This window comes from Mytilus trossulus, unplaced genomic scaffold (genome assembly GCF_036588685.1).
Source record: "Mytilus trossulus isolate FHL-02 unplaced genomic scaffold, PNRI_Mtr1.1.1.hap1 h1tg000024l__unscaffolded, whole genome shotgun sequence".
NCBI lineage: Eukaryota > Metazoa > Mollusca > Bivalvia > Mytilida > Mytilidae > Mytilus > Mytilus trossulus.
In genome coordinates, this window is record NW_026963290.1 from 5,051,483 (window position 1) to 5,339,840 (window position 288,358).

At 31.7% G+C, this 288,358-nt stretch overlaps 14 protein-coding genes across 14 annotated transcripts; 9 read left to right on the forward strand and 5 right to left on the reverse strand.

The window, feature by feature from the left end:
• Positions 1–19,581: 19,581 nt before the first annotated feature.
• LOC134699065 (properdin-like) lies at positions 19,582–25,688 on the forward strand. The gene is made up of 4 exons (XM_063560751.1): positions 19,582–19,597; positions 20,484–20,651; positions 22,423–22,458; positions 24,945–25,688. The coding sequence occupies exons 1-4, from the start codon at positions 19,582–19,584 to the stop codon at positions 25,016–25,018; spliced, it is 294 nt and encodes a 97-aa protein (XP_063416821.1). The 3' UTR covers positions 25,019–25,688.
• An 18,008-nt stretch (positions 25,689–43,696) lies between these two features.
• Positions 43,697–50,958, forward strand: LOC134698935 (glutathione S-transferase kappa 1-like). The gene is made up of 8 exons (XM_063560616.1): positions 43,697–43,880; positions 45,736–45,820; positions 46,690–46,790; positions 47,292–47,420; positions 47,920–47,955; positions 48,410–48,526; positions 49,954–50,047; positions 50,785–50,958. Exons 1-8 carry the CDS (start codon positions 43,812–43,814, stop codon positions 50,832–50,834), a joined length of 681 nt encoding a protein of 226 aa, XP_063416686.1. The 5' UTR covers positions 43,697–43,811; the 3' UTR covers positions 50,835–50,958.
• A 5,586-nt stretch (positions 50,959–56,544) lies between these two features.
• LOC134699066 (glutathione S-transferase kappa 1-like) lies at positions 56,545–58,542 on the forward strand. Its single transcript, XM_063560752.1, has 4 exons — positions 56,545–56,652; positions 56,830–56,914; positions 57,975–58,075; positions 58,393–58,542. Exons 1-4 carry the CDS (start codon positions 56,545–56,547, stop codon positions 58,540–58,542), a joined length of 444 nt encoding a protein of 147 aa, XP_063416822.1.
• Positions 58,543–69,395: 10,853 nt separating this feature from the next.
• On the reverse strand, positions 69,396–79,250 carry LOC134699107 (uncharacterized). Its single transcript, XM_063560798.1, has 7 exons — positions 79,185–79,250; positions 75,632–75,763; positions 73,845–74,049; positions 73,038–73,227; positions 72,056–72,104; positions 70,820–71,022; positions 69,396–70,335 (listed from the first exon to the last, which is right to left on the reverse strand). Exons 1-7 carry the CDS (start codon positions 79,245–79,247, stop codon positions 70,026–70,028), a joined length of 1,152 nt encoding a protein of 383 aa, XP_063416868.1. The 5' UTR covers positions 79,248–79,250; the 3' UTR covers positions 69,396–70,025.
• Positions 79,251–88,098: 8,848 nt separating this feature from the next.
• LOC134699109 (integrator complex subunit 8-like) lies at positions 88,099–129,240 on the forward strand. Its single transcript, XM_063560800.1, has 27 exons — positions 88,099–88,456; positions 90,115–90,255; positions 95,552–95,654; positions 96,236–96,382; positions 96,815–96,877; positions 99,216–99,276; positions 100,230–100,403; positions 100,915–101,007; positions 101,424–101,576; positions 102,039–102,136; positions 102,553–102,685; positions 103,165–103,229; positions 103,738–103,925; positions 110,757–110,893; positions 111,508–111,618; positions 112,839–113,046; positions 113,391–113,500; positions 114,590–114,674; positions 115,060–115,187; positions 117,684–117,743; positions 118,016–118,077; positions 125,015–125,133; positions 125,513–125,616; positions 125,847–125,897; positions 126,319–126,457; positions 126,871–126,914; positions 127,292–129,240. Exons 1-27 carry the CDS (start codon positions 88,327–88,329, stop codon positions 127,406–127,408), a joined length of 3,024 nt encoding a protein of 1,007 aa, XP_063416870.1. The 5' UTR covers positions 88,099–88,326; the 3' UTR covers positions 127,409–129,240.
• Positions 129,241–136,181: 6,941 nt separating this feature from the next.
• On the forward strand, positions 136,182–144,898 carry LOC134698915 (acyl-coenzyme A thioesterase 8-like). The gene is made up of 6 exons (XM_063560592.1): positions 136,182–136,297; positions 137,178–137,323; positions 137,791–138,016; positions 138,699–138,856; positions 142,262–142,453; positions 143,361–144,898. The coding sequence occupies exons 1-6, from the start codon at positions 136,206–136,208 to the stop codon at positions 143,456–143,458; spliced, it is 912 nt and encodes a 303-aa protein (XP_063416662.1). The 5' UTR covers positions 136,182–136,205; the 3' UTR covers positions 143,459–144,898.
• A 4,833-nt stretch (positions 144,899–149,731) lies between these two features.
• LOC134699067 (GPI ethanolamine phosphate transferase 1-like) lies at positions 149,732–183,384 on the reverse strand. Its single transcript, XM_063560754.1, has 30 exons — positions 183,209–183,384; positions 182,331–182,564; positions 180,632–180,753; positions 179,479–179,577; positions 178,617–178,723; positions 178,003–178,127; positions 177,116–177,246; positions 176,464–176,583; positions 173,790–173,830; positions 173,211–173,270; positions 168,570–168,662; positions 167,693–167,748; positions 167,312–167,333; positions 166,549–166,605; positions 165,348–165,427; positions 164,727–164,914; positions 163,911–163,983; positions 163,459–163,561; positions 162,960–163,055; positions 160,944–161,035; positions 160,266–160,316; positions 159,271–159,346; positions 157,635–157,743; positions 155,324–155,426; positions 154,555–154,648; positions 153,997–154,083; positions 152,623–152,678; positions 152,134–152,209; positions 151,455–151,571; positions 149,732–150,905 (listed from the first exon to the last, which is right to left on the reverse strand). Exons 1-30 carry the CDS (start codon positions 183,319–183,321, stop codon positions 150,735–150,737), a joined length of 2,952 nt encoding a protein of 983 aa, XP_063416824.1. The 5' UTR covers positions 183,322–183,384; the 3' UTR covers positions 149,732–150,734.
• A 113-nt stretch (positions 183,385–183,497) lies between these two features.
• LOC134699097 (cytochrome b-245 light chain-like) lies at positions 183,498–191,485 on the forward strand. The gene is made up of 6 exons (XM_063560786.1): positions 183,498–183,635; positions 187,475–187,544; positions 188,251–188,325; positions 189,176–189,259; positions 190,164–190,245; positions 190,606–191,485. The coding sequence occupies exons 1-6, from the start codon at positions 183,560–183,562 to the stop codon at positions 190,741–190,743; spliced, it is 525 nt and encodes a 174-aa protein (XP_063416856.1). The 5' UTR covers positions 183,498–183,559; the 3' UTR covers positions 190,744–191,485.
• A 9,351-nt stretch (positions 191,486–200,836) lies between these two features.
• Positions 200,837–203,838, forward strand: LOC134698863 (ileal sodium/bile acid cotransporter-like). The gene is made up of 3 exons (XM_063560539.1): positions 200,837–201,558; positions 202,255–202,426; positions 203,010–203,838. Exons 1-3 carry the CDS (start codon positions 200,977–200,979, stop codon positions 203,699–203,701), a joined length of 1,446 nt encoding a protein of 481 aa, XP_063416609.1. The 5' UTR covers positions 200,837–200,976; the 3' UTR covers positions 203,702–203,838.
• Positions 203,839–211,344: 7,506 nt separating this feature from the next.
• Positions 211,345–212,172, reverse strand: LOC134699068 (probable maltase-glucoamylase 2). Its single transcript, XM_063560755.1, has one exon. It carries the CDS (start codon positions 212,170–212,172, stop codon positions 211,345–211,347), a length of 828 nt encoding a protein of 275 aa, XP_063416825.1.
• Positions 212,173–225,325: 13,153 nt separating this feature from the next.
• On the forward strand, positions 225,326–240,004 carry LOC134698907 (glycogen synthase kinase-3 beta-like). The gene is made up of 9 exons (XM_063560587.1): positions 225,326–225,755; positions 229,276–229,466; positions 229,919–230,002; positions 231,151–231,261; positions 232,469–232,599; positions 233,337–233,443; positions 234,883–235,076; positions 235,850–236,036; positions 236,768–240,004. Exons 1-9 carry the CDS (start codon positions 225,671–225,673, stop codon positions 236,911–236,913), a joined length of 1,236 nt encoding a protein of 411 aa, XP_063416657.1. The 5' UTR covers positions 225,326–225,670; the 3' UTR covers positions 236,914–240,004.
• A 2,341-nt stretch (positions 240,005–242,345) lies between these two features.
• On the reverse strand, positions 242,346–249,234 carry LOC134698922 (leucine-rich repeat-containing protein 58-like). Its single transcript, XM_063560603.1, has 3 exons — positions 248,586–249,234; positions 245,804–246,207; positions 242,346–245,520 (listed from the first exon to the last, which is right to left on the reverse strand). The coding sequence occupies exons 1-3, from the start codon at positions 249,059–249,061 to the stop codon at positions 245,333–245,335; spliced, it is 1,068 nt and encodes a 355-aa protein (XP_063416673.1). The 5' UTR covers positions 249,062–249,234; the 3' UTR covers positions 242,346–245,332.
• A 105-nt stretch (positions 249,235–249,339) lies between these two features.
• LOC134698924 (peroxisomal biogenesis factor 19-like) lies at positions 249,340–283,998 on the forward strand. The gene is made up of 8 exons (XM_063560604.1): positions 249,340–249,577; positions 273,558–273,637; positions 275,671–275,839; positions 276,241–276,326; positions 277,450–277,602; positions 278,074–278,250; positions 279,198–279,242; positions 281,383–283,998. Exons 1-8 carry the CDS (start codon positions 249,451–249,453, stop codon positions 281,455–281,457), a joined length of 912 nt encoding a protein of 303 aa, XP_063416674.1. The 5' UTR covers positions 249,340–249,450; the 3' UTR covers positions 281,458–283,998.
• On the reverse strand, positions 252,993–264,937 carry LOC134698903 (uncharacterized). The gene is made up of 9 exons (XM_063560581.1): positions 264,515–264,937; positions 262,909–263,027; positions 261,850–262,104; positions 260,194–260,331; positions 258,971–259,370; positions 257,835–258,005; positions 256,512–256,596; positions 255,968–256,099; positions 252,993–254,487 (listed from the first exon to the last, which is right to left on the reverse strand). The coding sequence occupies exons 1-9, from the start codon at positions 264,865–264,867 to the stop codon at positions 253,567–253,569; spliced, it is 2,574 nt and encodes an 857-aa protein (XP_063416651.1). The 5' UTR covers positions 264,868–264,937; the 3' UTR covers positions 252,993–253,566.
• Positions 283,999–288,358: the final 4,360 nt, after the last annotated feature.

The window sequence follows — 288,358 nt, forward strand, 5'->3', positions numbered from 1 at the left end:
TTTTTTCTGAAATTACGACAAAATCTATATAAATTAATACCCACGGAAATTAAATATTGTAAAACATAAAAAATCAAAAAGAAGAATCTATCTGATAACGACAAACAAAATCAATACAATTAAAATATCAAATAGTAGGTTCATTAAATTTTGCAATTTTATCTGAAAATCAAAGTCATTGTGAAAACCATGAAAGACAACTCCAATGAATCGTATGATAGGTAAAGATATGTATATATACGTGGTCTTATGACAGTGAAGCTTAGGCGGGAATATCAATAATCACGTGATATATAGAAATCATGATTTCTTCCGTTTTTCAGCATCTTAGAAATATTTGATATTGATAAAATTTATTATGAATGCGTTTCATTGTTTAGGAATACTTAGTTAAAACTGGGGTAATGCATTTAACAAAATTAATTGGTTAGCAATAACCGGTCCCGTTACGTGCGTACGTCGAGTTAGGTACGTATGTCATTTTATTGGAAATCTCTAATAATTCGAAGTATAACAGTTTTAAGGCGCTTTTATTTACTTTATCTTTTACCATCTTCGAAAAAAAAATATCAATGAAAAATGTGAATCAAGATAAGACAATATATATAAAACAAAAAGGATAGTAGTACAAAATGAAACACAATACTTCAATAACTTCAAAAAATTCCGTACTTGAATACGGAAAAAGACAAACAACAGGCCATAACGTACGTTACAGGGAATAGGCAGCACGCAAACGCAAGTGTTTGGCAGGAGAACATTCCCTTCGACTATCGAATAAATAACATGGAAGGAGCTATTCATGAAAATATTTTTTTTCTAAAATTACAATAACCCAAAACGCAGTCCCATGTAAACTAATGCAATCGTCTAGATCTGCAGTCAATCTTTCCTCGGAAAATATAAGACATTAAGGCAGAAAATTTAGTTCTTTAAAAAATAAAACTAAGGGGTGAGAGTCTTCATGGACAAAAACGGTTTTAGAATAGCACTTTTATAGTGTAACTAAAAAAAAGCAGGCTGATTGAAATACATTTCTTTACAAATATTAAATCTTTTTTTAGATTTCTAGGTGAAAATAGTATTAGCAGTTTACCAAACGGATTATTTTCGAAGAACATTAACCTAAGGAAAGTGTAAGTTTGATCGATAATTAACATAAAAGACAGGTTCATTTCTTTTTCAAAAGGAGTAGAAAGTAGGTCCGGTAAGGACCGATTTTGGCCTCAAATTTCAGGTTCATCTGACGAAAGATTTTGACCACTTTTTAAACACTTAAGTGTCTATTTCATTTGAATCGATTAGTTTTTGTGAAAGATTTTAACCGATTCTGTCATTAAAAACGACCCGATTCAGGCTCAAATATGAAAAATCTACCAAATATGCCGAAAAATGTCACTTTTCAGATGGTTTTCGTCAAAAATGAAAGTGGCCGCATCCGTGTTCATCCTCAACCTTTATATATGTTATGTATTATTATAAAACACAACTTACATTTTAATATTAAGGATGAACACGAATGCGGCCACTTTCGTTTCACACGAAAACCGTCTAAAATTTAACTGAAATGCTAGAATTGTGAAGATTTCAGTAATTTAGCATGACTTAATGGTGCTAGTACCTGATATATGTGCATTGTATTGTCAAAAACAGCCCCTTTTTATGTAGCAGAAGCATTCTACTGTACAATAAATAACTAAAAGTTAACATTTTAACAATTTTTTAAAACTGCTATATTTTGGGGCCAAAAAGGGGTCTTACTGAACCTACTCCTTTGACATCGTAATAAACCAAGAAGGAATTTTGAAATAACACCTTTGTACTTAATACATACTAACATGATAAATGATATCTGATATGACATAACTGTAATATTGTTCGTTAATAAAGTATAACCTTGTTTATTTTTGGTATCAAGTAAATTAATTCTGAAAAACCGCCTTGGTAAATGCAAGGAAGTTATATATGATACAAAAAGAAGTTGAAAATAGATAACATTCCGAAATGAAAAAAAGTCAAAAACATCACAGAAATAACATCGGATTAATCGTTATGATCATTGCTAGAAAACAATGGATGAAGTTTGACTGGACACAAACACAAAGAACTCATATTTATTTTAGATGTTTAACATTACATTTAAATATCAATCTTGTTTTGTTAGACGAAATGGTAACAGTTTCAGTATACATAATTATATATTACGTGCTATTTTCATTTATATATAAAAGTATCCCCTTTGTATTGCAACTCATAAAAGAAAGTTACATGAACATTTCATATACACTGTGATAAAATTTATTTTGTTAAAAACCGATATACAGTTTTAGTATTGAATATAGTGGTAGAATTGCTGTCACTAGCGGAAAAGAAGACAAGACAGATTTTTATCATGTTTATTTCAAAATACCACCTTGGTGGTCGGTTGATAGTGAAGGTATATGTAGGTACAATTCAAATTTTATTTGTTTTATGATGTTTCATCGGCAAACAAAAATCTTTTGTGAATTTAACAGACAAGTCGACTTAAAATTGGATTTATAATATGTCAAATATGTGTGTCTTGTCAGATTGTCATATATCTCCAAGGTGATACGATATTCCAGGGCTTGTATTTCCTATCATGATTTCCTTGATAGAAGTTTGCTGCTCACAAGGAAGCTATTAAACCAAGAGTTCCAAGTTATGAAGTCGAAATCATCCCTTCAGAAAATTTACGGACGCCATCACGAGTTGGTTGACCGTTATGGAATATCTGTTTAACAGATGACAACGGATTTGTTTCAATTCTTGTAACTACAACCCCATCCCTTTTTCCCCGAATGTGACCTACCGAATTGGACTTATCACCGTGTTTGTACTAACATGAGCAACACGACGGGTGCCACATGTGGAGCAGGATATGCTTACCCTTCCGGAGCACACGAGATCACCTCTAGTTTTTGGTGGAGCTCGTGTTGCTCAGTCTTTAGTTTTGTATGTTGTGTTTTGTGAACGGTCGGTTGTCTGTTTGTCTTTTTCTTTTTTAGACATGGCGTTGTCAGTTTATTTTCGACAAACGAAGATGTGGTATGAGTGCCAATGAGACAACTCGCCATCCAAATAACAATTTATAAAAGTAAACCATTATAGGTCAAGGTTTATGAGTTTGAATGTCCGTTTGGTATCTTTCGTCTCTCTTATACATTGCTTCAACTAGCACTTATCTCATCGGTCTAGTACTAAAACAGGATATTTTTATATCACCTTAACAAGTTTCCATGTCATAGGACTTGTTGGAACAGTAAAATATTTTCGTATTCCTACCAATAGGAATTGAAGAATTGTTTAAGAAACAGTAGCAATAAATATAGCATATGTGGAGTTATAGGGACAAAATAAATTTTGTATATAAAAGTAATATTTCTAAACGATATGTGAAAGAGTTGATCAAAAACATTGCGATACTTTAACAAAATAGAAACTGTTACATGTAATAACTTTAACTAAGATAGAATTGATTCCATAACAAATCATTGTTTTTTTCAGAAATTTTTTCAGAAATAAAATAAGCAGTTTACCAGAGGATTTATTTTTGTTTAATATAAATCTTGAGAATGCGTAAGTGTAACGTGTAACATATATTCAACTTAAGCCATAATTTATGGGGGCTTGAATTTGTACTGATTTGACCACGGGTTGGTCCTTTGCGATAAATATTTTACCACGAGCGATAGCGAGACATCATATTTCTATTCTAATAGGACATATACGGTAATTCTTTCGGATTTTGGCGCTCTAGGTAAAGGCAAATATTTGCTGCTCCCGAAGTAAAACACACTGTTAATAATGATGTACAAAACAAAGAAAACTGAATTAGTGACATGCTAATACGATTTACAATAACATACTAGTACGTGGACAGGTATGGACGAAGTTAAATAATTGTCTTATATTTTTTAAGAAATTGGCTATCAACAAATTTTTATCATCATTTATTTGTGTTTCTGTGTTTTGATTACTCACAAGGAATCTACTAAGCCAGAGTTTAAAATGCGAAGTTCAAATCATTCATTCTATTTGACGTGTGCCATTAAAAGAGGGCAAAAGATACCAGATTAACAGTCAAACTCATAAATCGAAAATAAACTGAAAAAGCCATGGATTAAAATGAAAAAGACAAACAAACAAAAAAAACAGTACAAGAAACAACATAGAAAACTAAAGACTGAGCAACACGAACCTCACCAAAATCTGGTGGTAATCTCAGGTGCTCCGGAGGGGTAAGCACATCCTGCTCCACATGTGGCACCAATCGTGTTGCTCATTTTATTAAAAACCCGATAAATAGTCTAATTCGTAAGGTCACATCCAGGAAAAGGGTAAGGGATTGTAGTTTCGACGTAAGAAACATATACGATATCATTTTCGAAACGGTTATTCCATAACGGTCAATTAAAAGTTGGTTGAAATATCTGATTCATAGATGACGACGGATAAGTTCCATTCTTCGTTAAAACAATCCCGTCCCTTCTGCCATGAATATGATCTACCAAATTAGATTTATCACTGGGATATTAATAACATGAGCCACAATCCGGGTGCCACATGTGGAGCAGGATCGGCTTCCATTCCTGGAGCCTATAAGTTCACCCCTAGATTTGGTGGGGTCTGTGTTGCTCAGTCTTAACATTTATATGTTGTGTTTTGTAAACTGTTGGTTTCCTTTTAGTCATTTATTTCGTTTTTTGTCCCAGCTTTGTCAGTTTGTTTTCAATTTATGATTTTTAATGTCTCTTTTATATCGTTTGACATTCTTTAAGCATGAAGTTTTTAGAATCGTGGTTGAATGTGTCATGATTATGAATTCGTTCTATTTCCCCGTGAGCATACTAATTTTCGCGGATATTTGACCTCTTTACTTTACTAACAAAGCACCGAAATATAAAAACGAGCACTAAAAAAAAGGCAAAGGATTGTATGAGGTCATCTAATAACACAACTACTTATAATGTCGTTGTATCGTCGTTACATACACAATTTATTGCATTTTTGTTTTAAACGCTTATGGTGAAAACACTCAAAACCACAACAACATCAGCAGCATGATATATAGTCCAATTATATCACACTTATGACACGAAGGGTTTCCAGAAGTTGTTAACTTATTAAAATGTTGCTACCGATAGGGTCGAAAAGTCATGTTTGCATTTCAAAATGAATTCAGAAGGGAAATAAGTTCGGCTTTGCAAAATTATTACAAATTATTGTCCTCTCTAATAATGGGAACTAGCTATGTGTTATCTTAACATAGAAAAACAAAATAATCGCTATTCAAAGAGGACAGGTTTTTTTTAGCAACTGTAAACACTTCAATTGAAGGCGGCTGTTCAATGAACAATAATGAATTAAATCTTCAATTATAAAAACTTATTAAAATGTTGCTTTCGATAAAGTCGACATGTCATGTATGCATTTCAATATGAATTCAGAAGGGGAAAAGTCCGGCTTTGCAAAATTATTACAAAGTATTGTCCTCTCTAATAATGTGAACTAGCGATGTGTTATCTTAACATAGAAAAACAAAATAATCGCAGTTTTTGGACAACTGCAAACACTTCAATTGAAGTCTGTTCAATGAACAATCATGAAAACAAATATAAGTAATTTTTTAGCAAACACATATCGATCCACAAATGTTTTGCTTTTAGTGCATTTTACTAATATTTGTATGAATTGCAATTTTCAGGAAATATTGCGCAACTAAACTTTTAATTTTGTTTCACATCTTACTGTATAATCTTATATAAGGTTCATATGATCTTTCTGATAATTTTCTTTCGTACGAAAATAATGGCTTTTAGTTGAATAATCGCAAATATTTTTAATGATTATTCTTTAGGTTTTATCTTAATTTAGTGGAAATTGCACCGTATGATTTGTTTTAGACCGAGTAAAACAGAAAATATAGATAACCATCTCTCGATTGATACATAATACAGCCGTGTGTTAGGTGGATGCTTTACAGTCCTTATCTGGGTTTTTTAAATGTTACTTGTCTATGGTATGTACGGTACATGAGGATTTCAAGAAGAACAATACACGTCTGCCATTGGACAATTATGTCTAAGGATGAAGTGAAATAATTATTCTTGAAATTGTGATCGCTTAACAAATTGATACGTTTATTATGTATAAGGTGTTTCAAATTTAGAAATATTCAAACAAACATCATAAATATGTTTTATTAGAATTGAACGTTTTATACAGTTTATACAAATTAAAATCATGAAAATTTTTACAGTAATTTGGAGAGAAATCTGTTAAGTAGTTTACCAGTGGATATTTTTTCATCGAACATAAAGCTTGTTGATGTGTAAGTATAGCTTAGGTTCAAATAAAATGTGCCAGTTTTAACCAAACATCGCATTTTTAATGAATGGAACATTGTTATGCTCATTGTTGAATGTTATGCGATGATCTATCTATTCTTATATCTGTGCTATTTGTACACGAATACAATTAATAAAAACCACATTAGGTCAGTGAGTAGATTTCCATAGATGTGTTTATGATGTCTCGTTATATGGTGAAATGACTTCACATGAATCAGGGAAAAACCCTACTCCGTCTCTATCTGTCTCTTATCTATGTTATTATACTTCACGTTAAAATGCGATAAGGTGATTGGCCAATACGAGGGTGTTAATTTACTCTTTCACATGGTTAAGCTGGTGACAATTTTTTGGAATGTCATCCTCTCGTCTATACCAATCAAAAATCAATAATTTAAAGGACAATGCATTGAATTGAATTTACATCAAGTTATTATAGACAATGTTTAAGTTCTACATTTTGGTTCAGATTCTATTGTTTGACTGTAAAAATAAAAAAAAATAAAACATCTTGCTTCTCTTCTGTTGATTTTTCTAATACCCGTAACTTTCTTGTGTACGTGACGTAAACGAAATACTTTTAAATAAAATTGCATCTGTAAAAGAACATTCAGTATAATAAATTTAAAAAACACATAGCTAAGAGGGTGTTAGAGCGATTGATGCCCCTCGAAAAAGCATTGTCTTCGCCGCGGTTGACAATGTTTTCTCGGGGTAACAATCTGCTCTTTTACCCTCTCAGCTGTGTGTTATTTCTATAATGTTACATTGGTACTAGCTTTCGTGAGTACTACTACTGAACTTTAACAAGAAGGAATGAACAATACACTATAACAGTTAGATGGTCGCCATTAGGAAAGATACCAACTACAAATGAGACGACAGACAAAGTACATGAACTCATTGAAAGCACGGAGAGAGAGAAAAGTTCGCTGCCTTAAGCTGTGGTCACACACTCACGATTTGTGCTGCCATCCTTGAAAGGACCGTTTCCGATTTTAATTTGTCAAAGTGTTATCAAGATTCGGCAAATCGTGCCTGGAAATTCAAACTTAAGTTGCAATAAACAATTAGGAAAAAATATTTGCCCTCATGAATTTTGCCATCGCCTTTTCCTTGCTTTTTGGCAAGTGTTTATACTGTTAGTGGCATATATTTGCATATGTATGTAATCAGAATCTTCCATAGATTTTATATCCAGTAGTTAAAATGGTAAAATAAAGTTTCTTTTTTTGTGTATCCATGGCAACAATCTGTATTTATTTTTTATAAGATGTCTTTCGTCTTATTTTTTTTTGTATTATTGCGTCAAAAACTTCGTGTAGAAAAAAGTGTTTGTAAACATTACATTTATTCTGGACATATGGCCGATCTAGCTATTAAAATACATAGAGACAAACAGAAAATATCCCATAAAACATGTACAAAATAAAGTTGATATTCTTATAAACCGTCTTTGACGGCTTAATTAGTACTCAGCTGTCTAAAAGTAAATTTTATTGCACAATAATTTCATATTTGAAAATCCACAATGGCCAAAATAAGAAACCACACGACTGAATGTGTATTGCTACCTTAATAGTTTATTTTTGAAAATCGGTTGAGTGTATATTTAGCATGGTACAAAGACCGTACATGTCCCGACACCGTCCCCATTCTTCCGAATGCGATCCGATAGAGTTCAGACAGAGTTCAGACAGTAAACCGACGCTTACGGTTTTTAGAACACTCAAAATTGTCGATTATTAGAAATGAAAAAATATTTGATCTTCATTTGAGAAACAGATTCTTACATAGCTACTGGTGTATTAGTATTGGATTTATCCAAACTCGATAGTTGAATTATCAATTTTTAATTCTTTGGAAAATCTGATAATCCACGATTAGCTATGTAATAATCTGTTTATCTGGTACTGGTACCAGCGTATAAATCTGTTGATATATATATAAGTACGTATGAGCCAGTGACAACTCTACAACAGATTTACCCATCGGATCACCAGCAGTGATGGTGATACATGGATGTGTACATAATGTATATACAACTCGTCTAAACATCAACCCAACAATGTTAGATCTGTAAATTTGCTTTCGCAAATTTTTTTGTTCTTCCCTATATATATATATACTTCTGTCACCAATACATTGTTTCAAAGTGTGAAGTGAAATATTTAGTCATGAACATCGTGAGTCATCGGTACAGCATGAAGTGCTCCTAAATAAAAATTATTTAATGAAACACATACAAATCTTGATTATTTTTACAGTGATTTGGAGAAAAATAATTTAAGAAGTTTACCAGTGGGCGTTTTTTCATCAAACATAAACCTTGTTCGTTTGTAAGTATTATATTTGTTTAAAATATCAAAATAAAGGTTAAAGATAGAAGAAATAAAATGAACAGCGGGGTTTTTTTAAAACTGTTTTAAAAATATCACCTTTTATTCTTCATAAATAAATGAACATATGGTAAAATCGGGGATATAACCAGTTTTATTTGCTAATTGAAAATTAAGCGGAATAAAATAATTTAAGACAGCAGAGAAGATAATTCTGTTTAATTGGTTATTACTAACCGACTTAAATAAAAGAGTGAGCTATTATTACTGTAAATGTATAATGTCTCTAGTCTGGTCAAAGGGTCAGAGTGTCCTAATTAATTAAACGATAAATTGTTGAAATTAGATAACATGTTTTCACGTGCAGAGAAATTTCTTTTATGACCAATGCATGACCGGATATCATCTTTCTTATTGGTCAATGGCATTGCGGGTCAGCACGAGTTCGCGTGTAAGTGCATTGTGATCACTTCCTTTTATCATCAGCATTTGATGTGTTAACTTGTGATTATTATCAAACAATTTGTTCAAAATTATATGTGATTTTGTTTTTTATTTTATGGATAATTTTGGACTGGAGTGATTTCATTTTAGCTATTTCAGGTAAAAACGAACTATACTTTTATTTTATACTTTTATTTTTAAGCTATTCTATGCTTACATTTTGAACAAACGTACAGTTATTTTTTTTTAACCGTCCTTTCATTCGGATAAAACTCACTATTTAGATGTATGCCAAACATGAGCAGTTGGTCAAATTCATTTCTTTGTCAAAGAGATATTAGGTCAATTTGATTTTCATGTGGGTGGCGACACTATGCGTTTGCGATCAAAATGTAATTATTTATCATTTATCTGATGATTAACCTGATTGTAATTTTACAAGTTACTGCATCCTTTACAGCATCACAATGTTTGCAGAACGTATATCCGCCTTATATATTTGTAGATACATGATTTGTTTAAATTTTACTACAATTAAAAATTGGATTATTGCATAACGATAATAATACCATACATGATAGAATGCAAAGTTATACACTTATAATTTATATGATGTTTTTAACGGTTTCATACATTTTAAGTACACTTATATGAAAGAGCAAGACAGTTTAAGTATTAATGCTAAGCTATTGTGTTACAAACCCTTTTGACTTACTTGTTTGGGTAAGGTTGGAGTTATTTCAATTGGTGCAGTGAGCTTGACTGCTTGTACTTATGACCTCTGTGTATGTGCTTTTTCATTACGTTCTATGCAGAGTTCATTGTTTATGCTATGTCACGAAACTCATGCTACTTTCGTAAATCTCGTCACGGCAGTTTGGTTTGAGCTTATCATAATTTTGCAAGTTAGCCTAATCGCTATAATTGTTAGTATTTTAATTTATGCAAGTGTACCTTGTTTGCTTTATGTGATCGGTATAAAAAGGATATGTCTCTTACCTAAATGTTTATCGCAACCCAATGCTTATTTATTACGAACCAATTTACCTGTCTTTGCCTGTTTTTGGGTAATGTGGACGATATTTAAATTTTCGCAGAGGGCGTGGTTGCTTGTACTTATGTCCTCTGTGTATTATTTTTCTCAGAGGTTGTGGTAGCTTGGTCTATGACCTCTGTGTATTTACTTTTGCAAATATTGTAGTATGTAGTGGGTATTGTTTTATGCTTCGTCATGAAACTCATGCTGCTTCGGTTTTACAGAGGTCGTAGTAGCTTGGTCTATGATCTCTGTATTGTTTTATGCTTCGTCATGAAACTCATGCTACTTTTTCAGAGGTCGTAGTAGCTTGGTCTATGACCTCTGTATATTTGCTTTTGTAAAGTTAATATGTAGTGGGTTTTGTTTTATGCTTCGTCATGAAACGCATGTTATATTTTTGCAGAGGTCGTAGTAGCTTGGTCTATGATCTCTGTATTGTTTTATGCTTCGTCATGAAACTCATGCTAAACTACATTTAATTATTTTTTCGTCATGGTGATTGGTTTGGAATAAATTAATTTTGTAATAAATTCTTTAACTTCATACAAAATTGCCATTATTTTGATACATGTAGTCAGATTTAATGTTTGTCAGTTTGTAATACATGTTTTTATTGTATTATTTTATTTATCTTTACTAGTATAATTCATGTAAATGATATAGTTTGGGTTGCGATGAACGTAATTGATAATTTTTATGCCGATACTTATATGCACTGTAAGGTCGTTTGCTTTTTTCTATATACTAGATTTGTTAATATAAGATAACATTGGACAAGACATATATAGATATAAACTGATGATATTTTAAAGTTCATACTCTTCATTTAATACATGATAAAAACATCTTTTCTGTTTAATGGTTGATTATTAAAGAAGAGAAACTTTGATAATTTAATTATCGCATATTATTCCTTAACATGCGTTATGTTTGTGGTCCTTGAGTAAGACCAAGTTTGTTATTTATGAGAATTTAATTTTTATCCATTATTTTATATTCTTTTTTTGTTTGTTTATTTTCATGCCTTGACTATGGACGAAGAGCGCTAAGAATGGCATTCATCTACGAAAGAACTTTCCCCATTTAAGGACGTGTGCAATAAAGCGTGATATCAACAACTTCCATATACTTTCTTTTGACAGCGGTATGCCATAAGTCCGATAATACGAACATACGAATATTGATGGGTTGCTGTTTCACTGACATTAAGGACACATACCTAATTTCGTAATTAGAATTTTGATCCAGAAGTGCGAGTCGTATCAACATTGACTAACCAAAGCCTAATTGACTGTTTTATAAATACAAATTTACTAAATACGACTTCGATCAGCAGTTTGATACACAACTGGACCCTGGTTACGATGAAAGCTCAAAGCACCTAATGTTATTCCATCATCTCTTTAAAGTTGACTATGTCGTTAATTGTCCATGACTCTCGTTACTTAAATACAGCACTTAGTTTTAGAGAAAGGAAAATAAAACAAACAAAGACTTCTGCCGCAGTTCATGGATGGAATAGTCCTAATAGTATCCGTGATTCAAGGATTGAAGTCAAATACGTTTATAGAATTTAACAGCTAAAAAGAATAAATTTAGTATCAGAACTTTATACTTCAGCTGTTGCGGGTCAGTATTCCTTAGTACCTGACAAAACATTATGATCTTTATTTCAAACCATCACAACTGTCTTGTTTTGGGTCAGCATTGCCTGCCAAAACGTTTATTATCTTTATTTCCAACCATCACAACTGTCTTGTTTTGGGTCAGCATTGCCTGCCAAAACGTTTATTATCTTTATTTCTTATAATTACATCTGCCTTGTTTTGGGCCAGCATTGCCTGCCAAAACGTTTATTATCTTTATTTCATATAATTACAAATGTCTTGTTTTGGGTCAGCATTGCTTGCCAAAACATTTTATGATTTTTATTTCTTATAATTACAACTGTCTTGTTTTGGGCCAGCATTGCCTGCCAAAACGTTTTATTATTTTTATTTCATATAATTTCAACTGTCTTGTTTTGGGTCAGCATTGCCTGCCAAAACGGTTTTTATCTTTATTTCACATAATTTCAATGTATCTTGTTTTGGGTCAGTATAGCCTGCTAAAACTTTTATGATCTTTATTTCATACAATGTATGTCTTTATTGCCGCCCTCCTCATGCTTTCTTTACACATTGTTCGAATGTCAATGGGATAATTCGGTAGGCTCGGTTTAACTTCCTGTATGTATACATGAATAATTCGTAATTCATGTTTTGGTTTTTAATGTTGCCGTGCTTATTCATACTAATTATTCAGATTATATATATAAAACGACTTAATGGTTTATTCCAATGTTGTCTAAATGCTATGGTCTTTAGAGATAAATCCATCATAAAGTTTTTATATTTAACTTAACTGGTTATTACATGTAACTAAATTGGTTTTCTTTTCTTTTGGTTAAATGTTTATAGTATGTGTCAAAAGCTATAAATATTTACTCGGTTAAAACTTACATCTTTTAACTTTTATCGCAATTAAGGTACAAATAATTATATGAAACATCACTTAAAGCTGGAATATGATATCATTCATTTTACAACTTTATTTACTACTATACAATATAAACCTTTTACATGTATTGCATTGGAATAACAGTTTGTTAAACTAAGTTCTGTCGCATGCCAGGAAGGAATGAATTTATTTTATGTTAGGTTGAAGTAAGTTTGGTGTATTCCTCCTTTTTTATAGTGGTGTTATAGATATAAATTATTACTATTAATATTGAATGGTGATGTCCACCAGTCACTAAATTTCTAAAAAGCTGTATATTAAAAATTGTTACTAAAACTTTTCTTTTTACCGTATCATGAGTTACGAAAATTATTTCTATAGTCTTATATCAATCCGGATCACAACAAAAATAACTGAGAGTTAAAAAGGTTTACAGTAAATATTTATTTACTAATTTCAATTTGAAAATGTTTACCCTATGGAATTCACCCCGCCATATTAGGAATGTATGTGCCTTTCCCAAGTTAGGAGCCTGTTCAGTGGTTGTCGTTTGCTCATGTGTTACATTTAAGTTTTTTGTTCATTTAATTTTTGATTATTTTTTTTTTTATATGTAAATACGGCCGTTAGTTTTCGTGTTTGAATTGTTTTACATGGTCATTTTGGGGTCTTTAATAGCTGACTAAGCAATATAAGCTTTGCACATTGTTAAAGGCCGTGCGATTACCTATAGTCGTTAATTTCCGTGTTATTTTGGTCTCTTGTGGTGAACTGTCTCATTGGCATCATACCACATCTTTTTTTATATTTATGCATTTTCGATTGAAAAATGTCAAGTGTAGTTTGGGAATCCTTTGCTCATGATCCCTTACAGAAATAGTCAGATATAAACCTTCGTATTTAGGAAGGATCCAGGGCTTTGTAAACATATACTTTAGTTTTGTTTGAATTTTTAAAATTAAAAATATAGTTTCGGTTAATCAACGTACTAATTGTCTGTACTAAAATATATAATTTTAAAAGGATTCTATATTTAAATGTCTGGATGTAAGAAGAAATATAAATTCTGAATCATACTTACATTGTTGCGATTCTATTGTAATTTAATTGCTGTGATCCTGGTGACAGGTCGGAATAAGATTTACATCTTTTACCAGTAAGAGATAATTTTAAAGTAATATCTTGGTATATGAAAATAGGAACTTTTAATATTTCTGCTTAATGTGGAAACGTTTTACATAATAAAGTGATATGTGTTCGGTGTACATGTATGTGAATGCATTTTTTTTTTCAAGTCATATATAATTGTATTCACGTCGCCAGAGTCCTCGGGTGGGGGATCCACTCTTTTAGCCTTAGAGAGGATTTCACATCCATTCTTTCAGCCAAAGAGTGGATTTGTGGCAGGTTTTTCTCCCCACCTTTGCTATTCTTTGTCATTTATTCAATTGACATAATATTAGTTGATGTAATTTCGTAGTAATTATGTATTATTATTTCATATTAAATATGAACTTTTATGTCAAATGTTTTATTTGCAAAATGTATTTTTTGCATTTTATGATTTTGAATAAATGACCTTTTTTCGTCAGTTTAGTTTTTATATCATATAGCAAATCAAGCTCAGTCTCTGGCTTGTGTATACGTAGTATGTTTATGGTATCTAGCTGTCTGTCTTAAAACCAGTTTTATTTGCTAATTGAAAATTAAGCGGAATAAAATAATTTAAGACAGCAGAGAAGATAATTCTGTTTAATTGGTTATTACTAACCGACTTAAATAAAAGAGTGAGCTATTATTACTGTAAATGTATAATGTCTCTAGTCTGGTCAAAGGGTCAGAGTGTCCTAATTAATTAAACGATAAATTGTTGAAATTAGATAACATGTTTTCACGTGCAGAGAAATTTCTTTTATGACCAATGCATGACCGGATATCATCTTTCTTATTGGTCAATGGCATTGCGGGTCAGCACGAGTTCGCGTGTAAGTGCATTGTGATCACTTCCTTTTATCATCAGCATTTGATGTGTTAACTTGTGATTATTATCAAACAATTTGTTCAAAATTCCCACCCACATACCGCCCTTTATATTATATATATTTATTTGAAGTAGATATGTATCATATGTTTATTTATGGGGCAGGTTTTTCTCCCCACCTTTGCTATTCTTTGTCATTTATTCAATTGACATAATATTAGTTGATGTAATTTCGTAGTAATTATGTATTATTATTTCATATTAAATATGAACTTTTATGTCAAATGTTTTATTTGCAAAATGTATTTTTTGCATTTTATGATTTTGAATAAATGACCTTTTTTCGTCAGTTTAGTTTTTATATCATATAGCAAATCAAGCTCAGTCTCTGGCTTGTGTATACGTAGTATGTTTATGGTATCTAGCTGTCTGTCTTAAAATAAAGTATCTTATTTAAACAATTTCTTTAGGACGGAATTTTGATCAATTTTTTTCGTTTATTGTGTGTTAATTTGAGTTTTTTGATTGAATTAAGCTTTCCAATTGATATTTTATAGTGTGTTTTTTTATGTTGTAATGTTATACTATTGTTTCAGAAAAGGGAGAAGGTTTGTCACCATTAAAACGTTTAATCCTGCTGGAAATGTTTGCACCTGTCCAAAGTCGGTAATCTGATGTACAGTGGTTGTCGTCTGTTTAAGTAGTTCATAAGTGTTTCTCGTTTCTCGTTTTTTTTTTTTATAGATTAGACCGTTGGTTTCCCCGTTTGAATGGTTTTACACTAGTAATTTTTGGGACCCTTTATAGCTTGCGGTTCGGTGTTAGCCAAGGCTCCATGTTGAAGGCCCTTCCTTGACCTATAAATGTTAAATTTTTATAAATTTATCACTTGGATGGAGCGTTGTCTCATTGGCACTCATACCACATCTTCCTATACCTATTATAACTTAATACGCCAGACGCGCGTTTCGTCTACATAAGACTCATAAGTGACTTTCAGATCATAATAGTTAGAAAGCCAAACAAGTGCAAAGTTGAAGAGCATTGATGACCCGTATTTCCTAAAAGTTGTGCCAAATACGGCTACGGTTATCTATGACTGGGATTGGAAATCCTGCGTATTTCGAATAATTCATACTTTTGCAAACAGTAAATTTATGAAAATGACCATATAATTGATATTCATGTCAACAACAAAGTGCTGACTACTGGGCTGGTGATACCATTGAGGAAGAAATGTCCACCAACAGTGGCATCGACCCAGTGGTGTATATAGTCATCAAAGGTATCAGACTTAAAATTTAATACGTCTGATCTTCGAAAAAATATGTGCTTTCTAAAGAACATCTTTAATATTTCAATGCAGTTTCAACCGAAAAAACATAGTTTTTGCCTTAATTTATAATATTTGATAAATTCAGTTATGACTGTTGCATTTCAAATCTTTAAATGATTTTATTTCAGAGATTTATATCGGAATGTCCTTACTACAATTTCACCCAATATATTTAGGAATATGACAAATTTAACGAGCATGTACGTATTATAGACTTACCGTAACGATTGTCAACAACAATAAAAACGTTAAGAAATGATTAGAAATGTCCAGATTTCACTTTTTTCTTTACAACTTTCTTTCCTGTAGTATCGCTATGTTCGGTACAGTCATTCAATGTTTCCCTTTACACGGAAACTCCTAGAATAAACTACGGATTGGAGCATACACATACCAAGAATTTTATACCCATTTCGATCAGGCAAAGCTGGCCTAAGATGTTTTCACAAGGTCCCTCACATTGCCTTCCAGGTATTTTTTCGTTTTTGGATTTGATTTTGTTAAGCATTTCTGATAGAAAAAAAAATAAAATAAAGCGCTGACAAATACTCTGATAGTGTTGATACTGTATCGAAATAAACAATTTTGGTAATCTGGGGCCTGGGTTTCGAAAGTATCACAAGATATGTTATAAGATATATATTAGGACAAGTTTAATGATCAACTTATCACAATCATATGATAAAGTTATCAAAGATACCAGGATCATAGTTGAATACGCCAGACGCGCGTTTCGTCTTCATAAGACTCATCAGTGACGCTCAGATCAAAATAGTTATAAAGCCAAACAAGTACAAAGTTGAAGAGCATTCAGGACCCAAAAAGTTGTGCCAAATACGACTACGGTCCTTTACTCCTGATGTAAATCAAAGCTGTCTTAAGATAGTCATTACTATGTTGATCTTATGACTCATAAGTGAACGTATATTGTGTTTCTTTTTTAAGAAATAATAAAAAAATGATAAAAATAAATATAAGGAACCTCATTATTATTACCATTCTTCTCGAATATTTGATTTTTATTATATAATATTTGAAATGCAATTATATATGAAATGTAATTAACACTTTCTTTAAATTTAGTTTGTTTAAATATTTAATCTTGAACTCCGCGTTCATATATACTCAAACATTAATTGTTATTTTATTGTGAATATTTTTAAGATTCGATTCATCGAGTACCTGCTAAACTTAATTCCCGTGCAAATACAATAGTAGTACTATATAAAGAAAGAAATAATATGTATAATACAAATATATAAGATTATAAGTAAGAAAGGGAGTCTAACGTTTAAGTCGCAGGAAATTCAAATTTGAATTGACGAAGTGGAGATGAACAAATCTTTACTATTTAACCGATTGAGCAACACAACTGTTACTTTTATTGTAGTTTTTATGAAATTATACAATGAAAGTAATTAAAATTTTAGTTTTAGTTATAAGACAATCATATGCCATGTCGCAAGGATTCTTAAGTTTACGACACAAATTATGACCCATCGTAACTTGTGATACTTGTGAAAACATTTCTAACGACTACGACATGTCATAAGACCATCATAGTCTTTGTCATAAAAGACTTTTGAAAACGAGGGTCTTGATGTTTGTGTTATTCGAATTTTATAACCAAGAGAAATAGGAAGAATGAAATAACATTGGTATAAATATTTCACTTTTTTAGAAACTTGGGTGGCAACCAATTGTTGTGTTGTGGAATAATCGACTTCTTTAAATGGAGAGCACACCAAACCAAATTAACTGATTTTGCAGGAAAATGCCAATATTTGAATATGACTAGATTTCTTAACGCGTTTAACATTTCGGAATGTCCGATTACAGGTAAGATTTTTAATGTATATATAAGAATCAAAATTGGGAATAAGTTGCCAGATCTGAACATAGAAATCCTGAAATCTGGTCATGTACATACCCATGTACACATGATATAGGCACATTTCCCATAATCAAAACTGTATGAAATTCATTGTTTTTTACTCGGCCTTGAAAAAAAATCTTGTTTCAGGGTATGGTTTCCTGTTTCAAAAAGAGCTACAGTGGCTTCAAATAAGTTTTCAATTTTCACTGCCATCAAAACAAAAAGGATGTCTTCCCTCAAAACAAGTATAGTTAATCTAATTTTTAAAATGATTTTAATCAATCAACCTGTTTTAATTGAAAGCTTATAAACTATTTTTTACAATCAAATACAAACAAAATAATACTTTTTTTATACGAAACTGTTTATAGCACCCAATATAATTGACTTCCACAGGTACGTTTAAAGACTACAAAACCCATCCTATGCAACACATTTCTAAAACACAATTGCAACTGACAAACGACCGGAGACAACAGAGAAAGTCGACGTAAAAAAAATTCATCCAATGTCCACTATGTTAATGGGAACTACAAACGTATATTCTTAATCGACGAAAGTCATAATCAAATATTCAAGTAGACGTACCAGAAATTAAGTAACAACTCAGGAGTCGGTTTCACAAAACAAATATTAAAATTAAGTATACTGAATTGTTCATGACCTACGATTAATCTTAGTCCAAAGTTTATTTTATGAAACCGACTCCTGGTTCTTCTAAGACATTTTAAGAACTTTGAATGTTTCTTTTTGAAACCTGTTAAAAATATGAATTAAACTATGATTAAAAAATTTAAATAAAATGATGGTTAAAGTATATTTCCTCGCAGATATGACATATATTGCAAGGTTTTACAAATGTATGTAAAGTCTTTTCTTTTGGTATTTACATTTCCTTAGTTGATGGTCAATGGGGCTCGTGGACAACAACATCATGTTCAGTGACATGCGGTAATGGAATTAAACATCGAAATAGAACTTGCAACAATCCCTCACCTTCTGACGGCGGCAAACTTTGTCAAGGTGCTGACAACGAATCGATAGATTGTAAATTAGGAGATTGTTCAGGTAATTTTTTCTTGAATTGTGAAGAATCAAATTTTCAAATTCGTCATCCTCTTCTTTAAAATGTTTATTTTGTTGTTATGAAGCGATAAATACTTTTTGATAATCAAATGAAAGAGATCCAATATTAATTTGACAATCCAACGAATCAATAGTACATGACATCTGTAAATAGTTTACATATTATCGAATAGCAACAAACAAATACATTTCGTGTTAATACATTTTTTAATTCATCCTCAAATTTGCTTTTTAGTTCAGAAAGAAACATTCCATTTGTATTTATACTAAATTGGTGTGCTTTTAAACAATTTTTCCTTGAGAAACATTGCATATACCAGTATAAAATTGAGAATGGAAATGGGAATGTGTCAAAGAGACAACAATCCGACCAAAAAACAGACAACAGTCGAGGGCCACCATTAAGTAATGTCTTTTAATAGTTGATTTCCGATGTTCACGATATTTTTGTTTCTTTTCCCGATACGAGATTATTAAAATTGATATTCATTGATATAACGGCTATTGATAATTTTAACACAAAAAAACACAAGTCATAGGTGTGGTTTCAATGCAGTTGGAATAATATGCATTTGGTCCAATTATATCTTAAAATTTGGTACGTATCATGGAGGTTGGTACAGGTATTTGTTTTATATTAGTATATTTGCATCTCAATCATATATTTTCATTGTTCACTTTGAGATTTATTATAATTTTTTTATAGAACATTATTAACTAATACGTTTGTTTATCTGCCTATCTACTGGAACACATGAAATTAACCCCGGATTTTGGTGGGTTTTGTGTAGCAGATTTTCCGTATATTCCTTATAAATGGACTTAGTTTTCTTCCAGATAACTTTAACAACAGTTAAAGTTAGAAAAAAAAACATTCATTAGATTCATAAACCATCCGGGAATTTTACCAAACTTGAACAGAAACTTCTTACAATCAAAAGATAGTATTTTGAGGAAAATTTTAAATATTTGTTTACCAATTTGTGTTGAGCCTGCGACTTACAGTAAAAGTAGGCGAGACACTGGGTTCCGCGGAACCCTTACATTTTTTTTTTTTTTTTTTTTTTTACCACAATGTTAAGTTAATTGATTAGAGTATCCACAACAAAACTACTACACTGGCTAACGCAAAAAAAAATGTCAATAACAGCAAAATGTATGTCTCATTTGTGTCCGTCATCAATGCGTTCATGATTTTCGTCAATATATTCCGAATATGTAATAAATTCATTTGTCACTATAACGTATTGAGATAAGAAGACTCATTTTGTTTCTAGCTGTACTGAAACATTAATGTGTATTTCTAAAACTATTGACCGTTTCTAAAATATGTAAGAATTTCCTCGTTTGGTTCTGTGGGTTTAGGTGAGCATGATAAACTCCCATGCAAAAGCTGAAGTGCAAGATCCCTACCTGATCAAATCATAAACTTTAAAATTTGTATTTGCTGATTCTCTGCTATGCAAGACGTATGTAAAAAAAAATCTGTTTACTTTTTATTTATCATAGTTGATGGACATTGGGGCCCGTGGTCGTCTGTTACATGTTCTGTTACCTGTGGTAAAGGACTAGGAATACGGAAAAGACGATGTGACAACCCTCCTTCTTCTGGGGATGGAAATGGTTGTTTTGGTTGTGATATTGAGAAAAAACTATGTTCCTTGGAAAAATGTCACAGTAAGTAATGGCCTGTTTACGTAGGTTGTGTGTTTCTTAGATTTGAATACATGTATTCAAGAAATATTTTGTCGATGATTACATGTTGTTCAATTAAAATGAAGTAGGAGATACATTTTGGTGCGTATTTGCCCTGTGAATCACAGATTATAAAAAGTTGTATGAAACCAATTATAGTCACACTTTATATAAAAGAAAAATGAAAACAACACTTGATTAATAACACACGTCCAATGCGCTTATCTGGATTTACTTTCATCAGGAACTCTTCTAGTAACGATTGTGCTTTACATTTTTTCTTGGCATTTACTGGTCTATGTATTGCGTAATTGTTATATTTAACTGAATAAACCTGCCATGTAATAGCTGTACAAATTTATAACCCATGAAACGCAAAACAACAAACCTTCTTCAAAGTATGTAATTCAACATTTAAATTTTGCTAATAACTTATATACCTGAACATAAGGGCTACTTTTCTAAAAATCATACCTTCTCTTTTTTCTAATCTATATTTGCTGCAGTGAAAGGAAGTCATAGATGTAATTTGAATTGTGCACATATATCACGGTCCTTGCAGCAATCGGGTGTTCATTTGTGGAACAGGGTAGAGTGGGTGGCACATATTCGCCCCGGACACATTTTCGCCGTTTTTGCTATTTTTTTCTGTAAAAATTCTGTGCCTTTACCCAATACTTGCCTAAATAGATGGTAAAGGCTGTTTGTAATGTTCGAACTGTTGATATTCCTCTTTACCCAATTTTCAAGGTTATTCGCACATATAAAGAATTTTGCAGGTGTTTTTAAACGATTTTGGCAATCATGTAAGATTTATATGGCAATTATGCGTAGTCTTAAAGTAAATATTTGTGAGAAAAATCGTATAGGAATGATCTCTGAAGCTAATTCATGTAATTGCAAACATTCGTTTTCATAATATACCAGGATAATGAGGATGGTCATATCATAAATTGTGGCGAAAATCTGTCCCCCATGGTACACAAACAACTTGATTTTAGATTTTTAGAACAATTAATCAATATTTTGAAGATAATTCCTTTATCAACATTTGTTTCATTTAGTAAAACTTCTCAAACCTACATAAAAAGTTCCAAAAGAGGGACGGAAGATACCAAACGGATAGTCAAACTCATAAATCTAAAACAAACTGACAACGCCATGGCTAAAAATGAAAAAGACAAGCATACAAACAATAGTACACATGACACAACATAGAAAACTAAAGAATAAACAACACGACCCCCTCCAAAAACTAGGGGTGATCTCAGGTGCTCCGGAAGGGTAAGCAGATCCTGCTCCACATGTGGCACCCGTCGTGTTGCTTATGTTGCTTATTCCAAATATTCGAATGTAGGTCGGATGTAAGTGGAAATGAACGAATTATGCGGCGAATATGGGTCACTTACTCTACTGATTCTGTATAAAAAAAATAACTTTATGAATACAGCAATATTTACTGAAGTCGCTTTACGAAGGCATAGGAACGAAATATTGCTCACTGGATCTTAAAACGTCAAGGTTGATATGTGCAATGACTTCTGTGGAAGAAAATTTCCGCAAACGATTCCTGTGAGAAAAAAGTTATGCATGACAGTAATAGTTTTGTCGTAGTATTTTCGAATAATAATAGTTGGTTGAATTATATATATATTATTTATTGATTATTTATGTATATGTATAGTTTCATATAAAATAATAATCTATTTTATTATTGTGTTACATATAAATGCTTCCAAATTCTATTTTTCAGAATCGTGCAATAACGCAGGCAAAAACAGTAAATCAGGTTAATATTATTTATATTAATTATATACAATATTTGTAAAACGTTGCCTTTTTAGTCAGCAATTGATTTGAAAGAACATTATTTACGTATTTTTTTTAATTTTCTAAAATATCAAAAGAAACAAATAAAAATAGATACGAAATAAATTATGGACATAAGTCTCATAACATTCATTTTCTAATATATCTTACATTAAACAAAAATATCATGCATTTAAATACTTGTTGGATTCTAAAGGTTGTAAACAAATTGTCATTTTCGATGCCATTAAAAACATTGGAACTTTAAAGACATACTAGTACATCTTTAGCATATTCCTCTTATAGTTGATGTGTTTCCCGCGGTTTAAGTTTGTAACCCGGATTTGTTTTCTCTCAATCGATTTATGACTTTCGAACAGCGGTATACTACTGTTGCCTTTATTTGTTTGATAAACGAAAGAATGTTAAATTTATGAAAAAGGAGCTGGATGATACCAACGGGACATTCTTAATTCATAAGACAAAGAACAACTGACAACGCCATCGCAAAACCGAAAGAAAAACAACATCTGTAGAAATGAATCATGCGTATTTATATCATTAGCCACAACGAATGAAAACTTATCATCTTGTTCTTCATCTTGTTCTAACACGTCTGTTATGTTTTGAAATTTTTTTAAAGGAAAAATCATCTTAAATTAGATAAAAATAATATTTTTATTTTAACCCATTTATTCATTGATTGAAGAATAAAGGTTTGCATGCAAGACATACGATTTGAATGTCATTTTAAAGCGTCGGCTAAAAAATCATGTATTTACTGTTAATTCTAACATTTGGTCAAGTTTAAGGATTATATGTACCGATGGTATGGTTTGGCAAATGTTTTGGGGGTCGGACAAGAGATATTCACCAATCAGCTATTGTATGATGAGGGATTACTTTAGCATGAGTAACATACGGATGTCAATGGAAAAGCAGGAAATGCCAATCATTCCAAAGCATTTAATATAGAATTGAGAATGGAAACGGGAAATGTGTCTAAGTCACAACAACCCCACCAAAGATCAGTAAACAGTCAAAGGCCACCAATGGGTCTTCAATGCAGCGAAAATATTCCGCACCCGGAGACGGGCTTCGGCTGGTCCCTTAACAATAATGTATACTATAGTTCATCGAAATGGACGTCACACAAAATTCCGAAACATATGAATGAACAAAAATTTAAAAAAAAAACATACAAAACTAACAAAGGCCACAGGTTCCTGACTAGGGACAGGCACAAAAAGGCGGCGGGGTTAAACATGTTTTGTGAGATTCAACCCTCCCCCTATACCTTTAGCCAAATTGAATGAGGAATAAACAATCACACAGCAATACGCACAGTAAAACTCAGTTTAAAAGAAGCCCGAGTCCGATATTAGAATAGGTAACAGAATAAACTAAGAAAAGGAGAGGCGAAAGAAAGAAACCAAAGGGACATTCAAACTCATAAGTAGAATAAAACTGACATTGCCATGGCTGAAAAAGAAAAGGATAAACAGATAAACAGATAAACAATAGTAGTACACAAAACACAAAATTGAAAATCAGTCAAGTAAATGTCTGTTTAAAGGTTTGGATTGCTTTTTGAATGACTACATTTTTGTGCTTTGTATAGAATATTACTATAAAAGATGGGATGTGAAATGCCAGAACGTATGTCTGCACGTTGATTTATATTTACGACGAATGATGTCCTTGTACCGATGATAAAATTTAGTAAAAGTTTTGACAAATTTTGATATCGAAACCCTGGTGTAATAATTTGTCAATAAATAAGGGATTTCTTTGATTAAAATCAAATACGTTGTTACATACATGACCGAATCGAACAGGTTGAGATATATATACATCATAAAAAGGTGCCTATGGAAGGTCACCTTCTTAAATTGGATAATTAACAACAGGTATTTGAAAATCATCTCTGTTATCGTATATTTTTGTAGAAACGCGCGTCTGGCGTATAAAATTATAATCCTGGTACTTTTGATAACTATTTGTATTAAGCTTCCCGTAAAAGATATAGATATCAAGATCCAGGAAAGGGCAGTGTTCATTGTTAGTATTACTTTTATCTAAAGTCAGTTCAACATTAGTCCATCCTCTATTTTCGGAATGGTTTGCATGGTTCGATCCGTAGTTTTCTGTTCGGTGTTTTTCTAACTATTGTTTGTATTTTTTTTTTTCGTTTTTGATTTGACCAAGGTGTTGTCAATTTTCTTCGACTTGTGGTTTGTGTTTGTACATTTGTGTCTTCATCCTCTTTTTTTAAGCATTAAGAATTTTGAATCTTCTAATGATTATTTGTGAGTGATTAAAACGCATTAATTGGTTACAAAATAATATGCATTATGATTATTGGCATTTATTTTATTAATATAAACAAAATCATGCACAAGACAGCAATAACTCTATAAAAATGACGGTTATAAATATAATTTTCCAACTTTCTATTTTCTGTAGATAGGGAATGGAAGAAAGCAAGAAGATCTAAAATGATATCTAACCACAGATTTATGAAGAATAGTATGCAGTAAAAATAAACCTGAGGAACGATGAAATTATGTTTCACATGAGGCTGTCAGGATAAATTTCAACTGTTTTTTTGTTTTTTTGTTTTACCGTTTATCATTTGAAAGGGTTGCACATGAGATTGTAGGGATACATGTAAATCATATATTACTTTGAGGGATTTCACATGAGGTAGGGGTGAAATTCAACTGTTTTTTGTTTCTCATATATCATTTTAAAGGGTTTCACATGATCTTGTAGGATAAATGAAAAGTGGCTTTTGTTTCTCATATCATGTATATCACTTTGACGGATTTCACATGAGATTGTAGGGATAATTGTAAAATAAAATATGATTTTTGTTTCTCATATATCACTTTGAGGGATTTCATATGATCTTGTAGGTATAAATAAAAACTGGTTTTTGTTTATCATATATCACTTTGAGGGATTTCACATGAGGTCGTAGGGATAAATTTAAAAAATACTGATTTTTGATTCCCATATATATCACTTTGAGGGATTTCACATGATCGTGTTGGTATAAAAGTGAACTGGTTTTTGTTTTTCGTAATTCATTTAGAGGGGTTTCACATGAGGCTGTAGAGATAAATGTCGACTGGGTTTTTTTTCCTGATAAATCACTTTGAGGGATTTTTACACAAGGTTGTAGGGATAAATGTCAACTGGTTTTTGTTTCTCATATATCATTTGGAGGGTTTCACGTGAGGCTTTAAGGATAAATGTAAACTGGTTTTCGGTTCTTGAGGCGGTAAGGATAAATGTCAACTGGTTTTTGTTTCTTATATACCACTTCAAGGCTGTAGGGATAAATATAAACTGGTTTGTGTTTCTCACATTTCACCTTGAAGGACGTTCTATTGGCTATCCTTTAAAATTACATTCATATATCTGCTGTGTGTTATTTTTCCAATGACAATATTACATTTAAAAAAAAAATTGTTGTAAAGTATCTTTCTGGTAGCTTTGGAATACATAAATATATTTTTATTCAGCTTAAAATGTTTTATCTGTGGGCAATATTTCACTTTTCATATTTCACTTTGAAGGATGTTCTATTTGCTGTCCTTTAGAATTACTTTTATATATTTGTTGTGTGTTGTTTTTTCCAAAAACAATATTATATTTTTTTTTAAATGTGGTTGAGTATCCTTCTGATGGCTTTCGCATACATACATATATTTTCATTCAGCTTAAAAGTTTTATCTGTGCACAATATTTGTCAGATTTTTTGAGGATACATTGTGGAAATATGAAGTGACATCAGGTGACATTGATTTCCGTGTGAATATGAAGTGGCACCTGGTGACATTGGTTTCCGTGTGAATATGAAGTGGCACCTGATGACATTGGTTTCTGTGTGAATATTAAGTGGCACCTGATGACATTGATTTCCGTGGAATAGAAGTGGAACTTGATGACATTGATTTCCGTGAAATAGACGTGGCACTTTATGACATTGATTTCCGTGTGAATATGACGTGGCACTTGATGACATTGATTTACGCGTGAACATTAAGTGGTATTTGATGACATTGATTTCTGTGCAAATATGAAGTGGCACCGTGGGAATCATTTAATTGATTTTCTCAATAAATCTTGATGATAATTTTAATATTTTGTAGTTTTCTCCTTTTTTAGATAATTACTTCAAAATAGTTTAAAAAAACAACAATGAATAATCTGACAACAGCTATCACTATCACAACATATACTTTATACATAACGCTATATTAAACAGGTCGTATACTGAATATATAAACACTGTTAGTTACATACCATATGCTGATTTTCACATTTAAACCATAAACTACATAAATGGCATCACAGGCAGGTAAACGGACAGAAAGTCACAGGACAAAAAGTCACAAATAATTTGTTGACAATTGTTTGAATATATAAGAGAAAGATCTTGAAATATTTTCTTTTTATTACATCTCTTCATTTTAAAGTTTAGGAAATTGTTCATAAACCTTGATAAATGAAAATTTATTAAATTATAATCATGCAAAACGATATATTTCTTGGCACCATGAAGCCATTTAGGTACCAAGCCACTTTGACATTTTGTTTTCATAACAATTATTTGATCATTATTGATATTTATTGAATAAATTTTAATTACAAAGTTGCTTTATATATAATAGTTAAAGAAAAAGAAAAAAAATAATTTAAAATTAGTGTTTTCTTGTACAAAGAAAATATTCTAAAAACTGAATTGTGACTTTTTGTCCTGTGACTTTCTGTCTTACGTTCCACCAGCATACATGGACTATATAACGCAATCACCAACATACCATATACAAACTATATTTAAACTAGTTACAATATAGGGACAACACAACGCCATAACCAACACACCACTGAACTACTGTATAACATCATTTATTAAATATACAAAAGTGGAATGATAATACCATTTTCTGTTTTTATTCCGATGCGAAACATCCATATTTCACGGATATTTCATGCATCATGAGCCTGCTTGCTCACCGTGCGCATTTTTTTCATAATAATTCCTGGTAAATGATATATGTATGTTTGAAATAGTATTTAGAAAAAAAAAGCAATAAGTCCAAATTACGTGAATTTAAAAGACATACAGAATGTTGTTTGACCGAGCGCTGTATGCTTGAAAATAAAAGCGTCAAATAAGACATGACAACCATGTAATCTACCCAGGTTCGTGTGCATATTTGGCAAAATAGTTCAGAATGAAGGGCAAATAAAATAAAGAATATAGAAAAATAATAGGCACAACAAAAATTGTAAAGAGAATAACGGGGTACTGAAATGAAAAGAATAGATAATAATAGTCAGAGAATATTAAAACAACAGAATTTATATCTAAAAATTGAAGAATAAATAAATGATGGACCCGGCCCCCCCAAAAAGGAACAAAAACAAGACCCGTTTTTTTACATTCGGAACACTTCTGAATTGTTTATTTCAATTGACGCTTAACCTATTTTGGTAATTACCAGTTCTGGTTTTGGTTATTTAGGGATTTCCTTAATATAAATGGTAAACCAAATCGGTAAATTGGTTTACCTAAGCACGGCTGGTAATCTACACACGCAGAACATTTGGTTCTGCAATGAAAACCGTGAGAGGATTTTCCGGTTGTGCTTGAGTGGAGCAATTGTCACCGCTTCGAAAGGTATATACATTTCTAAATCGCAATTTTCTTATTCGACTGATCAAAATATTGAAAATCGGAGAATGCTATGCTGTGGTGAATACTTGAACGAAGAGATACATGTATTATTTTCTGTTGTACGTGGAGTTGAACTCCTACAAAATCAGTTGCCGCACGAGAATTTGCCTAAAAAAGTGACATTTAAATTTTAAAATGGTTCTAATTTACAGACCCTCAAGTTCAAATTTACTTTTTTTCGGTCAATGGGTATGAATGTCGTTTTGGGCGGCGTGTACGCTGTCCGGTGTTGATCGACATCTAAATAAATCTAAAAACCTCATATTTTCATTATGACATGCGTGAGGGGATCGGTTCTGATTGAGGACATCGTGAATGCGTGAGGGGACGTGAAATCATAATATTATATCCAAACTATGAGTCTTTGAAAGTTGCCTAAATGTGGTCAGATTGTTCATGAAAAAACACATTTATGTGCATGAACAAAATTAATGAGATAGAATTTTAAATACATTGTGGGAAGATAGGTTTTACGAACAATAAAAGGAAAAATTTTGTCAACGATTTGTTTCTAGCTACAAATAAAAGTTGAAAAATTTTATATCAGCCCAGTATATATTCTTTACGAAAAGAGTTAACTCCCCTTGTATTGCGTATTTTTAAAGAAATGGATTTTTGATATTTGTTGGAATATTTTGAATGATACAATACATCACAAAGTTTTCTGTATAAGAATAAACAGTCTATCCAATTCATTGCAAATATGTCTCCAATAAAGGCAGCAGTAGTAAACCGTTGTCGAAATTCATAAATTGATTGAGAAAAAACAAATTCGGACTACAAACTAAAACTGATCGAGGGAAACACATCAAATATAAGAGGAAAACTACGACACAACTGCAACACAAAATTAAACTTTAACACACACAGAAACGAATTAAAATTTAACAATGGCCATTTTCCTGACTTGGCACAGGACATTTTAAGAAAAAATTGTGGGATGAACCCGGTTTTGTGGTATGCCAAACCTCCCGCTTCTACGGCAATGGTAAATATATCATTTAAAGACAACATTACATGACAGGACTACTATACAAATAAATGATAGAACATACAGGACAGAGAAACACTCCAATTATAGCTAACAAAAGGTACCAGGTTTAAAAAACACTTGTACGTCAGACGCGTCTTTCGTCCACACAAGGCTTACCAGTGACGCTCAGATGAAAAAAGTTCGAAAGCCAAGACAAGTACATTGAGGACCAAAAGTTCCAAAACGTTGTGCCTAATACGGCTAGGGTTTCTGCCTGGAATAAGAACATCCTTGTTATTTCGAATAATTCATAATTTTGCAACCAGTGATGTTTTATAAAATGACTATATAATAGATATACATGATAAAATCGAAGTGGTGACTAACTACACAATAAAAACGGATACATAAAACTACTTAAACCAGCAAATAAAAAATCACAGCCGAGTTAGCCAAAACCATAAACGCACAAAGTGACGTAATATATGAATTTCTTAAAACAATATCCCAAAAATAGGATAGACGGAATTCAGGATTAGATTTGCAATACTGATATAACATTTATCCATAACAATGAAAATTACAATATTAATTAATATCAAATTGTGGTAGTAAACTATACCGATTATTTGCACAAATCCACGAATTTCGACACATATTTGAAATTTATTGGTTAGACTTTATTTATTCATAAAAAGAAAACATGGTCATTTATTGTTATTTCAAAATTCTATCTCATTATTTTTATTTATGCACACATTTTTTTTTCATAAACAATCTAACCATATTAAGGCAACTTTCAACGACTGATAGCTTGTATATAAAGATATGATTTCAAGTCCCCTCACGCATTCACAATGTCCTCAATCAGAACGGTGTCTTCCCGATTGTCCCACTTTTTGAAATTACAGGTAAAAAGGTAGTGAAATTTTGTGGGACAATCGGGAAGAGTTGTGTGGGACAATTGGGAAGTTTATTTGTTGGACAATCGGGAATGGTTTTGATTGGGATTAATCTGTTTTTATAGTGTTCAGTAGGTAATTACAGGTAACAAATAATTTTTCTGGTAAAATATGAAAAAACAGGAACATAAATTTTAAAGAAAGCAAATTGTTTTTAAATGCATGCATTATTTTAATGTTTATTTAGAATTTAAACAAGTGTGGACACAGATGAGTGTGGATAGTATGTTTGGATGTTTGATAGTGCCTTATTGAAGTGTTTGTGTGGGCTTGCTAATAACTTACCAACAATAACTGTCAGATTAGCGTGGCTTCTATAATATCTAGACTTCTTGTAGGAGCTGTGTAACACACCTCAGACATAGACCATGGGTTAGAACAGGAAGCCCCGAATTGCAAGATCTCACTTCCGGCTAAGTATATATATTTCTCCTGAGAGTAGGAGCACCTCTGAGATTCACTACACTCCTCCCTGTCATCTTCTTTTTATTGACCATTCTCGGAATTTTGAAGGCAATTGCAGTAATGTTCCTATCCGCAGAATTTTCATTTTTATCCATGTCTTGATATACATAACACGTTATTGCGAATTTCCAAATATTAAAATTATAATTCAATGTTATTAAATGTTAATGACTTGTAGGAATGACAGGTGTGGCTGTGAACGTTCCTCCACCATTCCGATCTCCTTCCTTACACAAAACTTTAGGTGAACAGCACAGCTGTCGCACACTAGAATTCTGCATAATATGAATTACTCCTATTCTTGATCATCCTATCCTTACACAAAATCCTAGGTGAACAGCACAGCTGTCGCACACTAGAATTCCGCATAGCCTAAATTACACCTGATTCTTCATCCTCCTATCCTTACACAAAATCCTAGATGGACAGCACATCTGTCGCGCACTAGAATTACGCATAACACAAATTACTCCTGATTCTTCATCCTCCTATCTCATTCCTTCCACCAAGGAATTTAATTACATATATACACATAAATATCCATCATTTACACATTCTTTAAATCCTTTTAAAGAAGTAATATTACTATAAGTCCACATAAAAAATATGTACATATATATAAGTCACAAGTATTTATATCTCACTGTAATTTATAGATTTTCTTTGAATTTTCGGTAGTTATTCTGAAAACATCTTCAATGGGTTGTTGTATATATATAAAGTTCTGATATTTTAAGTGCTACTGCATGAACGGAGTAAGGATTTCCAATGGTGTGAGAATGAAGAGATATATGGAGCATCTGATTCCAAAACTAAACGTGTAATGCCAAAAGTTTTCACAATTTCTACAATATTTGAGTATCGGTCCTTCAAAATAAATAGAGTTATGCCAAAAACAATGTTAGAGAACTGACTGACGGCTGCTGAGTACAGTTGAGTGGAGCAGGTGAAACAATGCCAATGAATTAATTGGTCTGGTTTGCATATTTCACTTAGAATGGCCAAAACATGTTCATGTAGTGATGGTTTTCCTCTTGAGTGTATGACGATAGTTAAATTCAATGCTGCTGCCAAATAAAGTTGTTTTCTAAAATATGTAATTTGTCGGTCGAAATCTCTCCTTGAAGGGTTGGTAGAATCATCTAAACCAATCTCTCCCACTGCCACTGTTTTTGTTGATTTTAATAAATTTTGAAGATCAGTCCAATTATGTTCCAAAGATGAAGTTGATGATGAGCTTATAATTTTAGGGTGAATGCCAAAGGTGAATCTTAAACGGTGATCTTTCCTGAATTCGCTACGCTGTGAGGAGTTTGGCCAAGCTGACGGAAAAACAAAGTTAGCAATGGCATATTTTAATTGCGTTTTATACATGCTTTGGGAGCCAAGGTCATCCAGATCCTGGAAAGCTCCACTACCCATCTGCCTACATAGTTGGTCTAGATGGAAGTGAGCGTCTATGATGGGTAGTGGTCCGGATAACTTTGTGCTCAACTGTCCAATGTGAAGTCCGTCTTTGTTTTTCCTTTCCTCGAATTTTAAAAACCAAAGTTGTTCGTCTGAATTCAAATAACCAATGAGATTTTTGAGTATTTTCCAGTGAAGAATATGATAGATTTCCATAAGTGGAGTGGCAGGAATTTTGTAATCAGCAGCAGGTTCCATACAATTCAATTTCAAGAAAGAATCCACTAGTTTAACTTCAGAAATATGGAATTCTGTAGGCGGCAATTGTGTCCTAATTCTCATTATGGCATTCAGTTTCTCTTCAAGGCCTACTTGGTAGGAAGTACCTAATGAACGTGCTAACTCTCGTAAAAGACCGTTCATTAGCTCAGCGTACATCACTTCTCTGTTCTTAAAGGTAGCATCAATAGCATTTGTGGGATGACAGCGAGTTATGTGCTTGTTCAGGAAATTGGCTGTCTGTTCCTGAGTACCACAAATCCAACAGGCAGTCTCTGGCGCCACATACCATGGTAGATGAGTTTGAATGGTGTGTCTTCTTGGGTTGGTAAATGTGTGAAAGCAAATATCACACTCCCTGTGTCTCAAGCGGACATTTGTAGCCTCACCTCTAATAGCTACCTGCCTTTTAGGTTCAGTTAAATGATCCTGGTCATCCTCATAATCCAATGCTTCCTTACTCATTATACCATGCAGTCTGGAAAATACTGAATGAGCCTACTCATTAGTTATTGTATTTAATTTTTTTTTTTTTTTTTATATATAGGTTTTGAAAATGAGCAAATACTATTACCTTTGTGTGTATTCATGAAATAATAATAAAATAATAGAAAAAAACAAAATAAAAAATATTATAAACTTTAACATACTATACAAAACATTTTAAAAATATTTGTGATTAACATTGTCACTCAAATCTCTTCGTTAACTACATCCACCACATAATCTGACAAATAGCTTGGTAGACACCTCTTTCTTTTTTCTCTACCTGCTGTTCCAGTTTTATCAGATACTTTTAAAGTATTCTTATCAGAAGACAAGAGAACAGCACTGCTGTCACTATTGTCACTACTCATGTTAGCCAAATCCAATGGATTAGCAAAACTACAATAATTACTATCCTTCTCACTGTCTAAATCTAATCCAGGCACTTTTAAAGTATCCTCATCAAGAGACAAGAGAACAGCACTGCTGTCACTATTGCTTTTCAATTAGACAGCACTGCTGTCACAATTTGAATATGGAGGTGAAAATAAATAATCTGACTAACCCTCAGGCAACTCGTTTTCTTCTTTTCTTGAATCTATATTCCCCTTTGGAACACCCTGACCAAACAGACGGTTTCGAAGTCTCTTTATCCACAATGGAACAATTCCGTCGTCACATTGTTTTATCCTATCATGATGTATTACCATCTCTTTCTTTCTACCTGTAATTTCATACAACACAGGGGACAAAACTCTGATTACTACATAGGGTCCTTGCCAGGGAGCCCTGAGTTTCTTGCTCTGACCTACTTTTGATGTTGAATCCAACTTGAAAACAATATCACCTACTTCGTAAGTTTTATGATATAATTTTATATCGTAAGTTCTTTTCTGACGAAGCTGAGCTGCCTGTAATTTTTCGCGCGCAAACTTATGAGCTTCCTGGAGAGTATTTTTCAGGTCAATTACATGATGAACGGTTTCCTTGGCTTCAAAATTGACAGAACAAGTTCCTGTTAGTAAATTGATTGGATGTAGTACTTCCCGACCTAACATCATCATGTTAGGTGTAAACCCTGTCTGTCTATTCACAGTTGATCGTATAGCACCAGCAATGGTTTGTAAATGAAGGTCCCAATCTTTCTGTTTTCCCTTCAAATAACATCTGATGGCTTGTAAAATGGTTCGATTAAATCGCTCAACTTGTCCGTTAGAACATGGTCTGTATGGAGTGGTCCTAGTTTTGACGATTTGTAACAGTCTGCAAATATCATGAAACAAATGACCGTCAAAATTTTTCCCTTGATCGGTGTGAATTTGGACTGGACATCCCAATCTTGAAATGAAACCTTCTAGTAATGTTTTAGCCACAGTAATTGTGTTTTGATTAGGTAATGGAAACATTTCCATCCATTTTGTGAATTGATCTACTAACACTAATACATATTTGTTAGCAGAAGAACTCTCGTGTAGTGGTCCTAGAATGTCCATGTGCAATTTTTCCATAGGAATCCCTGCGTGAAATTGACCTAGAGGCCCCTTTGGTTTGACGTTGGCTTTTTTGTTGACATTACAAGTATGGCAAGACTTCACATAATTTCTCGCGTCTTCCCTTAAACCATACCAAATGTAATTCTGTTTTAATCTTTCAATAGTTTTTGCCTGTCCAAAATGCCCTGATAGTTTAGCATCATGACAATTCTCTAAGATTTTGTGTCTTAAAGATCTTGGAACAACTAATAACAATCTGGAATGAACTGGATCTAGCCATTTATAGCATAATATATCATCCTTAAGTACTAATTGATGTTTACAATTCCATAAATGTTTAATAGAAGGGCTACATAAATACAATTCATGCTCCGCTGGCTCTTTTTTATCCTCTAACCATACTATCAATCTGTTAAGTTCCTGATCTTTCCTTTGTTCAGCTCCCATATTGGTAATTTCAGACTCGCTTATCCAATTACAATTCACTAAACTATCTAAATTGGTTTCGTCCAAATCTTCTTCTTGCTCTGAAACACTCCTTACAGACAATGGAACTACATAATCGACATCATCTTCAAAGGAACTCTAGACTTTTTGTGCTCGAGTACAACATGAGCAACCACCGCAAGGTAGCAATTTTATATCTGCACCAGCATAATAACAATTACAAGAATCTAAATCATCTGGTCTCCTTGATAGTCCATCTGCATTTGTGTGTAGTTTCCCTGCTCTATGTTGTATTACCATGTCATATTGAGACAATTCCTCTAACCATCTGGCTAGTTGTCCTTCGATCATTTTAAACCTTAGTAGCCATGTCAAACTGTTATGATCTGTCCTTATGATGAATTGTTGGCCTAATAAATAATTCCTGAATTGTCTGGTAAATACTACAATCGCTAACAGTTCTTTCCTAGTGGTACAATATTTCCTTTGGGCTGGTGCCAATACCCTACTTGCATAACATATTACATACTCTTTTCCATCAATTACTTGTAATAATTCTGCTCCAATGGTGGTGTGGGAGGCATCAGTATCTAGAATGAACTTTTCCTTTGGATCTGGATATGCTAATGTAACTGAGTTGACAAGTGCCTGTTGTAATGATTCAAAAGCTTTCTGGTGTTGCTTTTCCCATTGATAAATTACTTTCTTCTTTGTCAGAGCATACAAAGGCTCAGCAAGGGTGGCAAATCTTTTAATATGCTCCCTATGATAGTTGGTAAACCCAAGGAAAAATTCAACAGCTTTCTTCGTCAGAGGAACTGGCCAATTCAATATAACTTCTCTACTAGAGGGATTAACAGATATTCCTTTCTCATTAACCAGTTTACCCAAGAAAAATTTTTGTGGCTTTAATTTCAAATTATTTCCCCTGAATCTTTCTAGTACAGTTCTTAAATTTACAAGATGATCTTCAAAATCTTTACCCAGAACAATAACATCATCAATGTATGCTAGACATATTTTCCATGTCAACCCTGTCAAAATTAACTCCATCATCCGCTGAAAGAATGCAGGACTGTTACATAATCCAAAACTGAGTCTTATGTGTTCGAAAAGTCCATATTTAGTTATGAATGCTGTCTTGTGTCTATCGTCCTCGTGTATCTCAGCCTGATAATATCCTGACGCCATGTCTAAACAGGACATAAATTTACTACCTCTTAAAGTGTCGATACAGGTCTCTATTCTTGGAATCGGAAATGCGTCTTTTCGCGTTATAGAGTTTAATTTCCTGTAATCAATACAGTACCTGATCTTCCCATCCTTCTTGCGAACTAGTACTGGGGCTGCACTCCATTCTGATGATGATGGCTGTATGACTCCTCTATTTAATAAATCTTTGAGATGCTTTTCTTCTTCTTCTTCTAACCCTAGTGGTGTTCGTCTCATTCTTTCTCTTACAGGAGCTGAGTTTCCAGTGTCGATCCTATGCTTAACATTGGTATAATGTCCAATGTCGAGGTCATGTTTTGAGAAGGTATCTTTAAAGTCCAGCAATAGTGACGCCAATCTCAGATTTTCGCTTAAATCTAAATTATCCTTTGACGAATCTAATAAAGGTTTTAATTGTACAGGAAAATTGGAATACATTTCATCCCATTCATTTTTTAAGTCTCTAAGTTCCCTCTCCACTGTGTTAACTGACCTTACTGGTGCTCTGTCCTCATAATCACACCTTTCCTCATCTATCACCCCACAAATTTCCATTGCTGTACCAATGAAGCGATTTTTCTTCAGACTTATGGACTTATCTGTCAAATTGTTTAGGATAATAGGTACTCTTGAATCAGCTTTGGTCAAAATATTTGGCATAATCAGCCCATTCAAAGACTTACTTGGTTGAATAGCCACTTCATTTTCAAATTCCTCTGCCAATCTTACTGGTAGTCTGACAGTTGAATTAGGTGGAACAATAAGAGTCTCTTCCAACGTTATGCGGCAAATTTTAAAACTACTGTTTTCTGATTTAACTTCATTAATAAAATGTTTTTCACCTCTAATTGTTATTGACAAGTCAGTCAAATCTATCACGGCATCAAGATGTTTAAGAAAGTCTAATCCTAGTATCACTTGATCATTGATTTTAGCTACTATAATTTTCCACTTGGTATCAGTCTTCCCTACCTTAACTGTAACACATTCTGTATACCTTGCTGTAATGCTATTGTCTTTTCCAGCACCTTTCAACATTAGCGAGCCTTTAAAAATTACCGGGGGCTTAAGTTTCTTTGCAAATTCTTCACTCATAAGTGTGACCTGGGCAGCTGTATCAATTACCGCGTTTACAGTTACCTCATTAATTGAAATACCTAACACAAGAGTATTAGATTCTGGATTTCGATCACTGGGATACAGTTGAACCTCACGTAATTGAGGATTATCAATACCATTCTTTGTATCTTCATTTTGACCACTATTGAAGTCTGTCAAGTTACAATGAACAGCACTGCTGTCACTAATTGTAACCTGCTTTTTCCCTAATACCTCTGGTTTTAATTCTCTAAGGCCACTATTAAAGTCTGTCAAGTTACAATGAACAGCACTGCTGTCACTAATTGTAACCTGTTTTTCCCTAATACCTCTGGTTTTAATTCTCTAAGGGGAGATAACTGGCCTTTTTTAGATTTTTTGACTGATGAGCGACCTACATCTTCAGTCCTTGTTCGTTTAAAGTCCCCTCTCTAAGACTGTTATTTGGAGATGGTGACCTGTTGCGTCTCATTGGCGACCAGCTTTTCTTCGGACACTGTGTACTGTAATGGCCCATTTCCCTACATATATAGCATTGTATATCCCGTATATCTCTAGTTGGACTTCGTCCTCTTGGTGAAGGCGACCTCTGGCGTTCAGCAGTGGTTTTGGGACTGATCGAGTTGATAAGCTTCTTGATGTCAGATTTAATGGTCCAGATATGTTGTTCTGTAGTTGCCATTCTTGTTTCCATAGTCTCATACTTTTTCTGTAAGTCTTGCATACTAGAACTATTTGCCGTTTTTACTTGACGTACTAGACATTCTGTACTTTCTTCATCTGAGTCATCATAAAACTGAACCCTTTTTACCTCTGGCTTTCTATACCCTAATAAAATCTTTTGGTTGTGAATGGAGCTCTTAACATATTGTAACGCTTGATCCATGGTATTTGGGTCTTTCTCCATGGCAAATAACGCTGCTTTCTTGTCAGTGCACCCCTTCAGAAACGCGTCAACAGCTATAGTATCAACTACATTCTCTGGCGTATTGAGATACCCATCTGTTGCTAGTTCCTGTATTCTCTCAGCAAACTCTTCTATTGACTCATCAACAAACTGCCTAACCTCCTGCAATTGACGCCTTATGGTGTGAGGTAAATCTTTATTCCCAAATCTTTGACTCAACTTTTGAACTAACACGTCATAGTCCTTTTGAACTGTCTCTTGGCGAGTACTCACAAATTTCAGAGCCTTATCTCTGAGGCATTCAATTAGACCATCTAATTTTTGTTCATTAGACCATTCATACTTCCTGGCTATATGGTTAAATTGCATGAAATACGGCTTCCATTCTGATTTCCCATCAAAAATGGCTAGCTTTGGTGGTGTTGGTCCAGAACGTTGATTGTATTTGACTTCCTTAGAGCTCGAGTCATCTTTTCCCTTCCCTGATGTTGAAATTTTCTCTTGTTATTAACCTCTTCTTTTGAGTCTCCAAGTTTATCTGAACTAAATGTTTGTCTGGATTTAAGCTTTGCAGAATCACTATACCAGGAACTAGCTGACATCTCAGTTACTTTACCCCTAAATATATCTCCTGGAGCTAGCTTTTCAGAAATAAGTCGTGATGTTTTAAAATGCTGCAATTGCTCTTCTAATGCAGTTAATTTCCTGCCATATTCTGCATCCCTTTGCTTCATCTGCTTATATTGCTCCTTGCTCCTTTCTCTTTCTTTATCCATCTCTTGAGCCTGTTCCATGACTTTATCCATTAATGATTGACGTTCCCGTTGCATGCTCTCCATTTGTTCTGAAAAACCACCTTCTTTTTCTGCCATCGTACTCTCATACTGATGTTGTAACTCACTCATTTCCTGTTTAATTTGAGTATTTTCAAAACTCAACTCTTTTTGACTTTTTTCCCTTTCCAGTTGATCCTTCTCCACTTCTCTTTAAAAATGATCTTTTGTTTGTTGGAGTTCAGCAAGGCATTCCTCTATCTCTGCTGACTTACGCCATAGTTGCTTTTCAAAGTTACTTTTAAATCTTCAAGTTGTTTCGTATAATCCCTTTTTGAATGAACTTTGTCTTGTTCTGCAATTAACAACTTTGTCTTATACTGTTCTATTAATGCAGAAGTGTCGCCTTGTGCTGTTGGTTGCTTTTCTGGAGTTTCTTCCTCTGGACTAACTTCAACTGTGCCATTCCTTATCAATGGGTCCCAAATCGTGTTTGGTACACCTTCTATCATCTTTAGATCTTCTAATGTCAAGGTGCCTTTAATTTTTCTTGCTTTTATAATTAAATTGGCTCTGGCCTCCCCTATGTCTCTAATTCCCATTAACTCTTCTTTTGTCGCAGTATTGATGTTAATTGTCGACATCTTCACTTTTATTTAATACACAATAATTACTTCTATACTAAATAATTTTTAAGACAATATTAAATACAATTATAACTAATTTGTATATTTACTGCAACTGTTCACCAATTTCACAACTATATTTAAATAGGCAGAAAAAAAGAAAAAAAAATGTTTTAATTACAGCCAGCACAGCTGACTCACTCAATAGACCTCAATTAATTTTAACACGGCCAGCACTGCTGACACGATCATGTAATTTAGTTTCACTTTTTTATTTATTTTTTTTATTAAGATTTCAGTTTATCTTCTAATGCTATTATGTTTTGTCTCAAGTATGCTCAATCCAAAATACAAAAATAAAAAATTTACTTTAATCAATATGATTATTCATAAATATATATATAGAGAGAGAATGAAGACAATTACAACAAAAATAACATCAAAAAACACAACACAGATAAATATAACACCCAAGTACAACAAATGAAGTATGTGTGTATTTTTTTTGTTTTTACTTCAATGTACACAATTAGACTAATATAACTATTCTGAATATATATATAGCATCAAACCATTATCTTTCTTGCTTTGTAATATATATTCAATTACAAACATGTATATCACACAATGGAATATAATATGTGGTATACTTTTATTATATACCCCAAAGAAAAATATACACACTGTAATAGTATCTGCAAATTGCTCAATTATGTCTATTTCTAATATCTTTTATTAGTTTAAATTAAACGAACAACAAACATTAGGACAGCACTACTGTCTCAATAATCATATTTTTGAATTTTGATAATTGGCCAGTACTACTGACTCAGATTAAATAAAAATTTGCCAAAAGACAATTTCAATCTTTTTATTATTGTCTCCCTTTTCGTGTAACAACTGGTTTTGTTTTTTTACAATTGTCTCTTTTCGTGTAACAACTTTTTGTTTGTTTTTATAATTGTCTCCCTTTTGGTGTAACAACTGGTTTTTGTTTTTATAATTGTCTCCCTTTCGTGTTACAAACTGAAATTCAGTTCATACAGTTTATATTTTATTTGTTTTCACCTTTATTCAAGTGAAGTGAGTATATTCAATTCAATGGTTCAAAGTTTTATTGGTAATGGTGTGGAAATAATGCGTGAATGTTTAATTCACAGGGATAACACGGTTCAATTGACAAATTTGACCCGCGAAAATCAAAATTTCAACACGACACGTTTCGTGTTGAAAAGACTATTTTCCACTTGTGTCAGTTACTTTTACATCTGACACCAGTGAAGTGTTTGTGTGGGCTTGCTAATAACTTACCAACAATAACTGTCAGATTAGCGTGGCTTCTATAATATCTAGACTTCTTGTAGGAGCTGTGTAACACACCTCAGACATAGACCATGGGTTAGAACAGGAAGCCCCGAATTGCAAGATCTCACTTCCGGCTAAGTATATATATTTCTCCTGAGAGTAGGAGCACCTCTGAGATTCACTACAAAAGGAGTTCTATTTTTTTTTCCTATATGGTGTTATTAACTGTGTTACACAGTGAATACCATTCTGAGCATTAGGAGTGTTATTTATTTAATTATTTTTTTTATGTTCAAGACAGGCATGGAGGAGACAGTAATTACAATTTAGTAACTAAATGATTATGATAGAATATGTTCTACATCTTTGATTTTGGATTTATTTTGTAGCTAGGAGAGCAACACATAATAGGTTCATTTTTTCACGTGTTTTTTCTAAATGGGAGATGATATCTAGATTTGAGAACATGATATAAGGAGCCTGAAACTCAGTGGTCGTCGTTTATTTCCGTGTTTTTTGTTTATTTTTTTAAACAAGGCCATTAGTTTTCTCGTTTGAATTGTTTAATATTGTCATTTTGGAGCCGTTTATAGCTGATTATGCGGTATTGGCTTTGCTCATTGTTTATGGCCATACAGTGACCTGTAGTTGTTAATTTCTGTGTCGATTTGGTCTCTTGTGGAGAGTTGTCTCATTGGAAATCATACCACATCTTTTTTATATGTATTTGCCTACTATTGGTATGGTTCTATTTATATTACTTTGTGGTGAATCGTCAGTATCATTTGATTTCACCAAAAGAACCTTTGTTAGCATGCTTCAAAGACTCATAACTGCTCCAAAAGTAATTGATAGAATTTCAAACATGTCAAGCAGATATCATCAACATCTACATTTTTTATGTATATTATAGATAGGAAAATGTTATATTATTTAATGAAAAGAACAGTTGTTTGGTTGTTTAATCACTCAGAAATGATATATGTTTATCATAGAAAAAAGTATTAGGTTTTTAGATTTATTAAGATGTCTCTCAACACCGGACAGCGTACACGCCGCCCAAAACGACATTCATACCCATTGACCGAATAAAAATTAAATTTAAACTTGTAGGTCTGTTAATAGAACCATTTCAAAATCTAAATGTCACTTTTTTTAGGCAAATTATCGTGGGACAACTGATTTTGTAGGAGTTCAACTTCATGTACAACAGTAAATGATACATGTATCTCTTCGTTAAAGTATTCACCACAGCATAGCATTCTCCGATTTTCAATATTTTGATCTGTCGAATAAGAAAATTGCGATTTAGAAATGTACATACCTTTTGAAGCGGTGACAATTACTCCACTCAAGCACAACCGGAAAATCCTCTCACGGTTTTCATTGCAGAACCAAATGTTCTGCGTGTGTAGATTACCAGCCGTGTAAGTATAAATACGGCGGAGAATTCAAATAAGTCTTTAGCACGATTTTACCATGGGTAAGTAACGCTCGCTAATTCCAAGCGATTTTAATATAATTGTTTTCATAACAGTGTGGACGAGATGAGACCATTTCTTGGCGCGCTCAGTTCATCAATTGACTGGGTCAGATTAGAAGAACGTTCATCTGTAACGCCCTCTTATCACATCGTACTTGTCATAGACAATTAAACGGTGGGGTCGCCAAAGGTTCTTAACGCCTAAATCAAATAATACGAATAGCTAGCAGACGACTAAACCTTGTGTGTTGATTTTAATGTTGAAAATTTTAACATTCTTTTTTTCTTCTCACGTACTTGCATGACCTTTACTCTTTTATTCTATTTAAATCACCACTGGCATGCCGAGTAAGCGCAAAATCATTGTTATCGATAGCCGATGACAAACACGTTACTAAAGGTAAATGATTCAGTAGTATTACCAACATAAGTATTGCGGTTGTCCACACTGTTACGGGAATACCTCTATTTAGTATAGATACCAGTTACCATGACCTAGAAGTAACAAGACAGACGACATATTACAATGTACGAGGAGACTAAGTCCATATAAAGTGGGTTTGCTAATTCCTTTACAATTCAAGTTACACTTAGAAAACAAATTTGTAAACCTTATATCGAATCTTTTGGTATCGAGTTTTACTTTTTACTGAATACTTAATTACAATAAGTAAATTTTCTGAGTATTATTTTCCGCTATCCATTTTCTTAAATTTATTTACGGAAGAAGGCTGATAAAATGTCTATTTATTGGAATTGAACACTGTTAAGTTATTTAAAATATATATGTATTGTGTATATTTAATGCATATTAAAGTTTATATAAGTTGATTTTTATTTAATGAGTCTGCTATTCTTACAAACATCGATACAGAGAGCTACCAGACAAAGCCACGCATTCACGGACCAAAAACCTATACTACTCTAATCTACCATTTTATATCCGAGTATTACCTTACCAGAGGGACGAACCATACTAGAGGGACGAACCTTACCAGAGGGACGAACCATACTAGAGGGACGAACCTTACCAGAGGGACGAACCATACCAGGGTGTATAAAGAATACCAGAGTACCACGCTACCAAAGAAAGAGTTACTGGATGTACACTTTTATTCTCTTTTTACGACTACTATTACAAAAACATATTCTTATAGCATAACACTAAGGCCCGACCGCTCGGTTTTCGTTACAGTAGTTTAAATCATACGAGTCATTGTGGTCAAGTGTACTAGGGGCTTATTCCAAATAAATAATTATGAAAATTATTTATTTACAGGTTGATGTGATTGTCCAAGATGGGTCGCAAATATTGATGCGTTATTTAGAGACCGACAATTTTCATTGAGATGCATAAAATGCATTAGGTGTACTTATTATAGAATAAAAAATGCACTTGACTTTTGCAAGTGGCTTCTCCCATGTGAGCGTTATGTATTATTTTGATAAATGTTTTATGTTCGGTTGAGGTTACGAATTAGAACAGAAACTTGTTATATAAGGACTGGTCTAAACACTATATATTGACCTTATACTTCACGATTATTGATCGTTACCCAACCATATACTATAAAAATAAAGAATGTAGATATCTACTACGATTCTATAGTTGTACTAACAGTGAGAAAACGGATCAATTAACAAAATAGATTTAAATTTTCAATAATGTCGGACAAGAAAACAGTAGAATTGTATTACGATGTACTATCTCCATATTCTTGGTTTGGTTTTGAGGTGAGTTAGTATTTTGGGTTTTTTATGCTTTAGTGACATAATAGTGAAAAAGTCAGACTGGTATTTTTTTTATTTTGCAAGAATACAGAGGATAACTGCATGTCGACTTATAGCTTAATATAAGCTAAGCTAGTATAAGTCGACAGTTATCCTTACTATAAGCTCTGTTGGGATTTCAAAATTTATCTCCCTTGGACATTTGGGTTTATGCATATTAGAGAATATTAACGTCAGGCATTAAAAAGGGGAGCACCAACCATTTGAGTTTCTAATACTATTATGGCGATTTTTTGAACATTTGACTTATTCATTGATGTCTAGAAATTGCTAAAATGCAACGCATTGGGTTCAAACAAAATTGAGCAAACAAAATGAATCGGAATGAATCAGATCTTGTATCAAGTGTGTGTCTTATAACAACGTTTAACACACTATATATAAATTTGAAATAATGTATAATTATTTAAAAAATCATATTTAAGTATTTAATTTAGAACATTTCACCACCTTGGGATTTAAATGTTTTTTAAACCATAACTAGGTATTATTGAAGTTAGCCTGTATGTTCTAATTATTGACCTTCGGACTAATACCTGACAAAAAAAGAAATAACATTTCAGTTATATAAATTCAACCGGTCCACTTCCGGTGAAAAGTATACTGTTTCTAAATTCACAAAGAAATTTTACAAAATAGTTTCCCGTGTTATGCATGTCTAAGCTTCCAAGACGTCTGAGACGTGCGATTAAACAAGCGATCCTATGTAGATTGTAAACAAACTATATGTTGTTTCTGGATACAAGGTTTTTTCCAGAGATACTTGATTTACACCACACATCTTTAATACAAGAATATAATTATTAGACAATTTTTCGACTTATCAGGTTGAATGTCCCTTTGGTATCGATCGTTTGCCTCTCTCATATGAAATTAATGGTCTTACTCGTTATAATATAGTTTATTTAAAGTATTATAGATTAATATATAGATCTGTGTTATTTTTTTTATTTCCTCTAAATTCTAAATTCATATTCGAAGTCAAAGTTAGTGTCTCATAATTCGAAGTCATAGTATTTCATAGAGTAGTAACGTGTTTCAAAAATCATTTTGATGTTTATTTGAGCGGTAAGGATTGTGTTTATTTTCATCTCCGGATGATTTTTTCTTCAGAAGTGAAAACAAAATACACAAGGAAATTTCAAATTGATGGTTTTAGCTTTCATTTTAGACTAAAGAGCATCAGTTATATAAGAAAAACATATTTAAAAAAACAGAAAAAAAAAATGTACAACTGTGTTAATGTTTACTTTATTCTGAAGTGAAACTGCATGCACAACAATATATGCCAGTTCTGTTGGAACTATAGTTCTCAGATTGCGCATGTGGAGTCGTAGAAGGCATAACATTGGAAATATATATAGACAATTGTACATATATATTTCATTTTTGGAATCCCGCCCCAGATTTCAACAATCCTGAATCAATCCCTGATATGGGGCATACGTCAGTGGGATACTAACCAAACAATACACAAAAATCAACAAAAAACATCAATTCGTGCCTACGATCTTCAACAATAAACACTTCCTATAAAAACCTGTTAAGTAACTAATCGATCAGTCTATCAAAGCTGTAAATAAAAAATTTCTAACATGGTCAAAAATATGCTTCGTTCATTTTGTATTATAATGAACGCCTTGTCTACAGTTTGGGCGTTTATAGTGTAATCTAATGTAGACTGAATAGTACAGTCCCCTGGCTTGATATAAACTTCGCACAAGATCGAACATATTTAAGGCATATTTATCAGCCTGAATCTAATGTTATAAGAATTGATCTCTTTTTAATCTTTAAGATTCTGGAACGTTATGTATCTAAATGGAAGAAGATGGACCTAAAATTGAAACCGGTCTCATTGGGTGATATAATGAAGGCGTCAGGTAATAACAGAGGTTTCGGAAGAAGTAAAATGTTAATTCCTCTCAAAACACATATTTGTATTGCATTATTTGGTGACTACTGACTATGATCAATAAAAAGGAGATGTTGTAGAATTGCCCTTTAGATCAAACGACGAAAATAAAAGCAATTAAGTATTCGATATACAATTTGGGCTTAACTTTTATTTTAGTCTTAGTGTAATCCATGATATCTAATTGCAGGTTACAGACGTTTTGGATTTCGATACTGCTTCACTGAAAGTCGAAAATGATGAACAAAACAAAACAAAAACAAAAGTGATTTGAGGCAGAAAATTAAATACCTAAATCTTGTCAGTTTCAAAAATGTTTGAATATATGCAATATTTATTGAAAAGTAGGCCATTCTTTCAAAAAAAACTGTATGTTACTACCGAAGCTACTCATAGCGCAGCAGTTATTGACATAATTGCATTATAAAACTATTCAATAAATTCATGCCATGTAGGTTATACAAAATAATTTTCAGTTCGAATTCTATGTGGTGGTCTTGCACTTTCCGTCCTGCTTAACATTTTGCGCTATGTTTCCACTTGATTTTTTTACATAAATGCAAAATGTGCTACTTTTTTCTGTTTTGTAGTGATTTATATTCGTAACTTGAATTTCATGTCCCAAAACAATACCTAGACCTACTTTTTTAATTGTTTTCATTATCTGTAGATTGTCCTGAAAATGTATGAAATATTTGCCACTGGACTTTACTAATAAATTACAATCAATGAATGATAAGTCATTGGTCCCAAGAAATACAAATGGTGACAGGACCTCTTTATGTCTACATTTCAATTTTGTTCGACAATCACTAATTGTTTTTTTCACTTTTGCAGATAACCAGCCTCCAGGTGTTAATCCAATCAAAATGCAATACATAGGAAAAGATCTAATGAGACTCGCTAAACACACTCAAATACCAATGAAAATTCCTTCTGTGAGTAAAAGTAAAAAAAAATCATTTAATGGGAATACATATTTGATTTATAACTTATTATAAAAAAAATTGAACGTTAAAATAATAATGGTTCAAATCGATAACTAACGGGTAGAAGGGCTTTACAGAAAAGAGAATGATGATAACCAAGGGGAAGAACAAAGGGCCAAACATCTAATGAATAGAGAAAATATAGGCCAAAAAAGTAAGAAAAGAGAGCACTGGGCGAAGAAGTATAAACAAATTCTTGTTAGGCATATTTTTTTTATTTTTTTTTTATTATTAAAAAACTTGAATTTGCGTGAATGATGTGCAACGTCACAAAAAAGCATAAGGTCAATTTTCAATTATGTTCAAGTTTCCATACAATATATGTAACAATACAACATTTTATTTGTTTGTGTTATAATTTACTAGTAGTTTTAGTTTCCAAAAGTTATAAGGGTTTATTCTTTTGATTATTTAGAAAACAAGTCAATTAAAGATCAAGATTTATTTCAGAACCCAGAAGAGGTGATATTTAAAAAAGGTTCAAAGTCAGCCATGTTGTTTGTAACAGCAGTAGATATAGATTACCCAGAATACACCGAGGAACTTTCCCGCCAGTTTTGGATGAGAGTTTGGAGCAGAGTAAGAGAAAATATTCATTAAATGTAACGTGTGAATCTACAAAACCTTCCAATATTCATTTAATGTTCATTTTGGTTATTTCTTCGCATTTGGTTAAGTCATATTGAATGTTAAGACAGAAATAAATAAATTTAAGGCCTTTTCTAAATATGTATGACCGAAAAAAGATTCAACTATATATAATATCACACGATAGGTTGAAATACTGTAAAAAGAAGTATTCTCAAAGGACTACCGGGTAACCCTAACAATGTATTGCAACTGGGTACGGATATATCTTTTAACGCTTTTATCGGATTTTTTAATTAAGTTTTAACTATTATAGTAGAATTAATGGCTTTAACTCCTTTTTCTCCAATACAAAAAGCTTTAAAGCTGATATACATGTACGTTTCAAGTTAACCAACATTAAAGAAATATATAATGCGTGATATATTGCCATTTGTTGCAATCAAGGCCTTTAAAACTTGATAATATTTTATGTTTGTTTTACTTTCAGGATGAAGGAATAACAGAAGATGCACATTTCACACAGGTATTTTCTTAAATTTTACACAATAAAATGTAATAATCGGAATTGCTAACTAGTATTATCAATGAAGTAACTCCATGTTGTTTTGATGATCTGAGTTGTTCATATCTCTGCTTTTGGTTTTTATCGTTTTTTCAATGATTTGTCCGTTTTTGCCTAACATACTGGAAACTTTCAAACTGTACGACTAAAGTTTTATAAGGTACTCATAATTGTAACTTTCATAATAGCAATTTATATATTTCAATTTAGTGCTCTGAGATTTAACACAATGCAAAGGGAACAAGATGTCAGGTTTTCTCAAATGTCTATTAAAAGATTAAAAACGAACCAAGTCTAAACAGGATTCTACACGTACCATGCACTAAGCAAGAAAATGGTGTTTCAGGATTATTTTAAAAACGGAAAGGTAATAATGTTGTATATTTATTTGACTACAGTTATAATGTTTTTGCAGGCAGCAAAGAAGGCAGGAATGAAAGATGACATCATCAAAAAAGCATTAAAAAGATCAAAAGACAAAGATGTTGCTGACAGACTGCAAGCTTTTGCTGATGAAGCACGGGCTAATGGGGTAGGTTATACTTATACAAATGAAGCACGGGCTAATGGGGTAGGTTATACTTATACAAATGTAACACGGGATAATGGGGTAGGTTATACTTATACAAATGTAGCACGGGCTAATAGGGTAGGTTATACTTATACAAATAAAGCACGGGCTAATGGGGTAGGTTATACTTATACAAATGAAGCACGGGCTAATGGGGTAGGTTATACTTATACAAATGAAGCACGGGCTAATGGGGTAGGTTATACTTATACAAATGTAGCACGGGCTAATGGGGTAGGTTATACTTATACAAATAAAGCACGGGCTAATGGGGTAGGTTATACTTATACAAATGTAGCACGGGCTAATGGGGTAGGTTATACTTATACAAATGAAGCACGGGCTAATAGGGTAGGTTATACTTATACAAATGAAGCACGGGCTAATGGGGTAGGTTATACTTATACAAATGAAGCACGGGCTAATGGGGTAGGTTATACTTATACAAATGAAGCACGGGCTAATGGGGTAGGTTATACTTATACAAATGAAGCACGGGCTAAAGGGGTAGGTTATACTTATAAAAATGAAGCACGGGCTAATAGGGTAGGTTATACTTATACAAATGAAGCACGGGCTAATGGAGTAGGTTATACTTATACAAATGAAGAGGCATCGGTTAAACTTATAGGTAATAAGTAAAAGATTGGTTAGACATTGGCCTCTGTCAAAGAAATACGTTCGGTGAGACATTGGCTTATTGGCAAGGCAAACGCCCGATGTAACATTTACTTATGGGGAAGGTATAAACGATGACGAGGTTTTGCAGGGCTAATAAAGGAGGTAGGAAAGGTAAATGACTGGCGATACATTGGCTTATGGAGTTTTGTTAGATGTCGAAATTACTGAGTACATTTCTAGAATACGTAATTTGCTGATGATGCGTTGGCTAAAAGGATAGGTTATACGTCAATGGTTGATGAAGCATTTACTTATGGGATATGTTATACATTATTTGGATAGGTTGTATACGTCAATGGTTGATGAGGTAATTGCTAGCTATATAGGTTATACGTCAATGGTTAATGAGGTATTTGCTAGCGGTATATGTTATGCGTCAATTGTTAATGAGGTATTTGCTAGCGATATAGGTTATACGTCAATTGTTAATGAGGTATTTGCTAGCGGTATATGTTATACGTCAATTGTTAATGAGGTATTTGCTAGCGATATAGGTTATACGTCAATTGTTAATGAGGTATTCTTAGCGGTTAAGGTTATGCGTCAATGGTTGATGAGATATTCACCTATAATAACATGTATCATCGCATTTAAACTTATTCGCCTCTTTTATAACAATTTCAAGAACTATTTCAATTGAAAACTTTTTAATCTTCATTATTTGACTACTAATAAGACATTTGACGTTATTTATATTTATAATGCAGGCATTTGGGGCACCAACAATGATAGTCCATGTAAATGGTGAAAAAGAAATGTTATTTGGTTCAGATAGATTTAATATTCTAGCTGAAATGTTGGGTAAGTAATAATTTAATGGTGTGACCTTTGCCATCTTATTATAAAAAAAAATAATTAAACAACAGATTAATTCCCGAACTATGTGTATTTTTAAGGGAGGGAGGAATCTTTTTAATATCAACATTTCGTTAAACTTTTTATCATTTAAAACCTGGACTAATAAATTCGATCTGTCGAACATATTTAATTTGTATGACCCTTCTAACGATGAGAGCAAGTAAATAGTATTTTTAAACTTAGTTTAAAACTTTTCTATCGAGTTGATTATGATATATCATTAAAAAAATCCAAGTGAGATATTCTTCATTGCTTTCTAAAACAGAAGAAGGTATATTAAGTAAATGTCCAAATGAATACTTTATTAAAACCATTGGCATTGTTGCGGTGACAGGTGAGCAGTCTAATCCTATGTCTCTGAAAACTGTGGGATAACACATGAAGTAAATTTATCAATGCAATTATGAACAAACGAAAACATAGCCAAAAGACCTTTAGAAAGCAGCATACAGTCTATTATGATAGGCAGGTGTTTATACGATATGACAAGTTCTAAATCATCCAGTCTATAAAACTTTTATTATTCAATTGTTACAAACGTGAACGGAATACTTAAACACTTTTACAATGTTGATATTCATGATTCAAAAATTAGAAAAAAAAATACTGGAAATTTCTTTTAGGAATTTTCGGTTTAACAAACCATCAGAAAATAACTTATATAGTTTATCTTTTTGTAGGTGAGAAATATGATGGACCACAGAATCAATTATCAAAGAATAAAGCGTAAGACGACCATGTCGTAGTAGATTTATATCTAGCATGACAAATATTTACATTATAGTATTTATTCATTGTACTGGTAACTTATTTCATTGTTGTATATACTGTCATTAAAATGTTTTTCACTTGGATTCAACTTTTTCAATAAAGAATAAACAATATTAGACTGATGAAAAATTCGATTAAGATTATTTAGGTGGATGATTGGATTAGAAGAAAATGTCAGAAATTCATATAATTGAAAATCGAAAAGTACTCTAGTCCAGTAGGGTTTAACGTTTTAACTTCTGAATTTCCATAAGTCATTAGGTTTTATCAAATATTGGAAATCTATTTATTTTCTTAGTAATTCTAAAGAGAGAAATCCTCAAAACAAGAGTCTTCTATTTATTCAGGACAGCCGCAGTAGGCAGTTTCTTTTGATGGGTCTTATGTAGATGAAACGCGCGTCTGGCGTACTAAATTATAATCCTGGTACCTTTGATAACTATTTACACCACTAGGTCGATGGCACTGCTGGTGGATGTTTCGTCCCCGAGGGTATCATCAGCCTAGTAGTTAACACTTCGGTGTTGACATGAATATCAATAATGTGGTCATTTTTATAAATTTCCTGTGTACAAAACTTTGAACTTTTTGAAAAACTAAGAATTTTCATATCCCAGGCATAGATTACCTTAACCGTATTTGGCACAACTTTTTGGAATTTTGGATCTTCAATGCTCTTCAACTTTGTACTAGTTTGGCTTTATAAATATTTTGATATGAGCATCACTGATGCGTCTTATGTAGACGAAACGCGCGTCTTGCAAACTAAATTATAATCCTGGTACCTTTGATAACTATCAGCTATATTTGGTGTATGGAAATATTTTATGATCTATATGTCAGTGGCGCAGGTTTAAATTTACCTTGACCTCATTTTCACAGTTCATTGCGCAATGTTATGTTTTTGCGTTTTGATCTGTTCTTCTTAAACTTTAAGCAACAGGTCAACTATATTTGTTGTATGGAAGAATTGTTAGCTGTACATGTCTGCCTAACATGGTTTGTCTGACCTTGACCTCGTAGTACGTTGGTCAATGCTTAGTTTTCTTGGTTAATTTTAAGTTTATTTGACAGTTGTAATAAAGCTTTATATTTAGAACTATCAACATAATACCAATGATAAGTTCAGCGTCTATGAAACATGGCTTTCCGATGAAACATGGTCTACATCGAGTTGCTCCTATTTTGACCTGAGATAGTTTTCATACAGCATATTCTTGGAAAGATGAAAAAGACACTATATTATCAACATAATATCACTGATAAATAAAGAAGGCGAGACATTTCAGTGTATGCAATCTTGTTTAATTACATAAAATGATTGCATTGGATCCAACACCTTGGACTGAAACCTTTCAAACATTCTTGTTCACTACAAATGATGCCAAGTTTTAATAATTAGCAAAATACCTCGGACATTATTAGACATAAACAGAGGCTGAAATTATCAACAATGACCAGCATTACAAAATCTACAAATAAGTCACTTAGGTTGAAATCGGCAATTGACTCTTGAAAGAAAGAAACACATGATGTGCATACAAACCACTACCTGAAGATATCGTTATACCGATGCTTGATTACGTTGGGATGTGCGGATTTCAGCAGACAGTCGGCTTCCCTATGAAACATGGTCTACATCGAGTTGCTCCTATTTTTACCGGATTCACTCGTGAGACAGTTTTCATTCAGCATATTCTTTGGAAGATAAAAAGGAAGCTAACATTATATTTTCAATTCCTGTTCAACTATAAATAGTTTATATAATGTCACTAAATAATTCAATGTTTGGTTACGATAATATTGAAGGCATTTTTCTTATCGAACTTGAAACAAAGAATACCATAGATACAATTAAGTCTACCTCATATCCCAATGATATCTTTCATTTAGAAATTGACAATGAGGGTACGTCGATAGCAAAATTTGACATCAAATTAAGGGGATGATTTCATCTTTTTAATTTCTATTTTTCTCTAGCAAAAATCATATGGGGTATATATCCTTAAGTGCATGTATACCAGATATTCAAGAGCTTACGTAACATATCTGTTTCCTTTCTAAAGCTTTCGTGCTTTCAAGGAAGCTATTGAACCAAATTTAAGGCGACAATAGTTTACTGATGTTCAAATTTAGTAGATCGATTAATAACATTAACGGTACCAATGTTATATTTGTTATTCTCGTGGAAATTTTGTCTGATGCTCGGTCCGTTTCTGTGTGTGTTACATTTTAGTGTTATGTCGTTGTTTTCCTCTTATATTTAATGCGTTTCCCGCGGTTTTAGTTTGTTATTTCGATTTTGTTTTTGGTCCATGGATTTATGAGTTTTGAACAGCGGTATACTGCTGTTGCCTTTATTTGTTTTGCATTAGATGTGCATTTCAGTCAGGAATATGACAGTTGTTGTCCGTGCGTTTGATGTGTTTGATCATTTGATTTTGGCGTTTGCTTAGGGACTTTCCGTTTTGAATTTTCCTTGGAGTTCAGTATTTTTGTAATTTTACTATTCAGCATAATTATCTCTTCAGTGATTCTTGATACAAAATTATCTGAATATCCAAAACTTATTAAAAAAAAGTGATGAAAATTAAGAAGATACAAATATAGATAATAATCAGTTTGAGTCGTAGCAATTACACGTCATCTTTTAAATAGGTCTTTTAAATGTTAAACGGACGCCACCATGAGTTAGTTGAAAGATATGTTTCAGTCGCCTTTGCCACAATTGCGTTTACCTTATCACCAAAAGTACACTTAACAAAAACAACGAAATGATATGATGTGTAGATCCTAATCTACTTACCTTTCCAGATAACCCGGGTTTTGGTTAGATTCGTATTCAGTCTGTTCGTATGTTCTGTTGGCATTTTCTCTGGTGTTATTTTTTTTTCCATTTACACCGTTCTTCTGTTTTGTCTGCCAAATACTCCGATAAACCTTATTCTAAATTTCTATCATCTATTTTATCAGCATTAAGACGGAGCCATATAGTTGCTGTGAAACTACTTTCTCTTGGTGATCCGTAAGTCATGTGTAGATACCAAACATTCTTAGATGCGCTAAGTAACATCTAATCAAAATCCTCTTTAAATAATCCTGATAATGTAAGCATTTCTAAATTAAGCACTAAGCTAAAAGGGTCAATCAATTCGTCTAAAAAAGAGGGACGAAAGATACCAAAGGGACAGTCAAACTCGTAAATCTAAAACAAACTGACAACGCCAAATTATGAACAAAATCAATTTAAAAAAATGTTTTCTTAAAATTGCATAATTCAGATGATTGTTTTTTTCCATGGACAATATATTTGTTAGATATGTTAATTTGTTTGTCAACAGACAGTATATAAACGTAAGGGAGCTGTCCTCGTCTGTTTGTCTTTTTCGTATGAAACAGACTTCATAAAGACTGTTAAAACCATGAAAAGATTTCAGAAGCCTCCATCTTTTTAAATTGAACCTAGTAACTAACAGTGAGAGTCGATTTAAAATTCACTGCCAGCAGCACCTGTATATGAAGATTATGCATATCAGAGTATGCGTTCGACTTTCGTATTTTGATTGATTGAAGGTTGGTGATAACAAAGTTCTCGAGATTGGTGCTTCTTACGTTAAAGTTGACTATAAATGTTCACGGACATCGCCATCTCTTTTAAGAAAAAGAGAGGCGACAAATGCCAACGGGACATTCAAACTCATAATTTGAAAATCAAATGACAATGTCATGGCAAAAAAAAAACCTAAATGGATCAACAGACGCAGATTAAATCTTAATATGTAACATAGAAAACTAAAGACTTAGCAACACGAACCCCACCAAAAGCTTGCAATGACCTCAGGTGCTCCTGAAGAGAATGCAGATCTTGCTCCACGTGGGGCATTTGTCGTTTGAGGCATGTTACTACTAGTACAAATCCGGTAATAAGTCTTATTTTTGTAAATAGCAGTGAAATAAAAACTTTGACATCTCTAGATTATCCAAGAACTTTAAACTATTCTAACATAAATAAAGAAATGTACAATTATTTTTTTCCCAAAGCCATTCTACAACGATTTTCAAGTTTTCATACAACATTTTGGAAGCAAACTTTACAAACAACTGACATTGGCAATTTTGTAATATGTCTTATTTCATACATTTTGATTGGTCTAACTGTATGCTATTTTGCAATACCAAAGATTTCCTCCCGCCCAGACCATTGGTGTCAAAAAGTATTCAAACATTCAAACTTACAATTTGAAAATCAAATGACAATTTTAGGCAAAAAAAAAACGAAATGGATCAACAGACAAAGATTAAATCTTAAAATGTAACATAGAAAACTAAAGACTGCGCAACACGAACCCCACCAAAAGCTTGCAATGACATCAGGTACTCCGGAAGAGAAGGCAGATCTTGCTCCACGTGGGACATTTGTCGTTTCAGACATGTTACTACTAGTACAAATCCGTGATCTTATTCGGTCGGTCACATTCGCGGAAAAGTGGATGGGATTGTATTTACGACATTTCGTCGCTGGGCTTCTAAAATGTTGTAAATTACAATTTTTTCAATAAAAAAAATGTCTTACAAACAGGCTTTAAAAAAAATTGGCAAGCATGCCTCCAAAATTTCGTATGTCAACCTGAACAATTTTGTAAATAGCAGTGAAATAAAAACTTTGACATCTCTGGATTATCCAACTTTAAACTATTTTCACAGAAATAAAGAAATGTACAATTATTTTTTTCCCAAAGCCATTCTACAACGATTTTCAAGTTTTCATACAATATTTTGGAAGCAAACTTTACAAATAACTGACATTGGCAATTTTGTAATATGTCTTATTTCATACATTTTGATTGGTCTAACTGTATGCTATTTTGTAATACCAAAGATTTCCTCCCGCCCAGACTAAAATCATATACATGTTTATTCTTTAATACAAAAAAATTGTTATATACACATGGAAAAAAGTATTGCAACAGCTTGACTTTTTAAAACTTGAAAAATCAACCTATTTTTTTGGATGAAATATAGTGAAATATTTGTATAATATTATTGAAACATAGTTTATGATAACATTGGCAATTCAAAAATTCAAAATGTGACCTTTGAAAAGCCGACTTTTCGATGTTTTATCAGATAAAAAGAAAAAAAATCTTAATTTTATCAGTTATTTTGTGTTTTTATCTATACATCAAGATGTAAAAGATAGACGAAAGCTACCAAAAAGGTCATCGACATTGCAAGTGCTTATCATATTTTGATCATATACCTAATATATGTTCATATCATGCAAATATCCTTAATTTTATTTTCCATTACTGCATTTTCGGTGAATGCTTTTCTATATCCCATTTCTGTTCAAAACTCTACCTACTATAAAGAATTATTTATAATTTCAAACTTGAAATATCGAAGTCCCAGCGCCCCTTAATTTTAATCTGTTCTTTTCCATCTAGCCTATATATTGTTCAACTAATTGTACTACGTGAGGTTCAATGTTTAAAGAACAAGATCGACATGATCAGCGGAAAGAATACAATTAAATTAGATTTTTGTTTATCATGTATACGGACATATTTAATAAAATATATTCCATAAATTACCGACTCATTGTTTTAAAACTATTATATTTATCATACTATCTTATTGAAATACATAAGAACATCCAACACTTCGTTATGTACCGGGATTATAAAAAGAAATTTCAAAATTTAGTCATTCCTGCTGTAAAAAGAGTAGATTTGTATTATGACATATTATCACCGTATTCGTGGTTGTGTTTTGAGGTAAGTGCATGATTTGAAAGTTCTGTATTAAGGGTTTTCGGTCGTTTTTGTCCACTGTTATAAGTCCTTTAAGGATGTAAAGCCCTAGTCTAAAGAAGAAAACTACAGTTTTTGTAACATACTAACTCAACAAAAACAAACAATAATTTTTAGAAAACATTGTTTTTTCTTTTGTAGATTCTGACACGTTACAAGTCCAAATGGAGGAATATGGATCTAAGATTAAAACCGCTTTCACAGGAAGACGTTTTAAAAGGAGCAGGTGAGTTACATAAATCATATATTGTAACAAAAATAGTTTTCAAAGGTACCAGGATTATAATTTAATACGCTTGACTACATAAGACTCACCAGTGACGCTCGAAACAATATAGTTTTAAAGCCAAACGGAACAAAGTTGAAGAGCATTGAGGACCTGAAATTCCAAAATGGTGTGCCACATACGGCTAAGATAATCTATTCCTTGGATAAGAAAATCCTAAGTTTTTCGAAAAAGGTTTTGTCAACAGGAAATTTATTTAGATTACCATATAATTGAAATTTATGTCAACACCGAAGTGCTGACTACTGGGCTGGTAATCCCTCGGGGACTAAACATCAACCAGCAGTGGCCAGACGCGCGTTTCGTCAACATAAGACTCATTAGTGACGCTCAGATCAAAATAGTTATAAAACCAAGCAAGTAAAACACACAATACCAAATATTTCCAAAAATCCCTTTTGTTATAGATATTTGGTAGCGGGGTGGATTACCAATACAACTTACAACCACGACATAAGAATTATGAAACTTGATAAATTGTATCTTGTATTAAAATATTTAAGAATAATCAAAAATCATAAGAAATATGTGTATATTTACAAAATGTATGCTTTGATTGGAAATTCAAAACAAACCAATTATTCCATATAACTTAGTTAACTTTGAACGAAAAAGATTTTTGGCTGTTTCTTTCATGTTATGTTCATGTCAACCACCATATGTTGTTTGGCACATGAAAAGTCCGTAACATATGATTGTTTGCTCTTTTTTATCCCACAAATCACATTTCTGTACATGCCTTCGTTTTGATGGAGTTTTAAGGTTTTAAGTATCTGGTTTTTTTTATCCAGAAAAGGTCTGGTCAGGATTAAAAAAATCGACCAAAAGGTGAAGAATAAAGTGCAAAAAAAAGAAAAAAAAAGAAAAATGGGCCCAAAATAGAGAACAGAGAAATGAATAGAGAGATGAAGAACTCCCATCTAATTATCCACACTCTTTTATAACGATTTATTAAAAGAATCTGGAATAAAACTAATTGATGTTAATTTCACATTTGCAGGGAATCAGCTTCCAGGCAATGTTCCAATAAAAATGCAGTATATACTACAAGATCTAGCAAGACTAGGACAGTACCATCAAGTACCCTTCAAAATCCCTGCTGTAAGTTTCTATGGTACCAAGGGGTCAATCAAACATCATCAATACGAAACAGACATTACGTAAAGGCATAAACAACTGAGAAACAAACAAAACATTACAAAGTAAACTAAAAATTTGGCTATACTAACGCAACTGCAGAGTTGCTTTTACAAGTGAAAAACCAGTGATAAATATTACAATTAGTGCATATTGGATGATTCCAGTATAGTAGATGTCTTTTGCTTTACTTAAATCATATATATTTTTTAATATAAAAAAAATTGTAATGCATTCAAATCAGTATATTGCATGGCGTTTTACTACTTTGTTTTGATCAGGATTTGAAAGAAGTTATGTATGTGAAAGGATCAAGACCCGCTATGTTATTTATAACAGCAGTTGATATTGAAAACTCCGAATATACAGAAGAACTTTCTCGACAGCTATGGTTGCGAGTGTGGGGCAGGGTGAGTTGTGGGGTTGTTTAGATTAATAGACCACTTTCGAGTTCATCCGTCACCGGCAAAAACTCGTCAATTATACACGCCTTTATGACGTCATTTACCAGATAGAGGGGCTCGCCTGTATCCCTGCACTATTTACGTTCATCAAGCGTCTAAGTGATCGTCTTTGTGCAGGATAAACTAGAAATAATGGTTGCTCTGTAGGTACTTACTGACATTTCCCTAATGACAGCAGTGTTGATTGTCAATTTTGAGAATTCAATTTGCCGAATAATTCGTACAATATAGAATTATAGTTTTCCAACCACTCGCTCAACATTGGAAGGAAGTGACGACGCCCCTAAACGCACAAATGACGATGATAAAGGCGCGTATAATTGACGAGTTTTTTCCGGTGACGGATGAACTCGAAAGTGGTCTATTGAAATACTAGTAAAAGATCTAGAACCAGTTGTTATCAAAGAGGAATTAATTTCGAGAGGACAGTGCACTTAAAAGATATGATTGAGGATATTTACAGACATATATGTCCACATCCAAAATAGGCTTTAACAAGACAAATTCGATAACAAGGAGAAATTCTTTAAGAGAAGCCATAGGTATCGTGCTCCGCATACAGCACCATAGTATTCTTAATACAACCTGAGTCAAACTCGTGTATGGTCAAAATTTATAAAAGAACATGATTCAGATAAGGAAATATTTTATACAGTCATTTGTAACATGATCACCTGATGACGATTGACCAATTATAGATATAAAAAGTATATCTTGGTGTGTTAACATTCTTTTTATTTGCATGTTTCCCTAATTCTCCCACGTTTAATAGACATATATAATGTGTCCGAATGCCATAAAATATCATTTAACTGGTCAAGTAAGAGGTTGTATAAAAAAAAAACGAATGCATTCAAGATATATGTGAATTGTGCATGTGTTTTATTGTCAGCTTTAAAACTATGAAGAAATCCAAGCAAACCATACCGTTAGAGTTACATTTCTTCACCAAGCTTCATTTGACAGTAAACGCAAAACAATTTAAAAGAATGTGTAAGACAGAAAACGAAAAATAAACACGAAATAACAAATATCAAAATAATTCATTGTTTCTTTCGCCAAATGCATTTTATAAATATGAAAGTAAAGTACGTTTTGTTTTAGGATGAAGGTATAACTACGGATGACGATATATCAGAGGTATGTTATTTTATATTAAACGATAAAGCATAATAAAAGAAAAGGCCTTCATATATATATACATTGTACTTTTATGTCAAATAGCCTTCAATCTCAACTTCTGTTATATTTACAGAGTGGGTTTAGTGATATGAATGCATTATACAGCATCCATATTTGAACGGCATTTTACATCAGAATTACAAACTCTGGGGTTTTTTTTGTTTTTTTTTTGTCACAATAAAACAAATTTAGATAGAAAACAAAAAGTATAGTCTTGGTACATGCATCATGCGCATTTTAATTTATCTTTTTTTAAATAAGAAGAAGCAATTCTGACGAATAGCACATTTGAATTTTAAGATTGTTCATTTGTTGTTAAGGGGATATGGTATTTATATTACTTAGATAGCAACTTTATGATACAAACAACCAAAATAACCACACGACCAACGTAAAGATTTCAGCAATTAATTTGAGGCAACTAACTATAAATTAATTCAAGCTCTTTATGGTCCCAAGTCCATAAATGTTCGGAATAACCAGAGATCTGCCATTACGGCTCCAAATCTCCAAATAACAAAACAATAAGGATTTGACACGGGAAAACGGTTCCTACATGGGAACGTTAAGTTCAAGATATTAAAACTACTTTTTGTAATCACCATTAGTTGTATAAACGACATACCGCTTTTTGAAAATCGCAAGTATGTTTATATTTTATTAGCATGATCGGTATGTTAAAATGTTCTTTATTCTTTCCGAACCTTTGATGTCTCATTGCATGTTGATTTCATTTTTTAAAGGCTGCATCAAAGGCTGGAATAAATAAAGAAATGATTGTAAAATGCTTGAACAGAGCTAAGGAACCTGACGTTTCTGATCGTTTAAAAGCTGACACAGACGAAGCACTTTCACTCGGGGTAAGAAATCGATGTCTATAAATGGATTTCAACGCCCAAACAACTCAGCAATGCCTCGTTTGTGACAGTTGAAAACGTTCTTTTCTTATTAAATAAACTCATCAGAGATACCAAGATTAAAATTTTATATTTGCACCAGACGCTCGTTTCGTCTACAAAATACGCATCAGTGACGCTGGAATAAAAAAAAGTTAAAGACCAAATAAAGTACGAAGTTAAATGTTTCGTCGATACATTACTTATCAATTGATTCATGTTAACCTATGCAATATGCTACGTTCTGCAAAACAGTGCGTCTCATATATGTCGTGTTGTTTGATTTAAGATAAATCTTGGTAACTGTTTCCGCACCATCATTGGATGCAATGCATTTTCAGCGAAAAAAGCAAAGTATATCCCCTACTTAATGATATGCAATTTAAGACGAAATGCTTTTGATAATTAAAAAAAATGTATAAGTGTTCCGCGGAAACCAGTGTCTCGCCTACTTTTTGAATCTAATAAATAATTTTTAAAACTTAAACTGTAAACTGTATGTTATGTTAACTGTATGAAAAAATAAGTTCATTTATAAGTAATATAAAGATAAACAAAAATTATTTTTTTCATATCCTTCTCGATACTAGCTTTAAATCATAAACAAGCTTCTGTCCAAGTTTGGTACAAATCCATGATAGTTAAGAAAGGTTTGAAATTTTGGAAACTTAAACATGTTAAACCACAGAGTGAACGTAATGTTAACTGGCGGACAAATAGTAAAATAGGGATAAAAGTGACAAAATAAGCAGGCTTGACAATGAAAATATATAAAACACTTTATAAATCCGAAGCGTTTGTTCTTGATTTTCTTTCAAGGGTGTATAAGTACATGAACGCGCAAGATTTTCTGTTGCCAAAAACACAGAGCTGGATACTAGTAAAACATGGGGGATTAGCAGTTCACTAGCATTATCGACCCAGTACTAGAAAATGTGTGAAAATCACGCTTTTTTTAAATGGAAAGAATTTCGTATGGCTCCACTCCATACTACACGAACACAATAATTTTTAATCGTTTATTGCATTGGGAAGATATAGATACCTCTGTATACCCATACTTACATATCCTGTTCATAGGGTTTAAAATGTAATACAATGTTTATTTAGGCTTTTGGAACTCCAACTATTGTCATTCATAATAATGGTAAAAAAGAAATGCTATTTGGATCGGATAGATTGGATTTAATTGCAAATTTTATCGGTAAGTAATATATTTAATTGGAATGGATATAAATGAAGTACAAAACTGAAATGTTCATTGAAGATAAAACAAAAAGTATAAACGAAATGCTTCTCAAATGTCCGAATGATTTTCTTGAAATACCTTCATCAAGACGCTCGTTTAAACATTCGAAATTTAGGGGTGTAAACATACGTCAGGAGCTTAAAGGTGCAAATTAACCTGTAGAGGTTAGCATTTTCTCGACAAGTGTCTATATCATACTGGTATGTCAAGCTATTGCATGTAAATTCCATAGAATTCTTGAAAGGATTATTTCAACTTGATCACGTTGAATGCTTAGTTTAATAGTATCACTCTATCAAGAAATCAGGATAGGAAACGCACGTAAAATAAAATATGGAAAAAACACAGTATAGTGCATTCATTTTGTTAAAACAAACACCATCAAAGGATCATCATAATATGTGTAACCTAACCATTTACCATGTACATTATTTATTAGCATACAATCATTGGTATATTATGTGTAGACATTTTCTTTCTGTTTAATAGGTGAAAAATATGAAGGTCCACTAAATGAGCTTTCTAAGATTAAACAGTGAATATGATTGCAGAGAATGAGAAGAGTGGAGATATAATAGTCAAGACTCTTTACTTTATATATGACATATGTACTGTATATATTATCTGTCAGCAATAGTCTTCAACATAAGTTCGGCTATTAAACTTTTTATCCTTGTATCACTGATGAGTTTTTTGTAGGCGAAACGCGCATCTGGCGTACAAAATTTGAATCTTTGTATCTTCGATGAAATGTTTTACAACTGGGTCGATTTGTCCTTTAAATATTTCCAGTTAGTAACTCATAACTGGTTTTTGTAACAGTTTTGCCTCATGGTTCACTTGGTTGCAAATACTAACAAATCTACCTTGTGCAGTCTGTTCATACTAAAAAGTCTGAAAATGTGATCTTCATGTTTCGTATGAACATCACCACCTTTTGTTTAGTTTGTGTAAAAATCGGATTCAAAGAAAATACATTATAGAGCTCATGATATGACTTTCAGATTTTACTAGTGCGTCATGCATTCTAGCTCTGTGAAACCAAAACAACATACCTGTGTTAAGCAAAATTAAAGGAATCTGAATGCACTCAAACCGCTGGAATGAAATCCAGTCCTTTTGGGTATTCTGAGTCCAGATAAATTTTCTGATTTTACACCTCAGAATCCTTTATCAGCTGTATTCGAGGAAATTTTTGTCAATTCCTCACCTCGAATCACGCCTTTCACATCTACAGCACTATATCATACTCACGAAGCAGAGAAGAAATTATTAGAAGGCATGTCAGTTGTTTTAGAATCTCTTTAAATTTCGAAAATACCTTACCTTCACGGATAGATATAGGCCCGTTTTTTGGTGCCCTATTAGATGTCAAAATGATGATTTGGAATACTCAAACTCCATTTTTAAACACCTATCAAAAACGGCACATACCAGACCTCCGAATGTCAGTTCACTGCTCACTGTATTCTCCATGGGTGATAGTACTTTCTTTTATTTTGCTGCTTTATTGAAATTTTGTGAAACGTTCCAGACAAACCACGAGGTAGCTCAGGACTGCAATCACCATCTTTCTTTCAGTTTATTACCGTTATCTTATTCTTATAATTTCAAAATTTGTTCAGGTTGCAGTTCTGTAAATATTGACAATGCAATTTCCCATAGGAACTCCTTTTACGGCTAAAACTGTACCACTTTTACTATGAATTAAAAAAAAGCTTATCCTAGAATTGAACGTTCATTTGCACCACAATTTTTTTTCAAAGGTCATAATATATTATAGTGCGGCATATTTTCAACGTTTATATGCCCTGATCTTCTCAGAGTTTAAACTTACGCTAATTTTCTTAACTACCCCTACCTCAAATGAAAGGTTACAACAGATTTCAATGTAAACAATATGCTCGTGTTTATTTTCTGGTAACATTCCCAAGTTCTGTCTCTGCGATATGGCACACAGAAGCATAACTGGGAACCAGTATGTAAACAAAATTAATTTTCTATGAAAATTCAATTTCTCCCCAAAAGAGGCGTTTACAAATTATATTCAAATTAGTAGACTCTTGATGCTGTAACTGATGCTCATCTATTAAACTATATATAGAGATTTGGGGGTGCATGGCATGGGTGGGGATGTGGTGAGAGGTGGAAGATTTCTCGTGGGTTAGAACCCTCCCCCACTGAAAAATGGTAATTTTCCGTCTATTTTCCGATTTTAAAACGACCTTGAGAGTTGACCATTGACCAGACTGTGTTTCTCTGTCAATCAAGTCTTACCCTATAGTTACTGCAGTCCATTCATGCTTACTGGGAGTATATGGGACTTAAGTGTCTTGCTGACGAATTATTATTGTCAGGTCTGCCTAAATGTGTGTTTTTACGGATTGTTGACAAAGCGGTGACGTATATTTTACAGGCTAGTTTCCCATTGGCCATATTATGCCTCTTTTTGTTCCTATACCACCTATGCATGCATTTTTTATAATAGTTAATACCTACAGTGACTACCAATCACGTAGTGGCAATCAAAAGATGCCCACCCCCACCTGGTTTTGGCTTCTTTTCACGTTTTTTTCCGTTTTTTAACTCTTAAACAGCTTTCAAAGTGCCATATTTTCATAAACAGACGTCTGAGAAGAGTTTTTGGACCATGCACTGCATGGTTGAAGTCCCTGTTATCATGACAGTTCATGTGGGGCAGTTCCAAAAAGGTATGGAGGGTCAAACGGACCATCAAAGAATGGTTATCGCCATCACGCCTACAGGCGGGATTGGGGGTTAAAGGGTTAAAATCACTGTGTATACTCTAAGCTTTTCTTAACTACACATTTCACAACCCCTCTCCTGTTTCAATTTTTTAAAGAATTTGAAAACAGGACTTTAATTATTGGCAGCTTACCCTATTTGCATATTTTATGATAAAAAATGCCTAGAACCTGTTAAAAACTGTTTTGATGGCATATGGAAAGCATATCAGAATATCATAAATGTAATGTTTAGCAGTCAGTCATTACAACATTCAAGATTATATAAAGTATCCAATCCAGCCTCTGTCTCCAGTCCACATCTTACTGTATGCCTATTTGTCAATTAAAGAACACATTTTCTGCCTCAAATGGTTAATCTAGAATTCTTGTCACAACAGTTACATCTGTAACCATATATCTAACACAAATTAGCTACTATATATACTAGAAGTGTTCAAACAAAGCCATATTTGCAATAGTTGTATGTATGCAGATACCAGTATGAGATATACATTCACTTAAAATGTATTAGAGATGACTGCTTACATCTGATTTTTGCATAATTTCCAAGCATAGTTATTGTTTTCTATTTCAAGAACTTTAAAACTATAACATTTACAAGTTAAGTTATTTGTTTTATGACCCAGGGGGTAGGCAATTTTCTATGTTTTTGCCCCTGGGGCCTCAAATTTCCTAAATCATTCTGCTGTTTCTAGCAATTTGGAATATTTAGTACATATTCAGGATAGAACACACTATTGTAAGTTTTCTTGAGATATTTTTGTTTTTCTAGCTTGTATTTATTATGCCGTGGTGACAAAAAAGCAGATTTGGGTGTTGTGGCTTAATTTTGGGTTATCTAAAGGACACAAATACTCCATAAATAATATTCAGAAAGGATCTATGAGTTTCAATGACTGCCAAGAGTAAATATAAGCACTTCTTAACAGTTCAACTTACAAATATGCAAATATTATGAATTAATTTTGTATCTAGGACTTTCAGTAAACTATGCATACTGTAAACTGTGAATTTATGCTGAGTCATCATATCTAAGGCCATGGATCCTATCAATCTTCATCAAAAATTTATAAAACTTCATATTTGAGTTAATTTTTTCAAAATCTGTGAAATAAAGCAAATTTAAATTGAATTCTGAATGTTCCCCTTTTTCACCCTATAAAGGTTGCATTTCTGTAAATATTGACAATGCAGTTTCCCATAGGAACTCCTTTTATGGCTAAAACTGTACCACTTTTACTATGAATTTAAAAAAAAAAAATTATCCTAGAATTGAACGTTCATTTGCACAACATTTTTTTCAAAGGTCATAATATATTATAGGGCTGTGTGGCATATTTTCAACATTTATAAACCCTGATCTTCTCCGAGTTTAAACTTACACTAATTTTCTTAACTACCCCTACCTCGAATAAAGGTTACCACAGATTTCAATTAGTTTAAACATATTTATTTAGAGTGGATTGGGAAACAAGTTTTGCAACTTATATTAATCCCTTTCCACTTTGCGGGTGCGAGTGCTGCCTTGTAGCGGCATTAGCCTACTCTTTTTTGAAATCTACAAGGGTGTCTTTAACATGCAAGAGATATGGCTCTCTCTTAACACGGGTCAGCCATTTATCGTCCCCTTCTGACGGACTATCATCGTTTCCTCATGACCATACTCGCAAATGGTGTGAAGGGAGAGCCAAAAATTTAGTTCCTGAAATTTTCATCCCAAACGGGAATCGAACCAGGAACCTTTGTTAGTAGTCCGATGCACTTACCACTACACCACGGCTCTCAGATTTTAATGTAAACAATATGCACGTGTTTATTTTCTAGTAACATTCCTTAGTTCTGTCTCTGCAATATGGAACACAGAGAGCATAACTGGGAACCAGTATGTAAACAAAATTAATTTTCTATGAATATTCAATTTCTCCCCAAAAGAGGCGTGTTTTCAGAAACAGCTGTATTTACACAGTGCAACCTTCAACAGATGTAGATGAATTCTGAAGACCACATATTAAATCACTTTGCTAAGGATTCATCCATTCGTAAATTTTAAAGGTGCCAATACTTGTTGGTTGATCGTTATGGAATAATAATTTCACAGATGATATCGGATATATGTTCCTTATGTCACAACTACAATTCCCTTCCATTTTCACAAAAAAAATAGAACATTTACCAAGTTTGTAATAACATGAGCAACACGACACATGTGCCACATGTGGAACAGAACTGCTAACCCCTCAGTAGCACCTGAGATCACCCCCAGTTTTTGGTGAGGTTTTGGTTGCTTAGCCTTTAGTTTTCTATGTTCTGTCTTGTGTACTAATATTTGGTCTGTTTGTCTTTTTCTATTTAAGCCATGACGTTGGGCAGTTTATTTTTGATCTATGAGTTTGACTGTCCCTCAGGCACCTTTCGCCCCTCTTGTTAAACAATTCAAAAAGAAAACAGGTCAATGGTCTGATTAATGATGAAAAAAAAGTAATATATGACACACAGCATAGAGTACTTTTAGGGTTTTATCTGAGTTCAAACATGTTATGTTCAATTAAGAGCCTAAATTCTGTATTGATATTGAATCAAAGAAAATGGTTATCAAATCATGAATGACAGTTGTTATCCATTTGTTTTATTTGTTTGAGCTTTTGATTTTTCCATTTGATCAGGAACTTTATGTTTTGAATTTTCCTCACAATTCAATACTTTTGATATTTAATTTAAACACAAAACAATAAAAGTGATCAAAAGATATATTAAATTTAGTTTTGTGCTTTGCCATTCACAATATTAATACAATATTTTATCATAAACACATTCATAGAGATTATTTATAACAGAGTAATGCATCATTTGCACACAATCCTGAGAAATTTTATCTGTGTTCATTCATTCATAGAGAGTAATGTTTCTGTTGTCATGGGATCCATGCAAAATCTACCTTTCATAAATCATAACATTATTTTTTTTTCTTTTGGCTATGATAAAAATAAGGTCAGAATGTTTTATTCTTTATTCAAATCTTCATGGTAACTTAGGGAATAAAATATACAGTGTAAAACTATTGCACATATTTCATAACATTTAATTTATAGCAATATACAATGATTACATTACCTAAATAAAGTTTCAGCCATATCTTACTTGTTTCAATTGTTCTTCACATACATTGCATACAAAATCTATCACACAATACAGTATTTATTATAAAAGCCAAAACATGCATGTCATGTATCTGTACTACAAAGTGATAACATGCATATTTTCCTCTGAATTTTTATTTTTAATCAAACTATTTTACTAAAGTAATCAAAATGTAATCGAAAAGTAATCGATGATTACATCCAATTTTTTGCTGTAATTGATTAAATTACGATTTAATGTAATCGAAAATGTCTTCGATTACAGATTACTGTCGATTACTTGAAACTAGAGGCTCTAAAGAGCCTGTGTCGCTCACCTTGGTATATGTGAATTAAACAAAGGAAGCAGACAGTTCATGACAAAATTGTGTTTAGGTGATTTTGATGTGTTTGTACATCTTACTTTACTAAACATTCTTGCTGCTTACAATCATCTCTATCTATAATGAACTTGTCCGTGTAGTTTCAGTGGAAAATGTTAGTAAAAATTCACAAATTTTATGAAAATTGTTAAAAATTGATTATAAAAACGATAACTTCATAGGGGGTCAATTGACCATTTTGGTCATTTTGACCTATTTTTTAGTCTTAAATTGCTGTATATTATTGCTGTTTACAGTTTATCTCTATCTATAATAATATTCAAGATAATAACCCAAAACAGCAAAATTTCCTTAAAATTACCAATTTAGGGGCAGCAACCTTACAACCAGTTGACCCATTCATCTTAAAATTTCAGGGCAGATAGATTTTGACCAGATAAACAATTTTGCCCCTTGTCAGATTTGCTCTAAATGCTTTGGTTTTTGAGATATAAGCCAAAAACTGCATTTTACCCCTATGTTCTATTTTTAGCCATGGCGGCCATCTTGGTTGGTTGGCCGGGTAAAAAAACACAAATTTTAAACTAGATACATCAATGTTGATTGTTGCTAATTTTGGTTTAATTTGGCCCAGTAGTTTCAGAGGAGAAGATTTTTGTAAAAGATATGGAAATTTACGAAAAAAGGTTAAAAATTGACTATAAAGGGCAATAACTCCTAAAGGGGTCAACTGACCAATTTGGTCATGTTGACATATTTGTAAATCTTACTTTGCTGAACATTATTGCTGTTTACAGTTTATCTCCATCTATAATAATATTCAAGATAATGACCAAAAACAGTAAAATTTCCTTAAAATTACCAATTCAGGGGCAGCAACCCAACAACGGGTTGTCTGATTCATCTGAAAATTTCATGGCAGATAGATCTTCACCTGATAAACAATTTTACCCCTGTGAGATTTGCTTTAAATGCTTTGGTTTTTGAGTTATAAGCCAAAAACTGCATTTTACCCCTATGTTCTATTTATAGCCATGGCGGCCATCTTGGTTGGTTGGCCGGGTAAAAAAACACAAATTTTAAACTAGATACATTAATGATGATTGTGGCCAAGTTTGGTTTAATTTGGCCCAGTAGTTTCAGAGGAGAAGATTTTTGTAAAAGTTAACGCAGGACGACGACGACGGAGGACGACGACGACGGACGACGGACGCAAAGTGATGAGAAAAGCTCACTTGGCCCTTTGGGCCAGGTGAGCTAAAAATGTAATCAATTACAATCGATTACGATTACAGATTACGATTACCCCTTCCCTGATGCATGATGTTGATGTATATAGGGATTCTCAATACACACATTTTAACATAGATGCTACTAATACTTAGTATATACCCACACATAATTTAACTTCTCTTTTAATTATAACAAAATGGCATCACTGCTTTATACTTTTACAAGCATAAAACAAGCCAATAAAAATGTACTAAAGTGAGGTCGTGATAACGGTACTGCTTAAGTGGCAAATTAATTGCATTTCTGGACCAGAACATGCAGAATATGTTAATGTGATATGAATAAGTAATAATTAAGATGATGTCATGATACATCAACTATGATTTGTGACATTTTTTGCCTCATTGAAAACTTTTCTTGATATTCATTATTTGCAGTATTCAATAGTCAATTTATCATGACAAATATAACTAAAGATGTCTAAATAACTTGTTCACGCACTATTTTTATGTGTAAGCATTAAATATAACATGTAAGCAAGGTAACGTAGTAATGAACATTTTTCACACAATTTTTAGTTGTAATGAACTGTATTATGCTTAAACGTAAAAAAATATCACAGAAAGAAATCCTCTTTTTTGGAGCACATCTACTTCCCATTACTACACCCCATTCAGATCAATATTCATTGGCATTAAAAAGTCATGCATAGCAAATTTCCATGTCCATAATCTGGCTATTCTGTTAAATTCTTTTCTATCTTTCATAAACAATTTACCAATAGTAGGTTCCATACACACATAACAATATGGGTCCGTTAGCAATGATTGTATACTTATTAACACTTTGGATATAGTTAATGCTAAGCTCCAGTTATGATGGATAGAGTCCAGACCCACATCTCCATGACGACTAATGTTAGGATGAAATATACGTGTAATGAATCTCACTTTGGGTGGCCTCATTGGGTAACTGAAAAACAATACAAATAGTTTTGGTAAAATTTAAGCTAAGATAATTATGGAAGTATCCACCAAAATTAGTTGGTTTTTAGTTTATACATGTTTCATGTTGTTGCAATTTAACTTTGAAAGTTTTGAACAATAAAAAAACACATTGATTAATCTTTTATTGATTTTGAATTTCATATAAATTATATGTAAATGAATAATAGTACAACAAAAACAAGTTTTGTTCAATACCCTATTTTTTCTCGTAGCATTAATTAAAATCTGCCATAGATAATGACACAGCTTCCAATACATTACGATTAGTTCTGTTCAATTTTTGTACTTGTAAAATGTTTAAAAAAAATATGCTTTGAAATATGTCAGAGATGTTGCATGCTTAACACTGTTGCAAATGACTCTAACCATCAAATATGAAATTGATATCCAATGTCATTCAATCAAAAGTATGGGTAATGTTACATGTAATAGTGCAAAATAAATCCTACCTCTGTGGTATCTGCAAATACAAAAGAAAAAGTCCTCCTTCATATGGACTACCCTGTGGACCAGTTATTGAGGCTTGCCAGTGACAACAATGTCTATCCAATGGTGTGGCTTTTATACCTTCAGGTGGGTCAGATTTTAATGTTTTTAGTTCACTTCTTAATCTTCTGTGTCTCCAAGAATTCTCCTCTATTGGTGGTGTACTCTGCAAACACAAACATATAAATATATAAACATACAAAAAATAGTCTGATTCATTTCCAAAATGGGAACATAGGCATATAATTTCAAATTATTATTATGAACAACACTCCATTTGTCTTGTTTAAAATAACATGTAGTAAACAATGGTTCATTAACCCATGTTGCAGATGTCTAAAAGAGGGGTGAAAGATACCAGAGGGACAGTCAAACTCATAGATCGAAAATAAACAACACCAGTGGCGGATCCAGAACTTTTCCTAAGGGGGGGCCCGCTGACTGACCTAAGATGGGGCCCGCTCCAGTCATGCTTCAATGAATCCCTATATAATCAACCAAATTTTTCCCACCAAAGGGGGGGCCCTGAGCCCCCCCCCCCCCCCCCACCCCCACCAGGCCCCCCCTCCCCCCTGGATCTGACTATGAACGCCATGGCTAAAACAAAAAGACAAACAGAAAAATCACAGTACAGAAGAAACAACATAGAAAACTAAAGACTAAGCAACACAAAACCCACCAAAAACTGGGGGTGATCTCGGGTGCTCCAAAATAAAGTGGTGTTTAATCTAACACCAGCATAGTGTCAAAATCTGAAGTGATTTTGAAATCACTTGTTTAAGTACCACTCCTGACTGTTTAATACTATTAAAAAAATGGTGATGTCAAAATATAAATTTATCATGCTTTAATGCTAGAATGTCAACAATAGTAAATGCTCTAATTTATACATAATTGACACAATATTCTATGAGGTTATGCTGGGAGATTCAATCCTTTCTAATAGTATAATTCATGAAAATAATGATAAATTATTGCTGTGTAATATGTGGTTTTCTTTTTTATATCTTTGTTGACTTTGTATCTCATATCCCTTTTTCATCATGATATAATATTTTTAGAGGTCCAGTCTCTTTTAATGTGAATTTTAATGCAGAGCAGTCTTATTGACAAGCACATCATGCATGTCAAATCTTTAACATAATCCAGATGTTTATGATCCCAATCATATTTACAATAGCCAGATATTCAATACTAACCTGTAACATCATGCTTTCTAAACAATATCTACATGGTGAACTTTCTAATCTGTAAATCAGAAAATCCGTAAAATTTATATGTATCGAGACGTTTTAATAACATATTATTTTATTTCAGCATTCAAAATTCTTAATTTCAAATTTTTAACATATTTTTACAAACTTAGAGAAGTACAACTTCTACAGCAATTTAATTTATTTTATCTAATTATACACAAAATGTCTGAGTTAAAAATTCTAAGATATGTTATACATCTGTTTCATTCCTGAAAATCCTGATGCATTTAATTATACACAAAAACTTAAAATTTAAAATACAAATATATTTCATTCAATTCTAGAAACTCTGATGCTGTCATTTTCATCCTGTGCCTAACTATTCAAATTTAGCTCATTCGAATTCTATGTAGCTTTTGTATAAAAAAAAATTTGAAAATATACATGTACCTGTTAAATGTATTATTTCTGAAGAAAAAACTGGATTTAAAATGAGTAATTCTTTTTTATTCTCTCATGAGCATTAGCTTCAAATCAAATTCACTGATTTTTTTTCAATTTCATGTATGATTTTATGCAGAAAATTGATTATTCTTGTTTTAAGTTGAATTAAATTCATTTTCTCCTCAAGCATGTCAAGGATTTGTTCAAAATTTAGTTCACTGTTTTTTTTTAGTTTAAATTAATTTCATGTCTAGTTCAAAACAGAATTTGATTTTAGGGTGTGTATTGCCACTATCAGCTCTCTCAGCTATAGCATATGGCAATCAGTTTTTGTTGATAGAAGAAGTCGTAGAGAGAACCATCTACCTTAAGCTGGAAATTTTACATCGTTGGTAAATTCAGATCACAGTCAAACATACCTGCCATTGAGCTGGTTCAAAACTCAAGAGTTGACAGGCTAGTGATTGCCGTAGATGAACTACTTATACAAACCTGTCGCCAATGGCTTACTTAGATACGTTTATGTAGGAGTTACACTTACAGTTTAGTATAAATAGTTTTCCAATCTTTCACTCTATATTGTGGATAAAATAATGGCCATCGTAATTTACAGAATTCTCTCCACTGTAATTCAGTTGTCTCCCCTTCTAAGATTTGCCGCCATCTAGAACACACTTGTCCGGCTGTCCATAAAGATATGTCATCTAGGTACTTGAATACAACTAAAAGTACTGCAATGCAAAAATGTTTTTTTTTGTAATAAACTAATACAACTAATGTATTATGACATAAGAATTAAAGGTGAAGAACAAATATACAATTACATATTTGTAAAGGTGTTGACAAAAGTCACAAATGAATAGCTTTAAACATTATACACACATGACACATGGCAAATGCATTTCATATTTGAAAATCACAAATTTTAAACACAATGGAATTTGTAAAATTTAGAACTGATATGATGTCAAACTCACTCAGTTATGAATACTTGTGTCAACCATTTATTGCTTTCCTAGCTTTTGAGCCTACATGAATTTTGTGTGTATTTTTTTAAGTCTCTTATTCATTTAGGATATGGACAAAAGTATTTTGAACAAAAAATGTATATTGATAATTTTGTAGAGGTATATTACTGGTATACAAAATGGAATATTAAATTCAAGTTTACTATAAATTGATATAAAACATGTCTATGAGTCATATTATTCATTTGGTCACTTTTTATGATCTGCTGTATTATGAGTCACTAGTGGCTCCTATGAACAGGTAAGTTTACGATCAGCCAGTCTTCAATACCTTTAAACTCATATGTGAATCAACAAAATTTGCACATGTATATATATACCTTCTGGTGGCATAGAATCAACCAGTCCTTCAGGTACACTGCCTGGTTCCCTAGGTGTAGTAAGTGATGTAATTCTCTCAGCTAATTTATCTGTTTTATGATTGAGTGATTTGATTTTCCTGGCCCTATACTCCTCTTCTTTAGTGTAGAAATCAAAAGATTCCACTGGTTCCTCATTTCCTGAATCTGCATCAGAATCATCCTTCTGTAAAAACAGGTCATTTCTTAAAAATATATTTATTAAAACAAAAAATGATTTTCTTTCTCTAAATTCTTTTTGAGTTTCATATAAAACATTTTCTGTGTTGTTGCTTATTTTCTTTCGATGATTATTTTATTCCTATTTCAATTGTACAGTCCTGTTCTTTTACTAAGCCTGTCTTCCTGTCATTCAACCATTAAATTAGTTAATGAATAATTATTTTCTGATAAAATTGTCAAATATAAAAAATAACTAAAGCCAGGATCATAGATTCATACTGAAACTAACTGAAACCAGTTATTTAAAAAATAACTACCTTTAATCAAACCTTTGCCTGAGGGTGGTATTTAGGGTAACTTCATGAAGAACAGTAAAAAAATCTTGCAAAATAATGTTAACGTTAATTTTTGGTCTATGACGATAAAACGATAAAAAAAAACGAACAATTTTTGCCAAAATCAAAGAGATCTCTGACTAATCACCTTAAGGATATTATGATAAATCACATAGAATTTTTAACCAATAACTTTTGACTCTAACTGTAGCTGAAAATAACAGTTTGAAGCCTGAAAGTAAAGCCCTTCATACCCTCTTGACAAAGTTGACCTACCTCATTGTAAACTTCCTGTTCTCCCTCCTCTAAGTTAATGTCATTACAGAAGAGAAAGACTTACCTCATTGTAAACTTCCCGTTCTCCCTCCTCTAAGTTAATGTCATTACAGAAGAGAAAGACGTACCTTATTGTAAACCTCCTGCTCTCCCTCCTCTAAGTTAATGTCATTACAGAAGAGAAAGACTTACCTCATTGTAAACTTCCTGCTCTCCCTCCTCTAAGTTAATGTCATAACAGAAGAGAAAGACTTACCTCATTGTAATTTCCTGCTCTCCCTACTCTAAGTTAATGTCATTACAGAAGAGAAAGACTTACCTCATTGTAAACTTCCTGCTCTCCCTCCTCTAAGTTAATGTCATTACGAAAGAGAAAGACTTACCTCATTGTAAACTTCCTGTTCTCCCTCCTCTAAGTTAATGTCATTACAGAAGAGAAAGACTTACCTCATTGTAAACTTCCTGTTCTCCCTCCTCTAAGTTAATGTCATTACAGAAGAGAAAGACTTACCTCATTGTAAACATCCTGTTGCTGTTCTCCTTCCTCTAAGTTAATGTCATTACAGAAGAGAAAGACTTACCTCATTGTAAACTTCCTGTTCTCCCTCCTCTAACAATGTCTAAGTTAATGTTATTACAGAGGAGAAAGACGTACCTCATTGTAAACTTCCTGTTCTCCCTCCTCTGATTTAATGTTATTACAGAGGAGAAAGACGTACCTCATTGTTAACTTCCTGCTCTCCCTCCTCTAAGTTAATGTCATTACAGAAGAGAAAGACGTACCTCATTGTAAACTTCCTGTTCTCCCTCCTCTAAGTTAATGTTATTACAGAAGAGAAAGACATACCTCATTGTAAACTTCCTGTTCTCCCTCCTCTAAGTTAATGTCATTACAGAAGAGAAAGACTTACCTCATTGTAAACTTCCTGCTCTCCCTCCTCTAAGTAAATGTCATTACAGAAGAGAAAGACGTACCTCATTGTAAACTTCCTGTTCTCCCTCCTCTAAGTTAATGTCATTACAGAAGAGAAATAAATGGCAACTGCTACACACAGGTTGTCCAAAATTATTGCCAAGGAAACCAGTACATACCATGCACTGTTCATACTGTTAAAAATATATAAATGCAGTATAAAGAATTTAGTGTATTATAATTGGGTTAAATTTAGTTCTTTGGGTGACTTCTTTTTAATGAATATTAAATCAAGAGCCATATATTTAATCCTTCTAATTGGTTTTGTTCAAGCATCTTTTATCAATATAATGGAATTTGATGTGACTGTCGTACAAGTGACAGGTTAAGTGTTATAAAACCAGGTTTGATCCCCCATTTTCTGCTATTATAAGAAAATAGTATTATTGTACCAAGTCAAGAATATGACAGTTGTTAACATTTTTGCAAGGATTAACAATATTTAAGTCATTTAATTGCAACATCAATAAATATAGGAAATATAAACTTTCTTAAAAAAAATAATGTTTTTCTCAAAAAAATAAGTTGACCGGACAAAATTCACATTCACTGATGTATGCTTTTTTCAAATGATTTGATACTGGGAGATTGGTGGTCTCACTTTAATTTGATTCATGGCCCATATCTAGTTTTTTCTCCAAAAAGAGAAAGCCAGTTTTGTATTCTTTATTAAAAAGTTCAATTCACTGTATTCTTTGATTGGATTATAATTGCCAACTAATTATATATGAAATTGAAGCTCTTCTGTTGATTTTACTTTTTATTTTCATATTTATTTATTAAATTTAAATTCATCTATATTTTAAAATTATATTTGATGAATAATTTTTAATTTTTATAATTTGAGTTATACTTTTTTTTTTTACGGTCTATATTTTGATTCTATTGAGCCATTGACACAAAGATATATATATATATATATTTTTTTTTAAATTGTGTTTATTTATCATTTTATATATATGTACTTGTATCATTGTCTTTGAAATGCATTGTAAAGCGCTTAGAGTAAATGTTTATTTAGATAAGCGCTATATAAGCACTGTAAATAATAATAATAATAATAATAATAATAATATATAAGGCAATTTAATTAAAAGTATTTGATGTCTCAGGTGTGAAAACTTAAATGACATGATTATTGGCTTGATTGGTGATTAAAGGTGTGAAAATTAGATAGTAATCTAATTAAATATCAGGTCTTCTAGTGTGTGGGTGAACTTACTCAAGTCAACATTTTTGGCTCAAAGTTTTTAATATCAAGTATATATATTTTTGTATAATGTATTTATTAATCTCACAGGTCCCTTAATTTCATGGACAGATTTTGTTAGATTTAAGAGATATTTATGTGTCGATCAGTTCAATATAATAACAGCATATATATCGTCAAATATAAATTCCGTCCGGTCAACTTATTTTGAGGAAAAACATTTTGTTTATTATAAAGTTAACATTTTGGTTTAACATATTTATAAATCTCCAAGATTCTATAATTTCATGGACAAATATGGTAAAATAAGAGAGATTTTAACATTTGTGTAGATTATTTCAGCATATTTAAGGCATATAATGGTGAATGTGAATTCTGTCCGGTCCACTTTTTTGAAGAGAAACATGTTTATTTTCTTTTAAAGTCATATGAAACGAGTAAGTGGTGAAAAATAATGTTTATTCAATTCTTGAACAAATGCATGTATATATATCATAAACTTATTCCTCTGTGCATGATTTTATCATTCTTTTCGCAAATATATCATATAATCGTCAATTTTATTTCTCTCTGTTATGATTTAACAAATATGGCTGCTCATTAAATGCCGTGTTTTGAAGCCGAGTTTAACCGATTGTCACCTTAAACAAATCACAGAAAGCATGGATATAGAGCACATGTTTAACATGTATAATCAGATATTTGTTTATTTCAATGACAGACTCATGTAATTGCAATCACCAGATTTTTACGAGGTCAGGAGGTTACGCTTGGGTCACTATGCAATATGCATACGGAAAATATGTCGGCGAATTGCTTCTTGGAAGCAAGCAATTAAAAATAAGTTAACTTCTTTTAAATGTGGACAAATTAAAGAATTTTCCTCAGAAAAAAGTATATGTTCATATGTTGCATAGTGAAAACTATCCATTTAGTTATAAAAAAACATATGTATATTTTTTTTATTAATTTGAGGTTTCTTATGACATTAAGTTAATATTTTCATATCAAGTATTCATTGATCTCTTAAATTTCTTTAGTTTCATGTAAAAATATTGTAAAACAAATAAGATATAAACACTTTTTTCATCGGTTCAATATAATAAACGTGTACATTGGCGAAAGTGAACACCATCTGGTCAACTTTTTTTTGAGAAAAACATTTTTTTTTACCAATAAGTTTAAATTTACATATCAAATATTTCTTATTCTCAAGGGTTCCTGAATTTCATAGACAAATATTGTAAAACAAAAGAGATATTAACACTTGTTGTCAAGGAGTTGAATATATGTTCATAGCGTATATCTGCGAGTGTGGATACTGTTTGGTCAACTTTATTTGCTCAAAACTATTTTTTTCCTCTTTCTTTGGTTGATTTCCATAAAATACATTTAATATCTTTAAGGTCTACAAATATTAAACAAATCTATCGAATAACAAAAAAGTTATGACTATTTGTATCTTGTCCGGTCAGCCATCCTGTCACTATCAAGGCAATTGTCCTGTCATTAGTGCTTCCCCCAAAATAATCCATTAAGAATAATTACCATCATGACCATAGAAGTTATGTATTCACTTGCACAGATTTGTCTTTCCTCATGATATATATTTTAAGGTTCAAACGCGTAATATGGGGACGAAGTCCCCAATAATGGTAGAAAATTCAATAAAAAAAAAATTCGGGAAAATTTCCCGAATTTTTCATTGTACTAATGAACTCAAAATCATTCAATTTTTTTTTATGTCATGTTTTGAAATCCCGGACCTGCGCAGAAATCTACAATGTACTTCCTTTACCGGCTTGGTTGTATGACTCTTTAAAAGTAAATTATATATTTACCAGTCTATTGTAAATAGGAAGGAACGCAATACCAATTTCATTTTTAATAATTCCTTGATAAGAAAAAAACGTTACCTGATGATAGCGTTTCTTTGTTTACATTGCATATGACGTCATAACGTAAATAACGTCACAACTAAAATCCCTAACAACAGAACCAAAATCGGAAACGTTACGGTATTTCCGTTTCTTTTTTTAACAAATATTCAAATAAAAATAACATAAAAATATTTAAAAGTTACAAAAAAATAATTCATACAGACTTCGTCCCCATTTACAGGTAATGCCTGTCTCATATTAACTTAACAAAAGGTTCAGAGAAAGGATGAATTTTATAATTTGTAAAGGATAAAAACATTAAATTTTACTGTCAACAATAGTGCCAAATTATGGAATGAGTGAGTTTCTCAATATTCAGATCTACGCATTTGCATAGACAAATATATTTTCTTCCTAACTCATTGCATGGTTCTTCAAAAATTATTAAATGAAAGCTATATTTGCCTCGGGTTTTAAAAAATCTTCTATTCTCCCATCGCTACTGGAGGTCGCCATATTTGTTTTCATAGATTGGGCATGAAGAAAAGAAAGATTTCATTGTCAGACAGCATCCAGTTTGGTATTGCTGTGTTTTACCAAGGGCTATCTTTGAACTTATAGTTACATCTAGTTCCTTTTTTTTCTTTTTTTTTTTTTTTAAATATTTCTATAAATACCCATATTTTTTTTATTGTTAAGACAGAATATTTCAAATTTACAACAAAAAAATTGCACGTACCCGCTATCTATTATATCATCTAACTATATTTATATTCACGTTTAAATTGGGTTATAGCAGAGACATATAATACAATCTGGTTATAGCATGACCTTTGTTAGTCTTTGAAGGTTGAAACGATGTTTAATTAGAAGATATCGACACTAAAATACAATAAAATACACAAGAAATGCAGATAAATATTATCAAGTATATGCAAGTTAATTAAAATTGATTAATATTTTTAAAGACTCTTTGAAATTTGGATATGCGTTCAAGCATTTATGAATTAAATATGAGAATTAAGTTCAAATATGAGAATTTAGGTCAAATATGTTATCATAACTTTGACTGCTAATTAAAAGTAGCCGGCATTTTCTTTAAAAGATATCTAATTATTTGGAATACGCATGCATCTGGTTGGTTGTTGTGCCGTCTGCAACAAATTGAAATTTTTAACGACCTTGATAAAAAGCATTCTACCATTTCGCAAGCAAAGTTTTATACAAAACCCGAAATAAAGAAATATATTAAACATCGTTTTACATAAATGGTGGTGGTGACTAAAATAAAAATAACGAGTTTTGTTTATAACAAACACAAAGCAGTAATTTACAGTTAGTCATCTTTCTGACTTTGAATAAAATTCATTGGATATGATATGCTCATAATGAGATTGTATCATGTTTACACCATAGTTTTTTTTCAATAAGAGATACACGAATACTCATTATAAAAGAGGACTAAATGAAAGTCCTAAATAAATAATTCTTTGTATTTTTTGCTGGGTAATTAGATCGATTTGGTATGATTGCGAATGACACCATTTCCCATCAGAGACCAAATGACGTAAAAGCAATCCGTTGAACCAGAGACATATAATATAGTATCTGGTTGAACTATGGGCTGCCGTACAGCCTTAAACGATGAGCAAAATAAACCCCATGTACCGCATAGTACTTTATAAAAATAGGCAGCAGTCCTTTTGCGCCAAATTTTGTTTTCCAAATTTATCATGCAATTGCGCCAATATTCGGAACTCATAAATTTGCGCCAATTTACCTGTACGCATATCTATCATGAATATAAATGATAAGTATTTATTTCTATTTTTGGCTTAAAAAGTATCATATGTTCGGAGACATTTCATCATGACTGAGGATGAGCATGTGGAAAGAGATTTTTTGAAATGCATTTATAGACAGTCCATGTACATTATACAGAGACAGAAGAAAAATACAAGATATGTCAAAAGAGAAGAAAAACAAGCTTTAATTTTGCTGATTATGTTCGATTATGTTTTAGCCACATATGTTGATGACACAGTACTATGTTCCCATTATCCGTATGGGCTAAAACTCTATATAATCTACCGCAAGACGTAGCAGTAATGGAGCAGAAGCATAACACAGGAATTATTATGAACTGTTTTATGCAGTTCATCCTTCAATGTTTTTTTTTGGACAATTTCGTGAAGTTACAAGCTACTGCATACATTAAATTGGGAAGTACCTATGCAGCAGCAGTAAGAAGAAAGTATGTTTTCAAAACAAGAGGCTCTCAAGAGCCTGAATCGCTCACCTGAATTTTTTTGGTTTAATCTCTCATCAATGATTATTTTTGCTTTTCAATTTATTTAAATGTTCTTTGAATCGTCCTATTTTTTTTAAAAGCAAAAAAAATCATTTTCTCCTATGTTCTATTTTAGCCATAGGAGCTATGTTTCTTGACATGCAAGGAAATGAAATATAAAATTTATACTAGATACTCTGAAACTCATTTAGCCTAAGTTTGGCTGAAATTGATACAGCAGTTTCAAAAGAGAAGATTTTTTAAAGTAAGTCAACATGATGAACAAATTGTGAAAAAAGTCTTTAAAGGGCAATAACTCCTAAAGAGGTCAATTGACAATTTTGGTCAAATTGACTTATTTGTAGATCTTACTTTGCTGATCATTTTTGCTGTTAACAGTTTATCTTTATCTATAATAATATTCAAGATAATGACCAAAAACTGCAAAATTTCCTTAAAATTACCAATTGAGTGGCAGCAACCCAACAATTGGATGTTTGATTCATCTGAAAATTTCAGGGCTGATAAATATTGACCTAATGAACATTTTTACTCCATGTCAGATTTGCTCTTAATGCTCTCGTTTTTGAGATATAAGCCAAAAACTGCATTTGACCCCTATGTTCTATTTTAAGTAACGGCGGCCATGTTTTTTGACGGATCAAAAGTCAAAGCACACACTTTGTGCAGGATAATCTAAGGAACAATCATGCTAAGTTTTAACCAAATCCATTCAGTAGTTTCAGAAGAGAAGATTTTTTAAAGTTAGCAAATATGATGAACAAATTGTGAAAAATTGTCATTAAAGGACAATACCCCCTTAAGGGGTCAATTGACAATTTTGGTCATATTAAATTATTTGTAGATCTTACTTTGCTGATCTTTTTTGCTGTTTACAGTTTATCTTTATCTATAATAATATTCAAGATAATGACCAAAAACTGCAAAATTTCCTTAAAATTACCAATTAAGTGGCAGCAACCCAACAATGGTTTGTTTGATTCATCTGAAAATTTCAGGGCTGATAGATCTTGACCTAATGAACATTTTTACCCCATGTCAGATTTGCTCTAAATGCTTTCGTTTTTGAGATATTAGACAAAAACTGCATTTGACCCCTATGTTCTATTTTAAGTAACGGCGGCCATGTTTTTTGACGGACCAAAAATCAAAGCACACACTTTGTGCAGGATAATCTAAGGAACAATCATGCTAAGTTTTAACCAAATCCATTCAGTAGTTTCAGAGATGAAGATTTTTTAAAGTTAGCAAATATGATGAACAAATTGTTAAAAATTGTCATTAAAGGACAATAACCCCTTAAGGGGTCAATTGACAATTTTGGTCATATTAACTTATTTATAGATCTTACTTTGCTGATCTTTTTTGCTGTTTACAGTTTATCTTTATCTATAATAATATTCAAGATAATGACCAAAAACTGCAAAATTTCCTTAAAATTACCAATTAAGTGGCAGCAACCCAACAATGGTTTGTTTGATTCATCTGAAAATTTCAGGGCTGATAGATCTTGACCTAATGAACATTTTTACCTCATGTCAGATTTGCTCTAAATGCTTTCGTTTTTGAGATATAAGCCAAAAACTGCATTTGACCTCTATGTTCTATTTTAAGTAACGGCGGCCATGTTTTTTGACGGATCAAAAATCGAAGCGCACATTTTGTGCAGGATATACTAAGGAACAATCATGTTAATTTTCATTCAAATCCATTCAGTAGTTTCAGAGGAGAAGATGTTTGAAAAATTGTTAACGACGACAGACGACGACGACGACTACGACGTCGACGACGACGGACGCCAAGTGATGAGAAAAGCTCACATGGCCTTTTAAGCCAGGTGAGGTAAAAAGGAAACATTTGCCGGTTCCAAGTGCGAATAAAGGAGAAGGGAATTCATTTTTCTTCTAATTGGCGCAATCGTATGTTTTGTTTTTGGCGCAAATGATACCATGTAATTTTAAAACAGGTGGCGCAAACGTAGCATTGGAGAAAAAAGTTGTGGCGAAAAAGGACGGATTTTTTTGCGCAAACGGATCTCTCCCATAGACCCCGAAATTCAAAAATGAAACTAAGAAAACTAACGGCAGCAACTATATGAAAAAACAGTTAACAAAAAACAAATATAAATATACACCGAGCAACAAACGGACAACCACCAAATTACATTCTCCTGACTTTTTGCAAGTTTAATCCCATCACATGATTCATGTATAAAAAAGAAGATGTGGTATGAGTGCCAATGAAACAACTCTCCATCCAAGTCACAATGTGTTGACAGTTAATAACAAGTATAGGTAAAAGTTACTTTAGCATTTCTATATTTCCAATCAAACTTACTTAATTCTTCGATATAATTTGAAATAGCTATTTTCCTTAAACATGTTAAAGGATTTTAACCTTTAAATCATAATTTTAACAAGAAATCTTCATACCAAAGTTTTTGATAAGGTTGTCGGATATTTCTTTGCTCTATATGATTTATTGGAAAGTGTTATTTCATTATTGATTGTCCCGGCGTTATCAAATACATGTACAGTATATGTATGTGTAGCAGATTAATAAAAGTTTCAATCGTCGAATACAGAGTCCCATCAACATTTGTTTGTTTTGAAAATGAACTCATACACATTTTATCTGATTTTCACTTGTTCACTAGACAGATGCCTGTGATGTAGAACTTGACTGCTTACCTTTTAGAAACTTGTTTCTCCTAATTTTTGCATGAGTTAGTATATTGTTAAATATTTTTGCATGTATGTATATATAGTTACTTTCACTTAAGATTTTGTTGGTTGTTTCATTTCCATAGGCGGATCCAGGGGAGGGGCATAAGGGCAATAGTATACAAACAGCAAAGATAATGAATAATAGAGATGTACGGGGCGCCGAATGGGACTCTTGTGGTTTTGTACTCAAAATTCAATTTTGTACGGACAAAAGTGACTTTTGTTCAACAAAAATGAGTTCAGTTTAACAAAATTTGTATCATACTACAAATTTCAAATTTTGTCATACAAAATTATCTATCAGCGGACAAAAGTCACTTTTGTCATGACAAAATTCATTTTTGTTACACAGACTTGACTTTTGTTACCTAATTTGAAAATTGAGCGACAAAAGTCAATTTTGTATTTAAATTAGTTTAGTTTGGTTTCTGTGAACTAATTTGCATACAAAATCGACTTTTGTTACACAAAATTGACTTTTGTTACACAAAATTGACTTTTGTTACACAAAATTGACTCTTGTTACACAAAATTGACTTTTGTTACACAAAAATTACTTTTGTTACACAAAATTGACTTTTGTTACACAAAATTGACTTATGTCTCAACAAAATTGACAAAATTGACTTTTGTCTCAACAAAATTGACAAAATTGAATTTTGTCTCAACAAAATTGAATTTTGTCTCAACAAAATTAACAAAATTGAATTTTGTCTCAACAAAATTGACAAAATTGAATTTTGTCTCAACAAAATTAACAAAATTGAATTTTGTCTCAACAAAATTAACAAAATTGAATTTTGTCTCAACAAAATTGATTTTTGTCTCACGAAAGTCAATTTTGTCTCACGAAAGTCAATTTTGTCTCATAAAAGTCAATTTTGTTGTTACAAAATTGAATTTTGTCATCACAAAAATGAATTTTGTCGTCACAAAATTGACTTTTGTCTCAACAAAATTGACAAAATTGACTTTTGTCTCAACAAAATTAACAAAATTGACTTTTGTCTCAACAAAATTTACAAAATTGACTTTTGTCTCAACAAAATTAACAAAATTGACTTTTGTCTCAACAAAAATGACAAAATTGAATTTTGTCTCAACAAAAATGACAAAATTGAATTTTGTCTCAACAAAAATGACAAAATTGAATTTTGTCTCACAAAAGTCAATTTTGTCTCACAAAAGTCAATTTTGTCTCACAAAAGTTAATTTTGTTTCACAAAAGTCAATTTTGTCGCACAAAATTGAATCTTACCGTACACAATTGACTTTAGTGATTTAATTTCCATATCAGGTAACAAAAGTCAATTTTGTATGCAAATATGTTTATACCTTTAAGACAAAATTGACTTTTGTCATGACAAATATGAATTTTGTCTACAAAAATGAATTTTGTCATGACAAAAATGAATTTTGTCTACACAAAATTGAAGTTCTCACAAAACAAGTCTGTAGCACATAGTTTTGTAAGACAAAAATGATTTTGTTATGACAGAATTGAATTTTGTACAAAACCACAAGAGTCCCATTTGGCGCCCCGTACGATGGGCCATTTTGTACATATATACAAAGGGTAAACTTCGAGCAAGCATTTCGACCTTTCGTTTTTAAGTGATAGTCTTCTCACATGTCTTTGTTTAAAGACTTGTACTTGTGAACCAAAAAAAAACAATCAATGATCATCAATAACTCCATACGAATTTCCACTGCAGGGGCAGATCCAGCCATTTTAAAAAAGGGGTCCTAACCCAGGACAAAGCAGGGGGTTCCAATTACATGTCCCCATTCAAATGCATTGATCATCCAAAAAAAGGGGTTCAACCCACGGAACCCCCCCCCCCCTTTCTTGATCCGCGCCTGCACTGATCTTGATTTTGCAGTGTGTGATAGTCCACACGCGAGTTATTTCACTATTGATCACTATTTTATTTTTACGATTATTTGCCAGTTTACTACAGTAAATGCAAGCTAGGTAATCAGACCGGTTCGTTTTATATAAATTAGATAAGATCACGGGAAAGATGTAAGATGTAGTGATGCAAGGTCCCATTCTTTATCTTCAAGATGTGTTTATTAGTTTAGCTAAAATTAACTGATCATATATAAATAATTATGTATGCATGTTGAAATCTAATCAATTATAATTATACTTCCGCATTGATCTATTAATAAACACATAGATCGTCTGCTACGTTGATATATATAAATAAATCCTTGTAGGTGTTGGCTGGCGTAGTCGTGTGGATACTTCGTTAACACTGAAAACATTTTCTCTACCTGAAAAATCAAGTGGGGTTTCGACCCTGCTAGTTCCACTGACGCAGTCTAGTCACTTTTTTACTACGATTATTTATTCATACATTTCACAATTTCTCGGTGTGATACAGGTCAGAATGAGTATGTCTCTATTCTTGCCATCTAGTCATATTCTTTATTAACTTTCCTAATAAGTAATACAAGTATGGCCAAATATTTTCTAATGCATAAGAGGGACGAAAGATACCAGTTGAACCGTTAGTAAAACTCATAAATAGAAAATAAACTGACAACGCCATGGCTAAAAATGAAAAAGACAAACAGACAAACAACATAGAAAACTAAAGAATAAGCAACACGAACCGAACCAAAAATAAGGGTGATCTCAGGTGCTCCGAAAGGGTAAGCAGATACTGCTCCCCATGTGGCACCCGTCGTGTTGATCATATGTTATACTGACAAATCCGGTGAATAGTCTAATTCGGTAGGTCACATTCATGAAAGGGAAGGGGATTGTAGTTACAACGTAAGGAACATATCCGATATCATCTGTGAAACGGTTATTCCATAATGGTCAACCAACCCGTGATGGCGTCGGTAAAATTTACGAAGGGATGAAGCAACCTGACCTACATTTGTAATGATGTATCTAATTCATTGCATTAATCCATTATACATATATCTATATCAACTGTAGAGGTTTAACGTTATAAATTGCTTGTATACAGCACCTGAGCACTGAGCTGATATTATTTTATTGTTTTGTTGCATTTCAAAGTTAGACGGGATTTTGTGGCAAATAAACCAAGATTTTTGTAGAAAATCCACAGATATTTTTGTTATAAAATTTTAAGCACAGATTACTCACTTGATTTATTATATGATGTGCTAGCGTTTATTGTTTACTAAAAGTCCTAAACAATCTTATTTTTATTTTTTTTTATCGTGCTAAGTCACGAGAGTCGAGCGTAGCCTACAAAGGTGTACTTGAATTGGTCCATATTCATATTTGTTTAAACTTGAGACTACTATATTTAATAGTAGTCTCAGTTTAAACCAATATCTAAATGTATTATAACCTTGATTTTAGGAAATCATTGCTAGCACTGCTTGCAATAATCCTCCATTTATCAAGCACCAAAATGCCAACTATGACAGTACAAGGGGAAATGCTGTGGATTTTGTATAATTTATTTTTTATTTTTTTAGCATTGAATCAACACAAGGGTACACCATCCTTGAACAAAACATAACCCGTAGTCTAACTCCGCTTTTTACTTTATTTTAATACAAAGATTTTTTTTATTCAATAAAAAACTATAAGAAATGAAATCTCGTTTTGTATACTGATATTATAACATATTGCCGGTATGTACAAATTTTTAAAGAAGAATGTAATTCATTTGTAAGAATTTTCATGTAAACAAAACAAAGTTGTGTGTGTTAGCTATTTGACATGCCATGTTGTGAATTATTAAAATTTTAAAACATTGCCATATATGGAGACATAACTCAGCCATGATAAGTCCAGATAGCGTTTCTTTTACAAAGGAGTCTGTGAGGAGTTTACCGATTTGGCCGGGTTTGAAATAAACAAACGGGTCCCCTGACTCAAAGATTTCATTTTATTTTCTGAAAACACATTATCATCGAAGACTTATGTTTTCTTATTTTTTCTTTAAAAATTTTTATCTTTAAGTTTCCATAATTCATTACATTTTAGAAAAATCATTATATAAATAACTTTCTGGGAAAAATACACTGACAACATATTATGTTACAGATTTTGGCAAGTAAAACCAGAAATTCAATAGTTAATCCATTCTAATATTGTCTAATATAGAGTAAACATTAAATGAGGGTTGGAATAATAATATTCTTTCTTTCAGTCGTTTAAAGAGCTCGGAATCTCACGTGTTTGGTGTTGTCATTGTATATATATGAAAACCTGACTTTAGATAAATTAATGATAATAAATTAGGACAAATTAAATGTGGGTCCGGAAAGCTATAATAGCTTTGTATTGAAATCTGTTCCTTATTCAAATAGCTCACACCGGATTTCAATTATTGGTTATTTCCCTTGGACAGGTGCTTGTCAACTACCATAACAGCCGACAAAAACTACTGCTACTAGTTTTTTGTATGGATAAAAGTTATGAGCACTTACTGTCAATGAATTGCATTACATGTGGAAAAAATAATGAAAAAATAAATAAATTTGCAGTGAAGCATTACACCTGAGGCTGAGCTGACAGTGACAGTGTGTATAACTTTCATTCTGTTATTATTCTATAACCTTAGAACTAAGAATGTCAGATATTGTGATGCCAAGTGATGAGATGATGAGACACACTTCAATGTCAATGTCTAGTGTATCATGGTTTGAGTTTCTGTTGGATGAGCATAAACTGGATAATCATTTGCAACAACAAAACCCAGGTAAATGATCAGGTTGCACACACAAATGGGATACATGCTATTGACATGCTTAGTATTGTGCAGTCAACAATTTAATATATATAACAGATTCAGATAATTGCAATTGATCATCAGCATTTTTATAACAAAAGTTATGGGTGTTTGTTTTCATGCTAATTTAAACATGTTATTAAAGAATTGCCTTGCATGATTCATGTTCATTTACTTTATTTTCATTAATTACACATCCATGTACATTGTACATGTACTTTTACATTTGTATACTTGCTTTATATATTTATGGCACTATTTAAATCTTACAAAATTACTCTATGTCCTGGGCCAACAGGATATGTTGAGTATTGGTCAGGATTGACAGGTTAACAGATGTGCTGATGCAGACAATATTTTATTAGATTTTAATTCCAATATTACAAGATTGTAACGGATGTACATGTAAGTACTTACTGTACCCAAATTACACCTATTTAGCAAAAATCAGGGCCTTAAATGCCGACCGGCATGAAGAGGATAGGTGAGGTGAGGTGAGCAAAAATAGAAGCGGAAATCTAACAATATTTCCTAGACTAGAGACAAAACAATTTGTATTTTTATGATTTGATACTACATGTATGCACATGATGCATGTCTTTCAACATATATGGGTAAACATATTTAAATATACCCAAAATGTTCACAGTAATTTATCAACAGATGATCATGAAGTGTTTACTGAAAAAGCAAAATGTACGGAAACATAGCTGTGCAACGTCATCAAAGTGCAACGTCATCAAAGCATCATCTTTTTTAAACTAACAAATACAATGTGTTACAAGTATCCATTTCTTTAAAAAATGAAGGATAAGCACAGACTTAAATATCCAATTGTTAAAAATATTTGAAGAAATTAAACAAAAGCTCTATTACCCCACTTTTGACGATACAAATTTAAACATAGATGCAAGTTAGGTACTCCTTATTACAGAATCATTGGTGGTTTGGAAGTCATTTCAGACAAATTTTTCTATGATTCTATATGGATTCAAAATTAATTTGGTGAAACCATATACATGATACATCTACAAAATAAACACATAATGAGATCTTTTGTTTGAAGCATATATAAATAAACGTAGGTTAAAAAAACTGTCAAAATAGGTGCAATTTGGGTACCTCACCTTACATGTAACCTAAATTTAACAATAGGCATAATAAGACAATTATACACACAGAAGCATGGCAAAATGGTTTTTGGTGGTGAATAAGCAAACCAGAGTTCAACCTCTTTTAAATTGAATTTGAGCCCATTTTTTAGCAGTGGATATTTATAATATATATAATATATGCATGTGAGACTGAGATGTCTTACATTTTCAAAAGTAGCAAACTTTTTTTTTTGTTGCAATATAAGATCCTCAACCTTTGCCACAAACATAATTAAGGCAAAGTAACAGTTTCCTGTTTATAAATGCACTATCAGTATGTAAAATAATAAAAATAAAATAATGTAGGAAATTGAAATAAAGCTAAAATGGGGATCTTCCATTTTGGATCCTTTTCAACATACAATGTATGTGTATTGTATAAGAAAGCAAAAGTACATGAATGAAAAGTAATTATTCAGTGTAGTTAATTTTTTTTATCTTCAATGTAATTATTTAAAATTACTCATATTGTAGATCCCTCACCTTGTCAGTTGATTATCCAGTTTTTACAGCAAGCAGAGGCTCATTTAGCAGCCAGCACTGCCCTGGTCAGGGAAATACCAACTACACCTAATGGTCAGAATGATTCCAGGTCTGAAGATGGAAATATGCATGGTAAATTTATATATATTTCATCTATGTTTGAGAAAAATTGTGAAAATATTTATCTGTAGCTATAAATATACAAGTGTATATATCACAATGATAATATGTAAAGCCATTTTAAAAGTTTGATCACCCGGTTTCAATGTGTTTAAACTTTAAACATACATTTGTACATAGAAGTACAAAAAGTACAAATTAAATGTAAGTATATTAAAGAAATAATTTCTGTATGTTATGCTTTTAAGTTCATTTTAACGTGTGCAGGCATTATGAGTTGACTTAAAAGTACAGGTTTAAAGGCACCCACTCTGATAGGATAAAGAAAACATATTTGAATAAATGTTTTTAAAATTAAAGCGATTAAAACATTAATTTTTACAATATTTTAGATTTTTTTTTAATATAATAGCAAGCACTTTGTTGTTCAAAATATAACTGACATTGCAAATTTCAGTGTTCTACTCAGAAATTTCGTGCATCATCCTGGTAGAATCTCATTGTTTACAAAGTGAAGGCAGAGCCTCATTTTACAATTTATAAAGTTTACTTTTAAGAATAAGAATTTTTCTAAATCTCAATTAGGGTCATCGTGTAGATATTAACAGTGCTCAAAGTCTGAAAAAAAAAGATTATAATATATTCAGGGTTGAACATGTTGAAGTCAAAATGACTTGCAAATAAAAAGGTTCAAGATTTGATTTAAATCCTAATGAAAATTCCTGCTACAGAGTTGTGCATGTCATTTGAGGTTGCTCAGCTACGATGGATCAAGAAATTACACTTTTATGTGTTCTGTAGAATTCATATTTTTATGATCCACCTTTGATAGAAGGGGTACATAATGTTTTTGGTCAGTCTATTAGTTCATCCATCAATTCCTTCTGTAACCATGGTATCAGGTTAAAGGTTTTATTTAAGAAAGTTTACCCTGAAGTTGTGGTCTAATCAACTTTAAAAGTATACATAGATATAAGAAGATGTGCCACAGTGGTACGAGTGCCAATGACACAAATGAATGAGACAACTCTCCATCCAAATAATAATTAATAAAAGTAAACCATTATAGGTCAATGAACCGCCTTCAACGCTGTTCATTATCATGTAAAAAATATATGCATGTACCATTGCCAACTGGTCTTACCCAGATTTGGAATTCGCTGTTTTCTGAAAATTGATGGTGTGAGCTGAAAAAAGTGAAAAAGGTGGATCAAGTATTTGATAGAAAAAATGGAAGCAACATTTCACAGATTTATGAAATTGATTAATGTTCTTTCTGCCTGTACGAAAATTAAATGAATGATTATATTATATTCCATTGAAAAGATTTTTTTGCATACTTGATTCGCATAGGATTTTTCAACAAAATATTGAAAATATGCTTTGAAGTATTGCGTTAGCGAAAAACAAATATTCCATCAAATAAATTTTAGTCAGATATTCTTATGAATATCCTTTTCATATTCAATACAAATATTCCATCAAATAAATTTTAGTCAGATATTCTTATGAATATCCTTTTCATATTCAATACAAATTTTATTAAGTCTGATGCAGACACTTTGTATTCAAGGGGTTTCAACTGAGGTACTACACAGGCGTCAAAAGGCGTCCCCTTGGAGTAAAGGGGGTGGCATCATTATGGAGGAAAGGGTTAAAGGAAGTTTTTCATCTGTTTTAAACACATGTATTGATAATTTTAACTAGTTCTTAGGCCCATATAAAAACTCAGAAGACATTGCTAAAAGTATTGACCAGTTTTAAAAAGGTGACAGATATTGAATTTTTAATTTATGAATGATTGTATTTTTGATTAACAAGTCAAGTTATTAATTGATTTTTCCACATATATCCAACCCCTGGATAGAGTCAGATTTCCTGTTGGAAGATTTATTTCTTTTGGTGCCCAAATAATTATGCTTAATAAGATTCTTAAACTTCTTTTTGTCGATGTAAATAGTTTTTTGTTAGTATAGCTATTGACAATATTCAAATATGTTATATTGTCTGTCATGGAACAATGAACATATTGTTACAATTTTGTACGGCTTTCGTCACTGTCTTTTCACAGCTGTAAAACCTTTAAAAATTATTAGAGAATGTCAATTTAAATGATTGGAGATAATTTAATTGATTTTTGGATCACTGAAGAAAATATTTATTCTTTAAGATGATATGGTAATATAATGAATATTGGAAGGTTGAATAGGTATATTTTCTGTGGTTTGTTTTTGTTGTCAGTTGAACAAGACTTATAATAAGTAGAAACTGCAACTAAGTATGCATTTAAGGATATACATGTTATGTATATCATGTATATCATGTATATAAAGCTTTTTTGTCTATGAAAAAAATAATCATAAAAAGGGAGAAGAAAACAAAAGAAGGCAATAACATAAATTGTACTTGGTTTTGAATTAAACTTTGTTTAAGTATCACAACCCAAACTTACTATGTGCATATAATCACACAGACCAAAAAATGAAATGTGGAAAATTCATTTTCTTTTAAATAAAAATATAGGGTTATGAAAGGGGGGAATGACCTTTTTCAGGACGTCTGGATCAGGTGTTTTTTTAAACTCCGGATTTCAGAATTGACTTTCAGGATTGACCCTTTTGGGATCTGGGAATTCTTTTTTTCGAATTTCCGGGTTTTCAGCATTTAATTTTTTTTTTGATTCGGGACCTAATTATAAGGATTTCATGTTTTGAAGTACAGTATTAACAAATATCAAAATGTCAAGATATTGATAAAGATTTTTATTGTAATGCAGGGATATATGTAATGTTTATATTTTAAATTGAGTATACTTTAATACATGAAATAAAGGTTTATCAGTGTAATTTTTGAAATAAATATGATAATAAGGAGATATGTTATGATTGCATGCTAGTGGGACAACTATCCACATCCACAACAGACCAAATGATATAGATGAACACATTTACAGGTACACATACGTCCTTCAACAATGAGCAAAGCCTGTACTGTTTAAAAAGCTATAAAATGCTCTGATATGACAAAATGTCAAACAATTTGAAACAGAAAAACCAATGTCCTGATTTTTGTACAAAATGATAAACTTATATATATAACAAATATGATAGACGGTGACCAAAACCTTTATAAGTTAATAGGCACAGGGAACATTCTACACAAGATAAATTCCTATCCAAGGGAGATATGACAGGAGTGAAAACATTTATACTTTAAACATTTTGACACAACAGAAGTACCTGTTAATGGCTTGTTTAATGTAAACTTGATGGAAGTATTTTATAGAATTTGATTTGTAAATCAGATTCAAAAGAAAAAGTTTAATTTTACCAAGATTATGCACTTTAATGTTCTGACTTTATGTATATGAACATGCTAAAGTGATGAGAAATACATGTACAGTATGTGGACAAATGTTATTTCTTTTGTAATATATAGTTTATACAAATTAAGTTGGTTTTTTTAACTAAAGTTTTATTTAACTAATTTTTTTTTAAATTTTTTTTTTATTTGATTTCATGTTTTTTTCTCCATTAGATCTCATCATTTTACGAAGTATTTGCCAAGGTCCTATGCTAATTGGTGTATAATTTTCCAAATGGTTATAAAAACATTCATGATTTAAAAACACACTTTAGCTTATTTAGAACAATTGAAATTCTGATACAGTTTTTGTTTTAAACTTGCAAATTGTGGAAAACTTGTAAAACTGAAAGAAACAAAATTGAAGAATTTTTAAGGAACTGCTGCTTATCTAATGATATTAAAAAATCGATACAGGAATTACTATTATAATTTGTTTGCTCATTATTTCTTATCAGTCATTTCATTATCAGTCATTATCACGAACTCCAGAAAAGTTATTCATTATTGAAGTTATAATGGAAATCTCATCTTTTGTATATTCTGGTGGTTTAAACTCATAGTGAGCAGAAAAAATAAAAAATTCAGCCTAATTCTTCCATACAAAAGGTGCATGTCAGACAGTTTTGTTAGTCCAATTTTCAGACAGATATTTACATGTATAAGGGACATTCTAGGTCATATAGGTGTCAAAATCTAGCACCTAACAAATCAGACAAATGTATTTGAAAAGTTTTTTGTAAAGTCATTGATTTCCTTTAAGTATTAGCGCATTAAAGGTTTTCATTAACAATTGTATATTCAATAGCCGAAATATGAAATATGACAAAGGAAATCTTATGTCTTATTCAAACTTTAATGAAATTATTCAAATTACACATGTATGCTTATTATAAAAAAACCTTGTACAATACATTTTTTAGGATTTAACTTATTGCATTAATTAGAGCTAGATATCCTGAAAAATATATTTAACCATTTTTTTCCCTTTAAAAAAAATAAATAAAAAAATTATTACATGCCTAGATGTATTATAATTGTTTTGTAATGTAATTGAATTTATGCACTACCGGTAATCAATGTCAAACAGTGTGTTGATATTTTATGATATAATTGTGTTTTACAATTTGTTATTCATAAAGATTTTTTTTCTGAATTAAAAAAAAAATAGAAATGAAAGGTTTTTAACTTTTAAATGCTATACAAAGATTATCTTTGAAGGACTACATGTCAATGTAAAGAGATTAATCTTGACTCAAAGACACATTTTTTGTGTCCTTGATATGATTACCCTTTGAATTTTTTGATTTTTTTTTTTACAGTTTTGGCATATTTATTCATGAGGTATTTGATCTTCATTCTTATGTGTTCTATTGCACATTTTTCCTTAGTGTTTAAAGAAACTGTTATGCAGTCCATCCGAAAACTTAGCCCTATTTATTCATGTACATTATTTCTACAAAGTAATTTTAAAAGATTTTGTTTTGCTCTATGATCATCTATGTAATACGGTATATATTATATTTGCATATGTATTGTTTAACAAAATATGATAGTATTTGTCAGATTTCTTTCCTGGTATTCTTTATATACTGTAAACTAACTTAATTTCGCGAGCAATTTATTTTCGTGACTTTCGCAAGTAGAAAAATAGTGCGAAATTAAATCGTGGTGAATATGTATAACTTAGATCTTTCCTTATCAAACTACCGGTACATCAAGTAAATTAGAAAATCGCGAAACTAAATTGCCGTGAATTGGACTAGCTGGGGATAAACGTGAAATAAAGTTGGTTTACAGTAATGATTTTATGCACTTATCCATTTTTTCCAAAATTAAATTAAAAAAAAAAAATATTTAGTGTGAATTTCTGACGACAGTAGAGATTAAATGATGTTCTTGATATTACTATGAAGTTATTCACAGAGACTTGTTTTATTTTCAGACAAATTAGTTGTAAAAGAAAGCAAAAAAGTAATAGCACTGAAATTACTGGCATTGAAAGTAGCAGCCCACTTAAACTGGAATCTCAATATTCTTCTCAAAAAGTAGGTGTATAGTGTCTAAAAAGAATGATAATGAAATATGCTTTACAGAGTTTGTTTTAAAGTTTTAAGATAGAGGTATTGTCATGTATAAAGCTTTCTAGTTTTTCGTTGAGTAAATTTCAGTATATTACATGTATTATAATAAATAAATGCAATCTATAGTATCTAAAAACTCATGTTTGAATCCATTTGAATTATGTACATGTATGTAAAACAAGCACACAAATATATTCCTTTAAAACCAAATAAATACATACATTAAAGTCAAGTGCACATATTTGTTCAGGGATTAATGTAACATAAGTTCATTGTTTGGGTAAATATGCCACTTTAAATTTAGAAATTTTTATGATGATTTTGTTTGGTGAAAATAACAAAATAAGTTTCATAAAAACTAAAAATTATCATTTCAAATTTTGTATGTATATATATATTATTTACTGAAATTGTTATCATTAATCTTTAAAAAAAATCATACAAGAAATGCCAGCAAAATATTCTAAATTTGAATTTTACATGTACTCATTAAGCCACCTTATGAAATTGAATTAATAGTAATTATTTTGTGTTTATAATTGTAGTATACCAGTAGCATTACTACAGATCCTTCTGAATGAGCTGATGAGGTTAACAGTTGATGGTGACATTGAAGAGATTAAGTCCACAGTATCAGATTATAACAGTATCAGTGAAGAAACTCTCTTCTCATTACAACTCTTTCATAGATGGTATATTATCATTACAGATAGGCTACAACCATCACCCAACTAGCTAGAATGTTAGACATGTCTTGTTTGATAATTACAACCCAAGAACAATAAATGTGTACGGATAAAAGAGTGGTTTAAAGAAAAATTTAACACAAACATGATAAACCAACAAACACTTTTTTGGAAGGTTCTGCTCAATTTATATGACACACACACACACTATAACAAATATATTACAAAATAGTTGCTGTATTTGTAAACAATGGGAGTGTTGAACAGTTGTACTACAGTGTAATAGCTTTCAACAAGCCACTTATACTTGTGTCCAATTGCCAATTGTTCACAAAATTCAAACATTCTTTTATAGACTCCTTGACCAAAAAGACCATATAAACTTGGTTGTAGTGGGAACACACTCTCAGTCCCTATACCTTGTTTCTTTGTTTGCAGGGCATTACTAGCAGTGGTAAGAGACAGCTTTCCTAGGAGACCAATCAAATCATTTGTTCAAGTGTAAGTTTTGTTTTACTTGTCGAATATACATATATGAATAGATATTTACAGGGTTAATTTTCAATACAATTTAATTACTAAAAGAGCTGTAAATTTCGTTTTTAATTACGGAAATTCTTATTTTGGAAGTATAAAAATAAAATTGAGAATGGAAATGGGGAATGTGTCAAAGAGACAACAACCCAACCATAGATAAAAAACCAGCAGAAGGTCACCAACAGGTCTTCAATGTAGCGAGAAATTCCCTCACCCGGAGGCGTCCTTCAGCTGACCCCTAATAAAATATATACTAGTTCAGTGATAATGAACGCCATACTAATTTCCAAATTGTACACAAGAAACTAAAATTAAAATGATACAAGACTAACAAAGGCCAGAGGCTCCTGACTTGGGGCAGGCTCAAAAATGCGGCGAGGTTAAACATGTTTATGAGATTAAAGGTGTGATTTTTTTTTAACCTTATTTTGAAAGGTATAGGTATCTCATATTTATTTTTCACAGTTAAAAAACAATTTTATTGTACATTTAGAGGTCAATATATTGTCTTTTACAATAGATTGGTTTCTATGATATGTCAAGCTTTAAAGATGAAAAAGACCAGCAGTAATAATTGATGACTATAACTGGTAGCTTGTTAAGATCAGGTACAATTGTCAATGAGACAACTATGGGCCACTATATAGCCTTTAACAATGAGCCAAAAGCCATCAATTTAAGCCCATAACAGGCCCTGAAATGACAAATGTAAAACCATTCAAATGAGAAAACTAACAACCTAATTTATGTACAAATTATTGAAGGAAAACAGAAAAACATATTAATTGTGAAACCTTTTTAAACAAAGAGAAATTTTACAGTTATAGAATGCAAGCTCTAAGTGCTGATATAAAATCCTACACTCTTAATGTATTTCAAATGGATATCATGTCCAACACACCAATGTTTAAAAGAAATGTAAAAAAGTAATTTCAATGGAAAAAGTAAAATCACAAAAATACTGAACTTAAAGGAAAATCAATTCAGAAAATCCATAATAATAACAAAATGCATCAAAAATGAATGGACAAGAACTGTCATATTCCTGACTTGGTACAGGCATTTTCAAATGTAGAAAATGGTGGATTAAACCTGGTTCTATAGCGCTAACCCTCTCACATTAATGACAGTCTCATCAAAATCCGTTATATTTACATTGATGCGTTAAATAATCCCTTCAATTACAAATAAGTTACTATTAACTTTTGCAGTTTTACCTGATTTTGTTCAGGTAAATTGTCAATGTGAATGTTTTTATTTTTTTTACAAATTTCACAAAGAAATCAACCATCTATTTGATTGTTAATTGGTGTAGGTTTCATTGGTCAATGGATAACTTTTCATTTTAATTGCTAATTTTCTGTGTCTTTTTTTGACATTTTTTATGTAAAATCTGAGCTTTCAGTTATGTTAATTTTAGCCAGATGTGTTTTTGTTATCATAGATATGAGGATTATATAATAAATCAAAATGGCATTTACTAAGAATTGAAAAATCTATTGGATAGAAGTTAGTTCAGATGGTATAGTTGTGTGGTATTTCATTTGCTGGTAATTTAATATGCGTGCAGTTCAAGAACTAATACTGTTGTTTCTCAAAAAAAAATATTTACCATGTTGAATGAGTCTATGAAATATACAAATAAAAAGTGTTTAATTAATTAGACAATGTGTTACACATCACAAAATAGCTAGAATTCCTAATAAACACTGAAAGTAATTTTATGATCTTTGAGTAGAGTACAATTGAAAAGACAAATAATCAAAGTATAACACTGTGGATTAATTATTATTCATTCCAATTTTATGAAGATTTTATGGGTACAATGTTACCACAAATTTAAACGTTCAATGAATTACAAATTTTCTAAAAGAATGTAGGCAGACTTTGCCAAAACCATAAAATCAAATATCTGAGAAAATGCAAGTTTATCTCAGTTCTCAATAGTAAAAGGTACCTCTGCAAAGAAATGAATCCAATTAGTGATAATAATAGAAAAAATATATTGTACAAGACCAGTAATATAGTTGAATGCTGTGCATTGACCATTTGTTCTTGTAAAATATATAACTGGTTGGTGAGCATTATAAGTCAGATGGAAGGAATGTGGAAATCTAAGTCTTCAGGTCAATAAACTGTTGATGTACATTATTACACTTTTTGTATTAATGAAAAGAAAATAACATGATAAAATTTGAAATTAGTTAATTTTGAAGTGCAGCTCGGATATAATGATTATTAAAAGTACAGAAACAATCAATTGCTATATAAAGAAAACTTATTTTGTTATTTGTCTTTTCAGTCAAGGCCAGGTAGACCCTGCTATAGCATACCATGCTTTGAATGAAATCATAATGAGAAATGTAAGTACATTGATGAATAAGTAACATTTTATACTATAAAGAGAGGGAAAGATGCATTTCTATGGTCAGAAGTAATATGGAAGTTTTACTTAATGTTAATCTATATTAAACAACAATTTAGTGGCATTTTTTTTTTTTTTTAAAGTTCAAATAAAAAAATAGATTAGTGAATTTGAAGAGTATAAGTCTTACTTTTATATTGATAAAACCTATATGATCTATGTTACCTATTCCAGCAGCATGTTCTAGTATTAAAAGATAAAACTCTCCAGCTTATTTTAAACTGACAGTGACATGTACAATACAGTTATCTCCAACCACCTTCCCAACAATAGGATTTTCATAATGAGCTGAATTATTTGGTCTGTGCATTTGTTTGTCTGTTCCTCTCTCAGTCTTCTGTGTCTGTCCGGCTTCAGATTAAAGTTTTTGGTCAAGGTTATTATTGATGAAATTGAAGTCCAATCAACTTTAAACTATGATATGGTCTTTCTAATTTGAATGCCAAATTACATTTTTACCCCAATTTCACGGTCCACTGAACATAGAAAAGGATATTTGAGTGGGGCAACAGTGTACTATGGACACATTCTTGCTTAACTTTAATTGAAGCCTAGCAGTTTTATGAGGATTTCTTCACCTTAATTTTTTATAAACAATATATCTGCTGTTGTTACAGATAACTAATTATATCAATATGATCAAAATATCTAACTCAGCTGATCATAATCGTCATCTCTTTGTTCATTGTCAGATTCTAAATGGAGTACTTGAGGGCAATTTAAGTTTTGAAATTTTCCAGTTGTAGAGGGTCAGTATGTACTGAACTTATTATACCAAAAAGATCTGATTTAATACATATGTAATTATCAAATAAATTTTATGATGATTTGATGCACTATATCATATTTTGATTTTAAGGGTCTTTGTAATTCTTGTTTTTGTTATTTCAGCTCAGAGAGTCTACTGCAGTCTCAATAGAGAATTTAGAGAAGTGTATACAATGTGGGCGTGTCCTAAAATTGCCTGTCTCCAAATGTTTTCCCGTACTAAGTGATAACACTGAGGATTTTAGTTTGATATGGGATAACTGTGCAACAGTAACTCCACAAGAATATCACTGTCAGGTAAATTATATATGTATCATATATATTATAATAAACATTATTCATTTCTGACAGGTTGAATGATGTTTTAAAGAATTTTTTAACCACCATTTTGTTTTCTCTTCATATAAAAGATGAAAAGATTTGGTATGAAAGAATGAGACGTAGAAGTTTGGTTACTATAGGTCACTTTAGAGCCTTTAACAATGAGCAAATTCCAAACAGCAATACCAGCTATAAAAGTCCCAGAAATGACAAATGAATAACAATTCGAACAAGAAAACAAGAAACACAGCAACAAAATTACTGAATTACAGGCTATTGACATGGAACAGGCACATACAGATTTTGCAAGGTTAAACATGTACAAATAAAGGAGAATATATCATAAATAAATCAATGACCATGAATATTTTTCCTTTTGCATACAAAAGAATAAGACTTAAATGATATAACTTATATCTATTTATGTATTCTGAAATCATAAATAGTAATCAAAATTGAAATATAGTTGTTTGTTTTCTATTTTCAGTTATACTATGATTTAGGAACATTTTTCTTCTACCAGGAGGCTTATACACAAGCATACACAATGTTTAAACACACTTCAGATCTTATAATACAGGTATGTACACACAAACACAATGTTGAACATTGCTGTCTCATTGACATGTCCATGCCATAAATGTTACATAAAAGTTCTGTAGTACTTTCTATAAAGAAATCATAGTGTAATTCTAAGTTCCATTACTGAAAAGGGATATTGTAATGTTCTATGCATCAGTGTTGACAAGGGCAATTACAACCTATCAGAAGGCTCTGTCTAAAATGTGATGGAAAAAAATATGACCGCCTATCAATACACATTCAAATAATCCTAACTTTCATAATTCACTGCTTTAATAACTTTGTATAATGTAGCCCACAAGTATGTTAGGATATCCTGTAAGAAAGTTTTCCATGTTAAATATAGATAGTATCATGATAGCTATTGACAATGCATGACAATAGTCAGTATATGTTTAACTTTTACATTTATAGGTAGATGATCCAGTGTTTATCAATGTTGATAATGCCAGGTTAAAGGGATATCATCATGGTTGCCAGAGTTTACAAGGTGTTACTCAACAAGAACCTCCTGAAAAAGTTACATTGTATGAAAAGTCAGAGGCTTGTCGGAGAAATGGTTTCAAGGTAAGAACCAACAACTAAGTCAAAGTCTTCTCCTAAAAAAGATTAAAGCTGATAAAAATTCTAGGTTGGTTTTATATTTAGAAAATATTTGGAGGTAAATATCCTCCTATGAAGTCAGAGGCCTATCCTCAAAGTGGTTTCAAAGGAAAAATTCTCTGAGTATTTAAAGGTTAAATATCACAGGCCTGTCATAATATTGATTACAAGGTTAACATCCTCCTGTGATGTTGGAAAAGAAATACTCCAATAGAATGTATAGTGTCAGAATAAAAACTTTATAATTTGAAGTTTTTAGAACTATCTTTAAAGACTTTCAACATTGTTTTAGTCATGATCAGTAAAGCAGGTGAATAATTTCTGTGTGTGCACTTTTTTCTATTATAGAAAGTGACAAAGATTCTAACCATAAATAAATTTAAAAAAATCTGTTTTTGTCATAAATTTGTCTTGATATATTTATAGGGTATAGTTGATGTATTAATAGAAGACAACTTACGACAGGAACTAACTATGATATACAGAAGTGAATTAGAAGATGAAATAGGAACAAAAGGAGATGGGTAATAAATAAAAACTTTATCTGTACAAGTTATCTACGAATAAATTCAACCAAAGGGCTGAATATGGCATTGTAATATTGTCAGGCGGATTTTTCTCATGATACCTCTACTGTGGGTCATAGGTTTGACTCTGGGAGATTCATAAATATGCAGTTCACTTTGAATGATTTGAAATGCAATAAAGGATTATTTCTCCTCTGTTTTTTTTTTAAATAAGGTGAAAAGATGAGTTAGATTTTGGAAATTAAGACGGCATGAGAACTAATTTTCATTACTGAAGATCTCAAAGCAATTATGACAATGAAGATAAACATGAAAACAAGTTGTTTCTTTTATTTAAGATGATTTTTTTGTGTTAAAATTATTGTCTTATTTACATCTATATCCCAGGCTAATATAAATAACTTTTTTTTCAGTTTAAGTGAGGTATATGTACAAGTCAGTATATGTAATGTAGTGAGAGGTGTGATGGAGGGCAAAGCTTTAGTTTCCCTGTTAGCAGATGTTATAGAAGATGCTGATCCACAAACTATAGAATTCCTCATCTTAGTATGTATACTTAGATGTATTGTTAATGAATTTGTTGTCAGCCTAGGATGAAAAGATTTACTCACAGTAGTTCAGTGAAATATAAGTGGGTCTGGGTCAGGTTTACAGAATAGAGATTAATAGGGGAAACGGAGATTAAAGGACAAAAAACAAAGAATAGAGAATAATAAGGTGGTCAAATAAGAATAATTGAATAAAATGTAGAAAAAGTGTCCTCATGTAACCATACATGTACTTATGAATGATATATGATATCATATTTATGGTTGGTCAAAATTATAAAAGCTAGGATTTGAATGTCAACAGATGAAATAGAATATACCAATAAAGAACCAACAATCCAATGGATTATAGTTTTAAAATAATGTATAAAGGGGAAGTAATTTCAAGAAGGAAGTGATAAAAACTTCCTAAATTTTAATGTATTAGACTGAGGCGTTAGAGGTACATTGAATTTACTGTTATTGAATATTTTCCAGGTTTTAGGGAGAGCATTACATGGTGCCTCTTTTAGCCAGAAATCAAATCTGAAATGTTTTGTGTGGTAAGAGGTTCTTATATTTTATATTATCAATTATATGAAGTATGTAGTGTTACATATATCTGATACTGAAGAGTATGGTAAAAATGCCCAAAGACAAGGAGAAAAGAGTCCCTGAAAAAAAAAAAAAACAACTTAAAGAATTTTTTCATCAACAGCAACTAAAGAGAAACCAAAATAAGAGAATTTTTTGTATTAGAAAACATTTCACCACAATATAAACAATCATAATCCCCATAACTATACTTTATAGTACAATTGAAAAAAAGATTTTTCATCTCAACATAACAGAATCATAATGTTACACTAGAACCAAATGTATGCCAGTAATAAAAACATAAATATCAAAAGGGTAAATGAAGCTCATTTCATTAATAATGTTTTACTACTGTTTACAGACAATATGAATTTTTTTTGAAAATAATCAAAATTAACTTCTTGCATTTACATCTAATCTTGGAAAGTAGAGCTAGCAATTATATTCGTTCTGTTACATGTATGTTGATTTCAGGCATTTAATGGACCTTTCTGCTGCAGCATCACATTTTAATCATGCCATAATGAATGGAGATTTTAAGAAACATTTTAATGAACAGGAGATAATGGAAATGAGTGTTTATATCAGGGAACCAGAATTAAGTTATGCGGACTCTTTTGATGATGCTACCCTTACATGTAGTAGTTTTCCTTCCAGTAGAGGTGAGTGTGTAATTCATAAATAATAACATTAGTGGTGACTTGTCACACTTGACCTGGATGATATAAGACATTTTATAAAAGCAAACAAACAAAATGCACTACCAGTTTTAAAAGTATTCTTTAGTTAAAATTGAGAATGGAAATGGGGAATGTGTCAAAGAGACAACAACCCGACCATATAAAAAACAACAGCAGAAGGTCACCAACAGGTCTTCAATGTAGCGAGAAATTCCTGCACCCGGAGTCGTTTAGTTGTATGATTTACTTTGGAATTACATTATTTGATAAAAGTTTGGAAGGAAATAAGGTTTACTTCCTGTTTGCATCTGTAATATTGCATAACTTTTTATTTCAAAATTAAAAACTCACAAAATTACATTTTTTTTATTTGAGTTAGTGTTTATTTTTGGGTAAAAAATAGGGGACTTCAATTTTTCTTTTTCACCAAGAAAAATCATCAGAGTCCTTGCTGAGTTGCTTGTGTTGCATATCTATTTGCAACTTATACATTATTATCTTGACAGTAAAAGGTATAAAGGTTGAAGGTCAAATACATGATATCTTATATTGTTTTGTTTTAAAAATCAGAATTTAGTAGAACAACTGAAAATGAATATATCTTAAATTTACCTTAAATCTATTATAGCCTTTGAAAATTGATTAGAAGAACCTACCAATTTTTTTTAGTTTTATACATAATTTGCTGAATTAAGGCATTTATTTGTCACCCAACTACAGAAGAATAGTCACAATAATTTTGATACTGTAGTTTTATAACTTATTTGGAATGAAATTCCGTTTAGACTTTATTTTAAGGTAACAATAGGATTTCAAAATTAAATAATTCAATATGATTTGCAGACTTTAAAATTTGTTATCAAATGTAATTAGAAAATGAAGTATTTAAAGATGAACATGATACACTGTTAATTTCAAAATATTTTATTGTTTTGTATTTTATGGTAGAAATGACAGGTTTGTGAAAATGCTGAAATTTTTATGTACAAGAATTTAATTAACACTAAACACTGGTTTAAGAGGTAATGCTTTTATATTAGTTTGAATTTTTCTGTTAAAACCATAAAACAAATAGTTCCAGGTTTCTTAAAAAAAAAATAAGACGAGGGATTTAATTTTAAACGAGATTTTTCTTAATGCAATTTAACCATAGCTCTAGGAGTTAAGCAACCAACAATCAATCAATAATACCATGTATTTTTGATAAAAATTTGGTTTTATGAATTTGATAAACTTAAAATTCAAACAAGCATTACCTTATGGACAGTGTATGTTTTCATAATGAAAATTTCAATTCATGGTTTTTTTACTCATAATTCATCTCATTTTATAATTTTCAGTAACCTGAATTATGAAAAATATATGTTTGAAATGACTCCATTGACTCCTAACGTGTTTATTTTGGACTAATTTCGTAGCTCATTGAACTGTATAGAACAAAGTCAAGTCTTTTGCATTTAAATGACTATTTGAGTCATACAAATAAGTTTTATACAGTTCAGTGAATATCCTTTGCAGTTTTCAGTTATCAGTTTAAATCATGTTGGCTGGTGAAAGTATTTTACTAACCCTTATGAGAACAAGGTCTTGCTTTGTTATCTTATTAAACCCTTTCTATAAAAGTGAGGGCTATATTGTAATCATCTTGTCTATCTGTCCTTTCAACAAATTATTTAGTCACTCTTTTTACATGAACCACTGGAATTGAATGTCTGAAAGTCTGATATTTGATGAGCACTTTTTATACGCCCGTCTTTAAGACGGGACGTATTATGGTATACCGTTGTCCGTCCGTCTGTCCGTCCGTCCGTCGTCCACACTTCGGACAATAACTCAAAAACACTTTCACCAATTTCCATGAAACTTAAGTGAATTGTTTATATCTATTGACTTAAGCTCCCTTTCGTTTTTTTTTTAATTTCAGATTTTAAGTTTTGGATTTATGGGGCTTTATTCATAAAAAAGGGGGCATTTTTAACGCTTCGGACAATAACTCAAAAAAGCTTTCACCAATGTTCATGACACTTTGGTGAATTGTTTATATCTATTGATGTAAGCTCCCTTTCAATTTTTATAAATTTCAGATTTTAAGTTTTGGATTTATGGGGCTTTATTTATAAAAAAGGGGGATTTTTAACACTTCGGACAATAACTCAATAAGGCTTTCACCAATGTCCATGAAACTTTGGTGAATTGTTTATATCTATTGATGTAAGCTCCCTTTCAATTTTTATAAATTTCAGATTTTACATTTCTGTGTTATGAATTTTTATGCTTAAAAAAGGGGGGATTTTCCAATTTTGGGACAATAACTAACACTTTGACAAAATTTTATGCAACTTTGATAAATTGTTTATATCTATTGACATAAGCTCCCTTTCAATTTTTATAAATTTTAGATTTTGCATTTTCTTAAGTAATGAATTTTTATACTTAAAAAAGTAATGAATTTTTATACTTAAAAAAGGGGGATTTTATGCAACTTTGGTGAAACTTTGGTGAATATATTAATGTAACATCCCTTTTGATTTGTATAAATATCAGATTTTACATCAACTATACCAAGAGCAACGGGCGTATCATGCGCTAAAGCGCAGCCCTTTATTGGATATGTCAGAAAAATACTTCATGTTTTCCACTTCTTTCAGTTACGTGTAGGGGAGACATTGCTTGCATTCTTGTTTTCATTTGGGTTGATATATCAATTAATTTGAGTACAAATAGTTTTGTGTTGAAAATAAAATATTTTTATTGTAAAGTTGAGCCATCATGTGTAAAAAAGGTTTTTCATATTTTTGCAATTGTATCATTATGTTAGAAATTATTCATTATATTTACAATGGTTACAATGCATCAAACAAAGTGAGAATGCATAGAAAATTAAATATTCTGCATTTTTATGTCTCCGCCCCAGTGGAGGGACATTAAGTGTTACCCTTGTCCATGTGTCGGTCTGTACATACTTAGTCCCAAAATTGGTTTCCATTCTCATACTCTAGTTTGCCTCTACTAAATATTATGAAGTTTATACACAATGCTGATTACCCACAAAACACATAACAAGTTGGAAATTGGGTGGCCTCACTTTTACCCTTCTGGAGCTATGCTCCTCTATAACGTTATTTGCAAGTGGGGCATCATCTATGTTCCTAAAAACACATTCTCCCTTCATTTAGTTTATTTGCTTAAAAAATGAATAAAAAGAATATACTCAAATAACAGGAATAAATTTAATAATTCAAATATCAAATTCTTAGAACATTTATTTTATAATTAGATTTATCGATATTTTTTTATCTTAATCATTTAAAAGTCATCAGGTCACGATTCCCACCTATTTCACGGTACAATACTCAGACAAGTTTCTCAAGGGAACCTACCTTGACCTCTTTTTCAACAAGGACTCGTCCATCAACTGCTCATTCTACAGGTAACCAAAATTGGTGCACAGATAGCTATTAGAAGAACATCATAGATGTGTGTAGCTTCTTAAAATAAGACCATACATTTTGATAATGTCAGATACTAACTTTTTAGTACATCTTAATTTTTATTATTTTTTTCACTTAAATGTGTGAAGATCACAAATTAGGATTTTTATTTTAATATTGTAGACACTTTGCACTGTGGTTTTAAAATATATTGGATAGAAGTTGTTGATCACTTATTACATAAAATTATTTTGGCAATCACCAGAAAATTAATACAGGCTTCTTGCAAATGCTTTTCTTCATATTAACCTAGTATTTCAAATACATTTTTTCATATTATAAGTTAAATTCTTCAACAATATAGAACTACAATTTATGAGTCATTCTATTGATAACTACAAAGGACAAGCTCATAGACTTTTTAAATAACAAAAGATATAAAAAAAAAAAAAAAATTAAAAAAATCAATTATATAAAAAATGTATAAGATATTGCTTTACAGCATTCTATGTTAAAAGATTATTTTTGATGATAAAATGATAAAAGGAGATGTGGAATATAAATCACTGTGACAGCAAACAAACAATACATAAAAACAAAAGGTATTTATATAAGTGATTAATTTTAGTAAAAAACATCAGGAAATAGGACCTAAATGGTAAAAACAAAACTCATGATGAAATTAATTTCTTTGAGATATTAGATAAAATCCTTAAGGTTCTTCACATGCAGTGGCTAATGCCTTCTACATAATGTGTTTGGCAGGTATTGCTCTATCAATTCTGAATACACTTAACTACAATATGTCTTGTATTACTTTTTCTTTTTTGGTATTTGTGGATTTTTAGGAGTAAACTTAGCAGTTTGCATCAGTTATTGCTTTGATATTCAAATGTTATAATAATCACTGGTGTGTATTATACATGTGATTTATATAATGTATATAAATAATATCTTAATGAGTGACTCAATCCTATATACTGTGTTTATTAATGAAGGGAAGACAACAAAGTGTTGGGAGAAAATAAGTCTAGTAAATGTCTCTTCAATCAAATTGCAGATGAACAACCAATAATTAATCTAAAGAAAACTAACCTTTATTTTAAAATCAACATACATGTATCAGCTGTATATTATAAGTTTCTTTTATTTATTGATTTCAATTACTGATATATAATGTTTTTGAGCTAGCCTGATTTTTGATTGATAAATTCTAGATATGATCAAAGGTAATCTTTTGAGGACTTCCCTCCCGACAATGAGGAGTCTATCTACGGTGTCTACTTTGTCATCTCTCAGCCAACAACCAACTGAATTACAAATGATCAGAGGTATTCAGGGTTGCGTTTCTGTAGCATGCAGCTCCATATTTTACATATAATACAATTGAGGTGATAGGACATGAAAAATATTATGCTTGAAAAAAAGAAAAAAGTTGCTTTTTTATTTCTGTGTTATGCCAAGTTTATATGCCAGTCATTTTATTAGTAGATTAATATTTTATGGATGGTTTGGTTTTATTACCAATTATTTTAATTCAACACTTAACTTTTTTCAATAGTTTCATAAATAATATATAATATTTAAAGAAGTTCTGTAATAGAAGGCTTATTTATGTTTAACTATAAGTTTGCTACCTAAGATACTTAAAAGATACTGTGAAATTATTCTAGTATTGTTAAAAATATGTGGCACAGAAGCCCAGATATTTCAGTTGTATACCGTTGTTTGACTGTCTTATCGCTCTTTAACACTTCAGACAAAAACTCAAATACTTCCACCAATTTTCATGAAACTTTGGTGAATAGTTTATATTCAAAGATGTAAGCTCCCTTTAATTTTTATAAATTTCAGATTTTACGATTCTGAGTTATTCTTTATTATTAAAAGTGTAGGATTTTTCATTTTTTTTTCTATAACTCAAAAATGCTTTTCACAATTTTCATGAAACTTTGTTGAATTGTGTAAATGTATTGATATTTTCTATTTTTAGAAAATTCTGATTTTACGTTTTGGAGTATAAAGACTTTATTCATAAAAAAATGTTAATAACTCAAAAACACTCTGATTTAAAAATCAGAAGATGTGGTATGATTTCCAATGAGAGAACTATCCATCAAAACTCTAAGTGGAGTGGATGTGCGCATGTTTCCCAAAACATTGGTGACTTGTTTATATGTATTTGAATTTGTAGAAATTTGCTGTCAGCAAATTAAATTTTGATTTGGTGAATATTTAATACATAATCTGAAGCATGTAAAAGACAAATTGTTTTAATTGATTTGATAAATACTTATTTAGCAAGTAATCATGATAAAAGAGGTAAGAACTATATTAACAAGAAATGAAAATATTCCTATAAAGACCTATTTAATCACACTGGACTTTTATTAATAATCCATAGTTTATTTGTGTGACATGAACCCTCCCTACCTTTGGTATCACTTCCATGAGGTTGAAACTGAATATTAAGTGGAGTTTCTAATAATGCATGGTTTTATTCATCCATATATATTTTTAGCAAATCTATTGCAAATTTGTATGGCGATTGATTTAGAATTGAGATTAAATGAATTACATTTAAATCATTACATATAATTATAACATTTATACAGTCATAGGACAAAAGTGAGTGCCCAGTCCTATCATTTCAACTAAAATCGATAGTTAAACACAAATGCAAATTTTTATGATTTTAATTTGGTTAGAATAATAGCAAACTTTTCAAGAAATATTTTTCTTTGTGTTCATCTCGTCATAAAATCAAAATGAGCATGAATAATATTATAACCATATAAACAATAAAACTTCAGACATTTCTTCATCTTTTGGTATCTATATTATGAAAATCGCTCATACTGTTACTTCCTAATAATTTTTGAAAAATATTGATTTTAGTTGAAATGATAGGACTTTTTTTTGACTGGGAACTCACTTTTGTCCAATGACTGTACATGTCTTATTTACTTGGGATATTGTAGATTTTGGTATTAGCAAGATTTTATTTGTTTGAACTAGACATTTACATACTTTAATATATATACATGTATATAATGTATTCTAGTATATATGCATTCAAGTAATTTAGAAACATCAATTGTAAAACTTGTTACTTTTGAGCATGATTGATAAAAATAATATTTTCAATTTTTTGGGGTTTCATAAATGACATATTGATTCACTGATGTAATGTTATATAGAATAAAAGATAAATGCTTTAGTATTATATGATGACAGTTCAGTTACTTAAAAGAGACAAGATAAAGGTAAACTAAATTGCAGATTAATGTATAACAGTTTAAAACAAATTACAGCTTCATATATTGTTTTAATTGGCATTGAATATTAGAATCTAATTTATTTTCTGTTCTACAATTTTTAGATTCCTCTGTATCATTAAGTAACCCTGAACAACAGTTGATGTACTCATACGACCCTGACATAATACGCCATGTTGTATCTGATCTGTGTACCAAACTTGGCAGGTCACCAGCCTATGTCATGTCACTGAATGAAAAGGTATAGATCCCATCACAATACTGTAAACCAACTAGATTTTCAGAGTTATTTGTTAACATGTATTTTGCATGTAGAAATAAAAGTTGAGTATGAAATGTGTCAAACTGGAATCATCTGCTGTGTGGATGTTGGCAACTTTAGGCCACCGTACAGCCTTAATAATAAGCAAATTGTCACTGAACTAGTATATATTTTTGTTTAGGGGCAAGCTGAAGCATACCTCCAAGTGCGGGAATTTCTTGCTGCATTGAAGACCCATTGATGGCCTTCAGCTGTCATCTGCTCTCTTTGACACATTCGCCATTTCCATTCTCAATTTTATGTTTAAAACATATACTGCATAGCAAGCTTTGAAAGCTTGAAGTATGATAAAAAAAATATTTGCAAGTAGCAGTTATTTAAACATGCTTGAAGTCATGGAAAAATGCAAGTGGTAGATATTTAAAGAAGGATTATAACATGGCTGTACACTATTGAAAATAAAATCAATGTCTTATTTCTATTTGAAGATATAAAATGTTAATAACTACTATAAGTTTTGAAAAATGACCACTACACCATTTTAAACACATCACCTTAGCCATCATTATTAATTCAATAACATTATTTTACAGTGGAAGGTTCCAAGAGAAATGCACCAAGTCATATATAATTTGACATCTAGTCCTGATCAAGCCTATATTTACCTCCTTGTGGGAAAAGCTTGCCACTTGATGGACGTTAGGGTAAGGTTATTTACATAGACAATAATAGTGCATTGACTTGACATATCAACAATATAAGGATGAGGCTTAGAAACGGGGAAAGCGAGGCTATGCCGAGCATTTTCCCCGTTTCGTGCCGAATCCTTATATCGTTGATATGTCAAGTCAATGCACTATTATTGTCTTTATACTGCAATCTAAAAAAAACATTTTCTATCGTTGTTTAATGTGTTAATTTTATTATTTGATTTAAATATTGGGAAACTCCCCCTTTTATAAAATGGCCTCATATCATGCAGGCGGAGAAATGTACATCACAATGAAATGCACATTTCCTGATGAAACCCTAAAATTGATGTTGAAGGAATTGTTTGAGAATGAACTAAAATATCTACAATAAGCATAAAACATAATGAATTAAGTGAAATATTTTTTTCTTCTAAAAATTGTAACAGATATAAATTTGAGTCGTTCGTATACATTGGAAACAAAAACAGGTTGAAGAGGTCGTTTGAATAATTAATTACAATTTCGGCAATTTCTATTTAAATATTCATGTGGAAAAGTGATATCGGGTCAGTGACTTTATATGACATAGAAATATACAGTCAACGCATTTTGACTGCTCAAATAGAACGAGTGCAGTATAAAACTGAGTATCGTAACATTGAGAAGATTTAGATTGTCTGTGTATAATCTATTGATAGAGAGAAGATTTTTTTAATTTTTCTGCTGCCTTTTTTATGTTTTATTATTTAATGTAAGACATTTGGAGGAATACCTTTATTTTTAGCTATTTGAAATTAATAGGTCCAATGTGACATTAGATTGGAAATCATATCAACAACTTGACATTCAATTCATGCCAAAACATTCAGAATGCTTTTAGAATAAGATAAAATCATGTGCAAAAGTTTTATTAAGGTTTGAACATGTTAGGTCCCAAAATTCCTTTCCATTCTCTAACTTAAGTTTGCCTCAAGTAAATGTTTTATATGAAACTTATTCACACTTTTACTGTTCACCAGTTATGTCCCTTTGTAAAGGGAAAAATTGCCATCTATATTGTTTCCACTCTTTAACTTTACTTTGCCTCTACCAGATGTTCTGGAGCTTTTACACATTGTCTATTACCAAACACAAAATATATATATATGGGTAGCGCTACTTTTACTATTCTTGAGTTATGTCCCTTTCTAGATATACAATTTATATTAAAATCAACTATTCCCACTTTTCAGATATATGAAAGAGCTAGACAGTTGCTGATGGTGGCTGACCGTGTTGTAGCAGAGTTATCCTACACATTATCTAAACACATACGATGGTATACACTGCTAGCTGATCTACAACAATACAATATGAATGAGTCACTTGGAGAAAATTCAACATTACAAGATCTTATCAAGAAAACTAAAACTTGTATAACTTCTGTTAGATTAGGACAAGGTATTAAACAAAAAGGATATTTCTTTACACTTTTAACAATTTTTTTAAAGAAACTCTCCTGTTCTATCTTAAATGATTAACATTTGTTAGATTTATTTCTTTTAAAAGATATCATAACAATTGATATTTGCTTAATTTTTGTTACAATCTTGGTAGGGAACACATTAAAACAAACAAGAAAAGACATCAGGAATGGTATTGACATTTCTGTTTGTTAATGTCTTAGACACTCTTACATCTGTTGAATTTTCTAAATTGCTGGAACAGTTATTATATAATATATATAAAACTCTATAATTATGGTATAAGGGACATGTTTTAAGACACTAATATCTTTTCTTTAGATATCCAACCTAGTCATAATATAATACAACACTGTGCTGCCTTCCTGATGAACATTAGAGATATAGGATACCTCAGTAATATGGACCAAAGTGGAAGTGGACATATAGAGGTATTGTCATGAAATTTGTTATATTTGGTCTTGTTGTATTTTTCTAAAATGGCTATCATTTTGGTAACTGGTCCGTTATTAGTTTACTAGGAAATGATTTGAAATCAAATAAATGCTTATTAAGGTAGCACAATACAAAGATTTTATAACTCCAACTACCAAGTTTTAAAATGCTGTAACTTTCTTAAAATTGCTTGAAAATTTATAAAAGTGGTAGTTTTGAATAGCTAACAGATTACTCTTTCAAATTAATGCAATGTTACCATTATGCAACAATTATGTAACCAATTATAATGTTAACGGTGTCAAAAATATTTTTAACCAAATTTCCACTTTCAAATGAAATTAGCTTCTGCATAGGTATCCCTAGAGGCTTGATTTTATTATAGTTTGTTCCTATGGCCATTATCTACAAAAGGGTGTCGCAGATTTCAGATAGAATGTATAGAACAAATTTTACACCTAATTAAACATTATCTTCTTTTATGTGGTTAGGATGTTTCACTAATTGGAGATTTATGAGAGAATAGAGTACCTTAGAGACAATCTGAGACACCCTTTTGAAGCCCATGATGTGTTGATTAAGATTTTGTTAAAATTTTCTGTATAGTTAAAGAGATGAAAGAGCTAAATTCATTCAAGTGACCTTACCCAGATTTTGCCACTAATTACATAATAATTGATTACATAAGGATTGCATAATAAAAATATTACATTCATTTAAAAGTTTAATCTTTTATCTATCTATATGTACCTCTTTTATTATTTTCTATGCATTCATAAGAAAGTTACAGCATTTCAAATGTTAGTGATTGGAAGTAAAAAAATCTTTGTATTGTGCTACCTTAAATGCTCTCTTTATTCATCTTAAAGTGTGCTAAAACATGAAAAGATCAGATTGAGTTGTCTATGTGAAGCAGAAACCTGAATCTATTTTATATTTGATTTATGTTTGTGTGTAGAAAATGTGCATACTTTAAGATTAATAAAAAACTGAATGTGTTTATGATGGAGTAAATGTTGTAGACTGTAAAACAAAAATAAATAAAATATAAATAATATGTAGCCATGTTTCTTTTTCTAATGTAGTTTTGTAGACAAGTAGCCTGTATGTTGAAAGAATTACCATCTGTTAAATCTGTTAGGAAACTGTCCAGAGAAATATGGGACACAGGTATGATTAAATAATTGTTAGACATTTACTTCCACTGTTGGTTTAAAGGAGTATATTTGATAAGCCCCCATTTTAATCTGAAATATCAAATTAGAAGTTTATTGTTATTATCACAATGTTTTGTAGTTAAATTAATGACTCAATAGGAAATAAAGGTTGTTATTTAAAATATTATTACCTTGCAATTTTCATAAATTTTAATTTCCCACCGATTCCAAGAAAATAGACTAATTACCATTGGTTTTAAGTTGGAAAAATATTGTTTTAACATAACTCTTTTTTAACTTTTTTATAAGATTAAAGCTTATTATCAAGCTGATAATGATTATAACATTTTGACTTTCTACACCAGGCTTATTTTATCTAAATTCTTGTACTATTTCAGTGAGGAATATTTACACAATAGGAAGTCAGAGGATAAGTAGTAGTGGTCGTCACAGTGCAATACACAGAGATCCAACCATAGCTATAATGGCTGTTGAAGCTTTTCAAACATTCCTCACAAAGTTCAAGGTAGGTAGTGACAATACACAGAGATCCATTGATAGCTATAATGGCTGTGGAAGCCTTTCAAACATTCCTCACAAAGTTCAAGGTAGGTAGTGACAATACACAGAGATCCAACCATAGCTATAATGGCTGTTGAAGCCTTTCAAACATTTCTGACAAAGTTCAAGGTAGGTAGTGACAATACACAGAGATCCAACCATAGCTATAATGGCTGTTGAAGCCTTTCAAACATTTCTCACAAAGTTCAAGGTAGGTAGAGGCAATACACAGAGATCTAACCATAGCTATAATGGCTGTTGAAGCCTTTCAAACATTTCTCACAAAGTTCAAGGTAGGTAGTGACAATACACAGAGATCCAACAGGGTTTTCCCTGGGTCAATTATTTTTTTCGCCACCTCTTTCGCCAAAACAATATATTTTTCACCACTTTATTATTTTTTTCGCCAAGTAACACAAATATATTTTTCTTTTAAAATTTTCCTTTTTTTCCAGCCCCCACCCCTACTAAATTAGAAGTGGTTTTCACTTGGAAGTGATCCCTCGTGTAAGGTGTAGTCATTCCATTGAAGGGTTACTCTTATGCCAACCTTTTGAATAGATTTCTTCATAACGACAGTTTTCTTTTCTAGACCATCGTAAATAAGTAAAACTATATGCTTGAAACACGTCTGTAACTGAAATGACTTTGAAGTACCCACTCAAATCAATGATCCATATGAAAGTTAAATGATAAAGTTTTAAATCAGAGACCTTTCTTGCTTTTGAACATTTTTCGTCATAACAACAATTTTCTTTTCTGGGCTATCATTAAAAGAAGGAGAGGAAGAGTAAAAAGTTTGCTTCAAACGCGCGCAAAGTAGTTAATAAATCCCTTTTGTGACATGTGACAGAAGCCATTTAACCATATCATTTTGTCATATCATACAATCAACACCTTTATTAATTAGTCCTTTGATGTCGATTGCTATGAATGCAATCAGCTGATTATTGATTTTCTGTCAAAATCTTAAAGAGGTTAATTCCGAGTATTATCTGATCGGTAAAGTCAGAGAAACCCGATAAAAGTAAATAGACAAGATGTCTGAAAATAAGTCCTTATATATATTTCTTTCGCCAATTTCTTTCGCCAATGACGAATTTTAATCGCCACAATTATTATTTTTTCGCAAATTGCAAAAATGGCGACCGCCAGCGGAAACCCTGTCCAACCATAGCTATAATGGCTGTTGAAGCATTTCAAACATTCCTCACAAAGTCCAAGGTAGGTAGTGACAATACACAGAGATCCATTGATAGCTATCATGTCTGTTGAAGCCTTTCAAACATTCCTCACAAAGGTCAAGGTAGGTAGTGACAATACACAGAGATCCAACCATAGTTATAATGGCTGTTGAAGCCTTTCAAACATTTCTAACAAAGTTTAAGGTAGGTAGAGACAATACACAGAGATCCAACCATAGCTATAATGGCTGTGGAAGCCTTTCAAACATTCCTCACAAAGTTCAAGGTAGGTAGTGACAATACACAGAGATCCAACCATAGCTATAATGGCTGTTGAAGCCTTTCAAACATTCCTCACAAAGTTCAAGGTAGGTAGTGACAATACACAGAGATCCAACCATAGCTATAATGGCTGTTGAAGCCTTTCAAACATTTCTAACAAAGTTTAAGGTAGGTAGAGACAATACACAGAGATCCAACTATAGCTTTAATGGCTGTTGAAGCCTTTCAAACATTCCTCACAAAGTTCAAGGTAGGTAGTGACAATACACAGAGATCCAACCATAGCTATCATGTCTGTTGAAGCCTTTCAAACATTCCTTACTAAGATCAAGGTAGGTAGTGACAATACACAGAGATCCAACCATAGCTATCATGTCTGTTGAAGCTTTTCAAACATTCCTTACTAAGATCAAAGTGGTTAGTATCGGTTTAGATAAAGAAGTTAATTAACTGGAGCTATCTTGTCTGAAAACCTTTCAGAGAATCCTCACTGAGTTTAATGTAGGACAGTGCACCAGACTGAAATCCTACTGTTGCTTATTTAAAACACAAAAGGCACTTAGAGTGTTGCTACTGATAGTAATATCAGATGTTACAAAATACATAAACATCTAAAATTTTCAGCTGTTTCTATAAGTTGTTTCAGTCAAAGAAGATATTTATCAAACTCAGTTCAGATGTGTTTTATTTTGTTTGCAGGAATATCCTTTTTGACTCATAGGGATCAAGGTTAAAATTATCCATGACTTGGAAAGGGATGCTCTAAATTTTAGTGACATTTATACATATTTATTTATTTATTCACAACAAAAGGTCAAAATCTCAATATGACATTGGCACTTGTCAGTACAAAAGAGTTATATTCTAAAATCTAATTCATCAAGCATTTCAAATGATTGGCATAAGAAGATATTAATGTAAAATGAATATGCTTATTTTAAAACCTTTTGTAACATTTGAATATATTTTCTGATAGAAATGTTTATTTTTTTCAGGATCCTTCCTGTATTTCTGTATTAATTTCCTGCTTCACCAAGTATTATAATCTTCTCAGGGTATGTATATATGTAATAACTGGCAGAAGTGTACAGTTCACTTGCTTAATATGTAATTATGTAGAAGAAAATTCTGTTTGTTTTTTTTTAATTTTCAAAAACAAACTGAAAAGGGAATAAAAAAGCATCACATTTTATTCATTAGAATTTTAAAACCTTGAACACAAAATTTGATTAGTGAATTAAAGGGTTAAATCATTTGAGAGTACTGTAAATTGTGGTAAAAATTGTTTTATTTGCATTCATTTTATTTCTTTGTATTTAATATTTAGGATGACATTTCATGTGAAATCTACAGTGAATATGTACAGTTTTGGCCCACTGTTGTCAACAAGTAAGTAAATATGTATTATAGTTTGGTTTTTCATTTTGCTAATTACTATAGATATTTTTTCATAATTCCCTGTTTGGAGAATCATGCCACAATATAGACAGGGGTGTCTGTAGAGGGTGTTTGAATCCAAAAATTTATGATCCTCTCTGATGTTTGTTTATAGTCCAAGGACTTTAAAATCAAATATGCAAATTCCTGGTCCTTTTTAGCTCACCTGGCCCGAAGGGCCAAGTGAGCTTTTCTCATCCGTCGTCGTCGTCCGGCGTTAACTTTTACAAAAATCTTCTCCTCTGAAACTACGGGGCCAAATTTAACCAAACTTGGCCACAATCATCATTGGGGTATCTAGTTTAAAAATTGTGTCCAATGACCCCGCCAACTAACCAAGATGGCCGCCATGGCTATAAATAGAACATAGGGGTAAAATGCAGTTTTTGGCTTATAACTCAAAAACCAAAGCATTTAGGGCAAATCTTACATGGGGGTAATATTGATAATCAGGTTAAGATCTATCTGCCCTGAAATTATCAGATGAATCTGACATTCCGTTGTTAGGTTGCTGCCCCTGAATTGGTAATTTTAAGGAAATTTTGTTGTTTTTGGTTATTATCTTGAATATTATTTCAGATAGAGATAAACTGTAAAAAGCAATAATGTTCAGCAAAGTAAGATCTACAAATAAGTCAACATGACCAAAATGATCAGTTGACCACTTTAGGAGTTATTGCCCTTTATAGTAAATTTTTAACCATTTTTCGTAAATCTTAGTAATCTTTTAGAAAAATCTTCTCCTCTGAAACTGCTGGGCCAAATTATTTGAAACTTGGCCACAATCATCATTGGGGTATCTAGTTTAAAAATTGTGTCCGGTGACCCCGCCCAACTAACCAAGATGACTGCCATGACTATAAATAGAACATAGGGGTAAAATGCAGTTTTTGGCTTATAACTCAAAAACCAAAGCATTTAGAGCAAATCTGACATGGGTAAATTTGTTAATCAGGTGAAGATCTATCTGCCCTGAAATTTTCAGATGAATTGGACAACCTGTTTTTGGGTTGCGGCCCCTGAATTGGTAATTTTAAGGAAATTTTGCTGTTTTTGGTTATTATATTGAATATTATTATAGATATAGGTAAACTATAAACAGCAATAATGTTCAGCGGTCAGATTTACAAATAAGTCAACATGACCAAAATGGTCAGTTGACCTCTTTAGGAGTTATTGCCCTTTAAAGTCAATTTTTAACCATTTTTCGTAAATTTTATATATCTTTTACTAAAATCTTCTTCTCTGAAACTGCTGTGCCAAATTGATCCAAACTTGGCCACAATCATCTTTGGGGTTTCTTGTTTAAAAAATGTGTCCGGTGACCTGGCCATCAAACCAAGATGGCCGCCACGGCTAAAAATAGAACATAGGGGTAAAATGCAGTTTTTGGCTTATAACTCAAAAACCAAATAATTTAGAGAAAATCTGACATGAAGTAAAATTGTTAATCAGGTCAAGATCTATCTGCCCTGAAATTTTCAGATGAATTGGACAACCTGTTTTTGGGTTGCGGCCCCTGAATTGGTAATTTTAAGGAAATTTTGCTGTTTTATATTGAATATTATTATAGATATAGGTAAACTGTAAACAGCAATAATGTTCAGCAAAGTAAGATCTACAAATAAGTCAACATGAACGAAATGGTCAATTGACCCCTGTAGGAGTTATTGACCTTTGTAGTCAATTTTCAATCTGCTTCCTTTGTTTAATATTCACATAGACCAAGGTGAGCGACACAGGCTCTTTAGAGCCTCTAGTTCATATCCTAAGCTGTTGCTAAGTTTGTTGTAATATATTTATATAAAAAAGGGGAAAATAAATATGCATAAATTAATATAAATTAAGGAAAATAAATTTACTTATAAAAGGGAAATAAAGCTCATATATTTATTTAAAAAAGGACAAATCATTTTACAACTACAGTCAAAACTGAGTAAACAGGACCCTAAATAAACCGGTTTCCTGTCCATTGCGGCTGTAAAGTACCGTTTGTTTTCCCTTCAAAGTCTTTCTTAAAAAAAAACCTTTGTAAATAAACCGTTCGTATTCCGAATTTCATTCTTATGATGCAATCCCAATACTCTTTTAAAAAATTACATCAATTATTACCTGTCAAAACCGGTTTTTCAAATTAATTTTAAATGATTGATATGCAATCAAAACATATTTGTTTATACAAAATGGCTTTCCAGGATAATCTTTTAGCCAGGTGTTAAACTGTTAAAATAAAATAGGACAGCAGTGAGCAGTATTATTTATTAAAACACTATTAACATGTTAATTTTATCTAAAAGACAAGCCCAATATATCTCTGATTTAACTTGCGTTGTTAATTGAATTTTTATATAATTCTAGGCACAACCAGTTTCTAAATTTTTTCCAGCCAATGAAGATAATGATTCAAAACAAATCAAGTTATTTCATTATTGCGTTTTGTATTTTACTTCTTCAGTCTATCCATTTTTTAAAGGCAGTGCTTTAAGGCCTGACTTTTAAGTCATGAGGTTCATCTTTTCATACTCAATCTTTGCTGGGGGTCTTTTGGCCAGAAATAGATCCGGAAATGTTCGAATTTCTCCTCTTCTTTTTATGGTATGATATGGTTTTTGTTTCTTTCATTTACATTGGGGACTAAAGAAACGATCAGTGTGTATTGTTCGTTTTGTAGAACTTGCTATTAGTGTGTATTTTGCATTATAAGCAGTCAACCTGACTACAAACTATCATTATTTGTATATTCCGTGAGGAAAGAGGTCGGGTCAATTTCAAGTGTTATCTGACATATAAAGATTCTTTAATTAGTTCAGACGTTGATATAACAATGAAAAGTCGACTGAACATGATTAATATTGCATCTTCTATAATTCAAAGCGGAATTCGGTTTATGAACAAGAAACCGTAAAGTGTTTTCAATTTCGGTATTAGTTATGTATGTTGTCTACTTATTATCCTGGTTCCCTGTTCTACGTTCCGGGTATTAGCTATTTGATATATTTGATGTGTAACATTACAATTGGTACCAGCCAATCTACGTGTGTATGTGTACATGATTTCCTGCCAAAATGACCGACTTAAAACATAGTCCATAAACGTTCCGTATAATGATATGCAAATTCATAATTAATCGTAACTTTTTTTTTATCTTTGTATAATAATATAACAAAATGGATTCAACAAAATTGAAAATAGCATTATTTTACGAGGATTTCTCATATTTTTTTCACTTCCTGGCGCAGTAATACGTATGTTTTGAAGAAGCTCGAAGAATTTGACAAAGTGAATTGAGAAGGAAACGGATAGATATACGTCCTTGTTATCAGGTAAAACAATTTAAATGTACAGAACAAACACATTTACTTAACACAAATAGTACAGGCTTAAGCTTTTTATTGTCTAGCTTATACTCGACTGTAGTCAAGTGTTTAAACAGTTAAACGACGGCGGTACAAGGTACGGGTCATACTGGGTCAAGTCTAAATATGTAAACATATCCACGTGCTATTAGGTAGAACGCATCGTAATGCAATATCTACAATCTTTTCCTCCTTTATACATCGTTTAACCAGATATATTTCTCCTTTTTACATCGTTTAACCAGATTTATTTCTCTTTCAAATACACTTAAACACGGGTTGTATGTACTTCTTCTTATGGTATCCAGTTATCCATCAGATTTTTGATGATTACTAACTGCTGCGTACGTATCTTTTCTGTGTTTTCTTGTCCTTATTAAAGTTCATTTGTTGATGTTTAAATATTTTTGAACGACTGAACACAGGAGTGAATGAATGCAACAATTATATATACTGAAGACTTGGGCTGTACAATGATAGTGTACGTATATCATATAGATAATTATTCTAGCAGTAATTATGTTAATTTAGGATGTAATGTCTAATGACAGGAATTCATGAGCTATGCCTCAGGCTTTCTGAAAAAATATCAATGACAATGTAAACAGGAACAAAACATTGACACGAATGATGCTCTCTTCTATGTTATATAGTTATTTAGGTATATGTGTTGCACAAGTTTCAATTAAACTTAAGTTATAAAACTTTTTTTCAGGGCACAAACCCACTTTAAAGAGACTTGTCTACTGCCATACCCATCCTATTTTCATGCACCATTTGCAAGCAAGAGACTGAATGGTTTGCAAAATTAAAAATCAGGATGGTGTCCAATTAAAACAAAAGAACTAAACTGGATGATTATTGTAGGAGAAATCTAGAGGAAAGTTTTGATTTGTGAAATTGGTTTTCCTGAAAAGTCATTCATCCTAGCCTGCAGAAAGGAACTATAACTGTCCACCACCAACTGACGAGCTAATGTTGAGCTTCACATATGGAATTACTAAAATACCATCAATGTCTATGTTTTCAGCACAGATTTCACAATTTATGACACAGCTGTGCTTTTTTTATACCTGTTAAAGAGTTGTATACTAAATTTTATTTTTTTATCAATAAATATATATTATATTAATTGTGTCATCTAAGAACTTGTATTTTGCCAAAAGATGCATACTAGTGAATGAAAGTGGTGCAGTTCATTTTGCTTTGGTATATAGAATTGAATTACAATTGTTCATGTTATTGGAATGCATATAAAAATACATATGGTACAATGTATATGATATTTAGTGAGTTTATCAAGCAAAAGTGAATAAGAAATAGGTATAAGCAGTTACAGGTACTACTGTACAATCTCAAACAATGAGAAAAACTAATACTGTAAAGAGAATTTCATATTTACAAGTAAGTTTTGTTTTTGCGTTGAATAATTTTCTTCTATTGTTTTAATTGCAAATATGGGAAGTGGTTGAAATGCTAATGAGACAGCTGTTATGGCCACAGAGCCTTAATTGAAAACTTCTTTTTCATTCATAGCGGTAGATTTTGCCTGGAGTTAGAAACATATCTGCCAACTTTTCAAAATGCACATGGGGGTTTTACGTGAAAGATGGTTCATATAATCGCCCCACTTTTTAAAAAAACACCACAAACTGATTTATCAAATCGCCCCACATGTGAAATTGGTTAAATCATGTTAAATATTACTCCTGCCAACTCGCCCCACATGTGAAATTGGTTAAATCATGTTAAATCAGGGTTCTCGCTAAGGATTTTTGAAGGCGAGTGCAGGGACTTGTCATTTTTGGCCATGGTGAGTCATGGTAACTGTGTTCAGTTTATACAAAATATTTCAATATTGATGTATTTGTGGACTCACCAGTTTTGAAAATGGTGAGTCAAGACAGATTTTGATGAGTCCAGTACTCATGGACTTGCCTTAGTGAGAACCCTGTTTAATATTACTCCTGCCAACTCGCCCTACTTATAAAAAAACGGTAATTTTTAGATTAATATATATATAAATAATTAAAAATAAAAACTCGCACCACTTTAATGAAAACTAATCTACACAGAATACAAACAAACCGAAAATTAATTTAATTACTATTATTGATATATACTGAAATTATAATTCTAAAAACAAACTGATTGTTGAAGAATAAATGTTAGTTTTGAAGCTTAGTTATTTGCATAACAATTGAAAAGAAACCTGTTAATTGTATCATAAGGCAATATAAGGAATTGAACTTATATTCAATGGGATAACATCTTTTTCCATACGTGGGGCGAGTTGGCATTACTAAATTCATCCTGGTTAATAATATATTTATCTAGATTTCACCGATTTCCATTAGGTGGGACCAGTTGGCAGGAGTAATATTAACAGAATTTAACTTATATACAACGGTATAACATCTTTTAACATAAGTGGGGCGAGTTGGCATTACTAAATTCATCCTGGTTAATAATATATTTATCTAGATATTATCGTTTTCTATTAGGTGGGGCGAGTTGGCAGGAGTAATATTAACAGGATTTATCACAGTTCACAAGTGGGGCGATTTGGTAATCCAGGTTGGGGCAGTTTTTTTTTAAAGTGGGGCGAGTTAGTCATGTTAGTGAAAAAGTGGGGCTATTTGCTAATGGGGCGATTGTCATGGATTCCCTTCAAATATATTCTAATGTGGTTTTTGGCTTCTTCTTGCATTAACACGCTTATAGCCATTGTTGAATTAATTGTTTTCTTTAAATAGTCGACAAAATTGCTCTTACAAAATTTCCATTTGGGAGCCTGGAGCTCGATGGGGGAAATACTCTGCAAATACTGACAGTTGGCAGGTATGGTCATCAAAAAAGTTGACATGTTACTATGTACATTTACCATTATGTTACATTTTACTTGATGTTCTTGCTATACACACAGTACAGAGACTAGCCAATCTTTGTGAACTATTTTTTATGGGAGTTGTAGAATATGCGTATACAATCAATAATTAAAAATAGTCTATTTATATTGAAAAGGAAAAGTTCTTTTATGTCTAAAGAAGAGGGACGAAAGACACCAAAGGGACAGTCAAACTCATAAATTTAAAGCAAACTGACAAGGCCATGGCTAAAAATGCATTTCATGGCGAGGCACAAAAAATATACTGTAAACAGTAGACTATAGATATAGGTGAACTAGGTACAAAAGAACTCTAAATCTTAAATTCTACAAACCACCTCTGTTCTATGGAAGATAATGATATAACTGGACTAGAAATACACACAACCTGTAATTAACTGCCTTTACAGCGCTTTCGCGCTTTGATTGTAGTTTTTAATCTGACAGAACTTTTAAATGCAATATATCAGACGTCACAAGTCATTTACTTCCAGTCAAAACAGAAACCTGAATAAACCGGCTCACTGTCAAAACCGGCCCTTTTTTCATAGTCCCGTATCCAACCAGTTTATACAGGTTTTACTTTATCACATTTAATTATAGAAATTGTTCCCAAGTATAAAACTTGTTTTGCAATATATTTCAGTCCCAATACATTAAATGTCCGAGCCATAGAAGAGAGTCTTTCCATTTTGATGCAGCATGCACTAGTTACCAACCCTTCACAGCCATCCTGGCTTAGGACACAGGCAGATATACACTTTGGTGAGTAAACCGTGTATACAAAACCTTCCATAAAAATAAATTTCATTTTCATGAAATAATAATAAGTACAGGTAAACATTTGTTAAATACAAGAATTGAATTTTTAACTTTCTTTAGCAGGGTTTCCTCTTATTCTTTATTTCTTTTGACCATAAACAATGGTAAAGATTATATTTTTACTGAAGAAAAATCATTAATTTATTTATCAATTATGAAGATATGAATGATTACACAGAAAATAAATCCAGAATAGTAATTTATGTACCTTTTTTCGCACTTTGTCCTCTTTCATTATCTTCTTAGAAATGGTTCCTAGAGGGCTTGTTTTTCATAGGTCATTAGCTGAATTTATAAAATAAATATACATTATTTTTTGTAGCAAATAATCAATATTCCCCGGCCATGAAGTTTTATATGGAGTCTGGAGTTGTAGCATCAGATTTCTTTTCAATAGCTGTACCTAAAAGTTTATATGATGATCAGGTAAATACTATTTCTGATATCACTTATGATCACACAGGAGCTTTATAAAATTTATACTGTTTATTAGTAAGATGTGAATAAAACCATTTCTTTGATCACAATTCCTCAATTGAAAAAAAGCTGTAAACTCTATTAAAGATTGTGAAGGAAAATGAGTTTTTAACGAGTGATAGTCCCTTTTTGCTGAAAAAATTTGCATTAAGTGTGTAAATGTTTTGTTCTTTTTTCAGGTATACAAAAGAATGATCAAGTGTTGTTTGTATCTACAGTGCCATACACAGGTTTGTTAATTCCAGACATATTTAGAACAAACTATTTGTGTTTTTAACATGGTTAAGATAGAAATGCAACCAAATTTCCCTGAATTTACATAAACAAACCCTTTTTCCGTGGATCCTTTATACCCAGTATTTCCAATCTTCTGCAGGGCACTATACAATAAACGTATTTACACTTTTGGTATTTAGCTGTATTTTGCCTCTGAATGACCTTATATCACCTCCGAATAACGTTTTGACGTCAAGCAACAATCACTTTTTAGTTGTGACGTCAAATATTTTGAATTATGAAGTCGAAGTTAAACGAATGTTTGTGATGTTATGTAATTGTTATGTAATTTGCCTACAAGTGTAAATACGTCTCTTAACATTTCTCAGAAAAGTCAAGTTAAGCTGTATTTGAACTTTATGATTTATTTTTCAGGTAGCAGTATTATGTCAGTTTACAGATGAAGTGGATTATACTACAGCCTTTAAGGCTTTACAGGAAAGGAACTCATACGATGCCATGGACTCATATTATTCCTGTATTTGGGATATCAGTATATTAGAGTTTCTAGTCCGTATCCTTCTATACAGTTGACAAAATGCAGCACACAAATATTTAACCTAAGAATCGGCAGAGAAAATTTAAGCTACAGATTTCATAAATTTTAGATTCATGATTCTCAAGCTTAAGTTTCTCTATATGTATGGAATTTCTTAACTAATTTGAACATTGTCTTATTTCCCTTTATCTGAGAGGCCAGTATTTTGTTATTTTACTTTTTGATGAATGGTGAAAATATGTATGTGGAAGTCCCTTAACACAGTTTTTAATGTTTAGGCTAAATGTTTGTAAAACAATTTACTAAATGAAGATGTTGTTATAAAAGAAGAAGGAATATATGTGTTAGTCATCAAAGAACCAGAGGTTGATTACTAATTATATTGTCATATATTAAACGTTTTGTTATAGCTCCTTAATCATATTTAGATTTACATACAAGAAGAGGAGAAATGGACAAAAGGCAGACAGCTGTAAGTTATCTATCCTACTAATAACATGCTCATATTACCCATAATTCAATTGAAAATTACTGAATTTACCTTATGTTTATGGGTAGATAGACATATATTCTATGTATTCATCATTCCTGTATATATATATATATAAAGGAGTTTTATGGCTGAAAATTGACTCCTATATCAAATTTTATCAGGTTCTCCTCTGAGTTCAAATTTTAGTGAATAGTCATCTAAAATTGCATAAAGATATGTTTTAGTTTTGAGGTCAAAATCAATTCTTATATAAATTATGTTCTAAATGTAGTTAGTGATCAGTTAAGAATTTAAAAGTAATACCAAGATACTTGATATGTTGATTTATAGATTCTTATGAATTTTGTATTTTACAGATGAAAGCATTGAGCCAGTTAGACCTGAACAGCAATAATCCTGATGACATAATACAGAGAGCATTACAGATTAGAAAAAGGAAATTCTTAAGGGCACTTGCAAAACAGTACCTGTGATTCCATTCATACAATTAATCTATAATATTAGTGATTGTTAAAAAAGGAAAAGTGCTAATTTAAAAGTTTTAAAACTGATTAAGTTTGGTTATTTTAACTAACAAAATATGTCAATATTTTTACTGTGCCCATCGATGAGGCTTAGGCTTTGTCACAATTCAGTGAGCTAATGCACTTATTTTAGTTGGTTTAAATTCATGTCTTCAAACTGGCTAAAGAAAATCCTCTTGGATAAAAGCTGTCGGAAGATCAAGTAGAAGAATAAAGATCAAGTAGAAGAATAAAATATTCATTAGTTGTCATAATTAGAAGCACATTCTTCTGCACAGCAGTAACATGGCCAGGATCAATTCACAACATATATGCATTAAGTTATTACATTTGAAATGTGCAATTTGATTTGAATTTCTGTAACCATGTTTTGTGCTATGAAGTATTACCTATGTAATATGTGATCACATTGATCGGTTTTGTATTTTTGTTTGTATGAAGCCAACAGAATGATAATTTCATTGTCTCATATCATATCATTTATCGGTAGTGTAATTGAAAAAAATAAATGTATTTTTTTACTTCCAATAAGTTAGCACTATGTTTGTTTCTTACCTTTTGAAAGTAGATTGTTTTTAAGAAGTATCAGTAGTGGTTAGAGGTTTTGTTGTTTTCTATACAAACAAGTGGTGTTTGTATAAAAACATATTCGTAAAATCAAAAATTATTATGTTTTATACACGCCTTTCATTATCAATAAGTGTTTCATCATTTTGTGTAAGTATCAATTAACTGATATTGTACCTTCATTTTCATTTTCTTATTTTAAGATAGAAACAACTGAATGGTCATTTTATATATTGTTTAACTGAAAGAGAGGTGTTAATGTTGGTGTCAAATCTGTTGTGGTTAAGTTTTACATGTACAATTATTATAGAACAAATTATAATAACGCATTAATTATTATGGAAAAAAGTTGAAATTACATTTATTTAAAGGAATTTGAAGTGCCCCTAGAAAAGAATCTCGGACAGAAATCAAAATATATTTATTTATTTTTTTAAAACATAGCCATAGAGGTTTATTGTGTAGTATTTTTTTAACTTCTAGTTAGGTTCCTGGCTCTAAGTCAAACATGAAAATGTCATGGGTTACATCTGTGTCGGTCTTTGTGTCATGGCTCTAAGTCAAACATAGAGATGTCATGGGTTACATCTGTGTTGGTCTTTGTGACATGGATCCAAGTCAAACAAGGAGATGTCATGGGTTACATCTGTGTCAATCTTTGTGTCATGGCTCTAAGTCAAACAAGGAGATGTCATGGGTTACATCTGTGTCAGTCTTTGTGTCATGGATCCAAGTCAAACATGGAGATGTCATTGGTTACATCTGTGACTGTCTTTGTTTCATGGATCCAAGTCAAACATGGAGATGTCATGGGTTACATATGTGTCTGTCTTTGTGTCATGGATCCAAGTCAAACATAGAGATGTCATGGATTACATCTGTGTCGGTCTTTGTGTCATGGCTCTAAGTCAAACATGGAGATGTCATGGGTTACATCTGTGTCAGTCTTTGTGTCATGGCTCTAAGTCAAACTGGAGATGTCATGGCTAAAGTCACTGTAAGTCAGTTTTATGTTTGTTACAGATACTGCACATAACTTTGTTTTGAAAGTATATATAGCATCAAATTAGATCCGTGTTTAACCAGTGTCTGTTGTGACCTTAATTGTAAAAACCACAAATTAAGTATTTGGAGTTGTTTTTTAATGCCTAGCTAATATCAAATACCTCTGATGTGCTGAAATTTCATGTTAATACATATTTTGTTCTATAGGAAACAGTATAAACAAGTTGTTTATGTACTTTTTACATATTATTTTTCTATATTAAATATATGAAAGGTTACTACATTTGTCTGACTTGTTAATATTGTAACTACTTTTCCTCCTATTAAGAAGAATTCCACGCTGGTTATTTAGTGGCCTAACCCATTGGAACCTCATTATAACACACAATTCTCTTCTAGTTAGTGTTATATATTTTTGACTGGGTTTGATGAAGTCCAAAACAAACTTAAAGTAAGGGGATTTCATCGGATGAATGGCAGTTGGGGTGATATACTAGTAAGTAGGTACATAATTTATGAAAACTACCCCTTTTTTAGTTTAAGCTCAGAACTGGAAAAAATGCACATATGTTGCTTGTATTTTCTGTCATGGTTTCCTCGATAGAGGGTTGCTGCTCACAAGGAAGACATTGAACCAAGAGTCCCAAATGATGAAGTTGAAATTATCGTGTGGTAAATTTTACTAAAGCTTTCACAAGTTGGTTGACAGTTATAGAATAAGCGATTCACAGATGATATTGGATATGTTCCTTACGTCATAACTACAATCTACTCTCCTTTTCATGAATTTGACCACCAAATTAGACTATTTACCATGTTTGTAATAATTTGATCAACACAATGGGTGCCACATGTGGAGCAGGATCCACTTACCCTTCCGGAGCACCTAAGATCATCCCCAGATTTTGGTGGGGTTCATTTTGCTAGGTCTTTAGTTTTATATGTTGTGTCCTGTGCACTATTATTTGTGTTTGTTTTTTTAAAATTTTTAGCCATTTAGTTTATTTTCTATCTAGGAGTTTAACTGTCCCTCTGTTATCTTTGGCCCCTGTTGAATTTGTGCGCCTGCTATTATGGAATTGTCTGAGGTATATAGTATATAATAGTACTAGTATATGACCAGGACACTATATATTTTTTTTCAGGTGGGACAATTCTAGTGTAGTATTAAAACATATAAAAAGGAAAACAATCTGTTTCCCTTACACTGTTACAACTTCTGTAATCAATACAGAACCCTTTATCTATTCCTGTACAAAATCAAATTAAAAACTACACATTTAATTATAGAATTTTAATTATTCATTGTCAACTACATAATTGAAGAAAAAAAATACTGCTTTCCCTTAAAAAAATTAGCTGGCAAAATCAGAAATATTTGAATGAAGGTCAAGGTACATTATGGAGCTAATTGGCTCTGTAAATTTATCAGAAATAAACCATTGCTTTGAATATTTCTTTCCTATTGAATAGTTAAACACAAAATACACTTACTGTTTAAGTGACAGTACTATTTCAAAGCATGTGCAAGTCAAATATATTTGCATTATTCACTAATATTACTCATAAATCATGAAAAGAGTATACTGTTCCTAAGACAATAGTCTACTAGGAGTCGACCCGAAACGAGACATAGCAAGCACAAAGGCAACAGAAAACTTCGGTCCAAATGGGGGAAATGAGAATAAAATAGTAATAATAGACTTCAAATAACTGGTCAATCTAAGAAATGGAAGATTAATCTAAAATGTTTCAAACGAAAGTTATTACTCTTACTTCATGAGTTATGAACTTTAAACTTGCCTCTTTGATGACATTGAATCTGCAGAGCTAGCAATAATAAGGACTGTTTAAGAGAGGTTAGTAGACTACTCTTTTCAAAGGAACAAAACTATTCGAACATGGTTTCTTAAAAACTGAGAATGTGGATAAAAACAGTCAAATTATCTTACAAAACTAATATGGTTTTAGTTAGTAAGAATTCTCTTGGCAAGGAGAGATGGATCATTCATAAGTCAAACTGAAAACTTGTCTGTCGAAAAGCACATGCAGGATATAGAAAATAGAGTGACTTTTTTCCCATCTTACTTCGTTCTGTAGTCAAAACCAAATTAATTTCGATGATTCCATGCAAAGGAGCACTGAAGAGTTTGAGGATTTGCACAAGATGTCTTTGATCAACAAAGACAAAAATTGTATTTCACAAAATATGAACACCCGAATCAGGACGAAATCTAGCTGATCTATAGTATTTGATGGACGATCAATAACCTAAACGTTATCTTGAAAAGAATTCAGGGAAATTTAGTCAAAAGAATGACGCAGGAGGAAATATACTTCCCTCACAAACGTCAAATGCAAGAACAGAGGATTTAAGACTTTTTTGTTAGTTTGACAGCACATGTTGAATGTCGGATTGCTTTCTGACGTCAGACACTCAAATCAATCCATGTGTTCGTAGATAGTAGATGTTGTTGTGTCCTGTTAAATTGTTATACGATGATGACTGATGTTTCCATATTTTGACTATTTTATTGATTGTGACTGTTTATTTAACGCATCATGTAAATGTAACGGAATTTGATGAGACTGTTATTAAAGTGAGAGGGTTAGCGCTATAGAACCAGGTTTAATCCACCATTTTCTACATTTGAAAATGCCTGTACCAAGTCAGGAATATGACAGTTCTTGTCCATTCGTTTTTGATGCGTTTTGTTTTTTGATTTTGCCATGTGATAATGGACTTTCCAAATTGATTTTCCTCTGAGTTCAGTATTTTTGTGATTTTACTTTTTACTCATACGCTTTGTCCCCCCCCCAAAAAAAACCTTTGTTTGTGAGATGATATGACAGGAAATTAGCATCATGATGTAGTTTCTCCAATGTTTGACGCGTATTCTTCGTCTTGAAATGAAGTGATTAGTCTTCATACTTGGAATATAAATTGAACATCTCATTTCAGGGATAGTCCTTGCCCATCCCAACTAGAGAAACTTAAGATTAAATCTAGTTCCAGGCAGATCTACAAGGTCTGTTTTGCGATCCAATTTTAGATTTATAGCTTGGAGAAAAACTATATGTAACTCCTATTCCATAATCCCATGAACCCAAAATCGAGATTAAGAATTCACTATTCGAAAATGGTTGCTTGGGACATGTATCATTGACAACACAGTCTGGAGACCGTAGAACAAGATATTTCGTTTGCATTCAGAGAAGTTAAAGAGAACACGCAAATTTATCCCGCTGTGGTTCTGAGGCTAATCAATATACAACTTCCTTGTCTTATGTAGCTGTCAGCAAAGACTGCCGTGTAACGTTTAAATGTGATTATGACTACTTGGTCATCTACTTGAGACGGTTTCAACAAACTCGACGCTGTAGTGAATTCTATGGAGACACGCTAATCGAATTATTGCATGAATAAGCCTCTATCCTTAAATAGATTCTTTCCCTGGAGCCACCTATGCAGATGATACAGCAGTCTGGGACAAAGGATGAATGGCATCCTACATCTGCATTCTGGAAAACTGGATTTTCGAACTGTGACGTACAACTAATGCAGCGTTATGTCAAAAAGGTCAAGAGTAATGACATCCATAACAAAATCAGACATCAGTTGTAAAACTAAGGTGCTCCTGATACCTTGAAAACACCTGCTTCAATATATTGAAAAGGGTTGAAATTTTCTCATATGTTCAATAACAATCCTCTAAAAATAACAATCTTTGCTTGGAACCACCTGTCTTTTTTATTAAATGTGGAAATCCGGGTTACGAACCAAAACCGAGGGAAACACATCAACTATAAGAAGAAAACCAATGAACAACAGGAACATCGAAGTGCAACAATAACAAACGTCAATACACATAGAAACGAACTATATAACAACTGCCATATTCCTGAATCTGTACAGGTCATTTTAAGAAAAAAAATTGTGGGTTGAACCTGGTTTAAGGGCATGCCAAACCTTTCGCTTTATGTAGTTAACACTTCGGTGTTGACATGAATATCAATTATATATAAAACCGAGATATGGTATGATTGCCAATAAGACAACTATTCATAGGAGAAAAGATACCAAATGACACAGAAATTAACAACTATAGGTCATTCCACGACCTAAAATTTACCGTTTGCAAAAGTATGAATTATTCGAAATACTAAGAATTTTCGTATCCCAATTATACTTTCCCTTAATTAACCGTATTCGGTACAACCTCTTGGTATTTTGGGTCCTCGGTGCTCTTCAACTTTCTACTTGTTAGTTTCTGACTTTTTTTTTATCTGAATCAGTCTAATGAGTCTTATGTGTAGACGAAACGAGCGTCTAGCGTATTAAATTATAAGCCTCGGTTGGTACCTTTGATAACTATTATCTGACATAGTCTTACATAGTCTGTAACTGAGCGCTGGATCACTCTACTATGCTCAGATCTTCAGTTATTTGCTGACTTGTTTCGGTTCCGGTTCCTGTGTCAGCTTTTGCTCTATAGTTATATTTCATGTCACTATTTGTCCAAAATTTATCTAGGCGGCTTTCAAATGTCTGAATAGTTGGTGCATTTACAACATTGCTGGGTAAGCTGTTCCATATTGGTGCAATTCGTTGTGTGAAGAAGTTCGATCTTATATTTTTATTGCATCTTTGGATGGTCAGCTTTTTTGTTGTGTCCTCTAGTTGCAGATGTGGTGTTGTATGTGAGTATGTTAGGTAGCGCTTCGTCGTATATTCCAGATGTTAATTTGTACGCTTCTATCGTGTCACCTCTCATGCGTCTGTATTTAAGTGTTGGTAGTTTAAGCTTCTTTAACCGTTCTTCATACTCTAGGTATTTCAATGTTTGTATCAGTTTCGTTGCTCGCCTTTGAACATTTTCAATAGCTGTTATGTCTTTAACTTTGAATGGGCTCCATATAGCATTGGCATATTCAAGGTTTGGTCTTGCTAATGCTTTATACAGTAATAGGAACATTTCCTCATTGCGGCAGGTAAATGTCCTTCTAATTAGTCCCATAATACTATTGTCTTTATTTATCTTTTCATTCATATGTTGTTCGAAATTTAGTTTACTATCAATGGTCACTCCTATGTCTTTTTCTTTGTCAACATGTTCTAGTGTGGTGTTACACAAGTTGTATTTGTGGTTTTTATCATGTTGTTTCCCTGTTGTTAGGACTTTACATTTATCTGGGTGGAATCTTAGCAACCAAGTATTTGACCAAGTTTCTAGGTGAGATAAGTCTGTTTGAAGTGCATCACTATCATCTGTTGTTTGTATTTGTCGAAAGACTTTGGTATCATCACCAAACATGTAGCAATCCGAGTCAAGCATTTCTGGTAGATCATTTATGTAGATGACAAACAATATAGGACCCAGGACACTGCCTTGAGGGATGTCGCTTGTTACTTGTTTGGATTCTGAGTAGCTGCCGTTGACGCGTACTTGTTGTTTTCTACCACTAAGGAATGATGTTACCCATGATATTATCTCTTCTGATATTCCGTAACTCTTTAATTTTCCAATCAGTCGTTTGTGGGGGACAGTATCAAATGCTTTCATGAAATCAAGGTATATAGTATCTATGGAACCTCCATTATCGAGAATCTTAGTCCGTTTTTCGAGAACATGTAATAGCTGTAATGTAGTCGACCTTCCTGATAGAAATCCGAACTGGAAATCACTAAAAAGTTTATTTAGCCTCATGTGTGACACCATATGGTCTCTAACAAATGTTTCTAACAGTTTACAAAGTATGCACGTTAAGCTTACTGGCCTGTAGTTTGATGCCTGTTTTCGGTTGCCTTTCTTGAATATGGCTGTAATACATCCTTCTTTCCAATCTCGAGGTATAGTTTTTTCTTTCAGGGACGTATTGGAAATTATGGTTATTGGTGTTGATAGTGCATCACACACGTCATGTAAAAGTCTAGGATGAATATTATCGGGACCTTGTGATTTGTTTGTGTTCAGGTTTTTCAGGCGTTTTTGAACATTCTCCTGCTTAATTACGAGATAATTCATGGCTTCCTTGACAGTTTGTCCTTTAAGTTTTTGAATGTCTCCATCATCCTCCTTTGTAAAGACGCTGGCAAAGAAACTCGAAAGTGTTTCTGCCTTTTCTTTGTAGTTGGTTGTTAATACATCATTACCATCTTGTGTGTTCATGACGAGATCGGATATTCCAGTTCTAGTTTTACTTTTAGATTTGACATAATCGCCAGAACTTTTTCGGATTATTTTTTACTTGGTTTTGGAATTTCTTTCTCTTTCATCTTGACTGCTTTTCTGGTAAGTTTCTTGACCTTGTTTCTAGTTTTACAGAATTCTTTATATTTTTCGCTACTTTTTGTTTCCATATACCTTGTCCAGCATGTGTGTTTTTTCCTTATTGCTTTCAATGTTTCTTGGTTGAGACCTACAGCTTTATTTTTTTTTGCTCGATTGTCCTATCGTTTTATGTGATATGTGACTACTTTGGAGTTCCAAGAGTTTGTCTTTAAAAAATATCCATTGTTCATTTATAGACTTTTCTTTCATTATGTTGTACCAGTCTATATTGCTCAGATCTGTCCATCTAAGTCTGCTTTATCGTAGTAAAACTTTATCCTTTCTGAATTTGTTTCTTCAATGTAACAATTAAATTTGAATGTCAATACTGAGTGGTCGCTCTTCCCTAGGGGGCTTAAGTATTCCACATCAGAAATCATAAGACATCATTATGACAATGTTGAATGAAAATAGATAACCTTACTTAATTATAACTACAATGTATTCAGTTGTGTTGAAAATAAATAACTCGGCAGGTCTTTTGAGTCATTTTATAAATGACATTCGAAAGTATGAGATGGCATCAGATTCTTCATAAAATTCATCTTTTATTTTTTTTATTCAGGAACCACTTCCCAAATCGCTTAATAATAAAAGTATTATACAAATATACTTGAAATGTCTGAAATTATAACTTTCGATGTGTTGTCCAAGAACATTTGCCTCACTTTTACTACAGGGCCATGAATGGTGGCTGTACAAAAGTTAAACATCGAGACAAGCTTGAAAGCAATGCAAATTCACATTCAGTATAACACTGTCATTGACTGTTCAGTACAGTAATGTATGACTGCACTTTTATATTTCGCGCCAAATATTATTAGAGTTACTTCCCATAAACAATGGCAATGGCATCAACTGGAACTGACGATCTAGAAAATGAACTCGTAAGATCGTATTTGACGTTGGAAGCTATTGACACTAATATCTTCAGGTAGCAAATAGTTTCTTAATGTTGTTTTTTGTTTAAAGATCAAGATCAAGAGCCATATTATTTTAACATGAAATCATGCAACAACAAGAGTGACAGAAGTCCCCCCTTTTTAGTATTTACATCGGAAATTTTATTATATACAGATGTTTATGTATGATCTGTATATTTCCAAGGATGCATAAATTTTCTTTTCTTTTAAATGGTCCTGCGCTAGAAAATTCTGTATATATTTTTGTAAAATCATGAAATATCTCAAAAGTAAAGTTGCAATATATGATATTGCCAGCACACCTTATCGCTATTTGTCCGCCATTACTGGATATCACACAGGTTCCTGTAAAATTTTGACGTCTTAAAAAAAAATATCTGACGGCACAAAGGAAAAGGGAGTGTTGTATGCGTCAAAAGGTCAAGTGGCTGGGTTGACTGGCCGAGGAGGCTTAAATAGTGATAAGGTGTATGATGGCAACCACAAGCTTAGGTCTCTTCGTGTCCGCTTGACAGTCTGACAGGTCTATAGTCAGACAGTTCAATGGTACGACGATTGAATAGCCTGACAGCTCTATAGTCTAACAGTCTGATAGTCCCACATATAAACCAGATGTGATATAGACTAATCACAGGTACAAGACATTCTTCCTGGCTTTCGAGATGCGACAGACCTAACTTTTCCAAAACTGAATTCCTGTAATTGTTTTTAACTTATTTCACAGATAATCCAGATAATTTGATTTTCTTAATAAAATATTCTTTCATATTTTAACCTATATTTTAATTATAGGTTATAAACCCAATCCATTAATTGTGAATCCATGTTCATTTTGTTACCCTTAATACATTGTAATATAGTCATAAGATTGTAATTTATTATCATTATCAGAGCTTCACCAGTGAATCTTTGGCGCCCCCTTGCTGGAAGATTTGTTTATGGAGGACAGGTAATCGGTCAGGCACTGATAGCAGCCTGTCGTACTGTCAAAGAAGAACAGCATATTCACAGCTTACATTGTTATTTCTTAATTGGAGGTAAGTTAAGTTCTAAGACAAAAGAAATTCCAATATTTTCCTTTCGATTTTGGTGCTGTTGTCAATGAAATTCTGACTCTGAATTGATTTTACCTTTGAGTAAATAGGAAGTTCATGTGTCTGCCTCAAGTGAGAAACTTGTTAATGGTAGTTTTTGTAACGTCTTTAAGTGTTATTGTCATTTTGTTTACCTGTAGATTTTTTTTGGTTTTTTTTATAGTGTTGTCGGGTAGCTGTCTAATTGGAGTATACCCTTCATCACCTTTTATAAATATATATATATATTTCGTTTTAATAAACAATTTGAAAACCCCAAACAAAACATTATTAAATCTATTTGATAAAAAACTGATAATTGCATTAATAAATATATGTAGGATTATTTTTTTTGGTATTTATTTATGAAAACCTGTTACCCATTACATCATGTACATGTTGTTGAAAGAAACTTTTGATTATTTTACCAGGAAATGCCAAGAAACATATCCTATACCATGTAGATAGAACTAGAGATGGATCTACATATAGTTCTAGAGCAATCAAAGCTACACAGGATAGTGTACCAATATTTACCATGCAAGCTTCATTTAAGATGGAAGAGTCTGATCCATTAAAACATCAGTATGTCATGCCTGTAGTCCCAGGACCAGAAGAATTAGTAGAAAGCTATGATTTCTTACAATCCCAGTTAGAGTAAGTAATATAAGTACATGTACATGTAAACACAGTTACCTGATGATTTCATATTTATTAGGAAAAAATGGGGGAATTAAAAAAAAAATTGTAGTGTTATATAATATATATTTTATTTCCCCCATTTTTTCGCTATATTTTAAATTATGAACTCTTCAGGTGACTGTGCTTACATGCTTTGTATAACTTATCCCCTCCTGAGAAAACTATGTGTGGATAAAAGGAGATATGGGTATGTCAATTAGACAGCAACCCAACTACAAAAAACTTTTAAAACATCTTGATGTCAAAATTAAATCTTTAACAATATCCTCCAAAAAGATTTAATTTACACAGGTTTCATTATATTTTGAATATGAAATGTAGTTATAAATAAACATTTTTTTAATGACATCCCAAGTTTTGAACTCATAAATCGTGGATTCATTATAACTTGATGGATACCAACTTTTGTGGATTTCATGGGTTCAGAGGACCCACAAATTTAAATGTTAACTGACAACAAATTTTCAACAGGAAAATAAGGAGACTTAAGCAAAACTATGAAATCAAATATAAAAGAAAATGCAAGATTTCATCATTCCATGAAAATCAGTTCCAAAGAAAATAAAAGAACCAACAGTATATGATTTATTGTGAAAAACTTTGGTCAAATATAAACTTCAATAGATATTTTCCCTAGAAATGAGGAGACAACCAAAGAAAGTAGAGACTTTATCAAGAGGATATTAGAAAGAAAAATGCACATAGAGAGACGACCTGTGGACCCTCACCTTTATCATGGTTTGACCCAGGGAGAACCCAGACGATACATATGGGTGAAAGCTAGTGGTCATATTGGTAAGTAAATAACTTGACCCTCATCTTTACCATGGTTTGACCCATGGAGAACCCAAAAGATACATATGGGTGAAAGCTAGTGGTCATATTGGTAAGTAAATAACTTGACCCTCATCTTTACCATGGTTTGACCCAGGGAGAACCCAAAAGATACATATGGGTGAAAGCTAGTGGTCATATTGGTAAGTAAATACCTTGACCTTCATCTTTATCATGGTTTGACCCAGGGAGAACCCAAAAGATACATATGGGTGAAAGCTAGTGGTCATATTGGTAAGTAAATAACTTGACCTTCATCTTTATCATGGTTTGACCCAGGGAGAAACCAGACGATACATATGGGTGAAAGCTAGTGGTCATATTGGTAAGTAAATAACTTGACCCTCATCTTTACCATGGTTTGACCCAGGGAGAACCCAAAAGATACATATGGGTGAAAGCTAGTGGTCATATTGGTAAGTAAATAACTTGACCTTCATCTTTATCATGGTTTGACCCAGGGAGAAACCAGACGATACATATGGGTGAAAGCTAGTGGTCATATTGGTAAGTAAATAACTTGACCCTCATCTTTACCATGGTTTGACCCAGGGAGAACCCAAAAGATACATATGGGTGAAAGCTAGTGGTCATATTGGTAAGTAAATAACTTGACCTTCATCTTTATCATGGTTTGACCCAGGGAGAAACCAGACGATACATATGGGTGAAAGCTAGTGGTCATATTGGTAAGTAAATAACTTGACCCTCATCTTTACCATGGTTTGACCCAGGGAGAACCCAAAAGATACATATGGGTGAAAGCTAGTGGTCATATTGGTAAGTAAATAACTTGACCTTCATCTTTATCATGGTTTGACCCAGGGAGAAACCAGACGATACATATGGGTGAAAGCTAGTGGTCATATTGGTAAGTAAATAACTTGACCCTCATCTTTACCATGGTTTGACCCAGGGAGAACCCAAAAGATACATATGGGTGAAAGCTAGTGGTCATATTGGTAAGTAAATAACTTGACCTTCATCTTTATCATGGTTTGACCCAGGGAGAAACCAGACGATACATATGGGTGAAAGCTAGTGGTCATATTGGTAAGTAAATAACTTGACCTTCATCTTTATCATGGTTTGACCCAGGGAGAAACCAGACGATACATATGGGTGAAAGCTAGTGGTCATATTGGTAAGTAAATAACTTGACCCTCATCTTTACCATGGTTTGACCCAGGGAGAACCCAAAAGATACATATGGGTGAAAGCTAGTGGTCATATTGGTAAGTAAATAACTTGACCTTCATCTTTATCATGGTTTGACCCAGGGAGAAACCAGACGATACATATGGGTGAAAGCTAGTGGTCATATTGGTAAGTAAATAACTTGACCCTCATCTTTACCATGGTTTGACCCAGGGAGAACCCAAAAGATACATATGGGTGAAAGATTGTGGTCATATTGGTAAGTAAATAACTTGACCTTCATCTTTATCATGGTTTGACCCAGGGAGAAACCAGACGATACATATGGGTGAAAGCTAGTGGTCATATTGGTAAGTAAATAACTTGACCCTCATCTTTATCATGGTTTGACCCAGGGAGAAACCAGACGATACATATGGGTGAAAGCTAGTGGTCATATTGGTAAGTAAATAACTTGACCTTCATCTTTATCATGGTTTGACCCAGGGAGAACCCAAAAGATACATATGGGTGAAAGCTAGTGGTCATATTGGTAAGTAAATAACTAGACCTTCATCTTTACCATGGTTTGACCCAGGGAGAAACCAGACGATACATATGGGTGAAAGCTAGTGGTCATATTGGTAAGTAAATAACTTGACCCTCATCTTTACCATGGTTTGACCCAGGGAGAACCCAAAAGATACATATGGGTGAAAGCTAGTGGTCATATTGGTAAGTAAATAACTTGACCCTCATCTTTATCATGGTTTGACCCAGGGAGAACCCAGACGATACATATGGGTGAAAGCTAGTGGTCATATTGGTAAGTAAATAACTTGACCCTCATCTTTATCATGGTTTGACCCAGGGAGAACCCAAAAGATACATATGGGTGAAAGCTAGTGGTCATATTGGTAAGTAAATAACTTGACCCTCATCTTTATCATGGTTTGACCCAGGGAGAAACCAGACGATACATATGGGTGAAAGCTAGTGGTCATATTGGTAAGTAAATAACTTGACCTTCATCTTTATCATGGTTTGACCCAGGGAGAAACCAGACGATACATATGGGTGAAAGCTAGTGGTCATATTGGTAAGTAAATAACTTGACCCTCATCTTTACCATGGTTTGACCCAGGGAGAACCCAAAAGATACATATGGGTGAAAGCTAGTGGTCATATTGGTAAGTAAATAACTTGACCTTCATCTTTATCATGGTTTGACCCAGGGAGAAACCAGACGATACATATGGGTGAAAGCTAGTGGTCATATTGGTAAGTAAATAACTTGACCCTCATCTTTATCATGGTTTGACCCAGGGAGAAACCAGACGATACATATGGGTGAAAGCTAGTGGTCATATTGGTAAGTAAATAACTTGACCCTCATCTTTACCATGGTTTGACCCATGGAGAACCCAAAAGATACATATGGGTGAAAGCTAGTGGTCATATTGGTAAGTAAATAACTTGACCTTCATCTTTATCATGGTTTGACCCAGGGAGAAACCAGACGATACATATGGGTGAAAGCTAGTGGTCATATTGGTAAGTAAATAACTTGACCTTCATCTTTATCATGGTTTGACCCAGGGAGAAACCAGACGATACATATGGGTGAAAGCTAGTGGTCATATTGGTAAGTAAATAACTTGACCCTCATCTTTACCATGGTTTGACCCAGGGAGAACCCAAAAGATACATATGGGTGAAAGCTAGTGGTCATATTGGTAAGTAAATAACTTGACCCTCATCTTTACCATGGTTTGACCCAGGGAGAACCCAAAAGATACATATGGGTGAAAGCTAGTGGTCATATTGGTAAGTAGGCGCCTTGACCCTCATCCCTTCTGCATTTTGAACCAGGAGATATTGAGCTAATTTTTTAGTTGTCTCATTAAGGAGGGAAATGTATATTTTAATTGACAAAGGAGAGCTAGCAGAAAGAGGAAATTTATTTGTATGAAATGTGTGAACCCATTATGTTTTCTAATCTTTTTTAATTGCATTAAATTTTTTGTTAAGCCATTACCAGGGTACCAATTTTGTATCTGCAAATCCTACTAGACCTCTTTATTAGAATTTTTGTAATTTTCATCACCATATATAAATGCTATAGTGCACTTCCCATTTGATTTTTTTACCCATATTATATGGAAATTTCCATTGTAAACTTTTTCTCAAATTTTGAATAAATGAGTATTCAATATTTACTTTTTTCAGGACCAGACATAAAGTTACAGCAGTGTATAGCAGGATTTATGTGTGATATGTTATTGTTGGGTGCAGCCTTACAGCCTGCTGTTCCAGGGACCAAAGTAGGCTACATGGCATCATTAGATCATAGTATGTGGTTCCATAATCCTTTCAGGGCAGATGAATGGATGTTGTACGAGATAGAATGCCCTCAATGTGGTAAGAAGCCTAAATGCCCACTTTTGTTTTTTAAGGTGGTACCTAACACTACAGGGAGATAACTCTGTAAAGTCAGCTTAACGTTTTAATTAAGTTGTGTTGTAAAAGGAATATTAAGCTTCTCAATGATCAAAATTGGTGTTTGTCAAATTGCTATATAACCAGTGTAATTTTTCTGACAAAACGGTTGGTTCAAAATTTTTAAATTTTTTATATTTTTGTTCAAGTGTTAAAGTAAATACTTTGACAAAATTTTATGAAAATTAAACGAGCCAAATTAATTTTAGTGAAAGTGTTGGGTACCACCTTAAACATGTTGGATCTATTCCTCTTAGGCAGCTAAACTTCTTTTGCTTTTAAATACTATGGGTTCATTTATTTTCATGGTTACCAATTTTCACTGATATTTGATTTCATGATAGTCAAAATATACTATTCCTATAGAACATATGTAATATTTATTAATCTTACACACAATACTTAAAACAACAAAACACAGATCTAGTTTGAATTTGTGTGCCATTACATTTTCCGTTCTAGAGCTATGCCCCTTTATGAATGTAAAAAATGCTGATTTTTTTGGTTTTGTTTTTTTACTTATGTTTGCCTGGACCAATGGTTATGAAACTTATACACAATGCTTAGTAAATCAAAACTCAGATCGAGCAGGAATTTGGGTAGCCTCACTTTTACTATTCATAAGTTATGTCCCTTTATCATGTTAAATGCAAGCGTGGGCATCATCTGTGTCCCATGTTAACATTATTTGGTATATGCCCTGAAATCATTGTCTATATAGTTAAAAAAAAAAACTTATCTGTTATCTTTCATCATAGCCTATAATTTAATAATTTTTTTCTTTAAAAATTTACTTTGTTTTTTGTGATTATGAATTATTTATTTACAGGATCAGGGAAAGCTTTATGTACAGGAAGGATGTGGAGACAGGATGGTGTATTAGCTGTGTCAATGGCCCAGGAAGGTGTTGTCAGATCTGCTCTGTGATAAAGGCAGCACTTACATTCAACATTTATCTGGCTTGAATTATGAAAGTAAAGAGGCAATATCAGATATGAAACTTGTGTCATTTTTTAAAACTTTTTTTATACAGGATAGAAATGTTTATGTATAGTATGACCACTTCATGAAACTCATTTAAAAAAAAAGGACTTAAGCATGTTGCATGTATCATTATTTCTTTAACTTCTACATATAATTGTACAAAATTCTTTAAATCTAAGAAAAAACAAAGAATTCTCCAGAGTTTAATTGAAGCTAAGCAGTTGAGAATTATTATTTATTTGAAAAAATATGTTTATTATATAGATTAAATAAAAGAATCTAACATGTTATAATTAGATATGTATAGGAATAATGAGCATCTACAAATATTGATTGTACATCTGTGATGACTTATTTTAAAATGTATTTATAAGACTTTTTTCTTTTAATCAATGAGCTTATTGCAATTTTTTACTCTCATTTTGAGCTATTTCATCTGTAAACCCAGATGCTAGACTTATATTGTTATAATCAAATGTGGATTTAACTTGTTCAATGGTCAAAATTCTATTCCGACAAATATTCTTTATTTCCAAAAAGTGCTACCATGCCATGTGATGCCTCTCAAAAAACAACAAATCACTAAAAGAAAAAAAGATAAATTAAAGATTGCCTGCATATTGACTATTGTCTAAAAAAAACTGACGAAAGATTTTGACCACTTATTTCATTTGAATCAATTAGTTTATGTGAAAGATTTTAATTGAATTAGTCATTAAAAAAGATCTGATTTAAGCTCAAATATGAAAAATCTACATGAAGCATTCTACTGTCCAATAAATATTTAAAAGTTTACATTTTAACAATTTTGTACAGCTGCTATATTTTGGGGCCAAAAAGGGGTCTTACTGGACCTACTCCTTTAAAAAAAAAAACTAACCTTCCGAGGATAAATTATATATAAAGTAAATGAACAATACGTGTACTGATCCTTGGGTATTGTAAATTCAGTAATTATTGCATGCATTTATTATTGCGATTTTGTCAATGAAGACTAAAATGCGATTTAAAGTTTTGCAATATTGATCAAATTCTAGTTTTAGTTTATATCAAAATAAATTCTGAATTTACAGTATTACAAAGATAGTTTATATTAATTTTATTATTTAACTTTTAAAATTATAATGTTAATTTATCAGTGATATATTAATGAAGCATTAACCATACGATTGTTTTTGTGTTAAAAGATTTTTTATGAAATATTTATTTCTTCTTTCCTGTATATTGTCCATATCTTGATAGTGGATATTTTTGCTATTATATATTATATTGTCAGCAAAACTTTCCCAATTAACAGTTGTTAATCAAAACACTTTAAGAATAACCTCCTTTTTATTAAAGTTTATGACTGATTATAACAAAGAAATGATACTTATAGATCAAATTTATTATATATAACTTTTTTTTCAACAATGATTTTTTTTTAAAGAATGTGTATATTTAAATTATTGTGATTACAAAGGAATTAATTGTGTGACTTCAAATACTGAAGAAAACAGTTAATTTGTTGTTATTAGTTAATGTTTAATATGTTATGATTTGTTAATGATTTTTTTAATAAAAAACAATTAAATGATACTGTAGATCACATTTATTTTTCTACGAAACAGAAGACAACTAAATGTATTTCTGGTCCTATTTCCAAGAACAGTACTTTGTATGGAAGGAAATTCACAGAGTGCAATAGAATGCACAATCTGGCAAGGATGGCATAAACTACTTATAACTATATAAGTTGATTATAACTATATTTTAGTGGATAGAAGACCTACATAATACAGGCCTTGTACAGATACCTAATGTTTAATTTGTTAGGAAGTTTTCATCTATCATATGTCTATTGTCCTTGACCTCATTCTCACAGTTCAGAGACTGCTTAATTTAAAAATAAATGTTGTCATGTAAACTCACTTATTATCATTCATGAAATATTTCATACACAGGATTATTGTAATCCTGTCAGGAGGTTCACATGTATGCTTATAATAAGTAATGAGATAAATATATTAGATATATACTTCCTTGCAAGGTCTACACCTGAGCTTGACCTATATTTTTCATGTTTAAGTTTGTATATTAGATACTATAAGCAATAGGTCAACTATTTTTGGCATATGGAATGATTGTTATACATGTAGAAAAACATAGAAAACTAAAGAATGTGCAACATGAACCCCACCCTATGGTCTGTGTACATGTCTGAATGGCAGGTTTCATCTACTTGACCTCTTTTTACACATTGCATTGGTGATTATTGTTTGTTTGGTCTATTTCACATATACAACCAACATGAATAAACTTTCAGTGCCATCATATTTGATGTGTTAAATTATTGTAAGGTGTATATATCTGTCTGGCAGGTTTCATTTGTTCTAAATAGTAATAATAATAAATTCTTCATAAATTGTAGTGGTATAACTCATGCTATTAATTTTTGTCCTGTCTGAATTGTTTCTTGTTGGGGCTTTTAATGGCCGACTATACACTATGTGTTTTCTCATTTTTGAAGGCCAAATGGGGACCTGTAATTGCCTATATTCACCTCATTAGAACTCTTGTGGATAGTTGTCTCATTGGCAATTATACCACATCTTTTTTTTTTATATAAGAAACTTCCAGCTATTTTAACACATCTCTTTATTTCCATATACTATTGCACACCTTTGATGACATGCTAGTGTGAGTAGCTGATCTGTGACTTTTATTATATAGCTCAAATCCTTAATTTGTCAACCCCATAATGTTTTTGGAAGAAAATAGTCATAAAAATATTTGCGTATTCAAAGGATTAAGCAAGTTATCTTTCATAAGAACATTCAGAACCCAAAGTTTGGAATTAAAGTGGTACCCAACAGGCCAACACCTTAACTAAAATTAATTTCACCCTTTGACAAAAATTTCAAAATTTCAAAAAATTTGAACCAACCGTTTTATCAGACAAGAGTTCACACACTGAAATGTCTTGCCTTCTTTACTAATCATTGATATTACTTTGATAGTCCTAAGTATAAAGCTTTATTACAACTGTCACATGAACTTAACATTAACCAAGATAACTAAACAAAGACCAATGAACAATGAAAATGAGATCAAGGTGAGATGAACCATGTCAGGCAGACATGTACAGCTAACAATGCTTCCATACAACAAATATAGTTGACCTATTACTTATAGTTTAAGAAAAATAGACCGAAACACAAAAACTTAACACTGTGCAATGAACCGTCAAATTTGAGGTCACTGTAAAATAAAACTTGGACAACTGACATATAGATAAAAAAAATATTTCCATACACCAAATATAGTTGACCTATTGCATATAGTATAAGATAAAAAGACCAAAACTAAAAAAAATTTACTTTGACCACTGAACCATGAAAATGAGGTCAAAGTCAGATGACATCTGCCTGCTAGACATGTACACCTTACAATCATTCCATACAACAAATATAGTAGAACTATTGCATAAAGTATGAGATAAACAGACCAAAACACAAAACTTAACTATAACCACAGAACCATGAAAATGAGGTCAAGGTCAGATGACACCTGCCAGTTGGACATGTACACCTTACAGTCCTTCCATACACTGAATATACTAGCCCTATTGCTCATAGTATCCAAGATATGGACTTGACCACCAATTTTAACCTTGTTCACTGATCCATGAGATGAGGTCGAGGTCAAGTGAAAACTGTCTGACCGGCATGAGGATCTTGCAAGGTACACACATACCAAATATAGTTATCCTATTACTTATAAGAGAGAATTCAACATTACAAAAAATCTTAACTTTTTTTTTCAAGTGGTCACTGAACCATGAAAATGAGGTCAAGGACATTGGAAATGTGACTGACCTAAACTTTGTTACATGAGGCATCTATATACAATGTATGAAGCATCCAGGTCTTCCACCTTCTAAAATATAATGCTTTTAAGAAGTTAGCTAACACCGCGGCCACTGTCACCGCCGGATCACTATCCCTATGTCGAGCTTTCTGCAACAAAAGTTGCAGGCTCGACAAAAAATTACACCGGTTATTTAGCAGTTTGACACACACTTATTTTGATCATCGAGAAGCTTAATATTTCTTTAACAACACAATGTAATTAAAACATTTAGATGATTTTACAGAGTTATCTTCCTGTAGTGTTAGGTACCACCTTAATGTACTCTAAATGATGCAGAGAAAGTGAATGATATTCTTGTTTGATCAACTTTCTCAACTTGTTTTAGCAGCTGCAAGTAACCAATCATTTTTTAGTTCCTGTATTTTAGTTTGTATTTTAAAACCCAATTTTCCTTGTAATTTAAGTGTATTGTGGTTATGGGGATGTGCCATTTTAAGCTATGTTAGGTATTGTATTTCCTATGCACTGCTGGTCTTATTTGTTTTTTGTGGTAATGGCCAATTTTTTACCATCCTCAAAGGCAAACTAAATTTGCTTGATAGCATTCATTTATTGGCAAATGGCAACAATGATTTTGCTGCAGATCTGATTTCAAATATGGACCTCATTGCCCTTAATGTGTTATCATTAATTACAGCTAAAGGGTATTAAATAAACTTTTTATTTTAACTCAGCAAAGCCTCATAACCACTAAATCACATCACTGACTAAAGCCAAATCAAATAAATAATCTAAACTGTACCCTTATTTTAAAATAGGCAAGAAGATCAATCTCAGCAGAAAGAATATTTTAAAAACAATAAAATTGAACATGTTATTGTATTTCAGTCTCCGTTTATTAAAAGCATTCTTTTTGATATAAAAAGTCTTATAAAAATATCACAGTAATTCAGCAATGTTGCAGTAGATTGTAAATGCATTAAAAATATATTGCACAGAAGTATGAATGAACAATTTAACAAACAACTAGATACAACATATTTTACATATTTGTTCGTCATGCAACAAAACTCCATAGTTTATAATGAAGTTTATAAATAGATTTGAGGTTGAATATAAATCTATTAACCTAATATCAAATGTCATTAGACAAGAGAAAAGTTCTGGGTTAACTTGTATTTTGATGGTTGCCAATTTTCTAATAACTTGTATCTAATGTAAGAATGCAAAAGGATTGATTTTTGTTTTTAAAAAAAGCTAGAAAATGATTAATTACCACCTACATATCTAAAGATAATTAATTTGCTGGTAAGCGTTTATCAAAAATGAAAAAAAGCAATATTTCAATTTCTAACAAGGGAATCTTTGTCTTATCTGGCCAAAAATCATGATTTTGAAAACTTGAAATTTGTTGTAAATCAACCTTAAATCAATCTTTCTAATAAATGAGCTTCAAACATTGCTAAAGTATAGAAAGTCATGGCAAGGAAATATTATTTATTTTGTTCGACAAGTTATAAATGATAACTTGCAAGACTTGACCATATGGTATGAAAATAATTAAAAAGTATGTATCATAGCTTCTCTTCATGTTGTATACCATGTAAAAAGATTCCATGGAAAAGAAAATTTGCATATTGAAGAAAACATTAAAAATTACAATTTGTTTCTTTTTTAAATTAACATTGTATATAAAAAGCACATTATACGAATTTTAAATCTCTATAACTGTTAGTTTAATTCTAACTCAAAATGTTGAATAAAAATAAGATTACGTGAAATGTTTGAAAACAAATGAGACATTCACAATAACATCTTGAAGTCAATATGTTAGTAATTTATCATGAAATTCTAACAAGCAATTAACATGTTTCTCATCAGAAACTTTTCACATATTGGATTTTTATCATGGGGATATTATGTCACTTCATAAATTGTATCATTTTTCATAAATCATGATGGCAATATCTTCTTACTGTATAACAAGAGACCCTTTGGCAAATACATGCAGGGGCTTTTTTTTGTAACAGTATCCCTGACTAGAGTAATTTGATGTATGGGTAATGATATGATGGTTTAAATAAAATTTGTTATTTGTGTGTGGATCTGAAATCAAACCTTGGTAGTAACTCAAAAATATAGATTAAATACTTCCTTGTATTGGAAAAAAACATACAAGCAATTTCTTAAAAACAGCATCACTGAATAGATTAAATCCAACAGTCACAACCATGTTTGTAAAAAATCTTAGCTGATGGTTTGAAAGTGCAAAACTTAGACTAAACTTATATTATGCAGAGTAGGATTTTATAGTCCTTCATAAAGATTGTGATTTTAGTGGTTAACTTAGTCCAAGAGAACAGCATCAAATACTGTTGTGATATTATGCATACTGATATGAATTTATCATTTCATATATTCATTGCCAACATTGAACATTTTCTAAATAATAATTGGAAGCAATGTAAACATGTTGATCTCCATTCTGAGCTGGCGTTTGAGACCACATAACATATTGACATCCTACTCTATAAAAATAAATGTAAAAAGAGATTGCAATATAATTTCCATAAAATTGTGATATTTGTACAACTTTTGAGCTTTTGTTGTCTGTTGCTGCAATCTTAAAAAGAAATTCCTTTTTATTAGATTTCCAGCATCAGTTCAAAGGGGGTCTCATTGGGGGGTTCCGATCCCCGATCCCGCTTACTGTTTTGTCAGATTCCTGTATCCCGCTTACACTATGTACGTAAGCAATTCTTATTTTTTTGTCATTTCCCGGGTCCCACAAGACCTCATTTCTCATTTTCATGACACAATAATTTGAATTTCACATTTCCCGCTTACAAAAAATCAGCAATCCCATGTCACCCTTAGACCCCAATGAGACCCACTTCACACAATACCAGTACCTTATCCTTATATCTTGGTCGTTCAATGAAAAAATGATGTGAGTAATTTCAAGGTGTGGCAATGAGTGAAAAATGATCTAACCTAAAATAAAAGTATAATCATTTCTTATGGTATGGATAATGCATTATTTAAATTTGAGAATTATGGATAATGAATAGTATATGAGAATCATAATTCAAATAAATTTTTTAAAAGTTAGGAATATTAAAGGTTACATACAAAATAATGACAAATAATACTAATTCAATAATTATCATATCAAAAAATTACAGTCTCTTCTGATTGTCTCTGATTTCATAAAAACTTTAAAAATCATTTAACAAAAACAATCAGAATGTCATGGAAGGAAGACATTAGTCAAACAAACAAGTATACTAAGACTAGAATAGATAATACTGTTTTTTTCTTTCTCCACAGACATGCAGGATTATCTAAAACAATGCTGACATATAACTCACTCTCTACTTTGTTTTATCCTAGGGAGAACTGAGACAGTTGTCAAAGCATGAGATAATACAAAAAGTACCATGAGAAATATAATCATACACATCACTATCACATAATGGCTGATACTTGTTCCAATCTCTAACCAACTACCATAGTCTCTAACCAAGAAAAAAAAATTCTGAAATAAAACTCACACTATACATATTTATATCATTCTCAGAAGTTTTCTCTAACTTATGGTAATTTATAGAAAATATATGACTGCGTTTAACCTTTTTGAATGCTTCTTAATCATTCTAATGTTGCTTTATCAAAACAAATATGAACAAACAACAAAATTTTTTTGAAATAGATTGCTGCTTGCTTATCATTCAGTGGAAAGAATTTCATGCATATTTGGGAACTTAGATATCTTTGACTTTCTATCTCTGCATTTTTTGTTGATTTTGCCAAATTCTAACAGGATTTGTTCTGAATTTTCTTTTCAATTAATAAAATAATCTCCGGTAATTTCAGTTTCATTGTAATGTTGTTTCATTTTGTTTATATAGAATCTACTTTCATTGACTACTGGCATCAATATTAAAAATTTGTCCATTTGCAAAGAATAAAAAGTTTTCAATTCAATCAAACAGTTGTATTTCATAATTACATATGTACTATATGCCCTATGAAACTTAATAGCAAGGACATACATAATGTGTTTGCAGAGCTTTTAAATACTTACTAATGCCATGAAATCTGACATAATGAGGACTATCAGGAACAAAGCTTTGGTTGGAATGGCTGTTAATACATGTATGGCATGGAAAACACAACTAACCAAAACAAATGGTAGTACATTCTGAAATATAAAATCTTAGACTAAAAACAAAGCCTTGGTTGGAATGGCTGTCTGTACATGTATGGCATGGAATAAACAGCTAACCAAAACAAATGGAAGTACATTCTGAAACTTAAAATCTTAGACTAAAAACAAAGCCTTGGTAGGAATGGCTGTCGGTACATGTATGGCATGATAAACAGCTAACCAAAACAAATGGAAGTACATTCTGAAATATAAAATCTTGAGACTAAAAACAAAGCATTGGTTGGAATGGCTGTCAGTACATGAATGGCATGTAATAAACAGCTAACCGAAAAAAATGGCAATACATTCTGAAAATAAAATCTGAGACTTAGAACAAAGCTTTGGTTGGAATGGCTGTCAAAATTCTGGCCTACCTGAAGCTTGTAAAGTTTCTTTTTTAAATTTATAGCTTTATAGAGCCTGTATTACTTTGTTTGCAATGTATCGATAGTGAATAAATCTTTGCTTTGATTTAATTTGATTTCTTCTTAACAAATGTCAATGAGGTAAAATATATAAATTATTGTTGCTTCAAATGAGATCAGTAATGACTTACCTTTAACATCATGAGAGAACCCATCACAAATGGATCAAACTTTGTAACAAAACAATACACTGAGGCTGGTTCAAAACTGAAAAATTATATGGTATAAATATCAGATAAGCTCAGTTAAAGTGAGTTGGTGTGAGGGAAAGGGAGAAAATACAACACAACTTCCGCATTTTGGAAATGTTACAATATTTTGTCTTCTTTATTTAAATTTAAATTTAAGTGTATGTGTATGTGTGATTCTCATTATTTTATTTATCCCTATTTCATCAAATCTCGAATCTATGTAATATCTATTTCATGTTCCTTTTGGATGTCAGTGAATAATTTCTAAACACATTGTTTTTCATCATTGAACATGTTTACTAATTTGTAAGCATAGTTAATAAAAGAATATCAAATCACTAGCAGTATAAATGATCAACATCAAAGCAAAATAGGATTGCTTGCTGTAACATGAGATCAAATTATGCTTGAATATTCTACACAATTTACCTGTTTATACTTGCTATGTTTCCTGTTCCAAAAAATGCTACTAGTATAAAAAATATCTGATGAAGGTTAAGGAAAATCAAATGAATTATGGTATAATAACAGAAAGAAACTTCAACCTTAAAAATAAAAGAAGAATGTTTCCATGGGACACAGATTTCTTCACTTGTAAATACATAGTAATTCAGCAATTTGTCCATTAATAAAGGGACATAACCAAAGAACTGAGAAAGTGACGCCACCCAAATTCCAAATTCAAATTTGATCTATGTTCATGGTAAGAAGCACTATGTTTCAGTTTTGTAACATTTGGTTTGAGGCAAAGTAAAGTTAGATCAAATTATTCATAAAGAGACAAAACTCAAAAACATTGAAAGTGCTGTCTCCAAATTCTAACATTATCCGTCTTTAGTTCTAATGAGCATTATGTTTTTAAGTTTTATAATATATTTAATTTTAGTAAACTAAAGTTAGAGAACCGAAATCAATTTCTAGACATACATACCAAGGAACGTATGGATGTATGTACATACAGAATTACCGAGACAAACCTTAATGGCTTTTGGATTTCATTAATAAAGGGCTGTGCTTTAGAGCATAATACGCCCATTGCTCTTTTAACTTGTCTTTTATGCTTTAAATGTATTGTCCCAAAATTGGAAAATCACCCCTTTTTTAAGCATAAAAATTCATAACACGGAAATGTAACATCTGAAATTTACAAAAATTGAAAGGGAGCTTACATCAATAGATATAAACAATTCACCAAAGTTTTATGGACATTGGTGAAAGCCTTAATGAGTTATTGTCTGGAGTGTTAAAAATCCCCTTTTTTTTTATGAATAAAGCCCCATAAATCCAAAACTTAAAATCTGAAATTTATAAAAATTGAAAGGGAGCTTACATCAATAGATATAAACAATTCATCAAAATTTCATGGACATTGGTGAAAGCCTTTTTGAGTTATTGTCCAAAGTTTTGAAAATCCCCCCTTTTTTATGAATAAAGCCCCATAAATCCAAAACTTAAAATCTGAAATTAAAAAAAAACGAAAGGGAGCTTACGTCAATAGATATAAACAATTCACTTAAGTTTCATGGAAATTGGTGAAAGTGTTTTTGAGTTATTGTCCAAAGTGTGGACATTGGACGGACAGACGGACGGTACGACAGACGGACGGTACCACAGAAGGACGGACCCACAGATGGACGGACGCACAGACGGACATACGCACAGACGGACGGACGCACAGACGGACGGACAGACAAAGGTATACCATAATAAGTCCCGTTTTAGACGGGCGTATAAAAATTAGATGGATTAAATAAAAAATAACTGATGTAGGTAAAAAATTCAAAATCTGACAAAAAAGGATACATAATAGAATGCTCTTCGTATATCTTCAGTGTTTATACTTCTGTGTTGCTGATTATTACTTGATACAACAAAATCACAATCTTCTAACTGAAAAATAATTATACATAAGCATCATAACTGAATAGAAGAATGCAATCAATATTTTTAAACAACTGCAAGGTCAAAACACATATTTTTTTTATCACTAGAGATGGTAAACAAGCTTCTTGCAGAGCAGGTTGAAGATCTTTGGAACAGACTTTTTGTAAACATAATAGAAGAGTTATCAGTAAGCTGTATTTTTTCTACTTTTTTACAAGTGTTAAAAGGCAGTTCTGACCAGTTGGATTTATATTTTCTCAGTATCATGTTGATTAAATAGTCCCCTGTAATTTCCCTCAATTTTTTTAAAAAGAGTCCAGTTCCATCACTTTACCCCAAAAATATGATATTTATCAGTACATTTAGGTTGGAGGTATGCACTGTGAACCCTAAATGGTACCCCAGACGTCAAAGTGCACAGTAAATGTTAGCAATTGGTTGAATGCCACTTTGGTTTATAAAGTAAATGATACTTACACAGACTTTTTTATCGTTCAAATTTATCTCTAACTTCATCCAGAAATATAAAACTGCTGTTAAAGTTATAAAAAATAAATCTTCATATCTGTATCTAATGTAAGGAACATAGTTATTATTGAAGTGTCAACAAAACTAATAAAGAAATATTTTCAAGCATTACACAATTTCTTTTACATTTATAGACTTCATCCACCCAATTCATTATGTAAATAAGCATATGTAATGACACATAAAAGTAAGTATAAAATGTAAACAGGAAAATTTGATTAAAATATTCTATTGTGTAGTATTTTATTTAAAAATAACAAAATGAAAAAAAAACCCAAAACACATATGTATTAAATTTGCATCACATGCTATATAATTTTATATCATAACCCAGATTAACTGTAAGCTCTTTCTCACATATTATACCCAGCTCAACACTATTATATTCTTTTTTGCAGTTAAAGTACTGTGATTTTTCACTCTTGATAATATTTCTCATGTACCATACAACTGTTTTATATTGTTGACTTTATTTTGCAGCAAATGAACTTTTGAGCTACTTTTCACTTATACATGTAATACCCATATTGACTCTTTTTCCCAGCTTAAATCATGTGAGCAATTGTTAATACTTCCCTCAATTTCGCAAACATAAATGAATCCATAGCACCCACAATCTATTTGCCTATGTTCAAACCAAACAATCAACTTTTTACAATGATATATCAATATTCATACATAAAAATAAATTCCTGAGTATGATGACTCTAAAGGATACGATATACTTAGCAGTAAATATGGAGGAAATAATGCTAAGGTTATGGTAAACAATCTGTGTATCACTGACGTCCCTCCAAGGAATGGGGAAATCATTGAAAACACTGAAAAACATATTAGATAGGATAGCAAGTACAGTTTTCTCTTAAACTCACAATAAAATAAATCATTAAAAAGATCTTTTACAATTTGTAAAGTAAATCTATAAAAATTTATTAATGATTTCACTATTTTTAGTAAATGCTGACCAATATCAAAAGCAATATGATTTTTATTTCAAAATCAAATGCTATTTTGACATTGATTTAATAGCGTCCTTACGGTATGGTTTTTCCATAAAGTCTTGGCTATTTATCACCAAAACAAATCACAACCAGATGCTCCACAGGGCGTAGCTTTATACGACCGCAGAGGTTGAACCCTGAATGGTTGGGGCAAGTATGGACACAACATTCAAGCTGGATTCAGCTCTAAATTTGGATTGTGATTAAATAGTTGACACAGCATAGGTTTCTGACACAGAATGAATGTGTTCTAATGAACTTAAAATTTTTGTTTTCTCTTAGAGCAATTCATTATGCTGTTGAATATTAATCCTCTCAAAAAAATATTTGAAGAAATTTTCTTTTTATTTATGAAATTTCAAATGAGAAAAATTCAACCCAATTTTTTAAATCACATCCCCCTTTCCCTTATTCCAAAACTAATCTCAATTAAAATTTCTAATGGAGTTTGCAACAATAACTACTCATTTAAATACATCATAAAATATTAAGATGTAAAAAAACTGCTTGTTATCACTGAATGGTAAAGATTATTCTAATTTATCAGTTGGTAGTAAAAAGTGAATATACATTGTATATTATATATAAAAAAGATTTAAGTTGATTCTGGACAAAGAAAGATAACTCCAATTAAAAAAAATTCTTGCTATTGCACAATATTGTGCAATTAGATATTTCTTGCTTATTATTCTGGACAAAGAAAGATAACTCTAATTAAAAAAAAAATTGCTATTTCACAATATTGTGCAATTAGATACTTCTTGCCATTGCGCAATACTGTGCAATTGAAAAGACTTGCTATTGCACAATACTTAATATTATAATTTTAGATCCTGATTTGGTCCAACTTGAAAACTGGGCCCATAATCAAAAATCTAAGTACATGTTTGGATTCAGCATATCAAAGAACCCCAAGATTTCAATTTTTGTTAAAATCAAACTAAGTTTAATTTTGGACCCTTTGGACTTTAATGGATACTAATATGAAAACAGGACCAAAAATGAAGAATCTACATACACAGTTAGATTTGGCATATCAAAGAACCCCATTTATTCAATTTTTGATGAAATCAAACAAAGTTTAATTTTGGACCCCGATTTGGACTAACTTGAAAACTGGGCCAATAATCAAGAATCTAAGTACATTTTTAGATTCAGCATATCAAAGAACCCAACCGATTCATTTTTTGTCAAAATCAAACTAACTTTAATTTTGGACCCTTTGGACCTTAATGTAGACCAATTTGAAAACGGGACCAAAAGTTAAGAATCTACACAGTTAGATTCGGCATATCAAAGAACCCCAATTATTTAATTTTGATGAATTCAAACAAAGTTTAATTTTGGACCCTTTGGGCCCCTTATTCCTAAACTGTTGGGACCAAAACTCCCAAAATCAATACCAACCTTCCTTTTATGGTCATAAACCTTGTGTTTAAATTTCATAGATTTCTTTTTACTTATACTAACGTTATGGTGTGAAAACCAAGAAAAATGCTTATTTGGGCCCTTTTTGGCCCCTAATTCCTAAACTGTTGAAACCAAAACTCCCAAAATCAATCCCAACCTTTCTTTTGTGGTCATAAACCTTGTGTCAAAATTTCATAGATTTCTATTAACTTAAACTAAAGTTATAGTGCGAAAACCAAGAAAATGCTTATTTGGGCCCTTTTTGGCCCCTAATCCCTAAAATATTGGGACCAAAACTCCCAAAATCAATACCAACCTTCCTTTTGTGGTCATAAACCTTGTGTTAAAATTTCATAGATTTCTATCCACTTTTACTAAAGTTAGAGTGCGAAAACTAAAAGTATTCGGACGACGACGACGACGCAGACGACGACGCCAACGTGATAGCAATATACGACGAAATTTTTTTCAAATTTTGCAGTCATATAAAAACTGTGGTGATAAACAACAGTCTAAATGGTCTTTATATTTCAACACATTTTTTCTAGGGGAAATCATTATAACTGTTTCAGTTAATTTTTCAATACAAGCAAAATAAAAAAAACAAAAAAATCTTACCTAATATGACATAGCTAATTAACTGGCTAACAAATGGAAGACCTTGACTTCTGGCAATACTACTTGACACTGCCCATACATTATATGTGGCTAAACCAATGACTACAACCTGGAATAACAAGTATGTTCCAATGTCAGTTGACCAAACTTAGTTGAAACAAGCATTCTAGTTGATTTCAGAACATACATGATGTAACTTTTTTCAATCTAACATGAAACTTTGAAGACATGCATAACAAGTAAACAAGCTTCTTCATTGATTCTGAAGTAATATAACCGTATCTTTCTTTTCTTGCTTCCCTATCAAACTCTTCAATAATGTTTGTATATAACTTTTAATGGCATTGTTTCACCCTCATAATTGTTTTTTCTCTCTCCCCAAATTGTACATGCTGTATATTGAAGTACTCTTCTTTTTTAAATAATATTTTTGTGCATTTAGTTATTTTGTTGTTGTTGAAACCTATTCTGGTGAACAATAAATATTATTATTGTATTTTGTACATATTTCCTTAGATCTTATTTTGTGATAATTTTTCATATCATGCTACTCACTTGAGAGTCAGGAGGCACGTGGCGTTGCTAATGAAATTCACATGTAATTAACAATCTCTTCATAGGTAAAATATAGATAAACAGATTACCATTGGTCATATCAACTCGATTGCTTTTCTCACTTTTGCCATACCGGCTCAAGAGAGAAAATCAATCTTGTTGAGATGATCAACGATAATCTATAAGTAGCATACATGTGATTCTCCCGCGAGAGTCAAAATCTCCCGCTTTTAAGACCCTCTTCCGTCCCTCCTATTAAAAATTGGAAATCTTCCGCTTTTTGAAAATGTCAACCTCGAAAAATTTTCAGTAGAAATTTTTGTTTACAAAATTGATACTGACAGAGCAATTACCTGGTGATCAACTAGCAAGTTTAAGACACATGCCTGGATGATTAAAAGTGAAATACTGACAATAGATTAATTAAAATTCTATAAACAACCACTTTTTTGTGATGCTGTTAAAAACATTGAACAGTTATATTACTTAAGTTTTAGCCTCAAGACAAATGTCTTAATGATCTCAAATACAATATATATGCCTACTACACTTGTTGCAAAGCTGACTATAGTGACCCTAATGACTTGACCAAACATATGGATACAGAAAACCCACCAGGAAGCTCACAACTCTATCAATTCAACACCACTGTTCAGTTAGTGGTACCAAAGTTGACAATGTAGTTTAGGCAGAGATACTTTTTACCAACTATATATGATGGCTGATCACTTTATCTTGAACTTTATATATAATAAATAAATATTTAAAAACCCCTTATCTTCTATTTGTATCAAGTAAAAATGTATATGGAGTTATAGAATCATTAAGAAAAAAAGGAAAATATGCAGTTTAACCACCAAAAAACCATTGTGTGCGTCGATAAAAGTGTCTATAAAAAATCTCCAGTAATGAGGCACAAACTCCAGCTGAAAATTTCCAAATCTCCAATTGTGACTTGACAACTCTGTCACATGTCTGAAGAAGTTTAACTATACTTCTAAGTTTTTAGCCCTAGTTGTTTAGATACACTTTATACATATCAATATACAATTGCTGGTTTATATATAATCTTCTCATTTACCTGAATAATGTTAACTAGAAAAATATACTGATTTCTGAATTTTCTATCTTTCTTCCCTTCATGGCTTTTCTTTAACCTAAAATATACACTGATTGATTTTCATATGTTTTCTCAGATTTAATTACAAAAATTCAATAGACCACTTTCGAGTTCATCCGTCACCGGAAAAAAATCGTCAAGTATATGCGCCTTTATCATCGTCATTTGTGCGTTTAGGGGCGTCGTCACTTCCCTTCCAATGTTGAGCGAGTGGTTGGAAAACTATAATTCTATATTGTACGAATTATTCGGCAAATTGAATTCTCAAAATTGACAATCAACACTGCTGTCATTAGGGAATTGTCAGTAAGTACCTACAGAGCAACCATTATTTCTAGTTTATCCTGCACAAAGACGATCACTAAGACGCTTGATGGACGTAAATAGTGCAGGGATACAGGCGAGCCCCTCTATCTGGTAAATGACGTCATAAAGGCGTGTATAATTGACGAGTTTTTGCCGGTGACGGATGAACTCGAAAGTGGTCTATTAGTTTTATAATTATAGTGTCCTAGCATTTCCTAGCAAGTTTGAAAAAACTGGTCTATAAAAAATTAATAAGTTATTGCCTTCTTGAATCTAGATGTTCACCACTGATTAGAGAAGTAAGGTATTTCAACCAATATAGTGGAATAAATAATCCCTAACCAACATCATGCTGATCAGTCATGAGAAATGTATGTACCGTACGATACTTGATTTGTGCACATTCTGTTTTGTCATTTTTTGTGGATTGTATGTTCATACTGCTTGCGTGCTTGCTATCTATATGTGATAATTTGCTGTCATGTATCACGTAAGTAGACAAAGCAATCTCATTCTATATATGTTGTATTCAACATTTTAATGTTTATACATATAAATGACATGAATGTGTAAAGAAACTTAATACATGTACTTGAAACCCATAAAATCTGCTGGATTAAAAAATTAATAATAATAAAAACCAAACTTACAAGGAAATCAAATATAAGGCTGATACAACAACAAATACTCCACTTGTTTTTCTAAAAATGAAAAAAAAACATAAATATTTGTAAATTAATAACAGGAGTATATTCTGAAAACAAAGTTATCTAAGTCAATGTGTAGCAAAAATAATGTGCAGTTGTGTCATATCAAAAATATTTGACAGAAGGTTTAAATATTTTAGCTAAAAAAAAAAAAATTTAAATTACAGCTAAGTTATGTTTGACATGATTTTTTTAAAAGGCATATTCAAAGTAAAATTTTAATTTTGTACCCCTTTCCACATAAAACCATCTTCCCTTGTGATAACATTCTGCATGAAGGAAATGGTCTCTGCTGGGTTTTAAATAATAGTTGTTTGTGAAGGTTTTTGTTAGAATTTTGAATATGATTAATTATTTCAAATATGTTTTAAAAGTTGATTTCATGGTTGAAAGGAATAGTAATACAATTTCATTCACAAACATGAGGACTCAAGGTACATAAAATTATTTGGTCCTTGATTAACAATAAAAATGTTAAAATGTTTGGAACTAGCCGATTTTTTTATTATTTAGAACAGATTAAAACTATACTATAAACTATAGCTAGTTACAAGGATGAGATCTACGAAAATGTTTAAACAATGAAGATGGACAATGATGAACTTAGCTAAACTGACTTACACATAAATGTAATTTATTTGCCTTCCAACAACTGGAGCTAATGGAAATACAGATAGCAACAGGCATGAGATGATCCAACCAGCTGCTGTTATCTAAAACATAATGAGGGTGAAATAATGTAAACTGTAAAAATAAATAACAAAATTCATTTCTCAAATTCTCCAAAAAATTCTTTCATTTGTTTGCTTCTGTTGTTGTAATTTTTTATACTTAAGGTTTTATTATCCATAGTTGTCTCCTTTTTTCAAAGGATTTATTTTTCTATTTTGATGAAGGTCTAATAAATGGCTAAAAAATATATGCTTGTTTTCCAGGCGGGAAAGACCACACAAACAACATAGGAACTCATATTCAGATGTTGAACAGATCACTGATCTAGTAATCACATTAAAGATCAGGTTTTTAAACTTTGTTAGACATGCATATATGTACTCTTGCTCAACAAATGTATTCTAAATCTCCTTAAAGGAGTAGGTTCAGTAAGACCCCTTTATGGCCCCAAAATATAGCAGTTTTACAAAATTGTGAAAAATGTAATCTTTTAGCTATTTACAAATGATTTACTGGAAAGTAGAACGCTTCTGCTACATAAATATGGGCTGTTCTTGATAATACAATGCACATTTATCGGGTTCTAGCATCATTAATTCATGCTAAATTACTGAAATCTTCACAATTTTGGCATTTTAGTTAAAGTTTAGACGGTTAGTCTCAAATGAAAGTGGCCACATTCATGTTCATTCATAATATTGAAATGTAAGTTGTATTTGATGATATTACATAACATATATAAAGGTTGAGGATGACCACGGATGCGGCCACTTTCAATTTTGACAAAAAAGATCTGAAAAATGATGTTTGTTGGCATATTTGATAGATTTGTTATATTTAAGCTTAAATAGGAGAGTTTTTAATAACTAAATGAGTTAAATTCTTTCACATAAACTAATTGAATCGATTGAAATAGACACTTAAGGTCAAGGAACAGTAAATGGGCTATGTCACAGATTTCATTAAAATTTGGCATACAACTCTGGCTCGATGAACTTCAACTGAAAATCGAAAACATAATGCATTTATCTCAATTATCATTTGAAATATTACTGATTGAATTCTTACAAAATGGGTGAACATTTGTATAGAAAGCACATAAAATCGGCGAAAACCCTTTTAAAATTTGTCTTAAAATCGCCAAATCTGTAATTCTACTCCATAGATTTTTCTTAAAAAAACTATATGTTGTTGATACATAAATTTCCGTTATAATGATGCAAAATAAAGATAGGGTCACCGACTTCGTTCTTACGGTATACATCATTTAAAGTTGCGTTCTATGTGGAAAAATCAAACAAAACGTCGAAATAATCGTAACGTTATCGCGTTGCAGGCCGTAAAACATTGATTTTTGACGTTTTTCACTACAAACAAGGTTACAAATTGAGTATTAGACAAAAAACGAAGTCGGTGACCCTATGATTATTTTATATCATTAAAACAGAAATTTATGTGTCAACAATATATAGTTTTTTTAAGAAAAATCTATGGAGTAGAATTCGAGATTTGGCGTTTTCAAGACAAATTTTAGAAGGTTTTTTCGCCGATTTTATGTGCTTTCTATACAAATGTTCACCCATTTTGTAACATTTCAATCAGTAATATTTCAAATGATAATTGAGATAAATGCATTATTTTTTCGATTTTCAGTTGTAGTTCAACGAGCCAAGGTTGTATGCAAATTTTTAGCAAAATCTGCGACATAGCCCATTTACTGTTCCTTGACCTTAAGTGTTTAAAAAATGTCCAAAATCTTTCATAAGATGAACCTGAAATTTGAGGCCAAAATCAACCCTTACCGGACCTACTCCTTTATATATGAGTATAATAATGTTTTGTGGTCAGATTGTTTTGGCCTGACAGTAAAATTAACACCAAGCAAATCTATGTTTCCTTAAATAACAGCTATCAGAAGCTTTTTTTATTAGAAATATGCTGAAACTAGTTCACTTATAATCCTACCTTATCTTTCCATATACTTTTGGCTGTAATCAAAGGCCATATCGCTATCATAACCAAACCAACAGATAGCAATTCTCTTCTAAAGAAACCCATTACCTGAAAACATATATAAACAATGAAAGAAAATCAAATCTTTACCAGAGTTTAACTTGCAAATGACTAATCATACCACCTGGTCAGTAAATATCAAATTAATCAGTTAGAAAAGAGCTTCTCTTCAAAGTATGCATTAAACTTCGGGGAAGAAAAATTAAATCTTTACTAAGGTACAATATTTCCTTTAAACATATCCTACAGACTCTGGACATCATATATATTTCCCAATTATTTTGTTTTTTTCCCAAATTAAATTGGCAGTTGCGGCTTTCAAATTGCCAAGTATAGTGAAGAAGAAGCAAATATCAAATTTGAAGTCTGGTTTAAACTGGCTAGTGATGAAACCAAAGTTTAGCCACAATAAAGACAGTCCCAAGTTGAAGAAGACTTTGAATATACATACCAGTATTTCTAACCCTAATACAGGTGGAACAACTGCTAAAAGTGTTGTCTTTATATTCTTGGCAAGATCTAACTTTTTAAATAACTGCTTGAAAACTGTCAATCTTAAAAAAAAAATCATTATTCTGAATACAGATTAGTGAGATTTTCTAATATAACACATTATATTTCTTTATGCATGGATTACAATTGTTGTGAACATTGTTAAGAAGTTGGTTTGTCTTTGAATTTTCTTTTAACTGTAGTACACTGCTAAAAAAAAAGAAAAGAAAAATTGGAAATACCTATTTTGTTTGAAGCTGAATTTTACAGCATTAATGAACAATAAAATCCATAAAACTGGTACCATTCAAAGTAGATTTATATTGGTTCCTAATTTTCATATTTGAAAATCTGTGTAGTTTGCTTGATTACCCATTTACCCTGATCTCATTTCAAGTATTATCAACATACCTAAGAGCAACAAACATCCACAAAACCACTGGTATCAAACAATACATATAATATGTAAATGGAAGTGACTGAACTGAAAGTATACAACATATAATGATATTAGTTTGAACATTTCTAACAATGAAAGGAACACGAATCCAAACTCCCAACCTTGTAAATACTACTAATGATGATGTGCTTGTTTTTACTACTACATGTACATCTGGTTAATCCAGAATGGGTAAAAAATGTTGCTGTTAGACAAAAAATAAAATTGAGAATGTGTCAATTGGTCACAGATGATGCCCCAAATTGCATATAATGTAATAAATGGACATATCTCAAAAACAATAAAAGTGACATCACCCAAATTCAAATTTGATTTGGGTTTTGTTGTCATAAGCATTGTGTTCCATAACATTTGGTTGAGGCAAACTTAAGTTGGAGAATGGAAATGAAAAAAAGTCAGCATTTTTTCCCCCTTTTTATCAGGGCATTTTATTTTTGTGCCTCATGTTTTAAGTTTGTATTCTATGCTGTACTGTTACTTCACTGTCCAAGTAAGAGAACGGTTGAGCACTCAGGAACATGTTGAACCCCACCATGTTCTTTATATGCCTGCCACAAGTCATGAGCCCATAGTTCAGTGGTCATCATTGTTTCATGTCTGTTATATCTATTTTTGTGATTATTAAGTAATAAATTAAGCTGTTATTTTTCAAGTCTGAACCTGTTATAGCCAACTATAGTATAAAGGTTTATCTCATTGTTGAAGACATTTCTGTTGTTTATAATTATTTAATTCCACTTTTGTAAATTCTAGCAGTTATCAAATACCTTTTAAAAGAACAATAACAGCTACCCCAAATATAGCAAACACCAGTTTTATTGGTTTATCTTGTAACCATACTGGTTGTGACAACTTCTCAAGCTTTGTTGTTGCATTGAACAACCCAGAGTGATCCCTCACTACTAAGGTCAGAGTGTAGATCATCCAACCAATGAATCCAAATACAATACTTAGACTGTAAACAAATATAGATTGATTAAAAAACAGTACACAACCATTATCTAATATTATTCAATTTTTGACAACTGGTTTCCCTCGATTTTAGTTTGTTACCCAGATTTTGTTTTTTTTCCATGGATTTATGAGTTTTGAACAGCAATATACTACTGTTGCCTTTATTTGATGTATATAAATGTATTTTTGGGTATAATGGAATAACAATTTTAGAAATAAATATTAAAATCATTTACTTGGGTATAATTACTTTTTAAAACCTTTAAATGTTTCAAAGGAAGAAATTTATTTGAAAAGATTTTTTGATGAAGAAATCAAGAGAAACTCTAAATTTTGCATTCAAAATATAAATTTGTGAATTAAAGAAATTATGAAAAAATGGAGGAATTTTACATAACTTACATTATAAGTAAAACTTTAAAAATAAAACTTACCCCAAAAAGAATCTATCATATCCATGATAGTAATTCAATCCTTCTAAACCAAGCTCTATCAATGTTTGAGATTCAGTAATCTAATATAAAAATCAATCAATAAAAGATTATTATCTAACTTTTAGATTTTACAAATAAATGAACAAAATAATTTTAAATAAAAAACAAAAACAAAAGAAGTCTACAGTTGTGTGTAATATGCATCACCTCTTTAAACTACATTTTTGTGGTAAAAAGTGTGTGTTATACACGACAAAATAAGGTTATGTTCTCTTTACTTTTTCTAACAGCAACTGCTGTATTTCTTTTAAAATTCTAAAATTATTAGAAACGCTCAAACTTTAAAACTTGGAGAGGATAAATATCATTTCTCTAATTTTTGTGCTATTTTCACATTTCCTGACCGGTGTGAGAAAAATATTTCTCCTCACTAGTGAAAAATCTGTTCTCGGCAAATGATTAGTCGAAATTTGATTATGACGTCAAAATGTTTTGTTTTCTTCTCAATTTTCCTATTGTGACGTCATGAAAAAAGGCGACCTTGCCTGATGACGTCGCTTATAAAGAGCACAATTTTCTGAAAATCTTTGAAAAAGAACGATAAAAAGCATTAGAGAAACAGATTCTGACACTATAACTCGTGTATTACGATATTTCTCCACTCTCGAAAGTTAAATTTTATTATTTAAAGGGCTCGGCAAGCCTCGCGCTTTAAATAATAAAATTTAACTGTCTCGAGTGGAGAAATATCGTAATACACTTGTTACAGTGTAAGAATCTATATTTATCACATGGGTTGCAATGAATTACATTGATTTCACATGTGAAATAAAAGTGGTTATTTCACTCTCTGACGTCATACAACAATGGGTGTTGTCAAGACATCGATTAGGGCAGACCAAAACAAATTGCGAATGCTTCGAAAAAAAGATATAGTTTCTTACATGTTTTACATTAATTTCTTTTAAAAAAAATCCATTTGCCAATGTAATAAAAAGAATAACTAATTAAAGAATTCAAACATCGCAAAATATTCAACTCGTGACCGAACAACACTGATAATGAACTCATGCGCTACATGCATTCGTGAATTAATGTGTTGTTCGGTCACTTATTGAATATTTTTCTCTTTTTGAAATCTTCCATTAGTTATTCTATAAATCTTACAAGATGCCACAGTAAAATATATATTCAAACTTACAGCTAATTGATATTGTCCACTGTTGATTAAGTTTCTGATGTTTCTTGTTCTGTCTTTCTGTAAAACAATAGAAATGTTATAAATGAGGATAGTGAATTGGTACATCTTACAAAAGTATCGTATGAGCTGTTGATCTTTGTAGACCATTATTATTTCGGGTCTGTTTTGGTCCTTTTCATGATCATTGAAAGAAATATCTAGGATTTGTATTAGGGTAATTGCTTTAAAACCAATAACATGATATAGAATATATAAATAATTGACCAATTGAAGACTTTACTGAACATAACTTTGTATAGTTTTAACAAATCTTTGGCACATGATAACTCACTCATCAACTTTCTTCAGATGTTTTCTATTCAAGAAATTACAAGAAGTCAAAATATCATAACATTCAGAAGCATTTACTTAATGAATTCAAGATAAAAAAATTTCCAAAACTAAATGAAATACATGTATATGGAAATATACTTGTTACTAAGCAATTTCAATTTACATGGCAAGCAACTACATAGGTCATTCAGGATCTCTTTACCCTTAAGGAGCACCTGAGATCACCCCAGTTTTGTCATTTTGGTGGATTTGTGTTGCCAGTCTTCAAATTTCTATATTGTGTGGTATTGTGCACTATTATTTGTATATTTTTTTTAGGCATAGCATTGTCAGTTTATTAGATTAGTTATCAAAATGTTTAAAAGTAACTTTTAACCACAGCTCGCTAATCTGAATAGAAATAAATCACTTATAACTACAACTTACTTACCTGAATACTTGGCAGTAGTTTACTAAAAAGTTGGAAGAAATAATAATCATTACAAGATAACCTTACTGAGTGACATAACAATAAATATTTAAAAGTTTCCATATATTTTGTAAAAAAATTCTAAAGGTAAAACTATTATAAATGTAGGATGTTGATACACTATTATTCATATTTAATATTTAATGTCAATTAAAGAGGTAAAGATGTTATTGTGTGGATTTGCAAAAAGCACAACCATTTTCTCTACCATACAGTACATTAAATCCTAGTTTAGTTTTTCTGCAGCAAAAATTGTACATGTTTAGTGGAATAACTTTTTATCTTATCTAATAAATATTACAATTAGAGAGTAGATACAGTCTTTATGAACTAAAAAGTTACCTGAATGGCCTGAATGCAACTGATAAAGTTGTTGACTTCATCTGATCCATTTTAACCTGTAATCAAAATTATTATTCTTCAAATACAACTATGCTCTATATATTAGTATACTTGACATATGGAATACTTTTTAAAGCCATCAGTGAAAAAATTTGAACCAACCGTTTTATCAGAAAAATTACACTGGTAATATAGCAGTTTGACAATCACTTATTTTGATCATTGAGAAGCTTAATATTCCATAAACAACACAACGTCATTAAAACATTCAGCTGATTTTACAGAGTTATCTCCCTGTAGTGTTAGGTCCCACCTTATTTTTTTTTATTTTTAAAACAATTATCCATACCAGAATATCTAACTTTTACAAGTAGTAGAAATTTTACTCAAGCAAAATATTTTGACATTATGTGGTAGTTTCATTGCAGTATAATCAACATTTTATCAGAACTGACAGTTATATCAGGTGCTTCAATAATGTAAAGTAATGTGTTAACACATAGGGCACTAAGGCGAGTCCATGAGTCCTGGACTCATCAAAATCTGTCTGGATTCACCATTTTCAAAACTGGTGAGTCCACAGATGCATCAAGATTGCAATATAGTGTATAAAATGAACACAGTTAAACACAAATATCATCATTTTATAGCAAAAGTTTAAAAGTGATCTGAATTAAATGTCATTTCATTGCTCTCTTAGGAAATGGAGACAAAAATTTTACATTATATTGCAACAATTCTTTTTTCTTCCTGCTGTTGGACTAATCGTGGCTAAAAATGATGAGTCCCTGGTTTTGCCTTCAAAAATCCTTAGTGAGAACCCTGAACATATAAACAATATACAAATGCATAAGCTAATACAATGTAAAATGCTGACCTGATATTGCTCCAAAACTTGTTGTGCATTTGCAAATATGCTCTCAGCTTTCTCAAAATCTGAACTGTTGAGGAAACTTAATGGAAGTGTACCCTAAAATTAAATGGTATTTCAAATGACACATATTGTTATCTAATAATGATTCCCGACATGTAAGTGCATAAATCTGAACTTGATGAAGTATACATGTGAAATTCGCATACTTGACCTAAACCATTTTTCTAATATAAAGAAAATATGTAAGATAATTTTAAATGAAAATCTGAAGATGTTATTTGATAGATTAATAAATACTTTGCATTCCAGTCCTAAAAATATCTCCATTAAAAAATATCTTTAAAATTGAGAAAGGAAATGGTGAATGTGCCAAAGCAACAACAACCCTGGTTTAGCTTCATTTATATCAATTAGACAATTTGAATACTTACAACAGAGTTCATAGGATAAGGTATTCCTAATTTGAATACTTACAACAGAGTTCATAGGATAAGGTATTCCTAATTTGAATACTTACAACAGAGTTCATAGGATAAGGTATTCCTAATTTGAATACTTACAACAGAGTTCATAGGATAAGGTATTCCTATAACTATCTGTGAATACTTACAACAGAGTTCATAGGATAAGGTATTCCTATAACTTTCTGTGAATACTTACAACAGAGTTCATGGGATAAGGTATTCCTATAACTATCTGTGAATACTTACAACAGAGTTCATAGGATAAGGTATTCCTATTACTGATGACATCAATGGGGCTATATCTGCCTGTAATAAATATGTTTGACTACTTACAACAGAGTTCATAGGATAAGGTATTCCTATTACTGATGACATCAATGGGGCTATATCTGCCTGTAATAAATATGTTTGACTACTTACAACAGAGTTCATAGGATAAGGTATTCCTATAACTATCATTGACTACTTACAACAGAGTTCATAGGATAGGGTATTCCTATAACTATCTGTGACTACTTACAACAGAGTTCATAGGATAGGGTATTCCTATAACTATCTTTGACTACTTACAACAGAGTTCATAGGATAAGGTATTCCTATAACTATCTTTGACTACTTACAACAGAGTTCATAGGATAAGGTATTCCTATTACTGATGACATCAATGGGGCTATATCTGCCTGTAATAAATATGTTTGACTACTTACAACAGAGTTCATAGGATAAGGTATTCCTATTACTGATGACATCAATGGGGCTATATCTGCCTGTAATAAATATGTTTGACTACTTACAACAGAGTTCATAGGATAAGGTATTCCTATAACTATCATTGACTACTTACAACAGAGTTCATAGGATAGGGTATTCCTATAACTATCTGTGACTACTTACAACAGAGTTCATAGGATAGGGTATTCCTATAACTATCTTTGACTACTTACAACAGAGTTCATAGGATAAGGTATTCCTATAACTGATGACATCAATGGGGCTATATCTGCCTGTAATAAATATGTTTGACTACTTACAACAGAGTTCATAGGATAAGGTATTCCTATAACTATATGTGATTACTTACAACAGAGTTCATAGGATAAGGTATTCCTATAACTGATGACATCAATGGGGCTATATCTGCCTGTAATAAATATGTTTGACTACTTACAACAGAGTTCATAGGATAAGGTATTCCTATAACTATATGTGATTACTTACAACAGAGTTCATAGGATAAGGTATTCCTATAACTGATGACATCAATGGGGCTATATCTGCCTGTAATAAATATGTTTGACTACTTACAACAGAGTTCATAGGATAAGGTATTCCTATAACTGATGACATCAATGGGGCTATATCTGCCTGTAATAACGATCATTGAATACTTACAACAGAGTTCATAGGATAAGGTATGCCTATTACTGAAGACATCAATGGGGCTATATCTGCCTGTAATAAATATGTTTGACTACTTACAACAGAGTTCATAAATAAGGTATTCCTATCACTGATGACATCAATGGGGCTATATCTGCCTGTAATAAATACCTTTGACTACTTACAACAGAGTTCATAGGATAAGGTATTCCTATTACTGATGACATCAATGGGGCTATATCTGCCTGTAATAAATATGTTTGACTACTTACAACAGAGTTCATAGGATAAGGTATTCCTATAACTATCTGTGAATACTTACAACAGAGTTCATATGATAAGGTATTCCTATAACTATCTGTGAATACTTACAACAGAGTTCATAGGATAAGGTCTGCCTATAACTGATGACATCAATGGGGCTATATCTGCCTGTAATAAATATGTTTGACTACTTACAACAGAGTTCATAGGATAAGGTATTCCTATAACTATCATTGACTACTTACAACAGAGTTCATAGGATAGGGTATTCCTATAACTATCTTTGACTAGTTACAACAGAGTTCATAGGATAAGGTATTCCTATAACTGATGACATCAATGGGGCTATATCTGCCTGTAATAAATATGTTTGACTACTTACAACAGAGTTCATAGGATAAGGTATTCCTATAACTATATGTGATTACTTACAACAGAGTTCATAGGATAAGGTATTCCTATAACTGATGACATCAATGGGGCTATATCTGCCTGTAATAAATATGTTTGACTACTTACAACAGAGTTCATAGGATAAGGTATTCCTATAACTGATGACATCAATGGGGCTATATCTGCCTGTAATAAATATGTTTGACTACTTACAACAGAGTTCATAGGATAAGGTATTCCTATCACTGATGACATCAATGGGGCTATATCTGCCTGTAATAAATATGTTTGACTACTTACAACAGAGTTCATAAATAAGGTATTCCTATCACTGATGACATCAATGGGGCTATATCTGCCTGTAATAAATACCTTTGACTACTTACAACAGAGTTCATAGGATAAGGTATTCCTATTACTGATGACATCAATGGGGCTATATCTGCCTGTAATAAATATGTTTGACTACTTACAACAGAGTTCATAGGATAAGGTATTCCTATAACTGATGACATCAATGGGGCTATATCTGCCTGTAATAAATATGTTTGACTACTTACAACAGAGTTCATAGGATAAGGTATTCCTATAACTATATGTGATTACTTACAACAGAGTTCATAGGATAAGGTATTCCTATAACTATCTGTGAATACTTACAACAGAGTTCATAGGATAAGGTATTCCTATAACTGATGACATCAATGGGGCTATATCTGCCTGTAATAAATATGTTTGACTACTTACAACAGAGTTCATAGGATAAGGTATTCCTATAACTATCTGTGAATACTTACAACAGAGTTCATAGGATAAGGTATTCCTTTAACTATCTGTGAATACTTACAACAGAGTTCATAGGATAAGGTCTGCCTATAACTGATGACATCAATGGGGCTATATCTGCCTGTAATAAATATGTTTGACTACTTACAACAGAGTTCATAGGATAAGGTATTCCTATAACTATCTGTGAATACTTACAACAGAGTTCATAGGATAAGGTATTCCTATAACTATCTGTGAATACTTACAACAGAGTTCATAGGATAAGGTATTCCTATAACTATCTGTGAATACTTACAACAGAGTTCATAGGATAAGGTATTCCTATAACTGATGACATCAATGGGGCTATATCTGCCTGTAATAAATATGTTTGACTACTTACAACAGAGTTCATAGGATAAGGTATTCCTATTACTGATGACATCAATGGGGCTATATCTGCCTGTAATAAATATGTTTGACTACTTACAACAGAGTTCATAGGATAAGGTATTCCTATTACTGATGACATCAATGGGGCTATATCTGCCTGTAATAAATATGTTTGACTACTTACAACAGAGTTCATAGGATAAGGTATTCCTATCACTGATGACATCAATGGGGCTATATCTGCCTGTAATAAATATGTTTGACTACTTACAACAGAGTTCATAGGATAAGGTATTCCTATAACTATCTGTGAATACTTACAACAGAGTTCATAGGATAAGGTATTCCGTTAACTATCTGTGAATACTTACAACAGAGTTCATAGGATAAGGTATTCCTATAACTATCTGTGAATACTTACAACAGAGTTCATAGGATAAGGTATTCCTATAACTATCTGTGAATACTTACAACAGAGTTCATAGGATAAGGTATTCCTATAACTGATGACATCAATGGGGCTATATCTGCCTGTAATAAATATGTTTGACTACTTACAACAGAGTTCATAGGATAAGGTCTGCCTATAACTGATGACATCAATGGGGCTATATCTGCCTGTAATAAATATGTTTGACTACTTACAACAGAGTTCATAGGATAAGGTATTCCTATAACTATCTGTGAATACTTACAACAGAGTTCATAGGATAAGGTATTCCTATAACTATCTGTGAATACTTACAACAGAGTTCATAGGATAAGGTCTGCCTATAACTGATGACATCAATGGGGCTATATCTGCCTGTAATAAATATGTTTGACTACTTACAACAGAGTTCATAGGATAAGGTATTCCTATAACTATCATTGACTACTTACAACAGAGTTCATAGGATAGGGTATTCCTATAACTATCTGTGAATACTTACAACAGAGTTCATAGGATAAGGTATTCCTATAACTATCTTTGACTACTTACAACAGAGTTCATAGGATAAGGTATTCCTATAACTGATGACATCAATGGGGCTATATCTGCCTGTAATAAAGTTTAGACAAATATTTAGATATTTATTCTATTAATTTTCCATGCTAGAAACCTTGAAGTTATATACTGTATGTCCCTTTCTAAAATGTAGTTTCTTTATATCTAGCTAGAGTTTTTCTTTACTACATGTTTGTATGTCTACTCACTCTACTGTATGAACAATGTATTTCATTTTACATAAAGTTTAATCATTTAAAGGCTAAGCATTTCAAAACTGTGTTCATTAACTCTTTTTGACACACAACTATTGAATAAATTTTAATATCTTTAACTACAAGCATAATACATAAATCTAACTTTACAATTACAAGTATAATATGCTTATAAACCAAAGTTTGCTGGTTTATTCCCCATTCTAGTCTTTTCTGTAAAACCTACCTGACAGGCATTAAACTATCAGGAATTATGATTTTATTTATCATGTTTATAGATCTTTCTACAACAATATATATTGGTAATGATAAGTTAAACGAGCTGGATTTCAAACTTAGTTAATGTAACAACTATTACCTGGTTAACATCAGTCCTCTTTATATCTTGTAATTTCCATTCTGCAAGTAAATAATTGAAACTGTTTACAAACTGGGAGAATAATTTCCATAATTCTATTTTTTCACTGTTTTAAACTATTCCAATCCGGTTAACAGAAGTAAATATTGTGAATTATGTTTACCTTTCTGAATGATTTGTATTTGACCAGTGTACATAAATCAGTTGTATTCCTTAACTAGAGGCTCTCAAGAGCCTGTATCGCTCACCTGAAACAACCTGGGTTTTTAATTCATATAAAAAAAAAGATAAAATTTGGCTACAAAGTAACAACACTTGGTCAGCACCTCATAAGGAACATTCATGCTATGTTTGGTTTCATTCCTTTCAGTGGTTCTCTAGAGGAAGTCATTTGTATGCATTTCCCATAGGGTCAAATTTTTAAATAAGTCCCCTGCTGGCGGCCATCTTGGATGACGGATCCGCTACAAAGTAACAACCCTTAGTCAGCACCCCATAAGGAACATTCATGCCATGTTTGGTTTCATTCCATTCAGTGGTTCTCTAGAAGAAGTCATTTGTATGCATTTCCCATAGGGTCCTATGTTTAACTAAGTCCCCCGCTGGCGGCCATCTTGGATAATGGATCGACTACGAAGTAACAACACTTGGTCAGAACCTCATAAGGAACATTCATGCTATGTTTAGTTTCATTCCATTCAGTGGTTCTCTAGAAGAAGTTATTTGTATGCATTTCCCATAGGGTCCTATGGTAAACTAAGTCCCCCGCTGGTGGCCATCTTGGATGATGGATCGGCTACAAAGTAACAACACTTGGTCAGAACCTCATAAGGAACATTCATGCCATTATTGGTTTCATTCCATTCAGTGGTTCTCTAGAAGAAGTCATTTGTATGCATTTCCCATAGGGTCCCATGTTAAACTAAGTCCCCTGCTGGTGGCCATCTTGGATGATGGATCGGCTGCTAAGTAACAACACTTGGTCAGCACCTCATAAGGAACATTCATGCCATTATTGGTTTCATTCCATTCAGTGGTTCTCTAGAAGAAGTCATTTGTATGCATTTCCCATAGGGTCCTATGTTAAACTAAGTCCCCCCCTGGTGACCATCTTGGATAATGGATCTGCTACAAAGTAACAACACTTGGTCAGCACCCCATAAGAAACATTCATGCTATGTTCGGTTTCATTCCATTCAGTGGTTCTCTAGAAGAAGTCATTTGTATGCATTTCCCATAGGGTCCTATGTTAAAATAAGTCCCCCGCTGGCGGCCATCTTGGATGATGGATTGGCTACAAAGTAACAACACTTGGTAAGCACCTCATAAGGAGCATTCATGCCATGTTTGGTTTCATTTCATTCAGTGGTTCTCTGGAAGAAGTTCAAAATGTAAAATGTTAACAACGACGACGCTAGACGGACGCCAAGTGGTGAGAAAAGCTCACTTGGCCCTTTGGGCCAGGTGAGCTAAAAATGTGCAGACAGAAAAACAGCTTAATATACAAAATGACTTTTATATGAAAAGTATTATGCATAGTATTGTAAAACAAGAATGTCTCCAAAGTATAAGGATGCCCCACTCGCACTATCATTTTCCATGTTCAATGGACCATGAAATTGGATAAAAAATATAATTAGGCATTAAAATTAGAAAGATAATATCATAGGGAACATGTGTACTAAGTTTCAAGTTGATTGGACTTCAACTTCATCAAAAACTACCTTGACCAAAAACTTTAACCTGAAGCAGGAGCTGCAGGACAGACTGATGAATGAACAGACGGACGGACGAACAAACAGACAGATGGACGCACAGACCAGAAAACATAATGCCTCTCTACTATCGTAGGTGGGGCATAAACAATTGTTTCTTTATTTATTATTTTGTCAATTAGACAATGCAACCATCTGTAGATTAAAAGTGTTATTTTTTTTTTATTTCATATTTTCTTGCTTGTCTTTTCAACACACACCAGACTTGTAATTTCTCAATCATCTATCTTATATCTCTTAACCTTTAGACTGCTGCATTCATTTCTATTGTACTTTTGTGTATTGCTGAACAAATTTGTAATCACTGATGAAATAGACATGTTTACTTACAATTGCTGTATCTTTGTTTATATTGAACATTCATCAATAAAAGTTATATAAAAAAGTATTGTTAGATTCTGTATTTTTTATTTAATTTATTTTTGTGTGAGTCTCTGGTCATTTTTTACCTGTGCAAGTAGAGGTAAACAAAGATAAACTTTTTTTCCATGTTTTATCAACGGATCCATTAATGTAAAAATATTACAAAAGTATACATGACTTCAGAATTGAACCAATATAGTTAAAAATCTCTTTTAAGAACTAGTTCCATTGTGATTATCAAAAGAAAAAAGTTTCTTCTCAGACCTACAGCCTTTTTTATGCAACTATATTTCGGTATTTTCCTCAGACTTTCACTGAGCCCATGTTTACTTCCATGTACAAATATATTTATACGACAAGTTCATTGTTAAAACTTTCATCGATAAATAATGCCATGAAAGGGGGAACTTAAGCTCCTCCTTGGATCTGCCTATGAATTTTATTGATTATGTTTGTTTTAATGATGAACAGCTGATTTAAAATTGATAAATATAAAACAATTAAACATGAAAAAAATAACTAAAATGATGACATGCCTTCAGAATATGAATCAGGGTAAGTATCTTGATTTGTGGATTCTAGGGGTTCTCTGATACCAGCTCCCCATGCCACTACAGGAGTTAATGTTTCATGTGGATTCCCTGCTCCATGAGATCCTGTAATTAATCGAACATACATCATTTCATTTCATACATTTATTTTCTATTATTAAGTTTCAAAAGTCCAGGCCCTATATTGTACTTCTGAACAGTATACACTTCTTTATCCATATTAAATCTTTATGTATAATCTTCTTTATCCATATTAAATCTTTATGTATAATCATGCAAGCATCTATCAGTCTTAATTATTTGATTTTAACAGAAAGCAGTATAAATTATCTCCTAAAACAGTGTATATTTGATTATTTCCAAATTTCCAAGTTGCAGAACTTTTAAACAATAAAGTAAGCAATGGCTTATATCAGTATATTTACTTCTCTTTACACAGTATATAGATCACAGCATAATTATTTACCAATAACAAGGAATTATTTGAATCTGAAATAATTTTGAATTCTGGAAAATAGATGAGAAATTTAGGATGAAAACTAACCCAACTAAATATGGTTAGCCATGAAACACACTGTCTGACAACATTATAATAATTTTCCATTTTTTTTTTAAATTTATATATGATAGCAATTACCCCAATTTGTCATGCCATGGTCTGATGACATTATATATGTAGTTTTACTATCTCTTTTATAAAAATCATCAAACAGCTTCACCATTTCTTTTATTCCTGTATCAACAAGCTCTATATTCTTTAAATACACCCTAAAAAAATCATGAATCTAATTAGGCGAGTATAGATTTTGTTTATTTGTGCTAGATTTTTTCCATTTTTTGAGTACCACATGAAATACAATGTATAAAGTTGTGCATTCCTCATCAGTCAAATTAACATAATTGCATACAAAATATCAACCAAAAGGAAATATCAACTTGATAATTGTCACTATATATTATCCACTACAAAGTTCTGTATAGTATAAATAAGGGTCTGGATGATATTTTTTACACCTTCTTGTATATTATGCTCCTAAATGTTCAATTTGTAGTAAATATATTTTGAAAACGCTGTTTTGGTGTACAGTACTCAGTGCCTGTATGTTTTTGTAACTTTACTTTAGTCCTATGTATGACATGTTCTATATTATTATCACTGAACTATTTGTTTAGGGGCCAGCTGAAGGACGCCTCCAGGGGGCGGGAATTTCTCGCTACATTGAAAACTTGTTGGTGACCTTCTGCTGTTCCTTTTTCTATGGTCGGGTTGTTGTCTCTTTGACACATTCCCCATTTCCATTCTCAATTTTATTACATGCTGTCTCATTGACACATACCACACATCTTCTTTTTTTATTCATTAAAAAAAATGTAATATTTATTTTCATTACTTCCACATAAACTAGAAAAAATGAAAAAATGCTATTTGATGTAACGATTATATTTTCTACCAAATTCCCAATACTGGTTCAAGTAAAAAAAAGTTACAGGTATAAACTTTATATTATAGGTGATCAGACTTACTCTGAGTGTGGTTTGTGTGAGTGTCCATTAGTGTCTATACCAAGCAAATGTAGAAAGAATACAATTTTATCTTTCTGTAATTTTTCATACAAATCTCTGTCTAATTTAGCTCTTTCAAAGAAGGCCTGTAAGAGAAGATACATATATCTATAACCAACAGAGTTACGCCTTATGTTTCACAACCTACTCTATAAAAACTGTGTTTCTTGAACTTAGATTGCTGTTTCTTAGTTCTTCCAGGTTGTATTTTCAAAGTTTATTTTCATTTTTACAAGAATATTTTTATCAAAACAATTGATATTTTAAAATACAAAAAGTACAAAAAAATGTAAAACTGAATATTTGTATCCAAGGTTTTGAAAGTCATACAAATCTTATGATGTGGAAGACCTTTTTGCAAATAACATTATAAGTTTTTGAGAAGTAGTTTTAATTTTGCAATTTATTTGGAAATGGTAAAGTTTTGTTTTACTATACAATAAACCATGAAATGCATACATCATCATAACTGAATCTATTGAATAAGTTTAATTTATAAGCCAAAAAATTGCATGGACATTTATAGCACTTTGACCTTATCAAATATCAAGGTTTCAAGGTTAAACTATACTTACCTTAACTTTATCAAATACCCATGTGTCAAGGTCAGAAGCGTGGGATGCTGCAAAATCTTCCTCATCTGATGTATACATCTCTGTAAATACATGGTCACCACTGGCTCCTGGTAATTAAAGATAATACACATAAAAAGTTAAATGAGTCAGAAGTACATACACATGCAATGACATGATACACAGTATGGTTTATATGACAAAAGCTTGCTTAGCAATCAATAAACAGAGTAAACATGTGACTCTTTTTGTCACTTTTTTTTTACAAATTTATGTTAACCAGAAAAGTTATTCCTTGTTTTCAAAATTCCAATAGTTATTATGTATTTGGCATGACAGAGAGTTGAAATACTGACTTCTTTTTGGCTGTCTTCAAGAACTTACAATAGTGGTATAAAATTGAGAATGGAAATGGGGAATGTGTCAAAGAGACAGCAACCCGACCATATAACAGACAATAGTGGGGTCAATACATGTACAATGATCTTTTTCAGAAGTTATTTAATTTTCTTAAAACTTAACTTTACACACAAAATTCAAATATCAATCTTCAAGCAGTTCTAATAAACTTTATCATTATTATCATATGAATAAAAGAGTTGTGGGGTATTTTTCTATGAGACAGCACAGCACCAAATGATACATAAAAAACAAACATGTCTTTTTTTTTCTACCAGTCTTCTTTAAAATCAAGAATGAGATATATTATACCTCTGGGAGTTAATTTTTTTTCTTCAAATTCTCTATTCTATTTATTTTTAATGTTTGAGTACTTTATCTTGAATTTCATACATATAACATGGCAAACAACTGTATTCAATATTCATCTGTATTTATAAATATATTATCTATGAAGTCATCTTACCTTTTGCAAACATTGGTAAGATATCAGGGCTGCCCCAAGACCAAGTGTTTCTACTCTGATTAAAAACTGAATCAAATTCTACTGGGTTTTCTTTCCAACCTGCAATGAGTAATTGCAAAAACTGGGTTAAAACCCTTAATGAGGATTTATTAATAAAGTTAATATCAAAATGAACAAATGTAAGAATTTTCAAGATGTTGTGACCACAACATGCACAATTGCATTCATGATTAACAATTTCAAACTAAAACTTTATCTGAAATCTGAAATAGCACAGTTAAAAGGAAGGATGACAGATCAGAAACATAATGCCCCTACTATCATGACTAAATATATATAGTCCGGAGGAAAAAAAAGAAAAACAATTAAACATTTCATCTGATTAAACAAATGGTTAAGACTGTCACATGACAAATTGTTATTTTTAGACACATTCACATATCTAACAGATAAAATAGGTAACAGAAATCCTTTCACACATTGTTGTCAGTATAATGGAATTTTAGTCGACTGGCATACAAGTGAGAGGTTGATATAGCTAAAACAATAATGTGTCCCCAGTACACAGATGCCCCATCCGCACTTTCATTTTCTATGTTTAGTGGACAGTGAAAATGGGGGAAAATCTCTCATTTGGCATTAAAATTAGAAAGATCATATCATAGGGTACATGTGTACTTTTTCAAATTCAAGTTTCAAGTTGATTGGACTTCAACTTCATTAAAAACTACCTTGATCAAAAACTTTAACCTGAAATGGGACGAACGGACGGATGGACAGATGAACAAACAGATGGATACACAGACCAGAAAACATAATGCCCATAAATGGGGCATAAAAACAGTTTTGATCCACCATTTTCTGAAAAGTTAAGAATATGACAGTTGTTGTCCATTTGTTTGATGTGTTTGAGGGTTTGATTTTGCAACTTGATTAGGGACTTTTCATTTGGAATTTTTCTCTGAGTTCGCTTTTCTTGTTATTTTACTTTTTTTAGTCCAATTTTTACCTGTTTAGAAATTGGATTTATCATTAATCATATCCATGTATGTTTTGCTATTGAAATAGTTATTACATGTTTTTTTTATAATAACACTAAGTTGATCTTTTTATTAACCTTGGATATAAGAAGGATGTCAATTTTTTTTCATACCTTTGGCAACAGCACTAACATCTTCATAAAAGCCAGCAATAAGTGCTACATGGCCAGGTCTGGATTCTGTAGGTACTCTAGTGTGAGAAACACCCCAGGCACCATGCTTCTGTATTATATTCCTGAAAATATATGAAGCCCAACAAAATTAATAGTGATACATTTTTTGTAAATCCTGAAAGCACTAAAGTGAGAGAAAAATTAATACCCAAATTCTTTGTATTATATATACCACGCTCTTTATGAGTAAATAACATATTTAAACGACGAATCTGAAGGAAGAGTTCGTTAAAATATGTTAATGAGTAAGGCTTGATGTATATGTTTTGTAACATCATTCAAAAGTGGCCTGATGATTTTTTTTTAACTACAAGGCCACACTTAAAAATATTTTGGTTTGCCCAAACCCTACCCAAAGTTGAGACAGTGGGTAGGTAGGTAGGCATTTTCTTTTTTTTATTCAAAAAATGAAATTAAAGTATCATATGTTTATTAGTCTTCATGCCTATTTGATTAAAAAAAAAACTTCTTCCAATCAGGACAATAAAAGAATTTGAGTAGGCAGCTTTTTTCTGGGTAGGTAGCGTTTGGGCAAACAAACCTATTTTTTATTATGGCCCAATATAATTTCCAGTTGGGAATAGGGCACATCAGACATGACAAAAAAATATTTTTTCTGAATTAAAGGACTTGGGTTCCTCTAAGGCAAATTGGATTTGATTTTTTTCGGGTCTGGGAATTTTTAGAACAAAATATTCCAGCTCTTTTTTTTTATCATAAAAAAATCTTAAGAAAAAAATATTTTCCTCAATGAAATTTATGAAGTCAGTGACGAAACTTGTAAGTAGAAATCCTATTGTTAAACCAACGAAATCCTTGTCCTCGTGCATTCACATAAGCAACACGACGGGTGCCACATGTGGAGCAGGATCTGCTTACCCTTCCGGAGCACCTGAGATCACCCCTAGTTTTTGGTGGGGTTCTTTAGTTTTCTATGTTGTGTCATGTGTACTATTGTTTTTCTGTTTGTCTTTTTCATTTTTAGCCATGGCGTTGTCAGTTTGTTTTAGATTTATGAGTTTGACTGTCCCTTTGGTATCTTTCGTCCCTCCTTTACTTAACTGCAAATCAGGCATAACAAAGAGGCAGAGTTTTAATCATGGTTTTAACATTAAAAAATATCAGATTAAACCAAAGTCCAAGCTCCTCCTATCTACAAGAAGTTGTAAGCAAAAAGTATGTCATAGTTCTTTTTAATTAAATTACAAATAACTATTCATATTAAACCTTGAGTTTTCAAAAACTGAACTACATGTATTAAGCAGACTATCGCGTAAAAACTTCAAAGGAAAAATGCAGTATTATGTTACAATAATCATTGTCTTATTGGTTAATTTTGATACTACTGTACAATGTAAATATCTAAATTTTGTTTACCAGCAAGTTAAATTAAAAAATACATTTATTAAATCTAAATGTTTGCCATCATTAACTGATTATCATTATGTACACAATATATAACGAATATATGTCTCATTTAGTATTTTACTTGTCTGTATTGTATGACTTGCACATCTTTAACCAGGGTAACATAATCATTACAAAAAATGTACTTGGAATTTCTTACTCAAAGTGAAATTTTATCATGTTTAAAGGGCAATTGTAATTTAACATACAAATTACAATACATCATCATTACCTAAGGTAAGGTGCTCTTGAAAGTCCATTTTTATCTAGTCCAAAAAACTTATCAGCTCTTAAACCATCTGCAGAAAATAGAACAAGACGGTTGGCAGCAGGTTTCAGAGGGGATACATGTGTAGTCATTCCATGAACCAGAGGTGATGTGAAGTAAATATCAAATATTGAGTAAAAAAACACCAAGTGGGTAAACAATCCAGCCAGTACCAAACATATTGTATCTGTATTCATCCTGAAAAATATATACTATTAACTAATTAATTACATGATGTTATAACATTCTTCCTTAAAACAATAAACATGAAATAAATTGTACAGAACAAATAAGCATGAAATAAATTGTACAAAACAAATCAACACTGAGATACTTCTCATACATGTAGATAACTATTATTTATCTGCCTTTAAAGTTCCTTGTAAGATGTATAACAATATCACAGACTTTATTGTGGGTCTCATTGGGGTCTAAGCCTGACGCGGGATTGCTGATTTTTCGTAAGCGTGATACGTAAAAGTCAAATTATTGTGCTGTGAAAACGGGAAATGAGGTCTCGGGAAATTACAAAAGAATGAGAATTGCTTACGTACATAGTGTAAGTGGGATACAGGAATCTGACAAAACACTAAGCGGGGTTTTGGGATCAGAACCCCCCAATGAGACCCCCTTTATTTGGATTGAGTTATCTGAGTTACCTCACTGGTATTTTGTTATAGAAGGAACTTGCACACAAGACACATAATTTGTATTTCTAAATTTGATATTTACCTGGAGTAAAAGTGATGTAAATCTCAAAATTAAAGAATCTATCATCAATATTACTCTTAGAAGAACTATAATATCAGTTCATGCATGAACTTTTTGTAAAGATATCTTACAAAAATATTTGATTTGAACTTTGGTGAACGTTTTTCTTCGTGTCTTTTGGCATTTCTACATTCTTTTCTGATAGATAATGAGGGCGTTGACCATGTTTCTCTTTTCCGTTCATAGTATCAGAGATATCATGTTAATCTACTTGAGAAAACTTTGAGTGCAAAGAACAGTGCCGGTAATTATCTCCCTTGCTTTGTTTATTTTTATTTCTCATTTTAAAACGCCGATTTTCATTGGTCCTAGTTATATTATTGTCCAATCATAAAAGCGGTAACAAACTTAACTCTTGAAGTATTAAATTACTTCCGGGATTAGATATTGAAAGTAGAAATAAGGAAGTCAAAGTTGGCAATATGACTTCTGGAGTGAAGATGGGACAAATAGAATGGGCGATGTGGGCTAATGAACAAGCCATCGTCAGTTCTTCTAGTAAGAATGATTGAATTTTATATAAACACACAGAAATTCAGGATAATTCTGTCTTCTTGAATGATTTTTACTTGACATGACATCCTGGTTGAAATTGAAGGCAATTTTGGCCAGTTTGGGCAGTAAATACTGCCCTCAGTTTTTACTTTCCCAATAATACTCCTCTAGTGGTCAATACTGTACAATCCTAAAGTGGTCAGTTAATTACTATTGCCCAATATAGAAAATATAGGGAAATATTTTAAATTCTCCTTTTTTTATGGTTCAGTTGATATGAATGTATGTTATTGCTATGCTTTAAAAAAAAATTGTAAGACATATGATTGTTTAATCCTTGTGTTATGCTGTTGCATTCTAATGTTATATAAAAATTAAATCACCATAAAAATTGTGTCAATACATTCCAATATGTATGACGTGACGGTACTCAAATTGCACCCAATTTGACAGTTTTTTCATCTAGGTTTTTTATGATCAAGACAAGAGATTCCATTTTGTGTTTATTTTGTAGCCGACCCGTATCCTTCTTTATTATATAGGTCATGTAGGTACACCAATTTGATTTTCAATTCATATGGAATCATAGAAAAATTGGTCTGAACTAACCTCCAAACCATCAATGATTCTGTAATTAATGAGGAGTACCCAAATTGCATCCATGCTTAAATTTTATTCGTCAAAAATCGAATAACAGAGCTTTTGTTTATTTTTTTCAAATATTTTGAACAATAAATTATTGGATATTTGTCCATGCTTAAAGGGAAAATTCACGATTTTTTACTTATGGTTTAAATTTGTTCATTATGACATAATATATATATTCACAAAGTTTTATCGCTATATGTGCAGTAATAAAGGAGAAATTCAATATTTAATGAAAAAATATTAACTACTTCCTGTAGGTTGTGACATTTTCTCCTGGTTTTTGCATGCCGGGATTTAAAATACAATCATTAAAAGTCTTGGTTTTTAATCATATTTTAACGTTATCGTAAGCGCGCCGATGACTTATGCTTTATCTAAATAACCATCCGATAATAAGAAGATAAAACGCACAGGCGTTCAATTGTACATATTCATGAGATAAATTTTCTATGTTAAACGTATATATTCGAATTAATTTTGTAGACAACACAAAAGTTATAAATTTATTTTTAATTAATATATTTTGGACTGATAAGGTGAACAAAGTAAAGTACAATAATCTGTAAAGACAATATGTTGGTGTACTCTTATTGACCTTTTACCATCTCTGCTGCTATGACTTGGTTGATACGATGTGTGTATTCACGGTTCTGTGGCAATATCGTAGATGGCTTGTTGAAAGGTAAATTGTTATTTGCACTTCGGTATTTAACCACGCCTCTCGGGCACACCTTGCCAGGCGTGACTGTCTATTCGGATCAGTGAATTATAAGACAAGGGAGCATTCAATATACATATTTAAAATATATATTCAAGTTGGTGACAAATAAAAATTGATCGCCGTGGAATTATTTAATTATGTTTGGTGCTATTATTTATTTGAATTCAAATAAGTTAATTTACTAAGAAATACACAATTTTGTGTTAAAGACGGGAAAATTAATTCATATGTCCGATTGAAATGATTTACACCTTTTGTCCTTGATTGATGTCTAATAAAAAGGAGAACTTAGAAATTATAAATAGCTTTACCAAAGTATTTTTATTTGTCTTTATTAGGCAAATAAATGAATGAGAACACTTAGATTTAGACTTTTTAAAAGCAACGTATAAATTAATAACTGGAAGTCACTGAAGATAACTCTACCGAAGCGGAATATAATATGAACGAATAAAGAAAAAAATATTTTTCTACTTGAGAAGTTTTTAAAAGTTGACAGCAAATTTAAGGTCTTCTTAGAATGGAATCGAAAAATTACGAATAGATATTCTTTATCAAGTGTGAAAAACGTCAACCAAATTTAATCATAATCGGGGACGTATAATACTTAATAACTATTTGACCAAAGATGTTTAAAAACAAAAGACAACGAATTTAATGTCATCTTTCCCTATTTTTGAATGTAATTATAAGTCTGTTCAACTGGCAAGAATACCCCTGAAGCGGACAAATATCTGACAAGCAGTTTATTCTTTAAATTTGCTGTCATTGAATATCAAGAAAGAAAATAAATCCCGAAAATGATTTGAAACTTTAATACTCAATAGCTTTCCTAGAAAATATTCACATCCCTCGGGGATTATTAGTGTACGTCCAGTTGCATACGTCGGAACAATTGTGGTGATGACGAATTTCTTTCTTTATTCGAGAACAATCTAATTGATATATAAATCTGTGATTTAACTATGTTCATAACTTCGATGAACCAAAGCAAGTTACAGATCGACCTGTATTTAAATCAAATTGGTCCTCTTCTTCTTCTTCTTTTGGTATACAATAGTCTATCGAATTGGATGATTACATACCGTTGGTATACGTGGACTAGTCTATTTACAAAACTTTTACCCCAATTTGCACAAAATGTATGTTTCTTTCTTATGTTCAATGTATACATGTATATATTTTAAATTGCACTGTAGTTCCGTAACTTTCTCTCCGGGCGTATAAACGAATCGTCGACAAGTGCGCACATTTTTTTAATCAACATTTCTGGAATGATCCAACTATGTCCTTTACTATTCACAACGAGTGAATATTACATTTTCCCAGAGACATATAATACAATTATATGTCTCTGATTTTCCCAAATTAACCCTTGGAAAAAATACGTATATTTGTATATCTTCAATTTTTTTTTTTTTTTTTTTGTATCATTTTTTTTTTTATAAATAATATTCTTTATACCAGAAATTTTATTTATAAACAAGCGTATGAGTTAAGTAATGACTAGTATAATATATCACTTTCGGACACGCAAGACAGAGATATATATTATACATGCATCCGATAGTTCAAAATGGAAAGTTATAAGTTATCGGCCGTGTACACTGATCAATACCTACAGAAGTGAAACGATGCATGAACTTGCAAGCCCGACAGGAAATCGCTTGAATACATGGACATGTCACCTTACACCCCTCACAATACCTTTGGGAGTAATACCTTAAGCCATGCGGGTGATCAGTGGAGCGAAGATCCTAATTTATTTGAATAAAGTATATTACTTTAAAGAATTATGAACGAATTAGATTTTCGAAAACAATTTTCACGGAACACTTATTTAGGATTTGAACTTTGACTTTTTAACTAATTCCAATATTAACAGTTTAAAAATATGGTTTTTAAAAAAATAAGAACATTTTCCGTATCAAGTTAGTTAGTCAGATTAAACAACCGTACGATTGACAAGATATCGACACGTAATTAAGAATACATCGGTTACTGTAGTTATGTTTCTTTGTGGTTTATAGACATATCGTGATTTTTATTTGGACAAGATAACAAAATGGCGGAAGGCAGAGAACTGATACTCAAAATTTAAAATCGATGGTGATCTCTTATCTAGCGGAATAAAACTTTAATATTTATAAATTTGAGCATTTTTATACAGAATGGACATAATATCAATTTTTGATTTTTTTGCGAAGTTTCCCTTTAATACTCTTCTTTTTTTTAAGAAATGGATACATGAAACATATTGTATTTGCTAATTTAAAAAAAAATGATATTTTGATGACATCACACATCGACGTGTCGGTACATTTCTCTTTTACAGTAAACACTTCATCTGTTCATAAATACATGTACTGTGAATGTTTTGTGTATATCTAAATATATTGACCTATTATGAAAGACATGTTTCAGTAGTTTGAATATCATTTCTGTTATTTATTCTGTGATTTGTCTTTTTCAGTCATAATACTAGGAGGAATACTTGGAGTGGCTGGATTTTTTAAAGGATGGGAAATTGGAATTTATGCCATGTATCCTTGCCTCTAATGTGCATTGTACACACACATGGTATTCTCAAAATAGTCCTGAAATTGTATGTTCACAAGCCATACTTGTTCTTATCAAACTACATGTACATTTACATTCAACATCACTAAAAAAAATAGACATGGAATTTTAACAATAGTCATGAGTTTAATTGCATGTACATGAACATACAATGTTACCAATAATTGTTCTTATCATAATACATGTACAATGAACATCAACCTTTAACACCACACTCCTATGAAAAATTCAGATGTAAAAACAATGAAAAAATGATTGTAATGTCTTTCAGATTTTGTTGTAAAGTTGGAAATTTTATAATATAATCAGCCTCTAAATAAAAGGTCCTACAACATTTTAATCTTTTACATACATGGTTTTAGATTCAATTACACCACCCAGTCCAGTACAACCTGGTTTTGATTCTTTATTATTGAATATGAAGCAATGAGTGTTTGGTTCAATTACACTTTTCTAGTTTAGCTTTTATTTTCACCGGAACCAAATTGTTTTTTGTTTAATTGAAATCTGATTTGAGAAAAGGCTTAGTTCATTATTTTTAAGACTTTTTCTAGCACAGAATCACCCCAAGTTTTAAGAGAGTGCAATTTTGTTACTTTTAAACCAAATGACTTTAATTTAAAGAAAAACATACCTGTCTTAGTTTGAATTTTCTTAACTAATACTAAGTGTAGCTGGTGTACTTGTTTTTGTATTAGAATATCCAAGAGGTAAAAGGTTAAAAGGAAGAACACAAGAGAGAATGTAAGTACTTTACCAGTATAAAGTAAAAATATTGTAATGTTAAGTTGTATGCTGATAAACAAGACTTTAAGCAATATTGTCAATTCTTACAAGTGATATACATTTGTTACATAAAATAGAAGATGTTGTACGATTGCCAATGAGACAACTCTTCACAAATTGAAGTTGTTACTTATAACAGATTGTTACTTATCTTTACCTGTGTTACAGGTAATATTGAATGAACATTAGAAACATAATATATTTGACAATTCAAGTCAAACACTCTAGGATGTATATTCTCTGTTCCAGTTGTACATCTCATATAATTGTTAATAACCTCGAAAATAAAACCTGCATTTTCTAAAATAAACATAAGTAAAGATTATCATTGGTCTTTTCTAATGAAATTGATTTTCTAGATTGAGCCAGTATGGCGAAATGAAGCAATCGAGTTGAGATGACCAATGATGATCTGTTTATCGCTATTTTACCTACATGTATGACGACATTGTTAATTTTATTTATAATTTTTTCATATCACTCTTACTGTGCTGAGAAAGGAAATTATCTGTTAGAAAAACAGAAGAACATTTTGTAAAAGCAATAAATCATAATATAACAGTGAAAAAAAATCACGGATTCATTCCATTGGATGGTTTCTGAGTTTGAATATGAAGTGCATTCTATTTCCCCATGTTAAAATTGACAGGTTGACAAGCAAATATTTGTGGTGGATTTTTTTCTAACATTGTTCTTTTACATAGATCTTCCTGAATTCAAATAATATGATAAATATGTATTATATAAGACTAAAGCATTTAGTTTTAAGTATTTTATAATGTTTAAGTGATTACATTGTATTTTTTAGGTTTCAAAAATACTTTACTAAACTTTTGAGTTGCTGTGGGCCTGTTTCCAGGAATTACTTTGTTAGATTTATTATGCATTTAATGTAAGTATAAGCTATGAAATAAGGGATGGTGTATATCAGCCTTAAAGCCACCTAACATTTTGTTGAAGATTTTTTTTTAACCACAGGAAATAAAAATAAACATGAAATTCACAGATTTATGGTAAACGGTGTGGTGTGAATATTGTTTATGTCATTATGAAACATGTAAATAATTATTTTGTGAATAGTTTGTTAGATTTCAATATAATTCATGATGTGATATCTGGTTATTATTGTTCAAGTCTCAGTTCATGAAAAATGATACCTGTGACTCACTGAAAAATCCTATTTACAGTATGAAATAGCCACTGCAAGGGGAGAATTAATTTAAAAAAATGAATAACTCATGGTTTGTCTTAAGTGTATATTGCAGAGAGAATGCAATAATGGAAAGCATCTTCCAGAGACGTTTAATTTTAAAACCAATCACTGAATATTTTGCAAATCCTGGATGAAAGAACATAATATTTTTTAATTGATTATCTCCCTTAAAATTCCTCTCCATAGTAAAATTATCTATTCTATACCAACAGTTTTTGAGAATCTCTGTTCAAACATATTTTTATATTATCCACAATAAAAGAAGTTAGCCTTTTTGGAGGCCTAATTTAATATTTTTGGGACTGTTTTCTTCCTTGCAATTGATTCACAATAACTGAAGTGACTTTCCTTGAACGATTGATATTCTATTTTTCAGACTGCATTTTAATCTAGGCAGGAATACTATTAATATCAGTTACTTATCTTGATTTACTATATTATATTTTTTCAGTTTCCTAATATACAATATTTTTTCTAACAATAAAAGGTAACTTCCATTTAATGATTTTATTTTCAGACCATGATTTTGAATCCACATTTACTACAGTTACCTCCCTTGAATAACTTGTTTGATATTTTTCAGACTGTGTATACCAATGTGTTTTATACTAGCTACAATAATGGGAGGAATCTCTTTATTTACAACAGCCATGATTTATTTAGTGGTAGGTGATCAACTACAATGTATTTAATGTCAGACTTTTAAGTTAACTTCACCAGACGTTATGCAACCAACAATCAATTAAATTAAAATTTACTAATTGAAAAACAATCCCATCCCCCTTTCACCATTGAAAGTGCAGTAAACAGATGCATTGTTCTTTTAAATTTTTTATTAATTTTAATGGCACATGCAGAGTTAAATGAAATAACATTTTTTTCATGTAAAAAAAATAAAAATATTAAAGGTCGTACACTAGTTAATGAAAAAAATATTTATTCTGTGATAACTTTTGTAATAAAAAATATATTCTAAAGAATAATGAGAAATATTTTAAAGAATAACTGTTTTGATTTTATTACAGGCAGCTTTTAAAGGAGAAGAATGGAAACCAGTAGGTTTAGAGGAAAAGACAGAGAGTACAGCTAAACTAGATGCCAAGTCATTCCGTCAACCAAAGATGCCCCCTCCCAGAGCACCTCCTTCAGCCAACCAAATCTAATCTCATGGGTTGAAAGGATTTTACGCAAGGGTATTTTTGGACATATGTCTCCACAAAGCAATAGACATTCTCAATTTTAAAAGTAAAAAAGTGTAAACATTATACATTTTGTATATGACTGTATACTGCATTTTTTCATGAGTTATTTTTACAATCACTTCAAAAAAAAATCCCATTTATATCATGTTTGTTCAATCTGATTTAAATAAAGATCCTATGTATGTTTTACTTACAAGAATCTGGCAATATCTCATTTGACTTTCTGTTCTAGTAATTATAACATCAGCTGAATCATTTTAAGATCTTTGTAAGCCATGCTTGGATACAGGATTTGATTTTTTAACAGATTTTTCACGACTGATTGATCTATTGACATCAATCTTTTTTGTTATCTAAGATTAAGATAGAATTTTTAAAAAGTGAAAAGGACTTATTCATTTGTTCTTTTACAGTTAAAGGCATGTCTTTGTTAAAAACTTTTTTTTTTTAATTTTAAACTTTATAGAATATTATAGTTTGATATACACACTTTTATGCATCTTTCATAATCTGAGGACATTTTGTGCAATAAATCTTCCTTTTTTATTACCAAAAGGTATTATATTCATACATTTAGTACTGCTATTTTCATTAAAATTAGACTGTGTGTACCCATAAGTGAAAACATATCTTGTTACAAAGTTTAAGTTGAACATCTCATTCTGATTGTGTGTAGCAGGGAAATTAAGTGTGATTTGAAGAACAAACATGGGTCTATGTTAGATGTATGAGTAATAGTTTATTGTCAGTGTTAAACAATAGACGCATAAAAAATCATTGCATGAAATAAAACTATCAATCTTAGCTGAATGGTCAGAATCAGCATGTCCCCATAACCTGTAAATTGGTTAAAATTATATCACCTCAAATTATGCATTATTTGCTACCTCTATTGCAATGAAGAAAATCCATATCACTATTTGTCGTTTAAGGGGTACCCAACACCTTAACCAAAATTTATTTTGCTCGTTTAATTTTCTTAAAATTTTGACAAAGTATTTACTTTGACCCTTTGACAAAAATATAAAAATTTCCAAAAAATCTAACCAACCGTTTATTCAGAAAAATTACACTGGTTATATAGCAGTTTGACAAAATCTTATTTTGATCATTGAGAATTAGCTTAATATTCCCTTAACAACACAACGTCGTTTAAACGTTCTGTTGATTTTACAGAGTTAACTCCCAGTAGTGTTAGGTACCTACTAAGTCCTACTCAGTTTTGATTGTAAATTTCCGAAAAATTCAAACTGAATGTGATGCGTCTTTTCTATTACTTAATTAAATCAGTTTATTTATTTTATATCACCTGATTCTAGAAGCATTTAACTGTTAAAATTGACAATTTTTGTTTTGTTAAGAAATTACATTCTTTGTTTCATGACATTTTTTAACGCAATAATCTTGCCATGTTATATATGGTCCTTGATATATTTATGTAGATATATATACATGTAACGTTATTTGAATTTTTATTTTTATATGTTTTTAGAGAAAATGTAAGAACAAAACAATGTTTTTTTGTTATTTTTGTCTCATGCAAGCTGCAAGACACAGGGATTGATATACCGTGGCAGCAGGGTAAACTATTTGTACAACTTTATATTTAAGAAGGTAAAAGACCAAAGATGCATCCTACCTTGTGTACAGGTATCTTATGTTATAGAGTTTCCATCTATTATTTGTTCATTGACCATGACCTTATTTTCTGATCTGATTTTCAAGTACTATAATCAATAGGTCAACTATATTTGGTGTATGGAATTGTTGTAGGATAAACATGTCTGTCTGGCAGGTATAATCTGACCTTGACGTAATTTCAAGGTTTATCAGTTAATGTAAATTTTTGTGTTTTGGTGAGTTTTCAATCTAAATACCATAGGTCAACTATATTTGGTATACTGTGGATTTATTTATTTTTGTGGGCACCAATTTTTGTGGATTGAAGAAAACACATTTTCGTGGATATTAAATTTCATTGTTTTGGCTAAGTTTGCAAACATTCCTTTTGAAAATTTGTAATTTATTGAATTTTTAAATGAAATCCACGAAAATTGGTATCCAACGAATATGAATGAATCCACAGTATTGAATAATTGTAAGGTGAACATGTCTGTCTGAATGGAATAATCTGACTAGGTGATATTTGTAGTTAAACCTTTATCTGTAAGACTTTAAACATGAAATCAATTGTCAGTACAGCAAGCACAACATTTCAGCGTGAGCACTATTGTTAAATTATTGAAATGCTAGTTCCAAATGAACACTTATAAGAATTGTATGCAAAAAGCTTCTACCATCTACAGCTAACAAAAGTTTCAGCTAATTTGTTTAATCAGAGCTACTAGATCTTCAAAATTAGGTCTAGGGTTGGTTGATACCATTTACTGTCACCTTTTCTTGTATGATCTTAGATAAGGTATTGCCACACTTCTCAAAGGAGAAAATGGCCATAAAAAATGATTTTGTTTTCATTAAATTTTACATTTTTTGTTACAATCCCTTTGATAACTGTTATTGGTAAGTTGAAACTATAATCCGCAGACATTGACTCTTTTCTAGTATAGTTTAATTGCCTTTAAGTGACAATTTTTGTCCAATTTTACTTTTTGGAGAGCATTACCTTGAACATTAAATAGAAAGAAACTAAATACCAATGATGAACATCAAGGCAAGAAAGATTAATAGTCACATGACTGAATCATTATTTTTAGGTAGGCATAACTATCCATAGGTGACAGTGGAAACTATCCTATATAAAGCTACAAGTGATCAAGATTAAATTTTTCAGAGTAAAGTCTGCATCATAGAAACCAGCAATAGCTGAACTATATATGTTTTATGGAATGATAGTAAGGTGAAAATGTTTGTCTGGCAGGCTTCATCTTAGCCAGACATCATATTCATTATTCATTGGTCATTGTTTATTTTAGTCTTAAGCAAAAGGTCAACTATAATATCCGATTCAAAATCACTGATTGTAATAAAAAGGGGGGATCTGCTATCTCATTCTCATGGTAAATATCTAGGTTTGTGGTATTAAAATTGAAAACTGAAATGGGGAATGAGACACTGTCAAAGAGACAACAACCCTACAATAGAGCAGATGCAACAACCAAAGACCACCACTCCTGTTTGTTTTTCAGACACTGTAAGCAAGTTAGGTCATAAATATCTGGTGTGTTGAATTATTGTTTGAAGTACATGTCTGTGTGGTAGGGCTATTCTAACTTTAATCACCATTTCATTGTTTATTGATCAACATTTTCATCCCTCAGAAACTTGATGCAGTAGAACTATATTTGGTGTATTGAATGATTATAAGGAGTTCATGTTGGTTTGGCAGAGTTTTTCTCAAAGCGACCTCATATCATTGGTCAATATTCAGTATTCTGGCTTGAACTTATATCTGGCAGGATTTATTAGAAATCCTCATTTTCATGGTGCATTCAATTGTCAATGTGACATTTTTGTTTTAACAACAATCAAACCTGGTGCTCTAGTATAGATAACTGATCATAACTGTAATTAATGAACAGTTAAGATTAATCTGATTACAATTTTCAGCAAGTTTTTGTACTATATATTCAAAATTTAATATATTTAAACTCAATTGACAAACATGTTTTATTTATTTCAAAAGCCAATACCATGTAACTGATTTCATTGCAACCTTTCCCAAAGCTTAAGTTATGCTATATGTTCACCTAATTGAACACGTTGAGTGTATCCTTGGTATTATATGTATTTTAATAGCTTCTCAGAAAACACCTAGTCAAAAGAAATAAAGATTTGTAAAATTGTTCACAGAGAATAATTTTATCAGTTCTGTAACATGATAGATGCATTCGTCATATATATGATGTGAGCAATCAAAAATTCATTTTTGCTTTACCTGAGGGAAGTCCCAAATAAAGAGTAGCTAGCAGAGACCACTATTTAAAGTGTTTTTAAACTAGATTAGTGATTTAGTTGCTGATGAAAATACTGCAAACCTGCCAACTGTCACTATTTGCGGGGATTTTCCCAATGGAGGCTCCCAAATTGAAATTTTGAAAGAGCAATTTTGTCCACAATTTAAACAAAACAATTAATTTAACAATGATTTTAGGATTATAAAAGTATGAAGAAGCCAAAAAAAACAACATTAAAATGTATTTGCAGGCTCCCTTGAACGTTTTTTTGGACTATGACAGCCATCTTGCACGCAAAAAAAACATGGGCATTTTGAAAAGTTGGTAGGTGTGATACTGTATTTCTTCCATGGTAATAACTTTCATTAATATACTATTAGTACACTCAGGGTTATATAAACACCATCATGAGTTGAAATATTGAATTGTCCTTCATTGTACCTATAATGAAATCTAATCAAAGGATTTTTAGGTCAGTAAACATCTGGCAAGGGAAAAGGGAATCTGCGCTAAAAATATTTGCTTTTTATGAAGAAGGAATCCACCTCATATTCTCCACTAAAAAAGGCTTTATAGATTGAAACAATTTTCTTTCATGCTCACAATCTTATCAAATAGTTTTCCTACCTAAATAAATGTTCGTTTAATATATCTGGGCACAATTTTATATGCTGCAACTCATATAAAGTCGTTTTCTGTAATCGGAAAGATACATATGCTAGATATACCTACGATTTATTAAGCACTGCATGTACGTATAGTTTCTCATTGACAACATTTATGTATTTTTCATAGTTATGGTCATCTAGAGGATCCATCTTGATCTCCGTCAAGAACATGTATGAAATATTTGCCACTGGACATTTAAGCAATCAATCCCTTATCATTCCAGTTAATTGATTATCGCTATTGTATCTATCCGAACATTTCTTTTTACTCATTACCATCTATTCGCTGTTGCTTTAAAACTATGAGTAGCATATCTTTCTATAGAACTGAATAAATAAATTTCAAATTTCACATCAAATTTTATGTATCGTAAATTATGTAATTTACAAATATTACAGACAAGTACAGTGTAGCAGAAAATTATTCATGAAGCCTCTATAGGCAACTGGTATTCGACATATTAAAGGAGTAGGTCCGGTAAGGACCGATTTTGGCCTCAAATTTAAGGTTCATCTGACGAAAGATTTTGACCACTTTTTTTAAAAACACTAAAGTGTCTATTTTATTTCATCCAATTAGTGTTTGTGAAAGATTTTAACTGAATAAGCAATTAAAAACACCCGATTGATCATTCAAGCTCAAACTTGAAAAATCTACCAAATATGCCGAAAAATTTCACTTTTCAGATGTTTTTTTGTCAAAAACGAAAGTGGCCGCATCCGTGTTCATCCTCAACCTTTACATATGTTATGTATTATCATCAAATACAACTTACATTTCAATATCAAGAATGAACACGAATGCGGCCACTTTCGTTTACACGGAAACCGTCTAAAATTTAACTAAAATGCTAGTTAAAATTTTAGTTATTTAGCATGACTTAATGGTGCTAGTTCCCGATATATGTGCATTGTATTATCAAAAACAGTCCATATTTATGTAGCAGAAGCATTCTACTGTCCAATAAATAACTAATAGTTTACATTTTAACAACTTTGTAAAACTGCTATATTTTGGGGCCAAAAAGGGGTCTTACTAAACCTACTCCTTTACTTCAACAGTAGTGTCGTCTTCACGGATCTGAACACACAAAACATATCATTATTCCTACATATGTTCCTGCATGGTTATTCCAAAAATGAATGGGTGTAATTATGAAGCAAAAGTCAAGGCCACCTCGTGAATATTCTATTTAAAAATATGAATAATTCGAGTTAGGAATTTTATCACAACTTGTACACTAAATATCAACAATTTTATTAATAAAAAATATTAAAATCCGTGGTGTTCGTCAGTAGTGGTTCTTCTGCGTAAAATGGAAGAATACTGCAGAGTTAGAATATATATATACAAAATAATAATGAAAGGAATTACATGAACGTCTATGAGTCAACTATCCATACAGATCAAAGGACGATGATGTGGATAATTACAGTTCATGTATGTAGGAACGCCTTCAACAATAAGCAAATATAGTACATGCTATAGCTATATAAACAGGCTGAGCCGCTCGACCTTGTTGACAAAATTTGAAACCATTCAAAAGAGAAACGGGTTTATGTGTGGTCAAAAAGAAATGAAAAACAAGTACGACAGGCACTGAACTTCTACAGTTTGGAAGTCATCATGTCGGGTCATCCCTGGCAGTCCGACGTCCTTTCATCTTCAGTTCAGTTAGTTTAAACATATTTATTTGTAGTGGATTGGGAAACAAGTTTTGCAACTTATATTAATCTTTTTCCACTTTGCGGGTGCGAGTGCTGCCTTGTAGATTTTGTAGCGGCGTTAGCCTGCTCTTTTTCGAAATCAACAAGGGTGTCTTTAACGTGCAAGAGATATGGCTCTCTCTTAACATGGGTCAGCCATTTATCGTCCCTTCCGACAGACTATCATCGACTATCATCTTTTTCATTTATATACATGTCTCCTCTGAAACAATCATTCACAAATTCTGATGAAATAAAATAAAATTAAACGGTCCGTTATTTGCGAAGGGAAAAGGCTTAATATAATTCGGACAAAAATAGGGGGATAGGTGATGCACAACGGCATGTCCAATTTCTGCTAAAATTCAGTGGTGACGATTATTACTGTATATAATATGAATTTTCTTTTTTTTGTTTTTTGTTTTTCATTTGTTTGTTTGTTGGTATATTGATTTTAACTTTTTATACACACGTGTATGGGATTTATTATGGTATACCGTTGTCCGCCGGTCCGTCCGTCCGTTTGTACATCATGTAGGACATTCACTCAAAAACCCTTTAACCTATTTGCATTAAACTTTGGTGATTTTTTTTATACCTATTGGTGTGAGCTCCTTTTCATTTCTTTTATAAATATTATAATTTATGTTTCCTAGATTTTAGGTTTTATTCATTAAAAAAAGGGTAGTTTTCAATATCTTAAAGAGAGATTCGAGTTTACCTTAGCCGTATTTGGCATACTTTTTAGGAATTTTTGGTCATCAATGCTCTTCAACTTTGTACTTGTTTTGCTTAATAACTAGTTCAGTTGATCTGAGCGTCATTTATTAGTTTAATGTAGACGAAACGCGTGTATGGCGTATCAATTATAATTCTTGTACCTTTGATAACTATTTACACAACTGGGTCGATGCCACTCCTGGTTCTGAAGCGTTTCGTCCCTGAGGATATCACCAGCCCAGTAGTCGGCACTTCGGTGTTGACATGATTATCAATTATGTGGTCATTTTATAAATTTCCTGTTTTACAAAAGTATAATATTTTCGAAATACTGGGCGTCAATGATGAGTCTTATGTAGACGAAACGCGCGTCTGGCATATTAAATTATAATCCTGGTACCTTTAATAACTAACTATTCACGTTACTTTGGTGGGGTTTTTTTCATATCTATTGACACGAGCTCCCTTTTTTATATAAATTTTAGATTTTGTGTTTTCGAGTTATGGGACGTTATTCGTAAAAATGGGTAAAGTTTCCAGTTTACAGACACTATCTTTAAAGGTGCTTTTATCCGTTTTCATCAAACTTTGGTGACTTATATCTATTAGATAAGCTCTCTTTATTTTTCATTTTTTTTTATATAAATTTCTGACATGACATTGAGAAGTTATTGAAGATCATTGAACTTTAGCTCTTGTAAACGCGACAGGCGTATCATGCGCTCATGGCACAGCTGTTTATTTCATTTGTTATGTTAGGGCATGTTATAGCTCAGTTACTACACTTAATGCAGAATGGGTTTTGCTTAGTCATTTGATAATATCTAGTGGATATTTGTTTCCCGTTGTATCATTGGCAATCATACTACAACTATATTTGTTTTGGTGTCATCCTGGTTTGCCCACTTTTAATTACATGTATATGTAAACATAGAGGGAATTGTTGTTTTAACAATTATAGTTTATTTCTGAATTATAGTCATATTTTTTACCTTTTATTTTACCTGTACATTTTTAAAAGAATATTATATTCTGCTATTAAATCAAGGAAAATGTGCAAAACTTTTCTATATTCTATATTACTTTGACAGGAAAATGTATTTTATTTTATTAAAATAAAGGAAAAATGTGCACTAAAAACGAATTATTATTCCAATCTATTAACAAAAAGTTTTAACTATTGGTACATTCTGAGAAAAAAAGTAAAAAGTAAAAGAATGAAACTAAAGATATATTAGAATAAATCTCATTTGAATATCTTTGACTTTATTTAACTTTTTTTTTATTAATTTTTAATAAAATACGCTGTTGTGATAATTTAATATAAAAAAATATGCAGTTAATTCTATAACAACTAGAATATAAATGCATCTGTTCAGTATCAAAGCTATAAATATGACACAATTTGAACAGTAATCTCCTCCCAAGGTAGCGTTTTCTTTAAAAAAAAAACCAAGAAAATATCTTTCAATTAATAATCATGATTACTAACAATGCCAGTTATATAGAACTTCAACAAGAAAGAGTTTTTACTGACTATGAGACAGCAACCTACAACGCAGCACGAACAGTGTGGACCCGTACCACACATCACCTAGAAGGATGGCACAACAAACTTAAGAAGAGACTGAAACATGCCCACCCAAACATCTACGAGATCATTAAGGTACTGAAGGAAGACACATGCACTAACAGAATGCAACATTATCCAGTATGCAACATGAGGAGCCCGCCAAACAAAAAGCCGACGATACAGAGTAATACTAGAAGACACCAGACTGCAACTACTGAAAGACCGATACCTATAAGACTCATCAACGTGGTAGATTACTCTGACACAGCATCCCATCTTCTCCATTTAAATTGAACAATGAGGTCAATGAAGTGAAATATTGTTAATTATTATTCTATATAATGTGACTTTTGATGTACTTAGTATATATAACAGATTGTATTTTTCCTCATTTTACATATTTCCTTATACAATGCGTTTATAAAATTGATAAAGTTATTAAACTATGTTTGCAATAAAAGCGATCTTGTATTAATGTATTCATATCTTGAAAATTATTCAGAAACTAATGAACTATAAAGACACTTTTGTTACTGAATATCATTGTTTTCGTTATTTGTTGTGTACATCTAGGCATATTGAATGAATTGAATGAATTAATATTAAATTATTGAGAAAAAATATTTGATTTTTTAAATAATTTTTTAATACAAAAAAAACCAACATGAATATATAGAAAACACTTAAAATCTATATACTGGAACAGACTATACAATTGTATGCTCATTAACCCTTTTGTCTTTTTTGTTTTCTTTACTAATAGATAATTGGTAGAATTAAAAGTGGGCAAACCAGGAGTAAACCATTTGTTTTATCATTGACTAAAATTAGTCATTATGTGGTGGTAAATTCTTATAAAGAAATTCTCCAATTAGATTCGATTTAAAAAAAAGATGCATTATGTTCTGTAGTCTCTAATGAATAAAAGATCACAGAATTAGCAATTGCTTAGCGACAAATCCTGTTTACAAAAAAGCGATATATATATCATACTCAATAAATGAGGAATAACATTGGCAAATCCTCAAAACTAGGATCAGTTTGGGTATGCAGCACGAGAGCTCTCGATCAGATCTTTCATAAACACGACAAAGAAAAATACTTTAATCAATTAAACAAATAAGATGATGGGCAAATCAAGATGTTCACGGAGAGAAATTTAAAGTATTAGATCATTTTGTAACTCCATCCTTAACATGATTTTTTTTTATTATCCAATCCTACATTGAATCAATATATATATGCTCCTGATTGAATAAGTTGTGACTGAGACTATGATGATTGATAGTATTATATAGTAGTCTCAGGTTGTGGATACTTCAATATGAGTACATGTTAGCTGCAACATACCGTGGCCACAATCCCAATTTCAACTGAGGAAAAACTGTATGGAGCCTCATAACAGATTACACAACCATTCATATATTACATACAGACGATACATCACAGATCATCACAAGTATTATAAATCGGTTACATGTCATTAAATCAGATATTCAAATATGTATGTATAACGACTTTTAATAGACGATAATAAAGTTTGAGGACCGGAAATTTCACAGGAATAGGACCGGATACTATAATCAAAGGTCAAGAAAAGGGGACAAACATCATGGAGAAATATTTATTGCTGCACAATTTTGTTGTTTTATGCATTTTGTTATCAATGCCACATACTGTCAGTGCAGGAACAATCGAAATAAAACCGCATGTGCACACTGATGCAATTTTTGATGACGAAGTGAAGATATTTATCTTTAATGTGAGCTTGCTCCTAGAATCTCATGAGGAGGGTTCTGTTGGTGTTAAAATCGTCTCTACAAATACAGAGGTAGCAACAGTGACAGATGAAATATTTATCATTCCAGAAAATAAACAAAGTAATATCACAGTAACCATTTATGGAAGTTTCTTGGGCGAAACAGCCCTAAAATTTTTAGTCAACAAATCTTTAAATGGGACATTAAGGGGAGATAATCTGGATTGGTATGACTACACCGAAACCTATAAACTTGTGGTGAAAAGAGACAGCAGACCTATTGACACTGCCTTTACTGTATCTATTATCATACTTGTATGTCTTGCTAATGTTGCTATGGGATGTAAGACTGATTTGGCTGTAGTGAAGTCTACATTAAAGAGGCCAATAGCACCACTGACTGGATTAGCTTCACAGTTTGTGCTGATGCCTTTGGTTAGTATTTTAACCAGAAACAAAGCTTTATGTCTTTTTGTCAAGTTGTTTGTGATGACAGTCAATGTACATATTAACCAGTTCATAGAAAACAAAAATATTTGTCACATCAATGACTTAATAATATGTGTTACATGTACATATATACATTTATATACATGTATGTCTATGTGTCAAAAAAGCTACCAGTGACCATTCATTTATTTTTATGAGGGTGGGTGTAGTGGTGAGTGTTTCTAAACAAAAAAATGAAAAAAAGATCAAATTGCATTAAGATTTTTTTTTTAATTATTATTTTTAATAGAAAATTCTGTAAAAAATATAAAAATATTTCAAGAAATTCTGATTCAAATTTAATTATTTTGGTAACTAGAACTAAATACAATGTAGAAGAAAAAGTGTTCATGAAAGTTGAAATGCTGCTGTATGTGATCAGGACCTTTACTAACCAACTTCATTATTGGAATTATTGTCATCTTGTCTTTCAATTACAAATGAGTAAAGTCTACATGTACATGCAGTTAAAAAACAGATGATGATTTTCTTATACAAATGCAAATGTATTCCAGAATTACATACTTTTTTTCCCCTGTAATATTATTTTGTTTTGTATACAAACTATAAATATTATGTATACATGTACTGTCTTGCATTTGAATGGAACATGTTAAAATTGTTTTTTTGTTTTTATTTCAGATAGCATTTTCTCTTGGTCTAGCTTTTAAACTAGATGCTCCATTAGCATTTGGTTTATTTGCCATGGGTTGTTCACCAGGGGGAGCTGCCAGTAATATCTACACACATTTATTGGATGGTGATGTGTCACTTAGTGTAACAATGACTTTTGTCAGCACAGTTGCCAGTTTGGGTAAATAAACCTGTTTTATACATTTGTACATACATGTACATTATACATGTACAGATATAATTTCTTAAATAGGAAAACTCTGAAAAAATTATGTGTTATGCAAATCTTACGAGACCAATTTAAATTAAACTATGAATTAGGTTTTTAAAATTACATGTTAATTTGAAAATGGAAATAGGGAATGTGTCAAAGAGACAACAACCCGACCATACATTTATATGTACTATGGTCCTCTGATTTTATCAAGCAATTAATAAACTTGAATAAAATAGAATAGAGAAAAATTGCTCTGAAAAATTATAGAATACAGAAATGAAGACAGCTCTCAGACCCTTATGCAGAGGCGGACTTAAGGGGGGGGGGGGGGGGGGGGGGGGGGGGGGAGCTCTATATTACATATAAAAAATAATTAATCAATTATATATAAAGCTTTTGCAAACGAAAAAAGTTATGATTAATTCTGGATATTTATATTACACGTATTTACAAAAAAGAAAGATTTCTTATAAAACCTTTTAAGTTTTTCATTTGTCAAAATATTTGTAAAATATTGTGTCTGACTGAACAGATGTTCTTATTTCAGGTTTCATTCCTATGTGGTTATATTCCCTAGGAATAAATTATATCTACAAGGAAGCAGGTTCCATTAAAATTCCGTATCAAAACATTATCACCTCTTTACTTGGCCTACTTGTTCCTGTTGGGATTGGAATCCTGATCCAGAAAAAGAAACCAAACTGGGCAAAGAACATAGTGAAATGTGTTCCATACGTCACAGCTCTGTTTCTTGTCTTTGTCTTTACCGTTGGAGTGTATGCCAACTTGTATATATTTAGAGTGATGACTCCTGTTGTACTGCTATCGGGAGCTCTAGCACCTTATTTAGGATTCGCCTTTGGTGCTTTGGTAGCTTTCATTGCAAGACAATCTAAGAAAAACATACTCACCATTGCCATAGAAACTGGAATACAAAACACTGGTATTGCTATTGTTCTGTTAAAAGTGTCATTACCTTCCCCTGATTCAGACATAAGTATCACACCACCTATTACAAGTGCCATTTTCACACCCATTCCTATGGTCATAGCTATCATTATTCATATGATTAGGAAAAGAATGCAGAAGAAAACATTACACCAACCTGAAACCAATGTCACCATGTTAGATGATACATATCCAGACAATATGGATAAAAATGTAGTAGAAATGAAGTTTGAGGAGGTTCCTATTACAGATAAATCTGGTGAAGAGAAAGGGAAGGGAGACCACCTTTAGGCATTCATTCACCAATGATAAAGGGTATGAGGAATATGTCCATTTCAGAATCATCAAAAGTTGTGGTATGATTGTGATGTTTTATTGGGGAAATCATGTTAAGTTTTCAAGTTTATATACTGGTACACATTTTGTATATATATATATTTGTTATCAAAACGTCAATTTCATGTATATTTAGAACAAGTTTAATATAAAGTCAATGAAGTATTTTATGAAGTAAGTAGATTCTGAAAAGTGGTTTCTCAGGAATTGAAGGACTGTTCAAAAAGGTGTTAAAATATGTTATGAAACCTAACAAAAAATCAACACAAGTGAAAGCAGACGTTTATTATGAAAAACAGGAGAGAGTGCACCAGAGGAATTGAATTAGTTCAACTAGCATTTAAAGAACAGAAAATCTGTAGTTTATGATGAACCAATATCAATAACCCATAGAAAGGCAGGAATTTGTAAGGACATAGAGATAATTAGTTAATAGTCAAAAGTTAAGATTAACAACTTGTTTAAATATTTTTGATATTTAAACTACAGTGCTAAAGATGATCATGTATTGTTATTCATGTATATAGGATTTTTTTTGTCAAGCTTTATCACAGCTAAAGCAAAACCTGTGTATAAAGAAAACTTAGAAATATATGTACATGTTCTAGTATTTGTATGATTTTAATAGATCTTAATATATATATATATATATATATATATATGGTTGACATTTGTTTAATGTTGTAAATGTTTTATATTCGTTTATCTTTGTTCAATTTTTCATGTTGGTGCTGATGCTTTTTTATGGCTTTTGTTTATTTTTTAAAATAATAAAAATAAAATGATGTATGAATGCAAATAATATTACTCTCCATGAGAGACCATATGATATAATGAAATAATGTAGACACTCTCACAGGCTAAAAATCCTAACTGTAAAATGTATGAATGTTTTGCCTAAACAGTAGTTGATGCTCATAATTTTGAAAAGATATAAAACAAATAAATTTTAATAGAAAGTATCAGTATGCTGATCTAAATTTTTACTTTTTGATTCTTACTTAACTTTTTGTTTACACATGAAAAGCTGTATGAATTATGTGCACTATTGAATGTTTCTTAATATATTTTATTATTAATGTGTCCAAGCACATGTATACATATGGTCCGAGACCACAATTGTCGTCCCTTGATTTTCGTTGTTCACGAATATAGTCCCTAGTGTTAACAGTGGGTTACGAATATACGAATATAGTCCCTAGTGTTAACAGTGGGTTACTTGCTGTTACTTTTTATACCCCTTCCAAATTTATTTCTCCATGTTTAATGCCTCAAATTGTAAGTAGGGGGGTGAAATTACTCTTTTAAAAAAATTTTGGTCCAGAATTTTTTAAAGGAAAGTAGTGATTTGGTCCAGGTGAAAAAGGTTGAAAAATAGCACTTCGGAAGCTGTCAAAAGATATTAAGACGCCCTAAAGATAAAATTGTCCATATTTTGAGTTAGAGACGATGAAGTTTTCTATAATTTTGATTTAATTTGTCCCAAAAGTAGTACAACACACTGTAAAAGTTTCATTGAGAAAGCGCAGGTGGGATTTTTTTTATTTTCATTTATGTTCTAAAAGAAAGGCACTACGAATTAATTGTGTTCTCGGACCATATTGTCTATTGTCAATAATCCTTAATTTGTATCATTATAGAAGTTCATGATGTGAATGTATGGATCATGCAACATGTGCAATGGATCATAATATTGTATTTATTGTATTAAATGTTCAATGTATGAACCATAATTAAAAAAGACCCACCTGTGATTATTTTTAATGTTTGCCATTTAAAGAAACTGCTATATAAGCTATTAATTTACATTTCCTATGCTGTAATCTCTGAGAAATGTAAATTAGTTTGCTTTTTAAACATTGATCACCTTTTTCCAACTGAAAGTTCATTCTGAATATGAAATGATCTGGTTTCTTATAAATACAGTATAGAATAAATTATCGGTTCATTTGAGTTAGAGTGTCACATCAAGGAGGTTTCATTCTCAATAAACAAAAACTTCATGGTTTGAAAGACCAGATATCTACAGATATACAATGTACATTATATATGTCCCTTTTTTTTAAACACAAAATGATCTATATAGCTAGTATAGATGTTTCAAACCATTTTTGTTTGAAAAAAATAATCAAACCTTATAAATTATACCACAAAGAATTATAGATTATCGTTGATCATCTCAACAAGATTTTTTTCTCGCTTGAGCTGGTACAGCGAAAGTGAGAAAAGCAATCGAGTTGAGATGACCAATGATAATCTGTTTATTGCTATTTAACCTATTACGATGTTGTCAATTTCATGTCAATTTCGTTAGCAAAGCCACGTGGCCTCCTTAGTTTCTAGCGATAATTTTTCCATCTCAAGAGAGAAGCATGATATGAAAGTTATCACAAAAAAAGATCAAAGGAAAAATGCACAAAATAGAGATAATGTGTATTAATGCTGTATTATGTTATTATTTGTTTCTAGTTGTACATTGTTATACACATATATATGTATACATGTCTATGTTAATGTTATCAAATTTTATCAGCTTTTTTTAAAAATTTTACTTAATGTTACAGTTTATAGAAAGATATTTTTATTGGAAAGTTATATTTTGAGTTATTAAAATGATTCAAATTTATAGTTTATGTGTTTTAAATAGAAGCTGAAACAACATATATTATATATGTCAATTGTTGCTAAAAATGTAAATAAGTTATATGCTAATAGTTGCTAAAACAGTATATATACATAACTTATATGTTAATTGTTGCTCAAAGTTTAATATTTTATATGTAAATAGATGCTGAAAGCAACACTATTTTATATGTTGCTTAAACAGTAATTGATGCTGTTGCTGTGTATTTTTGATATGTGTTTGTTTAATCTACACTGACTAGTCACTAGAGGTATTAGGTGTGGGGGGGGGGGGGTTGATATCTCACAAAAAAAGTTTAACCCCACCACAGTTTGTATGCTTTCTTATCGGTTCATATTTATGTTTCAGAGTTAAGTGTGTCATCCTTTTTTTTGCTGTACTAGGGCCACTTGCCAGCTAAAACGGGCATCAGCCACATGGATTATCTAACTGTTTTTTTTTTACTCATTCCATGTTTCCAATTTTCTATTTTATTTTTTGTAATTGAAATGATTTTGAAAAAAGGTATTTAACATGTTCCCCTAGTATTAAATATTACTCTTTTTTTTATAAACTTAGTGTCACACAAGTAAATAGCTGTTTGTATACTTGTATCATAAGATTAAAGATATGACGATTGTTAATTATTTGTTAACCAATATTTTACCAGAAATGTACTTATATAATTTATGGTTATTAATTTGTATGGTCTAAACAGCAGATATGTGCATTGAGCCATATTTATATGATTACAAAAATAATTTTAGACTCTGATAACGTCTTAGTTCTTTTTTAGGCAATGCATAATTATCCAATATTAACCAACAATGTTGTAATTGATTAATCTCAAATATGTGGTTTTTTTCTAGCAATTTTTAATTTTTAACTTTATTTTTTACATGTATGAATGTTTTAAAGAATTCAATAATATTTAATTTGAGTGTTGACATAGATTTTTATGGCCTGCTTACATATAAGCAGAGAACATTGCTTTTCTGGTCTTTGTGTCTGTATGTTTGTCAGTAATTCTGTTTGTTCTGTACCAGATAACAGTTTTATGTAGTTAACCAAGAAGTTGTGGTTAATTCAAATTAAGACACAGTACACAGGTTCATCATGATGTGAACTTTTGTGGATCTATTGCTACATTTGGGATTTTTACAAAATTTATGATGCTCACCAAACATGGAAATGCCTTAATGCAAGCATGACATGGTGTCATATGGACATTTATTCTTGTTAATTGGAAGTTTATGTGACCGACATAAAAGTGAGAGGATAAGCTTACTATAAAACCAGGTTTAATCCACCATTTTCTACTTTCGAAAATGCATGAACTAAGTCAGGAATATGACTGTTGTTGTCCGTTTGTTTGATGTGTTTGAGCTTTTAATTTTGCCATTTGATTAGGGACTTTCCATTTAAATTTTCCTGGGAGTTCAGTATTTTTTTTATTTTATTTTTTGTTGATATTTTGGTACTGATTGAACCGTCACAAATCTAAATTGTCTTTGATATTTGTTTACATTGTTCAAACTTAGAAGTAAGTCTAAAACGTTCCTAAATTGTAAGAATAAAAGATTGGTCTCTTACAATATTTAACACGTTTTCACTGAAACCACTGTGAATTATGAAAGGATTGAGGACATCATATTATAGATCTGATCATGTGTGATCTGAGTAATTTGTAATGTTTTGTTTTATTGTATTATTTAGTTACTTATTGTTAGGAATTATATGCAATAGTTACAACTCCATACTGTTTTATTTCATATTACAAAGTAACCTCCTATTGCTCCTGAGGTTCTCAGTATTGTTTGGTCTGTTGTATTTAATACTTTCTTTATAAGTTGTGGTTTTATTTAACACTGCTATTGAGCAATACATATTGTCAAATATTGGCGTTTTATCTCAGACTTACAACATGCTCAAGTTCTCAAGTTAAGGTGCTTGCAGCTATAAAATTGTAATAATATACATCATTAAACTAATCAAATAAAGAATATCAAAATAGAGTACATGTATAGATATAATTTTGTTTTAGGACTGAATGGTAAATTGTTAGATGTAATAAATGTTGATATTTTTTTAAAAATACATTTTTAAAATAGGAAAGTAATAGGAACTATTGAAGAACAAAGAATAATTTAATACCTGTAAATACATGCATTTTTTCTCATTTTTAAAAGGCAAATATTAAGTCCAAAACATAATTATGTTCTGAACTAGAAATTAGAAAGAGAATTTCAGTCAAATTGAAAACTTTATTCTTTATCAACATCACCCGGTAAATAATTAAAATTGATTTCTTAGATAATAATTGTTTTAACCATCAAAGAGTCAGCTTTTTTTGTATCAGATCTGAAAAAGTATGATCTTGGTATTTGAAATATGAAACTTTTGAGATAAACAATTATGTGATTTATTATGCCCCACCTACGATAGTAGAGGGGCATTATGTTTTCTGGTCTGTGCGTCCGTTCGTCCGTCTGTTTCGCTTCAGGTTAAAGTTTTTGGTCAAGGTAGTTTTTGATGAAGTTGAAGTCCAATCAACTTCAAACTTAGTACACATGTTCCCTATGATATGATCTTTCTAATTTTAATGCCAAATTAGAGTTCTTATCCCAATGTCACGGTCCACTGAACATAGAAAATGAAAGTGCGAATGGGGCATTTTTGAGGACACATTCTTGTTTATAAATGTTATACATGTATACTGTTGCTTTATACTTTTTCACAAGCACTGGTAATGTATTTAAAAATGTACAATGTACTTGCTATCCTTTTACATTTTTCTAACCGATAAGGCTGTTGACATTGTGTGAAATGAAAAAGGAAACTGACTATATTGAAACCAAACATTGGTAAAGGTGATGAAAAAATGTATCTGTAAAAGGATTTGAAAAATGAAATTTTGCATTATATCTAATTTCTATATATCAGTTAAAAAATAATCAAAAGTTTTGAACAGAAAATATTGATCTGAAATGCCCATTCATTATTAGTATGAAATAAAATTACTGTTAGATGTATGTTATATGATATATATAATCAGTAATTCTGATAATTGTTAAAAGTTCTGTTTTGCTTATTAAAATACATCAAATTCATGTTCTTTTGATTTAATTGAATTCTTTACAGATTTCAACTTGCAAAAAGTATTGTCAAATACCAAGACACCCAACAGAGGTAGTAGTTTGGGTTTTATCATTTCGAGTTGGAACAAAAAAAGAAGTGCGAAGATGCCATTCAAACTTATAGATAAAAAATAAACTGACCATGGATAAAAACAGACAACCAGACAAATAATAGTACACAAGACACATCATAGAAAACTAAAGACTAAGCAAAACAAATCCCACCAAAACTGGGGTAGACATTGTTGCTGTTGTTGTCTTTACCAATCCATAAACAAATCCCACCAAAACTGGGGTAGACATTGTTGCTGTTGTTGTCTTTACCAATCCATAAACAAATCCCACCAAAACTGGCGTAGACATTGTTGCTGTGGTTGTCTTTACTAATCCATAAACAAATCCCACCAAAACTGGGGTAGACGTTGTTGCTGTTGTTGTCTTTACTAATCCATAAACAAATCCGACCAAAACTGGCGTAGACATTGTTGCTGTTGTTGTCTTTACCAATCCATAAACAAATCCGACCAAAACTGGCGTAGACATTGTTGCTGTTGTTGTCTTTACTAATCCATAAACAAATCCCACCAAAACTGGCGTAGACATTGTTGCTGTTGTTGTCTTTACTAATCCATAAACAAATCCCACCAAAACTGGGGTAGACGTTGTTGCTGTTGTTGTCTTTACCAATCCATAAACAAATCCCATCAAAACTGGGGTAGACATTGTTGCTGTTGTTGTCTTTACCAATCCATAAACAAATCCCACCAAAACTGGGGTAGACATTGTTGCTGTTGTTGTCTTTACCAATCCATAAACAAATCCCACCAAAACTGGCGTAGACATTGTTGCTGTTGTTGTCTTTACTAATCCATAAACAAATCCCACCAAAACTGGGGTAGACGTTGTTGCTGTTGTTGTCTTTACCAATCCATAAACAAATCCCACCAAAACTGGGGTAGACATTGTTGCTGTTGTTGTCTTTACTAATCCATAAACAAATCCCACCAAAACTGGGGTAGACATTGTTGCTGTTGTTGTCTTTACCAATCCATAAACACATCCCACCAAAACTGGCGTAGACATTGTTGCTGTTGTTGTCTTTACTAATTTATAAACAAATCCCACCAAAACTGGGGAAGACGTTGTTGCTGTTGTTGTCTTTACTAATCCATAAACAAATCCCACCAAAACTGGGGTAGACGTTGTTGCTGTTGTTGTCTTTACCAATCCATAAACAAATCCCACCAAAACTGGGGTAGACATTGTTGCTATTGTTGTCTTTACCAATCCATAAACAAATCCCACCAAAACTGGCGTAGACATTGTTGCTGTTGTTGTCTTTACTAATCCATAAACAAATCCCACCAAAACTGGGGTAGACATTGTTGCTGTTGTTGTCTTTACTAATCCATAAACAAATCCCACCAAAACTGGGGTAGATGTTGTTGCTGTTGTTGTCTTTACCAATCCATAAACAAATCCCACCAAAACTGGGGTAGACGTTTTGCTGCTGTTGTCTTTACTAATCAATAAACAAATCCCACCAAAACTGGGGTAGATGTTGTTGCTGTTGTTGTCTTTACCAATCCATAAACAAATCCCACCAAAACTGGGGTAGACATTGTTGCTATTGTTGTCTTTACCAATCCATAAACAAATCCCACCAAAACTGGCGTAGACATTGTTGCTGTTGTTGTCTTTACCAATCCATAAACAAATCCCACTAAAACTGGCGTAGACATTGTTGCTGTTGTTGTCTTTACTAATCCATAAACAAATCCCACCAAAACTGGAGTAGACGTTGTTGCTGTTGTTGTCTTTACCAATCCATAAACAAATCACACCAAAACTGGGGTAGACATTGTTGCTGTTGTTGTCTTTACTAATCCGTAAACAAATCCCACCAAAACTGGGGTAGACATTGTTGCTGTTGTTGTCTTTACCAATCCATAAACACATCCCACCAAAACTGGCGTAGACATTGTTGCTGTTGTTGTCTTTACTAATTTATAAACAAATCCCACCAAAACTGGGGAAGACATTGTTGCTGTTGTTGTTTTTACTAATCCATAAACAAATCCCACCAAAACTGGCGTAGACATTGTTGCTGTTGTTGTCTTTACCAATCCATAAACAAATCCCACCAAAACTGGGGTAGACGTTGTTGCTGTTGTTGTCTTTACCAATCCATAAACAAATCCCACCAAAACTGGCGTAGACATTGTTGCTGTTGTTGTCTTTACTAATCCATAAACAAATCCCACCAAAACTGGCGTAGACATTGTTGCTGTTGTTGTCTTTACCAATCCATAAACAAATTCCACCAAAACTGGGGTAGACGTTGTTGCTGTTGTTGTCTTTACCAATCCATAAACAAATCCCACCAAAACTGGCGTAGACATTGTTGCTGTTGTTGTCTTTACCAATCCATAAACAAATCCCACCAAAACTGTGGTAGACGTTGTTGCTGTTGTTGTCTTTACTAATCCATAAACAAATCCCACCAAAACTGGGGTAGATGTTGTTGCTGTTGTTGTCTTTACCAATCCATAAACAAATCCCACCAAAACTGGGGTAGACGTTTTGCTGCTGTTGTCTTTACTAATCAATAAACATATCCCACCAAAACTGGGGTAGATGTTGTTGCTGTTGTTGTCTTTACACATCCATAAACAAATCCCACCAAAACTGGGGTAGACGTTGTTGCTGTTGTTGTCTTTACTAATCCATAAACAAATCCCACCAAAACTGGGGTAGACATTGTTGCTGTTGTTGTCTTTACTAATCCATAAACAAATCCCACCAAAACTGGGGTAGATGTTGTTGCTGTTGTTGTCTTTACCAATCCATAAACAAATCCCACCAAAACTGGGGTAGACGTTTTGCTGCTGTTGTCTTTACTAATCAATAAACAAATCCCACCAAAACTGGGGTAGATGTTGTTGCTGTTGTTGTCTTTACACATCCATAAACAAATCCCACCAAAACTGGGGTAGACGTTGTTGCTGTTGTTGTCTTTACTAATCCATAAACAAATCCCACCAAAACTGGGGTAGACATTGTTGCTGTTGTTGTCTTTACTAATCCATAAACAAATCCCACCAAAACTGGGGTAGACGTTGTTGCTGTTGTTGTCTTAACCAATCAATAAACAAAACCCACCAAGCAACATGTACCTGAAAATGACTTGAAAAGAATAATAGAAAACAGAATATTTCGAGATAATAAAGCAAAATAAATGCCATTACAATGTCATAATATCAAGAACTGTTTATCTGATCTTTCCTTTACTATTTGTGATTGTCAGTTACACTAATTACAAAAGGCTTGAATTCAATAGACCTTTTTTTAAACAACGTAAAATGTGAGTATTGGTGATTTGATCATTAGTCTGATTTTTTTTAGCTCTCCACCTTGAAGTTGTTGGTTTTTTTTTGCATTGATCTTCGCCTTCAATATGGTCCCTCCAATATGATTTTCCATTATGTTTATTAGAGAATATTGCATGATAAAGGTTTTTGTTGTCAACAAAATATTTTTACTGGAATATGCTTCAAATCGTTTCCATTATGCATTAATTCCTGAAAAAGAGCTGCTAAAGATGTTGCACAATCAACACCATTACTTAATAGATCAAGGATTCCCTTGCAAATTGCAAAGTACCACGTACAACCCTTCGTAATTTCGTAGACTGTCAAGTGATTGGGTTTAATTTATCATCATCACCCATCAAAAAGAAAAAAATAACCACTTTGACTTCCACCGCCTGGTAGATTTACAAATGAAGCATAATTAAACAACCTAAATTTCATATTATGTCAAAAATTATGAAAATACAGTAAAACAGGATAATTTTGCATCTTCCTTACTATATTTTATACTTTCTTAAGATTTTCAATTGTGCTAGTCTTTATGTTTGATGAAATAACAGCAACATCAAAAGCAATGTCTGGACGTGTTTTTCTAGCTTTCCATAATAATTGTCCTAAAATGTGTGAACCTCATTAGAGTCTGCTCTAATTGTAAAAAAGGCGACGTGTTTTTCTACCAGTATTATAACAGTCTTAAAAATTCTGAGACGGTCTTTCTGACTGGAAACAATACTTTCATTATCTTTGCGGAGATCAAGACCCACATATTTGAAAGATTCACAGGATTCTTAGCCATACTTGAACAGATCCCTAATCTATGATACAACACTTTCCTCAAAGGAACTGTATCCTGCCGAAAGAAAGTCGTCGACTTGACCTGCGAACACATCATGCCAATAGAATACTGCTTAATCAGTCTTTGAAACTGTGTCTCAATAAAACAATATTGTAACGTTTTCATACCCCTTTAAAGATGATCAAAGATGCACCAGAAAGACAATAATAATAACACTCTCTTTAGACTTAACTTTTCACTTTAGTCTCTTTGGGAGGTCAGATTCCTCTTTGCATCTTCTCTCCTCGAAGGAAACAATTTTTAATATTCTCTTAAGTAATTTACCATCTTAAGACTGTTTTTCACGTGTTGGCGAATTCTTTGATGTCTCATCTAATCCGTCTTCTTGGAAACATGTTGCTACCAATATATCTTAAAAAAACTTCCTCTAATTGTTTCCACTGTCATCAAAGTGAGAGGTTTAGCGCTATAAAACCATGTTTAATCCACCATTTACTACATTTGAAAATGACTGTACCAAGTCAGAAATATGACAGTTCTTGCCATTCGTTTTTTATGTGTTTTGTCATTTGATTTTGCCATGTGATTATGGACTTTCCGATTAGATTTCCCGCGGAGTTCAGTATTTTTGTGATTTTACTTTTTTCGTAGTATAAACTTTAATATACATTTTGAATAAACAGTTTTGACCATTGTCATCATGAAAACTTCTTCACACATTGAGCCTTTTCCAGTTATTCAGGTCACCCTCTTTAAATAAACTCATCATAGATACAAGGACGCGCGTTTCGTCTACAAAAGACTCATCAGTGACGCCCAAATCAAAAAATGTTTAAAAGGCCAAATAAAGTACGAAGTTGAAGAGCATTGAGGACCAAAAATTCCAAAAAGGTATACCGAATACAGCTAAGGGTATCTATTCCTGAGGTAGATAAGCCTTAGTTTTTCCAAAATTCAAAGTTCTGTAAACAGTTGAACATATCAATGATAACTCAAGTCAACACAGAAGTGCTGACTACTGGGCTGATGTCCATCGTTAAAATCTTTATAACCTAAAAGTTTATCCTCGTTCTTGTCATATGACTGGTTTACAACTTTTAAATCTTGGACTGTTTGATCAATTGATATCTGGTCAACTCTTATATTTTCTGGCAGACTGTATTTTATGTTGTACTAGCTTCTCTTTTAATATCAGTTGTAGTCTTTCCTGCCCTGCCTTAAACTATTGCTTTTCTTGTAACATTTTCACCTGGAGTTTTAAAATTTACCATCTGATCCTTCTTAAATACGGTATCATGCAATCATTTTCCTGTGATTTAGTATACTTTCCTGGTGTTTATCATTGTCGGTCTTATTTTCCATATCAAGGCTGTCTATCATCGGATTCAGGACATCACCATTTAAACTACTATTATGGCTAACAGCTGGCTATCTCCTCGATCAGCACTATCAGCAACAATCTCGTCTGCATATACATCATCATTTTCTTGGCTTTCATCATGATGAGGTTCTTCATTATCACTCTCATCGTATACCAGGTCACAGTCTGTTTCAGTGTTGTAGTAGGTTGAAACTTGTGACTAACGCTCGGGAGTTGACTTTGGTGTATGTTCATGCGTATTTTTTTTTCTTTTCTAAAACATCATGATTGTCTCTTTTAATTCTACTTCCATGTACACGCATATATATGTTCGTCCTATCTTACAAAAACAAATACATTACCTTGACCAATGACCCAACCTGATCTTTTCCATTTCTGGTCTCGAAGGGAGAAAACTTTATCACCATTTTTGATTCCCCCCCTAATTTGCTAACGTAGTGCCTTTTCTAACTGTTGTACCAATAAAAACAGTTCTAGCTCCATGTTAGCCAACTAAATGCTTTACAATAACATAAATTACTAATGTTAGTACCATCTAATGCAGGAGGATTATTAACTTCAGATGATGGCATGTTTTGGTTCCTTTCAAAACTATTTGATTAGACAAGATCCATACACATTCAAAAGACTGTTTTTAGCATGAACTACGACAATTAAAAGTTAGGGCTCCATCATTTTATATCTGCTATCTATAAAGAGTTGTATTGTGTCTTTCCACTACTCCATTGGACATTGGATTGTATCCTGCTGTTGTTTTTACTGACATGTTCAAATGTTCTGCCATGTTTCTAATTATCTGTGAATCAAATTCACATCCTTTATCCAACTTCAGGTGCATCATAAACGCCAAGCCATATATAAAAAGAAGATGTGGTATGATTACCAACAAGACACCTCTCCACAAGAGTCCCAATGACACAAAATTTAACAACTATAGGTCACTGTACGGCCTTCAACAATGAGCAATGCTCAGACCGCATAGTTAGCTATAAATCTGTAGACTCTGTTTTTCTTCTTAAAAGATATTTTTTCAATGCACAAAACCACACCTCATTATTGTTTCTGTTTGGATATTGCTCGCCTTTAATGTTGAAATAGTAATGGCCACTTGAAGTTAGGTTCACATCAACTAACTGCCCAAACATATGACCTGGTCATTGCTAAAATATAGAGTAGTGTTTGTACGCTTCAGAGAGTAACGATATTTTACAATACAATACTTCAGTTTCAATTGAACATTAAACTGACACAATTATTGTTGATATTTTCACTTTCTGATATGAGCAAATAAATAAAAGCAACAGTAGTATACCGCTGTTTAAAAGTAATAAATCGCTTTAGAGACAAACAAATGCGGGTTACAAACTGAAATCGAGGGACACGCATCAGCTTTAAGTAGACTGTGTCCATCACCAAACTTGAGAACTAAGTATATGACTTTCGTAACATGCAATTTGATCAAGTTCTGGATCCACCAAACTTTAATAGTACTAAGTATATGACATTCCTAACATGCAATTTGATCAAGTCCTTGATCAAGTGATTCTACAATTCATGTAATGTAATAATTTGGAACCACACACTGTTTCAGAACATGCAGTTTCAATAACGTCGGCATTGATAGTTTCTGCAACAAACATTGCCAGAGGCTTATATTCTTTTGCTGAGGTAAATAATGTTTGGTTTAGTTTCATTTAATTCAGCACTCTCATGTTCTATTAATTGCACACCAAGTTGCTTTTGTGGACATTATTTGACTCAATGAAATTCGGAGTCGCATTTTTACATCTTGAGACATTTCCACCAATTACTTTCAAAGTTGGTTGATCTGATCTATCAAAGCTTGTCCAACTCAGTTATCATTTTATCTACTCTTCCGTCAACATTCAAATTACAAGGATCTATTTCTTGGGCTACTTCCCTTGATTTTCTTTGTTACGACAAAGCTAAACCTAGACCTCTCTTCTTCTTGTCAAGATGACTAACAAGTTACCCCATTTTTACCTCATTTTCCACTGTTGATAAATTTTATCATTGGTCAAATATGATGGGTTGTAATAACTTGGTGCTGTTGCCATCTTCATTAGCTCTGTTACCACTTTTAATTGACTATTAATGGCTGCATTAGAAATTCTATTGTCCTATGATGAATCTCATGTCATGTCATTTCTAATCTTAAAACAAAACCCACCAGAGTAACATGAAAATAATAATAAACAGAATAGTAGGAAAAACCTTAATACAAATGTAATTAACATACATAAGTAATTGGCAGGTGTCATCTCATCTTGACCTCATTTTCACGGTTGCGTGATTGTTGTGTTTTGAATGTTATTGTTGATTCCTATTTTGAATGCAAGAGGTCAGCTTTATTCGATGATGTACATTTCAGTCTAGCATGTTATATTTGACCTTACTTCATTGTCACGGTTTATTGCACAATGCGAAGTTTTTGTGCTTTGGTCTGGGTTTTTTATAAGCTTGAGCTAACAAGATTGTATCCCCAGTACACATATGCCCCAACCGTACTATTATTTTCTATGTTCAGAGAACCATAAAAGGGGATATAATCTCTAATTTGGCATTAAAAATTTAAAGATGATAGCATAGGGAACATGTGAACTACGTTTCCAGTTGATTGGAATTAAACATCTTCAAAAACTACATCGACCAAAAACTTTAACCGGGAACGGAACAGACGGACGAACAGACAAACGAACGAACCAACGAACCAACAATCGGACAAACGTGCACACAGACCAGAAAACACAATGCCCATAAATGTGGCATAAAATCTATATCTGGAGTATGAAATGATTTTGAGGTGTATATATCATCTGACCTTGATCTTCTTTTCATGGTTTAATACTCAATGTAAAGTGGTTTTTTTATAGTTTGTTTTGTACATCCATTTAGTTTTTAATGTTTCTGTTATGGTTTCCGTTGGGTAATATGTTATCTCTTAACATAAGACGTGTCACGGTACTATGCTATTCAAAATTAGTGTAGTTATGATGTTGCATTTTTAATTCTGATCGGATACTATTGTTAAAGATGTTGTCGTTTGTAGTTTTCACTTATATATTTTTAAATATTTTATTTTAAACTTGTTGCCTTTTTTTAGCTATTATTCGTGTGTTTCTTCGTCAATTGTGTTATCCTATTTATTTTAGTGCTGTAATGTTGTATTGTCATTTTAATGTTATATTTCACATGGCCATAAAAGAGGGAGGTTTGGCATGCCACAAAACCAGGTTCAACCCACCATTTTTGCCTTTAAAAATGTCCTGTACCAAGTCAGGATATGGCCATTGTTATATTATAGTTCGTTTCTGTGTGTGTTACATTTTAACGTTGTGTTTGCGTTGTGTCGTTTGTTTTCTCTTATTTGTGAGTGTAAATTCACATTACTATAAGACGTGTCACGGTACTTGTCTTTTCCAAATTCATGTATTTGGTTTTTATGTTATATTTGTTAATTATTCTCATAGGATTTTGTCTAATGCTTAGTCCGTTTCTGTGAGTGTTACATTTTAATGTTGTGTCTTTGTTCTACTCTTATATTTAATGCGTTTCCCTCGGTTGAAGTTTGTTACCCCGATTTTGTTTTTTGTCCATGGATTTATGGGTTTTGAACAGTAGTATACTTCTGTTGCCTTTATCTATTCGTATGTAAAAGCAAAACAATTAATAACCCAGTTCATTTATAGGATTTTAGTTTGGAGCCACTTAAAAAATACCGACATAGCTAGATAATACAATTAATTATCTAATTACTAAACACAATTCTATATTAATAAAATTGTAAGTGTTATATTATACGTCAAATGTCAAAATTACATACATGATTTTGAACAATATAAAAAAAATGAAATTACCTGTAACGTCACTTTTGTAACATTATCATCGTGTGACAATGTAGATTTTTTACGTTTTCGCTTTTATTCTGTGGTAAGTCCCCACTTTAGTGTTGAGATGAACATCAATTATAAGGTCACTTTTTTATAAATTCACTTTTAGCAAGGGTACGAATTATTCTACTGAAATAGTACGAATTTTCTTGTCCCATGTATAGATATAATTAGTCAGGAAAATGGCAGTTGTTATCTTATACTAGTTGTTTCTGTGTGTGTTACATTATCGTTTTGGTGTTTTGTTGTACTTTAGTGTTTCTGTTATTTCGTTGTTTTCCTCTTATAGTTGATGTGATTACCTCAGCTTTGTAACCCAGAGTTGTTTTTCTCTCAATCGATTTATGATTTTCGAATAGCGGTATTAATTCTACTGTTGCCTTTATTTATTTTTTGTAGTTCAAATAATTATAATATTGCTTTTCCATAGCATTATTGTCATGAACATTGTTTGGACGAATATTGTAAAAAAAATATATGCATACATCCAGATTGCATGTGAGTTATATACTTTGTTTATTTGTTTCTCTGTTCTGAAAAAATAAAAACTCCGATGAAAATTCAAAACGGAAAGTCCCTAATCAAATGGCAAAATCAAAAGCTCAACTTATCAAACGAATGGATAACAAATAAACACATCATAGATACCAGGGCTAAAATTTGTAAATACGCCAGACGCGTGTTTCGTCTAAACAAGACTCATCAGTGACGCTCGAATCCAAAAAAGTTAAAAATGCCAAATACAGTACGAAGTTGAAAAGCATTGGAAATGCATATTCCTGACTTGGTACAGGTATTTTCTTATGTTGAAGATGGTGGATTGGACCTGGTTTTATAGCTACCTAAACCTCTCACTTGTATGATTGTCGCATCAAATTCTATTATATTGACAACGATGTGCGAACAAAACAAACAGACATGATAGGTAAAAATGTCAAATTGACAATAACACATCAGTCAACATTGTACTAAAAAACATACAAACATGTAACAAACAGACCAAGGATATCAGTAAAAATTAAAGACAGAATACTCAAATTTACCATAGTACAATAACACTGTGACGGGATGTATAAGTACAGAGCCACGTCATATGTAACATGACGAAGAAATATAAAAAGGCATATAGACAAAGTTAGTACAAAGCAAAAATGAAAGACGAGCAACAATCAAGTAATCGAAGTAATATATAGGGATAGTAGATCTTCCCATGGTTAGAAAACAAGTGCCTGTGCAAAGCACATTAACAAAATGAAGGACAAGACTACGAGAATACGAGAATATCATTAACAATAATGACAGAATGTACAAGTAACTCAAGTATCTTAATACCAATTGCAATAAAAACAAACAAATGTTTAACAAAGATGCACAAAAAATGCATTGCTTTCTTATTTTTGAATTGTACTTATGTATGTTAAATCCACCCATAAACGATTGAAAGTTTTAAGCACTGGGATTGAATGTTCTTGTGTGTGTTTGTGCTGTTTTTCTGTCACGTAGTATTTTAGTTATATTTTGTAACATTGCCATGAAGCGGTTACAGAAACACTAAAGGGCAACAAAATACTCAATGCAACACACACAGAAACGATCTATAAGTTAAAGTGACTTAGTACAGGACAATGCGCTTTTATCCCTTTTATCCCTTTTATGGCAATGTGAAATATAACAATGAAATTAAAACAGTACATGACAGGAATACAGTAGTGATTAGTACAAGACTGATTCAGGACAGAGAAATACAAAAATCAACAATACAATAGTACATTTCGACATGCTATCCACAGAATAAAAAACGAACACGTAAAACAACACAGGACAGCACACATAAACAGCTCAATAGAACCACGAACCATCTGTTATACGACTGCATCAACGCAACAAAGTGACGTCACAGGTAAATTTCTAAAAAAAATATAAAATTCAAGATAAGGTTTGTAATTATGTTAGTTTGATATGTTTTATATCAATCACAAGCACTCTCCTGTATATGAGGTCGGTATAGTGTCAACATACGCAAGCATAACCTGTAAATACAATACGAGAGGGCAGAGGGTATGTTACTGCTGAGAAATGGAAATTGATGATTGGGAAGTTGTAATCGTCCCGTTTGTTGAGATTTCAGTGTGAAGTCGTCCATTTGTTTCAATATTGAGGTAAAGATCAAGGTATGAAGTAGTCCTTCTGAAATCCTGCTTCATACGAGTACTAAAATAAATCGGTCAGTAGGGATGCACAATTAGTACCCATTGGAATACCGACTCACTGTCTGTTGAAATAACAACCCACAATGTTTGCTTAAAATGTCCTGTTCGAAGTAAGGAATATGGCAGTTGTTTTAAATAGTTCGTTTCTATGTTTGCACGTCGTTGTTCCTGTTGTTCCCTTGTTTTCCTCTTAGAGTTGATGTGTGTCCCTGGTTTTTGGTTTGTAACCCATAAAAATAATTCTTTTTTTTTTATGTGTAACGATTTATGGTTTTGAACTCCGGTATACTGCTGTTGCCTTTATTTTTTATTTCTGCAAGCAAAATGTCACCTTTATGTGGTGCACAATTCATTATAAGGTCTACAAGTATCATCTGACCTTGCCCTCATATTATGGTTAATTATCAATGTTAAGTTTTACTGGCAGAGTTTGTTTCTTATATACTTTATTTGTTGTGTCAAATACAGTTGATTCATAGAATGAATGTCAAGTGTACATGCCTGTCTTCCAGGGTTCGTCCGACCTTGACCCCATAGTCATGGTTCATTGCTTAATATAAAGCTTTTATGGTTTGGTCTGTTTCTTGTTTACTATAAGCAATAATTCAACTACATTCAATGTATGGAATGAATGTAAGGTGTTAATTTATTTCTGGCTAAATTGTTTTATCCGACATTGACCTCATTTTCTTGGATCATGTTAAGTTAATGTGATCAACGTTATAGTTAGGGCTATCGCATTAAACCAATGACAGTATAGCAGGCGAGACACTTCAGCGTGTGCACTCTTATTGTATGCAGTTGTTTGAAGACTGTTGTTGGTCTTTTTTGTCATTTTTTGTTTTTTCATGCCATGATTCTGTCAGCCTCTCCTCGATTTTATTCTCCTGTTATTTCCACTCCACTGGCTGAGGGGGCCGCTCCAGACACGCTTCAGTGATTCCCTATATAAGCAACCAAATTTTTTTTCAAAAAGGGGGCCCCGGGCCCCCAGCCCCCCCCCCTAAATCCGCCTCTGCACTCATATCTGCCGCCTCTTTTAGCCTAATATGCTTTCAAAGAGATGTTTCATTAAGCCTTAAAATATGTCATATGTTAAATGAAAAATGTGTCTTGAAGGTGCGGACTCTTGGCGTACGATGTGTTGATGTATGGACCTACTGTATCTAGTGTCGCTCTTTGTCGCTCAATGACTTAAGAGAACTATGAGGACTTTAATTCCAATTTTATTTTCATTTCTGTCCTTGAAGTATATATATTATAACGTATGTGTGTGTGTGTTTCGGGGGGGGGGGGGGGGTTAGTTAATAATTCTAACCAAGTTTTTTTTCTTATTGTCTTGTTACATCTGTACTTTTACTACTAGTATCTTTAATGTTTTGCACATGGTGTTGATTGTTTCTAGTCGGCTGATAGTTTAAACATTTAGGATCCATTTATGGTTAACAAAGTATATTTCGGTTTTTCCTGCAGTTTGCAGCTGATGCTTCGTGTGTTTTAGTTTTCATTTTCTTGTCGGGGTGCTGTAGAGATGTCAAGTGATGTTTTTTGTAGTGAGGTAAAACTGGTATCAGTGTGAAAAGCAGTTGAACCATAACTTAATGAATTATGGTCTGAATGGGTTGTCACAACTGAAACAATTCCACCATACATAAATGTTCCCATTATACATAAATGTTCCCACCATATATACATAAATGTTCCCACCATACATAAATGTTCCCACCATTCATAAATGTTCCCACCATACATAAATGTTCCCACCATATATACTCGACATCCTGTATGTCTTGGCAGTTGATTTAAGAAATCATTGGTCACAAATATCGAATTCTAGACTCTGTCGTATAAGGTCACGCACAGCTCAGATGTTCTGGATCCGCATTCAATGACGAATCCAGAACTTTGTGAAAAAAGGGGCACTTACTGACCTAAGGGAGGCCCCGCTCCAGTCATTTCATATACAATGTATAATCAACAAAATTTTCCCCACAAAAGTTAATATAATGGTCATAAGGGAAATAAGAAAGAAAGCCAATCCCATCTATGGCCAACTTTGCTTGAGTGAGTAAGAGTTCGGAAAATCTATTCGGCATGCATGGAGGTCCTTGACTTAAATCCTCATTATTCATTCTAATGCAAAATACCATATTGGGTTCGTCTTTTGCAAAATGTTTGTGGAGAAATCCTTCAAACCACCACTTTGACTAAACTAAACTATGACTAAAAGTAGCCTACAAATCATAACCAAATACATTTGAATTATTTGTCTAGGGAAGTAAGAAATTTATGTTGTTAACAATTTTTATCAAGAAGAAAACAAAATTAAGAAATGAATTTTACAAATCAGATCAGTACCGAGCACTGACTTCTGAGTTGGTAATACCATCGGAGACTTTAATAGTCAACCAGCAGCGATTTCAATCCCGTGCTATAAAAAATAAAAATGTTAACATAGCGGTGTTTGCTGTGCGGTGTTAGCCAATGCTCCGTGTTGAAGACCGAGCGCTTCGGACGCAAGAAATTATCAAACGTGTTGTTTTCATTATTTTACCATCACTGGGTTCGAATCGTGAGAATCTTTAATTTTATAAGATATCATCTACTAATTACTAAGTTTAATGTATATTATCCAATTTGATGGTCTGTTCAGACTTTGATCTAAAAAGTTGCGATACCTCTGCTGGTGGACTATCAGTCCCCGAGGGTACCATCAGCTAAGTAGTCAGTACTTCGATAATGACATGATTTAACAAACTTTACTCAAATTGTCCGTTAATAAATTTTGAATTTATTAAAGAAACTTAGGTTTCAATTCCCTGAGGCAAAATTGCTCTTCAACGGTTTCGGTACTTCTACATCTTTGGATTTCAAATGTTTGGCTTTGAGCGTTAACTCCTGCATGATGGAGGTAAATCCAGAAAAGCGCTTCGTACGCAAGACATTATTAAACGTGTTGTTTTCAACTTTTGACCTATAATGGTTTATTTTTATAAATTGTGACTTAGATGGAGATTGTCTCATTGGCAGTCATACCACATCTTCCTATATCTATATCCCACATTTAAATAAGGCCAAATAAATTGCAGTGTGGTTCCGTCGTAACCAAATCTTCCGAGTAGGTAGGTAGGTAGGTATTTTTGTGTACAGTGAGTCTATATATATATGGGCCTGAGGGAGCAACATTTTGACCTTAATTTAATGTAAAATAACAAAAAATCTTTAGAGTAGGCTATCATTTAGACTAAAAAGTAGGGTTGGTAGGGTCTATCTATCGATCTACATAATACTTCTTAACTTCAATATGTTGAAGATTACAAGAAGGCACATACTAGGGAAAAAATATAAAAACTAAACATATTTACAATAACTGCAAAAAACATATATTTTTTTTAAATTTGTATATAGATAAAAACATGATTTGGTTTAACAATACGTATATATATATGTGGTTTTGCACCAGACTTAAAAGCTTCTAAGTCTGGGCTACAGGCCATCCTTGGTATGGCAGGGAAATCCACAACCTTATTGTTCTAGGAAAAAAATGAATATAATTAAATGATAGTTTGTGGGGGAGAATGGCTGTATAAATGTATGTTCTTTAGGTGGTATTAGGTATGTAACTGGAACCACACATACATTTTTATTTTGTCTAATGTATTATTTCAAGTATCACCAAATTAGGCAAAATGCAAATTCACAAAGAAAATTAGAATAGAACTTATGCCAAAAAAGTACATAAAATCAACAGGTCACGGGCGGCATCTATCCGTATAACAGGGGATTCCAACCTTTTGATCCCATTCAAAAGCACTGATCGTTAATTAACGCGCACCTGGACACCCTCCCCCCTTTGGATACGCCACTGGACCTCTACATTTTGTTTTACCGAAGGATAGAAGTCAAAATTTGAAGGTGAACAAAAACTTTCTAGATTGAAATGTTTATTTATTTTTTATCGAAATTTTATTTTCGAATTTTATTTTCAAGTTGCAAAATCACGAAAACATAAAATCTTTATTCATGTCAAAACAAAAATATCCTTAATGTGCCTCTTGTTAACGTCATACGTCAACTGTCTCGTGTTGCATATTTTACGAGTACGGAAAGTGCCGAACAGGCTTATTCTCTCGTGTGATTGGTTAAAAATTGTACTCTCGTGATATCACGAAGATTCACGGCCATGTTCTCGCCCGTCATTGTAGATCACCCATTGGAAACCAAATTTGCATTAACATTGTGCTATCGATTAACAAATCGGGTTGAATAATAGTGGAAATAGAACCCTTTAACTAATTTAAATGTGCCCATATATTCTTCATTGAATTTTGATGGAAAAAGACATATGTAATAAGTGAATACTGGACTTAAAAGTGAATATAAACCTTCGTTTATCTTGATTTCCTTGGAATATTTACGAGCGCCATTTGGGAGATGTGACTGACAGGCTACATCTAAGAATATCAGTTTTAATGACTTTTAATCCTTCTAGATCATGAGTGGACGTCCCCGAACAACGTCCTTTGCTGAAGGAAATAAAGCCGGATCGACTGCACCTTACGGCGGAATGAGAACAATAAGTAGGTATCCTCCATCAGTTGCAGTACCGAATTGGGTCATCACACAATCAACATGGCGACCAAGAAATTGCTAATGATTTCCATTTACAGCTACATAAATTTAAGTTTCTGCATTTAACGTTCAACCCATGCGATTTCGCTTTCATTATACACGTTGGTTTTAAACCACGTTGTCAACAGCTTAGTCTGAACAACTGCACATTCCATGACTAACTGATATAATATGAAAAAGTGATTCACAATATAAAAATTGCATCCAAGGCACTGACCTACCCAAAAAAATAACCGATGTACATGTGCTTCAAGAAAAAAAATAGTGTATAAATAGATTATTGGTTATCAAACAATTATTTTATTATATATTGTGTAAGCGGCCCTGTGCATGTAGTGTAAAAACGAACATGACCATGGCATGGGGGCTAGCTAGCACTGCTAGGATTCAAGGAGAATAATTATGCATTGACTTGCCAAAATTCTCTAACTGCTACCTTCGTACATAAAATTATGGAGCAGAGCTTTTAAGATGGCGAATACCAAGATGGCAGGGCTCACACTGATGACAGGCCCGTAGCCAGGAATTTCCAAAGGGGGGTTCGATGGACTCACAAACTCGACTTTAACAGTCACAAAATTCGAACAGAACATTGACTTTAACAGTGCTTATTCTTTTTCAAGGGGGGGGGTGGGGTTGGTCCGAACCCCCCCTGGCTACGGGTATGGATGACTGGTGTGTACAACTGGCATTCCTGTCCGTCCCACACCTTGTCTATTGTGACCGTCAGAAGTGGTATAAAGGAGTTAGATGGTCACTTTCCCATTAATGATTTATAACTTTATAGTAAAAGTAAAAATGTTTGAATCGATAGGTCATTGTACATGTGAAAACTGCCTAATTTTGAGAAAATAAAGGGTGGCAGATTGACAAAAACTTGCATAAATGAAGAGATAAATGGAAATGAACAATTTTTTATCTGATTTATATATATATTCAAAGACAGTAGGCAAAATGTAGTGCATCTATTTTGTATGGGTAAATATCCACTTTTTTATATGGAATGAGCTCTGACGTCCCATGGACCAGCTTGCCTGTCGAAACACTTTTTTAACAGCCGTTGCACGTGGGAGTAATCTTTGACTGTCTTTCATTATGGTAATATTCTGTATACATGTATATATAGCACAACAGGGTTGGCTTTCAACTCAAAAGCTATAAACTAAACCTTTAACAAACCTATTCAGAGTGGAAATAGTTATGACTTATGACTGATACTGTTGACAGTTCTCTAAGATGGCATATTATTTTGGTATTAATATTCATTCACTCATAGGGTATTTGCATCAGAAATAAACATGATATTCTTTAAAACCAGTTAGTAGCAAGATACATGTACATCATACAGGTTTGTGTTCTTGAAACTTCTTGACATATGATGGTATGATACTTAAAATGAAACAACATTCAATGATTCTTAATTTTATAAATTTCAAATAAAGATATACATGATATAGCTTTTTGGGAGAAAAGATTCCATTTTCAAAGAATTTATCGGTTTTACTCAAAAAGACTTGGTTAAGAAAATATTGTGTTTTGCACATTCAAAGTAATATTTCTTTGAAGAATGTTTCCCCATTTGACAGGTTTTCCCCAACCTGTTAAAAAGGCAACAATGATCTCAGTTACAGATATAAAGTTGGTAGATTTGTATTGCAAGACTAGAGAAAAATATAACTGTTTGACTACAATGAATTAATGGCCATTTATGACAAAAAATAAACATGAACATTAAAGATGTAAATAAAGAAACTGATGGCAAGATATGTCATTGTAAAAATTGAAAAAAAAATATATGGCAGCATGCCAACAAGCACTTCTCTGTATTAATATTCAAATAGAGAAGTCACTTTCCCCTAAGATTCTGAAGTTAGGAGAGTCCTATGATTATGCTAGTTAGCTGGCACTTATGCCAAATTAAAATATATGTGTGGTTCCAGTTACCCGACGGACCATGAATATTCTAACGTACATGTATATTTCAAAAATGTTCATTATTTTTTGGTCGAAGAAGACAACAATATGTTGGTTTTTTTTTATACATGTACTGACACAGGCCCAGTCTTCGTCAACAAACTTTTAAATCTACAGGCCCGGAGCTCAATTTTTGAAAATTTTTAGGTGGATTCTGTTGGCCTGTAGATACAAATGTATGATTTAAACAGGCCTGAGAGCAATTTTACTAGCCTGGGCATAATAAGGACTAGGTAGGTAGGTAGGGCTGCCACTCAGCGTGAAGACTGCTGAGGCCTAGCTATAGTAGTATACTAGTTAGTGTTCTCACTAAGAAGTGTTTTTGACTTGGGAAAATCTATCTGTACTTATATTTTTCTGAACTTTGATGTGACAAGAATGTACAAATGTATACAAAGGAGAAAGCATATTGGTCCAGCAACTCTTTAAACATCCATAGACAAATGCGATAAGTTTCTCTTAATCAGATTTATGAATTATTGTTTTGTCTAAATTGGTCAAAATGTAAATCAAAATTTAAATATTTTTCTCTTAATTTGTTGTAGTGTATACATGTATTTATGATTATATGATTGATATTAAAGGTAAACAATTATATCAAAGGGAAATGACAATTTATACATGTTTTCCATTGTTATATTTAGGGATTATGCAATTTTATGACATGTATTTCTTTTTCATGTATGTACATCACTAATTGATAAGTAATTAGTGAGATTATAACATAGATTAATTCATTAATTAGTCTTTTCATCTTTAGAAATGTTAGAAATGTTAATGACCTTTTTCCTAAGGTGTTTACTTATTAGCAATTGTATAGCAATTACATTTTCAAATTCATTATTCACATTTGTACCTCAAGTGCATTAGAATACATTTTTTCAAACCTTGGATTAATTCAAACCAAGTAGGAAAATATAAACATGGTAGAAAAAAATGTGCAACTGTTAAACTTAAATGTATTCCATGGCGCCATCTGTAGTATTTTAAAAGAAAATGAAGAAATTGATCCATCCTCTAAGGACTCTCACTGCTTATTTACTCTAAATGAATATTGTAATCAATAATACATGTACTATGTAACTACAATATTTCTTAAAAGTTACATTCAAGTGATGAATAAGCCCAATATTACTTATTTCTGTAGGTACTTCCCAGCACAAAAAAAAATCAGTGTTACTGTTAATGTTATCCCACCTTTGGCTAATCCTGTTGTCCATTGGAGGTTACAGAGTTACAATGCTGAGTTTACCAAAGAAGGTATATTAGTATATTTACCCAACACATGTACTCACTTTCACTCTTAAGTAGGGGTTCCATACTACCTTGGACAGACTATTGCAAGGGTCCATGTCATAGCATTAATACATGAACACTAGGTATGGGTATTTATTCTTGCAGAATATAAGGGATAGGGCCCATAGGGGTACATTGTACATGTATATTTTGTATTCTTAAACATGATGTTATCAATACTCTTATTCTTCATTTCAGGTAAAGACGGTAGTAAAGTGACAACTGTTTTAGCCACTGCTGGAACAGGATCAGATAGAACACAAGAAGTGTCATATACTGATGCCAAAGTTATAGGAAATGGTTCCTTTGGGGTAGTTTATCAAGCCAAGCTAGTCGAAACCAATGAACTTGTTGCTATCAAAAAAGTCTTACAAGACAAAAGATTCAAGGTTAGTATTAATCATATGAATTGAAAGGGAGATTAATCTTCTTTTTGTCAATTAAACTAGCTTCACTTCAAAACAAATGTATTCAACTGTCAAAATAACTATATGGTTATGGGATTCTTTTTACAGCAAATCATGGGCTTGGCCATTATTTTATTCCTAAGGGTACATGTATGTAATCAGAAACACCTTAGGAGAATTTTTTGATAGTTTATAAACTATACCAGCTAACATCCTAACATGTCTTTTAGTCATTTGGATGCACTTCTTTTTAACCAATTAAGTATTGTGGTTTTCCTAGGAAATCATAGATGTTGACATCATGTTGTCATTGCTTATCTTATTTATAAATTATATGAGGACCTACTCACTTTGCAAGATTTACATACAGTTTGTCTTGTATATTTTATGTATTATATAATTGATTGTCATGTATTGTTTTACTTATATTTTAGAACAGAGAATTGCAAATAATGAGGAAGCTTGAACATTCAAATATTGTGAAATTAAAATATTTCTTCTACTCAGCTGGAGAAAAGGTAATTATTATTTCTTTGTCTAGATATCGAGGTCAATACAGAAGATATAAATGAACATTGTAACATTGTGTTAAATAGCTGGACTTTAAGCAACCAACAATCAATCAATGCATGATAAATATTTCCTTTATCTATAGTTCTTTCTGTTTGAAACTAATTAATATCAAAATGATTGGTTGTCCAGGTGAAGTAATATTTATTGTAAAAAAATTTTTATACCAGAAAGTTTGTTACATAATAATAATGTATTGCAATTATGTAACATGTATACATATACGTCGTCAGAATATTCGTGGCCGAAATTCAAAATGACATTTTCATCTATCTTTCAAAAGCCAATTTTCATGTTTAATACATCAAATTAAAGAAAAATAATAATCTGAAGTTCATGTTCTTCCTGTTACAATGTAAGACACAGGCATCTGAATATTTGAAGAATTTTTGGCTTTAAAAAAGTATCTGAATTTCTTATATAAACTGTATGAGTGAGAATAAATGACAAACTGTATGATACATGTACTTATATATACACATGCAAACACCCCACCCCCCAAAAAAAACCAAACAAAACAAAACAAAACAACCCAATAAACAAACATAAACACTGGTCTATGAGATGTAGATGTAAGCAAAACCAGCAAAACCAAGATTTTCTTAAAAAAATATATGATTTTTTTTTTAAGTAGACATACTAAACATGTTAAACCGTCTTTTTGAGCTAAAACAAAGACAATATGGAAGATTTGGAATTCAACTTTATCATTTTGTTTAGTATTTGTGCTATTATATTTGTATTTATACAGTTTTGCAAAAAAAAAAAAGGATTGATTTTGACATTGTCGCTTACACATGGTTGAGGATAAAGTAAAAAATTATGTAACTGTATCTATACATTATTACATAATAAATAAAATTTAGCATGAAAAATTCATATGCAATATTGGACAATCAATAAAAGCATTTGTACAATTGTTGCACAGCTAGTAATCAGGATTTATATTAACTGATTATTTACTTGCATCCATCATTTACAGATATCTCTGATTACCACATAACAAATCTCCATTGACTATACAACTTGTCATATTTTTGTAATATTTACTTTATCTCTTATTACTTAATTCATACTTGTTTATGTTTTTCTACAGAAAGACGAAGTGTTCCTAAATTTAGTCCTAGAATATGTTCCTGAGACCGTTTACAGAGTAGCTCGACACTATAGTAAATCCAAACAGACAATTCCTGTTTTATATATCAAGGTAAGCTGTTACAGAAAATACAGTATGTTTTTTTGTTACATGCATGAAAAAGCTTTGCAACATTCATAGACAAATTTCTTTTTGATTAAGATAATTTATTCCATGCATGAAGGCCGTACATTGAACTAGAATGGTTTACTTTTATAAATGTTATTTGGACGGAGAGTTGTCTCGTTGGTCCTCACACCACATCTTCCTATATCTGGTTCAGCAACCTGTGAAAACATTGTCATCAAATAAAGACATTTTGCTATTGTTGTGTCTACTACCATAAAATCTGAGGTTTCAAAAAAATCATCTTCTCAGGGCTTTTTGAAACCAAATAATCCAAAACAAAATAAAATCCTATTTTACAAGCATAGCTGAGGGGATGTTACGTTTTACCTTCAAGACAAAAAAAATATATGTCTGTTTCCTGCTGCCAAGGCAAATAAATCAGGTAGGGGGGGATTTTTTTTTTTTTTTTTTATTATTATTTTTACACTCCCTGTCAGATTTCAGTCCGTTAAATGTTGTGTTTGGTTAGGGTCCTGTATCCCAAAATGATTTAATCTCCTTAAGAGGCTTTAATGGAATAATCTTCGCAGTGCTGTTATGTTTTAAACAGTAGTTGTAGCACATTTGTGCTGGGAGCAGCCATTTTGGTTATTTGGGCATAGTAAGATACGGATCTGGATCAGACTTTAAACGATTTTTTTCTGGAATTGAATAAAAAGATCTAGGGTCGGGGGGTGGGGGGTGGGGGTTTGAGACAAGGTCGGTCGGGAAACAGGAAACAGACATATATTTTTTTTGGCCTCAACTGTCAGTGCTTCTGAAATTGGTTTTCATTCTCTTACTTTTAATTAACCGTAACTGTACTTTAACCTATAATGGTTTACTTTTTAAAGCGTTATTTGGATGGAGAGTTGTCTCATTGGCACTCACACCACATCTTCCTATATCTATAATGTAACTAATACAAAATGCTTATTACCACAAAACAAAGATCAAGTTTGAATTTGGGAGGCGTCACTTTTACTTTTCTAGTGCCTCTTTACATATGGAAATTTGTTGAATTTTTCGTTTCCATTCTCTTACTAAAGTTTTTCTTAATAAAATTTTATGCGACTTATACTTAATGAGTTTTACTACAGAACTTTGATCAAGTAAATATTTGGGTTGCATCAATTTTACTGTTCTTTAGTTATGTCTTTTTTTATTGCAGTTGTACATGTACCAGTTATTTCGAAGTTTAGCATATATTCATTCACAAGGAGTTTGTCATAGAGATATAAAACCGCAGAATTTATTATTAGACCCGGAAACAGGTGTACTCAAGTTGTGTGACTTTGGCAGGTAAGATAAATTCATTAGAAAAAGATAGTATTCCTGCAATTAATACCCTTGTGGGGTTGGCTTGATAGTTATCAATAATCAAGACTTGATAAAAAAAACTTTTGAGATCAACAGACAATAGTGTATACAGATTTAATCAAGTAGAACCTTAATTAAAAATTAGGAGTTATCTTCCTTTGTTTATTATTATACAATGTAGTTGACCCATTATCTCCAAAACATATTATTGCCTCACCGTGCTTTAATTTGTTCTATGCAGCATGTCAACTGTTTGATTTATAGTTACAACTGCAATGAGTTCAATTGAATTTTAGTCTTCAGTGTTCACAATCACTTTGATTTCATTAAGCTCCTGATGAAATTAGAATTGTTCACTTCTGAAAAAAAAGTTTCGCTGGTGAATTGTTACAATGGTTACTTAAGAATTATTACCTTGCATCTACAGAAAGTGAACAATGAATTGAAAAAAAAAGTGTGGCTTTTCATTGCATTTCCAATAAAAAGTATTCAGAAGTTATAAGCTGGCTGTTAAATTAAATTTTGAGTAAACTTGAGTAAAGAAATAGATTCAGAGGTTAAAGCTGAAAAAATGTTTATTGTAATTTATAATGACATCTAATTTTATGATAGTATAATTGTGTTTTTGCTGTAAACTTACCTTTCTGTCAAAAGGACCCACTTTGAATTGTATATATTGTAAGACTTGTGTATTAATATTTTTATGCCTTTATTTTCAGTGCCAAGGTTTTAGTAAGGGGAGAACCCAACGTTTCATACATTTGTTCAAGATATTACAGAGCTCCAGAGCTAATATTTGGTGCTACAGACTATACATGTCAAATAGGTATTTATACTTTAATAGCTAACTACTGGCAGCAAAGATCTTCAAATGTTTTTGGACAAACTCAAAAGCTTGTCAAAGATATGAAAACATAGTTTCAGTGATAATGTCATTTTGTATCAGTTATCAAATTATTTAGGCTTCTACTGTAAATTTAGAAATTATTGCGAGGTTTTAATTATTGTGACAAATGAGACAGAGTTGTAAACCCAAAAATTTAAACTTGAATTTTGAAATATTTTATAGGAATTCAACAGGATTTTTCTGAAAATCGTAAAAATTGAAATCGCATTAAAGTCTTAAGGTGGTACCTAACACTTTAACTAATATTAATTTGGCTCGTTTAATTTTCTTAAAATTTTGACAAATTATTTACTTTGACCCTTTGACAAAAATATAAAAATTTCAAAAAATTTGAACCAACCGTTTTATCAGAAAAATTACACTGGTTATATAGCAGTTTGACAAACACTTATTTTGATAAAGGAGAAGCTTAACATTCCCTTATGAACACTAAGTCATTAAAACGTTCTGCTGATTTTACAGAGTTATATCCCTGTAGTGTAAGGTACCAACTTAAATGACAAAATTGCAATAATAAATGCACGCAATAATTTCTGAATTTACAGTACTATTTTTGTTAATGATGTATTGTACTAGTGCCATGGACAAAGTGGCATAGTTAACCCCTATTTTTGACATTATATCTGTTATGTTCAATTGTTGTCAATATTATGAAATTTTATATGACTCTCATACAAATTGGTTTAGTTAGCTATAAAATTAGTTTTAACCCAATATTTTCTACATTTTTAAAGAAACGCCTGTTCCAAGTCAGGAATATGAGATTTGTTTTCCATTCGTTTGATGTGTTTTACCTGTTGGACTTGCCATTTTGAATTTTCCTTCAGTATTTTTGTTATTTTACTATTTTAGTGGTCCACAGAAATAAGTATTCATTGATTTTTATAAACAGTGAAATATTGATTTTAACATAATTTTAAATTTAAGTTTAGGCATTTAAATGTCAAATTGTGGATCTATTGAATGTCAAATTTTACGTCTGAATATGGAGGTGTAAATTACCACAAGCCCATCAAATTCCAAAGTTTTCATCTCCAAAGTAACTATTTTCACACTTACAGTGATTCTTTTGAGTATTGCTGATGTTTGCAATTTGCTTGTAACCTTGTTCTCATAACAAGACAGAAATAAATCTGTTGAATCTTTTCATAACAAACTAGTAACTAAATATCAAAATTACCTACAGCTGTCTATATCATCTAAACCTACTGAAATTATTTCAAAATATTTTTTAACATTTCCCACTGATTCAGGCTGTTTAGTTAGAATTTTCAAGTTTTCTTTTTACCTTAATATTAAATGTATATGAACATGATGACTTTGATGGCAATGTTTGAATTATTCTGTCCTTATTTTAGATGTGTGGTCTGCAGGGTGTGTTCTGGCCGAATTACTTCTAGGCCAGCCTATATTTCCTGGAGACAGTGGCGTTGATCAACTGGTAGAAATAATAAAAGTCCTAGGCACCCCAAACAGAGACCAAATAAAAGAAATGAATCCTAATTACACGGAATTTAAATTTCCACAGATAAAAACACATCCGTGGAACAAGGTTTGATATTAATAATTATATATACACCATAAGAGTAAACTATAGATGGCAAGAAAAAGATACTAAAAATAGATAAAGAAAGACATCTAGAAATCAGTAAATTATTTTCAACTATTGAAAAGTGTCTTAACTGTCTAAACAATCTGACAGAAATTTTTTAAATCCATTTGAGACTTGTCAATGATACATGTATGTAATCAACATAAACTGCAAAACACTATGAAACAATAAAGACCACCAATCATTATTTAAATGTCAATCATTGTGAAAAAACAAGATTCACAGAATAGAAAGTACAATCATGACAATGATATATTTGATGAGAAAAAAGCACTAAATATAAATAAACAGATGTACATGTATAGTAGCTACAAAAAACTGTGTAGATAGAGGTACTACTGTAATAAACTGTATAATCATCAGCTTACTTATAAGACACCATATATTTCAATATGGACTAAGATTTCACACTTGTCACATTTTCAGATTTTTACATATGATGGGCTCAATAGCAGAAAGAAACTCCCAAATAAAAAATCAATGTACTTACCACTTTTTGCAAATGATGTAGTTGACCGAGGCTGTCATTTTATAAAGCATGTGATTTCCCTAAATTTATGAAAATATATGACATGACCCATTTACTGTGCCTTGACAACAGTAAGATAAAAATAATAATTTCAGCTTTCACTTGTATCCTAGAATATAAAATGTAATATATAAAAGAAATCATCTTGACGTATTAATATTAAACTTACTTATTTGTATTGTAGGTTTTTAGACCAAGAACACCACAAGAGGCTATACAGGTTGTCAGTCGGTTATTAGAATATATTCCGTCAGCTAGAATATCTCCTCTTGAAGCATGTGCTCATTGTTTTTTTGACGAATTAAGAGAACCATCTACAAGGTTACCCAATGGTAGAGAATTGCCTCCCTTATTTAATTTCACCCCTCAAGGTAAGTACATATACATGATATAATTTTACATCTTTATTTTTACTTTCTATAAAACGTAACATGTATAGAAGAGAATTGAAAAAAATCTTTACTTCTGGACTTGCATTCGAATAATCTAATATGTGGATTTCCAGTTAAAATATCAAAAAGCAACAGCTTGAAGAACTGTTACTTTTAAATCATTATGGGTCATAGTGAGGCACTTTTGATGCATTAGGTGTTAATTTTATCCTTTCATCAATCCTCTCTGGTTTCCAATGAAATAAATAGTGTTCATCATAAGTGTCCAATCTCCATATTCCGGTGTATAACGTACTATGCAAACGATATGGGTTTTCTATTTGTTAAGTCTTTTTGTACCCCATTTGTACAGGGCTATTACAATCACCTTGTCCATTTATTCATACGCCTAATTAATACTTTTGTCACATATTTGATAGCAACTTATTAACTTCATTTAAGACTAGCAGCTTGTACATGATGAGTGATCACATCTGTCAGACACCTTCAGGGTATTCTTTGCAATACAACATGTGCATTCTTGTGAAACTTTGTGTGCACCTGATGAACTTAAATAGTGAAATGCTTTTCCTGCTAATACATAATCTACTATTATTTTAAAGCAGTATAGTAGCAACATACCTAATTATTCAACAATATTTTAAATCAGAATAGTATTATTTATAATTAATGGAATTAAAAATTTAATGAACCTGTTTATTATATTTCAGAATTATCAATACAGCCTAATCTCAACCCTAAACTTATACCTCCACACATTCGTGCCATTGTAAATGACGGGCCACAAAGCTCATCTCAGGACACTACAACCAACCCAGACGCCCAGGGTACAACAGCCACTGGAGGCACAGCTTAGAGATATAGTACGATTTTAGTGAATCTACAGCAGGGATGTCACCAATGAATAGTTTTACAATGATGTGATATGATAAAAATTCGTTGATTGGAGATTGGCATGTTTTAATTTTGATCATCCTCTTACTGCAAGTAAAACATTGGGATGATGATGATGATAAATTGTTGACGGATATTGTTGAAGCTTGTGATTATAGAAAACAATTTTTATCTGAAATAATCAATGGCATTTTTATCCACGATTTTATTAGTTATATTCATACAGAGTATGAAATTTTTAATAATGATTGTTCAGCGGATGCCAAATAGACTCCAATCATACTGCCGAACATTTGTTTGACGGACAGAGTTTGCATGAGTGTGTAAATGAATGAATGAATTGTTGTGAATGTTACTTGTTATAGCAGTACAGAGTACCAGTATACAGAAGAAAGCATTGTAGACATTACCTATTTTTCGGGCCGACTACAATGCTTACTTTCTAAGGTTGGGGAGCATTTTTAGTAAAGTGCTTTCTTGCCTATAAGTTATGATGATAGTCCTAACTTCGATGTCTCCTTATTACTTAATCTGCATTCTATCGATTCAGTTTTATATAACAAAGAAATTGATGGAATGTAGTATGTGATTCATATTTTTATTTATTTGAGCAGAACTTACTTTGAAAGTGAAGAAATTGTTTTATTTAAACAAGGAGTACTGCATCATATGGATTACATTAAGAAAGAGAGAAAAATACTGATAGTATGTAATATATTTATTGTTGGGGCTATTCAAGAAAATGTCCTGGGTCCTTTGAAGGCATTAATTTTTGAGGATGATAGGGCAAGGTGAAATTATTTCAGTGAATTTAAATAAATAATATGTTGATGTTAGGAATCAGAAAAACGTTCCTTAAACATGTTAAAAGAAATCAATTTTTTGGGAACATCCAGATTTTTTGATATTTTCCATGAAAAGGACTAACTGAATTTCAGTCTATCAATATTGGGACAAATGTTTCCTGTGATTTTTTATGCTCTTTTGAGATTTGTTTTTGTGTTTCCTTCTCTTATGCTCAATAATTTAACAGATAGATAGTACAGCTTTGGTTATGTAAGAAACTATGATATGCATGATGTAGCAAGTTTTTTAAGTCCAGAGTATGTAAATATTGAATTCAGGACATGGATTTTTATTTGCAGCTAAATTCTACAATAAGGAGTAAATAAATACAGCTAGCTTAGGAATTAAAAATGCATCTGAATTTTACACATATTCAGTTATAATAATCATAGTAAATGACGCAAAAAGGTTCTTCCTCTAGTTTTTTTTCTAGAAAGAATCCAGAAGCTGACTTATTCGAAAGTGATTTATAGTTTTATTTTTACACATTACCATAAACCAATCTTACAATCAACTGTTTTTACACGTTTTATTAGACCTTTCACTATTTTAAATGAGATGAATGTTATTTTACTGCAGGTTAACAGCCATATTGGCACACTGGTCCACAACTATGATCACATGCTGATTTAAACAGAACAAAAATCTAAATGCAGAAGTGTATGCCTTCTTCTTTCAGCTTTAATTTAAAGAACACTATTGTTTCACACTAGTAATCGGAAACAAATAGAAAAGGGAGCTTCAAATTAAAGGAGAATTTTCCCGTTATATGTTCTAATAGTATTTATTGATTATGTGATTTTATGAACATAATGAAAGCGTTGACACAGTATGTATGAATCCTTGGAACAAGAGGTCACTACAATGTTGTAAAATTTCCTTGACATCTATTTATTTGCATTAGCAAAGACACTGTTTCTTATCTTCCATTCATGTTATTTATTATTTTCTATATTGTAACATTTTTTTCTATTGAAAATATTAGTGGAATATATTAATACAAATGAATTCAGTCTCCAAATAAAAGGAAAAGTGTTTTGTTACTAGTCAGGAGTGGATTTCACAAAAAAAACTTCAGACTAAGATTGGTTGTACATGTTAGTCCTAAACAATACAGTTTACTGATGATCAATCTTAGTCATAAGTTTTTTTTTGAAACTGACTCCAGATTCCTTTTCTGTCTAAGACTTTGGACCTAGAGTTTTGGGGATTGGTTTAAATATCATTATTTGTACTTTTTATCTTAAAAAAAAGTTAACTTGAAAGATAATTTTACAGACTTTCAATTGATAAAAACTGAAAAAAATAAATCCTGAAAATACTAAAAATATGTTGCTAATGTGTTATTGTTATTTTTTCTTTGTGGTAAAGAATTTAAAATAGAATAAATAATTTGTCTGATTTTGTCTACTTATTTTTATATTATTCTAATAAATTATTAATGACTTGATTATGAAAATGAAAATAGAAAAATATAAATGTTATACCAAAAAGTTAAGTGTCAAGTCTTTTCTATGCCAATACTATGTTCTTTACTTCTTAAATTGTTTTTAAACATTGTACAATGAAAGTTTATAGAAAAACATTTCAATTCAATGTTTTGTGATATGTTTAAATCAGACTGGAATCTTCAATGACAAGTCTTATATTGAATTAAGATTCTATAAAATTGTTTCCAGCCATTTACATTTCATGAATCATTATAATGGTATAAAAATAGAAATCTTAAATTTGAATCAGTTACAATTTATTTTACCTATAAGATTTCTTTTAAGTCATTTCACTTTCTTTCTTTTTTGAAATTTGTACAAACGATGAATAACAAATCCTTAGTGAAAAACTATTTTTAAGGAATAAATCTGAAAAAGAACAAGGCACTTTTACACGAGACATTTTAAATTCAGATTCTGCAAGAAAAACATTGTTTTCATTACATAACCAGTATTATAATCACAGTAATCGATCACATGCAGTGACATATTTCTGTCCTGAGATTGAAAACATGTCAGCACTGTATTCTAGTTGACATAGTGAATAATATTTAGTAAATTCTGTGTAATTTGAACATTATGATCAGTGAGGAAAGGTGTTTGTTTTAGACACATTTCACTGTAGTTACTATGAATACGTGCATTTTAGGTGACCACATCTGTTCAGTTGTGTATGATGTAAAATGTTGGTAAATAAAAATTAAAGATGACAATAAATCTATGTCTTTTTATGTCTATTGAAATGATGTTCTAATTTATTAATAATCAGGTTTTTATGGCCTTCAACATTGAGCAAAACAATACCGCACAGCAAGCTATTAAAGCTATAGGATTCTGCTTCATAATATTTCGAAAATGATCCTTAATTCATGTACAATTTTATGAACATTCTATGGGCATTATGCTTTTCAGTCTTCATTTATTTTTCTATTTGTTCATGCATCTGTCTGTCTGTCTGTCTTGCTCTCCAGGTTAAAGATTTTGGTCATGGTCGTTTTTGATTAAATTGAAGTTTCTCATAATAAGATTCCTCTAATTTTATTGCCAAATTAAGAGTTTTGACCCCAATTTCATGGTCAACTGAACATAGAAAATGATAAGATGATAGGAGCATCCATTTTTTATGGACACATGTAATAACTTGAGAACTAGTCTTGCTGTTCTTTTCAAATTTAGATATTTGGTTTCTGGATGAGAAAGTGTGTTGTTTGATCTTGACAATATCCACTTATGCTGTTCAGGAGTTGTGGCATATGCTAACTTTTACAATGACACATTGTTATACCATTATACACATGTCACTATAACAAACATTATACTTAGTTACTTGTCCAGTAGTGGATTTGCTTCTATCCAAGATTTCAACCCTACAGCTAGGTCAAAATTTGAAAAGATGAAAATTTTGACTAAGTACATCAGGAAGGCATACAAGACCCTGCATTTTTTACAAAGTACCTAGCAACCATAGATTTCTGGTATCAGCAGAGCAGCATCTTTTAACAGGAGCATTCTGATTTTAATATATTGCTATTCCAAATTTTGATGCGAGTATCATTTGCACTTTAATCAAAGTTTAATGACTACTCAGTCAAATAAATTCCCTTATATAAATCAATATCAACGACTGGTGGTGTCTTATCCTTGGTAATCTCTTGAATTTATTCATCAAGACCTTCATTTTAACTACAAAGATGAAATACAAGCCAAACCAAACAACCAATTTTATTAAATTTTACAGAACTGGAATGTCTTCTAAAAATTTTATCATTTTATTTCAACAGGAAGAAAAACATGTTGCAAATGACAAATTTTCAAAAGTTCTGATACTACAAGCCAATAATTTCTACTGGGAGAACCTCTACAAATTCCTAGTTGCCTCATTTAGAAGTTGTGCAGTTGGTAAACATGGGGGGTATTTGTGACACATTAAAGTTTCCAGTTACTGTATAGAAATCATTTTTTCATCCTCTCCATAGGGAAATTTGGGCAAAAGTCCTCAGTGTTTTGACTAGAAACATAGTGGCCAAAAGCAATCTTTTACCCTGATTTCAACAATTTTAATAATAACTTATTTTGCACAATTTTACACCTTTCCTAGATTGATAATAACATTTGAAAATTTATGAAAGTCAAGACTTGCAATCTTTCTAAATATAAAGTGGGTCTCATTTGGGTCTAAGCATGACGCGGGTTTGCTGAATTTTTTGTAAGTGTGACACGTGAAAGTCAAATTATTGTATCTTGAAAACGGGAAATGAGGTCTTGCGGGCCCGGTAAATGAAAAAAAAAATGAGAATTGCTTATGTACATACATTGTAGTGTAAGCAGGATACAGGAATCTGACAAAACAGCAAGCAGGATCCGGGATCATAACCCCCCAATGAGACCCCCTATAAATGAGTAGCTGATTATATTATACAGGTAATATGGTTGAGAGCTTCTTTTCCAAAAAATAGGGGTACAAAAATATACCTTTTGATTGTCCTCTCTGTGATCTTTTTACTTGTGTAACTATCTATTTAGAGATTTCATAGTTGTTGTGAATGACAACTATTCTCATGGCATATCAATCGTTTTTTTGGATATGGCAAAATCTATGTTTTGTTTCATAACCCACAAACATCATTCTGATCAATCTAAAAGTATTATAAACAATTAAAAGAGCTGGGGGGTATTGTGAGACATGAGCCCAAAGACACAATTTCAAACAACCAATTTCTGAAGAGTCTCCAGAGATTTTTTGAATGGTGTGTGTTAAAACACCACTTTCAGCATTATGTCTACATCATGGAGGCCAGTTTTTATTGGTGAAGGAAACCAATTTATTTTGTTGAGGAGCGCATGAAAAGAACCAACAATGTTAAGCAGAAATCCAAGTCAAATAATAATATTTAATAGTTTTAAAAATAGGAGTTACAGATGAAAGACCATGCATGACATTTGGATTGGCAAACCCAAGGACTAAATATCAATGATACTGGTGTCAGCAAAATACAGCGAAGAGCGAGATATAATTGTAGTTATGAACCAATTGCAGTGAAAAAAAGAACACACACAATAATAGAATGGTATTTTATTTAATATTGTAAAAGGTAAACATACATATTATAACATGTAAAATCAAATATTCAAAATTAACTTTCCATTAAAAAAAACATCTAATGGATTATTGTAATCAAATCAAAATCTCTACTCAAAAATTTTATGAAGAAAACATAAAAGTTGAAGTTTTAATCAGTGTAGTTCAATTTTTGTCTCCAAAACTGGATGAAGATACAATTGGTTATTTGAATGATGACAAAAACAAAGTAGAAAGTTATTTTAAAGAGCATTTACAGAGGTTATGTTTCATAATTTATTTTCATAACTATTTTTCCTAATCAGCAGCTATTGGCTATTATAAGATATTTTGGTAAAATTAAAATCACAAAAATACTGAACTCGGAGGGAAAATCAAGAAAGGTCCCAATTGGGTATTTTTAGCATTTTATTTTTACAACCTTTTTGATGTGTCACAAATTTTTGTAACACAGTCAAAGTTCGATGGTAGCTGATCGATAGTTTTTTTGTATTTTAGGGATAATGACTTTTTTAAGCTGGGGGGAATTAAAAGGAGTAATGAAAGCATAACTATAAATATTCTTTTCTTTAAAGCAAAAACAAATCAGGTCTTTCTTATACCCCAAAAAATTAAAAACCCTTGCCATGATTATATAAAAGTTAATTTTGTGATTGAATAAACAAATATTTCATAAATAAGGTACAAGCTGAGGACAAAATGTACAGTTGACTTGGATCAAAGTAGTATAATAAATAAATGACAATGCCAATATTGAGCCTTGATATGTTTTTGTTAATGAATTTATCAATAACCGGAAAACAAATATGAATACTGTTTATTTAGTTAATATCTAGATGTTTTTATCATTGAGATATTATAATAGGGGGTATGTTTTGAAAAAATGGACAGTAAAATTTGGTATCATTTTTTGTATCAAGCATTTCCCGGAATCATAAAAACAAGTCTCACATTATTTCATCAATTGCATTTGATCAACAACTGCAAGAATAATAGTATGAAAATGTCTGACTTACAATACTACATATACTAAGAGATGAAAACAAATCATAACAGATAAATTGGTAAAAAAATTTGTAAGGGTTCGGCGGAACCCAGTGTCTCGCCTATTTTTGCTGTAAATCGCAGGCTCAACAACAATGAGGAGAAAATCAATAAAATATTCCTCTTGTTACTATTTTATGATTGTAAGAAAATCTAAGTCCATTTAAAAGTAAATTACAGAAAAAACTGAGTATTTTTTTACAAACTTTACTACTGGATACAATCTTATGATCATAAATAAGCTTCTGTCAAAGTTTGGTACAAACCCAGGATAGTTTAAGAAAGTTATTAAAATTTAAAAACTTTAACCACAGAGTGAATGTAATGGTTCCCGCAGAAAAACTACGTCCATTTAAAAGTAAAATATGGAAAAAATGGATTTATCAATTTACAAAATTTACTTCTGAATACTATCTTATGATCATAAACAAGCTTCTGTCCAAGTTTGGTACAAAGCCAGGATAGTTGGAGAAAGTTATTTTAAAAATTCTAAAAACTTTAACCACAGAGTGAATGTTTTGTTTCCCAGCAGAAAAAACTAAGTCCATTTATAGTAAAATACGGAAAAAATGGATTTTTTTTTTACAAAATTTACTTCTGAATACTATCTTATGATCATAAACAAGCTTCTGTCAAAGTTTGGTAGAAATCCAGTATAGATTAAGAAAGTTATTAAAATTTCAAAAACTTTAACCACAGAGTGATTATTTGTTGACGCCGCCGCCGACACAGACGATGACGGAATGTAGGATCGCTTAGTCTCGCTTTTTCAACTAAAGTCGAAGGCTCGACAAAAAACCTGAGCTTTTTTTATCCCTTAATACCATTGTCTTAAATGTTTGAGACCTTCGAATTTGTATACAAAGAGTATAAGACTAGTTCTAAACAAGATGAATAGCAAATATGATATGACTTTACCAATATAGATTTGACTACCAATTAAAAAAAAATAAAAAAATAAATAAATAATAGTTGGTACAATGAGGTAAATATCAATGTGACACAAAAATAAATAAACATCTAGAGGACTAGAGGTCAACATAAGGTCTCCAACAATGGACAAGTGTCTACAGAGCATGTTTACTTCTAACTGCTTTGATCCATACAGTAAAAAAGTGAATAGCTGTATTTTCAACTTGTATAGACTAGGGCGATATAGTCAATAAAAAATTCTGTAGACACATGTTTTTATTGCTGAATGTTGATTTAAAGATGTCTTTTGGTTTTTTGTGATGATGGGTTGCTGTCTCATTGACATATATTCTACTTTAAAATCTTCCATATTCCTATTATAACTATCCATACATCATGTACATTGAAACATGATAAAAAAACAATCATACAAAATAAATCTAGTAGAAAGTGTACATGAATATCATTTTTCCAAAAGAAAGAAGATGACTTCTTTGAAATTCCTCTTGACAACTTAGAATTGCTCTATATCGAAACGAAAACAGAAGCAACTTTTACACATCAGGGACATTGGTGAGTGTTTTATGTAAAATAAAGAAATTGGAAGTCTGTGAACCAGTTCTATTAAACAGACAAAAAGGCTAGAAAATTATAATGTTTTCTTTTACAGAATCTATTGTCATTTTATTACTGGTCTTTTACTGCTGAGAGATGTATCTCAAGAATAAATAATAATTCTAAGCACTATTTCAACTATTAATAAAATGTAGCACTTCATATACCGTTTTGTTTTAAAATAAATGTTCTAATAAATATAACAATGTGGATATGTAGTGTATAAATGGTTTATAGGATAGCGAGCTAAAAGTTTTAGGTGCACTTCAAAACAAAATACACTCAAATAGTCTCAATGGTTTGTTGTTAATACACTAAATCTTCTTTTGGCATTGAGAATCACAACAAGAAATCTCCATAGAATCAGCCCAGTCATACTCTCTTGGTTGTGGCCATCAACCCAGCAATACTTTCTTGAGCTTGGCTCTAGCTGTATCCTCATCATCTGTGTCTGTGTCACTGTTTGGTACATATGGCGAGGTTCGACACTTTGGTGAGCACAAATACTGAAGTAACGGGAGTCTGTACTTCCCACAAAAGTCAACAAATTTCACATTTTCCACTCTGGAAGCAAAGTATACACCTAAAGGAAAAAGATAACAATATATAATATCAAAATTTAAGACTCAAAATGATTTAAATTTGGTCATATTATGGTATGGAGACTTGTTTCTCCTCATTAAATAATGTACATGTGTATTGACCTATAAACATGATATATGTTCATTTTGGTTGCTGTGTTTCTGTCTCCTTGACATTTATCCCATATTTTTTATAAATTAATTAAACGCAACACAATAATTTCTGAAATTACCGTATATTATAAACAAATCCTACAATAAAATTTAGTAGTAAGAATGTTTTACCTTTGCATTCAGGATTAACACATCTCCGACAGGAATCCAGATAATTGAGTAGGTTTTTCGGCAGATCCTCTTGGTTATATTTGACTTTTTCAATCTTAACAACTCTAGCAGAAAGTTCTAGCAGAGAAGGCACTTCATAGGTTAAATCCTGAACGAATTTTACAACTAATGGATTGTTTCTTAGACTTAATTCTATTAAATTAAGTGCTACAATTTCTGAAGGAAGGGTAGATAATTTGTTGTTGTGAAGACTCAAAGACTTCAAACGATGAAGGTTGACTAAGGTAGGTGGAAGACTTTGGAGTTGGTTATCACACAGGACTAAAGATGTCAGGTTATATAGTTGTCCTATCTCGGCTGGAATGTCTGTAAGTCTGTTTCCACCCATATAAAGAATTTCTAACCTGAAAAACAAATAAATTTTGATACAAGACAATACAATGGTTAACGTTGTTCAAACATTTTTTTTAATTTATGCAAGGCACAATTGAAAACTTTCATGTCAGAATTATACAAAATACAAAGCATATTTAAAATACAAATTGATGTATACTGTGCTTTAATAGTTTAAGTGTACATGTATGTATATATATATATTTTGTTGCGAAGTAGCTTTTATAAAATTTCAATCCACAACACTTCTTTCCTAGTCATTTGCTAGTTGATAATAACACAGAATGAGACTTCTAATAAAACCTTTACTATGTTTACTTGCAATCCACCAAGTACCATTTTTTAATGATACATTGTATAAAACTGTCAATGACTGTCATCGACTATTGCATGTATTGTCAAGTGGTCCACTTTTCATGTTTTTAAAATTCACAATTTGTATCTGTAAGGCCAAACTCCTTGTTCTCATACATGTAAGATTTACAGTTGTATTTTCCTGTGCCTAAATCTGATGTCCTTAAAAGATTTCAAATTTACATACTTGTAAGACAGGTAAGAAGATTCTTCCTGATAAATTTTAATCCAAAATTATGCAAAAATAATTCCCTTAAAAAAGATCCCACTTAATAACAGTATACTGTAGCTCGTGTTACTGAACATGTACAACTTAATAGTTTGTACATACATGACATGCATGCATCACATAAGCAACAAAACACATGTAAGTGTAACTAATCATGCATGACAATAGAAAAATTTGTTAGGGTGATCAACTGCATGTATTTATCAATCAATATTGATTTGGCAATCTTTATAATTTGTGTAGTCTTACAAAATTTATCTGTTCTACTCTTTCTGTTGATCATGGGATTTAAGTCATAATAATGTATATAATGCATGTAATGTGTCTGTTGTCTCTTGGTTATTTTTTTTTATTGCACTTTGAGTAAGTAGTAATCATGGTAGTTTATGATTTGTTTATTGAACATTAAATTTTTGAATTTGATTGTTTTCTTGACATGCCTAAGCCCCTGTCATGCCTGTTGTGGTCTTTGAGAAAAAAACTACTTTGTTTTAGAAAGAATGAAAAATGTTATAAACATGATGATAAAAGTTTTAAAAAACTGGTAAGTTTTCTCTTCCACCAAGTTTAATTTGTTAATACATTTCTACTGAGATCTCTTAGTCAACATTACACTTGTAAAGGTAGGTGGTAATTACAAAGAAATATATACATGTAATACAAGTTTATCTCATGATGTATCTATAAAACTCAATTGCATGTGTATCCTTACATTTACTTCTAAATCTCATTCATCTCTGATATATATACTCAATTGCATACATGTGTATCCTAGCTTACATATATACACTCATTCACACAATATATTTTTCAACATAGAATTAAATTTCTACTTATACTTGTTATAATTAACATACTAAATATGATATAGGGTGCACGTGTATATCAATATTATTTTCTGAACCAGCGAGTTCAAAGATGCATTAAAATATTAAAGTATCAGCTGTGCCACTTTATCAGCTTTTTATAAATATTATATATAGCAAAGTTTCAAATATACTGTAATTTTTATACGATTTAAAACTAAATCAAGGCATTGCTATTTCATTTTTGGTATTTTCTTCTCACTGTTTAATGACTGCCCCATTGTCAAGATCTTACTATACAAATCCTTGATGTATTTAAAACTCAACATGCATATGCATGACATGTTAAAAAACATACTTAACTAAGTACTACATGTATAATCATGATAATGTCAGACTATAAAGTATACTCGTTCATTTGTTTTTACAGTACTTTAAACATCGGTCTCTAAATGTACTCAAGGATTTGTATAGTAAGATCTTACTATACAAATTAAATCCTTGATGTATTTAAAACTCAACATGCATACTATATGCATGACATGTTAAAAAACATACTAAACTAAGTACTACATGTATAATTTCAGACTATAAAGTATACTTGTTAATTTGTTTTTACAGTACTTTAAACATCGATCTCTAAATGTACTCAAGGATTTGTATACATGTAGTAAGATCTTACTATACAAATCTTTGATGTATTTAAAACTTAACATGCATATATATCATGTATATGCATGACTATTAAAAAAAATACTAAACTAAGTACTACATGTATAATGTCAGACTATAAAGTATACTCATTAATTTGTTTTTACAGTACTTTAAACATCGATCTCTAAAATACTCAAGGATTTGTATAGTAAGATTTTACTATACAAATCCTTGATGTATTTAAAACTCAACATGCATATGCATGACATTTTTAAAAAAACATACTAAACTTAGTACTACATGTATAATGTCAGACTATAAAGTATACTCGTTAATTTGATTTTACCTAGACATATCCCTAATCAACGATGTAATGGATGAGATGGCATTGCCACCTAAGTATAATGCTTTCAATCGAGGTAGTTCAGTAAACTGTGGAGGTAACTCTGTAAATGAATTGGCAGAAAAGTTCAGCACCTCTAGAGATCGTAATTTACTAAAATCCTTTGGTATAGTTTTACATTCTAAGTCGTTGTTCTTGGCTATCAAAGTTCTTAATTGTTTTAAATTAACCACAGCATCATCTAGTTTGTGACAGTTGTTGTTGCTAATATCCAAAGTGATCAGGTTAGCAAACACATTTATAGACTTAGGCAACACTTCTATATTGTTATGGTGTAGGCACAATGCTCTGATTGACTTCGAACGATCAAATAAATATTCTGGTATGGCTGTCAGGTCACCATATGACAAATCCTCAGCTCCATCACTTAAATATTCATTCTCAGAACAAGAAGTTGTTTCAGACAAATATTCAGCCATTTAATCGATCTCTATCAACAGATAATGATCTTTACTCATGAAATATATTCCATATTCTGTATCTCTCTTTACTGTAAGTGGCAACGCACATGACACGAAAGTGACGAGTGATTTTTGTTCTAAATTGTGTCACCTGGTACAGGCTATTATTCAATGGTTCAACATTTGGAAATAACAGAGGTGAAGGTCATTTTTAGCTTTGTCCATTTCAAGACCGATTCCCTCTTTGAGTTTATAGATTATTGTTTTTAAAATAAAGACTTATTTGAAATATAGTTTATTATTCCAATTTTTGTACGACAAACACATTTAAGGAAAAATAAAGAATATTTTTTACGATCACGTAAGGGATATTTATTTTTTCAAGAACATCAGGGGGAAAAGGCGTGATGGGGGATGAGAGTAAACATTCGACAGAAGCTATTGTAGAGACCAGTATAACCAATACAAAGAAAGAAATCAAACAGAATGTACAAAGCAATAAGCAGGATGAGGAATTAGATTCATTGTTAGACAGTATGAGTCATCAATTAACAGAATACCAATACACAAGATATTTTATTGGGATAGAAATAAATTATATCTGTATAAATCAAGATTTTTTTGGGGGCAAGAGAGTAGAAATTGTGTACCCCACATGATTATTACCAATAAAGTTTTATTTAATGTAGAGTTAACAATACATGGTAATCTCCATTTATAGCTAACATCACTCCAAAACAATAATCAGGTATAATGCTCATTTGATTTTAAATTCATGTGTACGATGGTGGTAAAGGGGGTCCCTTCATTACATTTAATGGTAAAACTTCTTTTCAAATGACAGTAATTATTGGTGCATGACATTAAAATGTACACTTTCCTTTAGAATATCTAGACAGTAATAAAGAATTGCGCTAAATTTTGAATTAGAATTTAACCAATTCTGTTATCCGGCGTGACGTAGCAGCCGGTAGTTACAGCATCCGGGCATCACTGTAGGTGACGCTTTTCCCTAGATACTTCAATCACCGCTAATGGTCAGTGGTAATACCCGAGGGTAAGTTAATTGAGATAACACTTTACATTTATTAATTAAGGTGTAAACAATAATTAGATGGCATACAATTATTTTGATAAGCTAGACAGTGTGGCACAAGGTCGTTATAGTACCAAATTAGTGTTAATTAACAGTGATGAATGTCCATACAAGTTCCCTGCAGGTGTTTGGAAAAATAACCCATCTTGTTGGCCAGATCTCCAGTTTGGAGATGTGTATTCATATTTAGGCTTAAATTAAAATATTGTTTGTTTGCAGTTTACCGACCGACCCTTGAAAATCCTCCCGACTGTGAAAATTTTATTGCTTTAAATTTGAAGAATTTTTTTTTAATACCTCTATTGACGCGATCCGGAACTTTGGGTCCTTTCCGGAATGATTTAAAGTCTGGGTCAATTACGCATTTCAAGTTCGGTTTTACTTAGCTTCCCGTCAAGCGTTCATGTGACCATTTAAGGTAGAGAAGGACACTGACGACCAAAAAAATCTAGCCAATGAAATTTCTTAAATTTCCCATATATTGTTCATTGGGGTGTACCTAACAAAATATCAAAATTTGAGAATAGGTTTCCAGGCTATTTTTAGAAATATTTTTTGAAAAAGTTACCTCCCTTTGCAGTCCTAAAAATGTCATTATTTAGCCTGTTTAAGCTATAAAGGTTCCTTCCAAAACCGGCATATATAATTTTTTTTTAACTTTTTCTCTGAACATTATGATAAATGAATATTTTAAAATATTTTAGACAAAATTTATTTTAAATTTTTTTTTTTTTTTCAAAATGGCTACCCTTTTTTGCAATATGCCTGTAACCGTCTTGTGTACAATTTTGCCAAAAAAATATTGTAAAAGTAAAAAAAAAAAAAATTGTGTCAATGAATTTTTTTTTTAAACTGGAATATAAAATACTTTGTATCCATGCTACAAGTCATAAAAAAATAAAGATATGCTTCCAGGGAAAATAAAAAGTTACGGGGGTAGAATGACACCCTGTCACACACCCTTTTATGCAGATTTCATGAAAAATGTCAAAATTTTCATTATTTTTTTTTAAATATCTTAACTAAAGGTGGGATTGTTTCTTCAATGATCATTGGTTTTGCAGCTTCCATGTCTTTGCAATACTTTTTTATCCTTTCAATTAACCTTCTTTATGCTGAGAGGAGGTTGCATCAGTTTTGAATATTCAGGAAGTTGACAGTTGACCTATGAGCATAAACATCATTTTCATGGTTAATAATCCTTGATGAAAAAAAAAAATCTTTCATACAATAAGTATTCATAACTATTTATCATACCTTGTTTTTTTCACCTCATGTGAAAAGGATTGTCCTACTAATTAATATATATAATTACAGTGTATTATGTGTTTTTCGTGATGTTTTAATTTTAAATTGTATGATTTTTGATATTCTCATGCTCTTGTTTATTGGTTTTGTTGAGTGGTCACTGCTTGGAAATACCTAGATCTTTTAATTGACTGTTGATGTTTATTTTACAAATACACCTAAACATATAGACTATTTGGTAAGGGCTTTGCTCATTGTTGAAGGCCATACGGTGACTTATAGTTGTAAATTTCTGTGTCATTATGGTCTCTTGTGGAGATATGTCTCATTGGTAATCATACATCTTTCTTTTTTTATATGAATAGTGTAATGTTTGATCTGAATGATTGCTGTGAAAGTCTTGGAAGTGCAAAAATCAACATACACATAAATCACTGTTCATGATTTTAATGATGTAGCAAAAAAGAAAATATATATGTAAAATAAATTTTATTTCACATCATATTTTTTTTGTAATTACCATCCACATTTATAAATGTAAACAAAACTCAAGAGCAGACATTTTACAGACAACAATTGATTTTGATCTAGACGGACCATGTCTCAATAATATAAAACAAACAACTGTATTATTTATCAAAATATTAATATAACATCAATTTCCAATACATATCCAGAATGAGAATGTGGATGACTCTTGTAAAAGGACTCACTAGAACATTTGTCCAATTTCATGAAAACTGCATTCTCTGAAAATATATTTGTGAGTGACTTGGTCCAGTTTATTAACCAATAAATTCCTGTAAAAAAGTGTTTAATCCTTAATATTATTCTTTAATTTTGGCAAAAAAACAAAAAAAAATCCACACTCGTTATCACCATAATAGGGTAATACATGTAGTATATTTGTGTCATTGAATTGGCCAGGCACATAAATTAATTTGTTGGTTCATGCAAAAATATGTACTCCATGTCACTAAAAGTCTTATTATGATCATCAAAGGAATTTTTTGTGTTTGTATTCAAATAAATAGTTTTAACATTGAGTCAGATTATGTTACATGTACTCTAGCCTCATTGATTACAAATAGAAGTTTGGTTAACGTCCTCTATCGAGAAATAAACAACTTCATGAACAACTACTGGAGGTCCTTTCAACCAATTTTATAAAAGTATTCTCTATTATCATGATTATGCAAATCATATAAGAAGTATGATAATATAATATCAACATATATATATCCATGTCATTCAGAATGTGGATTAAACTTGCAAAAGTGTTTAGTCTCAAAAATAAATATGGGGCAGATTCAGTTTCCAAGGGACTCACGTGCACTGAAACGTTTGTCCAATTTCATGAAAACTGCAATCTTTAAAAAAACATATTCCATTAAAACTTCATATAAAACAATTGTTTTGCCCATAGATCAGATTGCTACAACAAATCTTTAAAAAAAAATGTGGAAAAAATGGTGGGGTGGGGATGGGGCAAGATGGTAAAGCATTGGAACTGACAATATTGTTACTTTTATAAGACCTTATGAGTCCCCCTCATTTCTGATTTATGGCCTAGCCTAATGCTTATTATGTTGGTTTTTAGCCTAATGCTTATTATGTTGGTTTATGTATATAAATTAAAGTTATCTCCCCTTTATTAAGAATCAGTTGATAACTTTGATAACTATGGACTTATATTGTTACAATAGCACCTACTTTTGTATAAAAGTTCATAATGATCTGATGAAAAATTGGTCAATCAAAATAAAAATCTATATGAGAAATAATCCGTCAGGCTTCAGGAAGTTATCCACCATTATTGACTAAATGGAAAATATTTATTCTGACAGGAAAATACTTTACTTGTTGTGAATTATTTTTTTTCACTCTGTCGAGGCAAACTTGATTTATTGTACAGAAAAGGAAACTGTGACAGACATACAGACAGAGTAATTATTAAACGATGCTGCAATTTTATAACAAATCCCTAATTCTTATATATATTTTAAGTGTGATTACTCTTTGGTTACTCAAAATTTAGTAAAAACTTCACTTTAATCATAATCAACTATTATCAAGGGTTGTTTCAAAAGATTAGATTTTTAGATAGGCATAACCAGTTTTTCTATAGAATTATAGCATATAAATATGAAATTTATGAGTCTTTAACCACATTTACAGTCTATTCCTCTTTTTCAGAAAAAAACTTCTTGAATACATTTGCTGTTTTCCCTTTCAAACCATGTTCCTGCATGATGGATTTTACGCCATCGTCATTGTTTCTTTTGTAAGCAAGTTCCAGGTGATGAAGGTTGAGACCTGTGCAGGACAGTTTCCTTGCAGTGTCTTTAGAAATAATCTTTTTAACAATGACACTAGAAAAACCCTCTACAATTGACAAATAATTAAATGGAAATAAATCCTTTCCAGAACATGTCTGTTTCAGCTTCAGATGGAACAGTTTGTATAAACTTCTAACATCCTCCTCAGAATTATGAGCATCATAAACAATCTCCAGAAACTTTTGAACTAATGTTTGCTGCTTATAATTTAGAACATCAGCTTTTGGTATTTCACGTTTTGCAATTTTCAAAGTGTCAATGCATCCATAAATTAGGTCATCAAAAGAACTCAGCAGATTAAACTCGTGCAACAAATTTCTTAGTACAGGAACATCATATGAATGGATGTTATGACCAACAAGCACAGGACGAGATTTTTTCTGTATCATTTCAATTAGTTGAAGTAAGGCTGTTCTAATACAAACACTTTCAACTGGAACACCATGGCAATACATTTGGTTTCTTTCAAAAGAGAAAGTAATACCGGTAACATCACTGGCCTTTGATGAAATAGATTGTCGTGGAGACACATACAGATTTAGCATGTTTGTCCCATCATATGCTGATATTTGTGTAATATCAGAGGTTCTTGATAACCCAGTTGTTTCTAAATCAAAAACAATATAATTGTCTATGCCTTCCAAAGAATATTTTGTTGGAATTTTTTCAATGTCTCTTACCGACACATTTTCTTCAATTTGTGGTTGATATGTTTCTCCTTCTATAACAGCTGCCTTAATTTGTTGAAAGGTTTTCTTATTCTAGAAAAAGACAAAAAGAACATATTTTTTTTTTGTTTATACCTGGTTGTATTGTTACATGTACTTTGTAAAATAAATGGGTTATAACTCTTAATAACCATATCATTCTTTTCAACTGTCATCATCTTGTTTTCTATTTTTTGGCAAAATTGCAATTTCTATTGTCTTTGTCAATTTATATTATAGTTTACCCTTTTTACAATTTAACAAAATTCACGTAAGTTTCACCATGTCCCTGTGCTTATATATTTTAAAGTTATGGTGTTATCATTATTGAGATAACTTCTCTTATAGAATAGAATGGAATATATTTATTTTCCAAATTAGGGCCCAGGAGGGCATATGATACAGACAATATTATTATAAACAATAACATATGCAATACACACACAATAAAAGATATATAACAAGTGTTATAAAAATAATAAAATAAAATAATATACCACAGAAAATACACTCAACAAAATAGTAGCAATGTATTATTATTCAATGAATACTATGTTGAAATTGACTCAAGTGCATATTTATATATGCCACATCATGCTTTCAATTGTACAACAGTTGATATACTCAATTTTAAAGACACACACCACCTATTCTTAGCCCTCTTTCCTATCCACATTGAAATTATCACTTCAAAACATTTTGTGGAAGCGAGATCGATATACCTGTATTTATACAGCAGAGGGTACTGCACTGATAAATAAAAATTTTGATGACCTAATAAGGCACTTCATATCTGAGAAACAGGCTAAATATGTCTCCAATTTTAGAATTCAATCATATATGTATGTATTATTAACAAGTGAAACTGAGAGCTACTGCTCACTGATGATTCCCCTGCTGCAAGTGGATAATATTAGTAGTGTAAATATATGCAAGTGTTCGGGAAACAGGAAGTTGTTGCTGAAAACGCATCACACGGTATAGTTGACTTATATAAATCCTGAAACCAAATTTCAGAAATCCTTGTTTTGTAGATCCTGAGAAAAATGTGATGAAAATTTTCAACTTGGCTATCATGTGTAAAATCATACAAGTGTTCGGTCAACAGGAAGTTGACAAGTGATCAATCTGAAAACGCATCACAAGGTAAAGCTGACTTAGATAAACCCTGAAACCAAATTTCAGAAATCCTTGTATTGTAGTTCCTGAGAAAAATGCGACGAAAAATAATCATGGGAACGGACGGACTGACTGACTGACAGATTGACGGAAGGACAGACCGAGGGTAAACAGTATACCCCCCCCCCCCCTTTTTTAAAGCGGGGGTATACAAATTATAAATAATTTGCAGTGAGGTGAGAATTTTGTCCGTGTTGAGGCTTTAGTGTAACTTTGGGATGAAGAATCGCAATAAAAGAGCTGTTCCTTCGCTTTGTGTGTCTTTTGTTGTAAATGTACTTGATATCCCATATCCTTTGTTTTTTATTTATATGGCTGTCATTAATTTGACTAATTATATGCCATGAAGTTTTACCTTTCTTTTAAATCTGTCACGTTTGAAAAGAACTGAGGAGCTATTCTTCTTTTGCCAGAGTCTCTTTCTGTCAATCCTCTGTCCAACTCTTACAGAGATTGTGCCTGGTGACAACAATGCTTTCTTGTTAACCTAAAACAAGGTAAACTAGTGAGAAATGTTTTAGATGACAAAAAACATAACCATCCCCTTAAATTCTATATTTAACCTTTAGATCGGGTCGCATGAAGGTCAACCACACACTGCTTTATATTCAAACAATTAAAAACCAAATTAACATCATTTACCAGGGTATGTGTGGACAAACATTGCTAAGAAAAAGTTGATTAAAAAAATACAATAACTTCCAATTTGAAATTGATCACCTTTGTAAGGTCATTCACCTTTGCATCAAATTTGGCAAAAATCACTGTATCAGTTTTTAAATTATTGTTGAGAAACCTAAATTGACAGGTCACAACCATTATACTATGTTTATGTTACATGGGGTAAGATGAAAGAGGAAATACACATTATTTATAATATATAAGCTGTAACACAATACCTTGTTAACCCAGGTATAACCTTCATTCTTCTGAAGAACTGCAGCTGAAACTCTTGCTTTTAATGAGCTGGTTCCACCATATGATCTACAAAAAGAAATTTCACAAATTTCAGTCATTTTAAAGTTAATATTGTAAAGCAGCTGTCAGAAATTTAAACTAGCTAAAACAAGTGAAACTGCGAGCTACTACTCACTGATGATACCACCACTGCAAGTGGATAATTTTAATAGTGTAAAAATATGCAAGTGTTCGGTAAACAGGAAGTTGTTAAGTGATGAATCTGGAAACGCCTCACACAGTATAGCAGACTTGTATAAAACCTATAACTAAATTTCAGAAATCCTTGTATTGTAGCTCCTAAGTAAAATGTAACGAAAAATATTCATGGGTCTGACAGACAGACGGACAGACAAACTGATGGACAGACAGAGTTCAAACAGTATACCCCCTTTTTTCAAAGCGGAGCGGGGGTATAATAATTATTATAAAACTTTTCAGAGGGAATAACTCTTCAAATATTTTTGAAATGTATACTTTTGTTTCATAAGATCTCATATCAGTTTTTGAATTTTTAAATTATATCTTTTGAGGTTTTGGAGTTTGCCACCTGCCATTCCCTGCCCCCTAATATCACAATTTATTACATTGGTTGCAATGAATTACATTGATTTCCCAGTTGAATAAAAACCGATAATTTCACATGTGAAATAATCGTGGTTATTTCACTCTCTGACGTCATACAACAATAGGCGTTGTCAAGACGTCGATAACGTCGGAGCAAAACAAATTGTGAATGCGTAGGAAAATAATATAGTTCCTTACATTTTCTACATTAATTTCATAAAAAAAAAAGCCATTAGCCAATGTAATAAAAAGTATAACTAATCGCCGTATTTGAATAATCAAAAATAAGACAACTTGTGACCGAACGCCGCTATGGATTAAACTCGTGCTGCGCACTCGTTTAATCCATGCGTCGTTCGGTCACGCGTTGTCTTATTTTAGATATTCAAATACGGCGATTAGTTATACTATAATTAATTTAATAAAATGAAACTTAAGTTTATATTTAACTGTTTGCACTGTTGGTTATTTTTTGTTTATACAATGCTATCAAAATGAAGGATTGTTTTACATTTGATCATAGTTTAAAAATAGAATTCTGCTAATTTAGATAAAAAATTCTTAAATAGTCAATTTTCATTTGAAGGACAAACAGCAATCATCTCCCTTCAAAAATGAAAGACCTCTATTCTTTATTGCTATGTTTGTTTGGCTGGATGTTACTGAAAGGTTATAATCAATTTTTTTTAGTTACTGACCTATTTTTTGGAGCCTTGCTTGCCACTATATTGTTGAAATTTTCATTGCTCTGTGTTGAGCCTAAATCTACAAGTTGGCTTGATCTTTTCTTGTAATTTTCTGTCATTGTCTCTAATTGCTTACGCAGGTTTTCATTTGACAATGGTTCACCTTTTGGGAGATGTTTAAATCTGAAATGATAAAAAAGAAAATAGTTGAAATGTCATACATTTATATGTATGTTGATTTATGGCAATGTTTCAAATAGATCTAAACTGTACAATTTTATTTACCACTTAGTTACATAGTTGAATATTCCTTAAGCTGCTGAACTGTGTGTTATTCATTATGAATTGTAATGCATTTTTTTATAACAAGGATTTTGATTGGACAACCTCACCTTTTCCTCAGGGGGTTAAACTGATGAAGAACCTGTTGGATGAAGTTTTTTGCACTGTGCAGCAGATAACATTTCAAAATTATAAAATATATAAATTTCTTTAAAAATAAAGAGTAAATGTGCATAACAAAAACTGTGTTGTATTTGAATATTTGGTCTTCAATTTTTACATGTATGTTACCGGAAAACTAATTTTGTGATAATAATATCACGGATGGAATAGTCCATTAGCAAGTATACTAGTATATTCAAATACAACACAATTGTTGTTTAATTCCAGGAAAAATTGTTCTTCAAGAAATCTTTACAAGTCATTTTATTGTCTGTAAATTATTTAGGAGGTCCTAGTTAATGATGCTATACCATAAGTTATCTAAGTTCATATCTGTAGTAAGGATATTTTAACACCCTGAGGCAGAGCCGAAGGGTGTACAGGGTACTAAAGGGTGGGGGGGGGGGGGGCATAGTATTTTCTGGAACAGCCCTAACCTGAAAACAACGTTTTTTTTTTCATTATTTAAAAAAAAATTATTGGAATTTTATTTGCTTTATAGAATGAGAGGATGTACTTGTTTTATTGTATATTGTTTTTTTCTGCAGTTTTATGACAAAATTGGTTGTCAGCATTTGAAATAGCAATATGAGAACAGCTCCCAAACTTAAATTTTGTTCTGACATAATATCACTCATAATAAAAACATTTAAAAGACTTTCTTTTATATGTATAACATCCTTTAAATTTAGTTAAATTTAAACCTGTAAGTTTCTGGTTGCTTGGAATATGTGCACCAATCCCCAGAACAGCCTGAATGGTCTCCAAATAGGTGAGGAACTATACTGTCTAATCTTTCACAAAGATCATTCTCCTTTGACTGGTTTGAACTTATGGCATACATATAACATCTAAGTATGTATGGAATGACTCCTTTCCCCTTCAGCTCTTTGTACTTATTTGCTGCTGCATACAGTTGTTTCGACAGATTTTTCTTGACATGGTTTTTATCGTCTCTTTTTTTTATGTTTGCAAACTTTTGCTTTAGCCTGGATGATGTTGTAGAGTCATTGTCTGCGTGAATTATGCCGACTGTGCACCCTCTGTTGTCCATCCTAGTAACCATTGATAAAGCCATGTCAGGCTCCATGGCTTTACTTGATCCTGTAACAAAAAAGGACATTGTAAATACTACAATTACTTACATTTATAAGAACTATTTAAGATGACTGAAACATATTTCATCTCCCTTTTTTTACAAGTAACTTAAAAAATTATATAGTTGTTTGACATTATGACTGTGGCAGATCCAGGGTGTTTGAACCCCACTTATTTTTTTAGACGATGAATGCATTTGAATGGGGACATATAGTTGGAACCCCTCCCCCCCTTTGCCCTGGGTTGGGAATCCCCCCCCCCAACCCCTTTTTAAAATGGCTGAATCTGCCCCTGTTGGGATATGGTCAACATACATACTTGGTTTGTGAGCGCATAGCCATAAGGCGGTGTTATGACTATGTAACCATAAACTAAATATCATTGTCCTTTTTTCAATGAAAAAAAAAAGTTGGGTTTTTTGTAACTGTTATAATTAAAACTAGACTCATTCAGATGAAACTTTGTGGGCCTGCTGTGAATTATGAGTGGAAAATATTTTGTATCTTTACCATTATGGACATTAATTGTCAACTAAAACCAATGTATGAAATCATAATGATTCTCCAGATATATAGGGGACAAAAGTTGTTAGAGGCGGGCATACTATAGGACAATTGCCATTTTGAGTGTTCGCTATAAAAAATTGTCTGTAGGTGCTAGTCATGGTCACACCTTGTGATATTCTTATTGTTGTTGGAATGATGAATTTGCATAAACTAAAACAGATCCTGGATAAGGAGACCTTCTCACAGAAATCTGGATTAACCTAAATCATCGTTATTGGATTTTGCTTGAAAAAGACATTTAAAAAAAAATGTTGTTTGTGTACCATGCCAATTACTGTTGCATTGATGATTTGGAACTGTTTCCTTTCTTCCCAAATGATGCTGGCATATACTGCATAGTTTACTTCTTACATCATAGTCTAGAACTTTACCAGTCTTTACACCAACTAGACTGGAATGTCCTGCAAAAATACAAAGTCCATGTCATTCTTATGCACATTAGAAAAGGTTAAAAACAGTTTCTGATAATTATATTCAAAAATGAAAATACATGAATAATGTCTGAAATTTTACTCCCACGTCATATGCATTGTCCCTTTACGCCAACATTTTACACCTCGCTAAAATATTGGTCATAAGGGCCAAGTTCCAGCCAACCCATGGTAAAATCTTGATATATTGAACTAATTGAAGCCCCATGAATTATTTCTTTAAAAAATATATGACACAGATGTAAATATGAGTTTTGCTTAGCTTTTTTGGCTGTTGAGCCGTAAGTTGCAAATAAACCTAAAAATTCCAATATAGCGGGTACATCTGACATCTGTTTCTGTTAGAATATCAAAATCTAACTTATTACCAAAGTTCATTGAAATAAAATAGTTGCTGAGAATTGGACCTTAAATTAGGCTGTTAGTTTTCTGGTTTGAATTGTTTTACACTGTCATTTCTTGACCATTTGTGGACTATGTTGTATGGGATTTGCTCATTGTTGAAGGCTGCACAGTGACCTATAGTTGTTAATTTCTTTGTGATTTGTCTCTTGTGGAGAGTTGTCTCATTTGCAATCATACCACATCTTCTTTTTAATACTTAACAGAAACAGATTACTGTAGGATAGAATGGCCTATATTTTAGTGAACCCAAATGTACAGTTCTACTAGTTATTCCTATGGAAAATCTTTTGAACAAGTATATTGGTCTACCATGTAAAGTAGTTTGAATATGACCCTAAACAAAAAAACTTAACCATGATCGTGAGGAAAGGAAACATATATACAGAGGGACAGTGGTAAACCTATATGTACCAATTATTTTCATAGTTGAAACCTAAATAGTTATTTTGGACAAGTTTATTGATGTGTAAAGGTGACAGTATATAAATAACACATAGCTGAGAGGGTGATAGAGCAGATTGGTACCCCGAGAAAACATTGTCTGACAATGCTTTTTCAAGGGGTACCAATCTGCTCTATCACCCTCTCAGCTATGTGTTATTTAATTTATTATACTGAACGTCCTACCGTTTTTGTCTTTTAAAAGGATTTTCTATGACGTCACGTACATAACAACGTTACGAGTATTAGACATAAACAACAAGATGTTTTTATTTTTATTTTGACAGTTAAATAATAAAATTTGATCCAAAACATACTTAAGCATTGTATTGAACTACTTGATGTAAATTCAATCCATTGTTTTTTAAATTGTCGATTTTTGATTGGTTTAGACGAGAGGGTAACATTCAAAAAAATTGTCACCCTCTCAGCTATGTGATAGAGTAGAATGACACCCTCGTATTAGCCAATCAAAATATGGCATTTTAACGTGAAGTATAATAAAATTAATTATCACACATGTTTTACATCATTTCCTTCCGACTTGATTCAGTTTCTAAGCAACTCAGAAGCATTTACACATCAATAAACTCCTCAATTGCTATTTCTACATGTATAATATTGCTGATGTTGACTTGATACCTGTGTTACTGTTATATTGCCAACCAGAGCCTCTTGTTTGCCAACCAGCGTCAAAACTGCATTCTAATTCATCACTTGGAGAAATAGCTTTTTCTTCTGCACTAGCAGTTATGCAGGAATCAGATGCCTCATCAATAAGTGACAATGCTATGCATTTCTCCTTCTTTTTCAGTGTCTTAGGATCAGGTGGGGGTATGTTACATGTGCTGAGAAAATTCACAACATGATCAGGACCCATTCCAGAGTGCATCATTGCTGAAATCATTATAATTTACTATAATTATTAATTTTTACTACCTACATGTACATACTGCATATACATATCTTTATCAATCAAATCAATTACAAATCAATAAAAGAGCAGGTGACAATTGATAGCGCTATTACCTACTTGTAACTCAATACCATAATTCATTATGACTTTTTTAATGTTCAAGCAGAATTACAAAGAAAATAGAACTTCCTTACTTAAAATCAATTTAAGCCCATACATAAAATAAATTATTGGTTGCTGTTTACTAACTAGTCATGCTAGTGAGGTTATGAAGATAGGATTTTCTTTTCTGAAAGATGCCAAATATCCTCTGAGTTAAAAAATAGTGTTCTAAAAATAGAATAAAAAATGTTGTCCTGGGAAAGATGAAATATTTTTCTTAGTTTTACGTTAGGCAAGTTTTTAATAAGAAAGAACAATATATCATATGTACAGCCACTGCAGTGATTTGTAATAGCTACACTGTAAGCTTTATTCAATTCAATTCAATAGTTTATTCGAAATAGCACAATAGAGGCGGCCGCGTGATCCAAATACAGACAATTGTAAATATAATAAAGATGCATGTAACAACAAGTCATAAGTCAATTTGATGCTTTATAGACATGTTAGAAATCATTGGTGTAAGTAACACTGTAAATAAAAAATAAGACTACACAGTACCAAAATTTCAACACCTATTACCCTTTTTATGGGTTTGAAAGAAACTACTTTAGAAACATTTACAAAATGTACATGTCAGAATGATAAATGAAGTACAAAATATTAAAGCTTTTTGCACTTACCAAGAGCGACTTTTGAGTTAATATCAAATGCTCCTTTCTCATTCCGCTTGCCTGTAGATACCAGTTTCATACCAGAGCATATCTGACATGCCACCTCCAAAAGACTACCTAAGCCGTACCTGTAAGATAAAAATTTGATATAGTTATTATAATGAACAGTAGCTTACATCATTTTGGTTTATCGGGAGGCCAAACTTAAAATATATGTTGTTTCCCCTTTCAGACAAAAAATATATTTACAGGGACTGGGTAGGTGCATACATGTATACAATAATGTACCTGAAGGTTCATGTAGGAAAAATAACTTATGTTGTATTTATGAAGGGAAGTTTACCAAAATGTCAAGAAATTTACATTTTTATTATCTACATGTATCATAGTCTATCAATAGACTTGAAAGAAAAGAACTATTTCTATTAAGAATGTCAAAACAAAATATTTTGAGTAGGGTCTGTAGGGACATTTTTGTTGGGTAGTTATATATATAGGTTGCATTATATAAGGGAAGAGGAAAGAAACAAAATTTTATTTATATATGATGTGGTATGATTTCCAGTAAAACAACCATCTACACAAATCTCAACAAGAGACCAAATGATGCAGAATTTAACAACTACAGGATATTAGGTCAGCCAGGGCCTACAAAAAATGAGTAAAACCCATATAGCATAGAAAAATTAAGAAATAATTACAGTGGAGTCCCCGGTGTCCGCGCGGTCCGTGATATCGCACATTAGCTGATTTTGTCATATCAACACAGTAACACAAACAAAATCGTTCTTGTTATTGTTTTAGCCTTCCGAAGGGATGAAAAAGAACAAAATTGATAAGTTCAAGAGTTAAATAATAACTGCAATCCTGTGATTTGCCATATTTGGCCATTTTCCATTTAAAAAATACATCATAAGATAAAATTTGTTTTATTTAAGTCAAACTTGTATCAGATTGAAATAATTTTTTCTCTGCATCCTTGGCAGTGTATTTGATTCAAACTCAGCTATATTTCGTAGTATAAAATCTTCCCTTTATTTAAAATAAGCTATTTTTGGAAGGCATGCACGAACTCACTGGACATTGGAGAAACTCTCAGAACAGGGGTTTCCCTAATTTTAGACACACATTACACAAAATCTAGAGAATGAAAACATGCAAACAGAAGATTTTATGAAATAAAAGTATGTTATGAATTTCTTCACACAATATTATCCAATTATTAGTTTTATCAGTTGAATGAAGTAAATTCGTAAGTCTTAGGTGCACGGATACACCGGACTGCACTGTACATGAATTATTTCATGACATGCTCTATGCTCATTTTAACATGGGTAGGCATTATATTTGTTAATATCTTAATACTGAGGGTTAGCTATATAACATGCCAGGAACTGAGGAATGTTTCAAATCTAACTTGATTTTTCATAGCTTGCCTTAGTCCAAATAATTATGTATTTCCTACAAAGTACAAGGGTTTAGATTGAGAGAAAAATTGTAATGATTTCTGACAGCAGGACATATTTGAAGGTGAATTGCAATCATATTCCTACAAACTTCACATGGTTTACATAGTTTTGTAAAAAATGAAGGGGTGCTGAAAATTATTGTTTACCTCATTTCACCAACTATATCCTTCAGATGGAGTGGGGTGTTGCATCTGTTGCAGAAGAGTTGTTCCGCTAGAACTTCCAACTCAACAACCCTCCTGCCTTCATTCCATGAGATGTTTTTACTCTGTCCGATATCAGTTGAAACCGTAACATTCGAGGCAATGTTTTCAACTAATACCGGTGTCTGTTCTTTTGTCGGTTCCGATGGCATTTCTCCCCTCGAACCGTATTCATGGTCTCCCCATTGAATCAAATTACCACTCTCATTTAAAGAGTCCATCCTTGTGGATTTTTTAAATCTGTCTTTCCTAATAAACCGACCGCGAACACGAAGGCGGTCGCGGTCGTCTGCCATTTTGTTGTTTATCTTGTCTACGGATTGCGTAAAAAAAGAATCGGAACCGATTTTAATTACGCAAAATGCACGTGCTATAATAGGTCATGTGATACCCGTCCGTCTCTACCTTAATGATAAAGCACATGGAAACTGTTTACAGGTATCCATGAAGTCACGGAGGAGTACTTTACGCTGTCGTCTCGTGTCAATTTTAAGACAAATAACAAAGAAACAAGTTTATTAGTAAACTGTTTATACAGATTCAGGCACATGTAATGATGTGTGATGATATCATTGACGATGATGCAGCGGATATTTATAACTGACACGATAACCATTCTGCCTCAAACAAATCGGGTTCAGAATCTGTGGAGCCTGACTTTATTGAACCAATTTCAGTGGTTTAATAATTCGACAGCAGCTTGAAGTATGACATATTTTCTACAAATTGTTGTGAAGACGACAAAGATGAAACCACTCCTCCGTGACTAAAATCTTCATGGATATCTGTAAACACGCCTGTACGGAGGAAGGGCTCATTTCAATGTTAATGGATATAGATCATGCCAAATCAATAAGAAGCCACCCTAACTACACAAAGATGTAGAGAAAATGAATGGTTAGCTTGAGAAATAAATATACTCTCTCTATATCTCTATCTTCGATTGCAATGAGTATGCTCCTTTAGGATAAGGGGGGCTGCCCCACTCATTGCAATTATTCTCTTTCTCACAATATTAAATATACCCAAACTGTGTGGCCTGTGTGAATTCAATTAAAACATGTCCTTAGGAGCTATGCTGCCAATTTTTGTTATGCATTAAAAACATTCAGTACAGACCATTTTATACTTTTAATGGGGTGCTTAGCATTGATTTCACCCCAAACTTTAGATTTCTTTGGTTTTCATTAAAGCCTGGCAAACATATAACCTTATCACATATAATTAAATATTGTTAGAAATATGAAAACAGTCGGATGTTTTTTTTAAATTGAGGAAGATTCAATGGTTATTTTTTTTTATTAAAAATACACTCTTTAATAATTGTCTTATAAATCTATAATATATACATTTTTCTAATGAAAATACTCTACTCATGAAAACATTCTAGTCAAGAAGCATACATGTCTGAATATATTTCATTAAAACAGTTCTAGTCATAATGACATTCCTTGTTTATAAGTGTTCCAGTATTTAATAATTATGCCATATTTTATGTCATAAATTGGATAATGACACTATGTTTAAAGTTTCAGTTTTGGTTAAAAAGTTTTTTTATCTGAAAATGCCTGTTCATTTGATGTTGGTTTTCAGCATGTCCAGTGTTCTTTATTTTAAAATGTTTTTTTTTCTTCGCAAGAAACTTGGTTTAGTGTAACTGCTTGATTAAACTGTATTTTGGCTGATAAAATAAAATATTTTTCCTACCTACCGACCCTTCAGTCTGAAGGTACAGTCGGAAAACTGCAAACAAACATATTTTTAAGGTTGGCCTTAATTGACTCGCCAGGTATTTAGAATTAAAAATTATTAAGCTGAGCACACCTATATATAACTTTAATTATTTTTTCCGGTTTTGAAGAATAAGGGTGTGCCGATTTATGCAGTGAAATAATAGTATGGAACATATATATGTCTCTGTGTATTAAAAGTAAGCAGAAAAATAATAAACACATCCTTGAAATAACTAACAAAATATAAAAAAATATATATTCACGGCGATATTATTTAGAACTAAACACAGATTGATACATATGTAATATAGATTTATTGTGTAGCAAAGTTAATTTTATAATTCTGTTCTTTTAAGTTTGATTTAAAAAACAAAAATTAAATGTAAAGGACGCGGACCATGATAGAAGTTGTTATAAATGAAGATGAGATGACACATCTTTGGGAATAAACTTTGCACAGTGGGTGATTTCCTCCCAGGTCAGGTGTGAAAGGATAGATTTTTATATTCGTTTAGTGTCCATGTAAACTTTAATTAATACACGAAGTTATAATTATGATATGTGTCAAGTTTTTAAAATGACATGAAGCTGAAGATATAGATTAAAATAAAAAGTGAATAACTTTTAAGAATGTTGCAGAATATTACTTTAATTTATTAGGAATAATACTAGGTTACGTATTAAATGTTTTAAACATGTGTTTTAAAATATTTGTCAGTTATACTGAAAATTAAATAATGTACAAAAAAATGTACAAAGCTCCTTGTATGCTTAAGGTACTATGGAACAGAATAAATTCTTTTAGCCTTCGCCTTTTTACAAAAATCTGTTATTTTTTTTTCTTCTAGTAATTTAAATTGTTTTTGCTTATACCGGTATCTTGACATATATGTGTACCATATTTAGAGTGAACTTTTTAAAAAGGTTAATATTGGAACCTATTAAATTTAAATTGAATATAGGACAGTAAATACACCCAGCCGCAAGGACTTATTCTTATGTTAGTCAATATATGATTTTCAGGCATTTTTACCCGAGCAAGTATGAAATCCTATAAGACAACTATTTTCAGTCAGGATGGGTTCAGACAGTTTACAGCTATAAGCCTGCCACCAGTGCATACACTATACTGAAAGCAGATGTTAGGCCTTCACAAAGACTGAACGAGGAACCTCATCACCCATGGGTTGCCCTCTCTGGAGATGGTTCAGTAGCCGTGGCTCACTGCAATTGCATGGCAGGGTAGGTTTTAAAATCGTATTGAAATCATTTATATTTATTATATGCATTCAGGTTACTTTGAAGGTTGTTCTCTTTTTTTTTTGATTTGCTTACGACTGTTAATGTAAAGACAGGAAAAAAGTAATGGAAAAAAGGTCACAATATTTTTTTATGTATGAAACTTGTCATAATAGTCTGTACACATATATCTTTAGATAGCAAAACAAAAATCCTATTTTTTTTTAGGCTTGCAGAATCATGTTCCCATATTGCAGCCCTTCTCTTCAAAGTAGAAGCCGCTGTGAGACTGGGATATACCACTAAACTTTGCACTGAGCTACCATGCAAGTGGAATGCTGATTTCGTTAAAAAGGTACAGCCTGCGCCCGTAAAAGACATCCAATTCTATAAAACCAGCTGTATAAACAAAGCAAAGAAGGTAAAAGTTCGACATTTGTCATCAACCCAACAAGAACAACAGACTCTTCTTCAAACTTTGCATGCTTGTAACAGCAAACCTTTGGTTTTAAGTACATTTGACAACTTCTCTGACAAATTTCACTGGCAAAAAACTGTTTCCTCAGATCCGATTGTACCACAATGTCTTAGATCTCTGTACAAGACAGAGTATGCAGACTTCACAAAAATAGATTTAAGCAGGAAATGCTCCGAAATTAATGATAGTTACAGCATGAATAAAGAGACAATCATGTATATCTACGATGTTACTCAAAAACAGAGCTCATCTTTAACATGGCATGAACAACGCATTGGTCGAATAACATCTTCAGTAGTGTACAGTGTTTTACATACAGATTTCAACAATCCAGCGCCATCACTACTTAAAACTTTGTGTAACCCTAGTTCAAAATCACTTCATCATGTACCTGCAATTCATTGGGGTAAAGAAAATGAAAAAGTTGCGCTGCATCAGTACAGTGCAACCATGAAGACACAACATCAACATTTTAATATGAGTTCTGCAGGCTTCCTAATTTCTAAAGAAACCCCTTTTATTGGTGCTAGTGCTGACTCTGTAGCCAGCTGTTCCTGTCACGGAAATAGAGTTATAGAGGTCAAATGTCCGTTCAGTCACAAGGAATCGACATTACAGGAGTATGTAAAAGACCCTTCATCCTGCATTGTGGCTAATGGCAGAGAGGTGAAGACTACACACAAATATTACTATCAAATCCAGCTTCATATGTACGTGCATGATGTAAATTTATGTGACTTGGTAATTTATACATCAAAGGTAACAGCGATATTTTATATTTTACGCAATGACATCTTCATTAAAGATATGATAACAAAACTGAAAGATTTTCACATTCGTCATGTGATGACAGAATTATTGACGAGACAATTGGAAAACAAGATTAAACAAGTACCTTTGAGAAATGATAAATTGTATTGCTACTGCCGATCAAAGGATGATGGAAAGGAGAATATGATTGGTTGTGACAACCCACAATGTAAAACTCAGTGGTATCATCTTAAATGTTTAAAAATGAAAAGAATACCAAAAGGACAATGGTTATGTAAAGACTGTAAAAACATTCCCGTTACTAGCTCTTAATAAATACTTTTGCATGTGGACCTGTCACCATCAGAAACGTATATAATAGTGTTCAACTTTTGTAGTTATTTATTGTTACAATTCTGTTTTTGGAGACCATTACAGCAAATTTCCTAATGCATGTAAAGGAAAACTTTGTTGGCTTGTTTGCTTTGTTTGTATAATTGTTGACACAAAAGCATAGTTAAACTGTATAAATAATATTTGAATTTAATTGGGTGTTATCCTAATGATTGTACAATATGAAAACAAAGCAAGCAAGTTAACTTAAGTCTTGCTCTACATGCTGTAGGAAATGAGCTGTAAATGTTGAACTCAACAACAGTCAGATATTGATCATAAGTAGATATAGGAAGATGTGGTGTGAGTGCCAATGAGACAACTCTCCATCCAAATAACAATTTAAAAATTAAACCATTATAGGTTAAAGAACGGCCTTCAACACGGAGCCTTGGCTCACACCGAACAACAAGCTATAAAGGGCCCCAAAATTACTAGTGTAAAACCATTCAAACGGGAAAACCAACGGTCTAATTGCATGCATACATGTATATGTAACCTAGAACTACATATATTTTTTATTTACTATGTATATACAGTCAATATTTGAAAATAATAAACATTTATCATTCAGCCACTCTAAAAAGGATGTTCTAAATTAGAGGTATTGTTAATCACTTTCCTCATTGTAGACAATTCCTTCCCCCATGTTGGTTAATGATCCGCAAATGCGGACGAGTTTGTCTATTCGAGCTTGCTTCTTGGTGGATGCTAAAAGGAAAATCCACTTCACATCACCAGATTTAGCAGTGAAAAGGGTGAAATTTTTCCTTTTAGCTACGTTTTCATAACGCTCTATTTTTTTCTGTTGAACTGTCTTTGTATTGGTTACAGCAAAGGAGAACACGGAAGGCACATAGTCAGGGTGGTCGTGATCTTCATTTGGTTTACCTGAAATATTATATTTACTCAATTCAGTTAATGGAAAAAAATTGATTAGAGGTTAGATAGTCTAGATATATTTTTAAATACATGTACTATACAAATAGTTCAAATCGAGAGGTGTATTTATTTGAATTTGTTTTGATTTTAAACAGCGTATTTTAATGACCAATAAATTCAAGGTAACATTTAAAATTCGGGTTTCACTTGTCTTAATGCAAACACAATACTTATTTATGTTAATGTGGTCAGAATCACCTTTCTGTTAATTAGTTTCAATTCAAGATAAACAGTTCGTATGTTATCAGACTGATCAACTTGTTAGCACCTTATAAAAACAGCTTGATTCTAAATTTTATCTTTGCCAGATGACCACATCTACCTGTTATCTTTGATGTTTGTAATTTTAATATCGCAATTAATTTCAACAGGAATACGATCGTGGCTAATCAAACAAGATATACAATCGCACATGGCTTGGGATTCATTAAAATAATTTCTAATATCCATTTGACTTCAAAATGTTTTATTTTACATCAATTATAAAGGTATTGCAAACGGACTTAAAATAAGTTAAATTAAATGAAAAATATTCAAAAACAGGATTTTAAAAACTTGTCTTTAGGAATTAAAAAATAACAAGACGGTAAGTGCTGAAAAAAAATATTTGAAGGTGTGTGTTTGTGAGTTGAAATAAAACAGTTAAGATGGTGTATCTGTATGTTTTAAACAGAGTAATTAATTAATTTATAATCATTTTAAACATGAAGTGAAATACAAATGAATTACCTGTGATGAAATGCTCGCTACATATTACTGAGTGTTTTGTTGGAACCCACGGTGTACCGTCTGGTTTGTCTCTTTTAAGTGCAGCTAACCACTTAATTTGTCTGTCGGCATTTCTAGGAAATCTAAAGAATGATAATCTTTTCAGCATTAAGTTGTGATTTTTACAGCCAACTGCACAACATGACTTGGGCATGTTTCAATTAAAATAACAATATAAGACACAGGTGCATTCACGACAAATTCTTTATTAAAAATGAGCATCTGCCCTATTATCTATACATCAAAGCTTCACCTCCTTGACATCGGAAATCGGCGTAACTAGGAAAGGGAGATTACTCGTTTTGAAAATGCCCGTATGTTCGGATAACAGAATTTGACAATTACTGTAAGAAAAGTTGTAACTACATCTAAAGATGCCATTATTTTTATCAACATACAAGTGTATGCTACTCTTCCCTAGAAAAAAAATTGAAATATACATATTTCAAAGATTCTACAACCGCATTTTTGTGTCGTTTCTCGCGTTACTTTTTGCTTCCGAAGAGCATAACGCTGACTGATTTATAGATAATCATCACCGGCAAATTCGTAACTTTTGCTTTCAAATAACAAAGAACATCGACCAATAAGAATAGTCAGAAGAAAATGCCGAGAACTATAAGCATTTATGTAGCAGATGTAAGAACAGTGGCGTGACTTTTGTGTCCGATTTCGTAACGCAAATTTTAGATGATGTAATCTGCTTTGTTGTACAGTAATAGAATTCTTAAAAACAATATGCAAATATGAACTCTCGCGAGATGTTTAAACAGGTAAATCAGAGATGATTTACATTCTTGTTTTGATCTTCGTAATAATTAAGTAAGAAAATGACGTTATCGTTATGCGTTACATTTCACACGAAACAGAAGTCCAGTTATTTATTAAAATTGTTTTTGTCCTTAAGTTCTAATCATTTCCGGTCATACGTGAAACATGTGACTAACATGTGATCACGCCCTTACAGCCGCACATACGATATACTAGTTCCAAACATTGTTTTTGTTTCCAACGGGATGTTAGCAAACATAATCTGTAGACTTGTTTCGACTTGTTTTAAAAAGGAAAATACACTTTTCAAAGAGATTGCGCCGGGGGTCAATTATTTTTCCTATGTGCATAATGTTACATACGATCTTGTGTGAAAATAAATGCCCAATTACTTGACAAAATCGATTTCAGATTTGACCGACGTTTAAACACACTACGTTTCCCAATAACGATGTAAAGGGTCCTTGGAAAATGCAATCGAAATTACGTCTCTTATCATGGTGCCGCTGTTCATTGGATTGATTTTGCTTCAGCAGTAAATATTACTGGATAATTTAGGTGAATAAAGATAATTAAATGAAAAATGCATGTTAATATACCGTTACACTTGGAATGTACAAAGTTGGTAACTTTGTCACAATTTTTAATTAATTTTTTTTATTCATGTTCTGCTAACACTTTTCAGAAACGCAATAAACTTGTCAAAGGAAAAGTAAACTTTTACCAGGCATGATTTGAAAGGAAGTACTTTATTGATTTTAGCCCACTAAAGTAGGTTAAAATGTGGAAACCATGTAGATGGTGTACAGGTCACAAATATCACATGGTGCCTATTTTAAAGATTTTAATTCCAAGTTAAAAGTTTTTTTCTTTACTGGATTTAAAGAATTTTACATTGCCAATGATTTGGAATAAATTTTATATAACTGGAATTTCAAAACCAAATATAAATATATTTTTTTGGCCAAAACATCAAGATACAACGATTATGGTATCCTGTATCAATGAAGAAAATATGGAAAATTCTGAATAAATTGTACTAATTGTTTTCAAAACAAGCACATATTTAGGAGTTTTATAATACTGTTACATTTAAGATGGATTTTAAGAAAAAGTATACTGTTCAGATTATTTTAAGCAGATTTTGCATTAAAATAAAACTAAAAAAATGCTTTCGGTTTCTTATGGTTTCCTGTCACATTTAAAAAAAACTTTAATATAACATCATGAACATTGAAAATAGATTTTAAATATTAACATGAAGCAAGTAACACTAGTTATGGTGTTTATTTATGCTTTTTGAATTATATTGTGCAAAATAAAGAAAATAAAGATTGGTTTCCTGTTTGGTTACCTGTCACGTAAACGGTGAATCAAAATGTATTAATTTTTTCTCGAAAAACTCAGTTGTTCCATTCATACTATTCTAACACCAACACAACCCACAAAATAAAAGTTAAAATTTTAGAACTTATAAAAAAGGATACAAAAAGAAACCAAAGGCCGAATACCAAATTATGGTCCGTATACATTGCATGACATTGTTATATTTCAAATTGTTTTGTAAAAGATAACATTATATAGTTATTAATTTTTCTTTTGAAGAATTCTTTTGTCATGTTTATTCATAATTAGGATTTTGCATTGTTAACATACATGTCAAAAGAATTTTCAATCTTCACATTTGAAGTTGAATTCAATTAGTACAACAACAAAAATGCAGTAATGCTAATTTTCTTCAACATACATGTACATATATTAATATAAGAATAATTTATGTTATAGCCTACATTTTGAGTTTTTGTTATCTATATGTTTGCATTCTATTAAAATACATTTTTTGTGTAATTATTAATTTTATTTATAAATAGTGAATCCTATTCATTTTGAAATCAATTTAAACTTTTTTTAGGTGCTTTGAAAGATTTTGATGAAGTAAAGCCAAAAACAGCAACAAAAGAGGACCAGGGAAGTGCCAAGAAAAATGATTCCGTAAGCTAAAAAACAGCTTTTTGTTATGTTATATAATTTGTATATGTACCTGTAAGGTAAATGTCCATTCTATACAAATTTCAGAGCACGGTTAACAACATTTCCGTGGGCATGTTTTCTTTAGACTTGCTGACATCTCTATCATGTCTATGCTTCAAATTTATGTCTGATCATTGTATGCCCACAAGGCCGTAACTACCCTTGAGGCAAGTGAGGCAATTGCCTCACTAAAATTTCGACACTGATTATTTTTTTTATACATATATATAAATATAATAGTCATTTGTTGTTCTGTCTCAACCTTTATGTCTATAACTTGTCATTATTCCTTTTAAACTATTCTTCCTGGATATAACTCAGCATCTCAACGGGTGATGTTTCTCGATTACATTAACCTAGTAACGATAATCATCATGGATCTTCAGTTAAAAACAGGCTCTTGCAGAAAAAGGAAAAGCGACACTTAAGGTAAATAAGGAATAATTCTAGTAAACCAGTTTATTTGTGAATAGAGTCTGAGTATTGCATATAACTTCATTAGGATAAGTAGACTGACAAATCAAGTACTGGTCTCTGGAAGGGGGGAGTACTGTCTGTGTATTCATTTCAAGAACTTTAATCTTTCTCTTTACAGATAAATAAAATATAAATAATATGAAACATGAATGCATGGATTAGCTTTTATCCATGATGATGTTTCTTTAACCTTAAAAATTGAAAGAATATTCCATATTCCAATTTGATATTATTGAGAAATGGTAGAACCTTTAACACAGAATTTTGTCTTTACTTATTCGGGACTACGGAATTTCGTTTTTTTTATATACGGGGTTTCGGAATTGGACACACCCAACCCCTAACCCCTAAATTTATAGATTCTGGAACTAAAACATGTAAAATACCACCAACTATTTCCAGAAATTATAATTTGAAATTACGGAACTACTATATATGTAAACGTCAATTATAAACTCCATTCCAATTCCCCTGTACCCATATCATATATACTTACTCTATAGATAGAATCATATATAGATATAGGAAGATGTGGTGTGAGTGCCAATGAGACAACTCTCCATCCAAATAACAATTTAAAAATTAAACCATTATAGGTTAAAGTACGGCCTTCAACACGGAGCCTTGGCTCACACCGAACAACAAGCTATAAAGGGCCCCAAAATTACTAGTGTAAAACCATTCAAACGGGAAAACCAACGGTCTAATCTATACATGTATATCTTATCTCATTCGTTCCCTAGTTTGTCTACTCTTTGTCAGCATAAAAGCGAGTTTAACATTTTGAGACCAAATCATGATTCTGAAACGATTTGACTGAACCGGCCATAGAAAAAATTGGCAAACTCTACTGAATCGATGTTAGTTCTATGTTTTAGCAGCAGACTCAAATCAGTGATATTTGGATGATTATCTTACATATAAATTTAAATAAAGTAATGAAAGTTGTTACAAATTTGGTGTTAGTAATTAAAAGTCTTAAAATATGAAAAATTTATATAAAAAGTGTCCAAATTCAAAACATTATCAAACTCTCTAAAAATGCCTAGAATGCAGGATTTTGCACCATTCATTTCATACCTTCTCAAAAAAAATTAGTTTGCCTCACTAAAAAACGATGCCTAGTTACGGCCTTGGCCCACCATCATTGTCTGATGATTAAATGCCAGCCATCAATATCTGTACAATGTATGCCCACCATCAATATCTGTACATTGTATGCAGACCATCTATATCTGTTCATTTTATGCCCACCATCAATATCTGTACATTTTATGTCCACCATCAATATTTGTATATATTGAATGCCCACCTTCAATATCTGTACATTGTCAAAGTCAATGATTTTGAAGGTGTTCATTTACAATACTTGCTTGTATAATTTCATAAACAATGCAGGTAAAGTGATTATGATGATAAAAAATACAGCCATTTATTTTTAGAAAAAAAAGTAAAAAGTTATGCAGTCAATACATTGATGTGTTTATATTTAAAAAAAAATTAATCATGTGTTTCAGGCATCACAGAAATCAGAAGCCTCAGGGGATCCATTGTCAGACATGTTTGCTGATGAGTTCTCAGATGATATGGCTAAACAGTTTGAAGAGGCCATGAAAAGTATGGTTGGTGAGGATCCTGAATTAGTTTCACAGATAGAAAAACTAGCAGCTGCTGCTGGCAGTGCAGGTATTGGTTTAATTGTTGAAATGATTTATAAGTCTATTACGTAGACAGCAAAAGGGGGAGGGAGGGAATTTGTCATTTTGATAATAAAAAGACTGTTACATATATATGTATGAAGACAATCTAACTAGGAGAAATTTGGACATAAAAAATTAGCTGTTCAAAGATGGTCTATTTCAATGTAAGGGGTGAAAATCATGATGATAAATAAGGGGCTAGTTAGTAGTAGTGGTACATTTTTTATTACATAGGATTTTTTTCAGAGTTTATAAAAACAAGGCATCGTTGAATCTCAATTGACATTTATGAGTCCATAGTGTAAATTTAATATTAACTAAATACTCATTTATTTTATCAGGAAGAGGTATGAATGCATTATTTATAATTTCAATTTTTTTGGATAGGCGATTCACAAGAAGCACAGCAAGAGTTTGCTAAAAACTTAGCACAAACCATGTCTAGTCTTGATGAGAATTCAGAAGAATTACAGGTATGTGGTAAAAACTCTGAATAATTATAGACTATCTATGGTTCTAACAATGAGAGGGAGTTATAATTAAAAAGAAAGACAAGTTCCTCAGGTTGAAAGTCATAGATAGTCTATTTATTGGCTTTTTATTGCTACTTTCTTAGGTAATGACCTTGACTTATGAAGATATTATATGGTCTCACTGCACTTTAATTTAAAATACACTTGTAATCAAGTAGAAGGAGAAAAAAATGATTGCAACAAAAAAAATCAAAGCAAAAATTAAAAAAAAGGGGTAAATGGTTTTTTCTTTTGTTTTCCACAGAAGCCAATAGTTGGCCAAATATTCCTCTACTTCAGTTCTGGAAATCTCCTAATTCAGTAACATTAACAAATTTGGTAACAGTTACGGAATTCAATAACTGAACTACAAATGAATTCAGTAGATTCAGTGTTTATTTGGTTTTATAAACATAAAATGGCATGCTGGGAACAATTTCAGACTGACAAATTTCTAAGATTCTGCCTGGTAAAATTAAAATCTATCTTTTGGTTGATTAAAACCGATATCAAATGTTCCAAAATCCTTATCATTCTCTTATTTTATTTATAAATATTAAAGCCAAATAAATTCTGAAATTACCAAATTCATTAATGGTTCAGTTAATGAATTCGGTAACTGTTACTTCAGATTTCCAGAACATGACTTCACAATTTTCTATGTCTACTTTTTTGTCAACTATAAAAGTTATGCTAAACATGCACTATCTGCCTTCTACTTCCTAAATCAGCCTATAACTTAAAAAAGACAAAAAACACAGATGTCTTAACTCTGTTTGTGAGAATTTAATTTTGTTGAACTTAATTAAATCTTAAGCCCAAGCTACACTGTTCTTTTTTGTTTAATGATAAATTAAGTTTAGGAAGAATATACTTTTGTGAACAACGTTCATAATAGAAGTGAAAAGTGTTTGCTTGTATTATATTCATCAGAACTAAATGTATTAAGAGGATTTTCATCCATCTTTTTGAAAAAAATGAGGTGAGTTCAAGGATTTTATTCATTTTAATTTTAATTTTCTTATGAACTATTACATAAGGACTAGAGTGTGGTAATTTACAATTATGAGTATATCTATTGCAGGGTCAAATGTCAGAAGATGATTTGATGAAAGCCTTCACTAGTATGGGTATGGAAGATGGACAGGAAGGGTTTATGCCAATGATGCAGGGGATGATGAAGTCATTGTTATCTAAAGAAATCTTATATCCATCATTAAAGGAATTATCAAAAAAGGTATAATCTTAAAACCAACTTATTTCATGACTTTTGTAAGTGGAAAATTAACACCTAGTAAGAGGTAATTGCAAATTGATTATTCTTGAAAATCAGTTGGTTTACAGTAGTGTTTAAATTTTCATATGTTGTCAAAACTTAAAAAAAAAACAAAAAAAAAACACATTTGTTTTTTGATTTGGGCAAGATTTATTTAATTGAGGATATCTTATGTAAATTTTACACATTTAGCATTGGAAATTCTTTTGAATTGGAAACAAATTCATAATTATATAAAATTTATGAACAAAACACGCTATCGAATAAGACCAAACCAATATAATTTAAAAAAAAAAGCAAGTCTTTTAAATGTCAATGATTAATTTGAACAAGTTCTAAAACTGTTGGGGAGGGGGGTGGGGAGGCATTGAGTTGCCATCCACACACATCTAGTTGAAATCGTAAATTGTACATAATGGTTGACTTTTTCAGTACCCTCACTGGTTAGATGAAAACAAAGATAAGACAGCTAAGGACCAGTTAGAAAAGTATTTACAGCAACAGAGGATTGTGGGTGAAATCTGTGTAGAATTTGAAACAGAACAGCCTTCTGAAACAGATGAAAGGAAGAAATTACGATTTGAAAGAATAATAGATTTAATGCAACAGGTAAGATAAAATTGAAAAGAAAATTGGGAAAATTGAGAATGAAATTGGGAAATCAATCAAAGAAACAACAACCTGACCAAAAAGCAGAACACAGCTACTTAAAGGCAATTAATGGGTCTTTAACACAACAATAAAAATTCCACTCCTGGGTGAAGGCTTTAGCTGGCACCTATACAAATATGTGTACTAGTTTAGTTAAAATGGACCTCACATTATACTCCAAAAAAAAAAATAAAGGAGTTAGAATTTATAAAAACATACAACACTAATGAAGGCCAGAAGCTCCTGACTAAAGACAGACACAAAAATGTGTCGGGTTAAACATGATTTGTTTGATTGCAACTCTCCCCAAATACCTTTAAACTATTAGAATAAACAAACACACAGAAATAAGGTTAATAAAAAATTACAATGAAATAGGGTTAGATTTGTGACAGTTTGGCTCCTGAAAGGGTATTGACTTTGTAGCTGAAATTTTTATCAATGTATTTTAGTCAAAAGAGATTTCAATCATTAGCTCATCTGATATCTGTCATCGGTTGTTGTTATCTGTCAACTTTTACCAAAATCTTAAATATTTTGTTGAACAGTTGTACATGTACTAAAAAAGGGAGAGTGGAGAGGATTTAGTTTTATGTGCTATTTAAATTTTAGGTGTGTTAAGTGGTGATGTTTAAAGTTTTGGATCAGTTTTAGGTTTGATTTAGCAGTTATTTTATGTGAATAGACATATTAGCACAATAAATTCATATAAACATCAAGATTTAAACTATCCAAAACATAGGTCTAAAGGTTTGTCCAATTTTAAATTCTTGGTTCATTGATACTTCCTAATCTTCATAAAGGTAAGGTATACTGATAAATTAATTTCTTATTGGCTTTTAGTGTACATTTGGGAACATATAATTCAAATTGATTTTCAACTGAATAATTTTTCTTTATATCAGATGCAAGATCTTGGACAGCCGCCAAAGGAAATTGTGGGAGATATGGTAAGTTTTGTGTTGTATTCAAAGGTGATTTTCCTTTGCAATTGTTTTTTAAAAAAAATACTAAAAAATATTATCATCATTGTTCAATGGTAACTTGCAAATGTATAATTCACCAACAGTAGCTGTGAAATAAGTGCCAATCTGTCTAAGAATCAGGCAGTGATTGAAAGACCTACTATTTCGAACTCAGGATGAGGGTAACTTCAAAATAGGATGGAAGGTTTGTTCCAGCCATGTTCCATTTTTGTCGAGCCTTCGACTTTAGTCGAAAAAGCGAGACTAAGCGATCCTACTTTCCGTCGGCGTCGGCGGCGTCGTCGGCGGCGTCCACAAATATTCACTCTGTGGTTAAAGTTTTTGAAATTTTAATAACTTTCTTAAACTATACTGGATTTCTACCAAACTTGGTCAGAAGCTTGTTTATGATCATAAGATAGTATCCAGAAGTAAATTTTGTAAAAATAAAATTCTATTTTTTCTGTATTTTACTTATAAATGGACTTAGTTTTTTCTGCGGGGAAACATTACATTCACTCTGTGGTAAAAGTTTTTAAAATTTTAATAACTTTCTTAAACTATCCTGGGTTTGTACTAAACTTGGACAAAAGCTTATTTATGATCATTAGATAGTATCCAGAAGTAAATTTTGTAAAAAGACAACTCCATTTTTTCTTTATTTTACTTTTAAATGGACTTAGATTTTCTTCCAGTGAACATTACATACAGTCTGCAGTTAAAGTTTTCAAAACATTTATTAGATTCATTAATTATTCTAGATTTTTACCAAACTTGGACAGAAGCTTCTTACAATCATAAGATAGTATCAAGAGGAATATTTTTATTATTTTTTTTCCTCATTTTTGTTTAGCCTGTGATTTACAGCAAAAGTAGGCGAGACACTGGGTTCCGCGGAACCCTTACAAATTTTTTTTGGAATTACCTGATTCTAACAAACTAACAAAGACTAGCACCTTAAAAGTTATTTTTCCGATGATGTTTGAATTCTTTGAAAGTTACATTTTAAGTGTTAGATTAAAACTGATTTTATAATAAAAATATTATTTGTTTGAACAAATGCTGCTATGAGAAAAGTGTTACAGATTCTCATTACTTGTTTTCTTCAAACTCATAATTGACCATTAGATGGTATCTTTATGTAGTTATATTAATGATTTTTATACGACTGCAAAAAATATTTTGGGACAGAGTTTTTTAAATAAACTCATAATTGACTATTCAGATGTTTTTTTTATGTAGTTATATCAATGATTTTTATACGAGTGCAAAAAGTATTTTGGGATAGTATAATGGTATGATGTCCTGGTCTGTGTCGTTGTCGACGTCGTCGTTGTCGTTGTCCAAGACACATAAGGTTTCCAGACAATAACTTTAGTTCAAAAGAATGGATCTCTATGAAATTTGATAAGATGGTACACTACCATAAAGGGAAGGTTGGGATTGATTTTGGGGATGATTGTTTTAACTGTTTAGGAATTAGGGGCCCAACAAGGGGCAAAAACAGGATAAAACTTGTTTATAAGTATTTCAATTGATCTGAAAGTATACCACAATGTTTTCAATACCACAAGTAGATTCATTTTGGGGGTTATAATGCCAACAGCTTAGAAATTAAGGGCCAAAAGGGGGCCAAAATCAAGCATTTTTCTAGTTTCCAGACAATAACTTGTGTTTAAGAGTATGGATCTCTCTGAAATTGTACTACACGGTTCCATACTACAAAGGAAATACTGAGATTTAGTGTGGGGGTAGTTGCTCAACGGGGGGATTAAAAAGTTTTGTGGGTTCCAATTTGTAAGATATTGACATTTTTTTTTATGTCAGAAACCTATACTCTGTCAAAAATTGGATCACAATCCAAATTCAGACAGTATGAAGCTTGAATGTTGTGTCTTAATTTGCCCCAGCTGTTCAGGGTTCAACCTCTGCGGTCGTATCAGGCTTGCCTCAGCGAAACAGTTTATTTAGAGAGAATTGTGTTAATTGGAACATTGCTTTTCATTTTAATATCTAAACCTGTGCATTGCATAGAAATACAATGTAAATGACAGACTTTAAAATGACAAACAGACTTAAAATATGTCAATGTTGTTATAGAACTTATGTATGTTTTATTTTACAGGCACCCGGTTTAGACTTTGATGAAAATGGTTTACCTAAATTACCAGGGACTCAACAAGGATGTTCAATCATGTGATCTCATAACATTCAAAACATGTGACAGCTGTGATATTGATCATGTGATATAAACAATAGAGCAGAAAGGGCAAGGAGGCATAGTTTTGGTGGATATAAAAATATTCGAAACTGATGTTGGTAGTAAAGCATTCTGGTTGTGGCAAACTTATATTGTCCTATTTATAGGAGAGCTGTGTTTGTGATTAAAATAGCATACTGGTCTTTTATTCTTTATTTCTTGTTCTAAAAAACTTATAAAGCATTTGATAAAATAAGCATCTGATGTTAAAAATGAGCCTCAAATACACTTGGTAAATGTGATTACATTTACTTTATATTATCCTAGATCCCTATGATTAAAAATATTTGAAATAAGTAAAGGTATAGACAATTCATGTTTTTTAATGTGCATTTTTTTTAGATCATGAAGATGATTTTTTTAATCTAAAATATGCCTTTTTTGAAAAATAGGTGATATCATATTGATTCACGGTGTTCATGTTAAAAGTATATCCATTCTTGTTTTCAGTTTGGACCGATATACATGTACTAGTTGAAAATTAAAATTTTTATAAGCGGTGCAGGGTTTTGAACCTTGTTATACAATTAGTTACACAAATGAGTGTTACCTTCTTTTCTTTGAAATTTAGCTATAAAAAAAACCCGATATATATTATAGGAATCCAATCAAATGTAATAAAACTTTCTTGTAGTTTTAGTCTATCAGAAATAACCCTTGTCACATTTATATCAGTGGAACTTATTTCATTAATAGTTTTCAACACAACAGTTTTATTGTTTATCTTGTTTTAATGTTAAGAAATAATATTTTATTCTGTACTTTCTATTTTTTAAAAAAAAATATATTGTGTTTAAAATTATCAGTGATTTCACTCTCTAAAATAAAGTGGAAATACTAAATCAACATGAAATTATGTTTATTAAATTTGCATTTGATTAAAATGAATGTGTCTGAATATTCTATTTTTTAACAAAATTTTAATATGCTAAAATATACATAGCAACTTTATCATGAACAAGTTATTACAGGTATAATTGCTTAATTATGAATTAAAAAGACAACAACATGCATACTCCGATTGATAATCCATGTTATCAACTTGAAATTACAAATATTTTTTTCCATGAACCATTTATTTATAAATCTTGAATTAAAATATTTTTAAGTTATTGTAATGTATACCTGTCAAAAAATGGTTTGTAAGTGTAAAATGTTGTATGAATGTTTTACTTATAAATTTCAAAAGAGTAGTTTTTGAATGGATGAAAGATTTTTTATTGGAAAGTGAAAACACTAGCATGTTTGATAAAAGATTTTATTCTGCTTAACAGTTTCCATTTATATACGCCCAGGACAGGACGTATTATGGTATACTGTTGTCCGTCCGTCCGTCCGTCTGTCGTCCATTCTAACAATAACACAAAAACACCTTCACCAATTTCCATGAAACTTTAGTGAATTGTTTATATCTATTGACGTAAGCTCCCTTTCGTTTTTTTTTAATTTCAGATTTTAAGTTTTGGATTTATGGGTCTTTATTCATAAAAAAGGGGGGATTTTCAACACTTCGGACAATAACACAAAAAGGCTTTCACCAATGTCCATGAAACTTTTGTGAATTCTTTATATCTATTGATGTGAGCTCCCTTTCGTTTTTTTTTTATTTCAGATTTTAAGGTTTTGGATTTATGGGTCTTTATTCATAAAAAAGGGGGAATTTTCAACACTTCGGACAATAACTCAAAAAGGCTTTCACCAATGTCCATGAAACTTTGGTGAATTGTTTATATCTATTGATGTAAGCTCCCTTTCGGTTTTTTTAAATTTCAGATTTTAAGTTTTGGATTTATGGGGCTTTATTCATAAAAAAAGGGGGATTTTTAACACTTTGGACAATAACTCAAAAAGTCTTTCACCAATGTCCATAAATTTTATAAATTTCAGATTTAACATTTCCATGTTATGAATTTTTATGCTTAAAAAAGGGGTGATTTTTCCAATTTTGGGACAATAACTAACACTTTAACAAAATTTTATGTATGGATGAAAAATTAAGACAACAAACATAGTTAAATTTGAGGTAGCCTTAATAGTGCCAATTTTTTTGTGCATTTTTATTTATTATTTAGGGGGGGTATTTGACAGGGCTCACACTATTTCTAGTTGATCATATAAATTCATTTAAAGCATAAAAGACAAGTTAAAAGAGCAACGGGCGTTTCATGCGCTAAAACGCAGCCCTTTATTCTTAGAAGTTTAAAGGCTTTGCTTTTGAATTGAAAATGTTGGTGTACATAAATTTCCAAAACTGATACATTTTCTCCTGTTTAAAATTTGGTTATCCAACCTTCTATAATTAGTTAAAGTTATTTTGTGACATTTTGAAACTTTTGTTTATGTTTTATAAATTGAGAATGTGTGAGTAATTGTGAACTGAATGAACATTTCAGGATTCGATTGTACTGCCTGACTGATGAAGTTAAAACAAATTGTTATTGATTATTAGTAAAAGAGAAAAAATTAAAACATGCAATCAAATTATATGTTTATGATTTCTCTGAAGTAATTCATATAGATTGAGTTTGACCTTGCCATATGAATCTTGTTAGCTCTGATAAAGCACTTCTGGGTGAAATATTTACTACACACTGTCAAGTCTTATGGTCTGATTAGTCCCACAAACTTTACAGATTAATATTTAATCAACTAATGCTGTCAGAGTTTCGAAGTTAGTTACCTAGAATTGTATCTGGTTATTTTTATTATTGTCGGGGATATCTGGAATGACATTGCTGATTTTAGGAATAAAAAGTATATTGAAAAAAAAAAACTCCAAGGTAAATTCTAAATGTGGGAGTCCATAAAAAGTGACAAAATTAAATATTATCAACCAATGAAAAGTGGAATTCCATTAAAACTGAATAAATTAAATACAATCAACCAATGAAAAGTGGAAGTCCATAAAAACTGACAAAATTAAATATTATCAACCAATGGAAAGTAAAATGACCAAAAAAAAACTGAACTCAGAGGAAAATATAAAGCAAAAAATCCTTAATCAAATGGCAAAATCAAAAGCTCAAACACATCAAACAAATGGATAACACCTGTCATATTCCTGAATTGGTACTGGCATTTTCTAATGTAGAAAATGGTGGATTTAATCAAATGGCAAAATCAAAAGCTCAAACACATCAAACAAATGGATAACAACTGTCATATTCCTGAATTGGTGCAGGCATTTTCTTGTGTAGAAAATGGTGGATTGAACCTGGTTTAATAGATAGCTAAACCTCTCGATTGTATGACAGTCACATCAAATTCCATTATATTGACAAAGATGTGTGATCAAAACAAATAGACATAATAGGTAAAAGTCACAAATAGGAGTACACCAGTCAACATTGTGTTACAATCTTAATCACTATAAAAGACAAGAATTAATTAACTATACAAATGAAATTGAACACTCTCTGAAAATGAATAAATCATCATTTGATAAATGGAAACTGGAAGGAAAACCAACGACTGGCGAAACTATGCAAGAAAGGAAAAAAATAAAAAGCAACTGTGCAAAGCGGGAAGACAAGCAATTGCGCGGCAATGAGATGAATCGCTACAGAAGATCATGAACGCTAAGCAAAGAGATAGCAAAATATTTCGTAGACTTGTAAAAGCACAAAGGAAAACCAAAAAAAATTCCATATCAGACCTGACTGCAGAAGACAAAACCTATTCTTCTCGGGAAGAAATACTTCAAGGTTGGAACGAGCATTTCATCAAGCTCGCAACACCTGAGTCTAATACCACAAACTGTGACCATAGCAACACAGAATTTGATAAAGACATTATTGAAGAAATTTGCAAACAAAATGCTGTACCATTAACTTTCACAGCTGAAGAAATTAACAAAGCCATAAACTAACTGAATACCAACAATGCACCTGATATATTCGGTATTACAGCAGAACATATCAAATATGGTGGAGATACATTACTGCAGGCAATTACGTCTATAATCAACAACATCTGTTTCTCTGCAACCATACCAGACTGCATAAACCATGGAATTTTAACACCAATATTCAAAAACAAAGGACTACCAAATGAGACAAAACATTATAGAGGAATCACTGTACTCCCAATTATTGAAAAAATCCTTGAAATACTACTGAGCAAATTGCTAAGAGACATCATTGATATTATACAAATCGATTACAAAGAGGTTTCACTCCTGGGGTATCTCCTCTATACAGTGCCCTCATACTTCTACAATCCATAGCAGAATCAATGGATCAAAAGATGCCTGTTTTTGTTGCTCTGCTAGACTCCAAATCTGCATTTGATGTTGTATTGGACCAATTAGAAAACAGCGGCCTTGGTACCTACATCGGAAATATATACTGTGGATCCCGGACTTGCTTAGATGATGTTGCCCTCATTGACAATTCTCCTAATCACCTCCAAACAATTATAAGTACGGTTGAGAATTACAGCATGCAAGAGAAATACTCACTCCAACCAACCAAAAATGTTATATTAAAACATGAACCACCTTCAAAAGATACAGTCTTCAACTTCAAAATTAATAATATAGAAATGAATGAGCCAGATTCAGCTGTGCTGATTGGCATAAAACACAGCTCTGATTAAAAAAAAAACTATCAACATCCATGTTGATGAAAATATCTCAAAGGCAAGACGAACTATGTATAGCCTGATTGGGGCTGATCTGCATGGAAAGAACGGGCTAAACCCAATAACATGTCTTTACATTTTTAACGTTTATGTTCTTCCAGTTCTGATCTATGGAATTGACATTCTTCTTCCAGACAATACACATTTAGAGCCACTAGAAGTATTCTATCGAAAATCAATCAAACAGATCTTCTCGCTTCCCACCAACACTGCGGATGCAGCTATTTATACTATAGCAGGAGTTATACCACTCCAAGGCATTAAACACAAAGCAGCTTTAAACATATACAACAAAATTTGTGGTATGGAATCATCCGTCGAAAAAGATATGGCAGAAAGACAAATCTACGTATCCGGATTTAACTCCAAAACTGGTTCTCTAAAATACGCTGCTTACTGGCACACTATTATCTGCCATCAGGTCATGAACTTATACAGAACCTGGTCAGTAGATACAGATGGAAAGCAAATGTTCAGAAAACAGTGGACAAAGTGTATTATGCACAACTCAGGACAAAAGTATCTTTATTCAACTCTCTTCGCAATTTATCTGCAATATAATATTTCATGGCACAATATTCATCCATGTCTTGCAAGTGTTGGTACCTCTGCACAATATATTAGCCGTCTACATCCAAAATTAAAACTTTTAACAGGAACTTATTATCTGCAAAGCAATAAGGCTGCATTTAACCAAAATTCAACAGATCCAACTTGTCTTCTCTGCAATGAAAATTCAGAAACTGTTAAACATTTTATTCTAGATTTTAAATCTCTTAATAATACTCGTATACCATACCTGCATGAATTAGACTGCTTTCTTCGTAGCATTAAAAACTGTGATAAATGCTTAAACCTTACCAGCTTAGTAATAAATAAACAGCTTATCTTAAACCCAAGTAGAATATTTTGTGCATGTGGCTGTAGATGCAAATGTATGGATAACTGCTTCAAAGTAGAGTATATAAATGGTAAACTGTGCTATGCTTTTGAAAGCTCTGCCGTCTAACAAACGAATGGCCATTGAATGTAACCAACATTCACTCCACGGGCGTAGATTTTTGCATTTTTTGTATATCGAAGACCCCTGTAAATATATATTGTGAACTTTTAAACCGATTCTGAAAAGAAGTGCTCCTTTGAAGGAGAGTTTTTTTTTTACAGATACAGAATAGCACCATATCGGAATCATTAATTATTAGATGGAAAACAAATGTCATATTCCTGTCTTAATACTTACAAACCTTATTGAAAAAAAGATGAAATTGTACTGTCTGTGATAAAAAAAGACATTAACAAAAATACCTTAATACCGGTAGCAAAAAACTGAATAAAGTGATATTTGTAAACTAGCAAATCATTGTAGTTATAGTTTATTTGAGTTTCAAGAAAAAAGCCCACTTTGGATGCAATAAATTTATAAACAGGATCTGCTTACTCTTCCGGATCACATGAAACCAGTTACTTTGTTATTTTTCGCCTGTCTTTTACACAGTAAAAAATACAAAATCTAATAAAAGTTATAGACACTTCATTATCTTTATTATATGTAAGCATGCTAGAATTTTAAAAGACTTCGATTTAAGCAGTGAGGCTACTGAAACAAAACGTGATTTATGAACAAATTAATTATATGAATTGGTAAAGAATATATATAAAGACCAGTATGTACCAAGTATTTCTTATACCTATACCAAATCTATTGCAACTAAAATTTTCAATAACAAACACGTTTTGCAGGATCTCGATATTGACGACTTCAAGTCTAAACCTCATGATTGCACTTGTGCTAGTTCCCAATTCACATATAATCCTGCTGGCCACGTTATTACCGGTGACTTCAACGTTGTTTATAACACTTCTCTACGAAATGTGTTATCGAAAGGTCCGAAATATCGTGAGCCTTAATCCATCAATTGGAAATACAACTTTAAGATTTTGATGGATTCAGTCGAGAATTATGCCAGGTAATGGGCTAAGCGCGAGAAGGAAGACGTAGACACTCTTTCCGAATGGATAAAGGCAGTGAGGTCGTTGATACAAATCAGAATCAAGAAACTGAATGGGTCTATCAATGCCCATGCTACGTCAATCTTTAAAGACCCAAATGTTGCAAAACATCTATCCTACCTCCATGACAAATATGTTGTTGTCTCCGCAGACAAAGCCCCAAACAACATCGTTTTTGTGTGTAAAACTC

Coding starts and splice junctions, on each gene's coding strand:
- LOC134699065 (XM_063560751.1), top strand. Junction 20,652..22,422: donor TTCCTTGGAAAAATGTCACA/GTAAGTAATGGC, acceptor TCTATTTTTCAG/AATCGTGCAATAACGCAGGC. Junction 22,459..24,944: donor AGGCAAAAACAGTAAATCAG/GTTAATATTATT, acceptor TATTTTCTGTAG/ATAGGGAATGGAAGAAAGCA.
- LOC134698935 (XM_063560616.1), top strand. CDS start 43,812: ATGTCGGACAAGAAAACAGTAGAATTGTATTACGATGTACTATCTCCA. Junction 46,791..47,291: donor TACCAATGAAAATTCCTTCT/GTGAGTAAAAGT, acceptor GATTTATTTCAG/AACCCAGAAGAGGTGATATT. Junction 50,048..50,784: donor TATTCTAGCTGAAATGTTGG/GTAAGTAATAAT, acceptor ATCTTTTTGTAG/GTGAGAAATATGATGGACCA.
- LOC134699066 (XM_063560752.1), top strand. CDS start 56,545: ATGTACCGGGATTATAAAAAGAAATTTCAAAATTTAGTCATTCCTGCT. Junction 56,915..57,974: donor AGACGTTTTAAAAGGAGCAG/GTGAGTTACATA, acceptor TCACATTTGCAG/GGAATCAGCTTCCAGGCAAT. Junction 58,076..58,392: donor TACCCTTCAAAATCCCTGCT/GTAAGTTTCTAT, acceptor TGTTTTGATCAG/GATTTGAAAGAAGTTATGTA.
- LOC134699107 (XM_063560798.1), bottom strand. CDS start 79,247: ATGAAAACAAATATGGCGACCTCCAGTAGCGATGGGAGAATAGAAGAT. Junction 71,023..72,055: donor TAGAAAGCATGATGTTACAG/GTTAGTATTGAA, acceptor TTGTGTTTGCAG/AGTACACCACCAATAGAGGA. Junction 70,336..70,819: donor TATTTGCAGATACCACAGAG/GTAGGATTTATT, acceptor ATTGTTTTTCAG/TTACCCAATGAGGCCACCCA.
- LOC134699109 (XM_063560800.1), top strand. CDS start 88,327: ATGTCAGATATTGTGATGCCAAGTGATGAGATGATGAGACACACTTCA. Junction 96,878..99,215: donor ATCAAATCATTTGTTCAAGT/GTAAGTTTTGTT, acceptor TTGTCTTTTCAG/TCAAGGCCAGGTAGACCCTG. Junction 103,230..103,737: donor AATCTGAAATGTTTTGTGTG/GTAAGAGGTTCT, acceptor TGTTGATTTCAG/GCATTTAATGGACCTTTCTG.
- LOC134698915 (XM_063560592.1), top strand. CDS start 136,206: ATGGCAATGGCATCAACTGGAACTGACGATCTAGAAAATGAACTCGTA. Junction 137,324..137,790: donor TTGTTATTTCTTAATTGGAG/GTAAGTTAAGTT, acceptor TTATTTTACCAG/GAAATGCCAAGAAACATATC. Junction 142,454..143,360: donor GATAGAATGCCCTCAATGTG/GTAAGAAGCCTA, acceptor ATTTATTTACAG/GATCAGGGAAAGCTTTATGT.
- LOC134699067 (XM_063560754.1), bottom strand. CDS start 183,321: ATGAACGGAAAAGAGAAACATGGTCAACGCCCTCATTATCTATCAGAA. Junction 168,663..173,210: donor CTTATCCTATGAACTCTGTT/GTAAGTAGTCAA, acceptor ATTTAATTTTAG/GGTACACTTCCATTAAGTTT. Junction 150,906..151,454: donor TGTCAGATTTCATGGCATTA/GTAAGTATTTAA, acceptor GTTTTATTTCAG/AATTTTTTTTTCTTGGTTAG.
- LOC134699097 (XM_063560786.1), top strand. CDS start 183,560: ATGACTTCTGGAGTGAAGATGGGACAAATAGAATGGGCGATGTGGGCT. Junction 183,636..187,474: donor AGCCATCGTCAGTTCTTCTA/GTAAGAATGATT, acceptor TGTCTTTTTCAG/TCATAATACTAGGAGGAATA. Junction 189,260..190,163: donor AGATTTATTATGCATTTAAT/GTAAGTATAAGC, acceptor GATATTTTTCAG/ACTGTGTATACCAATGTGTT.
- LOC134698863 (XM_063560539.1), top strand. CDS start 200,977: ATGGAGAAATATTTATTGCTGCACAATTTTGTTGTTTTATGCATTTTG. Junction 201,559..202,254: donor AGTTTGTGCTGATGCCTTTG/GTTAGTATTTTA, acceptor TTTTTATTTCAG/ATAGCATTTTCTCTTGGTCT. Junction 202,427..203,009: donor CAGCACAGTTGCCAGTTTGG/GTAAATAAACCT, acceptor TTCTTATTTCAG/GTTTCATTCCTATGTGGTTA.
- LOC134699068 (XM_063560755.1), bottom strand. CDS start 212,172: ATGTGTAAAGACAACAACAGCAACAACATCTACCCCAGTTTTGGTGGG.
- LOC134698907 (XM_063560587.1), top strand. CDS start 225,671: ATGAGTGGACGTCCCCGAACAACGTCCTTTGCTGAAGGAAATAAAGCC. Junction 230,003..231,150: donor TCTACTCAGCTGGAGAAAAG/GTAATTATTATT, acceptor GTTTTTCTACAG/AAAGACGAAGTGTTCCTAAA. Junction 233,444..234,882: donor AGACTATACATGTCAAATAG/GTATTTATACTT, acceptor TCCTTATTTTAG/ATGTGTGGTCTGCAGGGTGT.
- LOC134698922 (XM_063560603.1), bottom strand. CDS start 249,061: ATGGCTGAATATTTGTCTGAAACAACTTCTTGTTCTGAGAATGAATAT. Junction 246,208..248,585: donor TTGATTAGGGATATGTCTAG/GTAAAATCAAAT, acceptor TTTGTTTTTCAG/GTTAGAAATTCTTTATATGG. Junction 245,521..245,803: donor TGTTAATCCTGAATGCAAAG/GTAAAACATTCT, acceptor TTTTTCCTTTAG/GTGTATACTTTGCTTCCAGA.
- LOC134698924 (XM_063560604.1), top strand. CDS start 249,451: ATGGGGGATGAGAGTAAACATTCGACAGAAGCTATTGTAGAGACCAGT. Junction 275,840..276,240: donor AGCTGCTGCTGGCAGTGCAG/GTATTGGTTTAA, acceptor TTTTTTGGATAG/GCGATTCACAAGAAGCACAG. Junction 276,327..277,449: donor AGAATTCAGAAGAATTACAG/GTATGTGGTAAA, acceptor TATCTATTGCAG/GGTCAAATGTCAGAAGATGA.
- LOC134698903 (XM_063560581.1), bottom strand. CDS start 264,867: ATGGCAGACGACCGCGACCGCCTTCGTGTTCGCGGTCGGTTTATTAGG. Junction 263,028..264,514: donor GATATAGTTGGTGAAATGAG/GTAAACAATAAT, acceptor TTTATCTTACAG/GTACGGCTTAGGTAGTCTTT. Junction 259,371..260,193: donor ATGCAACAGTAATTGGCATG/GTACACAAACAA, acceptor TTTTTGTTACAG/GATCAAGTAAAGCCATGGAG.